Source organism: Callithrix jacchus, chromosome 11, assembly GCF_049354715.1.
Source record: "Callithrix jacchus isolate 240 chromosome 11, calJac240_pri, whole genome shotgun sequence".
Classification (NCBI taxonomy): domain Eukaryota; kingdom Metazoa; phylum Chordata; class Mammalia; order Primates; family Cebidae; genus Callithrix; species Callithrix jacchus.
In genome coordinates, this window is record NC_133512.1 from 119,346,004 (window position 1) to 119,600,354 (window position 254,351).

The 254,351-nt window shown below is 40.7% G+C and overlaps 5 protein-coding genes, 1 long non-coding RNA gene, 1 other non-coding gene and 1 pseudogene across 13 annotated transcripts; 6 read left to right on the forward strand and 2 right to left on the reverse strand.

The window, feature by feature from the left end:
- Positions 1-12,464: 12,464 nt before the first annotated feature.
- On the forward strand, positions 12,465-17,639 carry PAX4 (paired box 4). Its single transcript, XM_017975672.5, has 10 exons — positions 12,465-12,645; positions 13,030-13,160; positions 13,458-13,673; positions 14,012-14,087; positions 14,703-14,828; positions 15,051-15,133; positions 15,497-15,566; positions 16,622-16,677; positions 16,945-17,086; positions 17,413-17,639. The coding sequence occupies exons 1-10, from the start codon at positions 12,633-12,635 to the stop codon at positions 17,541-17,543; spliced, it is 1,044 nt and encodes a 347-aa protein (XP_017831161.2). The 5' UTR covers positions 12,465-12,632; the 3' UTR covers positions 17,544-17,639.
- Positions 17,640-23,690: 6,051 nt separating this feature from the next.
- On the reverse strand, positions 23,691-33,455 carry FSCN3 (fascin actin-bundling protein 3). Of its 2 annotated transcripts, none has more exons than XM_035254828.3 (7): positions 32,454-32,649; positions 31,447-32,143; positions 31,005-31,123; positions 28,219-28,378; positions 27,294-27,464; positions 26,737-26,942; positions 23,691-24,969 (listed from the first exon to the last, which is right to left on the reverse strand). In XM_035254828.3, the coding sequence occupies exons 2-6, from the start codon at positions 31,883-31,885 to the stop codon at positions 26,737-26,739; spliced, it is 1,095 nt and encodes a 364-aa protein (XP_035110719.1). In that variant the 5' UTR covers positions 31,886-32,143; positions 32,454-32,649; the 3' UTR covers positions 23,691-24,969. The 2 variants fall into 2 exon arrangements, with proteins under 2 accessions (XP_035110719.1, XP_002752091.1); XM_002752045.5 differs by lacking the exon at positions 32,454-32,649 and adding an exon at positions 33,213-33,455 and having other exon boundaries at positions 23,693-24,969.
- Positions 33,456-35,134: 1,679 nt separating this feature from the next.
- On the reverse strand, positions 35,135-38,455 carry ARF5 (ARF GTPase 5). Its single transcript, XM_002752046.5, has 6 exons — positions 38,300-38,455; positions 37,705-37,785; positions 37,269-37,378; positions 36,697-36,768; positions 35,741-35,866; positions 35,135-35,618 (listed from the first exon to the last, which is right to left on the reverse strand). The coding sequence occupies exons 1-6, from the start codon at positions 38,364-38,366 to the stop codon at positions 35,532-35,534; spliced, it is 543 nt and encodes a 180-aa protein (XP_002752092.1). The 5' UTR covers positions 38,367-38,455; the 3' UTR covers positions 35,135-35,531.
- LOC128928470 (uncharacterized) lies at positions 37,862-162,781 on the forward strand. 5 transcript variants are annotated; one of them, XM_078343857.1, is made up of 7 exons: positions 37,862-37,904; positions 45,020-45,102; positions 46,007-46,150; positions 48,128-48,241; positions 51,091-51,154; positions 56,866-56,963; positions 57,651-118,009. In XM_078343857.1, the coding sequence occupies exons 2-6, from the start codon at positions 45,038-45,040 to the stop codon at positions 56,908-56,910; spliced, it is 432 nt and encodes a 143-aa protein (XP_078199983.1). In that variant the 5' UTR covers positions 37,862-37,904; positions 45,020-45,037; the 3' UTR covers positions 56,911-56,963; positions 57,651-118,009. The 5 variants fall into 5 exon arrangements, with proteins under 5 accessions (XP_078199983.1, XP_078199985.1, XP_078199984.1 ...); XM_078343859.1 differs by lacking the exon at positions 37,862-37,904 and adding an exon at positions 161,544-162,781 and having other exon boundaries at positions 44,763-45,102; positions 57,651-57,767; XM_078343858.1 differs by lacking the exon at positions 37,862-37,904 and having other exon boundaries at positions 44,763-45,102; positions 57,647-118,009.
- Positions 41,248-44,884, forward strand: GCC1 (GRIP and coiled-coil domain containing 1). The gene is made up of 2 exons (XM_002752044.5): positions 41,248-42,681; positions 43,531-44,884. Exons 1-2 carry the CDS (start codon positions 41,650-41,652, stop codon positions 44,824-44,826), a joined length of 2,328 nt encoding a protein of 775 aa, XP_002752090.1. The 5' UTR covers positions 41,248-41,649; the 3' UTR covers positions 44,827-44,884.
- On the forward strand, positions 52,894-53,020 carry LOC118143993 (small Cajal body-specific RNA 15). The gene has a single exon (XR_004728466.1).
- On the forward strand, positions 77,288-83,481 carry LOC144578456 (melanoma inhibitory activity protein 2-like; annotated as a pseudogene). The gene has a single exon (XR_013524283.1). The product of XR_013524283.1 is annotated as a melanoma inhibitory activity protein 2-like (transcript).
- A 14,463-nt stretch (positions 162,782-177,244) lies between the features above and the next one.
- LOC144578458 (uncharacterized) lies at positions 177,245-182,985 on the forward strand. Its single transcript, XR_013524286.1, has 2 exons — positions 177,245-177,335; positions 177,536-182,985. It is a non-coding gene; the product is annotated as an uncharacterized LOC144578458 (long non-coding RNA).
- Positions 182,986-254,351: the final 71,366 nt, after the last annotated feature.

Consider the following 254,351-nt stretch of genomic DNA (forward strand, 5'->3'; position numbering starts at 1 on the left):
AAAATAAGGCCATATCTAAAAAAAAAAAAAAAAAAAGATAAGAAAGAAACAAAGGAGCATTCCATTCTCAGACCCAGCTTCCTCCAACACCCAGAGAATCTGACTCTGTTGGGTTCCAGAGCCTGTTTTTTATTTCAGTTCCATCTCTAAAGAAAGTCAGGTACCAGTGCAGGGTGGGGCAGTTCAGGGATCCAGTGCTGGAGGGGAACTGGGACTTCAGAGCACTGGCTGCAGTCATCTCTTTCCCAAGTCTTCATGTCCTCCTGCCCTTTAGGTGCTGTCTCCCCTTCCAGTCACACTGCTGAGGCTCTCAGGGAGATGTGGTAATGAAGGGAGCCTGGGTTGTGGACAATTACTCTCAGCTGTCCTTACAAATGCAGAGCACTGGGCAGGCTGCAGGGGGAGCCCTGGTGCTGACCTGGCAGGGATCTGCCAGGACCCCAGGTGACTTACCCAGGTGTCTGAGATCAAGCAGCTCTACGGAGCTTTCTTTCCAAACACTGGTTAAGACAATTATAATTATGCATTCAGTTATAAAAATAGAATGCTGAAGAGAAACCAGCATGGGGGTGAAGAAAGAGTTGCCGTGAAAGGTCTAAATACTGGAGACTGGGAGAAGCCAATAAAATCAGATAGTAAAAAGAAGTTTCCTCTAAACATTAGTATTGAGCTGTCTTCCAGGAAAAGAAAAGAAAAAAGAAAAAAAAAAAAAAGAGAGAGAGAGAGAGAGGAAATGTGGAGAAGGCCAGGGAGGGCTAACATCATCGATTTCAGGTAGCGGAGACTTCCGAGAGTAAGAGCTGTTTTGGTCCAGAACCAAGAAGTGGACCTGAGGACCAGTGAAGGGGAATTGGGAGAGTGAGGATTAGCAGTGGAGGAGATGCCAGCTGGACTGATAATGAAACCTGAGACAATGGTTCAAGTCTGGTTATTGTATTTAATGATACCAAGCTGAAGATAGTGATGAGACTTAATTTATCATCACCTATCTTTACACAGCTTGTTCTCTGGGTAGTGCAATGGTTTTGTTGGGCTGAGTAGGGGGCCTTTGTGGGCACAGTGAAGCTGAAGAGCTCTGAATTCCTGGGACAGAGGTAGGACCTTTATCCTCAGGGAGTCAATTTTCTTTCCCATTTCCTCTGGGTCTTACTAAGCAGTGGAAAGTTGCCCAAGCTGGAGTACTGAGTTTTCCATAGGTCGTTGGGCTTGACACAGCCTGATTTTCAGTGATGGCTAGAGAAAATATAGTGCCCCCCACCCCCAACTCTAACCTAGGCCAGGCCAAGGCTCCACAACCTTCAGAAAGCACACAGGCAAAGACCTGGACTATTGGTGACTTATGCTCCTTATCCCCTTCCCCTTAAAAAATGCAAAAGTTTGGGTATTTTTCTTTTCTTTTAATTTTTTTAGAGACAGGATCTTCCTCTGTCATTCAGGCTAGAGTTCAGTGGTGAATTGCTTGCTCACTGTAACCTTGACTTCCCAGGCTCAAGCAATCCTTCCTCCTCAGCCTCCTTGGGAGGGGAGCTGGTACTACAGGTATGTGCCACCAGTCCTAGCTAATTTTTGTAGAGATGGGGTCTCACTATGTTGCCCAGGCTGGTCTTGAAATCCTGGGCTCAATGATCCTCCTGCGTCGGCCTCCTAAAGTGCTGGGATTACAGGCATGAGCCACTGTGCACAGCCATTTTTTAAAAAGCTTTACTGCAAGTAGACTGGCAAGGAGACAGGAAGATAATGCTTAAATCTCTCTTCCTGATGGGCCAAGCTTCCATGGCATTTCTAACTAGTCCCAGGTGATGCCACTGCAGCCAGTCTGCCAGGCTTCTGGTATTACAATTATGAAGGGTTTTCTTAGTGGTGTTTTCTTTCTCTTTCTCTTCTCTTCTTTTCTCTTTCTTTCTTTCTTTCTTTCTTTCTTTCTTTTCTTTTCTTTTCTTTCTCTCTCTCTCTCTCTCTCTCTTTCTTTCTTTCTTTCTTTCTTTCTTTCTTTCTTTCTTTCTTTCTTTCTTTCTCCTTCCTCCCTCCCTCCCTCCCTCCCTTCCTTCTTTCCTTCCTTCCTTCCTTCCTTCCTTCCTTCCTTCCTTCCTTCCTTCCTTCTCTTTCTTTTTTTTCTTTCTTTCTTTCTTGGCAGAGATGGGGATCTCCACCAAGAAAACTATGTTGCCCAGGTTGGTCTCAAACTCCTGCCCTCAAACAATCCTTCCACCATACTCTTAAAATGCTGGGATTATGGGCATGAGCCACCACGCCTGGTCAATTTTTGGTATTTTTCAAAAGCAACAAAAAGATAGCCACCCAACTGTCTCCTAGGCAAAATAAATCTAGGCCAGAGAAGGAGTTTCTTATAATAGGCTAAAAATCAAGAAGGCCAACTGAAGAGGCAGAGAGATAGAGGAGCACAGAGTTAGAGCAGGGAGGATGGCCTGGGAGTCTCCTAAACTGTAACTGCTGAACTCAGTCAGTAGATAATAACATCAACTGTTGGTGCACAATAATAGTATTAATAGTAATAATATCAAACACATATAGAATGTTCTACATATATTAATTTACATAATATTCACAATTATATGATGTGGCTACTATTGTCATTTTCATTTTATAGATGCAGAAAAACAAAGCCCAGAAATTTTTAAAATGTAAGCTTAAGAAAAGGATGTCGGCTCCAAGAAGGCAGAGATTTCTGTCCTTTTTCTTCATTGATGTTATCCCAGTGCCTGGCACATGTTCAATAATTATTTGTTGAATTAACAGTTAACTGATCCAAGATCATGCAGATGGCATAGCAGGGCTGGGATAGGAACTGAGGTTTGATGGCTCTAGAATTCCCACTGTTAATTACTGAGCCATACTGTCCTAGATGCTGGTCCAGGAGATGAACTTCGTGTGTCTCTCAGCCTGAGTTATATCTGCTTGATAAATCCTCGTCCTCAATGCTGGCTAGCTGAGGAAACACTTCCTAACCTATTTTATGAGGCCAGTATCACCCTAGTACCAAGAAATAAAGACACTGCAAGAAAGGAAAACACAGATCAATATTGCTCATGAACCTAGATGCAAAAATTCTCAATAAAATATTAGCACATCAAATCCAACACTGTATAAAAAGAATTATACATCATGACCAAGTGGGATTTATTTCAGGTTTGCAAAGCTGGTTCAACATTAAAAACCATTCAATGTAAGCCATCACATGAACAAGCTATAAGAAGAAAAAAAATCATATAATCATATCAGCTGACATAGAAAAAGCATTTAGCAAAATCCAATACCCACTCATGATAAAAATGCTCAACAAACTAGGAATGGAGGAGAACTTCCTCAGTTTGATAAAGAAACCGACAAAAATCCCACAGCTTAGGTTCAGCAGTTGTAACAAATGTACCACTTTCGTTGGGAATACTGATAGCAGGAAGAGTTCCACATGTGCGGGACAAAGGGTATATGGGAAATCTCTGCACCTTGCACTCAATTTTGTTGTGAACCTAAAACTGCTCTAAAAAAATAAAGTCAATTAAAAATACATATTGCCTTGGATAGGGAGACTAGATATTATGAAGATGACAATTCTCTCTAAATTATTATACAGTCCATTTTGTTTTGTTTTCTTTTTTTTTTGAGACAGAGTCTTATTCTGTCACCCAGGCTGGAGTGCAGTGGCATGATCATGGCTCACTACAGCCTTGACCTCCAGTGATCAAATGATCCTCCCACCTCAGCCTCCTGAGTAGTTGAGACTACAATCAGGCCCCACCATGCCAGGCTAATTTTTTTTTTTTTTGTATTTTTGTAGAGATGCAGTTTGCCATGTTGCCCAGGCTGGTCTTTAACTCCTGGGCTCAATTAAAAAGTGGGAAAAGCTGGGCAAGATGGTATATGTATGCCTATAATCCCAGCTACCTGGGAGGCTGAGGTGGGAGGATCACTTGAGCCCAGAAGTTTGGACCCAACCTGGACAACATAGTAAGACTTCATCTCTTAAAAACAGAAAAAAAAAAATGGATTAAAGGTCTGAACTGAGACTTCACCTGAGAATATATACAGATGGCAAATAAGCATATGAAAAGATACCCAATGTCATTTGTTGTTAGAGAATTACAAATTAAAACAACAATGAAATTCCATTATATCTATTAGAATAGCAGAAAAACTGGCAAAACCAATTGCTGGCAAGGATGCAAAGTGACAGGAGCTATCATCCATTGTTGTTAGGAATGCAAAATGGTGCAGCAGTCACTTTGGAATACAGTTTGGCAGGTTTTCTTTTTCTTTTTTTAGCAAAGCTAAACATAGTCTTACCATACAAACCATTATGCTCCTTGGCATTTAACTGAATGAGTTCAAAACTCATGTTTACACAAAAACCAGCACAGCTGCACAAAAATGTTTATAGTAGCCTTATTTATAATTGCCAGAACTTGGAAGCAACCAAGGTGCCCTTCAACGTCCTTCAATAGGTGAGTGGATAAACTGCGGTACATCATACAATACAACATTACTGAGTACTAAAAATAAATGAGCTCTCAAACCATGAAGAGACATGGATAAAACTTAAACACACCAGGCACGGTGGCTCACGTCTGTAATCCCAGCACTTTGGGAGGCTAAGGTAGGCAGATCACGAGGTCAGGAGATTGAGACCATCCTGGCTAACACAGTGAAACCTGTCTCTACTAAAAATACAAAAAATTAGCCAGGCGTGGTGGCAAGCACCTGTCGTCCGAGCTACTCTGGAGGCTGAGGCAGGAGAATCGCTTGAATCCAGGAGGCAGAGGTTGCAGTGAGCAGAGATCGCTCCACAGCACTCTGGCCTGGGTGACAGAGAGAGACTCTGCCTCAAAATAAAAAAAAAAAAACACCAAAAAACAAAAACACAGTCTGGAAGTGCTATACATTCCCTAATTCCATTATATGACATTCTGGAAAAGAGAAACAAAATCGGCAACGGTAAAAAGATCAATGGTTACCAGGTGAAACACCAGGTTTTCTTAACAATGGTCAAACTATTCCGTATGATACTACAGTTGTGGATACATAACATTATGCATTTTTCAAAAACTACAGAAATTTACAGCAGAGTGAACCTTAATGTACGCAAATTTTTAAAAGTCATGTCGAAGGTCAGAGGATTCTAAAATAGAATGTAGAATGTGAGAAAATAATCTAACTGTATTACAAATATACAAAACCACCTAATTGAAGGGAGTGGGGGTAAGGCTACTGATTTAAGTAACTTTGGGAGTGAACAGAGTTTGTAAAATTAAAGGTAAAATAAATTGTGCAAAAGCATTGGATTACAGTTGATAAAGTTGTTTCATTTTTCTATATGGTCTGTGTTCACAATTCAGATGCCACAATAATGTATACTGGGATTGGACAATGAAGTAAATGGATGGTGGATTGTGGGAGCCAGGTTTCTCACTGTTGCCATGGGAACTTACAGATAAGCAGGGTGGAAACCAGAATGACCCGTGTAATCATGGATTAGAGTTGAAGACAGCAGTATGAATTCTAGTTTAATTTAGATACACGTGGTTGCATATAGAAGTATTAAAGATATGTGTATATACATGGGTCAGTATACACATATACCCATTTATTTGCTCTGTCAGCCAAGAGAACAGTTGCAACAAGCTACTGTTATTTACAATTGCCAGAACTTGGAAGCAACCAAGGTGTTCTTCAGTAGATGAATGGATAAACTTCGATTCATCTATACAATAAAACAAGAACACCCCAGTAGCAACAAGCATAACTTGGTTTCTCATACCATTCTTCAATAAAAGAAACCAGAGCTCCTTGGAGAAATGGTTGATTCTAGGACTGGGGCAGATAATATACAAGATAACCTGGAGCATCTTGCAGTTGCAGAGATTAAAGACATAAAAAAAAAAATCCCCCAAAACCACCAAATTCAAGAAACAAACAACTCCAACCCTATAGTAATGAGAGTATGCCAAAGGACACAGGAGTCAATTGAAAGGGTTCCTAATGATCATAGCTGGAATAATTAGATCAACAAAATAAAGTAGTAGGTTGTATTGTAACACCCCAAAATAAAATGCATTTCCTTATAGTAAGTCTATACCATTATAAATAAATAAACGGGAGGAAAAAATCTCCCCAGCAGAAGAAATCCAAATGATTTATGCAGATACTCCACTCTCAAAAGTGGAGCATAATGCCTCACTCCTTAAGTGTGAATTGTGCACAATGACTTCCTTCAGCAAAGTACCATTAGAAAAAGGGAGCATAGAGCTGGTACGGTGGCTCATACCTGTAATCCCAGCACTTTGGGAGGCCCAGGCAGGTGGACCACGAGGTCAGGAGTTCAAGACCAGTCTGGCCAAGATGGTGAAACCTCGTCTCTACTAAAAATACAAAAATTAGCTGGGCATGGTGGTGGGTGCCTATAATCCCAGCTACTCGGGAGGCTGAGGCAGAGAATTGCTTAAACCTGGGAGGCAGAGGTTGCAGTGAGCTGAGATTGTGCCAGTGCACTCCAGCCTGGGCAACAGAGTGAGACTCTGTCTCCAAAAAAAGAAAAGAAAAAAGAGAAAAGGGGAGCATAGTAATGTTAGTGGACAGATCTGAAAAACATCACCTTAGCCAGGTGCTCCAGATCACCATCAACAGTAATAGATACATCATGTTGACAGTAGGTACATTTCATATGATGTGATGAAAATGGTGCTTTACCTCTTTAGTCTTCTTTTCCCAAGTCCATAACCACAGCCTAATCATGATAAAAGCATTAGAAACCCGTTAAGGGACATTCCACAAAATACCTGACTCCTCAAAACTGCCCACTTCATCAAAAACAAGCAAAGTCTGAGAAACTGTCACAGCCAAGAGGAGCCCCAGACATGATGGTTAATGCAAAGTGGGCTCCTGAATGGAATCCTGGAATAGAGAAAGAATATTCGGGTAAAACTGAGAAAATCTGAAGACAGGATGGTCTTTAAATAAAAACGACATATTTAACATTAGTTTATTATTTATAAAAAATGTACCATACCAATGTAAGACGTTAATAATAAAGGGAATTCGGTGTGGGGCATATGGGAACTGTCTGTACTATCTTTGAAGTGTCTCTGTAAATCTAAACTGTCCTAAAAAATAAGATTCATTGAAATAATGTTTACTTAAAAACAAACATCCCAGAATCAAACCATAGAGGTCTTAAAAACAAAAAAAGAAAGAAAAGAGAAAGAAAATGAAAGAAAAACAAACAGCTGCCTCCAGATCTTCCACCCCATGCGAAGTGGGGCACAGTAGGGTGAGGGAAGCTTCTGGGAGCGCAGAGCTGGCAGATCCTAGGGAACAGACGGCCTTCGGGTTTCCAGTTTCCAGTTACCAGTGTGGGTGTGAACACTGCAGTCCTGAAGCAGCACCTTCCCCACACTGGCAGGGTTGGTGCACAGACAGACCCTAGGAAGCACTCTCCGAGGGCGCTCGGAGGCGCACGGTGCCTGCAGGTCGCGGTAGCTCTGGGTTGGGCTCCGCGCAGGCTGCCCTCACAGCCCCACAGGCTTCCTCCTGGCCTCCTTAGGTCCTTAGCTCTAGCCCCTGAACACCGCGGCTCCGTTGGGAGTTAGTCTGGGAAAGTGCAGACTCAACATCCTGCCACATCGACTCTAGTCCTGAGAGACGTAAGAGGCAAAATTGAGCTCAGAGGTTAGAAGCTCATGGTGAAAAAGAGGGGAAAAGGGAGGGCCCTTCTGTGCCCGCGGTTCAAAGTCACCATAGGGAGGGTGTGCGCCTTCCTCCCTTCCTGGGGCGTTCAGAGGGAGGGTGCCGGGTGCCAGCCTCCCAGAAGCCGAGCAGGAGATTGCAGGGAGAGAGTGCTGGTGTTAGAAGAGGGGCTGGGCTGGGAGAGTAGGGTAACTGCCTAAAGCTTTTGGGGTGTGGCGCGACTTTAGCGTGAGGGTCTCAAGTTCAGAATTTTCAGGGAACTCGAAGACCTCCCGTGTTTTTGTAGCAAGGAAATCACTTTGACTTTAAAGTGGGAGGCACAGGCCGCCGGAGCGGTTTTGGACGTGTGGCGCGTGCGCTCTGGAAAGCTGCGGGCTGGCAGGAGATGGGGCTTTCCTGAGAAAGAGAAGAAGGGGCCCAGGATCCCACAGCCTACGAAAATGCACCAGAGGAATGGAAATAGCCTAGAGCTGGTGTCAACTCCCACAGCAGGTGCCAAGAGCCCGAGACGAGGTGTCAGACCAGCGCCAGCGTGTCTTTGCGCTGGCCGCGCCCAGTCCTCTCCAGCTTTACGCACGGGCTTGGCTCGCCCTCTGGTCCCTTGGGGAAGGCAGGAGAACTCCAGCCGCCTCTCCTGAGGACAAGACTCCCTACAGACACGGGCCTTTCTACCAGGGAGTCCTAAGGACAAAAGAAGCCAGCGATCAGGGCTCTACATCAGGGTGAGGGACAAGCTGGAATGGCCATGGCTGGCCTCGGAGAGGGGCGCACAGCCTGTTGGCGGGTGGCAAGACCTTTGGGTTAATGTATAATTGTGAGCAGATGGCGGGGGCTGGCAGCAGCCCGGGGCCTGGGCCCAGCTAATGAGGGACAATTAGCCCCAAACCCGGTGGGGGTGGTTGAGAGAGTCAGACAGTGAAGGCAGATATTTGCTCCTCAAACAGTCTAGTGCGCTGGGCAGAGGGCTGAGTGGCAGAGCCTTTGGGCTGGCTAGGCCCCCCTGCCAGGGCCCTTTACCACTTTTCCCTCCCCCATCACCTCTGGGTCGAAAGCCTCTGTTTGTTCAGACCCAAGAGGGCGTCATAAAGGCGGAGGGAGAGGGTAGTTTATGGGGTAAATCGCTGCCACCACCATCTGCCAGGGCTTGTCCCTGCTCCCCCTGATACCCCTATCTCCACCCTCATGCAGCTGTCTATAGGAATAGCTGGTCAGGACATGAGTCTTGAGCCCCTAGATGCAGGGGCACATCTAGCCCGGAGGGATGAGGCAGGGGTGGGGGGACTAAGAGCAGGGCTGCCACAGGCCTTGCTGGGGACTTCCTCCCACCCAGGCATGGCTAAGTAGAGTGACCAGCAGTCCCCAGCTGCCCTGGGATGGAATGACTGTAAGGGCACTTGGGCAAATGCTGTCCTGCCTGAGGTCCTGAAATCACCCTCTGCAGTCAGTCTCCCCTGTACCCCAAGATCAACCTGAGGATGCTGGAGGAGGGTGGAAGAGGAAGAGAGTAAGTGTCAGGGTAAAGGGAAAACCCACTTATGTGAGACATTTGGCCTTTGAGAGCAAGATTTCCTGAGCCTAGGATCAAGCTGAACTCAAAACAACCATTTTCACCCCAAAACCTCAAAGCATTTACAATGAAATACAGTCTTCCATTCTCTGATTTCTGGGTCTAGTTTTATTGCCCTACACCCTGCCTACTTCCCGTCTGACTTTGGCAATGGCTTCACACAGACTCTGAGGTGTGGAATGGACCCAAAGAGTTTTCCATGTTAGCACCTTCACACCCCAGGGATCTGCCCAAGACCCTGATGGCTGGCAACGAAGCTTCCATGCACTAGGGGCTGCGTTTCACTTCCAGCATCCCACTACCACCTGGCCAGCTACTGATGCTTCTTGCCTCACCAGTGACCCAGATAACCTGTAGTGTCTTGTGGTAACAGCAGTGCCATTACTAACTCAGAGTCTAAAAGCATCAAATCCCTGATAACATCTAAAGATGGAAGGAGGAAAATCCTGCTGCAAGCCTCCTTATAAACACCCACGTGCGTCTCTGAGTATCCTGAGGCTCATTTCCACCACCACTACCACTGTCAGTGTTCTGAAGTCCAAGATCCTCCAGGCAAGACACCAGGCAAGATTTCACTCTTGGTGTCACCTTAGTCAAGGAGTCCATTGGAGAATTGGTGAGGACACTCTATGGGGACAGCTGGTGCTAGGGGACACACACTATTCTCCATTCACTCTCATTGTCTTAGAGTGCTAGGAGCCAATTCAGTCAGTATTTAGGCAGCAGTCTGTATATTCATTTCTCTCTTACAGTAACACACACGACTCATGAGTTGACCCCAAAGCCCAGGCATGTGCCTTGTGGCTGGGAAGCTGTGTTGGTGGTTTGGGAAGGCATCTTTTTGCTTCTGTGCACTCAAAGCCTTCAGGACACAGCCTGAAGTTCCCCATCTTCCATGCTCAGCGGATCCTTCAGGAGTACTGGTCCTTGTGTGGGTGCACTTTTTCCTGCATGAGAATGGCTCTCTCTCTTCTTCAGGGTAGTAGGTGGACTCAAAGTGGGCTCTGAGGATTCCTCATGGAAGGACACAGTGGGTCATTGGCTGTGGTTTGCCCTGCCTCAGGGCTGGTGTCTGTCAGCCCATGCACACCTCCCTCCTCCTCTCTCCTCTGCTCATGGCCTGTGACATCATTGGCTACTCCCAGAAGGCTGCCCTCTGCTCTTGAGCTCGGGCTCTCTGTAGCTCTGGACCCCCTGGCAGGACTGAAGCAGGAGCAGAGTGGAGGCTGTTTCTAAGACCAGACCATCACCACCCCTGGAGTCTGCACGGGTCTCAGAAGCTGAGACCTCCCACTGAAGCTCCCACCTCATTTCCTCCACACAGGTAGCCCAGCTGCAGGCTCATTGTCTGCCCTGCCTCTCATGCTGTCTCCATGCCTCTGTGTGGCCAAACCCAACTTCTCTCCCATTCTGTCTTTGCAGCTACCACCCTCCTGCCCTTTCCACCCCCTTTCCTGTTTTTCTGTCTTGCAAGCACCAGTTATTTTTTCAGACATGTTAATATGCATGTTGGGAATGTGTGGTGTGGCTATTGAGAACGGGGTTTCTGTTTGTGAGTTGGGGCGTAATGATTTAGGTTTGGAGATCGTTTAGGTTTGGATACTGAACCTACATCCCCACTGCTTCTTTGTATTCTGGTCACTTAGGAGAACTGAGTTCTGTCAAGGATTTAGGGTTTGGCTGATATTTTGAGCTCTTTCATCCTGTCTTGGCACAGTCCTTTACATTCTCTGTTTGACTCCCCTCTCTCCATTGTTTTTGTGGCAATTACACAAACATGAAGCAGGGATGGGAGCAGAGAAAGAGAGCCCAGGATTAGGAGCCAGAAATTGTAGCTTCTGGTGAGGAACTGACTTCTAAACCTTGAGTTTTACTCTCTGGACAGCCCCTGACTTGTGGCAATCCCAATCTGTGCCTCAGTTTTCTCTTTGGAAAACCTCTGCCTTCCTGCCTGACTTTTTGGAAAGATGAAAATTTGAAGGGGTCTGTGCCTCTACCTACCTAGAAAAAAGTGAGTAAAAGTCAATTTAGCTATTGAACTTAATAAGTAGACTGGATTCCAAACTCTTTGTAATTCTTTGTTTCACTGGTGCTAGTCTCCTTTCTCCAGCTGCTCTGTGATCCATTGGAGAGCAAAGACTTCACCCTTTTCTGTTTACTGCCTTCATTCTGAACAACCAGCAATGTGCTCATGCTTAATATCTTATTCAGCATATAACTGAAGATGAATTAACTGGGCCAAGATGGCATGCTTATTACAAGAAAGTTCTGCGTATAAGCTGTTCCTTGGAGTGACTTCCAGCTCTACCAGAGTTCCAGGCATGAAAGAAGGCATCTTCATCTCTCTTTAATTACTGATGAAAGTAGGAGAGGTATGGTGGCCTGTGGACCTGTGTCCCTTGCTGCTCAGAGACTCTCTTGGGCTCATGATGGTTTCTGTGTTGGTCAGCAGACAGTCCTCTCCTGCTTCTGATCCCCTCCCTTCAATATGCCTTTGATAAAGGGATTAGTTGAATGAATGAGTGTCTGATACCAGAAGGTGGTCTCTGACATTGAAGCTTCACTGTGAGATCTAGAACTCTTCAGAGTTAATAGGAATGAACAACCCCAGCAGGTTAGAGATGCTAAGAACATGCCTTTTAGGAGAAGCTGGCACTTCAGGTGTGTTCATCTCTACGCCCAGTATGTAGGACCAGAGCCTCAGTGCCTGGGGGGTAAAGCTGAGCCCCAGGTTCCCCAGAGCTTCCTGGAGAATATAAAAAACACAGGAGCAAGCCCTTTTGAAGTGCAGCATTTGGCTGGCAGTTTGGAGAGCCTAACCTAGGACTGTCTAATAGTGAAGGCGGACCCCTGAACTTGGAGACCCCAGAATCTTTGGCTCAGGTGTGTCATCCAGGACTGAGAAGGCTTAGGAATAGTTGGAGACAACAGCTGCCCATTTGCAAAAGGGAAAGCTTGAGCATTTGAAAGCATCATCGCTTTCTACCACCCCAACCTTTTGTAATGAATGTGTAGGAAATGAGAATCCTTCCAATCCTCCAAGCCCCTTGTTAGGACTTCAAGAAAGATCCAGTCTCCAGCCAACCTGCAGTGTTTTAGTTTTTATCACATAAAGGTTTAAATAAAAGAAATTCAAATTTTCTAATTTTAGCCAACCCACGGGCAAATTTTAGAAACCTGATCTTCTATCACAAGACACTACCTCCCAAGACCATTTCAAGTGAAAGACCTCACCCAAGTAACCCCCAACCCGCCCCGTTATTGCAGACCTGGGCCCCAAGCTGGAAAAGGAGCTCCTAGAAGGAACTTCCCTTGCCAGGCTTCTCAGCGGTGGCTCATCCTTCTGTGAGGAGGCTCAGCCTGGAGCATGCAGCAGGACGGTGAGGAGCCTGGGGGAAGTGGGAAGACAGGGAGGACGACAGAGACAGGGGAATCCTCAGGGCTTTGTTTTCATCAACCGTTTCATCTGCCATTGGCTGGTGTTCTGGGGAAGCTTTTTCCAGTCCCTCCCTTCCTGCCCTGTCCTGCTTCCCTTAGATCAGGAGAGTCTGTGGGTACAGGCAAGGAACAAAGGCTCACCAGTGAGCCAGCTCTTTAAGAAAGTAACTTGTGTTGATTGCCTGGGGACAGCAAGAATGCGGTCTCCCAGGAGAGGACGTTCTCTGTGGTGTGAAGCCAAGCTGGAGGGGCCTGAGTAATCCTTTCCGCAGCGGGGCAGGGCAGTGGGAGAGGTGATGTGTGGATTACCTCTGTCTCATGCCCAGGGATCAGTAGCATGAACCAGCTCGGGGGGCTCTTTGTGAATGGCCGGCCCCTGCCTCTGGATACCAGGCAGCAGATTGTGCGGCTGGCAGTCAGTGGAATGCGACCCTGTGACATCTCACGGAGCCTGAAGGTAATGAGCCAGCACCTTCACACAGTGATAGGGACAGGAAGCAGGGAGAAGGGGCTCCTCTGAAAGCAAGAGCCTGGTGCTGTTGCGGGCTTGGAGGGCTTTTGGGACTTGGGTCACTTCCTGGGAGACCCTCTTGGAGGTTGAAAAGGGGAGCTTCGGGCCCTCAAAGGTGAGGCTGGACTCCCAACTCCGTGGTCTGGTTCAGTAAGTCTTGGCTTTGTCTTGTAGCCTCCTCTTGTCCCTTTCCCTCCTTCTGCCCACTGTGCCTCACCTGTCTCTGCTTCTCATCTGACTCAGGTATCTAACGGCTGTGTGAGCAAGATCCTAGGGCGCTACTACCGCACAGGTGTCTTGGAGCCCAAGGGCATTGGGGGAAGCAAGCCACGGCTGGCTACACCCCCAGTGGTGGCTCGAATTGCCCAGCTGAAGGGTGAGTGTCCGGCTCTCTTTGCCTGGGAGATCCAACGCCAGCTTTGTGCTGAGGGGCTTTGTACCCAGGACAAGACTCCCAGTGTAAGTATTCTTCCCTCCCCACACTGGGGCTAGAAAACAGGCTTTCTGGGGAGACAACGAGCATTTCTTATTTGGCAATGCGGGCATCCCAGGCTGGTGACAGGACTCCTGGGCTCTTCTGACCCTTAAGTTTTTCTTTTGAAAAGTGGTAATAAGAGAATTGGGAAGGAGAAAGCATAAGAAAGCATAGAGAGAGGGAGAGAGAGAGAGAGGAGGCTGCCCTTGGGAACAATGAGTGGGTGGAGACAGAAGGGGAGAAAGGATAGTAAGAGGAATGTCCTCAGGGTGCAAACCTGGTCTGAGCACCATCTCTCCACTCAACACCCCGACACTCCCAGGTCTCCTCCATCAACCGAGTCCTGCGGGCACTGCAGGAGGACCAGGGACTACCGTGGGCACAGCTCAGGTCACCAGGTGGGTCTCGAAGTTGTCCCCAGGGCTAATCAGAACCAAATCTCCAGCATTTTGCATCCTTTTCTTAAAAGAGCTTTCTCAAAGCCCTTTCTCTGTCTTTCTTGGTTCACCCTCTCAACAACCCAATAAGGAGGACCAGGCAGGGAGTCTTATTCTCTCATGGCAGAAGAAAATTGAGGTCCAGAAGAGTGAAGTGACTTACTCAAGGTCACTAGTTGATGGCAGTTCCTGGAACAGAACCCAGGTTCCCTAGTCCCTGGGTTCACAGGATCTATTGAAGAAGAGGCAGGACTCAGTCTCATACTCTCCCTCTGCCCTGTGCATAGCTTCTTAGAGCATCATTCATGTTCGTTGGGCTCACACACACCTGGACCAAGCCTGCTGTCGATCCCCCCAAACCCCTGCACATTAAGCGTGCACCCCACTGTGGTATTGAGCACCCTTTCCACCAAGTGACCCTGCAGTGACCTCCAAGTAACTGTGAAAGCCCCAGCAGCTTGGCTCTGCTGTTCCACGCATGGTGTCTCATGGCTGCAGCCCCAGGGACTCAGGAACCCCATCTGACCAGAGGAATCACCATCACAAACCACAACAAACTGTTGTCTTTTTTTTAAGTTGTTTCAGCTCCAACTCTACCCACTCCCCATAGTGGCTCTGAGACTCCCCGGGGTCCCCACCCAGGGACCAGCCACCGGAATCGGACCATCTTCTCCCCAGGCCAAGCAGAGGCATTGGAGAAAGGTGCTGGGCTGGGGGAGATGGAGGGTCAGAGAGTCCTTGGTGTGACACAGAGACAGTGGCCCTGAGGCCTGTGGGCAAAGGCTGAGAGGTGCAAGCTGTGTGTCCCTGCCTTGAGGAGGAAGGTAGTTTGGGGTTGTAGCAGGTGGGGAGTGTTGCCTGAGGGGAGACCCCTGCCTTGCTCCTCTCCTGGTGCCCTTACTGTGTGAGCCTCTATCTCCGCAGAGTTCCAGCGTGGGCAGTATCCTGATTCAGTGGCTCGTGGAAAGCTGGCTGCTGCCACCTCTCTGCCTGAGGACACGGTGAGGGTGAGTGAGCTCTGCAACACTGTGCACAAACCACAAGGAGGAAGAGTCTATGCCAGCCAGGGTTTTGGGTTTCATGAGGTGGAGAGGGGAGGTGAGAAGGTGGACGCAAACTTGTTTGGAGCAAAAGTCAGAGACGAGACCCTCCTTGTTCACCTTCTGCTGACTGCTCTCCTCTCTTCCCCAACAAAAACCTTTGAGTTGAGGAAGGGGCCAGAGAGAAGAAGCTAGGGCAGGGAGGGAGGATGTCAGGCCCAAGGAAGGGTCAACATTGTGAGTTCAGGCCAGGAAGGAACATGTGGTGAGATCAGCAGGTGCCAGACAACATAAAGTACAGCCAGCTGCATTGTCCTTGTCCTTGCTCAGGTCTGGTTTTCCAACAGAAGAGCCAAATGGCGCCGACAAGAGAAGCTCAAGTGGGAAATGCAGCTTCTAGGTGATTGCTCTGTACCATCATCCATTTGCCTGCCCATCCATCCATCCATCCATCCATCCTCCATTCATCCATCCATTTATCTATTCATCCATGTATCAATCCATCCATCCATCCAGTCACCCACCTACCCACCCACCTACCCTCCATCCATCCATTCATCCTCTATCCATCCATTTATCCATCCATCTATCCATCCATTTATCCATCCATCTATTCATCCATCTATCCATCCATCCATCTAGCCATCCATCCATCCAGCCAGCCAGTCATCCCTCCCTCCCTCCAGCCAGCCAGTCACCCACTCACCTAGCCATCCATCCATCCATCCATCCACCCATCCATCCATCCATCCAGTCACCCACCCACCCACCTAGCCATTCATTCATCCATCCATCCATCTGTCCATCTATGCATTCATTCATCCATCCACCCACCCACCCATCTACCCATTTATTGACCAATCTATCCATGCATCCTTCCCTACATCCATCCATCCACCCATGAATCCATTTATTCAGCCAGCCAATCACCCAGCCACCCACCTATCTATCTATCCAGGTATCCATCCGTTCACCCATTCATCCATGCATCTGCCCATGCATCCATTCATCCATCCATTCATTCATTCATCCATTCACCTGTGCATCCACCCATGCATCCATCCACCCATCCATGCATCCATGCATCCACCCATCCATTTTTCCATTCATCTATGCATCCACCCACCCATCCATTCACCCATCCATCCAACATTTACTCAGCATCTCCCAGTGCCAAACCCTGTGCTAAATGTTGGGTACACATAGTCCCTGCTCTTAAGGCTGCACTGTCCCCAGTACCATCACTGGAATTTAATCATTCTTCTCCAGTTTCCCAAGGCCCTGTATTGGTGAAGAGGGCAGTTTTGGCTTAAAATATCCATCTTCACTCACCCCAGTCAGGAGTTGCTGACTTTCCTAGAACCTTCTTGCATTTAACCTTCCTGCTTCTCACCATGCTCCTTCTGCATCCAACCCCAATTCCTCCTTCTGAGTGGATTCATTCTCATTTTATAGGTGCTTCCCAGGGGCTGACTGCACCAACAGTTGCCCCAGGAATCATCTCTGCACAGGTAATCGAGAGGAGAGAGGAGTCTGGGCCCTGGGAAGACTGAAGGGCTTACGACCTCTCCCATTTCTGGCCTGAGCCAGGATCTCTGGCTCCCCAGGGCCCCACAGTGTCTATGTCAAGAAAGTACTATCCCCAAAGTCTACTATGTGAATGGTGCTCTCTGGAGTTGAGCATGATACAACCTGGGTGTCAGGCAGCCGTAGGGTCCTGGCATTCTAAACAGGAGGCATCACTGGCAGCTAAGGTTCTTCTCTTGCTTTTTTTTTAGCAGTCCCCTGGCAGTGTGCCCACAGCAGCCCTGCCTGCCCCGGAACTACTGGGTCCCTCCTGCTATCAGCTGTGCTGGGCAACAGCACCAGACAGGTGTCTGAGTGACACCCCACCTAAATCCTGTCTCAAGCCCTGCTGGGGTAAGAATTCAGGCCAGGCCTCAGTACTGCAGGACATGGGGAGGGCCAACTGACTCAACCTCCAAGAGGGCATGGATCTCCAGTGGGGGTCATCAAAGGAACCTCAATACAGCTTTCCTCATTCTTTGCATAGCCCACAAAGTTAGGGAGACTAGTAACCCCTGAGTCTATGGTATCACTGACAGCCATAGCAGGTAAAGGGTGTGAGACTGGGATTCAAGTGTGTATATGCAGGGTGAGAAACTGATGTCTCAGCCTCTCTCCCTCAGTGACTTTGAGAGGTAGGGTGAGAGCAATAAACGTAAGTTTCCTCTCTGTCCCCGCAGGCCACTTGCCCCCACAGCCAAATTCCCTGGACTCGGGACTGCTTTGCCTTCCTCGTTCTTCCTCCCACTGGCCCCTGGCCAGTCTTGGTAGCTCTCAGGCCCTGCTCTGGCCTGGCTGCCCACTGCTATAAGCTTGGAGTGAGGCAGGAGTGGGAAGGAGATGGCCTAGGGAGGATCTAATACCATCCTGCCCATGTCCTTACTGTCCTGCCCATGCAGACTATGGCTCCTTCCTCCTTCCAGTGATTGCTCCCTCCTGTGTGGACCTTATCTGGCCCTGCCTTGCTGCCTCTCCAGCACATCACCTGATTGGAGGGGCTGGTGAAGTGACACCCACCCACTTCTCACACTGGCCTTAAGAGGCCTCCACTCAGCAGTAATAAAAATAGTTTTTATTAGCAGAAGTTCCATTGCCCATCCTGATTCCCCTATGAGCACCCCTTGCCCACTCTTATATTTAATGACAATAGACAGTTTGCCCTATCATCTATTTACATCTATGTATCTACCATCTAATCTATGCATGTATGTATGTAGCCAATATATGTATCTAAACAATGTATTTATCTATTCATCAATGTATCAATTTATCTTATCTATGTGTCTATATGTGTATTATGCAGGTATCGATCTTGGTGTTTAAGTGCTCATATGCCTACATGTATGCACATGTGCGTGCATACACACACACACCATATTTCATCATGGCATTTTATTCCTAAGTCTTCTAGCATGCATCCCCCAAAATAAGAAACTTGTCTTATATAATCACAGTATCATTTCTACATCTAAGAAAATTTACTGTAATTCCTTAATCTAGGAAAATAGACATTCATTCCCTAATTGCATATGTATTTTTGTCATGGCAGCAAACAGAGTGAAGTGCCATTCTTCATATTCTGCTTTCCATTTGTAACTGCTTTATTTATACATGCTCCAGGGGCATGTTTACTTGGTTCTTTTGGCAGTAAGTTCTAAATATTCTCAATTCTGTCCCTTCAAATAAAGGTCTAGGCTTTTCCTGAGAAGTCTTAGGACTTTGAGAAAGGGAGGAATATGGGAAAAAGGAGGTGAAGAGGGGGATATTCAGAAAGGAGGACAGGCTCTCATCCTTCCAAATTCTTTCCCTTTTCAAAGGCAGGGGATGGATGACGGCGCAATGCTGGTAGCGGGGTTTGTTTACGCCTCTTTGGAATAGGTACTGATCCAGAAGATGTCCTTCAAGAGGTCTCTTTGTTATCAAATACTGTGCCATGCTGTTTAATAAGTAGCCACTAACCACATGTGGCTATTTAAATGTAATTCACATTAAAAAAAAAAAAATGCAGTTCCTCACTTACACTAGCCACATTTCAAATGCCCAATAGTCACATGTGGCCTTTAAGGACTATAGAGCATTTCAGTCATTGCAGAACTATGGGACTGCACAGCTCTAGAATGAAATTTCAAGGGTAATAGAGCACATCCTGCCCCTGCCTTGCCTTCTCTACTTCAAGCTGGAGGCCCTGCTGGGCAGAACAGTCCTGAGAAATAGGTGAGGTTTTATGGGGTGACAATCTGCACAGTGAAGGCTAAGAACAAGCATTCACTATTCACTTCAGCGACAGGACTGACATAGGCCACAGAAGGAGCTGTCTCAGCTGAGGCCTCGTGGTTGTGATAGTAGTGACAGCCCATCTGGAGCAGCTGCTGTGAAGATGCTGGCTGCAGAAGGGGAGGCACAGTGGGATTATGTGCTCCACGGGGACAGCAGAAACTGGAACAGGCACGAGCCACACCCCCGACCAAGTTGACAGGGTGGGAGCCCGGTGCTTTTGGACACAGCTGCAGCTACCAGCTGCAGACCTAGGCATCCCTGCACTCTCAGGGGCCCAGGAAGCCCCTGCCCTGCAGACTCAGAAGTGCCTGCTCCCACTCCCTGGCTTCTCCCCACTCCTGGAGCCCACTGTGGTGTGGAGCAAAGTTGTGGCTGCACCAGGAGGTTATGCAACCTGGCTAGGTGTGTGTGTGCTCTGGGTAGCACTGACACACAGCCCTACTACCACCTTGGCCCCCTCCAGACTTTAGGTGCCAACGAGTGCAGGAGAAAGGCCATGGGGAGAGGACTGAGGGCATCTTGGTGTGGGCCTGCAGGCACCCCTCAGCACAAACAGCCTAGGTGCCATGGATAGCATGTTGATAGTGGGAGGTAGACGGGTTCCTGGGTGGAAAGGGGTAAGTTCCCAGTGAAACCCCACCTTTAAGCCGGGAACAGCCTGAAGCCTGGGGGCCAGGCTGCCAGTTCACCAGGCTGCCAGGTGAAGGAAGACTCCCAGAGTGAGGACTTCATTGATGACCCTTTGGTCAGTTGGATGGTGGTTTTTCCAGGCCTGCCCATGGCCACTCATGGACCTGTCAGCACACACTCCTCCCTTCTAAGACCATAAGAACCCCAGGACTCAGTCAGAGTCACAGAGACATTGGGACTACCAGCTACAGGAAGGAGCTACCCACTTCAGGTTTCCTCAACTAGTTGGAATGGCCTGCCAGCAGAAAGGGGCTACCTACTTCCAGTCTCCTGAGAGCTGTTCTTTTGCTCAATGAAACTCCTCTCTGCCTCGCTCACCCACAAGTTGTCCACATACCTCATTCTTCCTGGACATGGGGCAAAAACTCTATATCCACCAAATGGCAGGACTGAAAGAGCTGTAGCATGAACAGAACTGAAACAAACCCTCCACTCACCACGTTGTGGGTGATGAGAAAGAAAGAGCTGTGACCCTTCAGGAAGCCCCGACCTAGGGGCTCCTCGAGCCATGACTGTGACATTCTCTTTGGGGCCCTGTGATTCCTGGCATTCCAAGCTCTCAGGCACCACTGCATTCCCCAGTGCCTGCAGGGGAAGCCATTTGTGGTCCTGCTGAAGCCTTGCACAGAGCCGTGGCCTGTCAGCACCTGGAGTGCCTGCCCCGCCACAGCTGGCACACCTGATTGTGCACAGTGGCTAGACCCCCAGCTTGTTCACACACTTCCCCCTGCACTGCTCCACTCCTGGCTTGCTCTTGGCAGGTGTGGGATCCAGGCCAGTAGCACAAGCTGAGTGCAGCCTGCCTGGTAGAGTGGGTGGAATGAGCAAAACTCAGGCAAAGGCACCACCAGCCACAGAGGTTTCCAGATGGAAAAGTGACACCTCAAGGATCCCATGACAGTTGGTCATGTGGGGAACATGGCATAAGATTTTGTGTGTGTATGTGTGGGGGGGGGGGCGGTGGGTGCGTGCGCGCATGCGCACATGCATGCTCACGCCTCTGAATGTGTGCAGTATCCTCACCCCATCCATGGTTTTGTTTTTTGGGTTTCAGTTACTTGTCATTAACTGCAATCTGAAAATATTAAATGGAAAATTCCAGAAATAAGCAACTCATTGATTTTAAATTGCATGTCATTTTGAGTAGCTTGAGACATCTTGTATCTTCATGCTGTCTATGCTACCTGCTCACTAGTCAGTAGCAGTCTTGATTATCAGATAACTACTGTGGCATTGCAGTGCTTGTGTTCACATACCCTTATTTTACTTATTAATAGCCCCAAAGTGCAAGAGTAGTGATAATGGCATTTATCATAATTGTTCTATTTTATTATTATTAATGTTTACTTCTTCCTGTGCTTAATTTTATAAATTAAACTTTACCCTAGATGTGTATGCATAGGAAAAAGGAGTGTATGTATGACATGGTACTATCTGTGGTTTCAGGTAAGTGCTCAAAGTCTTGAAGCACATGCCCTGCAGGTAGTTGTGGGGATTAGAATGCTGAGGAGAGATTCTGCATTAAATGACCTCCAAGGTCCTATCTCTCTGAAGAGCGTATCCCACTGCACATACGTGGCCTTTTTTTTTCTTTAAACAGGTTATTTCTCTCTTGCCCAGGTTGGAGTGCAGTGGTACAAGCTCAGCTCACTGCAGCCTTGACCTCCGGGCACAAGCAATCTTCCTGCCTCAGCCTCCCTACAGGTACACACCACCATGCCCAGCTAATGTTTTTGTATTTTTAGTAGAGATGAGGTCTCACTATGTTGCCCAGGCTGGTCTCAAACTCCTGGGCTCAAGTGATCCTCCTGCCCTGGTCTCTCAAGGATTACAGGCGTGAGCCACTGCACCCAGCAAGTGCATATTCTTAATACTGTCTAGGAAAGGAGATGCCCTGATCTCCAGTATTCTCACTTTTCATTTGACTCACCTATTACTGGACTGAAATTTAAAAAAAACTTTTATATATCTTGAGGGCTGATATACTTACAAAAAATGAAGTTGTCTTCCTCTATCCAAACTGAGTCTCTCTCACGTTCCAGTTTTGGCCTTCTCTTGTCAACAGATTTAAAAATCAGACACTCATTATGGTATGGGGAAAATTTTCCAAAGTGGGAAATAGGCAGCACTGCTGGTATTTAAGAACACTTTAGGAGGCGTGTGGATGCTGATTCAAATAATACTGAGTCAGAAGTGAGAAAATTATTCCCTTTTCAACTCCCTTTCAATTCTGGTTGTAACAAGGAGAAAGTTTCATTTTGGTCCTAGTCTTTGGTGCCTCTATAACAACTCTTGGCCCAGAGTGGTGGCTCACACCTGTAATCCTGGCACTTTGAGAGGCCAAGGCGGGCAGATCACTTAGGTCAGGAGTTTGAAACCAGCCTGGCCAACATGGTGAAACCCTGTCTCCGCTAAAAATACAAAAATTAGCTGGGTGTAGTGGCAGGTGCCTGTGGTCCCTCCCAGCTACTCGGGAGGCTGAGGCAGGAGAATTGCTGGAACCCAGGAGGCAAAGTTTGTAGTGAGCTCAGATTGTGCCATGGCAGTCCAGCCTGGGAGGCAGAGCACAACTCTGTCTAAAAAAAAAAAAGAAAGTTGTTCATCTCCTTTATTAGCAAAGGGAAAGGAATCACAGGCTCTGAGCCTTGGGCAGGGAAGAAAAGAAAGCTTAACTAGAATTTGATATTATCACTTTATTTTTCATTCCACAGGTGCACCTCTTTTTAGTGCACTTTGACTTTGCTTTAGTGCATTTCACAGATACTGCTTTTTTTTTTAAACAAACAAAGTTTGTGGCAAGTCTATTGGTACCATTTTTCTAACAGCACGTGCTCACTTTGTGTCTCCCTGTCACATTTTGGTAATTTGGTAATTCTTGCAATATTTCAAACTTTTTCATTTTTATTATCTGGTATGGTAATCTGTGATTAATGATCTCTGGTGTTACTATTGTAATCGTTTTGGGGTGCCACAACTCACGTCCATATAAGATAAGTGAACTTGGTGGGGCTCGGTGGCTCACATCTGTAATCCTAGCACTTTGAGAGGCCAAGGCAGGTGGATCACTTGAGGTCAGGAGTTCGAGACCAATCTGGCCAACATGGTGAAACCCCTCCTCTACTAAAAACAAAAAAAAATTAGCTGGGTGTGGTGGTGTGTGCCTGTAATCCCAGCTACTTGGGAGATTGAAGCAGGACAATCCCTTGAACCCAGGAGGCAGAGGTTGCAGTGAGCCAAGTTTGCCCCACTGTACTCAAGTCTGGGTGACAGAGCGAGACTCTTTCTCAAACAAAATAAAATAAATAAAATAAAATAAAAATAATAAGATGGTGAACTGAATTGATAAATGTGATATGTGTTCTGACTGCTCTACTGACTGGCCCTTCCCACTTCTCTCTCTCTCGTCAGGCTTTCTTATTCCCTGAGACACATAATATTGAAATTAGGCCAATTAACACTACAATTCTCTCTTAGTGTTCAAGAAAGGACAGCCACATGTCTCTCACCTTAAAGCAAAAACTAGAAATGATGAAGCTTAGGGAGGAAGACCTGCTGAGAGCTGAGATGGGTGGAAAGTGAAGCCTCTTATGCCAAACAGTTATTAGCAAATTGTGGATGCAGAAGAAAAGTTCATGAAGGAAACCCACCAGCAAAAAGATTACGACTCACTGAAGGTTCAAATGATCATTAGCAAGCCACCACCACACCCAGCTAATTTTTTTTGCATTCTTAGTAGGGACGGGGTTTCAACCATGTTGGCCAGGCTGGTTTTGAGCTGCTGACCTCAAGTGATCCTCCAGCCTCGGCCTCCCAAAGTGCTGGGATTACAGGTGTAAGCCACCATGGCCAGCCAATCATTAGCAAATTTTAGCATAAAGTATTTTAAAATTAAGGTATGTACATTGTTTTAAAGACATAATGCTATTGCATACTTAATAGACTACAGTATGGTGTGAGAATAATTTTTATATGTCTGGAGAAACCAAAAAATTTGTGTGACTTGTTTTATTGCCATATTTGCTTTACCACAGTGGTCTGGAACCGAATCCACAATATCTCTGAGGTATACCTGTATTTATTTTTATAGTCATTTTTCACTTATGGTAAGTGATTCTGGTTTTTCATTTTATGATAGTGATAAAAATATTCCTTTCCAGTAGAGGTATTAAGAATCTATGTTAATAAAAACATTAATAGGGCAGATAGTAGGTAGGTAAAGGCCAAAATCACAAAGACAGTGCAAGAATGACAGAAATTTTGCAAACTGCTTTGATTGAAAGAATTAGAGTCAGATTTGAGTCAGAAGTCTAGTTGTGTTGTGATTATCATAAGACCTTGGAAAATCACTTTTGCTGCCTGTAAAAGGTAAGAATTCGGCCAGATGCAGTGGCTCATGCCTGTAATCCCAGCACTTTGGGAGGCTGAGGCGGATGGATTACCTGAGGTCAGGAGTTCGAGACCAGGCTGGCCAATGTGGCAAAACCCCTTCTCTACTAAAAATACCAAAAAAAAAAAAAAAAAAAAGTTAGCTGGGTATGGTGGCAGGTGCCTGTAATCCCAGGTACTTGGGAGGCTGATGCAGGAGAACTGCTTGAACATGGGAGGCAGAGGTTGCAGTGGGTCTAGATCACGCCACTGCACTCCAGCCTGAGTGACAGAGAGAGAGAGTCTGTCTCAAACAAAAAAAAAAAAAACAAGGTAAGAAGTGGTGGAGGAAGTGCCCACTTCACTGGATCAAAGGTAATTATGGGTAGGAAAGTCAGATAAGTCATGGTAGGAGGAGGTAAAGTGGCCTATATAGGCATAAGGTGTTATTAACATTATCCTGTGCCCACAGGATTAACAATCTTTCCTTCTTTCTAAATCAAAAAGATATTTAACGTTATAACTGGATTCTAAACCCTTCAGGGCAATGTTGGCTCCTAATAGGGTCATTGGAAAAAGTCTAGCAGTTCTGGACGGGGATAGGGGAGGACCAGTGGAAGAACTGCTTCCCATTTGGTCTCTCCTGGATAGCACTTAGAGCAGCCTGGAGCCTCTATTTTCACCCTCATCCAGATCCCTACTCTATACTGAGTCAGAGGCACACAAGGATGTTGGGGTGGCCTGTTGTGATGTATTGTTGCATAAAACAGGTGTTTTGCTAAACTAGGTAGGAAAAGTTGTAACAGATATTCTTCTCTTCGATCTTGACTCTGGGGTTCCTGTTCTGTTTAGTGTAATTGTCTTTCCTGGAGGATTTGGATTTTGGTAGGTGACATCCCATTGACCTGGAGAGGAAAGAGGAAATATAAATGGTCAGCAATTAAGTCAGTCATTTGCTGATCTCTGGTTTTTAGAATACTTGGTAAGATCCTGTGAGAGGAAAGAGAATAAAGTGATTTATCCCATTCTTGATGATGGATCCACTCTAGATATATGTGAAGTTCTTTCTGTTTAAAAAAAAAAAAAAAAAATAGAGCCTCGCTTACTGTCACTAGGCTGGAGTGCGGTTGCGCAATCTTGGTTCACTGCAACCTCCAACCCCCAAGTTCAAGCGATTCTTCTGCCTCAGCCTCCACTTTGGGAGGCTGAGGCTGGCGGATCATGAGGTCAAGATATCAAGATCATCCTGGCCAACTTGGTGAAACCCCATCTCCACTAAAAATACAAAAATTAGCTGGACGTAGTGAAGTTAACTTACAGGAAGAAGCTTAATAGCTCTTGATTCCAGTTCTGTGTGATGAAAGCGCTCTGCACAATAAGCCAGGAAAGTGAGGTCCATTAGGAAGGGACAGGACTAAGAGCAACGAGGTGCCCTGAAGAGTGTGAACAGGGAATGATGGGTACATGCTACAAAAGCAAACAGTGTGGAGATGAGATTGGATGGATGGATCTGGCAGCAGAAAATGCTTTAGGGGAGCCCTAGAAGCAGTGCTTCTGGAGAAAAGTGGAGCCAAGTGGGGGGCAATGATAATCAAGAAGGAGCAAGCAGGCAAGAGGCACTGTTAAAGAAGAGCCGAAGAATTTGCAGGGTTTGATAAGAAAGTGAAAGAAAGGGTGGAGAGATGGTGCTGAGGTCTTGAGCCTGGGCATTTGGGAGGAAAGAATGCCCAAGATGGCCCTGGGGAAGGCAGGAAAACAGGATGGCCTTAGGAAGGGAAGGTGAGCAGACTGATATCAGCTCTGCTAATTTTGAGGAACCGGCAGGACAGAAGTCAAGTTGACTGTCTACCAGGAGGTTGGAGAGATGTGACATTAGAGGTCAGGAGAGGGATCAGGGCTGGAAACAAATATCAAGAGCCCCAGGGGTCCAAGAGGTAGCGATAGAAAGTGGATAGGATAGAAAGCACATCTTTTTCTTCACCTACACACGTCATCAAAGTCATTCGTTTTCCTTAAAAATAGGGTGAAATGGCCAGGCATGGTTGCTCATGCTTGTAATTCCAGCACTTTGGGAGGTCAAGGCAGGCAGTTCACTTGAGGTCAGGAGTTCAAGACCACCCTGGCCAAAATGGTGAAACCCCGTTTGTACTAAAAACACAAAAAATTAGCCAGGCATGGTGGCGCATGCCTGTAAACCAAGCTGCTCTGGAGACTGAGGCAGTAGAATTGCTTGAACCCGGGAGGCAGAGGTTGCAGTGAGCCAAGATCATGTCACAGCACTCCAGCCTGGGTGATAGAGTGGGATTCTGTCTCAAAAAAAAAAAAAAAAAAAAAAAAGAAAAAGAAAAAAGGGTGAAATTCTGCATTTTAATGAAGAGAGAGATACACAAGAACACCTCACCCTGTCCCCTCCAAGCTTGCTTGCAAGCCCGCATGTCAGTGTGGTATAGCAGTGGAAAACCATCTCCCCTCTCAAGCAAGCCTAGGTTTATAAACTCTCAAGGAATAGCACAGATTTGGAATAAATGTCTGGAGTTGATCAAATCGTGGAACAGAAGTCAGCCTGGGAGTGTATTCTGGTCTTCCCATCATATGCCCCCCCCCCCACCTCCCTTCTCCTCTTGCCCCTTGGCTTCTGCTCCCCTAGCCCCTTACCTCTTTCTCTCCCTTACCTAAAATTCCCAGATACACTCTTTGGTAATGTCTTCACTGTCTGCCACCAGGGTGCCGCTTTCGTCAGCTCGCATGTAGAAACCATTGGGGGCCAGTACAGTGAGTAAGTTGCTCCCCTGAAGCTCTATACAGAAGTTGAGGGCAAACTTGCCCCAAGGACGAAAGGTGCCAAAGGATGTTATTGACCAGAAGGATCCCCCGTGTGCTGGAGAGGGAAGAACTCAGGTTGGTAGGCCATGCATAGGGGAATCCGCCAGCAACCTGGCCTCGGAGGGGCTTCTTGGAGGCATGTCACCTTCCCCTGGCTGCCCCATCCTGCCTGCATTGGCAAGTCCTTCTATGGAAATGCAGGAGGGCCAACAGGATTCCACTGGTTTCTGTTTTGCCAACCCACTCTGGGGCTTTGAAGTGTGAAAATAGACAGAGGTCCTGTTTCTCCTTTTATAATGAGCAGGCCCTTAGTGGCAGGCTCTGAGTTGCAGGCCCTGAAGTCTGAGCTGGGGCTAAGGCAGGGGCTAGACTGTGAACCCTCAGGCAGGGAAGAGGAGTCACTTACCCTGGAAGTGGTAGATACCCTGTCGGCAGGGTAGTAGGTGAATGGGGTCAGGCTGATCCTGGTTGCACTGTACGAGGTCATGGCCTGATGAGGAGCCCACGTAGCCATAACGACCTCGCAATACGAGGAAGGGGCGGTTGGCAAATAAAATCCCAAATTCCTCATTTGGGCCTGAAAGAAATGGGAAGGAGTTATCTAGATGGGCTGCCTCTGTTTTCCTAGGTGAAGTAGGAGCAGGGGACACTAACTGCAGAAGGATGTGGTCAATATTTTAACATTGAATGAACACCTACATGTCAGATCTTACGCTAGGTGCTTGTGAAATGTTTGTGAGAGTACGTAGCACATGCAAAACCCAAGAACCTTTAATATTCTTCCTTCCTTTGAGGTGTGATGTATTTAATCCTCATGGCAAAATCTGTGAGACCGCAGAGTTAGACAATGAAATGTCCATGGAGATGCTTTGCTCAAGAGATGACAAAAATTCAGTGACTGAGCGAGTACAGACCCAAATCTTCTGACCCCAACTCCAGTGCTCTTTGTTGTTGTTGTTGTTGAGATGGAGTCTCGCTCTGTCGCCCAGGCTGGAGTGCAGTGGTGCAATCAAGGCTCACTGCAACCTCCACCTCCGGGGTTCAAGTGATTCTCCTGCCTCAGCCTCCTGAGTAGCTGGGATTACAGGTGCACACCTCCATGCCTGGCTAAATTTTGTATTTTTAGTAGAGACGTGGTTTCACCATGTTGGTTAGGCTGGTCTAGAACTCCAGACCTCATGATCCGCCTGCCTTGGCCTCCCAAAGTGCTGGGATTACAGGCATGAGCCACTGCGCCTGGCCTCCAGTGCTCTTTTTAACAATCATATTCCACCTCCCTCTAAAAGTCTCCCTGACTTGGAATCATCTGGCAGGAAGGCTGCTCCACCCACCTGGAAGGGTGGCATTGGCCATCAGCAGACCGTTGGTTGCAATGCCCAGGAAGCGCCCACTGCAGGACTGCAGGATGATCCTGCCACAGTTCCAGTGCATTCGGAAGAAGGTGTCAGACTCCAGGGGATACCCATCAGCCATCACTGCCCTGTGGCACCTCTGGAAAGCATGTCAGGAAGAGAGATGAAGAGTAAGGACCGACAATCTCAGTTTTCTTCCCACCAGTTTTATTCCTAGAGCCTCTTCCCACATCCCACCCACCAGCGTTTTTCATGCTCCCAGAGTTAATGCCTTAAGAACCTTTTTGGAAAATGTTCTGTGGCCTCAGCTCTCCTCCTTCCCCAAGTCTGTGCTGTATCCAAGAGGACAGCATAAAAACTAGGCTAGAATATCATAGGGAGAGAAATAAATCTCAGCCTTGACTTCAAAATCATTTTGAAGCGGATCACGGACATAAAAGTGAAAGCTAAACTATGAAAGATGTAGAAGAAAACATAATAGAAGTTCTTTGCAACTTTGGAGTTGGCAATGATTTATTGGGACAAGAAAAGCAGTAACCATTTTAAAAATGGACAAACTGAACTTCACTGAAATTAAAAGCTTTCTTCTCAAAAGACCCATTCAACAAACAAAAAGGCAAGCCCCAGGTTGGGAGAAAACTTTTGCAATACATATGTTTGGCAAAGGATTTGAATTTAGAACACATAAAGAACTCTTATAATGCATTAATAAGACAAACAACCCAGTAACAGACGGCAAAAGATCTGAACAGAGATGTACAAATGGCGAATGAGCACATGAAAATGGTCACTATGGCTCACACCTGTAATCCCAGGACTTTGGGAGGCTTAGGCAGGTAGATCACAAGGTCAGGAGTTCAAGGTCAGCCTGGCCAACATAGTGAAAACCTGTCTCTACTAAAAATACAAAAAACTAGCCAGGCATGGTGGCACATGCTTGTAGTCCCAGTTACTCGGGAGGCTGAGGCAGGAGAATCACCTGAACCTGGGAGGCAGAGGTTGTGGTGAGCCAAGATTATGCCACTGCACTCCAGCCTGGGCAACAGAGTGAGACTCCATCTCAAAAAAACAAACACAAAACAAAACAAAAAAACAATATTCTAAACATTACTAAGTATAAGGTAAATGTGAATTAAATCCATAAATTACAAACCCGATAGAATGCCTAAAATGCAAAAGATAAGATAATCCAAAAGCCAGCTTTAGCGTTGGTGAGAATATGGAATTCTTAGAACCCTCATACATTTTTGACAAGAATGTAAAATAGTACAGTCACTTTAGAAAACTGACATTTTCTTATAAAGTTAAGCACATATCTATCATACAACCTAGTAATTCCACTCCTATGTATTTACCCAAGAAAAATGAAAATGTACGTTCACAAAAAGACTTGTACATGAATGCTTATAGCAACTTTATTCCTAACAGCCGGGACTGGAAACAACCCAAGTGTTCATCAACAAGTGGACAGATTAAACAAATCATGTTTATGAGCAGCATTATAGAATACTACTCAGCAATAAAAAGGAATGAACTCCTGATACATGAACATTACGGATGAATCTTAAAAACATTGTGCCAAGCAAAAGAAACATATATACCATACATACTGTATGTTTCCATTTATCAGACGTGCTAAGGTAGGTAGGCAAATCTAATTCACAGAGACAGAACACAGATCAGTGGTAGCCAGGAGAGGGAGCACAAGGGTGGAGGGGAACTGACAACAAAGAAGCAAGAGGGAATTTTTCAGTATTGGAAATATTCTCTCACTTGTGATACGTTTATGGCATGGTTGCATGGATGGATACATTTGTCAAAACTTACCAAATTTTATACTTAATGAGTGCATTTTATTTATAAAATGTACATAATATACATAATTTATACATATGTGTATTATATGATTTACATACATTCAAATTATACCTTAATAAAGTTGCTTTTATTTTTTTTTAAAAAAAGGCCCCATGGCTGGGTGCAGTGGCTCACACCTGTAATCCCAGCACTTTGGGAGGCTGATGCGGGCGGATCACAGGGTCAGGAAGGAGTTTGAGACCAGCCTGGCCAATATGGTGAAACCTCGTCTCTACTAAAACACAAAAATTAGCTGAGTGTGGTGGCAGGCACTAGCAGTCCCAGCTACTCAGGAGGCTGAGGCAGGAGAATCGCTCGAATCCAGGAGGCAGAGGTTGCAGCAAGCTGAGATCGCACCACTGTACTCCAGCCTGGGTGACAGAGTGAGACTCCATCTCAAGAAAAAAAACAAGCAAGAAAGAGGCCCCACTGGGCGAAAATGAATGTTTATCGATAAGTGCCTCCACAGCCCACATCATCCTCCGGTCATTTGCCTTGAAAAAGGAGAAGGGCTGGGTGCAGTGGTTCACGCCTCTAATCCCAGTACTTTGGGAGGCCGAGTCGGGCGGATCACCAGGTCAGGAGTTTGAGACCAGCCTGGCCAATATGGTAAAACCCCATCTCTACTAAAAATACAAAAATTAACTGGGCATGGTAGTGCCCACTTGTAGTCCCAGCTGCTGAGGAGGCTGAGGCAGGAGAATCACTTGAACCTGGGAGGCGGAGGTTGCAGTGAGCCGAGATGGTGGCATTGCACTCCAGGCTGGCAACAGAGTGAGACTGCGTCTCAAAACAAACAAACAAACAAATAAGTAAATAAATAAAATAAGAAGAAAAAGGAGGAGGAAGTATCGGGAGGGAGAGCTCAGAGCTTAAGGTTTCTTTTGCTCAGAAAGCCAAGGTCTCACCTGGGCTAGGTAGTAGCCATTGGCTGAACGAAGCTGCACAGTGGGGCTCTCACTGTCACATTCAAACTGGAACAAGGACATTGGGGTTAAGCGCTCAGAAGCAGCACACACCTCATCATCTGCAGAGGAAGCACATGTCAGTAAAAGCCTCACCCTCATTCTCAGCCCTTCATCCATGCTTTATAGCCGGGGCTTCTTTCCCTCCTCAACGTTCATCACTTTCTGTTGGACCATGGCAGGTCTGGAGAAGACCCAGGGAACTTTTTCCTAAATCCCATACCCATGCTTTTCTGTCCTAATCAATGGTACAAAATATCCACTTGGGACCCCAAGATCTTCCTTATTAGCAGATTCAAAAATCCTTGCTGACCCCAAACACATTTTCCTCTTTTCAACAGCCACCCCTTCCTCCCTCCATCGCTGTGTTGGGCCCAGCACTTGCCGTAGATGACTGAGATGAACCGCCGAGTCTTTGACCTGAGGCTGACCCAGACTGGGCAGTGCTGTAGGATGAACCACTCCTCACCCTTCACAGGGTTGCAGCCCAGGCCCAAAGACAGATGTGTGCCCTGCGGATATAACACGCCTCCTTCTCCATCGCACAGTGCCACAAGTCCTCCAGGACGCACTTGCATGTGAAAAGCTGTCTGTGATGAGGGTTGGGAGAACAGCCTGTCTACATGGGATAAGAAGTGGTGTGTAGAGGTCTCCAGGTGGTAGCATCCATCTCGGAAATGCAACAGGAAGCCACATTCCTCCAGGCAGGGAACTGCTGCGTCCACCCAGATGCGGCCCATAGTGGGGTCGGCCCGGGCATAGCAGCGGTGGATGGGGCTGTAGAGGATCACGTGGACATGGAGGGCTGGTCGGGGGGTCCACATGTGGTAAGCTGAGAGGACCCGGGAAGTGCAAAACACATCCTTGCCATTGGACTCCAGATAACGACCTGAGATGAGGCACTGGAGAGTCCACTTGCTGTTCCGGTGGAAACGCAGTAGGAAGCACCCATGGTGGCTGGTCCTTGGGCGGCCATAACACACAGTGCCATCACACTCACACAGCAGATAGAGGCCCTGCACACTCTTTAGTCGTACCACGGCCTGTGTCTCATGCTCATTGCTCACCAGAATCTCCCAGGTCTGGACGCATCAGGAGGGAGAAAAGGGAAATCAGTATCACCAAGATACCAGACTCAGGAGCCCTGCCACAGTCACGGCTGGCATCACCCCGGCACCTTCATCAGCACCACCCACCTCGCCTTCCACATCAGCCCTGGTGTCTCCTTGCTGTCAGCTTTTCCACTTTCCCACTCTCTCCTGATCAAAAGATCTCTGAGCCCTTCCACCCCTGCAGCCAGAGGGCAAGATCCAAAGAGAAGTTCTAGATGTCCACCTCCTTCAGCTGACAGAAGGTAAATCTCTCTCCCTTCTTAATCCCACTGTTCAATACCTTATTTTTAAAGAAATGCTTTGGTTTAAGGCTTCTTTTTTCTTCCTCACTGTTGTCCTCAGAGAGCACACTTAGCCAATATCTCCATCCCCAAAGATTGCCTCCCTAGCATGGCAAGACAGGAGCAAAAGCTCTTATAGGCAGGCCATGGCTCCAGGGATGAAGATGGGAGCACGAACAGTTCAGATGCTATTGTCTGGTTCAGCTGTGATCAAGTTTGTTATAACAGGAAGAACTTCGCCCCTGCCTCACTCTGGCACCCATCCCAGAGGTGACTACATTCCTCTCTAAAATGAAGACCGACACTGCTAGGGCTTCTGGAGTTCCTCATTCTCAAACCACAACCAGAACAGAAACACAGGCTTTGCAGTAGCTCCACTGGTCCAACTTCCCCTGGATGCCCACAATTCTGCTTTCCAACCTGGGCTCTCCACTTCTCCTCTTTATGACACAACTGCCCTGAGCTGAGATGGGGAATAGGGAACAGTAAGAGCAGGACAAGGCAGCAAGGCCAGGGCTGATGCTTCACCTTGTGAAATAAGTTGAGAGGTGGGAGATGGGGCAATGGGGTCTGTGAACAAAAGCCTGGAGTAGAAAAGTCTCAGGCCTGGCAATGGCAGAGCCTAGGAAAGTGATTAGGTTGAGAGTACAACTTGCTTTCATATACAAGCAAGTGCGCGCGCGCACACACACACACACACACACACACACACACACACTACTCAGAAAACTGGTTCTAGTACACGTTTGCTTTGTCACCTGTCTCCTGCCCAAACTCTTCGCCGTTGCAGTGATTGTATTCTTGCAAGGCTTAAAGGTGAGGTAGGTTCCTGCCCAGCTGATGAGCCCAACCCTTAGGTCCTCAGCCTTGGGATGTCTGTGTATCCACTCCACCTCATCCATGGGGCCGACGCCACAGGTGTTGACTCGTCTGGCCCAGCCTTCTCCCCTGAAGGGAGGTTCCACAGGCCATAGGGCCTGTAGTACCCACCAGATGTTCCCAAAGGGAACTTCCCAGGCAGAGGCTGGCCTGGGACCCAACGCCTCTGTGACCCGGGAGCATTGTGACTGTGAGGGCAGCCTCTTATCCCACTGCAGTGGGGAAAGGACCCTGGGTCAGCAGCATTAATCCATGGCCTAGAAAAGACCCGTCCAGAGCCTATGGTGTTTGCTTTCCTATTCCCCTCCGGGCACCAAGTTAGGCTGAGCTGAGACCAGGATCTGGAACTTCAACCTGTGAATTTAGGCAAGTCCCTTCCTTTCTTTACCTCTGTTTCTCATTCTGGTAACAGGATAGAAATCAATCTCCTTCCTCCCAAGGAAGTGGGTTCTGCCTGGCTCCCTTGCAGCTGAAGTATTTTATTAAGTTCAAGATATCTAAGAAAAATTTATGAGCTTTTATGGACCTTAGGAGGATGAGGCCAAAATGTTCCAGATGCTTCTTTGCAGGGAGTATGAGGAAACCCTAATCAGCAGACATCAAATTATTCATATTCATCAGGAAGGCTGGCTCAGGACCTGGGTAAGAAGGGCCTAGGTAGAGAGAGCACCAAGCACCCCTCCTCAACCCCAGCTGCACTGCTGGTGGGTAGCACAGCTGGCTGAGCAGTCAGAGCGCCTGCAAGGATATCCTTTCCCTCCAAAGAGTCTCTGAGTGATAATCTCTGGGACTCGCTTCCTGCAAAGCTTGAGGAGAAAACCCAGCTCAGAACTTGGAAAATATGACATGAAAGAAACAGAAAGGAAAAAAGAAGTGATGATGAGTTCTGCCTAAGCATGGCTAGGATCCAAGGGCAAATGGGCTGTCAATCACGCTTGGAGAATAGGCCACCCCTGGTTCCTGTTTTTGAGACAGGGTCTTGCTCTGCTAGCCAGGTTGGAGTGCATCTCAGTTGACTGCAGTCTTGATTTCCCAAACTCAAGTGAACCTCCCACCTCAGCCTCCTGAGCTGCTGGGCCCACCCACCATGCCCGGCTAATTTATTTTTTGTACAGATGGGGTCTTGCCATGTTGCCCAGGCTGGTTTTGAACTCCTCCTGCCTCAGCCTCCCAAAGTGCTAGGATTACAGGCATGAGCCACGGTGCCCAGCCACCCCTGGTTCCTTACACCTGCTTTCCTATTCCCCATAGGTGGGGTCTTCCCAAGTAGCAAGAGTCTCAGTGGTGTGCAGCAAGTAACTATAAGCCCCAGACCCCACCCATGTTTTGTAAAATATCAGTAATAGACTATTAGTAGCAGAATCCTCTGGGTAATTTTAAAGGTGCATATTGTTGGGCATAAGACTAGTCTTGACGAATCACATTTTCTGAAATATATCTTGGGATTCGTATTAACATACATTCTTTCCCCCTCAAATTTTAATGTGGAAGGCAAACATTAAGAACTGCTCTAAGTAGCTATGAGAATGATGGGAAGCAGAGTTATGTGGTTCATGGAACTATGAGGGTAGATCCTGTAATCTTCAGCAAAGGCTCCTTGTAGCTAGGGAAGCGTGAGATTTTCACCACTGAAAATCACACAGTATTTCCATCCCAAGAATAAGGAAGGAGAAGCTGAGCTGCACGAGGGTGTGTGTGGGTGGGGTCGCCCTGCAGCCTTAGCTGCTTTGATCCTCTCCCACATTGTCTTTTTGTACCCAGTAACCCAACCTCCCGTTTGCAGGCTATAGACAACACCAGGTACAAACCACAGCAAATTTATTACTCAATATCTAGTGCCACATTATAGCACCACCCGGAGCCCTCACCTTCCCCCCCAAACCTGGCCCCAAGGGTATACCCAAAACAGAAAAAAAAGGAAACCCAGATCCCTGCTCCTCCTCTGGAAGAGGGGGCCTTGGCCAGGAAGCCCCTTCCATAGGTCCCAGCAGGCAGGAGAGTGGACCCCTCTGTGCCCAGGAGCAAGGCTCCAGGCTCCAACAACAGAGAGAACATGCAGGCAGGAGCAGGAGCAGAGGCCTGTGGCTGTGGGGGAGGAAGAGTGGGAGGAAAGGGCACTGCCTGAGGAGTCCGGGAGTCTGGTCATCCCGGGGATGCACGCAGGAGCTTCCGGGCATCAGGGGCCTGCCCCTGGCTGGTTAGCGCTTTGACAGCTCATGGGACAGCCAGTCCAGACCATCGTACAGACCTGTGCCTTGGGTGGCACAGGTGGCCTGGACATACCACTGTGGGGAGAAAAAAAGAAAGAGGTCAGCAACTAGGAACAGAAGAGATGTTTTTATATTCTTCCCCAGCCTGTGGCTTCCCTAAAGAGGCAGGATTCAGACCAGGTGGGCAGGACCCTTACTGTGCGGCTGCGCAAGTGCTGTAGCCCCAGCTTGTCAGTCAGCTCGCTCACAGGCATGGCGTTTGGCATGTCCTGCTTATTGGCAAACACCAGCAACACCGCATCCCGCAGCTCATCCTCCTGCAGCTGAGAGGGGAGAAGAGAAGGTGGGACCCAGGCTTCCTATTCCCTACTGTGTTGGGGAATTCCCTTTCTATCTCCTAGCATCTTTATTGGAAAAAAGTATTGTGTAATCTGCCACTGAAAACAAGGCATAGTTGTAAATGAGTTTGAGGTCACCTGGTACGTAAGTCCTGAAAAGAAAGACCTTTTCCTAATTTGAGTACTTGCCTAAGCAAAATGACATTTCCAAATAGAAAAGGCAAGAATATAAGACGTTTCTCTTTACCACATTTAAGTCCCAACTCCCCCACAACTTCTCAAACTCCGATGTAAAGACATTGAGAATGTGGCCGGGAGTGGTGGCTCATGCCTGTAATCCCTGCACTTTGGGAGGCCAGAATCACCTGAGGTCGGGAGTTTAAGATCAGCCTGGCCAACATGGTGAAACCCCGTCTCTGCTAAAAATACGAAAATTATCTAAGCATGTTGGCAGGGGCCTGTTATCCCAGCTACTTGGGAGGCTGAGGCAGGAGAATCGCCTGAACCTGGGGCGGAGGTTGCAGTGAGCTGAGATTGTGCCACTGCACTCAGACCTGGGCAACAAGAGCAAAACTCCGTCTCAAAAAATAAACAAACAAATAAATAAATAAATAAAGACATGAGAATGCACAGAAAAAGTTAGTCCCATCCAAAACATGGTGAGGTACACAATGTGTCTGTCCACAAAGAGAAACTCACTCATATTCCTGATCTTCAATGCTTGGGTGGGGGGCGGCTCCCTGACTTCTATACAACTACAGAGATCACTCTATCCCCAAGCTGAGGGCTCAGTTCCCAGGGCTCTGGGTACTCACCATCTTCTGGAGTTCATCGGCAGATTCTTGGACCCGCTCCCGGTCATTACTGTCCACCACAAAGATGAGGCCCTGGGCAGGAAGGAAGGAAGGACGGAGAAGCAATCACTCCTGCCTGGGACACACGGTGGAGTGGCCCTTTCTCTTTTCTTCCCATCTGTAATTTTGTCAATCCTTCTCAACTAGTAAACTCTACAGAAGTTTAAGGAACTCCACAGAAGCTCTACAGGAGTCCTGGCACAAACTAGACACCCCACTGCAAAGGACACAGCCTTTGTCCCTGAGGAGGAAGTAGTTTATCTAAAGATGTGCAAGAAAATAAAGATATGTGGTGAGGGCTAAATCAGGCAGCCGGGTCCCAGAATCCCGCTTCTAATGAGAAGTCCAAGGTGAGGAAGACTAAGGCAAGTTCTGAAGGGTGAGCAGACGAGCAGAGGTTAACCAAAGAGAGGGGCTGAAGGGGGGAAGGGTTTTTTCCTTGGTCTGGGGGCCCAGCCTAGGCCAACAACTCTGTTCTCCCAGCCCTAACACCGTTTCTCCTGGGGTTAGGGAGTCCCCTCCCAACACTCCACCTGAGTGTTCTGGAAGTAGTGCCGCCACAGAGGTCGAATCTTGTCCTGGCCTCCCACGTCCCAGACTGTGAAACAAATGTTCTTATATTCCACTGTTTCTACATTGAAGCCTGCAGATAATTGGAAAAAATATATATATGAGAAAAACTCCTGAAGGAAAGGAACTCACTAAAACTACTTGGATCTCAGCAGGGACACCAAACCAGAAGGCAATGATCAAGGCCCAGGGGAAGGGAACCCCAGAACTGGCGGTCAACAAGGCGGGGCTAGGTCACATCCACCCCGCCTCCAGTATCCACGCAGAGATACCCTGACCCACTTCTCAAATAGCTGTATCTGATATCAGGGTCAGCTCCAGAAAAGTGGCAGAACTGGGAGCAGACCTCGAGAGGGCCCGCCGAGGCGCTCCCGCTCCCTGCTTCGTCCCCGGGCTCACCTATGGTTGGGATGGTGGTGACAATCTCCCCCAACTTCAGTTTGTACAGGATTGTGGTCTTGCCAGCCGCATCCAAGCCAACTGCAACGGAGAGGGGCACAGGGATGGAGATGGGAGCGAGGGAGCCCCCTAGAGACCAGGGAAAGGGAGAGGCCACAACAGCTGATGGTGACGGGGGCGGAGAGCGGGAGTGCCTCCAGGTGCGCGTCTTTATCTACCTTCAGGGCCTGGAGGGCAGTCGGGTGGCGTGAGCCAACTCCAAAGAGCGAGCAGAGTGGGAGAGGGCTGGGAAGCAAGGGGCACGGGAGGAAGGCCGAGCTCCTTTTAAAAGTCGTCTCCAAGGGCGGAATCCTCCCTTACCAGCGGGGCTGGGGAGGAGGGAGCTTCACCCCACCCAGGCCCGCAGCTCCGGGTGTCAGGCCCTGGGGTCGGGGCTGCAGACCGGGACCCACTCGAAAGCAGAGGCCCCGGGGCGTTAGGAGGTGGGTGACCCGGGGCCAGAGACCCAGGTGAGCGGGGCTGGAGGGACGCGGGGGCGGAAGGGCTGCGCCGGGGCCGGCGCCCCGCTCCGGGCCGCGCGCTTGATCTGCCTCACCCATGAGAATCCGCATCTGCTTCTTTCCGAAGATCCGCGAAAAGAGCGCGGACACGGTGAGGCCCATGGCGGGGCCCAGGGAGGGGGCGCGGGCACCGACGCGGGGTGCGGGCTGGAACTGGCCGGCCGCGGGGGGATGGGGCGCAGCAGCAGCAGGAGGAGGCTCCGCCGCCGCCTCCGCGCGTCGCTGCCCGCCCGACGTCACCGTGGGCCCGCCCCCGCCCGGGCCCCGCCCCCGCCCCTCGGCCCCGCCCCCCGGCTCTGGCTCCGCAGGAATCCGAAACTGCGAGTCGCCGCGGCTGGCCTGGGTCCCGCGCAGCGCTTACTTGGGAAAGGGACTGGGTCTCTAGCGCGCCTGCCAGGCCTGTGGCCGCCGAAGCGGCAGCCGGAGCGCGGTTGAGGAAAAAGCTTCATCGCTCCGCAGCGGCCCCTGCCCCTATCTTCAGTGGCCGGCCGCTGGACTTTGGTTTGTTGGGTCCAGGCCCCTAGCGGCTCCGGTTTTAGTTCTTGGGGATCAGCAGCACTGAACGTGTGCACCACTCTTCTTTGGGGAGCGGAAGCCGCGCTTAGGGGTCTTAGTTCTCCCTTTACCCCCTCATCTTCCACTGAGGGTCTTGCGCGTAGTAGGTGGTCTTGTGAGGAGTGCGCCGGAGGTAGAGGAAGGTGCCCGAGTGCTAGCTGGCTTCCGTGGGTCCTTAAAACGCCTACTTCATAGATTCCCAATCAGCAGAATTGGGAATCGTGGTGTCGTGGTCGCAGACCCACTCCTGGGCTGTTGGAGAAATCCACCTTAGCCTGGATGGCCCTGCGGGCCCGCCTTTCAGCCCAGGCGCAGGCTACTTTGCCACAGACTTGTGGACCTGGCTTATTCTTGTACATCCGTTCAGGATTTTGTGAGGATCTTGATTCCCTACACCCAAAGAGCTTCACATGTAGTTTCCCTGCCTCATTTTAGCATCTGAGGGGAGAATAGCAAAATAGGAACGAAATTCTTCTGTGAGAGACTGGCTCAATGCCAGGCATTTAATATAGGCCTAACAAATGCTTGTTCAGTTGAACTGGACTAATAGACTCCAGTGGAGCAAGCGCAGGTGCCTACTCTGGATTCCCCGTGGGCTTCTAGGATCAGTTGTTTATAGACTCGAGGTAAACTGAGCTGGGAATTAAAAAACACCTTCACTCATTCATTTACTTTTTTTAGCAAATATTTACTGAGCACCCACCATGTGCCAGTACTGTTTCAGGCTTTAGTTCAAATCTTAATGCTGCCATTTCTTGAGGATTTGGCTTCAACACTCCTCATAACTCTTCTGTTATTTCATCATCTATAAAAGGAGACTTGTTCTAACTTAAGGGGTTATGGTAAATATTAAAATGATGAGAAAATGTGAGTGAATGTTATGTATCATACAGCTAGATGTTATTTAGGCCACCGACAAACGGGGTCTGAACAGACCGCCAGGGCCTGCCCCATCCCTACCTGCAAAGTCTGTAACAAGCACAGACTTTGGGAAACAGGAATGAGTGAGCGCATGACTTTCCTCTTCTCTTCAGTCATAGACGTGCATCCGTAAGAAGGCTTTTCCAAGGCTGAAGAGTACATTTTAGAGAGTCCCAACATAATAACAACTAGTGGTCACCAAGTTAGGTCAAGTCTACGTTTAGCTCTTTTATCAGCCTCTTTTGTCTCCATCTCTGTTGTCACTACCTTCTCTTCCCCATGACTGAGTCTCTTCACAGGTCTCCTGCCCCTTGTTCCCTCCACCATGTCATACAAACCTTGATGACATTCCACTTTTCAGATTAAAATCCATTAGGGCCTTACTATCACCCAAGATAAAATTTAAATGCCATAAGTTGGGTCCCTGCCTCTCATGCCAGCCCCTCTGTTGTCCCCTCCTTCACATACCCTAAACTTTTGAATGCATTCTGGGTGAGTCAAACTCTGATACCCTACAGGTCTTTGCATTTTTTTCCCACCTGCCTGGAATGCTGGTTTCCCTGATCTCTGGTTAGGTGGACAATCAGGACTCATACTTCAAATCCCAAAGTATTATTCCCAAGAGCCTTCCATTCTTCATTGAGCCAGGCCTCTTTCCTCTCTTAACTTTCCTACCACTTTGAATATACCAATACATACCGGTGTTATAGCAGGACATGTTTGCATGTCTAGTTCCTCACTAGATTGTGAGTTCCCTGAAAGCAAGGTCGTATCTCTTAATGGTGTTATCGTCTGGTACAACACATAATACGTTGAGAATCAGACTGATTCAGATAGAACTAAACTTCTTAGCTCTGTGGTCTTGGGCATGTTACGTATAACTTTTTGCCTCATGTTCCCCTATTTGTAAAATAGTGCTAATGAAAATAGTGCTTATAATAATTATCGTGAAGACGAAATAGCAAAACTCTTGTGCGCTCCTTGTACATAGCTGGCACTCAGGATAGACACGGCTATAGAGTGCCCTCCATAAATATTTGTTGAATCAACTCAGCAGAACTAAGGAAGCGTACTGACTATTACGCTGTATACCTACTAGGTGCCAAGCCTTGTGCTAGAGTACTCCAGTTTTCGCGGTCTATATGCAAGTCTTTAATTGTTGCCTTTTAGGGATATGGGACCTGAGCCCCCAAATCCTTGGATGCGTCGTTCACCTAGGTGTTTGTTAAGAACGCTGTGCGACGTTGCCCTCTGTCGCTCGCTGATCGTAGCCCGAGGTCAAGCTTAGGCGCTCTCACAAAACCCAGACCACTCTGATGTTTTCGGCTTTGCTTGTTTCTCCTTTCCCAAACCTGTTGGCCGCTCGCTACCCTACTGCGTTTTCAACAGGCCGCGCCCACCCACTGGCGGACTGGGCTCCGCCTAACTCGCGCCCACTGGGGGCGGGGCTTGCGGCGCCTAGCTGACGTCACTTCCAGCGGACACGGAAGCGCGGTAGTGGGCAGGCAGTTGTAGTTAGGAAATCGTGATGGGACGCCGCTCTGCGTGAGCACCTGACCGACGTGGGCCGAGCGGGGCCGGCCCGGGCTCCTGTGGCCTGGACAGAGCGGAGAGTGTGGAGCGGCTTCTGGGCCAGCGCGGACGAGCCCTGGCCGAGCGCGCCTCTGGTGCCAGCGTCGCCCCGCCTCCAGGGTAGTACCCGCCCCACCCTCCGGGCTTGGGACCAGGCGGGCACTTTTGTCTGTAGGTTCCGCCTATCCGCATTAGGTCCGGGATAACTGGGTGCAGCAGGTGTGCGGCCCGCCGCCGGACAGCCCGCTGGCTGTTTCTTGAAGCCCTTGCCTGCCTCTTCGCAGCCCTCTCTTGGGCTACTGGAAAGCTGAAGTGGAGCAGTCCGTTCAGAACCTTCATGGAGAAGTTTGCTATGAATTTCGGTGGCGGCCCGAGCAAGAAAGACTTGCTGGAGACTATAGAGACGCAGAAAAAGCAGCTTTTCCAGTACCAGGCACGGCTCAAGGATGTGGTCCGTGCCTATAAAAGCCTGCTGAAGGAGAAAGAGGCGCTAGAGGCCAGCATCAAGGTGCTGTCGGTATCCCACGAGGCAGATGTGGGCCTCGCAGGTGTCCAGCTTCCAGGCGTCGCCTTTCCGGACTTTGTGGATGACCGGTGCTCCACTCACAGTGAGGATAGCACTGGGACCGCCACTAGCGTGGATACGGCAGCCAGTCTCACCAGCACCAAGGGCGAGTTTGGGATAGAAGATGACAGACCAGCCCGTGGACCACCACCTCCGAAGTCCGAAGAGGCCAGTGGGTCAGAGAGTGGTGTTAGCAGTAGCAGTGGGGATGGGCCATTTGCGGGTGGGGAGGTGGACAAAAGACTGCACCAGCTGAAGACTCAGTTGGCTACTTTGACCAGTTCTTTGGCCACAGTCACTCAGGAGAAGTCCCGCATGGAGGCTTCTTACCTGGCTGACAAGAAAAAGATGAAACAGGACTTAGAGGATGCCAATAACAAGGCAGAGGAGGAGAGGGCTCGCCTGGAGGGAGAATTGAAGGGGCTGCAGGAGCAAATAGCAGAAACCAAAGCCCGGCTTATCACGCAGCAGCATGATCGGGCCCAAGAGCAGAGTGACCATGCCTTGATGCTGCGTGAGCTCCAGAAGCTGCTGCAGGAGGAGAGGACCCAGCGCCAGGACTTGGAGCTTAGGTTAGAAGAGACCCGAGAAGCCCTGGCAGGACGATCATATGCAGCTGAACAGATGGAAGGATTTGAACTTCAGACCAAGCAGCTGACCCGTGAGGTGGAGGAGCTGAAAAGTGAACTGCAGGCCATTCGAGATGAGAAGAATCAGCCAGACCCCCGGCTGCAAGAACTTCAGGAAGAGGCCGCCCGCCTTAAGGGCCATTTCCAGGCCCAGTTACAGCAGGAAATGAAAAAGGTAATTATCCACCTCTCTTTCAAACATAGTCATTGATCTGAAGTGGGAAATACTAGGGTTTTTTTCCTCCTTTGCTAGTGAGAGCTAAGTGTTTGTACTGTCATTTTTGATGCTACCTGAAAAGTTCCACTGGTGAGTCCCGGGAAGTGCTGTTTTATGTGGTGTTGACGTAGAAGCTTCCAGGAGGATGTGGAGCTTCTCAGTGTAGGCTGGGTTGGAGCCAGTCAGCCCTGCCCTTCTGGGCATTGGCATCTTACCAGCTGTGTTCTATGAAGCAGTATAGTGGCAGCTGTACAGTAAAAGGTAGTGTATTTTCTGTTGGTATGTGCCGCTAGGGAGGGTGGCTGAAGGCAAAGGGGGATTTTCTCAGAAGTAACCTCTTGTCATTGCCTTTACTTAAGATTTGCCTATTCTGGAGAAATGCTATTTTCCAGAATAGGCCTCCTTTCTGGTGGAGAAAGGGGGCTTCCTTCCAATGTGGTGAGGGAGCTCCAGCTCAGTTTTGAACTACTAGGAATATTAGATAAGGAAAAATCTTGTATGATTTCTTAAGATTTGAGGAAGCACCTGAAAAACAACAGTGACACACATTATATGTGAGTTAGGTGGAAAGCAGAATGGAATGGCAGATATGCCAAGGTGCTTAATATTTTTTAGTATAATATGTCTTGCAGAACCCAGGCAGGTCATAGGAACTTTTGTTAGCTCCTGAATCAACCGAAAAATCCCTATTTCCCATTCTTGTCAGGCCATTCCAATCCTGTGACCCTTTTGCTCCCCTGTCCTGCTTTCTCAAAGTTTGCTGTGGGGCTTTTGTGGATGCATTATTTCTCTTCCCTTATTTTGCAGACAGCTCTTGCAGAGGATCAACTCCGTCAGCAATCTCAGGTGGAAGAACAGAGGGTGGCAGCCCTGGAGAATCAAATATCTGAGGTGTCGGAGCTGCTGGGCACGTACGAGAAAGCCAAGCAGAAGGACCAGCTGGCCATCCAGAAGCTGAAGGAGCGTATTCTGCAGCTGGACCTGGAGAACAAGACACTGGCTCTAGCAGCCTCCAGCAGGTCCCCTCTAGACAGCCATGGAGAGGAGTCTAGTCTGGATGTCAATGTCCTGAAGGATAAAATGGAGAAGCTGAAGAGACTGCTGCAGGTTGCAGCCAGGAAAAGCCAGGTGACCCTGGATGTGGAGAAGCTCTGTGACCTGGAGATAATGACCAGCTCGGAGACTGCTGATGGGGAGAAGGCTACTGCACTCTATTACCAACAGGAGCTGAAACAACTGAAGGAAGAGTTTGAGAGGTACAAGATGAGGGCCCAGGTGGTCCTAAAAAGTAAGAATACCAAAGATGGTAATCTGGGGAAGGAGCTGGAGGCAGCCCAGGAACAGCTTGCAGAGCTAAAGGAGAAGTATGTCTCCCTGCGGTTGTCCTGCGAGGAGCTTGAGCACCAACACCAGCAGGAGGCTGAGGACTGGAAGCAGGAGCTGGCCCAGCTACAGCAGCTCCACCGGCAGGAGCTGGAGCGGTGCCAGCTGGACTTCAGGGATCGCACACTGAAACTGGAGGAGGAGCTGCACAAGCAGCGGGATCGTGCCCTGGCTGTGCTCGCTGAGAAGGACTTGGAACTGGAACAACTGCGTTCTGTGGCCTTGGCCTCTGGGCTGCCAGGACGCAGGAGTCCTGTGGGCGGTGGGGGTCCTGGGGATGTGGCTGACACATCATCCTCAGATAGCCTGACCCAAGCATTACAACTTGCAGCGGCCAATGAGCCCACTTTCTTTCTGTACGCTGAGCAGCTAGCCCGCAAGGAAGTGGAGATCACATCGCTGAGGAAGCAGAAGCACAAGCTGGAGGTCGAGGTGCATCAGCTGCAGGATCGGCTGCTGGAGGAGGGCGAACGGCATCGCGAGGAGGTTGCAGCCCTGCAGAGCCACATCGAAAAGAACATCAGGGACCAGAGCAGGGAGGGAGCCAACCTGGAGTACCTCAAAAACATCATCTACCGCTTCTTGACCTTACCTGACTCCCTGGGCCGCCAGCAGACTCTCACAGCCATATTGACTATCTTGCACTTCAGTCCGGAGGAGAAGAAAGTGGTAATGCGACTCCCAGCCAGTGCTAGCTGGTGGCCTTCTGGCAAGAGATGATGCCATTTTCACTCGCTCCTGGAATCTCTGTATAACACAATAAAAGAGGACTGCGTACTAGCTGTTGTTACATTGTGTTCCAACTATCACCTCTGGAAAAACTGGGGAAATAGTTTTGGGGATTGGAAATAGAATCCTGATGAATGGGTCACTTTACTCCCTCCCCTCTCACCTCAACCCTCTTCTCCCTCAGGCAGTCTGGTGACCTCGGATGGATGGTTTTTGGAGCAAAAAACCCCCTAAGTACATAAAAGCCAGCATAGTATCTGAAACAAGGTAGGTGCTAAAACACTTATCTCTACCAAGAATGTTAAGTAGCAGAATTAGAAATCAGGTAGAGGCCTTCTGGATTTAAATCTGGTGTTTCTTAGTCACAAGTGTTGCTGTAAACAAAAGGAAAAATGACTGTCCTTTATCAAGTGCCTGCTATGAGGGAGACTACTAACATTTCCCTTACCTTATTTAAATCACACAACAATCTGAAGCATATCTGTTTTGCAGATGAGTAAGTAGAGACTTGGCAAGATGGGATGAATTGGCCAAGGCCCAGAGCCAGTCATGGCAGAATCTGGAATCAGACATGTTTATGTGGACCAGAAGGCCCAGGCCCTTTCTGATGTCTGTGCTGTCTCCCAGTAGAGGGTAACGTGGAATCCTGAAGAAGTGTTACTGAGAAATTGAGGGTGCTGAGTTGCTGGCAGGGGCTAAGGAAGAAGGGGTTCTTTTCCATGTGGTCCAATCTTCAGTGCCAAATGACCGCCTCCTAATTTCTCAGAAACCTACTTTCCTATTAGCAGAGCTATTTCACAGTGAAATTTATGAAATGGACTCTTATTACAAGTCAGATTTATGAGAGTTTGAGTAGTGACAGACTGTTTTTCCTGGGACCCAGATCTCCTAAATAACCTAAATATTGAAGGTGCTGACAAACTCACACTGCAGGGAGCTCATAAAAGCAAAGGACACCTGGAGGAAATGACCCTCCTAAGAAGAAAAGCCCTGTCCATCCCTTGACTTTATTTAGCAAGGAGAGCATCTCTGGTTCAGTATAAATTCATCCATTGCCATGGTCTACTTCCATATCTCACAGGGGGAATCTCAGTCCTGATAACACTTTACATGAATGAGTTTTTAAATGTAAGCTTACACATTTAATGCTTTTTTTTTTTTGTTGAGACAGAGTCTCGCTCTGTCGCCCAAACTGGTGTACAGTGGTGCGATCTCAGCTTTCATCTCACTGCAACCTCTACCTCCTGTGTTCAGGTGATTCTCCTGCCTCACCTCCTGAGTGGCTGGGATTACAGGCGTGTACCACCACGCTCAGGTAATTTTTGTATTTTTAGTGGAGACGGGGTTTCACCGTGATAGCCAGGCTGTTCTCGAACTCCTGACTTCAAATGATCCACTGGCCTTCGCCTCCCAAAATGCAGGGATTACAGGCATGAACCATCACACCTGTTCCATACATTTTATATTAACGGAGGAGGCTGTGCTGTCCACAGTCAAAATCTATGAAGGACTAGTATTTAGAGTCCATTGTCTTTCCCTTAGTTCAACAGCTACCAGGTTTTTGAGCATGAGGGAAGCCTCAGTCTAGGCAATTTCACAGGCCCTTTGAGGGCATTCTGCCCTGGTATCCTGTTTACTTCATTCCACTGAAATAAGCTGTCCAAAATGGAGCCTGGAGCCAGCTGAGATGAGATTTGAGATAAGTCTGGAGGCCAAGCTTCTTTGGTTTGGTGTCTTTGAGTGCCTGCATTGTATTACCTGACAAGTTTAAATTTTTCTCATCTAGAATCCTCAGGCACACTGTTCTGTCTGCCTGCAATGTCCTTCCCCACCCGCATCCCAAACCTCTATAGTATGACCTTATCCTTTAAGACTCACCGGAAATGTCACTTTCTCCATCCTGACTTTTCTAATACCCAGGGACTTCATCCTCTGAGATCCTCCAGTACTTTGCTCACATTGACCCTGGACACAGAAGTGATGTCTTATACTTTCATTTTTCAAGTTACTTCTCTGCTTCCTTGACTGCCCTATAAATTCCTCAAGGTCACTCCCATGCCCCATTCATCTTTGTGCTCTCAGGGCTTTTCATATCCTGGCACATAGTAAGTGCTCAATAAATAGCTGAACGAATCAACAAGAGACTGGAAAATACTAATTTGTACCTTCAGAATGAGAGATTTAATTTTTGCTAGTATACTGCTTTCTCCCACTGGGCTGCTTTCCTGCTAGTTTTTTCTTTAGCCATATTAGTGAATGTGCTTTGTTAATGTAGGTCTCTGGGACTATGACTAGAATTGATATTAAGTAAAATAGCTTCCTTTAGTTATTAGAAGACTTGGGGAGCTAGTGCTGATCCCATCAGGGAATTTTCTTCAGAGCTAATTGGAAGATCGCTGAGAAAAGGAGAAAATAAGTTGTGGCAAGGACTCCAGGCTCAGGCACATGGTGAAATTTTGGGTCTCAGGTCTTACTCTTTTTTAATTTTTATTTTTTACCCCCATATCTAGAGGAAAATTTTTTTTTTTTCCTGAGGCAGGGCCTTGCTCTGTTGCCCATACTGGAGTGTGGTGGCATGACCATAGCTCACTGCAGCCTTGAACTCTTGGGTTCATGTGATCCTCCTGCCTCAGCCTCCTGGCAACTGGGACTTCAGGTGTGTACCACTATGTGTGGCTATTTCTTTTTTGTTTTTTGAGACAGTCTCCTTCTGTCCCTTAGGCTAGAGTGCAGTGGTGCTGTCTCAGCTCACTGTAACTTCCGCCTCTTGGGTTCAAGTGATTCTCCTGCCTTAGCCTCCTGAGTAATTGGGATTACTAATTTTTGAATTTTTTAAGGTTTCACCATGTTAGACAGACTGGTCTCGAACTCCTGACCTCAAGTGATCCACTTGACTCAGCTTCTCACAGTGCTGGAATTACGGTGTGAGCCACTATGCCTGGCCTTTGCCTGGCTAATTTTATTTTTAGAAATGGCATATTGCTATTTTGCCCAGGCTGGTCTAGAACTCCTGGGCTCAAGCAATCTTCCTGCCTTGGCCTCCCACAGTGCTGGCATTACAGGTGTGAGCCACTGTGCATGGCCTCTCAGGTGTTACCCTTGATAAAGACTCCAACAGTAAGCTTCCCTGATGGGGAACCTGTATATCAGAGGCACCTGGACTTGAGGACTGCGGACTAGGCACCTCCATTACCTGATCTCTCAAGGGGATTAGGGATTGTCCTTTCCTGTCTTCCTATGGCTATGGCAAATTTCTTCACAAATGGAATTTTGTTCTTTCTCTGATGCCTAGGCTCAGTCATAAACAAAAAGAGTTGATGTTTTTCTCTGAGCTGACACTTGCCCCTTCAGACCAGCACCCAACTTCTGGAGAGGCACTAAGTGAGATATGCTTGCCTGGCATGAGGTAAGAGTCAACCATGGCTTGTTCTTTCTCTTCGAAATCTTTCCAAGGGCACTTGCTGGGAGCCCTTCTAGTGCCTTGTTCAGTATTTGTGAATGGTTGGTGGTCAATGAATTTCCCTGGGTACAGAAGTAAACAGCATTTTCAGTGGGTAGTGAACCATACTTTTGAGACACCTGGGGCCCAAATCACTCAAGTCAGCAGCCCCTGGTCATTCAGCCCTGAGGATGACTTTGGTTGTATCTGGATGTATCTTTCAAGTTTTGGTGGCCAGTAGGGCCAGGGAGTCAGAGCCTGATTTCGAATCAGAGCCTGATTTTGAACCAGAGGGAATTCGCTAACCCAGTATGAGTGATGCAGCTGCACCTATCTTTCCTCCTCTCCATCTCAGCCCTGTTGCTTCTCCAATATAAATCACAATTCCTGCCCTGAAGTTGTTTATAGTCTGTCGAGGTTCACACAACATGTGCATCCAGACTACAATCCCAGGAGGACTCTATGCTGAGAGTGGTTCATCAGTGGATCGTATGGGGCAAGGAGGCAGCGAGTGATCCAGGGCAATGAAGAAAGGCTTCGGGATATGAACGAGGCTGCGAGTGATGATCTGACCTGCATAAAATGCCTGAGATGGGGAAACGTATCCACCACAGCAGAAAAGCATGGACCAAAGGCCCAGACTGGGCAAGCCCGTTGTATTAATAGATTGGATATTGAGGGAGAATAATACGGAATCACAGGTTGTTAGAGTTGAAAGGGATATTAGCTCATTTTTGATCACGCCCCTCTCTTAACAAAAGAGGAAGCCAAGATCCACACAGGACAGATTGGCTCTATCACCAATCTGGGAGTGGAGTAGAAGCTCTTGTCCAGAGTGACGGGTCATGACTGGATGGCTAGCAGAGAAGGATGCCAGGTTCATGGGGGGTTTGTGCACTGTCAGCCTGGGCAAGCAGAGCAGCAGTAGGCACAGAGGGAGGGGGACAGCAAGGCAGCAGCTCCATTGATGGGCCAGCCCTCCCTTTCCTCCTGTACCACTGCTCTTGGGACTCTTAAAGAGAGGTAAGAAGAGAGGCTAGGTACAGTGGGACGCCTATAAACCCAGCACTTTGGGAGGTGGAGGTGGGTGGATCACTTAAGGTCAGGCATTCTAGACCAACCTGGCCAACATGGTGAAACCCCGTTTCTACTAAAAATATGAAAATTAGCCGGGCCTGGTGGCATGCATCTGTAGTCCCACCTACTTGGGTGGCTGAGGCAGGAGAATCGCTTGAACCGGGGAAGCAGAGTGAGCCAAGATTGTGCCACTTTACTCCAGCCTGCCTGGGTGACAGAACAAGACTCCTTTAAAAAAAAAAAAAAAAAAAAAAAAAAAAAAAGGCCGGGCACAGTGACTAACGCCTGTAATCCCAGCACTTTGGGAGGCTGAGGTGGGCAGATCACCTGAGGTTGGGAGTTCAAGACCAGCCTGACCAATGTGGGGAAACCCCATCTGTACTAAAAATACAAAAATTAGGCATGGTTACACATGCCTGTAATCCCAGCTACTTGGGAGGTTGAGGCAGGAGAATTGCTTGAACCCAGGGGGCGGAGGTTGTGGTGAGCCGAGATCATGCCATTGCACTCCAGCCTGGGCAACAGGAGCGAAACTCCGTCTCAAAAAAAAAAAAAGAGGAGCGAAACTCTGTCTCAAAAAAAAAAAGAGAAACGGGAGTGACCAGAAGGATGATGCTATTGATTTGGGCAACTAAGGGTAACCTACCCAGGAACTCCCACCTGCGAGGACTAGTGTTTATGGGCCAAAATGTAGATCCTGGACCATTTAGGTTATACAGTTATGTGTCGCTGAATGACAGATGTTTTCTGAAAAATGTGTTGTCATTGTGTGAACAGCATACAGTATACTTACACAAGCCTAGGTGGTATAGCCTGCTGCACGCCTTGACTATATAACAGAAACTTGTTGCTCCTAGGCTGCAAGCCTGTGTGGCATGTTTCTGTACTGGATACTGTAGGAAAATGTAACACAATTCTAAGTATTTGTGTATCTAAACATAAAAAGGCACAGTAAAAAATACAGCACTAAAGGAAACAAATTTTTATAAGATAAAAATGGTACATGGGCAGTTACCACGACTGGAACTAGTAGGACTGGAAGTGCTCTGGGTGAGTGAGTGAGTGAGTCAATATGAAGGCTTAGGAATTACTGTACACTACTGTAGACTTTATAAACACTGTATACTTTGGCTACTCTTAATTTATAAAAATTATTATTATATATATATTTTTTGAGATGGAGTCTGCATTTGTTGCCCAGGCTAGAGTGCAGTGACATGATCTCTGCTCACTGCAATCTCTGCCTCCTGGGTTCAAGAGATTCTCCTGCCTCAGCCTCCCAAGTAGCTGGGATTACAGGTGTGTGCCATCACGCCCAGCTAATTTTTGTATTTTTAGTAGAGATGGGGTTTCACCATGTTGGCCAGGATGGTCTTGGTCTCTTGACCTCATGATCCGTGTGCCTCAGTCTCCCAAAGTCCTGGGATTACAGGCGTGAGCCACCGTGGCCAGCCTAATTTTTATATTTTTAGTAGAGACAGGATTTCACCATGTTGGCCAGGCTAGTCTTGAACTCCTGACTTCAAGTGATCCGCCCGCCTCAGCCTCCCAAAGTGCTGGGATTACAGGCATGAGCTACCATGCCTAGCCTATTCTTTCTTAATAATAAATGAATCTTAGTTTACTGTAACTTTTTTACTTTATGAACTTTTACATTTTAAAAACTTTTTGACTCTTATATAATAATTAAAACAGAAACCCATTGTAGAGCTGTACAAAAGTATTTTATTTATTTTTAGAGACAGAGTCTTGCAATGTTGCGCAGGGTGGACTCAAATTCCTGGACTCAAGCTAGGACTACAGGTGTGTACTGCTACACATGGCCTTTTTTTCTTTATATTCTTATTCTGAGAGCTTTTTTTCTATTTTAAAAATTATTTTTTTACTTTTTAAACGTTCTTGTTTAAAACTAAGACACAGACTGGGCACAGTGGCTCACATCTGTAATCCCAGCACTTTGGGAGGCTGAGGTGGACAGATCACTTGAGGTCAGGAGTTCGAGACCAGCCTGGCCAACATGGCGAAACCGCATCTCCACTAAAAACGCAAAAATTAGCCAGATGTGTTACTGTACGCCTTTAATCCCAGCTACCCAGGAGGCCGAGGCAGGAGAATCACTGGGATCTGAGAGGCAGAGGCTGCAGTGAGCTGAGATCGTGCACTCTAGCCTCTGCAACAGAACAACACTCCATCTTAAACAAAACAAAACAAAAAGACTCAAACACACACATTAGCTTAGGCCTATACAGGGTCAGGATCATCAAGATCACTGTCTCCCACCTCTGCATCTTTTCCCACTAGAAGGTCTTTAGAGCAATAACACCCATGGAGCTGTCATCTCCTATGATAACAATGCCTTCTTCTGGAATACCCCTTAAAGAATTGCTGGAGGGTGTTTTATAGTTAACTTTAAAAATGTATATAAGTAGAAGGGGTATGCCCTAAAAGAATGATAAAAAGTGTAGTATAGTGAGTACTTAAACCAGTGACAGTCATTTATTGTTACTCAGTGCTTTGTACAGTACATAATTGTGTGTGCTGTACTTTTATATGACTGGCATCACCACAAACATGCATGGTGGTTTGGCACTGCAATGGCTGCGACATCACTGGGCAACAGGAAATTTTCAGCTCCATTGTAATCTTATGGGACCGCTGTTGTGTAAGTGGTCTGTGGTTGACTGAAACGTCCTTGTGTGGCACATGACCATGTTACTGCTTATCCATCCTATTCTACCCCACGCACTATTCTAGGTACTAGAAATGCATCCTATCAATGTTTAGCCCAGGATATAGGCTCAAAGAGCAATGATTATAATTCAACGTGGCAAATGCTATAATGGAGGACTATAAAGAAGGGACAGGACATGAAATTTAGTCAGCAAGGAATCAGGAAACTCAAGTGAAGGTGACACCCCACTTTGCAAGCTTTGCAAGATGAGGGCCAACTGGCATTAGTTACATGGACAGGCATAGGTGGTGACTATGGGCAGTGGGGAATATAGCAGATGGAGTAGATTAGCTGTTCTATTTGTTTCACTCTCCTTGTGATTCCATTTTCCTAAATTGCAGAGACTAGCACATCAAAAACAATGTCAGTTGCTCTTGCAACTTGGATTCCTGAGGTAATTGAAGCTACATTGGAGATTAGAATGAGGAACTGATTTAAGTAGTAGACAGTGGGTCTCAAGAGAGGCTTCCATTTTTCTGGTGTGGCTCCAGTGTCTTCCTGTTTCCCAGATTGTGGTGAAGGGAGTGTGACTCTCTTTGAGGAACCCAAGCAGCTGGGAGAAGAATGGTGCCCATTTCAGAGAAGAAAGAAGATGCCTTAAGGATGGGGATATGTTACACCCAGGGCACATTTGGGTGGAGATGTCTAGAAGTGAGTTGAAAATAGAGTTGGGGAATTCAAGAGCACAGGCTGGAGTAGAGATAAAGATTATCATAGTGTGGATGTAGGTATTAGTGTGGGTGAGGAATGTGTAGCATCTGGAGACAAGAGGGTCAACAGTGGCATCTGCCCCTTCAAGAAAAACTTTTTGCTGGAGACTAAGAAAATCGAGTCCTTGAAGTCAAGCTGACTCTGCGGTTAGCCTCCGAAATGAAAAGGTTGATAGAACAGGTCTTGTTTGCAAAATAAGTTCAAGACCTGCTTCTCTACCAACAGCAAAAAAAAAAAAAAAAGAAAAACTTTTTGGAAGTAATTTTACATTGACTGCAAAGTTTCCAAATACTGCAAAGAGCACTCATATATTCTTTAGCCAGATTCATCTATTTTTAAAATTTTGTTCCCTTTTCTTTATCCTTTGCTCCCTCTATGCACATATTTATATTTTCTGAAGAATTTGATGGTAAATTACATGTGTAATGGCCCTCTGCTCTTTAAATCTTCAGTGAGTATTTCCTAAGAACAAGGATATTCTCTTGCATAACCAGTGTAGTTATCAACTTCAGTAAATTTAACATCTACAATTGTATGATCTGATCTACCATCTTCATTCTAACTTGTTAATTAACCCAATAACGTTCTTTGCAGGATTATTTCTCTCTCTAGTGCAGAATCCTGTCTAGGATTACATATTGCTTTTAGTTGTCATGTCTCTTTAGTTAAATTTTATGTGGAATAGTCCCTCACTTTTTCACTATCTTTTTATGATACTGACATTTTAAAAATAATACAGCCTCCCCACTCCCTTTTAATAGAAGATTCTTGATTTTGGGTTTGTAAGATGTTTCTTCAGGATTAGATTCAGGTTATGTATTCCCTGTCAGAGATGTTGTGATCTTAAGGTGTCACATCCAGAGGCAGATAATATCCATCTGCTCCTTATTGATGATATTAATTTTGATTACTTGGACAAGATGTCTGACTTCTTTACTATATAGTTAATATTGTCTGCTTTGCTACTAATAAGTAATCTATGGGGAGACACTTAAGTTCTTGCAAATATTCTGCTCCTCATCAAAGTTTTCCCCCTAAATTTAGCATCTATTGATAATAATCCAATCTTTGCTATGATGGTTACAAAATGATGAGTTTTCCTCTTTAGCATTGCACTACATTTACCTCTGAGTTCTTGACATCCTCTAAGCAAGAGCCCTGCCATCTCTACTATCTATCTATCCATCCATCCATCCATCCACCCATCCATTTATCATAAGTATGAACTAATGGATTCCCATTTCTCAATGGTTTGCAGTTTGTTATTTTACTCAATTATTTTCTGCTCAAATTTCCCTTTAAAATTGGATTTGGAGAATAATAATCCCTTCAAACTCTTGTGTTCTTATGATATGCCTCCATCATTTTTTGGAGTACTTTCTTGCATAAAAATATGTTTCTGGGGCTGGGTGCAGTGGCTCATGCCTGCAATCCCAGCACTCTGGGAGGAAAAGATGGGCAGATCACATGAGATCCGGAGTTTGAGACCAGTTGACCAACGTGATGAAACCTTGTCTCTGCTAAAAAATACAAAAAATTAGCCGGGCATGGTGGCAGATGCCTGTAAACCCAGCTACTTGGGAGGCTGAGACAGGAGCATTGCTTAAACCTTGGAGGTGGAGGTTGCAGTGAGCTGAGACAATGCCATTGCACTCCAGCCTGAGTGACAAGAGTAAAACTCCATCTCAAAAAAGAAAAAAAGTTTCTGTGTCCTAGCCCTTGAATCAGCTCTTTGCTCATGGATTTTTGGTTCCTTTTAGTCGTGACTAGTATTAGAGACCAATATCTGGATGCTGTGTGAGCTCATGGCTACTGGGGTGTCTTGTTCCTAGGTTCCTATTGCAGACAGAGGTAGGAAATGTCTGTGTGTATTATATATATATGTATATAATACATAGGTACACATGTAACTATACATATACACATACACATTTTAGAAGTCATGAATTTATATCAGTATCTCCAATTCCAGTTCATGTTCACAGGGTTTTTCCTTACCATCACCCATTCCATATTTGTATTTCTTTTCTTCTATTGCAAGAACCCTGGGATGGAGTTCTTTCAATCTTTCATTAGTGTTAAATGCCTCATTAGCATTTAAAAAGTAGGCAGTGAGACGAGCACACAGAGACAGAAAAGAAACAACAAGGACCAACCAGAAAAGGAAGAGAAAATCAGAAGAAGAATATCAAAGAAGTCCAGGGAGAAATGCATTTTAGCCCTATCAAATTTGATTTCCACTAAAATAAGGGACAGAGGAAGAAGGACATATTTTGGGGGAAGATTTTGGCCATATTGTGATCAATTTTTGATGTATCAAGTTTGAGTATACTGAATTTAAGACTGCTATGGGGATCCAGTGAAGTTGTCCAGAAAGCATGCTCAAGGATAGATTTGAACTCAGGAGAGAGCTCATGACCATGAGTGGAAATATTGGAGCCTGCATTTATTCTTTTCCCTCCCCTCCCTCCCTCCCCCACTTCCCTCCCCTCTCCCTCCCTCCCTCCCTCCCTCCCTCCCTCCTTCGCTCCTTCCCTCCCTCCCTTCATTCCTTCCTTCCTTTTCCCTTCTCTTTTCTTTTCTTTATTGGGTCTTGCCCCCTGTTACCCAGGCTGGAGTGTAGTGGCACGATCACAGCTCACTAAAGCCTCCATTTCCTGGGTTCAAGACCTCCTCCCATCCAGCCTGCCAAGTAGCTGGGACTTCAGGCACAAGCCACCACACCTGGCTAATTTTTAAGTTTTTTGTAAAGACAGAGTGTCACTATGTTGCCCAGCCTGGTTTTAAACTCCAGCCTGGAACAGGAACAGGCCTCAAGTCATCCTCCTGTCTTGGTCTTCCAAAGGGCTAGGATTATAGGCATGAGCCACTGTTGCCAGCCTTTCTTCCCTCATTGGACAAATATTTATTAAACATTCACTGTGAAGGTGCTGTGTTGGACCTTGGTGACATGTCAAGTGGTAAATATGGCAAAGACACTGGCTGTCATGGAGTTAACCTATTGCAAGGGCTGGTGGTGGGACGGGCAGGGAAACAGACCGTAAACGTATAGGTAAATATGTGACCTATAACTTCACATGGTGGCACTTACTGTGAAGAAAATATAAAAGAACATTTGGTGAGGGATAAATGGGAGGATTGGGTGTTTACTTAGCTCGGTTATGGAGAAATTGTTTTTGAAAAAATTTTTTATTTTGTACTGCTTCATGTCCTGCTGTGTGTGTGTGTGTGTGTGTGTGTGTGTGTGTGTGTATGTTAGTATCATAGTTACTGAAAAAAATATTGTCCACGCTTGGTGGCTCATGCCTGTAATTCCAGCACTTTGGGAGGCCGAGGCGGGCAGATTACAAGGTCAGGAGATCGAGACTATCCTGGCCAACATGGTGAAACCCTGTCTCTACTAAAAATACAAAAATTAACTGGGGTGGTGGCGTGTGCCTATAATCCCAGCTAGGGGATTATATAATCGCTTGAACTAGGGAGTTGGAGGTTGCAGTGAGCTGAGATTGTGCCACTGCACTCCAGCCTGGTGACATAGTGAGACTCTGTCTCAAAAACAAACAAACACAAGAAAAAAATGTACTGAGTATCTACCCTGTGCCAAAACTGTGCTGGGCCCTGGGCATAGAATAGTAAGAAAAGAAGACAGAGTCTTTCTCAAGGTGACTGTACAGTGTTATGGGAGACATATGTATTAAACAAATTATATACACAAATGTATAATTATTGTAGTGCTATTAAAGGGAAGGACAAGTTGCTATGCAAACATTTAGCTAAGAAATTCCTGGTGGACATTTGTTGTTTGCCTCTCCAGATTCCTTCCTCAGATTTCCTGTAATTCCGGTTGGGGTTTGGCAACTCGTCCCACATATTATCAATTAGTGTCAGGGAAGATGCAGTCCTCTTTGGTCAATCAGATCATTGCTTTTCCACAGTACCAATAGTTGGTTCTAAAACAGGAATATGTCCAGAGTCAACTCACCCAAGCTAGTAAGAATAAGCTATGGGGCTTTTTTTGGAACCCTCTCGGAGAAATTAACTCCATTCTTCATGTTTGATTTGAATGTGAAAGAGAAAGCTGGAGACATGGCAGCCATCTTACCACTATGGAGGGTGAGAGTCTCTGAGGATGGAGCCAACACGGAGAAAATGGGGCCAGGAGATGGAGAGGTAAGTTGTCCTGGTAACACTTCTTGAGGCCTGGATCAAGTCCGAGGCTAACTCTGGACTTTGCAGTTACCTGAATCAGTTTGAGCTCTCACTTGTGAACAAGATAATTTGGAACATAAATGAGTGAGGGAAGGCTTCCCTAGGGAAGGCATGTATAATCTGAGACCTGAGAGTTGGAATTAGGCTGGTCTGGAGGAGGAGGTGAGCTGAGGGATGAGTAGGAATTAAGCTGGTCTGGAGCAGGAAGTGAGCAGAGAATCCAAGCAGAGGAAACTGCACCACACGCCCAATAGGCATGAGCAGGTGAAGCAGCAGAATGTAAGAGGAGCAAAGAGAGAAGCCTTTTTATACAGAAAACTTCAAATGTATTTAAAATAAAGAGAACAGAATAATGAACATCCATGTACCCATCATCTAGCATCGACCATTATTAACTCAGGGCTGATGTTGTTTCCTTTACACCTGCATCTCTTACCCCTCCCTGATTCTGGATGGATTATTTTCAAGTAAAATGGAATGTGTTTTTGAGAAAATGACAACTGAATTAAAACATAAATATTTGATGAGAAGGAAGCAGCCCTTTGAAGATTTTGAAGAAGGAAGGATTTCCAGGCAGAAGAAAAAGTAGGTATAAAACCCCTGATATTGGAACAGATTTCTTTTTTTTTTCTCTTTTTTTTGAGGCAGATCTTACTTTGTCATCCAGGCTGGAGTGAAGTGGTATGAACGTGGCTCACTGCAGCCTCAACCTCGTGGGCTCAAGTGATCCTCTCACCTCAGCTTCCTGAGTAGTTTGGATTATAGGTACGTGCCACCACACCGGGCTAATTTTTGTATTTTTAGTAGAGATGGGGTTTCACCATGTTGCCTATCCTGGTCTGGAGCTCCTGAACTCAAGAGATCCATCCACCTCGGCCTCCCAAAGTGCCAGGATTACAAGTGTGAGCCACCATGTCTGGCTGAGTTTTTTGAGAGATACAAAATTGGACCAGACTGGCCACAGTGGAAGGAAAGAGGAGGAAGTGAATAAAAGATGAGTCATATAAGTCGACTATGTCAGTGTGTCAGATAATGGAGGCCGTGGGGTCATGGTAAGAAGTTTGGATTTTATTCAAATTACTATATGAAGTCCTTTAAAACAGAGGAGACTGTATTCTGGTTTATTTTCTGAGAAGTTCTCTCTGGTTACTATTTGGAGGATGGAGTGGAAGGAGTTCAACGGTGGAAGAAGGGAAGTCAATTAAGAAGCTATTGTAGCAGACATGGGAGGAGTTGATGGTTTGAAATGGGGTTTTAACAATGGAAGTCATGAGACGGGATATATTTTGGAGGAAGCCTATATGATTGGCTGATGGTTTGGATGTGAATTGTGATGGAGAGAGAGAACACAATAATGACTCCCAAGGTTTTGGCCTGAGTAAGTAGGTGATGGTGATACTATTTACAGAAGTGGAGAAAACTAAGGAAGAAAAGTAGGTTTGAGGATGGAGGTCAATGCAGGGGGCAGCACACCAAGAGTTTTGATTTGTCAAAAGTTAAGTTTGAGACGCTCTTAGATAGACCAAGTGGAAAAGTTGCGTTAATGGTCAGTCATGGGAGTTTGACCTCAGGGGAGAGGTCAGGACCAGAGAGAGATTTAGGACTTTTGCCTAGTGTCTTCAATTTGCCCTTCAGAACGATGTTCCACTCTTTTTTGCCCTGCACTGAACTCTAATAATCTGACCTGTATTGACTCAACAGTCTTTCTTGTCCTGTAGCTTGCCACTGTATTTGGCCAGTAAAGAGCCCTGGACAAAGATCTGGGGGAAGGGAGGGAGGAGAGAGAGGTTGGGCTATTTATTCCTCTGGCTCCCTCTTTATGTAATATCATTTAGGGGTTACTGTGTCTTTCAACCGAAGATCACAGCTCCTGTCTCCAGGTTTCAGAAACTGCTCCTCCATTCTCTGTCAAGCCTAGGGGTGATAATGTATGTCAGTGTTATTAGCCCAGTCGTGCTGAACTGTCCCTTGTGGTTTCCCTAAATCCTGCCTTTTATTAAACTTCTCTCATGACCCAGGGAGGGTGCTATACACTTCTTGCTGGGGTCCTGACTTATGCTGGAGCCAATGGCATATACATGATAGATAGTAAAGCTGTGGGCCTGAATGAAAGCCACTAAGGAGATGAGAGGACAGAGCTTGAGGCATATCAGCTTTTAGAGGTGGGTAGGGAAGGAGGAGCTGGCATAGGAGATGTGAGTGGTAAGGCCCATTAAGTAGGGATTAAACCAGGTGAGCATGGAGTCACCAAAGCCCAAACAAAAAAGCACATCAAGAAGCAGGGGTTGCCCTGTCAAAAGCTACTTTCTGAGGTGTCAGGGGAGGTGGAAACAGAGAACCCACTGTCAGATTTGGCCATCAGTGACTTTAATGTGAGTGGTGTACATTCAAAGCTCAGCTGCTTAAATTTGTCAGAGTCCCATAGATTTGGCCATCAGTGAACTTTCATGTGAATGGTATAGACTTCACAGAGTTTAATTGCTTAAATATGTGAGTCCCACACCTTAATAGGATTTATGAGTTCTTGTGTGGTTGGCCCTTAGCTTAGTCCTCCGGCCTGTCCTCCTCCAACTCCCTGCCAATCACCCTGCTCCTCAGCCCCTCAAAGCCTCTGCTCTGGTGGAGGCTTCCAGGGTGTTGCTCTTGCTGTGTCTTCTACCTGGGACACTCTTTCTCCCATCTCTCACTTCCCCTGGCTCACTCCTATCTCAGGTATCTTAGAACCCTCCTGACCCTTGAGTCTGGGGAAAGCGACGTCCTTAGTACAGTTGATTCTCATTATCCACAGTAGTTACATTCTAGAAAGTTGCTGTGAGCACTGCATTAGTGAATACTGAACCCTGGCTCCTAGAAGTAACACAGGGTTAGGTTCCTGCAAGCTTCTGGTCAATGCATTGTCATTAACTGATTAAAGCACAACCTGTTTTGAGTATGTTTCTATTTAAAGGCATAGCCTTGTTCTGTGTGTATTTCTTATTTAATATGTTGTTGATTCATTAACGTTGAACCCATTGCCAACAGCACCATGAGTCACACCTGAGTGAAGCTTATCCAAACACCTGATTTTCTCCACAGGGCACATCACAGTTTTCTCATGCTTAGGAACATTAGACAGTGCTTCAGCACTAAGCTGGGGGCAATTATAAATAGTGAAATCACCAAGAAAAAGCACAAGGATACAAAAAATGTGGCACTAATGGACCTTGAAATGGACACATGTTTATAGTGTAAGAGTGGAAATAAAAAGGCAAAATGTCACCTAATTAAAGCTCATTGGGAATATGAACATGGGGTGACTCACATTTTTATTGCCACTTTGCGCAGGTTTGTGAATGACCTTGACAGTACCGGGAGTATGGACTTGAGGGTTACAAATACATGTTAGCAAGTAGAATTTGCAAATACAGAATCCATGGATGAGGATAGGCTATTCTTAGTGCATCTGTTAATTACCTCAATAAGATCCTTTTCACACTATTTTATAATACCAAAAGATCCATCACTTACTAGCTATGTGACTCTAGGCTGTTCACCTCTCTGTGCTTTAACGGTATCATCAATACTATGGCAGTAATAATAGTACTTAGCTCTTAGAGTTGTTGTAAGAATTAAATTAGTAAGGCCAGGTGCAGTGGCTCATGCCTATAATCACAGCGCTTTGGGAGGCCAAGGTGGGAGGATGACTTGAGGCCAGGAGTTTGAGACAAGCCTGGGCAACACAGCAAGAGTCTGTTGCTACAAAAAATTTAAATCTTATCTGGGCATGGTGGTACACACATGTAGTCTCAGCTGCTTGGGAGGCTGAGGTGGGGGGATCACCTGAGCTCAGGAGTTTGAGGCTATAGTGAGCTATGATTATGCCACTGCACTCCAGCTGGGGTAACAGAGTGAGACCCTATCTCTCTTAAAAAAGAAAAGAGTTAAATGAATGAATTCCTGTGAATAACTTAATAAGTGTGTGACACATAGTAAACACTTAGTGTTACGTGTTACTATTACTGTCACCTGTTTGTCTCTCTCATTGGACTATAAGCCCTGTGACGTGTTCCGAGATGTTGCTCTTTTGCTAGTTGCTGGGAATGATAACACTAAAACCTCATGGTATATGGCAGGCACTGCTGTAATTGTTTTACGTTTATTACTTCAGTTAGTATTTATGAGAGCCTAGTGGCAGTTTCTATTTGTGATGGTGAATATTAGGTGTCAACTTGACTGGACTGAAGGATGCCTAGATAGCTGGTAAAGTATTGTTTCTGGGTGTGTCTGTGAGGATGTTGCCAGAGGAGGTTAACGTTTGACTCGGTGGACTGGGAGAGGAAGTCCACCCTCAATGGGTACCATCCAATCAGCTGCCAGCATGGCTAGAACAAAGCAGGCGGAAGAAGGTGGGTTAAACAAGCTTGCTGAGCCTTCTGGTTTTCATTTTTCTCCTATGCTGGATGCCTCCATCTGTTCCTCCTGCCCCTGGACATTGGACTCCAGGTTCTCTGACCTTTGGACTTTATGACTTACACTAGTGGTTTACCGGGGGCTCTTGGGCCTTTGGCCATAGACTGAAGGTTGCCCTGTCAGCTCTGCTGCTTACTGAGGCTTTTTGACTCAGACTGTCAGTACTGGCTTCTTTCTTCCTCAGCTAGCAGATGGCCTATCATGAGACTTCACCTTGTGATTGTCTGAGCTAATTCTTCTTAATAAACTCCCTTTCCTATATACATATAGCTTATTAGTTCTGTCCCACTGGAGGACTCTGACTAATGCAATATTCTTGTCTTCAAGAAGAGGAAACTGAAGCACAGAGAGAGGTAAGTTACTTGCCTAGGGCCACACAGATATGCAACCCCGGATTTGCACCCAGGCTTTCTAACTTCAGAGTAAAGAACACCTTGTTATTGTTCACACAGAGCATCAATAGACTCCCTCAGCCTATACTTGCCTTCTTTTCATTAGCACACATCTTTGCTTAAAAAAAAAGCATTTAAACCACTCTGTAACAGTATTATAAAAAGCTTTTAAACACTTCCCCGCATTCCTGGCATCTAATTCAGCTACTGTTTTCCCTTTGATGGTCCCTTCCAATGTTTGTCCGTAAAATACTTTTCTTGATGCTAATTGTAGCATTATGCATAATAACTGGGTGTTTTGCTTTTTACCTGAGATTTTCTTGTAACACATGTTCATTGTCCACGTGTCTGTGTCCCTTTCATTCTGGCCTGTTTTAATGGCTTTACTGATTAAAGAGAGGGAAGAGGTCTTCTCTTTCCTGCTTCTTATGGCTTCACTAGATAAGTTTGCCCCTTGCATCTGATTGCTACCCCACCACCCTGCTGAAAAGCCAGTTACAAACATTTATATAGTGTTTGCTAAGATTAAACCATGGAGTTGCTGCTGCTGATGTCAATCACTGACAACAGCAATTTCATATAATTTTCAGTCCAATATATGTCAGATGCCCTGCATTTACATGTATTAACTAAATCATCAAAATCATCTGAAGTGTTGAGTATTATTATCATCATCCCCATTTACATCTGAAGAAACTGAGGCAAAGAGAAGTTAAATAAATTGCCCAAGATCACATAGCTAGCAAGTGGTAGATTCAGGATTTGGGCCCAGGAAGTCTGGCTTTGGAGACTCGGTTCTTAACCACTACAGTGCCCCCTGGAATGGCATCACTGAGCTCAAAATAACCAAATCCAATGTTGTTAAGGAACCGGGAGCCAGCCTCCCTGCTACGTGAGTACCAGTGCCCTGTGCTTCTCCCTTTTTAGAATGTATTGTTTTACATATAGGGGCATTCAATAGCTGTAGTGCCCTGAGACTAGGGAGCGGGCCTGTTACTCACCACAACATCTTTAATGCACTGTGCAGTGCGTAAAGTAAATATGATCCTCAATATTTATTGAAGGAAGAAAGGAAAGAAGAAAAGAAGGAAAGTGGAAGGTGGAAGGTAGGGTATAGATTGAGGACTGAGAAGGCAGGTGAGATAAATTGTAATATAGAATGTGTCTATTTGACTTGTATGGGAATTAGGCTTTGGGGGCCATAAAACAGGGTTGTATCTTCTATTTCAGGGGTGCAGAGTATGATGGACTACAAGGATGAGTTCAAGCCAGATATGCTTTTTTTTTTCGCCCAGGCTGGAGTGTAGTGGCATGACCTTGGTTCACTGTAACTCCTGCCTCCCGGGTTCAATTGATTCTCCTGCCTCAACCTCCCAAATAGCTGGGATTACTGGCACCCATTGCCACGCCTGGCTAAATTTTGTATTTTCAGTAGAAACAGGGTCTTGCCTTGTTGGCCATGCTGGTCTTGAATTCCTGATCTCAGGTGATCCACCTGCCTTTGCCTCCCAAAGTGCTGAAATTAAGCCAGAGACTCTTGATGTCAGTCAAATGGTGAAGCTCCTGCCTACAGGGCTGGGACCAGAGTTCAGAAGAAGGTGGAGGCTGGGTGGAAGGAGAGGGAGAGTGAGGAGTCAATCCTTGCAGGAGAGAGTCTTTGGGTCTGACAGCTCCCCTCTGCCCTGGGAAGCAATTGTGGTGCAAAGCTATGTTTGAAATATGTAAGCCCTGCCTTCCTACCCGACTCCAGGCCATTGTCTAGAAGCCAGGTGGTGAATACTTGATGTTACTTTGATGTCTTGGAACTCTTTCTATAAGTGCCGGAGTTGGCGGCAGAATACCTACAAATGTCCTCAGGAAAGTAGATTTTTGTTTCTGGTGCTCTGGGACCCAAGTTCTTTGAAAGAGTAAGATATATAAGGCTAAGACAAATCCTGAAAGAGATAAAAACAAGGTGCTGGTTCTGTCATCGCCTGTCTTAGGGACCTTCTTTGTGACTCATTGTTTTCTACCTGTCAAAATGGGAAGCAATTGTCTACACAGCTTCTCAAAGTTTTGTTGTGATTGAATCAAACAAAATGTTGAAAGTCCTTGGGAAAGTGTAAAGCACCATAAAATATAATTATTATTAATGCCTAACATTATACACATTAGATAACATAATACAATTAACTATGTTGGTGAACTGTCACCTAACCCCCACCCCCACCTCTGACTCCTCCATCTCTCTGTCCCTAAGAAGTAGGTTTCAGACTTTGAAAAGGAAATGTGAAAACCATAATTAGTATATGTATTAATTTTCTATTGCTGCCATACCAAATTATCACAAAGTTAGTGACTTTAAAACAATACAAATTTATTATCTTACAGTTCTGGAGGAAAGAACCATGAAAGGGGTCTGATGGGGCTAAAATCAAGGAGTTGACAGGGCTGTATTCCAGTCTGGAGGCTCCTTGCCTTTTCCAGCAGTCAGAGACCAACTGTCTTCCTTTCCTTATGGTCCCTTTCCTCCGTCATCAAAGCCAGCCATGTGACATTGCTCTGTGCCTTTCTTCTGTGGTCACATCTTCCCCTCTCTTCTGCCTCTCTCTTTCACTCTTAAGGACCCTTGTGATTACATTAATATATTAGTCTGTTCACATGCTGCTAATAAAGATGTACCTGAGACTGGGTAATTTGTAAAGGCAAGAGGTTTAATAGATCCACAGTTCCACATGGCTGGTGAGGCCTCATAATCATAGAGGAAGGCAAAGGAGAAGCAAAGGTACATCTTACATGGCAGCAGACAAGAGGGCTTGTGCAGGGTAACTTCCATTCATAAAACCATGATCTCATGAGACTTATTCACTATCATGGGAACAGTATTGGAAAGAACTTCCCCTATGATTTAGTTACCTCCCACTGGGTCTCTCCCATGACACACATGGGAATTATAGGAGCTACAATTCAAGATGAGATTTGGGTGGGGACATGGTCAAACCATATCAATTAGGATCACCCAGATCATCCAGCATAATCTCCCTATTTTAAAATCAGTCAATTAGCAACTTTAATTCTCCTTTGCGCAGTAACCAAACATAGTCATAGGTTCTTGGGATAAGGACATGGACATCTGTAGCATGCCATTAGTCTAACTACCCCAATATGTACTTTGTGCACTTTCTTCCTGGAAAGAACTTTGGCAAAAGCACAATGGAAAGTCAAAATTCTTCCTAATTTGCTTCAGATACTACTGAATGAATCCTAACAATATCCTTTTCATGGGTAACCAGCAACACCTAGTGTCTCTCCAAATAAATTTCAACAGCAAGCTTATTTAAAGTGACCTGTAATTAAGCTCAGTGACTGATGATGGAGAAATAAAATTCTCATTATTCAAAGAGAGAGAAGGCTGGAATTCTCTCTTCTCTACATTCTTTTGATTTATTTTGAGTCCTCACATCCATGCATGCATCCATCCAGAAGTATTTAAATTAATTCTGTTTGGGGCATGGCACCATACTGGGCTCTTTGGGAGATGTGGAAAGATAAATATGTAATCCCTGTCCTCAAATTGCTTCCAGTCTTACTGGGCAGACTCTAGTGATTAAAGCATATGTGCTCATTTACAAAGCACTGAAGACTTAAGGGCCAAATGTGGGAGTTATAATTATATAGAGCAACTGTACAACACCAAAAGCCCAAAGAACAGTGAATTAAACAGCAGAAAAATTTATTTCCTGCTCTTATGAAATAACTGGTGCAGCTACTTTGGAAAACAGTTTGACAGTTCCTCAAAAAGTTAAATATAGAGTTACTATGTATACTAGCAATTCTACTCCTAGGTATATATCCAAGAGAACTGAAAATGTATGTCCACACAAAAACTTATACATGAATGTTCATGGTAGCATTATTCATAAAAGCCAAAAAGTAGAAGCAACCCAAATGCCCACCAACTGATCAATGGATAAGCAAACTGTGGTATATTCATACAATAAAATATTATTCAACCATAAAAACTAAGTATTGATACATGCTACAATATGGATGAAAGTTGAAAACACTATACTAAGTGAAATAATTCAGTCATTAAAGGCCACATATTATATGATTCCATTTGTATGAAATGTTCAGAATAGGCAAAACCATAGAGACTGAAAGCAGATTCATGCATACTAGGTCCTGGGAATTGGAGAAGGGAGAATTGGGAATGACTGCTAGTAGGTACAGGGTTTATTTTGGGGGTGATGACAAAATTCTCAAATTAGATGGTGGTTGTATTAGTCTGTTCTCATGTTGCTAATAAAGAATACCCAAGATTGGGTAATTTATAAAGAAAAAGAGGCTTAATGGACTCATAGTCCTACATGGCTGGGGAGGCCTCACAATCATGGCAGAAGGCAAAGGAGGAGCAAAGGCACATCTTACATGGTGGCAGGCAAGAGAGCATGTACAAGGAGACTCCCCTTTATAAAACCATCAGATCTCTTAAGAGTTATTCACTGTCACAAGAACAGCATGGGAAGACCCACCCCCATGATTTAGTTAGCTCCCACTGAATCCCTCCTATTACACTTGGGAATTATGGGAGCTACAATTCAAGATGAGATTTGGGTGGGGGCACAGTCAAAGCATATCAGTGGTGATGATTGCACAATTTTGCAGATGTAATGGGAACCCTAAAAACCATTGAATTGTACACTTTAAATGGGTGAATTGTTTTGCATTTGAATTATATCTCAATGAAATTACTAAAAATTATGAAAAGGATCAGGGAGACAAAATGAGTGATAAGTAATTAGAGGACATGAAGGAGAGATTAGAAAAGTGCCTCTGATTAGTTTTTTGCTTCTTGGGTTTCTTCTTCAGGTCTCAGAGTGGTCCCCTTTTTCTCCCATGTATTTCTTTCCCTCTCCTACACCCCTACTGCAATCAGCAGGATGTTTACTATGTGAGGCTGATTCTGATCCCAAACAAGGAGAGAGATGGCAGTTCCATTCCCTATGCAGAGAAAAAGGAGAACGTGCTGATGAAAATAGAGAATGGAATAGGATTCATGCCCCTTACTCTTGAGTGCATTCCCACATGGGAGGCACCTCTAGCTCTGCGGAACAAATGCCCTTGGGATGCCAGGTCCTGTGAGCCCGCCACACAGTTTACCCAGCTGTTTGGAGAGTGAGGAATCTGGGGGTGGCAATGCTCAAAGCTGTGTTCCTAATCTCCACAGTGGAGAGCTAGTAGTGTCTGTCTTTGCTTTCTGGCTAGCCTGCACTTAGGGCCCTTGGGCTGTCTACCTTCTCTCTGTTCCCTTTGATAGAGCACTTCCTCATTAACACACATTCTGATGTCTCCTTTCCAGCCATGTGGCTTGTTTCTTGATCTGCTTCCTGATTCTTGTCTTGTGCTGTAGAAACCAAAGTACTATTTTTTACAGGACAAGATATGACTCTGCATTGTAAAAGTTATTTCACTTGTTCTAGGAGGCCTTTAGAAGCTGTCGTTTGGATCAGGCTCCATGAATTACCCTGAGTGACTTATCTTCCACTATGATCTTCCTCCCTGTGCTCATGGGTTCCTGGAGTCTAGGTGGTGTGGAGATGCATGGAGATTGAGTTTGAAATGTCAGAGCCATTGTAAAAGATAGTGTCCCAACTGTTCCAGCTAAGAGAGGCCCAAGGAGACATGATGACTAAATGTATTATAGTATCCACAGACAGAAAAAGGACATTAGATAAAAACTAAGGATATTTCAGGGCTTGATATTTGTATGAGAAAAGTATGAACACTAATAATAATGCATCAACGTTAATTGTGACAATGTGCTATAGTATTGTAAAATGTTCATTGGGGGAAATCTTGGCCTGGTATACATGGGCTCTGTATGCATTGTCTTTGAAATTTTTCTGTAAGTCTAAAATTATTCTAAAATCTAAAATAAGAACTTCATTAACTCCCTTGTCCCCAACATAAAGAATGTCCCCACCTACATCATAGCATTCAGCTCTACCCTGGCTGGACCATTTAAAAGCTGAGTGTCATTCAGTATGCCTCCTTTGATGGGTGATAATCAGACATCACCTCTATCATTAGCGCTTTCTGAAAATATTTTATTTACCTGTCCAGAAAGAATAGAGTTTTAAAATCCTGGGTGGGTGGCTAGGAAGATGGAAGTGAAGGGGCAGAAGTGTCCATTCTGGTTCTAGGGTGAGTGAAGCCCTGAAGGACACTGAGTGACAATGAGTGAGGCTGCAGTCATTCTGGCTCACATCCAAATGGCTGTCAGGGAATGATTGATCCATGAAGACATCATCTCAGAGAGTCAAGGCAAGTTTTGCATCTAGAACACACAGCCAAATATCAGGACCTGAAGGTGTACCCACACTTCCTGTCAAATATGAGAGTTTAGTCTGAAAATGAGTAGGAGCTAAGGCTATACAAGCCAGAGCAACTGAGTCAATCAGGAGTGAATTCTGGGGTCCTGAGTTCCAGGACTCCAATTCTGAGCACAATGAGTAGCACACTTCCCATGACACACTGTTAAAGACAGCCATACTGTACAAGATGCCTCTGGAACCATTGCCCGCCCTGCCAGGGGCATCGATGAGAAAAAAGAGGGATCGAAGAGGTGGATGGAGATGACTTGGCAGCCAGTCCTACTCTTCAAGCTGTGACTGCTTTTCCAGGAGGTGCTTACATTCAGTCTAGTGGGTTGAATCTTGGCCCCCAACATTTGTGTCTACCAAGATTTCAGAATGTGACCATTTTTGGAATTAGGGTTTTGCAGATATTATTAGTTAAGATGAGGTCACAGTGGATCAGAATGGACCTTAATCCAATGACTGCTGTCCTTATAAGAGGAGAGGACATGGACCCTGACAGGGAAGAAAGCCATGTGAAGACAGAGGCAGAGGTTGGAGTGATCCAGCTATGAGTCAAGGAACACCAAGGATTTCTGGGAGCTACCAGTGCTAGGAAGAAACAAGAGGATGTCTCCCTATGCCTTCAGAGGGAGCATGGCCCTGCCAACTTCTTGATCTTGGATTTCTAACCTCCAGAACTGTGTGAGAATGAATTTCTGTTGTTTTAAGACACCTAGTTTATGGTGCTTTGTTATGGCAGCCTGGGGAAACTAATACATTTGTTGAGGACCGTACTGGAAGGGTATGGGGTACTTAGCTGCATATGTCCTTTGAGAGCCAAGGGTTATGGGCATTCCTGTTCCCTGGAAGATCTGAGGCTTAGAGTTTGTGTCTCATACTTGTAGGCACTGATGTGGTCCAAAGATTGATGAGAAGTTAGTATAGGTAATAAAATATGTTACTCCTTCCTTCCACTTCCCACAGTGAAGGCTCTCCGAGGGGGATTTCTCTGTGAAACTCTTGTACCATTATTCTAAGGAACTAAAAGGTATAGATTCCTCTAGCAAAGACTGCCTCATGATTCCATGGTTTGTGTTTACTTTTTCGTCTCTAGAGTTACCTCTCCCACACCTCCAAACAGAAGCACCTCTTCTTCAGATTCTTGACCCACTGGATCCCTGTGGCTCCTGACACTATTAACCAGCCCTTCTGGAAACTTTTCTTCTAGGCAGCAATACCTCTTTCTTCTTTCTCTTGTAACTTCTCCTCTTATTATGACTTAATTGCTTCTACTTCCTTGACCTTGCTAAGAAATGTGTTTGCCTGAGTTCTGTCTTTGGTCCTCTTTTGAAACTCTAAACCTTTCTTGGGTAAGTACCCAGTGTCTTTGCTTTAATTGCCATTCACCACGTGACTCCCAAATCTCTGCTCTAGTTCAGAGCTTTCCCTTAAGCTTCAACTTCGTGGAGTCAATGCAATGTCTCCATCTAGGAGTGCCAGACACTTCAAACTCAGTGTGTTCCAAGCCCTTTACCAACTTAACTCTTCCCTTGGCCAGAATTACAGATTCCCCTCTTTCAGAATGAATTCATGCAGTTTTAAATTAAGATAAAAAAGATAGATATTGGGCAGTTTTGGAGAAAGTAAAAAAGAACAAAACCTCCCAAATCACACAAAGAATTATGGTTGGTGGCAGTGTAGGAATTACCCAATCAATATCCTGTCAAAGGTTATCTGTACAAACTTTCAATATGATACAAGGGGATTTTAGGACACAAAATATGCACAATTGAGGAGATTGAGGTTAACGTGTAACACGTTTCATAGCTCCTTCCAGGTCCTTTCATCTCTCCTTTTTGGTTCTCAGAGCTGACGTAGGGGCCACTCTTCTTGACCACCTTGTTTCACCCCCAGGCCAGGCTGAGCCCTTTGAAGTCTTCTGATGAAAAAGCAGTCTTTTCCTGTCCCCTCCTCAGCCCTGCAGCTATGTTCTGCCCTTTCTGTTTGTAGTGACGTACTCCTAGCCTTGCTTTTGGTACATATCAGCAGGTGGTGGATGAACCTAGAACCTCTTATCTGATTTGTTACCCTGAGTCCTGTGCCTCAAGGCCATCACACACTACTATTTCCACCCTCTTGGGTGAGAGTCCAGACCAGCAAACACATCCATGAAATCATAAGAAAGATAAAAAGCCTACAATGTTCCAAGGGCCACTTTTTCTTTTTCTTTAAAGTGTTTATGATCCAGAATTGAACTGGAGAGTTGAGTGGTGGGATTGTTAGGGAAGCCAAGAGGCTAGGAGAGCCAGAATAACACCATTTCAAGTTCAGTGCCATCTTGAAACTAGCAAGACAGATTCCTTCCCAGTCATCACCAATGGTCCTAAGATATTTATAGTTGAGGAAAACCTACAAGGACACATTCCTACAACAATAGAAAGTCCACATGTCCTAATACCCATAACAATGTATGCTTTCAAGATAATTATATTTATGCTTTGATGTACTCACACAGTCAAATGTCAAAGATAGTTTTCTTTGAATCAATATAATAATACATTTTGTTATGCTCTCTGCTCACCTGCATGTAGTCACAGCTTAGTTTAGTCTTTACATAGACAAGACCTGCAGATTAGAAAAACTTAAAACGGAGATGATATGTTCCTTGGCCTGCTTTCTGGAGATGTCCTACTCTGCAATGGAGTAGTTTCCAATAAATTTGCTTCTGCAACTCAGTTTGAATTTATTCCTGTGTGAGATCCAAGAACCTTCTCTTAGGGTCTGGATCAAGATTCCTTTTTCCCATAATTGGATGGAAACCAACATAATAAAATTTATTTCTAAATATGTTGTAAAGTTATCTAATTTCAGAATTCCATTGCTAAATATGCTGAGGTTCTGAATTAGAGGCTCAGGAATGTACTGATGAAGATGCTTGGATGGATAACACTGGCCATTTCCCCTGGTATATTAAGCACCGTTTGTTTCTGAGATATCCAGTAGTGATTTGAAGTGTGCCCCTGAGCAGCTTTGGGCTCAGTTCTGGCACTCATGTCTTAATTAGGTGGGTTTTGACTCATCATGATCTAGTTACCCATTTTTCCTCAACAGAGCGCTTTATTTATTTTATACAATTAGAAGGGGGAAGCTCACAAAAGTCATCACATCATAGAAGAGACATGACAGAAAAGACCATTAACTCTACCTTACTGTACAAATCCCAGAAGTCGTTAGGGACTTACGTAAACAGCACATCTTAAATTATTTAGTTGACAGTCTCTAATAACAATGCCAGCAGTGTTGTATACTTTATTCTTCATTAAAGCAAAAGTGATTATCCTGCTATATAACCTAATCATCTGAAAAATTTAATTCCCATAACAACGTTTGTTATTACTGTTTTGTAAAAGGGCAGATTAAAGACAGAAGTTTGATGCATCAAGTTGGACTGCAGCACAAAAGCCAAAATAAGTGTTTCTTCCACTAGAGGTCTGGTGCCTGGCCTGTTTTGGAAAGTCCTTGCCCTGGATGGTAGCAGGTGATGGAGTTGGGCAGAATCTAATTTTCAGCAAGTTTTAATTTTTTTACTGCCTGACCAAATTCTAGAAATAAATGTTGCATAAGCTAATTTTGGTGGGGCTGGGGGGTGGTCCTAGTAAGATGATTGATTTGATAAGATAATTTAGGGGGATTTTTAAACCTCCATTGAGCAAATAATTCAAAATTTACTGGAATCCTTGGACCTGTGAGGATGTGGGATAGATGCTAGACATTGTTAATATGACATTGTTTTTGGCATCAACAAGCCTGGGCTGCTAGTCACCAATGTTTCCAGATCTTCTTGGGTACTTGGTCACCTGCTTGGAGTTAGGCATTGTTATGTCTTTTGCTCTAACATATAGGAACTGTTATGGACTGAATGTTTGTGTTCCTCCACATTAAATTCATATGCTGAAATCCTAACACTCAATATGATGGTATTAGGAAGCGGAGCCTTTAGGAGGTAATTAGGTCCTGAGGGTAGAGTGGTAAATGGGAGTAGTGCCCTTATAAGAAGAGTCACAGACATCTGGCTTCCTCAGCCCCTCACCTTTCTCCCTACCATGTGGGGATACAAGAAGGCAGCCATCTCTAAATCAGGAAAAGAGCCCTCACCACGCATCAGATCTGCTGGTACCTTGATTTTGGACTTCCAGCTTCCAGACTTGTGCGTAATACATGTTTGCTGTTTAAGCCATCCAGGATATGGTATTCTGTTATTGCAACTTAAACTAAGACAGGACCCCAGGGAAAATTCCCCTTCCTTCTTACCTCTCTCCTAACAAATAACCAGTGAGTTTTCTTTTTACTGCATCAAATCTAGCCCATCCTACTTATCACAGAAAGTAAGTTAAACTTCCTATCATACCTGGTGATGGAAAATCAGTGAGATGACAGATGCAAAACACAGTTATTGGCATGTAACAGGCCTCAGCAAAGGGTATTTTTCTTCCCACTTCTATTTTAAAAAATAGCGATTTTTAAAAAAGCTGAATCTGCATGTATTTTTACTACAGCAGTGTCTAGAAATGTTTACATGAGAGATTTCTTCATTTTAGGGTTGGGTAACAGCCAGTATAATTTTACGGTTACAATATGTGATAGAGCCTGCTAATTGTTTCCCAATATTTATTTGCCTCTTCTCCCTTAGCAATAGCATCTCAGGATGTAAGTGGGCATACTGCTGCATCAAACTAAAAGGCATTTGCCATGCTCCTTTGCATTACCAGATGACTACTAGACAATGGGATACTGAAATGAAGTGCTAGGATTTCTAGGAAGTCTTTTTTTTAAGGGAGGGCATCCTTCTGTTTTTTCTTTTGCTCTCTTCTCTTGCCTGGGATGTAGATACAGTGGCTGAAGGTCTAGCAGCTGTCTTGGACCATGAGGACAAGGGTCCCCTATGAGGGATGGTGGAGAGTTAACCGGAAGGTTCCTGGGTTCTTGGTCACTTAGTGGAGTCCCATACAAGTCATGGACTGTCTACTTGTGGATTTCTTTGATGTAAGATAAATAAATTTCTAATTTGTTTCAGCTGCCATTTTTTAATTAAAAATTTTAATTTTATTAATTTTATTTTTTATAGTAAAAATAATATAAAATTTATCACCTTAACCATTTTAAGTGTACAGTTCAGTGGTGTTAACTATATTCATATAAGCTACTGTAGTTTTAATTTTTTAATTATGTGAAACCAAACCTAATCCTAACAAAAACACAGTCGTTATTTTAACTGATCTTCAATAAACTAACTTGTTAAATTAACAGACTCTTCATTTCCTTAGTAAAGGGTGCTAATCATGACCATCATATGCATACTCCCAGGTATTAAACTATTCTCTAGGATGGTGCATCTCAATTTACATGTGCATTAGAATCACCTTGAGATTTTCTGATTCTATAAATTGTAAATGAAGTGTTAATGCTGGAATGAGTTAAAACTTTGGAGGACTGTTGGGAAGGTATGATTGATTTGTGCAATGTGAAATGAAGGTGAGATTTGGGAGGGGCTGGGGGCAGAATAGTATGATTTAGTCAATAAAGACAATATAGAACTTTAATCAGTGGATCCAATCTTGAAAAAAAAAAAACCCTTTAGAAAGTTGGCAAGTGAGTACATGCTTAAACATTTTAAATTAACATTGTAAGTTAAAATAAAATGTTTAAATTAAAATATGCCTGGTGTGTTCTTGACTTCCTTACTTTTTCAGTTAACTGATTGCTTAGCCTGAGTTACTATAATAAAAATGAAAATGGCTTATGTGCTATTACTTTGATGGGAAATGCTATTTAAGCAGAATGAAGAAAAGGGGAGGGAAAGCTAATGTGAGAATGCTGAATTGCTCTGGACTGCACTTAGATTCATGTGTGACTGATTTCTTGATCTTGTATGACTGTTTTTGATACGGTTTGGCTCTGTGTCCCCAGCGAAATCTCATCTTGAATTATAATCCAAATTATAATCCCCTGGTATAGAGGAAGGGACCTGGTGAGAGGTGATGGGATCATGGGGGTAGTTTTCCCCATGCTGTTCTCATGACAGTGAGTGAGTTTTCATGAGATCTGATGGTTTTCTTAGTGTTTGGAAGTTCCTCTTTCATTGCTCTCTCTCCTGCCCCCTCATGAAGAAGGTGTTCGCTTCCCCTTCTGACACGATTGTAAGTTTCCTGAGGCTTCCCCAGCCATGTGGAATTGTGAGTCAATTATACCTCTTCCCTTTATAAATTACCCAGTCTCAGGGAAGTTCTTTATAGCAGTGTGAGAATGGACTAATACAGTAAATTGGTACCTCAGAGAGTGGGGTATTACTATAAAGATACTTGAAAATATGAAAGAGACTTAGGAATTGGGTAACAGGCAGAGGCTGGAATAGCTTGGAGGGCTCAGAAGAAGACAGGAAAATGTGGGAAAGTTTGGAGCTTCCTAGAGCCTTGTTGAATAGTTTTGATCAAAATGCTGATAGTGATGTGGACAATGAAGTCCATGCTGAGATGGTCTCAGATGGAGATGAGAAACTTCTTAGGAACTGGAGCAAAGGTCAGTGTCAGTCTTGCTATGCTTTAGCAATGTTTAGAAAACGTCTATATTATCATATTTACATTTCTGTGAATTTACAGCATTCAAATCTCCAAAATGGTCATCTTTTGATCTGTTGTTTATATAGATTTTCATTGGCTTTCTAATGAGATAGTTGTACTTCTCTAATTTTTCTTTAATTTCCAGTATGTATTTTTTAAGGATCGGCAATTAATGTATGAGATGGAGTAATTTTATGTTCCATGTTCTGCCTGATCCTAGCATTCTGTTGGGTTTATGATTCACAGCAGCCTGTTGGAGTAATGTGGTGACCCTCTCCCTTCCCATTGATTATGGACATTGCCAGAATGATTTCTCATTGGCAGGGATCCTAAAGTCTATGTAGCACTTTCTTTTCCCCAGTTGATTGAATACTGTCTTTTAAAGCCTCAGTTTTTGCCTTGGAACCAGTTCAAGTAGCACAGAACCAGATGAGTTCAGAACCACAAACCTGTACCCATTAGACTTTGGGTGTCACCTCTGCCAGGTGATACCTGCTGAACTTGCCACCCAATCAAATTAAATCCTCTGGAGAGATCTCAGCATAGAATAGATGAGCATCCCTGGTGATTCTGCTGTCTAACCCATGCCCTTGCCCTAACAAGACACTTTTAGAGAGCCTAGTTTCAACTTATTTTACTTCCTTATGGACCATCTAGTTGAGTCCAGGGTGACTCCAGGCTAAGCCATCTAAGTGAAGACAGAATTTTTTCCCCTAGAAAACTAAAACCCAAACAAATTCAACTCTTTATTATGGAGATGTTGAAACGTACACTGTCTTGGTCTTAGTCTGTTGCTTATAACAGAATACCTGAAAGTGAGTAATTTATATTAAAAAAGAATATATTTCTTACAGTTATGGAGGCTGAGAAGTCCAAGGTCAGGGGCCACATCCGGTGAGGGTTTTTGTTGGTTGGACTTTCTAGAGTCTGGAGACTGCATAGGGGGAAATTGAGCATGCTAACGTGCTAGCTCACCTCTCTCTTGCTTCTTCTTATAGAGCCACCAGTTCTTCCGCCATGATAACCCATTGATCCATTAACCCATTAGTCCATCAACTCCATTACCTTTCAATAGCCCCACTTCTCAATACTGCCACATTGGGGGTTGTTTCAACATGAGTTTTGGAGGGGACAAATATTCAAACCATAGCATAAACAAAATAAAGAGAATAGAAAAGTAGACACCCTGTACTCATCACTCAGCTTTAACAGTTATCGGTACAAATCGAATCTTATTTTATCCATGTTCCTAGCCACCCCACCCCTAACTTCTCCCCACAACCCCACTGAATTACCATGATGTTAGAAAAATGAGGACAGGCAGCTATTTCTTCTGAAGAAAGATCCTGGGCACAGTATAAATCACCCCATGTAAGGAATGGGAGTTGGGTTCTCAAAGCTGGGAGAGCCAAGGGCATGACAGATGGTGTGGGTGTGGCAGGGTTCAGCAAAGGCAGTGCCTCCTCAGTCTGTCCTGAGTGACTGGTCCCATGTGGATGAAGGTTCCAGTTCATTAGTGTTGTGACCCTGTCTCTGAATCTGATTATCTTTGAGCATCACCGCCACCGCTTTGTGAATAAAAGAGACCTTCTTACCAAAAAAATAAATAAATAAATAAATAAAAGCAAAGTACGCACAAAACATTAACAGAAAATTACAAAATGTTTGTGAAGGACATAAAAGATAATCATAAAGGGGGAAGATGTTACTTTCATGATGCAAAAAATCAATTTCCATAGCTATGGAAATTTGTCCCCAAATATCTGTAAATATAATGCAATTCAAAATGCCAAAATGTCTCAGTGTGGTGGCACACAATTGTAGTCCTAGCTACTTGAAAGGCTGAGGTGGGAGGATCTCTTGAGTCCAGGGTTTTGAGGCTGTAGTGAGCTATGATTGCACCACTGCATTTCAGCCTGGGTGACAGAGTGAGACCCTGTTTCTAAAAACAAACAAAAAACAGCTAAAATGATCTTTTCTTAAATGAAATTTTGTATGTTGATAGTAGAATTCACATAGAAGAACAAAATGTCAATAATGGCCAAGGCAATTTTGAAGAAACACAAATTTGCAGTCTCTCCTTGACAAAGGTTTTTATTATTAACAAGCTAAAGTAATGAACACAATATGGTATTACCAATATAAAACAGTTAAATGGGGATCGCGTCCGGATCTGCACTGCCTCAGGATGTAAAGTTTAACAAGGGGGTCAGGGTGGGCAGCGTGGGCCTGTGAGGCCTGTGGGTGCCCGCATCCCCCAACTCCCCCTGCAGCTGACTCCACAATGGTCCTCTCTCGTTGCCGTGTATGGATTCAGGTTCCAGACTGAAGGCTACCTGTTTTCCAGTGCTCCCCACTTCCTGGGTCCCCCAGCTCCCCCTGTAGCTGGCTCCACAGTGGTCTGCTCCAGTTCCAAATGGAAGGCTATGTGTTCCATTGTGACCCCAGCAGGCTGGGGTTACTGCGGTGACCACCAAAACAGCCTTGATGCTGTAAAGGAGCCCAGAGCTACCCCTCAGCCATACTTGCGGATGGTCCTTTAGGAGCTACCCAGGATTGTGGCAGCACTGCTAAAAAGTATGGTATCAAATTCTAATGGTTTTCCATGGGAATTAGTGATATGGGAAGGTGTTATTGGATTTTTTGCTATTCCTCTTTTTTTGTGGAGACGTATCAGATCAGTTAGGAGTTGGCTTTATGTGCGAAGAGAGAAAAAGCTTGCTACAATGCTTTCTGAACTAACTGAAAAAAAATGTAAACTGCTTGAAAAATCTAGGCATGTTCAAAAGGAGTATGAAGGCTATGAAGTAGAGTCATCTTTAAAGGATAACAGCTTTGAGAAGGAGGCAGCAGAAGCACAAAGTTTGGAGGCAGCCAGTGAAAAGCTTAACAGATTTATTTCTGAAATTGAGGATGAAATAGTCTATCTAGAAAAAGAGTTAAAGGAAGAGAAATCTAAACATATGATAAGTTGCTGGCAGACATTTCAAAAACAATAGAGTCACTAGAAGATCACTCAAAATTCCTCAAATCACAAATAGCTGAAGCCAAAATGACCTTCAGCATATTTCAAATGAATGGAGAACTGAATATAGCAATAAAAGATGCTTTTAATGAAAATTCTCAACTTCAGGAAAGCCATACACAGCTTTTGCAAGAAGCCGAAGTAAGGAAAGAACAAGTGAGTGAACTTAGTAAACAGAAAATATCATTTGAAGACTCCGAAGTGCACACAGAACAAGTGCTAATTGATGAAGATGATCACATCAGGACTCTGACTGAACACTTGCTGAAGATGAAAGATTGGGCTGCTATGCTTGGAGAAGACAAAATGGATGATCATAACTGGAAACTGGAAATGAACAATGAATTGGAAAATGGTGCCTACTTAGATGATACTCCAAAAGGAGCTTTAAGGAAACGGATTCATGCTACTAAGTTACATACTTCTTTAAAAACTTTAGAAGAAGAAAGAAACCAAATGTACGTTCAGTTTTCCAAGATTAATGAAACAAAGAAAGATCTTGGAGACCATATTAAACATCTTCAGTCTGAACAAGCATCTTTACAGTCAGAAAACACACATTTTGAAAGTGAGAATCAGAAACTTCAACAGCAACTTAAAGTAATGACTGAATTACATGAAGAAACTGCAATGAGACTTTACAAAAAGTTAGAGAATGAAGAAAAGCTTTCTAAAGTAGACAGAAAGATCAACTATACCACGGACCAGCTGGAGAACTATAGAAAGCAAGCCAAAGATCTTGAAGAAAAGTTGGAAGGAATGATTCTTTCTTATGAAGGGCAGATGATTTCCTAGAAGAAAAAAGAAAATGAAAATTGGTTTGCAGCTCAGACTGCTGAAGGAATCCTCAATGATTTCAGAAACGAAAATGCTCGCGAGAGACATGTTAAGAAGAACGGAGTTTAAATTCAAATTTTTACACAAAGATCCTTCTGCACTTGATGGTCCAAATACAGGATTTGACAGAGAGGATTACCCATATGTTACCAAGATGAGAAGAGGGCCTCTTTGCTCCCCACCTCCTCCAGGAATCGGGTTGGGAGTTTCTCCACATTATTTTCCACCAAGAGATTTCCCAGGTCCACCATATGCTCCATTTGCAAGGAGGAATGCCTATCCACCCACGGGTTTTCCTCCTTATCTTCCACCAGGACCTAGATCTTTCCTCCCTACCCCCATATGCTGAAGGGAGAAGTGAGATCCCTGCAGGGTTGATTCCATCTTCTAATGACCCTGCAACTGAACAAAAATAATTCAGATTGATCTCTAGTTCCCTCAGAATTGATTCTGCCTTAAAATGAGCCTGCTACTGAACACCCAGCATGACACCAAAAAACCTGACAGTATTTGATTCTCTTCCAAAGGAATTTAGACTGATCTTGAGTCCCCATCAGGGTTGACTCCACCTTCAAGTGAGCCTGCCACTGAATATCCAGCACCACAGGAAGAAAGCTGATCATATTTGTTTTCTTCTACGAAATAGTTGTGACTGATCTTGAGTCCCCATCAGGGTTGACTCTGCCCTGAAGTGATCCTGCCACTGAACATCTGGCACCACAGCAAGAAAGCTGACAGTATTTGTGTTCTCCTCCAAAGAGGTTGGGACGAATGTTGACTCCCCATGAGGGTTGACTCCACCTTCAAGTAAGCCTGCTACTGAACATCCGGCACCAGAGCAAGAAAGCTGACAGTATTTGTGTTCTCCTCCAACATAATTTTGACTGATCTCCAGTGTCTGTCAAGGTTGACTCCACCTTCAACTCAGCATGCTACTGAACATCTGGGACCACAGCAAGAAAGCTGACAATATTTGTGTTCTCCTCTAAAGTAGTTGTGACTGATCTCCAGTCCCCATCAGGGTTGACTCAGCCTTCAAGTGAGCCTGCCACTGAATATCGGCACCACAGCAAGGAAGCTGACAGTATTTGTATTCTCCACTGAAGTAATGGTGACTGATCTTGAGCCTCATCAGGGTTCACTTTGGCTTCTACTGAGCCTGCCACTGAACATCCAGCACCACAACAAGAAAGCTGACAATATTTGTGTTCTTCTCCAACATATTTTGACTGTTCTCAAGTCCACATCAGGGTTGACTCCACCTTCAACTGAGCCTGCCACTGAATATCCAGTACCACAACAAAAAAGCTGACAGTATTTGTGTTTTCCTCCAAAGTAGTTGTGACTGATCTCGAGTCCCCAACAGGGTTGACTTAGCCTTCAAGTGAGCCTGCCAGTGAACATCTCGCACCACAGCAAGAAATCTGACAATATTTGTGTTCTCCTCCAAAGTAGTTGGGACTATTATCAAGTCCTCATCAGGCTGAATCCTTCTTCAAATGAGCCTGCCACTGAACATTTCGCACCACAGCAATAAAGCTGACAGTATTTTGTTGTCATCCAAAGTAGTTGTGACTGATCTTGAGTCCCCTTCAGGGTTGACTCTGCCTTCATCTTAGCCTGTCACTGAACATTGGCACCACAGCAGGAAAGCTGACATTATTTTTGTTCTCCTCCAAAGTAGTTGTGACTGATTTCGAGTCCCTCAATAGGGTTGACTCAGCCTTCAAGTGAGCCTGCCAGTGAACATCAGGCACCACAGCAAGAAATCTGACAATATTTATGTTCTCCTCCAAAGGAGTTGTGACTGATCTCAAGTCCCCATTAGGGTTGATTCAGCCTTCAAGTGAGCCTGCCACTGAAAATCCGGCACCACAGGAAGAAAGATGACAGTATTTGTGTTCTCCTCTGAAATAGTTGTGACTGATCTTGAGTCCCCTTCAGGTTGACTCAGCATTCAAGTGACCCTGCCAGTGAACATCTGGCACCACAGCAAGAAATCTGACAATATTTATGTTCTCCTCCAAAGCAGTTGGGACTAATATCAAGTCCCCATCAGGCTGACTCCTTGTTCAAGTGAGGCTTCCACTGAACATTTGGTACCACAGCAATAAAGCTGACAGTATTTTTGTTCTCCTCCAAAGTAGCTGTGACTGATCTTGAGTCCTGATGAGGGTTGACTCAGCCTTCAAGTGAGCCTGCCACTGAACATCCAGCACCACAGGAAGAAAACTGACAGTAGTTGTGTTCTCCTCTGATATAGTTGTGATTGATCTTGAGTCCCCTTCAGGGTTTTGGAGGAGAACACAGCTACTGCCCGATTTCTTACTGTGGTGCCCAATGTTCAGTGGCAAGTTCACTTGAAGCCTCAGTCAGCCCTCCTGGGGACTCAAGATCAGTCACAGCTAATTTGGAGAACAAAAATACCGTCAGCTTTATTGCTGTGGTGACATGTGCTCAGTGGCAGGCCTTCAAGTGGCCCCGCCACTGAACATCCAGCACCACAGGAAGAAAGCTGATCATATTTGTGTTCTCCTACAAAATAGTTGTCACTGATCTTGAGTCCCCATTAGGGTTGACTCTGCCTTCAAGTGAGCCAGTCACTGAACATTTGGCACCACAGTAATAAAGCGGACAGTATTTGTGTTCTCCTCCAAGGTAGTTGTGACTGATCTTGAGTCCCCAGGAGGGTTGACTCAGCCTTCAAGTGAGCCTGCCAGTGAACGTCGGGCACCACAGTAAGCAATCTGACAATATTTGTGTTCTCCAAAGTAGTTGGGACTAATATCAAGTCCACATCAGGCTGACTCCTTTTTCACGTGAGCCTGCCACTGAACATTTGGCACCACAGCAATAAAGCTGACAGTATTTGTGTTGTCATCCAAAGTAGTTGTGACTGATCTTGAGTCCCCTTCAGGTTGACTCAGCCTTCAAGTGAGCCTGTCACTGAACATCTGGCACCACAGTAAGAAAGCTGACAGTATTTGTGTTCCCCTTGGAAATAGTTGTGACTGATCTTGAGTCCCTTTCAGGGCTGACTCGGCCTTCAAGTGAGCCTGCTACTGAACATTCAGCACCACAGCAACAAAGCTGACAGTATTTGTGTTCTACTTCAAGGTCGTTGTGACTGAACTCGAGTCCTCATCAGGCTGACTCTTATCTTCAAGTGAGCCTGCCACTGAACATCTGGCCCCACATCAAGAAAGCTGACAGTATTTGTCAGAAATCTGACAAATTCTCCTCTGAAATATTTGTGACTGATCTTGAGTCCCCTTCAGGGTTGACTCAGCCTTCAAATGAGCCTGCCACTGAACATCTGGAAGCACAGGAAGAAAGCTGACAGTATTTGTGTTCTCCTCTGAAATATTTGTGACTGATCTTGAGTCCCCTTCAGGGTTGACTCTGCCTTCAATTGAGCCTGCCACTGAACATCCAGCACCACAGCAAGAAAGCTGACAGTATTTGTGTTCTCTTCCAAAATAGTTGGGACTAATATCAAGTCCCCATCAAGCTGACTCTTATCTTCAAGTGAGCCTGCCACTGAACATCTGGCACCACAGCAAGAAAGCTGACAGTATTTGTGTTCTTCTCTGAAATAGTTGTGACTGATTTGAGTCCCTTTCAGGGTTGACTCCATCTTTAAGTGAGCCTGCCGCTGAACATCCATAACCATGGCAAGGAAGCTGACAGTATTTGTTTTCTCCTCTGAAGTAGTTGTGACTGATCTCAAGTACCCGTCACTGTTGACTCTGACTTCTACTGAGCCTGCCACTGAATATCCGGCATGACAACAAGAAAGCTAATATTTGTATTCTTCTCCAACATAATTGTGACTGATCTCAAGTCCCTATCAGGGTTGATTCCGCCTTCAACTGAGCCTGCTACTGAACATCTGGCACCACAGCAAAAAAGCTGACCATATTTGTGTTCTGCTCCAAACTAGTTGAGACTGATCTGTGGTCCCTATCAGGGTTGACTCAGTCTTCAATGAGCCTGCTACTGAACATTGGGAACACAGCAAGAAAGCTGACAGTATTTGTGTTCTCTAAAGTAGTTGTGACTGATCTCGCGTCCCCCTCAGGGTTGACTCCACCTTCAACTGAGCCTGCCACTGAACATCTGACACCACAGCAAGAAAGCTGACACTATTTGTGTTCTCCTCCAAAGTAGTTGTGACTGATCTTGAGTCCCCATCAGGGTTGACTCCGCCTTCAAGTGAGCCTGCTACTCAACATCCGACACCACAGGAAGAAAGATAACAGTATTTGTGTTCTCCTCTAAAGTCATCATGACTGATTTTGAGTCCCCAACAGGGTTAACTCAGCCTTCAAGTGAGGCTGCCACTGAACATTCGGCACCACAGCAAGAAAGCTGACAGTATTTGTGTTCTTCTCTAAAGTAGTTGTGACTGATTTGAGTCCCCATCAAGGTTGACTCTGTCTTCAAGTGAGTCTGCCACTGAACATCCGGCACCACAGCAAGAAAGCTGACAGTATTTGTGTTCTCCTCCAAAATAGTATGACTGATCTTGAGTCCCCATCAGAGTTGACTCTGCCTTTAGATAAGCCTGCTACTGAGCATCTGAAACCACAGCAAGAAAGCTGACAGTATTTGTGTTCTTCTATAAAGCAATTTTGACTGATCTCAAGTCCCTGTCAGGGTTGGCTCTGCCTTCAAATGAGCCTGCTACTGACCATCAGGAACCACAGCAAGAAACCTGACAATATTTGTACTCTTATTTACTGTGGTTTTAGACAAATGTGATTGTAACTTTATGCCTAATTAAATAAATTTTTAGTTGATTTAAAAGAAAAGAAACCCAGATACCATATAACTTCATTTATAAATACTTCAGTATTTACCTCTAGAAGACAACAAATTCCTTTTTTAACCAGAATACCATATCATGTCTACAATAGTTATTCATATTTTCAGGAAATATTTTAAAGTATCCCAGGAAAATAACTTGAGCCCTTATAATAGTATTAATGTAGGCTTAAATGGATTTTCCTAAAATGTGTTACCTATCTTTATGTACTCAGTATGGAATCATCCAGCAATTCATTGTCATCCACTTGACATACACCACTGAAGGAAGTTTAAAGTTCATCTACAAATTCTGCTTTCTACACAGTCATCTTTCTTTATATTATCATTAAATAAGATCAATTTGAGCACTAGTCTCTAGGGGAAGAAATCTTGTTCTTGACACATCTCCACCTGGGCAAAGTTTTACTCAGTATTTACCTCATCATCTCCCATCTTTATAAAGCCAATTCCCCATCCACATTCAAAATATACACATTAGAATATTTCTTTCATTCCCTGTTTTAAAAAATAAAAAGAAACTATTATTATCTAGGGGATTTTCAATCAGCTTTATTGAGGTATAATTTATATACAGTAAAATCCACCTATTTTATGTGGACAATTCAATGAGTTTTGAGAAATGTATGTAACCATATAACAGCCACTACCATCAAGATATAGAATAATTATATCATTCCAAAAAGTTCCCACGTGTCCATCCACCAACACTACAGCATGGCCTATGGTAATGACCAATCTGCTTTCTATCCCTATAGTTTTACTATTTCTAGAATTTCATAGAAATGAAATATTTGGTGTTTGGCTTCTTTCACTTAGCCTAACGCTTTTTTTTTTCTTTTTTTGAGATGGAGTTTCATGCTTGTTACCCAGGCTGGAGTGCAATGGCACGATCTCAGCTCACCGAAACCTCCGCCTCCTGGGTTCAGGCAATTCTCCTGCCTCAGCCTCCTGAGTAGCTGGGATTACAGGCAGGCACCACCATGCCCAGCTGATTCTCTGTATTTTTAGTAGAGACGGAGTTTCACCATGTTGACCAGGATGGTCTTGATCTCTTGACCTCGTGATTCACCCCCCTCGGCCTCCCAAAGTGCTGGGATTACAGGTGTGAGCCTCTGCACCCAGCCCGCCTAACGCTTTTTAAGTTCATTCCTCTATCAGTAGTTTGTTCCTTTTTATTGCAGAGTAGTATTGCATTCTATGAATATACTACAATTTGTCTATCCTTTCAGCAGTTGATCAATACCTTTGTTTGGGTTGTTTCCAGTTATGGGTTATTATGACTATATCACCTAAGCACATTTGAATGTAAGTCTTTGTGTAGATCTGTGTTTTTATTTCTCTTGGGTAAATACCCCGGAGTGGAAGTGTTGGGTCACATGGTAAAGATATATTTAACTTTATAAGAATCCGCCAAATTGTTTTCCATAGTACCTGAAACAATTTGCATTCCTACCAGAGAAGTGTGAAAGTTCCAGTCTCTCCATATCCTTCCCTCCAGAGAAGTATGAAAGTTCCAGTCTTTCCATATCCTTGACAATTGTCAGTATTTAATTTTAGCCATTCTAAGGATTTTGTATTAGTATCTCATGATTTCCCAATTAGTAATTATGTTGAGCATCTTTTCACATACTTATGTATGTATCTTTTATAAACTCTTTATTTTAACCTTTGCTCATTTAAAAATTGGATTGTTCATCTTCCTATTGTTGAGCTATAAATTGGTTTTATTCTGGATACAGTTTCTTATCAGATATATGTATTATGAATACTTTCTCCAGGTTTGTGGCTTATCTTTTCATTTACCAAACTGTTATTTTTGAAAAGCAAAAGTTTTAAATTTTGATGAAGTTCAATTCATCAGCTTTTCCTTCTATAATTTACATTTTGTGTGTTGTATTAAAAAAGTTTTTTCCTAGCCCAAGATCAATAAGATTTTCTATGTTTTTTATTTTTTAAATTTTTGCGAGTACATGGTAGGTATATATATTTACAGAATATGTGAAAGTTCTTTGGTCTTTTTTTCCTTTTTGTAGAGAACAGGGTCTTGCTATGTTGGCCAGGCAGGTTTAGAACTCCTGGGTTCAAGCTTTCCTGCCTCTGCCTCCCTAAGTGCTGGGATTACAGACATGAGTTGTCATGCCTGCCTACATGAGATATTTCAAAACAGGCATACAATGAGTATTAATTGCATCAGGGTAAATGGTATATACATCACCTCAAGCATTTATCATTTATTTATGTTACAAACAATCCAGTTGTACTATTTTCGTTGTTTTTAAATGTATAATAAATTATTGTTGATGGGTTAATCTGTTGTGCTATGAAATACTAGATCTTCTTCATTGTTTCTATATTTTTGTACCCGTTAATAATCCCTCTCCCACTATCTCTAGTAACTATCATTCTACTCTCTTTCCTCATGACTTCAGTTGTTTTCATTTTTAGCTCCTGCAAATAAGGGAGAGGATGAGAAGTTTGTCTTTCTGTGCATGGCTTACTTCACTTAACATAATGACCTGTAGCTCCATCCATGTTGTTGCAAATGACAGGATGTCATCCTTTTTATAGCTGAATAGTACTGCATTGTGTATATGTACCACATTTTCTTGTCCATTTGTCTGTTGATTGATACTTAGGTTGCTTCCAAATCTTGGCTAGTGTGAATAATGCTGGAATAAACATGGGAGTGCAGATCTCTCTGATATACTGATTTCCTTTCTTTTTGGTACATATCCAGTGGGATTCCTGGATCATATGGTAGCTCAATTTTTAGTTTTTTGTTTTGAGGAGACTCCAAACTATTCTCCACAGTGGTTGTACTAATTTACATTCCCACAATAAGTGTTCCCTTTTCTCCACCTCTTCTCCAGTATTTGTTATTGCCTATCTTTTGGATTAAAGCCATTTTAACTATCCCATTGTAGTTTTGATTTGCATTTCTCTGATGATGAGTGATGTCAAGCCCCATTTCATATACTTTTTGCCATTTGTATGTCTTCTTTTGAGAAATGTCTATTCAAATCTTTTGCCCATTTTTGATTGGATTATTGATATTTTTCTGAAGAGCTGTTTAAACTCCTTCTGTATTCTGGTTATTAATCCCTTGTCAGATGGGTAGTTTGCAAGTATTTTCTCCCATTCTGTGTGTTGTCTCTTCACTTCGTTGATTGTATCCTTTGCTGTGCAGAAGCTTTTTAACTTGATGTATTCCCATTTGTCCATCTTTGCTTTGGTTGCCTATGCTTATGGGATATTGCTCAGGAAATTTCTACCCAGACCCATCTCTTAGAGATTTTTCCCGATGTTTTACTCTAGTAGTTTCCTAGTTTGAGGTCTTAGATTTAAGTTTTTAATCCATTTCAATTTGATTTTTGTATATGGTAAGAGATAGCAGTCTAGTTTCATTCTTCTGCATATGGATAGACAGTTTTCCCAGCACTGTTTGTTGAAGAGATTGTCTTTTCTCCAGTGTATGTTCTTGGGACCTTTGTCAAAAATAAGTTCACTCTAGGTAGGTGGATTTGTTTCTGGGCTTTGTATGCTGTTGCACTGGTCTATGTGTCTATTTTTATGCTAGTACCATGCAATTTTGGTTACTGTAGCTCTGTAGTATAATTGGGAGTCAGGTAATGTGATTCCTCCAGTTTTGTTCTTTTTGCTTAGGATGGTTTTGGCTATTTCGGGTCTTTTGTTATTCCGTATGAATTTTAGGATTGTTTTTTCTATTTCTGTGAAGAATATCATTGGTATTTTGACCGGGATTGCATTGTAGGTTGCTTTGGATGGTATGGACATTATAACAATATTGATTCTTCCAATCCATAATCATGGAATATTTTTTCATTTTTCATGTCCTCTTCAATGTCTTTATCAGTGTTTTATAGTTTTCATTATAGAGATCTTTCGTGTCTTTGGATCAAGTTAATTCTTAGGTATTTAATTATACGTGTGGCTATTGTAAATGAGACTACTTTTAAAATTTCTTTTTCCCATTGTTCACTGTTGGTATATATAAACACTATTGATTTTTGTATGTCGATTTTGTATCTTGCACTTTCTTGAATTTATCAGTTCTAATAATTTTCTTGTGAAAAACTTAGTTTTTTTTCAAATATAGGATCATATCATATGCAAACAAAGATAATTTGACTTCTTCCTTTCCAATTCAGATGGAAAGGAAGTATGTCTTTATAGCTTTCTCTTGTCTGACTGCTCTGTTGAAGACTTCTAGTACTGTGGTGAATAACAACAGTGAAAGTGGGCATCCTTGTCTTGTCCAGATCTTAGAGGAAAGTCTTTTCATTTTTTCCCCATTCAGTATGATAGTAGCTGTGGGTCTGTCAGATATCCCTTTTATTGTGTTGAGATGTGTTTTGTTTTATACACATTTTTTGAGGGTTTTGTCATGAGTGATACTGAATTTTGTTAAATGCTTTTTCAGCATTGATTGAAATGACCTTATGGTTTTGTTCATGTTTCCTTCATTCTGTTGATATGATGTATCATATCGATTTACATATGTTGAACTATCCACATATTCCTGTGCTTAATCCCATTTGGTCATGATGAATGATCTTTTCAATGAGTTGTGTAATTTCATTTGCTAGTTTTTTTGTTGAGGCTTTTTGCATCAGTGTTCATCAAAGACATTGGCCTGTAGTTTTCTTTCTTTGGTGTGTCTTTGCCTGTTTTTGATATTAGAGTAAAACTCATAAAATGATTTTGGAAACATTCCCTTCTCTATTTTTTAAAAAATCCTATGAGTAGAGTTAATATTAGTTCTTTAAATGTTTGGTAGAATTCAGCAGGAAGCCATTGGGTCCCAAGCTTTTCTTAGCTGGGAGACTTTTTATTACAGTTTCAATTTCATTACTGTTACTGGTCTGTTCATGTTTCTGATTTCTTCATGGTTCAATCTTGGTAGATTGTATGTGTCTAGGAATTTGTCCATTGCTTTTCAATTTATTGGCATATAGTGGCTTTTAGTGACCTGTAATGATCCTTTGAATTTCTGTGCTATTTGTTTTAATGTCTCCGTTTTCATCTCTGATGTTGTTTGTTTGAAAAAAACTTCTCTCTTTTTTTCTTAGTCTAGGTAAAGGTTTGTTGATTTTGTTTATCTTTTCAAAAAACCGAGTTTTAGCTTCATTGATCCTTGGTATTTTTTTCATTTCAGTTTTACTTATTTCTGCTCTGATCTTTATTTCTTTTCTTCTACCAATTATGAGTTTGTCTTGCTTTTGCTTTTCTCATTCTTAAAGATGTATTGATAAGTTGTTTCCTCGAGGTTTTTCTACCATTTTGATGTAGGTGCTTATAGCTATAAACATTTGTTAGTACTGCTTTTGCTGTATCCCATAGATTTTGGTATGTTTTGTTTCCATTACCATTCTTCTCAAGAAATTTTTCAACTTCCATCTTAATGTCTTCATTGACTTACTGGCCACTCAAGAGAATATTGTTTAATTTCCATGCACCCATATGGTTTCTAAAATTTCTCCTCTTACTGATTTTTTTTCTTTTTCTTTGTTTCATTTTGTGTTATTGATTTTTGATTTTATTCCATTGTGGTCCAAAGAGATACTTGATAGAATTTAATTTATTTGAATCTTTTATGACTTCTTTTGTGGTCTAATATGTGGTCTATCCTTGAGAATCATCCACGTGCTAAGTAGGAGAGTATATATTCTGCAGCCAGTGAATGAAAAGTCCTATAAATATTTATTAGATCCATATATAGTACAGATTAAGTCCAACATTGTTGATTTTCTGTCTGGATGATCTGTCTAATACTGAAAGTGGAATGTCGAAATCTCCAGTTATTATTATACTGGGTTCTTTTCTCTCTCTTTAGCTCTAGTAATATGTGCTTTATATATCTGAGTGCTCCAGTGCTGGGTGCATATATATTTACAATTGCTATATCCTCTTGTTGAATTGACCCCTTTATTATTTTATGATGACCTTCTTTGTCTTTTCTTATATTTTTGTCTTGACATATACTTTGATAAAAGTATAGTTACTCTGGTTTTTTGTTTTCATTTTTTTTTTTGGTTTCCATTTACATGGAATATCTGTTTCCTTCCCTTTCTTTTCAGTCACTGTGTGTCATTGTAAGTAAAGTGTGTTTCTTGTGGAAAATAGATCATTGAGTCTTGTTTTTTTTTTCTTTTTCTTTAATCAGCCACTTTTTCTTTTGATAGGAGAGGTTAGTCTATTTACATTCAGTGTTATTATTGATAAGTAAGGACTTACTCCTGCTATTTAGTTATTTGTTTTCTGGTTGTGTTGTGGTCTTTCTTTCCTTCCTACTGGTCTTCCTTTCAGTGAAGATGATTTCCTTTGGTAGTATTGATATGGTTTGGCTGTGTTCCCCCCCAAATATCATCTTGAATTGTAGCTCCAATAATTCCCAAGTGTAGTGGGAGGAACCTGGTGGGAGATAATTGAATCATGTGAGTGGTTTCCCTCATACTGTTCTCGTGGTAGTGAATAAGTCTCACGAGATCTAATGGTTTTATAAGGAGTTTCCCCTTTCACTTGGCTCTCATTCTCTCTTGCCTGCCACCACGTAAGATGTCCTTTGCTCTTCCACCATGACTATGAGGCCTCCCCAGCCATGTGGAACTGTGAGTCAATTAAACCTCTTTCCTTTATAAATTACCCATTCTCGGGTATGTCTTTATTAGCAGTGTGAGAACAGACTATTACAAGTATATTTTAATTTCTTACCTTTTATTTTGTGTGTGTCTGTCATGTGTTTTTTGATTTGAGGTTATTATAAGGCTTGCAAATAGTATCTCAAAATTCATTATTTTAAACTGATGACAACTTAACACTGATTGTATAAATAACCAAAGGGAAAACTAATAAAAACTTAGGCTTTAGCTTCATTCCCACTCTTTAACGTTTTGTTGTTTCTATTTCTAGATTATTACTTGAAAAGTTGTTGTAGTCATTATTATTATTATTTTGAGACAGGGTCTTGCTCTGTCACCCAGACTGGAGTGTAGTGGTGTGATCATGGCTCACTGCAGCCTCAATCTCCTGGGCTCAGTCTTCCCACCTCAGCCTCCTGAGTAGCTGGGACTACAGGCATATGCCACTATACCCAGCTAGTTAAAAAGATTTTTTTTTTTGGTGGTGACAGGGTCTGACAATGTTTCCTAAGCTGGTCTGAAACTCCTGGGTTCAAGGGATCTGCCTACCTCAGCCTCCCAAAGTGCTGGGATTACAAGAGTGAACCACCAAGACTGGCCTGTAGTTGTTATTTTTAAGAGATTTATCTCTCATGTTTCTACTCAAGATATGTGTAATGTACACACCAGAATTAAAGTGTTATAATATTCTGTGTTTTTCTGTGTATTTACTATTACCAGTGAGTTTTATTCCTTTAGATTTCTTCTTGGTCATTAATATACTTTTCTTTCAGATTGAAGACTTCCCTTTAGAACTTTTTGTAGGACAGGCCTGCTGTTGATGAAATCTCTCTGCTTTTGCTTGTCTGGGAAAGACTTTATTTCTTCTTAATTTTTTAAAAATAGAGATGGGGTCTCTATGTTATCCAGTCTGATCTTAAATTCCTGGGCTCAATTGATCCACCCACCTCATCTTTCCAAAGTGCTAGGATTACAGGCGTGAGCCACCAGGGTTAGCCTCTCCTTCACTTTTGAAGGATATTTTTCTGGATACAATCTTCTAGGCAACCTCTTCTTTAATGCCAAGAACTCTTAGATTTGCCCTTTTGAGGTTACTTTTTATATTTCCTAGGTATGTTTAATTCTTTTAAATGCTTTTCTTTTGCCTCTTCTGACTGTATATTTTCACTTTTAAATGCTTTTCTTTTGCCCCTTCTGACTGTATATTTTCAAATAATATGTCTTTAAGCTTATTAATTCTTTATTTTTCTTCACCAATTCTGCTTTTAAGAGACTGTTGCATTTTTCAGTATGTTAATTGCACTTTTAGCTCCAGAATTTTTCTTGATTCTTTTAGAGTATTTGAATCTCTTTGTCAAATGTATCTGCGAGGATTCTGAGTTCCTTCTCCATGTTATTTTAAATTTCACTGAATCCTCAAAACAGCTATTTTGAAGTCTCTGTCTGAAAGTTCACAGATCTCTGTCTGTCCAGGATTGGTCCCTGGTGGCTTACTTTATTTGTTTGATGAGTTTATATTTCCCTGGATAGTCTTGGTGCTTGTGGATGTTTGTTGGTGTCTGTGCATTGAAGAATTAGGTATTTCTTATAGTAGTCTTCATAATCTGGGCTTGTTTGTAATCATCCTTGCAGATATTGAAGGGACTTGGGTTTTGTGATCTAAATTTTTGGTCGCTGCAGCCATATCTGCATTAGTGGGCAACCCAAGTCCAGTAATGCTGTGGCTCCTGCAGACTTGAGGAGGTACCACATTGGTGGTATTAGATAAGATCTTGAAGAATTCCCGGGATTACTAGGTGTAGATTCTTGTTCTCATCTTTTACTCTCTCCCAAACAAATGTAGTCTCTCTGTGCTGAGCTGTGAGGAGCTAGAGATGGGGTGACACAAGTACCCCTGTGGCCACCAGCACTAGGACTGTACTGGGTCATACCTGAGGCCAGCACAGCAATCAATATTACATAAGGCTCATGGTAACCACTGCCTGGCTACTGCCTATGTTCCCTCAAGGCCCTAGGGCTCTAAAATCAGCAGATGATGAAGCTAGCCAGACTTGTGTTCTTCTTTTCAGGGTAGTGAGTTCTTCCTGGGTCCAGAGATGCTGTCCAGGAGCCACAGCCTTGAGTCAGACATCTTAGGAATCTACCTGGTGCTCTGTTCTACTGTGGCTGAGCTGGCAACAATGCCGTAAGACAGAGTTCTTCCCACTCTTCTCTCCTCTTTCCACAAGCTGAGTAGTCTCTCCCTGTGGCCATGACCATCCCAGGCCCATGGCATAAACTGTAAGCCACCACGCCCAGCTGACCACTAATATATTATATTGGCCCATCTATTATATGAATCATGGCTGAATTTTTCCTTCCTCTCTTAATTGCTATTAGGAAACCCTTTACAAGGCTATGAGAGTGAGTTGAGGAAGAGGTGTTAGTGCAATGGAGATAGGTGAATGGGAATCTGGGCTACCTATTCATGTGATTTATTCATTCCTTCTGGACTCGGCTCAGGCCCAATCCTGAATACGCCGTTTTCATCATACACTGAATTGCTGCTGTGCTTGCCTGAACTCACGATTCTGTGAATCTGCTCATATCTGGCTTGATGGGCAATTTTAGTTGCATAGTCATTTGGTGCCCCAAGGTAAGGTGCTCAATCTTTACTAGGTCTCTGTGGTATACCAGCAGCTGTTTTACAAATGGAAAATAGTTCTTGGCCACAGAAGCTGTGGCCTTGCTTTAGAACCCTAGCTAACACTCCTATTGAGGATTTCCAGATGCTTCATGAATTATTCTTATCCACCACAGACACCTTCCAGCACCACTAGATCTGCCAAGTGACAAAGTGGCAGAACGGCCTGCACCCCTGAGTGGATTGCTGCCTTTTGAATGCAATCGAAGGGAGAAGGGTGAGGGAAAAGTGGAAGTGAGGGGGGAGAAGAGAGTGAGAAAAGATAAGCATGTTATTATTCAACTGGCCACCACTTGCATTTGAGAATGACAGATTTCTCAATCTTGTGGGACCATTTGATGTTTTTTTCAGGGCAGTACATATGGAAGTGGAAGGGAGAAGAATTCTGTCAGCTGCCATCATACCTCAAAGATGTACGCCACAGGGCAGGAGTTTTCTTACACTTCCCAAATGTACTAAGGTGGAGGCTGAGCAGGTCTACCTTAGTAGGAGGTCTTTGCATATTGATAGGGATGATCCCTGGAAAACCTGGGGGTTGGATATGACAGATGCGGCATAAAGGCACAAAGGTAAGTGGTGTTGGGTTGGCAGCTGGGTACAAAGCAAGTGACCAAAATCCCTGGTTTCAAGTGAGACTGAGAGCCCTGAAGCAGCACATAAGAGAAGTCTGGCTTATCAATCAACTACAGGCCCTAGATGGATTGCATCAGAGGGTTTCTGTGCCATTTATCTCCAAGATGAAGTGTTGTAATTAGAATTGACTGTGAGTATCATTCACCCTATCCTAATGATGCACAGATCTCATCTGCAACCCTGACTTGTCCCTGAAACTCTAAACTCATGTGTCCAGCTGCCTACTTAACTTCTCTCCATGGACATTTAATAGGGCATCTCAAACTTAATGTGGCCGTAATGGAACTCATTATTCCTCCCACCACATCAGACTTGCTTCTTCCCCAGTGAGCTGCTGAATTCCAACATCTCCAAGTTACACTTGCTCTTTTCTTTCCCTTGGTATCCTCCCCCTCTGCTTACCCCCATTTACTCCAGTAACAAATCTTTCAAGATGTAGCTTGACTCTGTTCATTTTTCTTCATCTTTATTACTGCTTCCCAGTCAAAGTCATGTTCTTTTACTTGTACTATTGCAATTACTTCCTAATGCTTCTTCTTTCTACACTTGTTCTGCCTAGAATCCATTCTTCACATAGCAGTAGGAGCAATGTTTTAAAAATGTGAAGTACATCATGTCACTGTCCTGCTTAAAACTCTAATATGCTCCCTCCTGTAGTTAGTGGAAAATTCAGTGATGGACAGGATCTGATTCCTGCTCACCTCTCTAGCCACACTGGCTTTCTTTCTGTCTTTTTTGTTTGTTTTGTTTTGAGGACTTTGTGAAGTGCCATCGCTGTCTGGGGTAAATACCTGGGGTTTGTCATGTTGTGCCAAGAAGATTAAGGACACACACACACAAGGAGTGAATTTAGGAGCAGAGGTTTAATAGGCAAAAGCAAGAGAAAGGAGAAAACTCTCTCTTGCAAGAGAGAAGGGTGCCCAAAAAGGAAATCCAGCCCAAGGCAGTTGCACAGCAGATTTTATAGGCGGTCTTGAGGAGGTTGTGTCTGGTTTATGTAGGATTCATAGATTGGTTGGACCAGGTGTGATGTTTACATAACATGGGAAGGCTGGCCATCCCACCCTAATCTTATTATGTAAATGGGCTTTCCACTTGGCCAGTGCTATCTTATCTGCTCCTTACTGTACATGTGGCTGGCAAAGAGAAGGGAACATGGAGCTGCCATTTTGAACATGCCAGTCCCAGGTGGCCTTTTCCTGTTGGTACAAATGCCAGCATTCATCCATGCAAGTTTCCAGCTTGCTTGTCTATGTCTACAGGTCGATTCTACAGGCTGCTCTTTGTTAGAAAAGAAAATGATTCGGGGGCTGCATTTCATTAGAAGGAAAACCTTACCGAGGACTCCATACTCTCACTATCTGTGTAAATAATTTCTTTTTAAATCCTGTATCTTTTACACTAGCTGTTCCCTCTGGCCAGAATGCTCTTCTCCCCATGTGTGCATGAGTGGTTCTTGTGATGTGTGACTTAGCCTAAAGGTTATCTCAAAAAGTCCACCCAGTTCAGTATCCAATATCTATCACAACTCCCTATCTCTAATTTTATCTTTGCTTGTTTTTTTTTTTCTGTCTTGCTCCAATTAGAGCATGAGCGCCATGAAAGCAGAGAACTTGTCATTCTTTTCTGCTCTTATATTTACTTACCTATAAATAGAAGAAGAGAGATTGGCACAAACTAGGCACTCAGTAATAAATATTACTTGGCTGGACGTGGTGGCTCACACTTGTAATCCCAGCACTTTGGAAGGCCAAGGTGGGTGAGTCACCTGAGGTCAGGAGTTCCAGACCAGCCTGGCCAACATGGTGAAACCCCATCTCTACTAAAAGTACAAAAATTAGCCGGGTGTGGTGGTATGCACCTGTAATCCCAGTTACTTGGGAGGCTGAGATAGGAAAATTGCTTGAATCCAGGAGGCAGAGATTGCAGTGAGCTGTGACTGCGCCATTGCACTCTAGCCTGGGTGACAAGAGAGAAGCTCTATCTCAAAAATAAATAAATGAATACATAAATAAATATTTCTTGAATGAGTTTATGGATACTGATACTTGTAATGGAAGTATCTATAACTAAAGACTTCTTTATAAATACAAAATGCCCAAGAGATGTAATTGTTGAATAATAATTTTTAAAATGGCATCCCATTTTCCTGTTTACTAAAGAAGACATAAAGGCTGTTTCCAGAGTACTAACATTTGGACACCTGTGGCCCTGATAGGTAATGCAAGATTTCCTAAGGAGGATTCGGATTTTGGGTCAGTTGGTTCAGTCAGTCATGACTAACATGGCTGAAAAGTTTAAATTGACCACATTCAAGTTAATTCATTTGTGTAGCATAGAAAGGACTCTAAGAAGCTAAGAGAAAATCTTCAAATCTCCATGCTATGCCAGGAAGGTGCTTCTGTTATATAGAGAGCACACAATACAAGAAGCATATTCTAGACTATTCCAGAGGAACACTCTCATCGTTTTTTGATGTTACATTTTGGACGACCCTTGGAAATCATCTAGTTTAGCTTTTGCATTTTATCGACGAGGAAAGTAAGGACTAGAGAGATAAAGTGACTAGTTCAAGGTTATTCTGTTACTTAGAGGCAAAGCCAGGACCAGAATTCAGAGCTCCTAAGAAGACTTTTACAATATACCATGGCATCCTGCCTCTTATTCTCACATTCTCCTGAAAAATCAGAAAACAAACCTGCTTAGATTTGTCTTAAACAATGTCCTTGTGAGTGCTGGTGGAATCGCCTTGGTCTCTGAAGCCTGCAGTGGTGGTAATGAGGAAGGCGCTGATCTTCCTTTTTCATTTTGCTTAGAATATTCTTGACTCATCATCAAACAAATATTTATCATCAAAAGGAAGTCATTGTATTTTCATCTAGGGCTCCAGTGAGACTTAAGAAGTGACAGCAAACATTCTCATTCCAACCAGTTAACACTCCGTTGAAACTCACTAGAAATAAATTCCTTGGAGTATATTTTCTTGTAGCGACGTAGTTTGTCTCTAAGGAGTCAACATTTGTGGTTGTCTTTCTACCTTTCCTTTACAGGTTTAGGTTTGAAGAATTTCGGAAAGTTTAAATAGTTCTAAAAAAAATCAGAACTCTTTTTCTTTGTACTGTGTTGTGGCAATTTATCGTTAGGACTGTCAGGACTGCAAATAATTTAGAAGATTTGGAAGAAAACGGAATATTTTCCTTCCCTGAAAACAATTCAGTTCCATAATCTCTTTCCTGTGTATGTGCTCACTATTGACTTTTTCTCCTGTCTTCCTGACTCCAGGGCTGGAGGTGGGGTAACATTTTCAGTTTGCAGAGTTTTGCATTCACATTTTTTTTTCTCTAGATAATTCTCAAGATGATTAGGAGGATTTGGTGGCTGAGGGTGGTGAACACCTATGTGCAATCTGAATAACTTATTAGCTCTGTCAATTTCTAGCTAAGCATGTGACCAAGAAGTTTGAACCAGTGTATTAAGGATGGAACCCCCTGTAACAGTGCCCTTTCTAAACATTTTGTGCAATGATTAGAGCAGCATGATGGTCTTTTGTTTCCGGAGTGGGTTTGGGAAGCAGCAGACAGCCCAGAATTTTGAGTTCCTTTCTTCTGGAGCCAAAGATTGAGCCCAAACAACCGGCGAAAATCGTCCCTGGTTGCCCCTTCCTACAGATGACTTTCTTATTTGCTGCAGATGCCTGTTTTCAGCGCTTTTTTGGGTCCTGCTCTGTCCCTGAAGAGGCAGTTGCACATCTTCTGCACACACCCTGCAGCCCTACCTTTGTGCAGCCATTCCCTCCTCAGTAAAATGTTCTCAGCACACAAAAGCAGCCACTGAAGGGAACAGCTTCGGTGCAGCATGCCGGCTGCAGTGCGCAGCTGCACCGTCTCCAGTGGTGACAGACGCTGCTAACCCTGCCTAGGAAACTCATGGAGCATCCCTAAGAAATCCAAACTCCAGCTTGGCTCACCCCAGCCTTCTCCCCCACCTTCAGACCCCCAGGTGAGAATAAAACAAACCAGCACACCCGCGACCAGCAAACAGCCCAGTCAGCGTTCCCGTAAGAACCTGGGCTTGCAGCGTGTGGATCATCCCGGAATTCGACACAAATCCTAGGATGTTTTGTTTTGCGGAAAGAAATGCTGTCATCATTGTTTTCCTTTGTTTTCCAGCAATTCATTTTCTTGCGGTAACGTAAAACATTTCCTCTGGGATGGGCTGAGAAAACTCAGATAGACATTTTTACAAGTGCAAAGTACTTTGGCTTGATTCAGAGTGTGAGATTTCAGAAATGCCTCATACTAACCAGGTTACCCAGGCAGGGCTTCAAGCTGCCCCTTGAGAATGGTGGCTGAAAGCCAATGGTACAAATGGGATGCTGCAATTTGTGGGGATCTGTTTCAGCATTTATATTTAAATACATTTCCCTCGAATTTTTAATTGGAGATTTCGCCTTGAGATGCTCAAATAAATCAGATAGGGAGCCAAACCTAGTTATTTCGCTTCGTAACCAGGCTTTATTTCAGGACTTACTTTCCCCTGCGGTTCTTGCCCCAAAGCGATCTGTAAAGCGAACCCACTCTGATACAGTTTGAAAAGTGCATTTTGTACTTGGCTCTTTCTTTGATCGAATTAATCTGGGCTTTTCTGTAGTTCTAAATGAGGCCTATGGGCTGACAATGTAGCTGTTTAAAGGGGATTTTAGGGGATAATAGCCAATGCAAATAGTGCCATGAGAATGGCACCTTGCTTTTGCACTTTCAATCACATAATAACAGCAAAGAAAGCTTTTAAAATGAATTGCAATTTTGTGGCATGCCATCTGGGATTATTTGGGGAAACAGTTCTGAATACTGCAGTTGGGCAAAAGAATGGAGGTATGGTCTGCTCTTAAGCTGACATGTTTCAGATGGCAACCTTATGCTAACTGGTGCAAAGTTGGCTAGCATTTTTTTTTTCTTTCTCTTGGATTATCTGCAGAAATTCTCTTTGATTGCTGGTATTTGGGTCTGAAAAACTTTTCTATTGTTGAAGAATTCAATTCAACTCGTTGCAGCTGCTGATCCCCTTATTGTTCTACTCGTTATGTGTGCGCGTCTCAGATGAATGTAGCCAAGCCTTTTAGTGCCTTAATAGGTGTCTACATAAAGGTCATTTATTCTGTCGTACTTGTTTCAACAAAAGTTTATACACAAACAACAACCACAGCTAAAACATTCACATTAATCAATTTCTTCCTGATGCAGAATGCAAAAACTGCCTCAAGCCATGCCTCGGCAAGAAAAATGTTTTTGGTGTATGTTGTTGTAAAGCAGCAAATAGTTTAAGCAATTTCATCAAGGGCAAAGCATAATTGTTTCAGCACAGTTTCTACCCGAGAGAGCCCATTCTGATGCTTCTGTGTCTCTGCCACCACCTTCAAGTTAGGGTTGAGGGCAGAGAGGGGCTCAGGATGAAGTTCGTTGAGGTTTCAGCTCTTTCATTGATACTTACCCCGGTTTGGGAGCTGTTCTCTATAAACTTGTGGTGGGTATAAGCTATCGTCTCTGCAGGAAGGGATGCATAGATAATACTAGAATCTAGAGAAGATTATGAAAGAGTACAATCGGGTATCTAGAATTTGCAAAAAATAAATTATTTCCTTGTAAGTATAAGTGCCCCTGATATACAAAATGACCACAGCCATCCTTTTCATCATCAAACCCCATCAGTGGCTGCTTTTAAAGGAGTAAGTGATGCAAATAATAAGCTCCCAATCATAAACACTGGTGAGGATGCCGACATGCTAACTAAAGTACTGGACAGGGCAGAGACAAGCAAGGATTTCTAAGGGGCCTTGTGCTGTGAGGGGACTGCCCAGCACAGTGGACGTCATGTGGGAATTATAAAACTCTGGCCACGTGGGGGAGGGAGCAAGGAGGCCCACCCCGCCTGCCTCCCACACCAACTCCAGGGAGCTTGCCTCCACTGCTGGGTAATTCAGAGACACTGCCACATTCTCCAGTCCTTCTCAGGATGATACTTAGCCATGTCATCACCCAAATCCTTCAGGAAATTAAAAACACATGACACGGCATCTGCAGATTCCTCTCTGCTGCGTCAGTTTGCTTGTTCATGAATCTTCCAAGCTCTAGGCTTAGACTTGAAAGGTTAAGGATTCAAGTCCTAAGATGCCGTACAGGATTTTGTGAAGGCCAATAACGCTGTTATTTGACATCTGTGTGTGGATTCACCCCCTTCCCCAAACTCCTTGGGGGTCTTTTTCCTTCACAGGCTTGATTGGGGTGAGGGATGCGGGGTCCAGGACAGCTACCTGATTCTCTCCCACGATCATTTTTCAGCCATTTGGTTTGGACGGGTGCTTCCCAAATTTTAATGAACATGTGGATGACCAGGGCTCTTGTTAAAATAGATTCTAATTCGGTTGGTCTGAATGGGGCCTGACAATCTGCATTTCTAGCCAGCTCCCAGGTGAGGCTGATGGTGCCCGGGGCTCTGGATTCTAACTCACCTGGAGACGAGGTGCACTCTCACTGTCCCAGAGCCAAATATCCATTTGTAACATGATGGGAATAAAAATGCTCGTGGATGCAATGAGGAATTTCTTGACTTTTCAACTCCAGTAGCTTTTTGGGAGATTAGGAAGGGTGTGGGGGCAGTCTAGTTTTAGGTAGGCTTATCTTACAGTTTATCTTGCACCTGATTTTATTCTTCGGTTACAAGCAGCAGAGACAAAGTAAGTGATATTTGGTCCCAGCCTTTGATCATTTCTGTATTATTCACTCATTTAAAAAATTACCAAATATATATCAGAGGCCTTCTATAGGTGGGTACTGTACCAGGTGCTGTGGGTATAGAAGTAGCAGATGGATCTCATCCCTGCTCTCCCTCGGTTTACACTCCTGGAGCCTGGAGCAGGGAGGCTTAACCCTAGCCACACACTGGAATCACTTGGGGAATTTTTACAACTGATAAATGCCTGGGCTCCACTCCCACTCCCAGGGAATCAAATTTAATTCTTTGGGGAGGCAGCCCAGTTATTATCATTTTTGCAGAGCTGCTAAGGAGATTCTGGTGTGCAGCCAGGATAGAGGACCCTGGCTCAGAGGATTGAACTATATGGGGGAGGATGTGAGTGAGAATTGGGAGAACTGTCCCAGGTCCAGACTCCAGAATGGGAGGGGCAGGATATAAGGGATGAGCATGTAAGTGAAGCTCTCTGCTTCCCTGCCAGCCCATCTTTCCAGAGCATCAAGCCCATTATAGAGAAAGCAGGGGGAGGTACCACACGCTTTTAAACAACTAGATCTCGTGAGACCTCACTGTCAGCAAGGGGGAAATCTGTCCTCACCAACCAATCACCTGCCACCAGGCCCCTCCTCCAACACTGGGGACTACAATTCGATGTGAGATTTGGGCAGGGACACAAATCCAAACTATATCAATAACTAATGTTCATAACAACAGTTCTGAAATATTACTGAATCTTAAAGTGCTTTTCAATTATCAAAAATGTTTTATAAGTGTTATTATAGGTAGACTCTACTGTATTACTCTTTTCTGCAAAGTGATATCCATGGATGGTCTCCTAATGGTATTTTTTCATTAATTATCAGCTGCTGATCCAGACCATGCTCTTCTCCAGCACCTGGATGTTCAGGTTGAAGGCATTTGGAGGAAAGAGAATTCCAAACTCATGTTGCTAATAGGGGGCTCATCTGTTAGATCATTAGCCCAGTTGACTCTTTGGGTTCAGGAATCCTGAAGTGCCAAGCAAAGGGACTAGTTTGTATTGGTCATGCTAAAATGGCACCCTACTGGAGCTCATACTTCTAGTACCTAAGAAGTAAAAACTGCTGGTTCCCATATAGTACTTACTATGTGCCAGACACTATTCTAAGCATTTTATATATGTTAACTCATTTTTAGTTCTCTTTGCAACTCTATGATGTATACTACTATTATTCCCACTTTACTGATGAAAAAACTGAGTTACAGAGAAGTTAAAATTTCCACATGTCACAGCTTAGCAGAACTTAGTTCATCTGCCTCTGGAGTCCAGTCCCTTTCAAGAAGTATACAAATGCGTAGGCTTTATAACAGGTCATCTATTTGAATGGCAAATATTTTAACATGCCCTGAATCTTCTGGAATTTGTTTTGGTTCCCATTTCTAAATAAATTTAAACATTGAGTATCTACCTCACAAAGCCTTTGGACCTACATACGATATTCCAGTTTGACAAAATAGTCAAGTTACAGCAGGATGTGTTAATTGCAGAGTCTCGTAGATGGCAAAATGGCATCAAGATAGAGTGATATGATTCTACATGTCATTGTGTATGTTATCTATTTTGATGAATCCTGCATAATTTACTAGTGTTATGGAATATATTTATTTTTCAAATTTTATTTTAGATTCAGGGGTACATATGCAGGTTTGTTGCCTGAGTACATTGCATGATGCTGAAGTTTGGGGTAAGAATGATCTGTCACCCAGGTACTGAACATGGTACCCAACAGTTAGTTTTTCAACTTTTGTCCCCCTCTTTCCCTTCCTGCTCCAGTAGTCCTCAGTGTCTATATCGTTGCCATCTTTATGTTAATGAGTACCCAATGTTTAGCTCCCATGTGTAAGTGAGAACATGTGGTATTTGGTTTTCTATTCCTATGTTAATTTGCTTAGGATAATGGCCTCCAGCTGTATCCATCTTGCTGTAAATGACATGCTTTCATTCTTCTGTACAGCTGTGTAGTATTCTATGGTATATATACACCATGTTTTCTTTATCCAGTCCACCTCTGAGGGACACCTATGTTGATTCCCTGTCACTATTGTGAATAGTGCCACGATGAACATGCAAGTGCATGTGTCTTTTTGGTAGAATGATTCGTTTTCCTTTGAGTAATACCCAGTAATGGGATTGCTGGATCAAATGGAAGTTCTGTTTTAAATTCTTTGAGAAATCTCCAAACTCCTTTCCACAGTGACTTAATTAATTTGCATTCCCATCAACAGTGTATAAGCATTCCCTTTTCTCCACAATCTTGCTAACATCTCTTGTTTTATTGACTTCAGTAATAGCTACTTTGACTGGTGAGAGGATACCTCATTGTCGTTTTGATTTGCTTTTCTCTGATGATTAGTGATGTGGAGCATTTTTTCATGTTTGTTGGCTGCTTGTGTCTTCTTTTGAAAAGTGTCTGTTCATATCCTTTGCCCGTTTTTAGATGGGATTTTCTGTTTTTTGCTTGTTAAATTAAGTTTCTTATAGATTCTGAATAGTAGACCTTTGCCAGATGCATAGTTTGCAAATATTTTCTCCTATTTTGTAGGTTGTCTTCTTATTTTGTTGATAGTTTATTTTGCTGTGCAGAAGCTCTTTAGTTTAGGTCTCACTTCTCATTTTTTTTTTAATTGCTTTTGAGGACTTATTAGTTTTCTTTTTTCATTGTGTCTTTGCCAGGTTTTGGTATCAGGGTGATGCTAGCTTTGTGGAATGCGTTAGGGAGGAGTCCTTCCTATTTGCTTTTTTGGAATAGTTTCAGTAGAATTGGTACCAGCTCTTCTTTGAATGTCTGGTAGAATTCAGTGGTGAATCTATCTGGTCCAGAGGTTTTTATGGTTGGTAGTTTTTTTTTATGCTGATTCAATTTTCAAACTCAATATTTGTTCAGTATTTCAGTTTCTTCCTTATTCAATCTTGGAACATTGTGTGTTTTCAGAAATTTATCTATTTTTTAATAAATTTTCTAGTTTGTTAGAATAGAGGTGTTCATAATAGTCTCTAAGGATCTTTTGTATTTCTGAGGGATCAGTTGTAATGTCACTTTTGTCATTTCTGATAATGCTTAATTGGATCTTCTCTCTTTTTTTTCTTTGTTAATCTAGCTAGCGGTCTATCAATCCTGTTTATCCTTTCATGAACCAACTTTTGGTTTTGTTGATTCTTTTTATGGATTTTTGGGTTTTCATTTCATTCACCTGAGTTTTGCCAAGGAGAAACTGCAGCTGTAGTAGCCTCTTCCTGCCCTAGGCTTGTGACTGGGGAGAGCCCAATTCTAGCCCTACTGCTGAGGCACTTTCCACAGCTCTGGCTATGGAGGCCCCTTCCGCACTTCAGAGTAGGCGCTTGGGACCAAAATGCCTGCGTGGCCATTCTGTTGGGTTGCCTAAGAGTGGCTGATTGTTCTGTGCTTGGATTAAGAATGGCAACCTGCTGTCAGTCCTGGATCTGGAAAAATGTCTGCAGCTTTTCCTGGTGTCTTTCCCTCACAGCTTCTCCAAGCCTCTCCGCAGTTTAGCTCCAGGGCTTGGGAGAAACAAAGTGGTCTCCCTTGGCTTGGGTTTCTCAGAGCCCCAGTGGAAAGGTAAGGCCCAGAGAAGGGGATCTCTGCCTCCTCATGTACTGGGGCTTCACTTATTTTTATCAACCAGATGTCGTCACAGGGGTTGTTTGCTGGTGTTCTCCTCTCCAGGATCTGGGGTATCTTTTATAATTCTGGTGGATTCCCATTTTCCTTCTTGAATTAAAGCCACAAACTTGATCTTTATGCACTGTCTTGCTGTTTCCAAGTGGCCAAAGCATGATGAAAGCCTCTAATCTACCATCTTAGGGAAACAATTCAATAATAATTTGTTGAATTGTGTCATTTTCATTTATTTGACATTATGATTCAATTGAATGTGTCATTTGTTTATGTTCACGGATTATTGTTTTCCCATTGGAACTTTGAAGATGAAGAACGAGCCTGATGTGGAAATCCTAGGAAGTTTTAGAGGAATTATCTGAAACATGTTCTGTTCTCTCTCTTCCCTAGGTTAGCAAATTCACTACAGGTGTGCTTATCTATGAATACCAGAATGTTTTTAATTTTATGTTTGTAGGCCTGGAGGGATTTGAATGGCTCTAGATTTAACCACAGGCTGTTGTTTCTTCATATGGCATGTATTCATTTAAAATAAAATGAGGCCTCATTATCTCACTACTAAGTCTAAGGGAGTTTTTTTTTTTCCCGCAGGAATTGTTATTGTTGGCATTATTACTACAATTAATGAAATTCTCCTTTAGTCATTTATGTTTCTCTATTTTCTGAGAAAAATTGGTGGCTGCACTGAGGGTAAGTTATATGATTTTCCTCTTTTTTCACTCTTAGTTTAGACTTCTGGTCTAGTTCATGTAGGAACTAATGATTGGTAAATTACTGCTTGAAGAAAAGGGGAGGCACCTTGAGAGCAAGAATTCAGTCTGTCAAAACAGTAAATGGAGACATCCCTATAATTTTGTCATTTTTCAAATGATGCCAGTAATGTTTGCTTGATGATGTAAGAAATAGCATCTCAAGCACACAGGCATCAAAATGAGCTGGAAATAACCCCTAAGCCATCATCAAAGTATCTTCTCTCTGATTCGGAACATAAAAGGCAGAGACAACAGTGGCTGTTGCTGTGACTTGCCATAGCAAGTCACATGTGCACATCCATTAATTTTGTGACCCACAAGAGCAATGTTAAGTATGATAAGAGAGTCATGGCCCAGAATTTAGCTGCATTATAGAAAGAAAATGTTTGTGTATTCAGGGACAACTGAACTACCACATCAAACCTTATTAGACATTCTATCTAAATTCTAGTTGAGAAATCTGGCAACTGGCAAAATACAGAAAAAAGTATTTGAGTACACACTGTTGTAATGGAAATGCTTGTGCAAAATGATCAGAAGACTTCTTCCACATTTTCTTATTATTTTAAGCTCTATGTTATGTCATCATAAGCTATTATTCTATGTTTATTACTATTTTTTTAATACATATGATTTAAATACAATTATATTAGACATCTCAGAGAATTTTAGAATTGGAAAGGGCCTTTGAGATAATGGCTATAATTACAGAGTGTTCACTCCCTGTGAAGACCCCAATTAGTGCTATGTAGATTGTTTCATTCTCTACAATCTGTGAGGTGGGTATAATTATCCGTCACTTTACAGTGAGCATAAGTGAGGCTGGCAGGGTTAAGTAGCATGACCAGAGTCTCCCAGCTGGATGAGCTGAGATGAAAATAGTAGCCCTGCTGATTCCAATGTGTGTGCTTAATAGCTAGGTTACAACTCCCTTGAGAGAATACTTTAGCAAAGAAAACTGAGGTCAGAAGAAGTTAATTTACCTAAAGTAACATCAACACACCACTGATTTTCTGAATTAAAAAGAGAAAGAGAGGAGAAGGCCAGGGCCAAGAACCTGGTGCTCTGAGAGGAATGAAATTCTAACCCCTCCAAGGGTTAGGAGCCCCATGCCCATCTCTTTCTGGAGACTTCTTCACTGATTAGAGCATAAACCTCTTCCTATCAATAAGGATTTGCAGAGAAATAACAGCTTTATTGAGATAATATTGACATACTATAATATGTCCAATAGTATATAAGTGTTCTTTTCCACCAATAGTATATTAAGTGTTCCCTTTCAGCTTTTTAAAGTACACAATCCAGTTGTTTTTAGTATATTTACGGATTTGTGTAACCATCACTGCTTTCTAATTCCCGAGGATTTTATTCACTCCAAAAAGAAACTACACATCCATTAGAAGTCAGTCTGTATTACCTTGCTTCCCATCCCCTGGCAACTACTTTCTGTCTCCATAAATTTGTCTATTCTGGACATTTCGTGGAAATGGAATCACACAATATGCAGGTTCTTTTGTGTTTAGCTTCTTTTGCTTGGCATATTTTCAAGGTTCACCTGTGTCGCAGCATGAATCAGTTGCTTTTTAAAGCTGAATAATATTCCATTGAATATACCACATTTTATTTATGTATTCATCAATCAGTGGACATTTTTGGGTTAATTCCTCTTTTTAGTTATTGTGAATAGTGCTGCTATGAACATTCATATACAAATTTTTGTGTGGATATATGTTTTCAAACTGTGTGTGTATGTGAGTGTATAGATATATATCTCCTAGGTATATATATATATATCTAGGATTGGAGTAGTTGGGTCATATGTCACTCTATGTTTAGCTTTTTGAGGAGCTGCCAAACTGTTTTCCACAGTGGCTGCACCATTTTACATTCTCACCAGCAATGTATGAAGGTTCCAACTTTCTGTATCCTTGCCAACACTTCTTTTTTTTTTTTTGAGACGGAGTTTCGCTCTTGTTACCCAGGCTGGAGTGCAATGGCGCGATCTCAGCTCACCGCAATCTCTGCTTCCTGGGTTCAGGCAATTCTCCTGCCTCAGCCTCCAATGTGTGTGCTTAATAGCTAGGTTACAACTCCCTTGAGAGAATACTTTAGCAAAGAAAAAGTGCGTGCCTGTGGGATTACAGGCACGCACCACCATGCCCAGCTAATTTTTTGTATTTTTAGTAGAGACGGGGTTTCACCAGGTTGACCAGGATATTCTCAATCTCTTGACCTCGTGATCCACCCACCTCAGCCTCCCAAAGTGCTGGGATTACAGACGTGAGCCACCGCGCCCGGCCGGCCAACACTTCTTATCGTCTATTTTTTTATTGTAATCATCCTATTGGGTATGAAGTGGTATCTCATAAAGGTTTTGATTTGCATTTTCCTAGTAGCAGTTGATGTTGAGCATCTTTTCATGTGATTATTGATATTTTTATATCATCTTTGGAGCTATATCTATTCAAATCATTTGCCCATTGTTAATTGGATTCATTTCTGAGAGTTCTTTATATAATCTGGATACTAGATCCTTATCAGTTATATGATTTGCAAATATTTCTCCCATTCTATGGGTTGTCTTTTTGCTTTCTTGATGGTGTCCTTTAAAGCACAAAGTTTTTAATATTGATGAGGCCCAATTTATCTAGTTTTTTCTTTTGTCACTTGTACTTTTAAAGTCATATCTAAGAAATATTACATAAAGTCACGAAGACTTATGCTTGTGTTTTCTTCTAAGAGTTTTGTAGTTTTAATTCTTACATGTAGGTCTATAATCCATTTTGAGCTAATTTTTATATATGATAGGAGATAATGAGCATTTTCTCTATATAGTTTTTTTCTTTCTGAGACAGAGTCTCACTCTGTTTCTCAGGCTGGAGTGCAGTGGCGCTGTCTCTTCTCCCTGCAACCTCCACCTGCCAAGTTCAAGCAATTTTCCTGCTTCAGCCTCCCACGTAGCTAGGATTACAGGCACATGCCTCCGTGCTGGCTAATTTTTGTATTTTTATTAGAGACTGGGTTTTGCCATCTTGGCCAGGCTGGTCTTGAACTCCTGACCTCAGGTGATCTGCTCGCTTCTGCTTCCCAAAGTGTTGGGATTACAGGCATGAGTTGCCATGCCCAGCCTCTTTATGCAAATTTGTGAGAGTTAACCAAGTTGGCAGATGTCATTTTGATTTCTGAACTGATACACAATAAACAATATAGCATTTATATTAATCTATTAATAGATTGTTCAAAAAATATAATTTTGGCTCCAAATTTAGGATGGATCCTAGTCCTGTCTCTTCTCACTTTAATTTTTCTAAAGCTAATAATACTAAGTGTTCTGATTTCTTTGATTCACATCTCTTAAGCCATTATGCTGGGGTGGGAAATAATTTGTCAATGGGCTTTTGCTAATTCACAGGGAATAAAAAGAAATTCAGAAGCCACAGAAATAAAAGTAATGTTATCATTTTATTTTTCTATAAAAGACCCATTGTTTTCAAGTTATTTTATTTCAACTTTTATTTTAGGTTCAGGGGGTACATGAGCAGATTTGTTACATGGGTAAATTGTCTGTTGCTGAGGTTTGGTATGTGAATGATCCCGTTACCCTTATAGTGAGGATAGCACCCAATAGGCAGTTTTTCAACACTCAGCCCCACCCCTCCCAGTAGACCCCAGTGTGTATTTTGGCCATCTTTATGTCTGTGTGTACTCAATGTTTACCTCCCACGTATAAGTAAAAATGTGGTATTTTTTTTTTCTGTTTCTGCAATAATTGGCTTAGGATAATGGCCTCCAGGTACATCCATGTTGCTGCAAAGAACATGCTTTTATTATTTTTTATGGTTATGTAGTAGTCCATGGTATATATGGACCACATTCTCTTTATCCACTTCATCATTGATGGGTACGTTAGAATGGCTATTAAAAAGTAAAAAAATAAAAGCTGTTGATGAGATTGCAGAGAAAAGGGAATGCTTATACACTGTTGGTGGGAATGTAAATTAGTTCAGCTACTATAGAAAGCAGTTTGGAAATTTCTCAAAGAACTTAGAACAGAACTACTATCTGACCCAGTAATCCCATCATTGGATATATACCCAAAGGAAAATAAATCGCCCTACCAAAAAGATACACAAACTCGTATGTTCACTGCAGCACTGCTCACAGTAGTAGAAATATGGAATCAATGTAATTATTATTTAAAATAAGATTGAAAAAAGTCTACCAATCTAGTTCTTGCATTAGGAACAGGCAATTTAAATAACTAAGTAATTAAGTACACATGCAGGTTTGTCATATAGGTAAACTTGTGTTACAGGGTTTATTGTACAGTTTATCTAGTCACCCAGGTACTAAGCCTGGTAACCAATAGTTGTTTTTCCTGTTTCTTTCCCTCTTCCCACCCTCCTCCTCAAATAGGCCTCAGCTGTTTTCATCATTTAGCTCCCACTTATAAGTAAGAACATGCGGTATTTGGTTTTCTGTTCCTGTGTTAGTTTGCTAAGAATGATGGCCTCCAGCTCCGTGTTCCACATTCCTGAAAGGATGTGATCTCATTCTTTTTTATGGCCATGTAGTATTCCAGGGTATATATGTACCATATTTTCTTTATCTAGTCTGCCATTGATAGGCATTTTGGTTGAGTCCATGTCTTCGCTGTTTGAATAGTGCTGCAATGAGCATATGCATGGATGTGTCTTTATGATAGAATGATTTATATACCTCTGGTATATACTCAGTAATGGGATTGCTGGGTCGAATGGTAGATCTGTTTTTAGCTCTTTGAGAAATCCCCACACTGCTTTCCATAATGGTGGAACTAATTTACCCTTCCACTGATAGTATATAAGTGTTCCCTTTTCTCTGCAACTTTGCCAGCATCTGTTATTTTTTGACTTTTTATTAATAGTCATTCTGACTGGTATGAGATGGTATCTCATTGTGGTTTTGATTTGCATTTCTCTAATGACCAGTGATACTGAGCTTTTTTAATATGCTTTTTAGCTGAATGTCTTCTTTTGAAAAGTATCTTTTTATGTCCTTTGCCCACTTTTTTTTTTTTTGAGATGGAGCCCACTGTCACCTGGGCTGGAGTGCAAGGGTGCGATCTTGGCTCACTGCAACCTCCGCCTCCAGGGTTCACACAATTCTCCTGCCTCAGCCTCCTGAGTAGCTGGGATTACAGGCACACATCCCCATACCTGGCTATTTTTTTTTTTTTTTTTTTTAGTAGAGATGGGGTTTAACTATGTTGGCCAGACTGGTCTCAAACTCCTGACCTGGTGATCTGCCCACCTTGGCCTACCAAAGTGCTGGGATTATAGATGTGAGCCACCAAGCCTGGCCCTTTACCCACTTTTTAATAGGTTGTTTGTTTTTATCTTACAAATTTGCTTAAGTTCCTTATAGATGCTGGATATTAGACCTTTGTCAGATGCATAGTTTGCAAATATTTTCTCCCATTCTGTAGGCTGTTTATTCTGTTCATAGTTTCTTTTTCAGTGCAGAAGCTCTTAAGGTTAATTAGATCTTATTTGTCAATTTTTCCTTTTGTTGCAATTGCTTTTGGCATCTTTGTCAAGAAATCATTACCAGTTCCTAGATCCAGGATGGTATTGCCTAGTTCACCTTCCAGTGCTTAGGGTTTTATATTTAAGTTGTTAACCCATCTTGAGTTGATTTTTGTATCTGGTTCAAGGAAGAAGTCCAGTTTCAATCTTCTGCATATGACTAGCCAGTTACCCCAGCACCATTTATTGAATAAGGAGTCTTTTCCCCATCGCTTGTTTTTGTCAACTTTGTTGAAGATCAGATGGCTGCAGGCGTGTGGCCTTATTTCTGGGCTCTCTGTTCCGTTCCTTTGGTCTATTGGTTTGTTTTTGTAGCAGTACCATGCTGCTTTCTTTGGTGACTGTGGCCCTGTAGTAGAGTTTGAAGTCAGGTAACATGATTCCTCTTGCTTTGTTCTTTTTGCTTAGGATTGCTTTGGCTATTCAGGCTCTTTTTGGTTCCATCTAAATTTTAAAATAATTTATTTCTAGTTCTGTGAAGAATGTCACTGGTAGTTTGATAGGAATAGCATTGAATCTGTAAATTGCTTTGGGCAGTATGGCCATTTTAATGATACCGTTTTTTTCTATCCATGAGCATGAAATGTTTTTCCATGTGTTTGTGTCATCTCTGATTTCTTTGAGCAGTGTTTTGTAGTTCTTGTACAAATCTTTCACCTCCCTTCTTAGCAGTATTCCTAGGTTGTGGCAATTGTGAATGGGATTGCATTCCTGATTTTGCACTTGGCTTGGCAGTTGTTGGTGTATAGAAATGCTAGTGATTTTTGTCCTTAGATTTTTGTATCCTGCAACTTTACTGAAGTTGTTTGTCAGCTGAAGAAGAAGGTTTTGGGATTAGACCATGGGGTTTTCTACATATAGAATCATGTCATCTGCAAACAGGGATAGTTTGACTTCTTTTCTTCCAATTTGGATACCCTTTATTGAAGTGCTGTAGTTCTATGTATCGATCAACTGCTGAGAAAAAAAAAGGATAGAAGGGATTGGGAGGGAAGGATGAGGATAAATGAAGAAGGAGAGAGATTGATAGTCATTCCTGTCATGCAGATGGCAGCGCCCATGGTTTGGAAGGCAACAAGGGGGTTAGCAATAAGGAGTGGGGGACTGTGGACTCATCCTGATGAGTGGCACTTGATGACAAACATGTAAACATTCCTGTGCTGGTAAAAATATAAAGGTAGACCAAATACAGGAGGAAATAAAGAGACTGGAGTAAACATAGGAATTATACACAGTGGTGAACAGAAAACCAATTTCATGAATAATTAGCATTTTGGCATACCATGATTAAGTTATTTTAAAGGAGGGTTCCCTTTATACAGTCAAAAGCATGATTGAAGATATCCTATTTTCATCCTGCTACCATGGGTAGAATGATACTAAAGGCCGGATTCAGCTTCATACCGTGCCTTTATCCTGGAAAGGTCTCTCTCTTGCATAACAGCTAGACCACAGTGCAGAGGATAGAATTTCTTCTCGCTTTTAGGCATTATAGTTGTACATTATTCTGTTTATTTAATATATTTCATGCAGCCTTAGCATATGAGGCACTTAGAATCTTATACAAATAACTCCCCGCTCACTCCCCCCCGGCTTTTTTTTTTTTTGCTTTCAAGAAATTCAGTTATAATGCAGGTCAGTAGGCAAAAGATTCTAGGTCTTCAACACGTGTAGAGCTGTAAACATGTAATATTGCTATTGCAAACACTAATTCAGATTGGAAACTTACTACAATTCAGTTGTACTGAATTGATTTCGACTACAGGCTCTGCAGTTTGATAAAGGGTTTGAAATGATTAAAACAAAATGTTGATAAATACCCAACAATGTGAGACTCCATCAGTGTGCGACAAGTTTTTAATTTAAGAACATTATATTATTTTGTATCAAGTCCTTAGATAATATTAATTTTCAAGAACATTAAATTCTGTCTAGTGTAGTGAAGCTGATAATTATTATGCATAAAATAGCTGAATAACCAGCGTAGTGCCAATTATTCTGTCACTCATGAGTAATCAATTATTTTTGTGCAGTACAATATAGATGATGCCTGCACACAAAGTAATAATGTACAGCACATAAATGAAAAATAATTTTTTGAAAGCAGGGTGAGGCATGCCTGAAAGCTTTAACAAATGTACTTGAGAGCTAGGTTACATCTCTTTGAGGAAGGCTAAATTGAATAGTTTGAAGACATTTTGCTCCTGGGCTAGCCTGTATGTTGACATCCCAGTAATGCGGGGTGCACAGCCTCTGTGTGGTTAAGATGACCCATGACCATTGGGAAGACCAAATGTCAGACTGGCATATAGAGTTGTGTGATGAGTGGAGCACAGGGACTGGGTGGATAGCAATGATGATAATGGTGGCTGTATTAGAAATAGGTTCTGGCAATGCCAGGATTTCCCTGCTGCCCCAGCAGCTGCCCTACAAAGACAGAAGCATCTTTTCTGAGGCTGATCCCAGGCACCTCTTCTGCAGCTGTTTTCTGGCATACTCTTATTTTGGGAAGCCCTAGGCAGTGAGCCTTTCAGATGTCTCAAGTGCATTCCCCTTCCTCAGTGATGGGCTTTTTCAAGAAAGCAAGCCCAGGAAAAAACATTTAAAATTCAGGCCAGAAGGAAGACCACTTTACAGGGTTATTGTTGGAATTAAATGAGATGTTTATAGAATATTTATATGTGCTAGACACTGATTTAATACACATTAAATTATTATTATCATTAATATTGATTGTTATTAACTGTTAATAATAATTACATACCTAATTGCTTATTTCATGCTCTAACAATCTATTTCCACTTTATGGAAAATTACATAGTCACAAAGGATGTAATAGAAAGATACTTTGCTTTGTAAATACTGTGTTTCATATTAGATTTATGTATAATTTCCATGAAAATCCCTCACATTGAGGCATATTAAGAAAAGGTTGGAACCAGAGGTACTCCCGAAGATGCCAGATAGAGTAGTACACAAAGCAAAGTACTGGATTCAGTGGAGGATATTTATTGAACATTCACAGAAGAACTCTATGAAAGAGTGAACCTTGATGCTTTCCTCTGCAAGTGAGGGAGGAAAGAACACACACCGGGCAAAAAGGACTTATCACAAATGCAAGAGAAGCCTGGAACAGGGTACATAAGGCAATGGGATAACTTAGTGTTAGAATAATCAGTTTTGAATGAAGTCAGGGAAAAATTTATGGGCCTTGACAGAAAGGAATGAGAGGGGGCAGGATATGGGGGAATTGCCAACAACTGGGACTAGAAGGAAGGCTCAAGTCAACTTGCCATGAATGTCTCTCTCTCTCTCTCTCTCTCTCTCTCTGTGTGTGTGTGTGTGTGTATGTGTGCGTGTTAGGATAAGAGAGAGGGAGAGGAACATTAGGTAGTGAAATCCAAGACTGGAAGGTATGAGTTAGGGAGTAATTGGGTTGAAAGATCCTGGTTATTTTTATTGCTTTTAGCCTCTGTTCTACATGATGGGGGTACACTGTGAACAAGGCAGATCCAGCCTCTGCCTTCCTAGAATTTACAATCTGGAGGAGGACATAGATAAGGACCAAAGGCACAGAGATCACCTGGGACCACCTGAAATAGTCTGGGGAAGAATGATAGTGGCCTGAACTAGGTAGTTGTCAGAGTGTTGTAGGCACTGTAACAAGTAACCCCAGAATTCTCTGTGGCTTGACATGATAAAGTTGGTTTCATGCTTTGTCACAGCCCAACATGGGTATTCCTTGTAGATGGCCTTCTAAGTGCTCAGTCACAGAGCCAGGCTCCTTCTATTTCATGGCACTATGATCCTCTAAGACTTGAGTGTCTGCTCGATTCAGCTGGTGGATGAAGAAACAGCCTGAGGAAGACCCATCTGCTTCTTTAGTATTAAGTAGTACAAGTAACATCAGCTACATTTAATGAGCAAGAATTACTCATATACCTCCTTCTCCACCCCAGATACTAGTGGTTTCCAGTAACAACTCCATGCTACAGAAGAGGAGCGCAAATCTTGGGTGGTCAGACAGCAGTCTCTGCTATGGTTGAGTTGGTGCACCATGAATGAAATAAAGAGTTACTCAGGAACCAGAATCAACAGGCACATTAAACTTCTGTCATTGATTGGATATTATATCTGAAGGACAGGCAGGAGTTGTAGATGACTCCCAGGTTTCTAGCCTGGACAGTAAATCACTGGTTCTTCCATTTATAGAGATAAGGAACGGAGGGGAGGGAGGCAGGTGTGTGTGTGTGGGGAAATGGGGGGAACAGAAATTTAATTCTGGTTATGTGGAATTTCAGTATCCTGAGGTTATCCAAGAGAGGTTTACCAATAACTGCTTTGGATTATGTAGGCCTGAAGGTTAGGTGAGAGGTCTAGGCCAGAGATGAGGATTTGGGAGTCATCAGTACATCATGATTGGTATCTTCAAAGAAGATAAGCACTCCATTGTTTTTTGTCTAGGTGAAAGATAGTGGGATTTGAGATTAGAGCTCTTACTGTAGGAAGGGGTACTGGGTAAGAGAGGAGCCAGCCACAGCATCCATGACAAGGTAGGGATGATTATGCTACATTTGATGAAATAGGGGAGGTGGAAAGGGGTGATGATTCAGTAGGGAGACAATTCTTAATTTTTAGCCTGTTAAAGCAATAGATAGAGTATAAAATTATAGCATCAAAGAAGGGACTGTGAAGGTAATCCTCTTATTCTAAGCCTTTGAAACCTCAGGAGATATTGACTAGGAGAAAGAAGGGAAGGTCAGGACTGCAGGTATTGATTTATGCATTCAGATTATATTGCAAATTAAGACATATGCTTAGATGCAGTCCCCTAGATATTAAGTGTTAGAAGGGAACCTCTGAAGGGCTGGATAGGGAGTCTTTCTGCATCCCCATAGTTAGTAGGCATAGGAAGAAAAGGAGTGTAAGATCACAGAGAAGAGAACACTTAGTGGAGGATGGAGTGAAGAAAGGAGAATTAGAGGAGAGTCAAAAAGGAGAAAGTAGTTAGCAGCTTGAATGCAGGAAGTATTTATATGGGAACTTGTGATGTTTCAAAAAACATGTGTATAATCTTTCTCATAAGTTACATTTTATAATTTTATCAGTAAAATGACAGTTCTCATTTGTGTAGCTTGTGCCTAGGTTAATGGGGCTGTTGCATAAACAGGTGTTTGATTTTGGTTTAGAAAAGAATTAAAATAGCATAGAATCTTATTTCCTAAGAGAGTGAAAGGCTAACACGAGAAACCATAAATATGAGTTTGCAGTCTTTTAGGAATGAAGGATATAAAACACCATAAATGGTTTAGGGCCAGTAGGAGATTTGATTTAGAAGGAGCTGTGAAAGCTGCAGGAAAAGGAGGGACGGGACTCAAGGAGGATTCAGTACACTTGTAGCCAACAGATGTCAGTGTTGTGATACAAAACACGGAAGGGTTTTGGAGTCTTCTCTCATGCCATACTTTAGGCTCTGATTTAATATGTGAATTTTGTCAACTACCTCTCCCCTTTAAAAAGTGTCAATACAAGTTCATTATAAAGAAAGCTTTTCTATATGCAGAGAATAGCTTTTTACATTCTGGAAATTTCATCTGATCATGGGAACAGAGGAGACTTGATGCCATTTCAATACATCTTTTTGCAACAAACTGCAGCATGATAGCAGTTGGGTGAAATTGTCTGATAATGAATGTCTTGGAATGGACCAGGTCTTTGTACAGGGAAGGGCTAGTTAATGGTAAAGAATAAATTGGCTAAGTGTTAGCAAATATATATATAGTTTTTGGACATAGTCACTGGCTCTTAAGAATGCCACATTTACCCTCTCATCTGGCTCCATTGTGTCCTTTGAAAATTTATGCTGATTTAAGAGATGCAATAGCTTTATTGCATCTATGGTGTGCTCCACTCTTCTTGCCTCGTGCCTAGGTGTTACAGATCCTTGGGCTCAGTGGTTTTGTGGGATTTGGGAAGCCCTGAGAGTACCGAAAGTGGGATAAACAGTTGATTTCTTCTCATTCTTCTAATAGTCAGATACTGTGACCAAAAGCACATGTTGTTAGAGGCTGATCTACATGTATCAGTAGGCTGCTGTTCTTTAGAGAATTATGCAAAGTGGCCACTTGGATGTTAAACTTTTAATTGAATGATGATAAGCTTGCAGACGGAATTCTTTTTGGCTAAGTCCAGTTTCTTTTAGGCTTTGTTCCTGTGGCTATTGCTAACAGCATCAGAAACTATCTGGGGAAAGTACAGGTGAGGAGAGAGGATGGCACAGGGGCTAAGCCAAGGGAAGAGAAGCTACATTTCTGGGAATCAGCAGTTGCCCAGCCATCCCATCTCCTCAAGTCCATTTAGGGATTTTGCCTTCCTTGTTGTCTGGCTTTCTAGATATGACCAACTTGGTGTGTGTGTGTGTGTGTGTGTGTGTGTGTGTGTGTGTAAAATTCAGTCTGAAAGGATGGAAATTTGGATTCTGATTCTTGGTACTGGAGAAATAATCCTGATTTCCAAGACTCATTTTTTCTAGTTATAATATAGAAATAATATTGACTTCCCTAGCAATTGGAAGAATTTGCACATGGTTATGACTTAGCTATGATGACTATTGAATGGTTAATTTCATTAGCACACAGGTGGATGCTAACGATGCCATCATGCATTTTGAGACATTTTACTGGATGTGACATTAGATCACACTGTGCCAGTCCTACTATTAATGGCTGAGTGTAAGGTAGAAACCAGAAGCCTGGAAGTGGACACTGAAGATAGATCTTAGCGTTTTAATAGCACATATTTGGCACCAGTGCTTTTGCTGAGGTAGTACTAGAAAGCCTGGTGACTCACCAGAAGTTGTAGAAATTGTGTCTGTATCTGATTATGACTCAGAAAACCCAAACCAGCAGTTGCAAAGTAGAGAGACCTCAGATTGGATACCAGCAGTCAAGAGCCAGTTGTGATGGCAAAGTAATCCATATTGCCCTGTTCCCTTTAGAGCACTAGCCAGTGACTGGCATGCAGCTGTTCTGGGATGTGGGAGTGGGGTAATCAAGCTTTGCGTATCAGAAAGATAGGAGGTAGATTTGGAAGGAGCTCATGTGCTTTCCTGTGTTGATGCTTAGGTTTGGGGTCACAGTAGATGGTTGTCGTGGCTGCCTGAACAGCATTGAATTCAACCTACAAACAACTTTCTGTTGATCTAAGATCAGGATCATTGTTTACATTAAAATCAGGATCATTATTTAGGTTGCTGGGGAGGAATGATGTCAGGAATTCTAGCTCAAGGTAATAGCATGAGTAAATGTGGACTTTTGGGGTACATGACCTGTGTGAGAGAATGTAGGCTGTGTAGCCTGGCAAGGTGCATGGAAGGACATAGTAGAAGATGAGGCTTGAAAGTGGTTTGGGTTTAGGTCTCAGAGAGCCTCGAAATTTATGTGAAGGAATCTGGGTTTGGCCATTTAGGCAGTGGGAAGTCACGGGAGTCTTTTCAGCAGGGAAATGATGTGAACAGACATGTCCTCTGGAAGGACAATCCAGGCAGCAGAGGTCTGATTTTAAAAAGAGGCTAGAGGCAGGGACTCCAGTTTAAAAGGAGAAGGTCATGGAAGTGATAATGTAGAATGTGAATTTGAGTAGTTGGATGAAGAACAGTGAAACATGGAAGATATTTTAGGGTTGGATTAAAAGGTTTAGAGATCTTAATAACTGATAAGCTAATGGTATCTTCCATAGCTCTCATATGTTGTTTAAAATAAAAATAGCATTTAATTGCCAAACAAGTATAACAAAATCCAATAAATTTTAGAGTCATCCTATAATAATTACTTTAAATTTTTATTTATTTACTTTTTTTGAGATGGAGTTTTGCTCTGGTTGCCCAAATTTTGTTTTCTTCTTTTTGGTGCTCTTGCTTCACTGGTGTCCTGAAAAGGTAAATATCTTCTTATAGCGTTATCCAGCTATGGATGAAATAGATAATATCTGGAAATTGGTTGGATGTAGGAGGTAAGAAGAGACTGGAGTTTCTGGCTTGGTCAATAGAGAGGAGAAGAAAGCCATTGACTAGGAATACAGGGTGGATTCTGGGTGCCAAGCACAAGCAAGGTGCTGTGGGGGGCAACAAAGAAAGCATTAAGACACTGCCCTAAACCTCAGTGAACATAAAAATCATTCAGGCTATTGATACAATAAACTAGAATATTTGTTGAGTCATAACATTACAAAAAAATCTACTTTTATTTCTGTCTTCAAAGTTATATCCTTTTAATATCCACAACGTATGAAGAACTCCTATAACTCCACAACCCCCCCAAACAATCCAATTAAAATAGGCAAAAGACCTGAATAGATATTTCTCCAAAGATAATACACAAATGTCTCATAAGGACATGAAAAGTTGCTAAATACCGTAATTATAAGAGAAATGCAAATCAAAACCACAGTGAAATATCACCTCATACCCATTAGAATGGCTGCTTATCAATAAAACAGAAAATAACAAATGTTGATGAGGATGTGAAGAAATTGGAACCTTTGTACACTGTTGGTGAGTTGTAGAATGATGCAACCATTATGGAAAGTAGTATGTCAGTTCCTCAAAAAATTAAAAATGAAGCTGCCATATGATCCTGAAATCCCACTTCTGAGTGTGTCCAAGAGGATTGAAAACAAGGTCTTAATTAGGTATTTTCGTACCCACATATATAGCAACATTGTTCAGATAACCAAGAGGTGGAAGCTACTCAAATGTTCATGGTTGGATAAACAGATAAAATGTGATATATACCTAAAATAGAAGATTATTTAGCTATAAAAAGGAAGGAAATCCTGTTACATGCTACAACATAATGATATACTTAATGTGAATATACTTAACACTATTGAACTGTACATTTAAAAATGTTTATGACAGTAAATTTTATCTTACATTTTTTTAAAGCCATGATAAAAATTCAATTTTTTGTCTTTTTTATTTTTACAAAATTAAACAAGTTTTTCTACGTTCCAAACCTACAAGTTAGAAATGAAACATGAGAACATAACCTGTTACTTGGTTGGAAGTATCCTGAATTCAGTTTGATCAAGGAGATTGGTTTGTATCATAGAAATGTGAGGAATGCATGCCAAGAGAGGAAAGGAAATAGCAAAGTGAATTCTTTGTAGGAGGAAGAAAGGAGTTCCCCAGGAATTAGTCATTTGACTGGGAACAAGAGTTCCATTAATGCCATCATGAGGATGAATGCTCCCTTATCATGGAATGTCTTACACCCTGTGTTTTTTTTCTCATAGATTTATGGATCCTGTCTGTGTGCAATCAAAGTATGCTTTGGCTGTGATCAAATAGCATGAATAATGATATGTACTAGAGTAATAAGTAATATTTATTGAGTGCTTACTCTGTGTAAGACTGTGCCAAGTCTTTATGTGTACATATCAACTCATTTAGTTATCACATTATCCTTTTAGGGAAGTATTATTTTCCACCCAATTTTTCAGTTGAGGAACCTGAGTCACAGAGAACTTACTGACACCCAGATCATAAATAGTGAAGTTTGTATATGACTCAAATAATCTGAGTTTAGAGCTAGAGGTCTTAAGTACCATTGTATAAGATACACTAGAGATGAAGAGCATTTAGTAGGGTAGAGTGTTCAGAAATGTATATATGGCAAAAATAGAAGTAAATATTTAGAGAATGAAATAATATCTGACTTAATACTTTTTCTTCAATTGCTAAAAATTGTTCATATATAAATATATCAATATTTGTAACAGATGCAAAAGTAGTTCTACTGAAATGCTAATAGAATTTGGTTGTAGGAGGCACATATAATGCCTATGAAAGAGGAAGATATGATTTTAGCATGCTGTTAAGAATGTCTTTTAAAAATTTTCTTTACCTATTTTTAATTGACAAAAATTGTATATATGATATATTTATCAACATGATATTTTGAATTATGTATACATTGTGGAATGACTAAATTGAACTAATTAGCATATGTGTTACAGATATCATTTCTTTTATGTGGTGAAAACACTTAAAATCTACTTTCTTACCCATTTTCAAGTATTAATACATTGTTATTAACTATAGTTATTATGCTGTGTAATGGCCTTCTTGAATTTGTTCCTACTGTCTAGCTGAAATTTTATATCTTTGTGATGCAGAGCAGGCAACCCCCAAACTGGGGCTTGGCCTAGAAAGGTTCTTGGCTTTGCCAGGGAAAGAATTCAAGGATAAGCTGGTGATGTTAGCAACTTTTATGAAGCAACAGTGTACAGCAGCAGCAGCAGAGGTACCGCTCCTTGCACAACAGGGCTACCTCACAGGCAGTATGCCCAGAGTAGCTGTTCAGAGGCAGTTCTATACTCATATTTATACCCACTTTTTAAAATACGCAAATCAAAGGGCAGATTATGCAGAAATTTCTAGGAAAGGGGTGATGGTAACTTCTGGGTTGTCAGGTCATTGTCATGGAAAGGGGCAGTAGCTCCCAGGTGTTGCCATGGCAATGGTAAAGTGACATGGCACCCTGGTAGGCATGTCTTATGGAGAGCTGCTTCTACTCCTCCGTGTTTCAGTTAGTCCTCGATTTGGTCCAAGCCCTGCCTAGAATTGTATCACACCTACTACCTCATTTGGGCCAACATTCTTCCAATCAGAAGTGGAAAGAAGCTATACTCTCTGCTTCTGTGAGTTCATCTTTTTTAGATTCCATATATAGGTGAGATCATGCCATATCTATGTCTGGCTTATTTCACTTGACATAATGTCTTCCAGGTTCATCTATGTTGTTGCAAATGACAGGACTTCCTTTTTAATGTCTCTTTTAATTGAAATTTTGATATAATTATAAATTCACATACATTTATAGGAAATAATATAGAGAAATCCCATTTACTCTTATTCAATATTCTCCAATGGTAGCATCCTGCAAAACTATAGTACAATATCACAACCAAGACACAGACATTGATAAAACCTACCTTTTTAAATTTAAATTTTTGAATTTTTTTTTTAAGAGACAAAGTTTCACTAGGTCACTCTGGCTGGAGTGCAGTGCTGCAATCACAGATCACTGCAGCCTCAAGCTCCCAGACTCAAGCAATCCTGTTGCCTCAGTATCCTGAGTAGCCAGGAATATAGGCATGTACTGTGACAGCTGTCTAATTAAAAAACATTTTTTTGTAGAGATGGGGTCTTTCTATGTTGTCCAGGCTGGTCTCAAACTCTTGGCCTTAAATGATCCTCCCACATTGGTATCTCAAAGAGCTGGGGTTTTATCAATGTCTGTGCCAGGCCCTTCCTTTCTTTTTCAGATTTCCCCAGTTTTATTTGTACTTGTGTATGTGTGTATTTTGTTCTATATGATTTTATCACATGTGTTGGTTCATACACCCACCACTGCAGTCAAGATCCTGAACAATTTCATCACTGCAAGGATCCTTCATATTGACCTTTTATAATCACACCCACCTTTCTTCCTTCTGCCATACTTTCTGTTCCTATCTGGTCTCCATTTCTACAATTTTGTAATTTCAAGAATGACAAATGAAATTATACAGTCTGTGAGCTTTTGGGGTTGGCTATTTTTACTCAGCATAATTTTCTTGAGGTTTATTCAAATTGCTGCATGTATCAATAGTTCATTCCTTTTTATTGCTGAGTAATATTCTCAGCAATAAAAGGTATGTAGGTATGAGGTATGTATATACTGCTGTTTGTTTAACCCACCTGTTAAATGACATCTGGACTGTTTGCAGCTTTGAGTATTACAGAAAAGGCTGCTGTAACAATTTGTGCAAACATAAGCTTTTCATTTCTCTGGGATAAATGCCCAAGAGTACAATTACTGTGCTGTATGGGAGTTGTATATTTAGTTTTATAAGAACTTTCCTTTTTTAGTTTCCTATTGCTGCTGCAAACTCGATGGCTTAAAGAAAACACAAATTTGTTCTCTTGAAAGTCTAGAGGTCAGAAGTCTGCAATGAGCCTTACAGGGTCAGTAGGGGCTGATTTTTTTCCCGGAGGCCCCAGGGGAGAATCTATTCCTTGCCTCCCTTAACTTCTAGAGGCTGCTTGCTTGTGGTTCCTTTCTCCATGTTTAAAGCCAGGTTTGTCACTTCTTCTCTCTCTGACCTCCTGCCTTCATCTTAGAAGGACTCTTGTGATTATATTGCACCCATATATCCACCTAGATAATTCACAAGAATCCCCTCATCTCAAGATTTTTAAGTTAGTTCCATCTACAAAGTCTCTTTGGCCATATAAACATTTTCAAAGGTATGGGAGATTAGGACATGGACATCTTTGGTGGGGGGCAACCAATCAGCCTCCCACACTGCCGAACTGTTTTCCAGAGTAATCAAACCATTCTACATTTCCACCACCATGGTATGAGTGATTCTTTTTTTTCTTGGATTTTCAGTAGCATTATTTGATGTTGCCACCATTTTTCACTGTAGTCATTCTGATTAGGTGTATAGTGATATCACATTGTGGTTGGCTCTTATTTGCATTTCCCTGATGGCTAATGACAGCAAACATTTTTTTCATGGTCTTATTTACCACTGTGTGTCCTTTTCATTGAAATATCCATTCTTGGCTTTTGCCCATTTTCTAATAGATTAAAAAAAACACAGAATTTGGAGAATTCTTTGTAATTTTAAATACTAGTCTTTTGTCAGATATGTGGTTTGCAAATATTTTCTCTCAGTCTGTAGATTACTTTTTATCTTCTTCATATTACCTTTTGAAAGCAAAAGTTCTTAATTGATGAAGTTCAATTTATCATATTTTCTGTGTATAGATCATGCTTTTTGTGTCAAGTCTGAGAACTTTTTGCCTAACCCTAGACCTGAAGTTTTTCTCCAGTGTTCTTTTTTCTAAAGTTTTATAGTTTTATGTTTACATGGAAGTCCATAATCAATTTTGAGCTAATTTTTGTAGAAGAGATAGATACTTTTAATAGAAAATATTAGGTGAGATGAGCTGATTTTATTATCTTTTGGCTTCTGAAGACTGTATTCATGATGACACTAGTTTAATAAGATTGTCAGTTGGTGCCAATGTAGCTATGTACTTTGCAGATAAACTGTGCCTGATGGCAGGTTTTAATAGCAGAAAGAAATATAAAATGTTCCTGATTATCTTGGGCATAGTCCTGAGCTCTTTTTCATGTGTACCTGTAATTTTATAGTTCTTTTCTGAAGAAAAATTATGAAAAAGATTCTGTGACATTTTGAATATATGGCATCATACTCAATTTGTTTTGCTATAGATTTGAGTAATTTTAACTGATACCTTATGAAAAGGCTCTGTGAACTGGTTATAATTTTCTTGGTACTGGTTGTTTCATTACCTATTCTTCTGTTTTTGAAGGTGGGGAGTGGTTAAGCATCCAAGTTCCATGTCATATTGTTGGACTTATGGCTAGAGGGTACTGCTGAGGCATGTGATGGAATGAATTTTGGAAAGAAGTCAGAAAGAGACTTGTAAAAGCTTAAAGGATGTCTCACTTGAAGGATGAGACAAAAACATAAGGTTTACATATAGTAATGCATATCAATATTAATGCTGAATAGTAAAAACAGACTTGTAGAGGGGACAATCTGATGACTTTGACTCCATCCCAGGTTACATACTATAGAAGTAAACACCAACTTTTATCTTCCTCTGAAATATTTAGGAGTGTTCACTGTCATCATCAGACAAATTCTTCTTCTGGTTATTTTATATTACAGATTTCATGATGGATTTTATGTTCTGCATATGGAAGAAACAAATCCAATAGAATATAATGTATGCACTCTGAGTTTCAAAAAGCCAGTATGGAAAGTAGAGTGGCTTTTGTAATAAATATAGTAACTGTATTGGTAAAGATAATTATGGACTGATTCTACCCTTGGCCCTTGAAGATAGATTCCACTGAAATCAATGAAATTACATGCATGGATCAAAGATAGAAGGTTGATTAATTTTCACATGTCAAGTTAAATCAGCTCACAAACTAGTAGCTACACGTGCTGGAAGAACTATTTTAAAATACTGTATATAATCAGATCTTTATATTTTTGCAAAAATTATTAGTTTTGAAGACAAATATTTTATACATGTTATTTTGTTGTCAAAAATGTGATAAAATAGTATATTATTATTGCACACATACTTGAAAGTTATGAACACATAATTTGAAGAACCTTGGTGATGTATCTATTTCCCATAATTGTAGTTTGATTATAGATAACCAAACAGCAGGAATAAGCCTCTAAAAGTAAAGAAGATACTATTATGATTGGCATTTTTCTTTCAAAGCAAAGAGGGGAAGGAAGGCAGAAAGCCTTAGTCTTCTTGAGCTAACAGTGAAGTTTCCTTCTTTCACTTAGTCTCAACTTAATGTGCTAGTTGTTCCTCATTCTCAGTCTTGGAGAAAGCACAGAAATATCATATGACATGCAGACTCTGTCATTAGATGACGGCTCCCTAACAGTGTGTGTCCAGTTTGGGTGGGACCAGATCACACTTTCTAAATATCCTGCTTAGGACGTGAATCTAGAGCTAAAGAAGCCCAGATAAAATATCCTGTATGACTTTAATTACTCCACCAGGGTCTCTGCTTTTGTCTTTTTGATAACTTGATCATATTTTCTGAACTTGCCTCACCATTTTTTGCTTGTAGACATTTCTGTGATAGACATGCCCTTATACTTTTATTTTTGCATAGTTTCTGCAAGCAGAGTTTCTATGAATGAAGTGAGTCTGTGTCCCTGCCCAATGACTGAGCGTGACAAATGTTCATGTTAGCCTCAAAGGGCCCTTCCTATGGCTTTGTATGGCCATTTGGTTGAGGGCAGTGTTTGACTTCCCCAGTCCCTCCTTGCAAAAGTTATAGCTTCCTTCTGTGAATTTCCTCAGCACTTTGATTCTCTCTTAGGGATTTTCTGAAGTTACCTTGACCTAATAGCCATCTGTACACCAGTCATCTTTCTTAGTAGACTGGAAGCTTCTAAAGGGCTCATACATTTGTCACAGTTACTTTTGCAACCTCACATAGCACCTGGTTGAGGCCTAGAGCAGATTGGTCACAGGATAACTGTGGACAGGTTGTGTTTATGTTTTCTGCATATTCTGAAGTATGAATGAGGCATATATGCTACTTACCTGAGCTGTGTATGTTGTAACATTTTGATGACAAGACTTTTATTGGTCTACATTATGGCTTTTAGATCAGTGGGTCTACTATCCTTATGACTAAATTCTCTGCATTTATGCCTTCAAAAAGAGAAATGCCTGTCTTCTTTCTTTGCTCTTTGTTTTTATTTCTTAGGATACAAAACATGCTCATAGGTGCACTTCTTGCTAATCACTACTTTGTAACTAATCACCAGAGACCTTAAATTTAGAAGAAAATGTAAAATTCATGCCCTGAATTTATTTTGAGGAGGTCACTTGAGTATTTTCCTAAAAAATGAAACTTGCAGTCTTAATCCTTTTATTATTAATATTTGATGATCCTTAGAATCAGCATGTTATATAGTGATCATGAAGAAACAGCATAATATTCTTACAGAGAAATTATCTTACATAAATAATGCCTCCAGTTTCCATGCACAAGTGTTGTATAAATCCAAAGTATGATTATTATTATTTTATGTTTTTAATTAATATTAAAAGTGGGTCTATAAAGCCAGGAAGATTTATGTTTTCCAGGAAAACAGAAAACAAATCTGGTTTTACTAGTCATAACTATTAGAAAGCTACTAAATTTCTTCCCAAAGTAAAATAGAATTGCAAGTGGGTATTTAAAAAATGCATTAAAATGGCAATGTGCACATAATTTAAATGAGCCAAGAGCCTGCTAATTATTCTGGCATGTGTTCAGTTACTTTTGTACTATTTCTCCTCTAATGTAAACAAGAGAATTCCTCCTAATTGCCCAAAGTAGCTTTTAGTAGATATTGATTTTTTTAAATTTTTGTATAAAAATTATATGGTTTGCCTATTTAATAGCTAGACACGAAGTGTGATTGTTTAGAATTTTTTTCTAAAAAGAATACACTATTACCTATATTTTCAGCCTTTAAAATCAAATTAAGGTGCTAATTAAGCTATTAATTTACTAGAGCAGAAGATAACTATACAGTGTATATCTGGAGGGATAAATGGCCCCATGTGCATCCAAATGAGGTAAAAGTGGGCTCAGACATACTCATGTAACATGGTATATGAAGCACAATATGTAATGAAGAACCCAGGCCATTCTCTATAGTATACTTGATCATTATTTTCTGGGGATGACATTGATTTATGGCTATACTCTTCTTCACAGCTCAGGGCCTTTAGCATAGGACTAAATAAGCACTACAACTTTATTCCTTATTTTTACATCAGTTGATCCTATATTTATGCAACTTAAATGAGTTACTTCACAGTAAGTTTATTAAAAGTCTTCTGCTTCCTCCAGTATGGTGAACTAAATATGCAGCTAGAGCATGGATAAAACACACTTATGATGAGTAACAGGATGTGGGATGGAAATTCTTTCCCTTTAGGTTGACTGAAACACCAATATGACAGATACCAAAGAAAATGTGACTGTTTGAAGAACCCACTCCATGACGTACGTGGTAGATCAATAATATGAAATGGGGTTAGTGCATAGAGAGGAAAAGTATTTAGTGAGGAAGTATCTTTGGAGAAAACAGTAAAGTCTCACTTCCTCCCCTGACATGGAGGGAGATGCTTTCTTCTTCATCTGAGGTCTACTGAGGAGGACTACCATGGCACCTGGAGAGCTTTGATATGTGTGGGCTGGGGTTTTACTGTGATGTTGGAAATCTAGAGGGCAAGAAAAGAACTGACTAAACCACTCTCTTGGGAGACATGGGAAGGAGTTGGCCTAGGGTTTCTTGCGTGTTTTTTTTTTTTAGCAAAGCCTGTCTCATTGTTTCAAAGGGACTACATGTGGGTACTGAGAGCCAGCATGGTTTCTCTTAGAGACTGCCACCTGCAAGAAAGGAGTGATTTCTGAAGATAGAAGCTGGTTACAAACTGCTGATGGACAGTAACAAAGAGAGGAATCATGAATGATCACTCAGGCCACAAATGTACCTACCTGGGTCTAGAAGTTGCAGGAGAAATGTGTACAGTGATAGAAACCTTTGAAGAGCTCGTGACCCTCAGATCATGAAGATATCAGTTCATAGAATATTTTGTCCTTTCCTGTTTACCATCTTCCTGCTTTGACTTTGAGGACATGAAAACAGCTGGGAGAGGGAAGGGGAAAGGCGAGAAGAGAAGCCCAAGGCAGTAAATCGGGGAAGAAGCTAATCAGCCACACTTACTCATTGTAGGCTTTGAGCCTGAAGCAGAACCAAGTTGGAGGAGGACAAATTTTACTGTAAGTCAAGCTCAGAGTTATAATTATTATACAGAATTGGACAATCTAGTTTCTGAATCAAGATTGTTTTTCATCCAGGCTCAGGGAAATATTACTCTTGCTAAATAAAGCCTAATGGAACAGTGGGAGGAAAATATTAATAAAGTTGTATTTTGATTATATTATATGTACTTGAGTAACATAATTTCAAATGCAGTGCTAGGTTTGTAGGAAATGAGAGAAAAATATCCATAGGTGTTTAAAAAAAAAAGAGAGAGAATACTTTGTTGAAATCTGAAAAGGAGATGCCGTGAGCAGTAAGCAAATGTGATCAGGAGACTAAGCTTTGGACCCAACCCAAGGCCAGTGAATGGAACCTAGAAGGGAATAAGGCAGCTCACATCTGGCACCCCCTGGCCTCCAGTGGAAGCAAGGGTAAAACTGCCCTGGAAGAAGTCAACCTCAATTAGCCCCTCAGTATTCCATAGATGAAGATCTACCAAACATGGGCTCACCGTCAAAGATCACCAACATGACAGAAGAAACAGCCTCTGTCTCACCATAGGGAGAGTCAGCAGAAATAATAAACGAAGGACTTAGAGTCCTCATGAATTCCGATTTTGGAATTGGCAAGATGTAGAATATCAAACAATTACGTATAAAATGTTTAAAGAAATACCCAGCTATCTCACAGAAATGAAAAGCAATGAGGAACTAGCCACAATAAGCAGTAATATATAAAAGAAACCACACAGAATTTGCAAAAGAGAAACAGGGCTGTGTGTGATAAATTGTCCTTCATTTTTTTCCATCTCCTTGTTTTCTTTGCTGTATTGTCAGTACTTTAAAAAAAACTATATACCAACAATTCTCTCTTCAACTGTTTACTGTTTAATAACAGTATTAATGGGTTCATTAATTAAAAAAATTTTAACATTCATGTTTTTCTGTTTTGAAAATGTTGATTCATTAAATTAGGTAGATCTTCCAAACATCTACACAAAAATTACATTCATTAACATCACCACTGATCTGATTAGAAAAGTCTAAGTACTGGGAAGCTCTTAGACCCATGGGAGCAAATACAACTTTTCTAAAATTCTAATTTTGCTCAGAAACTTGAATTTTATCATTGGCAACAAATTCCGTCAGTTGTTTTTCTTGAAGTAACAGGCTCACTTCGTTCAATTTTGAGAAAATGTCTGCCAATTATCCAAGGCTGAATAGCCATAGTTCATCTGTCAGTCATCCTTTTAAGTAAAGATAGTGTTCCATGAAAAAACAGGTTACGTCAGCTTGCAGCTCAATCACAGAAGGGTTTTTCCTTGAGAAAACGATCATACTTCAGTATTCAGAAGAAGTGCCTTTTGTAGTTCCCGTTTGGTCACAGAGAATATTAAAAAGACATTGCTTGAAGGTCAAGATATAATAAAATTAATATATACTTTTTCTGCTTCACCAAGCACATTGTTAAGCACAACTGACATTTTAGAAATTTACTGTGAGTGTGTAGCAGTGAAGAATGCAAGATTACCAGCACCGTTTGGTGCCACTGTCTTGATTCAAGGTTTGAATCCACCATGGCTTCTGCACAGCTAGTGTACATGTCAACACAGTGAAGAATGCAAGATTACCAGCATCCTTTGGTGCCACTGTCTTGATTCATGCTAAGGCACCAAGGTTTGAATCCACCATGGCTTCTGCACAGCTAGTGTACATGTCAACACAGTGAAGAATGCAAGATTACCAGCACCGTTTGGTGCCACTGTCTTGATTCATGCTAAGGCACCAAGGTTTGAATCCACCATGGCTTCTGCACAGCTAGTGTACATGTCAACACAGTGAAGAATGCAAGATTACCAGCGCCGTTTGGTGCCACTGTCTTGATTCATGCTAAGGCACCAAGGTTTGAATCCACCATGGCTTCTGCACAGCTAGTGTACATGTCAACACAGTGAAGAATGCAAGATTACCAGCACCGTTTGGTGCCACTGTCTTGATTCATGCTAAGGCACCAAGGTTTGAATCCACCATGGCTTCTGCACAGCTAGTGTACATGTCAACACAGTGAAGAATGCAAGATTACCAGCACCGTTTGGTGCCACTGTCTTGATTCATGCTAAGGCACCAAGGTTTGAATCCACCATGGCTTCTGCACAGCTAGTGTACATGTCAACACAGTGAAGAATGCAAGATTACCAGCGCCGTTTGGTGCCACTGTCTTGATTCATGCTAAGGCACCAAGGTTTGAATCCACCATGGCTTCTGCACAGCTAGTGTACATGTCAACACAGTGAAGAAGACTAATAACATCTTGTTATTATTATGAAAGTAGTTTTGACCTTGTGGACCCCAGAAAGGGTCTCAGGGTCCCTATAGGTCCATAAACTACACCTTGAGATTGGATTCTGAAGGAATAAGAAAAATGCCTCTAGAAGTAAGGTCTGAAATAGAAGAAGGTCCAGTGGGCAAAAAAAAAGCTGGTAATCTAGCAAATATTACCTATTTAAAATAATAATGTGAAAATAGCATGCAAGTTGTGGGGAGTGTCTAGAAGTGACACTTTAGAATTTAACTTAAATACAAAGGAAAAATTTTAAGGATGGAAAATGTCCAGTTAAAGATTATGGATTGAATATATGCATTTATTTCATTCCCTCCCCCAAATTACAAAAATGACAACCAATGGATGTTTTTTAAAAGATATAAACCTGTAAGAAAAGTGAGGAGACAACAGCCATCAAAGGTAGGAAGGTGAAAGGCAGTTGGATGAGCAGTAACTGATTTTGACAACCTGGGAAAACTGAACCCCAAGCTTGCATGAGAAGTCAGCAGAAAACTTATGACAAATTAAAAAGCTATTCATAATTTAAAAAATTTTCATGAAGCTAAATATTGAAGGACAATTTCTTAGCCAGATAAAGGGTATATAAACCAAACCAAATCAGCCTACAGTGAACATTATTCTTTTTTAACTTTTACTTTAGGTTTGGGGTACATGTGAAGGTTTGTTATATAGGTAAGCTCACATCACGGGGGTTTGTTGTAGAGATTATTTCGTTACGCAGGTACTAAGCCCAGCACGCAGTTACTTTTTTTTTTTTTTACTTCTTTCTCTCCTCCAATCCTCCACCCTCAAGTTGGCCCCAGTGTCTGTTGTTCTCTTCTTTTTGTTCATGTGTTCTCATCATTTAGTTCCCACTTATAAGTGAGAACATCTGGTATTTGGTTTTCTGTTCCTGTGTTAGTTTGCTAAGGATGATGGCCTCCAGCTCCATACATTTTTCTGTGAAAGACACGATCTTCTTCTTTTTATGGTGACATAGTGTACCATGATGTATGTGTACCACATTTTCCTTATCCCATCTGTTATCGATGGGCATTTAGGTTGATTTTTGTCTTTGCCATTGTGAATAGTGCTGCAGTGAACATTTGGATGCACGTGTCTTTATGGCAGAATAGTTTGTATTCCTCTGGGTATACCCAGTAATGGGGTTGCTGGGTCGGATGGTAGTTCTGTTTTTAGCTCTCTGAGGAATCACCACATTGCTTTCTACAATGGTTGAACTAATTTACACTCCCACCAATAGTGTATAAGTGTTCCCTTTTCTCTGCAACCTTGCCAGCGTGCGTTATTTTTTTACTTTTTAATAACAGTCATTCTGACTGGTGTGAGATGGTATCATTGTGGTTTTCACTTGCATTTCACTAATTATTAGTGTTATTAAGCTTTTATTCACATGCTTTTTGGCCGTATATATGTCTTCTTTGGAAAAGTGTCTCTTCATGTTCTTTGCCTGCATTTTAATGGTGTTGTTTGTTTTTATCTTGTAAATTTGTTTAAGTTCCTTATAGGTGCTGGATATTAGAGCTTTCTCATATGTATAGTTTGCAAGTATTTTCCCCATTCTGTATTAATTAATTAATTAATTTAATAATTAAATAACATATCCCATGTCTGTTGATACTTTCTTTTGCTGTGCAGAAGCTCTTAAGTTTAATTGGATCCCATTTGTCAATTTTTGTTCTTGTCGTGATTGCTTTTGGCATCTTTGTCACAAAATCATCTCCAGTTCCTATGTCCAGGATGATGTTGCCTAGTTTATTTCCAAGGTTTTATAGTTTTGGGTTTTACAGTTCAGTCATTAATCTGTCTTGAGTTGATTTTGTATATGGTGTAAGGGAGGGGTCCAGTTTCAATCTTCTGCATATGGTTAGCCAGTTATCCCAGTACCATTTATTGAATAGGGAGTTCTTTCCCCATTGCTTGTTTTTGTCAGCTTTGTTGAAGATTAGGTTATTGTCGGTGTGTGACTTTATTTCTGGGCTTTCTATTCTGTTCTGTTAGTCTATGTGTCTGTTTTTGTAGCACTACCATGCTGTTTTAGTTACTGTATCCCTGTAGTATAGTTTGAAGTCAGGTAACATGTTACCTCCAGCTTTGTTCTTTCTGCTTAGGACCTTGACTATTTGGGTTCTTTTTTTGGTCTCATCTGAATTTTAAAGTGGTTTTTTTTCTAGTTCTGTGAAAATGACATTGGTAATTTGATAGGAATATCATTGAATGTGTAAATTACTTTGGGCAGTATGGCCATTTTAGTGATATTGATTCTTCCTATCCATGAGCATGGGGGATGTTTTTCCATCTGTTTGTGTCATCTCTGATTTTCTTGGGTAGTGTTTTGTAATTGTCATTGCAGAGATCTTTCACCTCCCTGATTAGCTGTATTCCTAGGTATTTTATTCTTTTTTGCGGCAATTGTGAATAAGATTGTGTTCCTGATTTGGCATTCAGCTTGGGTGTTGTTGGTGTATAGGAGTGCAAGTGATTATTGTAACATTGATTTTGTGTCCTGAAACTTTGCTGAAGTTGTTTATCAGCTGAAGGAGCATTTGGGCCAACACCATGAGATTTTCTAGATATAGAATTATGTCATCTGTGAACAGGGATAGTTTGACTTCTTATCTTCCTATTTGGATATACTTTCTTTCTTTCTCTTGCCTGTTGCCAGGACTTCCAATTCTAGAACATTATTCTTAGTGAATAATAGAATGTTATTCTTGGTGAAATTTTAGTAACACTCTTTTAAGACCAGGAAAAGGCAAAAACTTCTACCATTATCAGTGTTCATCAACATTTTATTGGAATTTCGGTAAGGCAAGAAATAATTGAGTCACAAAATGGTCATTGCAGATAATATGACTGTCTACCAAGAAATCTATAGACTTCTTATGGAATTAGTGAGAAAATGGTTGGATACGATGTTGTTGTATAAACTTTTTTGCCATCAACAAATAGAAAGCACAACAGAAGAAAGAAAATCTCATTTACAATGGTAACAAAAAATATGATACTTAGGAATAAATATACCAAAAGATGTCTATGACCTTTTTGAAATAAATTATAAAATTTGTAGAAAAACAAAGAAGGTCTAATTTATTCTTAGAGTGGAGAGGTATACCATGTTGATATATTAGAAGACTCACTATCATGAGACATTGATTTTTTCCATAGTGATTTATAGCTTGACTGGAATTTTAATAAAGATTTTCAACAGGGTTTTGTTTCATTTTTAGTGAAACTTGAAAAACTGACTGTAGGCTGGGCACAGTGGCTCACGCTTGTAATCCCAGTACTCTGGGAAGCTGAGGCGGGATGATTGCTTGAGCCCAAAAGTTAGAGACCAGCCTGGGCAACATGGTGAAACCCTAACTCTACAAAATTAAAAAATTGGCTGGGCATGGTGGCATGAATGGTGGTGTGTGGTGGTGGCATGCACCTGTGGTCTCAGCTACTTGGGAGGCTGAAACAGGAGGATCATGTGAACCCAGGAGATTGAGGCTGCAGTGAGCCATGTTTGTGCCACTGCACTCCAGCCTAGGCAACAGAGTGAGACCCTGTCTGAAAAAAATTAAAAAGGAAAACTGATTGCAAAGTTTATATAAAAGAGCCACAAACCAAAAATAGCCATGATACTATTGAAGAACAGCAAGATGAGGGACTTGTCCTACCAGATATCAGGACCATTTATAATGCTACAGTACAATTACAGTTATTTAGAACAGGAGCTGACCCCGATTCAGTGCCAATAAATGTTAGCTATTATTATTATGCTGTTCACATGTTTTCAGTATTTATTTCCTTTGCAACATTTTAAGAATTGCTTATTTCCCCAGTGCTGGAATTACAAAACACATCCTCTGGAAATGTTTACACTGTTTATAAGGCTTGGAGTATATATAGCTACTGTCCAAATTACATGGCTCCTAACGGTTATGGAACTAAGTTTTCTTTTTCCTTTGCCTTTTTTGCCTGCTTCTTCCTCTTTTTTGAGTCTGAATGAAGAGGGAGTGTATTGGGATGATGTCTTATCTGCAAAGGAATAAGGAAGCAAGAAGTAGTATCCAAAGAACTGATATCTAAAAGGGAAGGAATAAACTTGGATTCCTTGGTTGGTGGAAGAAGCACACATAGTGGACCAAGCAAGATTGGTAAAAAGTGATAAACTGCTGAAAAAAGTCACATAGTTTATTCAACAAACTACTTATCTCCTATATATCAAACACTGTGGCTGGCACAAGAAACACAAACAACAAAAGATGCATCAGATAGATTCCTAACTATGAAGCACTCATAAAATAGAGAGCAGGACATACCCAGAAATTTTTAAGATATAATATGTCAACTATTAGAATACAGTAGGTATCAAGCCTAGTGCTGCTACAACAAGGAGAGCTGAAGCACAAACTCTGTAAGGGGAAATGGAGGCTGTTTTCTTAAAGGAGGCATCATTTATGCTTGGTCTTGGTCACCTGTGGTGTTGATAAATGAGATGGCAGAGGTATATGGCATAGAGATGGAGACAGAGAATTTTGCAAATGTGCTTTAGTAATTTGCATTAGTAACCATCCTGTAAGCATGGTTAAAAGTTTGTAGTACTTGTTTACACCACAAAGTACACTGATTATGAGTTTTTAATTCATTTCTTTCTTCCTACTTGTTTGAGCAATTTGTAGCCAAATGACTGGGCCATATTAGGGAGGAGAGGGAGGACCAGGGTCCTTGGCAATAGGCCGGCTCCTGAATGTGGGATAAAGAATAATTCAATATTACAACTTCATTGATTTGTACCATGTAAGTGTTTCAGGAATGATGCAATTTGGTATTTCTATGATTCTGTGACTTAGGTGAGTTTTTATTTTTCTTAAACTGTATGGTCCTAGTAAATGTCAGAGCATAGCAGCCTGAAAATTAGTACAAATTTTATAAGTGACCTTTTGTGAATTCTACTTTGGTTGGCATAGTTTTTCTCATCTGATCATACACTCGACAGAGTGGAACTGAGACAGAACAAGTGAGTTACGTGAATTCAAATAGCACTGCTATGAAAGAAACTTTATGATGAAAGGTAGACTTCTAAGATTGGAGTAAGCTCCGTTTCTGGAAGGGGCTGCTTTTACAAGGAGTGTTATAGGATATCATAAGTGTGGAAACAGGCTTTGGGCCAGGAAAAATTAGGGGAAGGAGAGTCTAGGGGCACATGTACATAGTAAGGATAGTGCTTAATGCCAAATGTTGAAAACTCAGTGAAAGAGATTTCTCTCTCAGTTGTCTAATTCTGTAAAATCAAGACAAACACCTTCCACCTGGAATTTAGGATGCCACAGGCCCCATAAAAGTTGATGATATGGACAGAATGGTTAAGTTTTAGGTGCTAAGGGGTTCACCTGAGTTTCCCCACAGGTATATTCTACAAAGTGCACTTATTCTCTCTATAGCTCGAGTTCCCGCCTGGAGAATACAACGCGTGTGATGTTTCATTGTAATTTGAGTTCTCTAGACTTGGGAAGCAGTTGCTCGGTGAGCTGTAGCTCAGTTCAGGCTGAGATAATGTTTGCTTCAAAACCTGTGATAGCTTTGAATGATAACTGAGTCTCCTAGAGTTAAATGGAAAAACAGAAACCATATGGGAGTAAGTAGAAAAATTAACAGAAAGAGCCATAAATATGCAAATACATTTTTATGAAAGTTGTTGAAACATTAAAAAATTTCCTCTTATATCCCTCTATGAAATCCTTCAGTCTCACTCCCACATTATTAATCTACAAGCCCCCTAAAGAGTGTGATAGTGGTCACATAAATGACTATTGGTTTACAATCACCTTCACTGTCTTGGGGAATTCATCCACTCATTGGTTTATGTACCAGCTTACATAGATAAATTGTATTTCTACATCTCTTGTCCCAATATCTTATATTCTTTGCAGACCAAGGACATTTCTGCATGATTAAAATTTTGTTAAGTAAAATAAAAAGGTTATATTACTTTTTCCTATCAAAGAAATGGCACCAACAGGTCCCCAGTGCTATAGACCCATCCCATTGTGGAACTTTTAATTGACTATATGTCTTCCTGATAAGTCTTCATCTAGAACCGTACTGCCTACTATTGCAGCCATTAAATAGCCACATGTGACTATTGAAATTTAAATTAATTGCAATCAATGCAATTAAAATTTCAGTTTCTCTGGCACACTAGCCACATTTCAAATGTTCAGCAGGCTCATGTGTCTAGTGGCTACTGAATTGGATAGGGCAGATATAGAACATGTTCCTCATTGGAGGACGTGCTTTTGGAGGACAGTGCCGATTCAAAACATTTCTCATATTTATCTTGAGCTTTTAATTTTCGCCACCAACTAACCTAGGCACTACTCACAATATGACTAGACTTTTGCAACAATCACTTTATGGTATCTCTCTGATTCCTCAGTCCTTGCATCTGCTTCCATTAATTGTCCAGAATCTCAGGGTCATACCTGGCTTGTCATCATCCAGAATTACTCTGCCTCTGGCACTTTAAATCTAAGAACCAGTTCTTCGCCATTTTTTCCTTCTAATACCTGCCATGCCTATTCTTCAGCTACACTGAGACCTGCAGTTCCTGGGCCTCTCCGTTTGTTTTCATTTTACTTCTGTCTTTTTTGTTCCACCAAGTGTCCATCTTTGTACAGTTGCCATTATCCTAGAATATATAAACCTTTCTCTTGCCATTATCCTAGAATATAGAAACCCTTGTCCTTCTAGTACATCCTCCTTTATATCTCTGGTCCCATATCAGGTAAGTGGATCAGGAAAACTGAGAAAATTATATACAACTGAAGTTAGGTGCTCTGTACTAGTGTTTTTTCAACATTAGATCACAACCCATTGATAAATCATGCACTAAATTTAGTGAATTTTCAAGAATTAACATTTGAGTTGACAAATCATACTTGCATACATTTATGGGGTACAATATAATGCTTTGATATATGTGTACAATGTGGAATAATTAAATCAAACTAATTAGCATATCCATCACCTTGCTTACCTATCATTTTTGAGGCATTTGAAGTTTACTTTCTTTGTTATTTTGAAATAAGCAATGGATTATTATTGACTGTAGTCACTCTACTATGTAATAGATCTAAAAAATTATTCCTCTTAACTTTCTGAAACTTTATATCTTTTGATAAAAAATTACCCATTCCTTCCCTCCCCAATCCCTTAGCCTCTGGTAACCATTTTTCTACTCTCTACTTTTGTGTGGTCAACTTTTTTAGATTTCATATAAAAGTGAGATCAGGCAGTATTTGTCTTTTCATGCCTGGATGATTTCATTTAGAATAATGTCCTCCAGGTTCATCCATGTTGTCACAAATAACAGAATTTCTTTTGTTTTTTAAAGTGGATTAGCATTTCATTGAGTGTATATACCACATTTTCTTTATCCATTCATCCACTAATGGACACTTAGGGTGATATCATATCTTGGCTTGTGAATAATGCTGCAATAAATATGGGAAGGCAGATATCCCTTTGACATATGGATTTCAATTCCTTGGGGTATATATGCAGAAGTGGAATTAGTGGATCATACGGTAGTTCTATTTTTAGTTTTTTGAGAAACCTTCACATCATTTTTCATAATGGCTGTACGAATTCACACTCCCACCAACAATGTACAAGAGTTCCCTTTTCTTCACATCCTTGCCAACACTTGTTACCTTTCATCATTTTGATAAAAGCCACTGTAACAGGTGAAAGGTGATAGCTCATTGTGGTCTTAATTTGTATTTCCCTGGTGATTAGTGATGCTGAGCATTTTTGCATGTACCTATTGGCTCTTTGTATGTACTCTTTTCTTTTTTTTTTTGAGATGGAGTTTTGCTCGTGTGGCCCAGGGTAGAGTACAATGGTGCAGTCTCAGCTCATTGCAACCTCCCAGGTTCAAATGATTCTACTGCCTCAGCCTCCCAAGTTAGCTGGGATTACAGGTGTGCACCACCATGCCTGGTTAATTTTTTTTTTTTTTTTGTAGATTTAGTAGAGGTGGGGTTTCACTATATTGGTAAGGCTAGTCTTTTTTTTTTTTTTTTTAAATTTTTTATTGGATTATAGGTTTTGGGGTACATGAGCAGAGCATGCAAGACAGTTGCGTAGGTACACACATGGCAGTGTGCTTTGCTTTTCTTCTCCCCTTCACCCACATTTGGCATTTCTCCCCAGGCTATCCCTCCCCACCTCCCCCTCCCACTGGCCCTCCCCTTTTCCCCCCAATAGACCACAGTGTTTAGTACTCCCCTTTCTGTGTCCATGTGTTCTCATTTTTCATCACCCACCTATGAGTGAGAATATGCGGTGTTTCATTTTCTGTTCTTGTGTCAGTTTGCTGAGGATGATGTTTTCCAGATTCATCCATGTCCCTACAAACGACACGAACTCATCATTTCTGATTGCTGCATAATATTCCATGGTGTATATGTGCCACATTTTTCCAATCCAGTCTATTATCAATGGGCATTTGGGTTGATTCCAGGTCTTTGCTATTGTAAACAGTGCTGCAATGAACATTCGTGTACATGTGTCCTTATAGTAGAACGATTTATAGTCTTTTGGATATATACCCAGTAATGGGATTGCTGGGTCAAATGGAATTTCTATTTCTAAGGCCTCGAGGAATCGCCACACTGTCTTCCACAATGGTTGAACTAATTTACACTCCCACCAACAGTGTAAAAGTGTTCCTTTTTCTCCACATCCTCTCCAGCATTTGTTGTCTCCAGATTTTTTAATGATCGCCATTCTAACTGGCGTGAGATGGTATCTCAATGTGGTTTTGATTTGCATCTCTCTGATGACCAGTGACGATGAGCATTTTTTCATATGATTGTTGGCCTCATATATGTCTTCTTTCGTAAAGTATCTGTTCATATCCTTTGCCCACTTTTGAATGGGCTTGTTTGTTTTTTTCCTGTAAATCTGCTTGAGTTGTTTGTAAATTCTGGATATCAGCCCTTTGTCAGATGGGTAGACTGCGAAAGTTTTTTCCCATTCTGTTGGTTGCCGATCCACTCTAGTGACTGTTTCTTTTGCTGTGCAGAAGCTGTGGAGTTTCATTAGGTCCCATTTGTCTATTTTGGCTTTTGTTGCCAATGCTCTTGGTGTTTTGTTCATGAAGTCCTTGCCTACTCCTATGTCCTGGATAGTTTTGCCTAGATTTCCTTCTAGGGTTTTTATGGTGCCAGGTCTTATGTTTAAGTCTTTAATCCATCTGGAGTTAATTTTAGTGTAAGGTGTCAGGAAGGGGTCCAGTTTCTGCTTTCTGCACATGGCTAGCCAGTTTTCCCAACACCATTTGTTAAACATGGAATCCTTGCCCCATTGCTTGTTTTTGTCAGGTTTATCAAAGATTGTATAGTTGTATGTATGTTGTGTTGCCTCCGGTGCCTCTGTTTTGCTCCATTGGTCTATATCTCTGTTTTGGTACCAGTACCATGCTGTTTTGATTACTGTAGCCTTGTAGTATAGTTTGAAATCCGGTAGTGTGATGCCCCCCGCTGTGTTCTTTTTGCTTAGAATTGACTTGGCTATGCGGGCTCTCTTTTGGTTCCATATGAAGTTCATGGTGGTTTTTTCCAGTTCTGTGAAGAAAGTCAATGGTAGCTTGATGGGGATAGCGTTGATTCTGTAAATTACTTTGGGCAGTATAGCCATTTTCACGATATTAATTCTTCCTAACCATGAACATGGAATGTTTCTCCATCTGTTGGTGTCCTCTCTGATTTCGTTGAGCAGTGGTTTGTAGTTCTCCTTGAAGAGGTCCCTTACGTTCCTTGTGAGTTGTATTCCAAGGTATTTTATTCTTTTTGTAGCAATTGCGAATGGCAGTTCGCTCTTGATTTGGCTTTCTTTAAGTCTGTTATTGGTGTAGACGAATGCTTGTGATTTTTGCACATTGATTTTATATCCTGAGACTTTGCTGAACTTGTTTATCAGTTTCAGGAGTTTTTGGGCTGAGGCGATGGGGTCTTCTAGGTATACTATCATGTCGTCTGCAAATAGAGACAATTTGGCTTCCACCTTTCCTATTTGAATACCCTTTATTTCTTTTTCTTGCCTGATTGCTCTGGCTAGAACTTCCAGTACTATATTGAATAGGAGTGGTGAGAGAGGGCATCCTTGTCTAGTACCAGATTTCAAAGGGAATGCTTCCAGTTTTTGCCCATTCAGTATGATATTGGCTGTTGGTTTGTCATAAATAGCTTTTATTACTTTGAGATACGTTCCATCGATACCGAGTTTATTGAGGGTTTTTAGCATAAAGGGCTGTTGAATTTTGTCAAATGCCTTCTCTGCGTCAATTGAGATAATCATGTGGTTTTTGTTTTTGGTTCTGTTTATGTGGTGAATTACATTGATAGACTTGCGTATGTTGAACCAGCCTTGCATCCCTGGGATGAATCCTACTTGATCATGATGAATAAGTTTTTTGATTTGCTGTTGCAATCGGCTTGCCAATATTTTATTGAAGATTTTTGCATCTATGTTCATCATGGATATTGGCCTGAAGTTTTCTTTTCTCGTTGGGTCTCTGCCGGGTTTTGGTATCAGGATGATGTTGGTCTCATAAAATGATTTGGGAAGGATTCCCTCTTTTTGGATTGTTTGAAATAGTTTTAGAAGGAATGGTACCAGCTCCTCCTTGTGTGTCTGGTAGAATTCGGCTGTGAACCCATCTGGACCTGGGCTTTTTTTGTGAGGTAGGCTCTTAATTGCTGCCTCAACTTCAGACCTTGTTATTGGTCTATTCATAGTTTCAGCTTCCTCCTGGTTTAGGCTTGGGAGGACACAGGAGTCCAGGAATTTATCCATTTCTTCCAGGTTTACTAGTTTATGTGCATAGAGTTGTTTGTAATATTCTCTGATGATGGTTTGAATTTCTGTGGAATCTGTGGTGATTTCCCCTTTATCATTTTTTATTGCATCTATTTGGTTGTTCTCTCTTTTCTTTTTAATCAATCTGGCTAGTGGTCTGTCTATTTTGTTGATCTTTTCAAAAAACCAGCTCTTGGATTTATTGATTTTTTGAAGGGTTTTTCGTGTCTCAATCTCCTTCAGCTCAGCTCTGATCTTAGTTATTTCTTGTCTTCTGCTGGGTTTTGAGTTTTTTTGATCTTGCTCCTCTAGCTCTTTCAATTTTGACGATAGGGTGTCAATTTTGGATCTCTCCATTCTCCTCATATGGGCACTTATTGCTATATACTTTCCTCTAGAGACTGCTTTAAATGTGTCCCAGAGGTTCTGGCACGTTGTGTCTTCATTCTCATTGGTTTCGAAGAACTTCTTTATTTCTGCCTTCATTTCGTTGTTTACCCAGTCAACATTCAAGAGCCAGTTGTTCAGTTTCCATGAAGCTGTGCGGTTCTGGGTCGGTTTCTGAATTCTGAGTTCTAACTTGATTGCACTATGGTCTGAGAGGCTGTTTGTTATGATTTCAGTTGTTTTGCATTTGTTGAGCAGTGCTTTACTTCCAATTATGTGGTCAATTTTAGAGTAGGTGTGATGTGGTGCTGAGAAGAATGTGAATTCTGTGGATTTGGCGTGGAGAGTTCTGTAAATGTCCACCAGGTTTGCTTGCTCCAGGTCTGAGTTCAAGCCCTGGGTATCCTTGTTGATTTTCTGTCTGGTTGATCTGTCTAGTATTGACAGTGGAGTGTTAAAGTCTCCCACTATTATTGTGTGGGAGTCTAAGTCCTTCTGTAAGTCGTTAAGAACTTGCCTTATGTATCTGGGTGCTCCTGTGTTGGGTCCATATATGTTTAGGATCATTAGCTCTTCTTGTTTTATCGATCCTTTTACCATTATGTAATGGCCTTCTTTGTCTCTTTTGATCTTTGTTGCTTTAAAGTCTATTTTATCAGAGATGAGAATTGCAACTCCTGCTTTTTTTTGCTTTCCATTAGCTTGGTAAATCTTCCTCCATCCCTTTATTTTGAGCCTTTGTGTATCCTTGCATGTGAGATGGGTTTCCTGGATACAGCACACTGATGGGTTTTGGATTTTTATCCAATTTGCCAGTCTGTGTCTTTTGATTGGTGCATTTAGTCCATTTACATTTAGGGTTAATATTGTTATGTGTGAATTTGATACTGCCATTTTGATTCTAAGTGGCTGTTTTGCCTGTTAGTTGTTGTAGATTCTTCATTATGTTGAAGCTCTTTAGCATTCAGTGTGATTTTGGAATGGCTGGTACTGATTGATCCTTTCTATGTGTAGTGCCTCTTTTAGGAGCTCTTGTAAAGCAGGCCTGGTGGTGACAAAATCTCTGAGTACTTGCTTGTTCGCAAAGGATTTTATTCTTCCTTCACTTCTGAAGCTCAGTTTGGCTGGATATGAAATTCTGGGTTGAAAGTTCTTTTCTTTAAGAATGTTGAATATTGGCCCCCACTCTCTTCTGGCTTGTAGTGTTTCTGCCGAGAGATCTGCTGTGAGTCTGATGGGCTTCCCTTTGTGGGTGACCCGACGTTTCTCTCTGGCTGCCCTTAGTATTCTCTCCTTTATTTCAACCGTGTTGAATCTGACGATTATGTGCCTTGGGGTTGCTCTTCTTGCGGAATATCTTTGTGGTGTTCTCTGTATTTCCTGCAATTGAGTGTTGGCTTGTCTTGCTAGGTGGGGGAAATTTTCCTGGATGATGTCCTGAAGAGTATTTTCCAGCTTGGATTCATTCTCTTCGTCCCCTTCTGGTACACCTATCAAACGTAGGTTAGGTCTTTTCACATAGTCCCACATTTCTTGGAGACTTTGTTCATTCCTTTTTGCGCTTTTTTCTCTGATCTTGGTTTCTCGTTTTATTTCATTGAGTTGGTCTTCGACTTCAGATATTCTTTCTTCTGCTTGGTCAATTCGGCTATTGAAACTTGCGTTTGCTTCGCGAAGTTCTCGTATTGTGTTTTTCAGCTCCTTTAATTCATTCATATTCCTCTCTAAGGTATCCATTCTTGTTATCATTTCCTCGAATCTTTTTTCAAATCTTTTTTCAAGGTTCTTAGTTTCTTTGCATTGATTTAATACATGATCTTTTAGCTCACAAAAGTTTCTCATTATCCATCTTCTGAAGTCTAATTCCGTCATTTCGTCACAGTCATTCTCCGTCCAGCTTTGTTCCCTTGCTGGTGAGGAGTTTTGGTCCTTTCTAGGAGGCGATGTGTTCTGGTTTCGGGTGTTTTCCTCCTTTTTGCGCTGGTTTCTTCCCATCTTTGTGGATTTGTCCGCTGGTCATCTGCGTAGTTGCTGACTTTTCGTTTGGGTCTCTGAGTGGACACCCAGAATGTTGATGATGAAGTATTTCTGTTGCTTGGTTTTCCTTCTACCAGTCTAGCCCCTTCGCTGTACGACTGTTGAGGTCTGCTCCAGACCCTGCTTGTCTGGGGTGCACCTCTAGTAGCCGTGGCACAGCGAGGGATGCTACCAGTTTCTTTTTCTGCTCTCTTTGTCCCAGGATGATGCCTGCCTAATGACAGTCTTTTGGATATAGAGGGGTCAGGGAGCTGCTTGAGGAGACAGTTTGTACTTTATAGGGGTTTAATTGCTGAGCTGTGCACTCTGTTGTTCATTCAGGGCTGTTAGGCTGCTATGTTTGATTCTGCTGCAACACAGCTCATTAAACAACCCTTTTTTTTTTCTCAAATGCTCTGTGTTGAGGGGTTTGGGCTTTATTTTTGGATGTCCGATCAGGTGTCCTGCCCAGCTCAAAGGCAGACTAGCCACTGTTTGGCTGCCGAGGCTCCGCCCTGCTGTTGTGTGATTTGCGCTGTTCCTGCCGGCTCTGCTGTGGTCTCCGCCACGCCCTGCGGCGGAGTCTCTTCGTTGTAGCGTGTTGCCTCAGCAACGGCAGGCTGCGTCAGCAGTGGGCGTGTATCTCAGTAGGGACGGGTTGCCTCGGCAACGGCTGGCTGCGTCAGCAGTGGGCGTGTATCTCAGTTGGGGCGGGTTGCCTCGGCAACGGCTGGCTGCCTCAGCAGTGGGCGTGTATATCAGTTGGGGCAGGTTGCCTCCGTAGTGGTGGACGCCCCCCCCCCACAGAGCGTCTCGGGCCTTCTGCCCGGGATAGTTTGAAATCGCGGTTTTGTTCGTCCCACTGGGTATCCCAAGCGATCTGTCCCTGCAATCCCCTGGGCTGGGCTACTGTGCAAGTCTCGTTCAGTCTCAAGTCCAGCCCTCTCAAGTCTCAGGTTGCCGGTTCAACAAGGCACCCGGACAAGCGCGCCCTGTGGGGATTGCTGGGTAGGGCCGGCAGCCGCCGCCCCGGCTGCCGGCTTCGCCAGGCAGACCTACTGCCTGGCGTCCCGTGTCTTTTTATACTTGGGAGTTTCCCCGTTCTGTGGGCAACAAAGATCAGTCTGGAAATGCAGCACTGACTCACCGTTTGCGAATTCAACGCGGGCTCCAATCCTTGGTTGTTCTCACAGCGCCATCTTGAGTCCCCTCCCCAAGGCTAGTCTTAAACTCCTGACCTCAAGTGATCTACCTGGCTCAGCCTCCCAAAGTGCTGGGATTATAGGCATGAGATGCTGTGCCTGGCCTATATGTATTCTTTTGAGAAATATCTATTCAGTCCTTTTCCCATTTTTAATTGGATTATTTTCTTCCTAATGAGTTGTTTTAGTTCTTTATATGTTTTGGACAATAACCCCTTATTAGATGTATGATTTACACATATTTTCTCCCATTATGTTGGTTATCTCTTCACTCTGTTAATTGTTTCTATTGTTGTACAGAAGCTTTTTAGTTTGATTCCATCCCATTTGTCTACTTTTGCTTTTGTTTCTTGTGGTTTTAGGGTCATGTACAAAAAATCATTGCCCAGTCCAATGTTATGGAACTTTTTGCCTATGTTTCTTCTGCTAGTTTTACACCTTCAGGTCTTATATTTAAGTCTAATTCATTTTGAATTGATTTTTACATATGGTGTGGGATATAATTCAATTTTATTCTTTTGCATGTGAATAGTCAGTTTTCCCAACACCATTTATTGACAAAAGTGTCCTTTCTGCACTGTGTGTTCTTGGCACCTTTGTTGAAAATCAATTGATCATAAATATGTGAATTTATTTCTGGGCTTTCTCTCCTGTTCCATTGGTTGATGTGTCTGTCTTTATGTCAGTACCATGCTGTTTTGATTACAATTGCTTTATAGTATGTTTTGAAATCAGAGAGTGTGATGCCTCCAGCTTAGTTCTTTATGCTCAAGATTATTTTGGATATTAGGAGTCTTTTGTAGTTCCATAAGAATTTAAGGACTGTTTTTTTCTACTTCTGTGAAAAATGGCATTGAAATTTTGATAGGGATTGCATTGAATTTGTAGAAAGCTTTGATAGTATGGATATTTTCACATTGTTAATTCTTTTAATCAATTAACATGGGCAATTTTTCTATTTATTTGTATTTTAGAAATGTTCTATCACCAGTGTCTTACAGTTTTCAATATACAAGTCTTTTACCTCCTTGGTTAAATTTATACCTAAGTATTTTTGTTGTTCTTTTTCTATTGTAAATTGTTGCCTTTGTGAATTGTCTTCTTAATTTCCTTTTTAGGTAGTTTATTATTAGTATACAGAAATGCTACTGATTTTTGTGTACTGATTTTGTATTGTACAATTTTAATGAATTCATTTATTAGTTCTAACAGTTTTTGTGGTGGAGTCTTTAGGGTTTTCTCTATATATCATGTCATCAGCAAATAGAGACAGTTTCACTTTTTCCTCTTCTATTAGGATGCCATTGTTTCTTTCTCTTGCCTAATTCCTCTAGCTAAAACTTCTAGTACTATGTTGAAAAAAAGTGGTGAGAGTGGGCTTCCTTATCTTGTTGTGGATCTCAACTTATGAGAATAATATTGGCTAGGAGTTTGTCATATATGACCTTTATTGTGTTGAGATACATTCAGTCTGTCTCTAATCTGTTGAGGATTTTTATCATGAGTAGTGGATTTTTAAAAAAGTAAATAAAATAGAGTAGAAAATATTCATTTCAGAAATTAAGTGGAAATATCATTTCACAATTTTAAAAATTAATTATATACCTATATGTATGTGTGTGCTGGGCTATAGTGTAAACTTTATTTCTTAACGTGGAATAAAAGTGTTTGATAGCTAATGCTCTGTGTCATATAGCAATTCTTCAATATGCCCAATGCCTTCCATAGCTATTTAAACATTTCTGTTCAGTCTTCCACTCTGTTGCCTCTGCATTGCAAATAGAAACTATCAGGTGAAAACTCCCTGGAAAAATTCTTCTCCTTTACCAAGAGATACACATCAATCTGCTCTTGTTCTTTCTCTTAATGAGAGAGATGGTACTCTTCTCCTATTGATTTGGAACTCATCCTTTCCTTTTTCTTGGGCATTACTATGGTTTAAATATTTATGTCCCCTTGAAATTCATGTTTTGAAATTCTAACCCCCATGGTGATGGTATTAGGAGATGGGGCCTTTGGGGAGTGATTAGATGACAGCGGTGGAGATCTCATATATGGCATTGGTGCCTTTATAAAAAAAAGCTTAAGAGGGACCCCTAGCTTTTTCCACCAGGTAAGGACACAGCCAGAAGATAGCCTTCTCTGAACCAGAGTGGGCCCTCACTAGATACTGAATATCCTGGTTTCTTGATCTTGGAATTCCTAGCCTGAACAACTGTGAGCAATACATTTATGTTGCTTATAAGCTACCCATCTAAGGTATTTTGTTATTGCAGCCAAAGACAGGAATCCTGTTGTTTTCCTTCTCACATCCATCACCTGAAAGACTCTGTGACCTGGTGTCAGCTCCTCCTTTTCATTGAAGCTGGTCCTGTCCCTTACTAGTTACTTCTACATTTTCTGGTTCTTGGTTTTCTTCTTGGTGATAAGTCCTGTTACCATTTCTCCCTTGTTCAAGTTCAATCCAATTTAACTTCTGTGAGACCATTTTCCCTCAAGTTTTCTCTGCCCTCTGTAGTCATGCCTTATTAGTGTTCCTCATGATTTCCTCTTCCTTTGGTTACCCCTTAAAGGTTAGTGTTTTCTCGGGCATTCTGCTTATATTTCTTCTCATTCTATGCAGTGTGCGGGGCATGTCATTTAGACCCATAGCTTCAGGCACCCTTTGTATACTGATTCTTTGTGTCTACCTCCAGCCTAATGTTCAAGCAACATCTCCACTTGAGTTCTCCACAGCATCACAAAATATGACTAAAACTGAACTCATTATATTTTTCTCTAAACCTGCTTCTCTTCTAAGGCTTTCCCTTTCAGTATGTGGTATCCTCCACCAATTAAGTTACTCCATAAACTTATGTATCTTTTAGTATTCCTCCCTCTTCATGCCCACACCTGAACAGTTACCATTTCCACTTCCCTATCTCTCTTAAATCCATGTCCTTTTTATCCCAGTGCCACTGTCCACCCTGGGTTCCCGTCTTTTCCTGTTTGTGTCATGACAGCATCCTCCTCATTAATCTCCCTGTTTCTAATCTTGCTCCTCTTTAGTTTTTTCTACTCTGCCATTGGAATAATTTTCAGTTTTTGAAATTTGTAATAGGATTGTACAAGTAGACACTAGCATATTTTTTGTTGTAAAAATTTTAAACAAATAGTAAGAAATGAAAGTCTCTTTCCCCCAGTCTTGCTCTTCTTCAGAGGCAGTTACCATGAACAATTTGGTGTGCCTCTTTCCAGTCCTTTTCCTATGCATTTACATATACCTGTTTCATAAACATAAATGCAGGGTTAGAGTTTACATAAATGGGATTATACTGTTCACTCAAGTTCACTTTTTCATAATATATCATAGCACACTTTCCATATCAGAATAAACATATCCACAAAATTCTTTCAAATGGCTGCACTTTGTATAGCATAGGCTTAATTTTCTTTCTCCAGCTAATGGATATTTAGATTATTTCTATTTTTGGCCATTACAGACAATGCTGCTATAAAAATCTTTGCACATATATTGTATCAAAATTGAGACTGTATTTCTGTTGGGTAGATACTTAGAAGTGGAATTGCTGTGTCAAAGAGCGTACACATTTAAAATTTCAGTAGATACTGCCAAATTGACTTCCAAAAAGCTGTAGTCAATTTGTATTTTCATAAAGACTGTTTTCTGAAAAGTATATGACAACACTAAGTATTTAACATTTGCAAATCAGATTGTAAAAAGTATTCAGTTGTTGCTTTTATTTACATTCTTTTGATCAACAGTAATATTAAACATCTCTTCACATGTGTTGTGTGAAACATTTTGGTAAAATTCTTGTTTTATCCTTTGCCTATTTTTAAATTCGTTTGTCTTTTTCTTACTGATTTTTAGGAGATTTTACGCAGTCTGTTGTGTAAAATTTTTCTCACAGACTGTTGTCCTTTTCCCCCCCTTTAAATGCACCTTTTATTATACAAAATTTAACATTTTAATATAGTCAAATGGTCGATATATGGCCTCTGGGTTTGATTAAAAAAAACCTTCCATCTCAAGATTACATGAAAATTATTGTGTACAGTTTTGCTTTTACATTTACCTCTTTAATCTATGTAGATTTATTTTTGTGGAACATAGGTTGTAGGAATCTAATTTTGTTTTCAAATGGTCAGCCAATTTTACCAATGCCATTTGATCACAACAGAAATTATGAATATGTGACTATTTTAGAATCTCTCTTGTCCTCTGTTTACTACAATACATATTGAAGCTTAAGCTTTGAAACCTGGCATGTAAAATGCTGCGTTAATATTCTTTTCAAAATGTATTCTTGTATGTTTTCTCTTCCAGATGAACTTTGTAAAAAGCTTGTAAGTTCCATAAATAATCATGCTTGCGTCTTCATTGAAATTTATTGGATTTATAGATTTATTGGGTAGCTTTATGATGTTGAGTTTTCCCATTCAGAAACATGGTACATTTCATTTACTTAGGCTTTCTTCAGCGTATCCTTCAACAAATTTTTATATTTTCATTTAGATGAATTGTATGCATTTCTTGTTAAGATTGTTTCTGAATGTTTCCTAGGTTTTGCTGTTTCTGTAAATGGATTTTTTTCCCCATTACATTTTCTACATGGAAATTGCTAGTGTATAAGAAATTTATTGATTTTTAATTTGATCTTGGATTCAGCCACTTTAGTGTACTTGTATTATGAATATGATATATTAATTTTCAGTTTATTCTGTTAGAATTTCCAACTTGACTATTATATTATCTTCAACTAATGAATGTTTAATTTATTCCCTTGAGATATATACCATTTATTTCCTTTTTCTTTTTTGACCTGATGAGACAGGCTAGGGAGCTGTGCAAGAATTATTGTTTGTTTGTATCCCAGCATCCTACAGTGCCTTGACTGTTTGATCATTTTTGTGAAATTCTCTCTCCTCCATTGTAGATAGTCATTGAAGAAAGGTAGATCCAGGGGACCCTGTTTTCCTATCATAGAAGAAAGTGATCTTGGACATTTCTATCATTACATCTTTTTCATAAGTGGTTCTGCACATCCAAAGGGAAGGTCCATAACCTAAGCTTAGTCAATTGGTCTTACTGTCCTAGGACTCTGGCTACTGAATAAAAGAACTTGTGTGGGCAAGCAAGAAAAACTGGAATTTCTTGATTCCAGAAATCAAGTAATTCCATGTCTGAGCCTTTTCTCCAGCCTTCTGGTTGATTTTGTGAGCTTTCTGAAAACTTTCCAATAAATTTTCCTTTTTTGGGAGGATTAAATTAGAATTGATTTCTGTTGCTTGCAACTCAAGAACTCTTATTTGATACATTTTCCTTGTCCTGTTCAATTAGAATGCCCCCAGTATTTCAGCGTCCAAAATGCCTCGTGTGTTTCTGATAGTTATTTAACTTCTATCCAGAAGCTATTCCTACCTTCTAAAAAGCTTTCTAAAATTTAGAATGTAACTTTAGCTCAAAAAGATTGCTGTATTCACAATGCATTTGCAATATTAATTATTATTAAAATGGGGCAAATCCTGATATTTTCCCCTTTGTTAATGAGATTTCTTAATGTTGAATCATCTTTGCATTCCTGCAATAAGCCTTATTTGGTCATGATATATTTTCTTTTAACATACTGCTGTATTTGGTTTACTAATTTGATTTAGGATTTTTGTATCTTCTGAATAATATTGGTCAATAATTGTTTCATTTAGCATGCAATTTCTGTCCAATTTTGGTAACTTGATTATGCCTAATTTATAAAATAATTAGAAAACTTCAGCTTTCCTGTGATCAAACTGGAATTATTTGTAGGAAATAGAGATCACATTTTCCCTCATCTTTTTTTCTAGAACTCACTTGTAAAGCCATCTGGATCTTGTTACCTTTTCAGGTATAGACTTTTAAAGTTACATTTCTGTTTTCTCCAATGGTTATTGATCTCTTGATTTTTCTTTTTTTTTTTATCTCTTGATTTTTCTATCTTGTCTTGAGTCAGTTATTTTATATTTTCTTTAAAACATCCATTTAATCTAGGTTTCAAATTATTAATAGTAACCTACATGTAATATTATTTTTAAAATAGCTCTATCTATAGTTATGTTCCCCTTTTCATTCTAAAGGTATTTGTAGGACTTTTTTCCTTCCTCTTTCTTTTTCTCTCCCCTTAATTGGTTTGTCTAGCTTATTGGTCTTTTCAAAAATCAGGTCTATCTGATTTTTGTTTTCTATTTTGTTAACATTTCTCCTTTTCTTCATTAATTGCTTTCTTCTTCCTTCTTTGGGCTTAATTTTGCTCTTGAGCTGTTGAGTCTTGGTAGGAGGCAAAGTCTGCCTTTTCTATAAAAGCTGAAAATGTCAATCTCTCTTGCGGCTGGTACGTGGACACATGATCTAGGTTGCATAGATATACTACCCTGGTTTTGAATTGAGAGTTAGCAATGCACAGAAGTGACAGCAGTGGTATCTGCAGCAAGACTAAGTTCTTGGGATGACAGTGAGGTTTGTCAGGGGCAGTCTCAGCAGCTAGGGTTATCAGGGTCAGAGGTACAAGATGCAGCTGCTGATACCTGGTAGTGGCAGTAACATTGTCCTCTGTAGGCTGGTTCTGTGTCTCTCTAGATTGGCACTATGGTGGGCATTGTCTTAACTGTGTGGCTCTGAGCCTCTTTTTACTGCCAAGCCAATGGTTCTGTGAGCTAACCAATGTCCTGTTGGTAAACACCTTTTCTGCTTAAGCCAGGAAGAGTTGGTTTCTATTCCTTCCAAATAAGAATCTTGACTGAATACATGCCTTCACTGTTGTTCCATTCTAAACAGCGACTGCATTTTGATTTCCTTTTTTATTCCAGAAATTCTTCAGAAAAATGTTTAAAATATTTTAAGTCAATAAATATTTGGCTTCCTTTTTGTTGTTAATTTCTTTCCATTGTGATTCGGTCAGTTAATGTGACTTGGTTTTTGGAATTTATTGAAATTTTACCTGTGAGTTGATATATGTCACGTCTAGTTACTGATCCAAGAGTATATTTTCTATTTGTGAGTATAAAGTTTTCTCTCTGAATATAACCATTCATGTTTCATTGATTTTACTTTATATTTCTAAAGTTATCAATATTCATGACTAGTTGTACCTTTTATTACTATAATACATGGTTTTCTATTCCATTTCCTGTTTTTAATCTTAAATTCTATTTTATTTAATACTGTATTAAATAAATACTAATAATACTGTATTAGTATTATTACACTTTCTGTTAGCAATTATATATTTAATATACTGTTATTTAAAATTTTTCTTTGTAATTCCCTCCCTCCCTCCCTCCCTCCCTCCCTCCCTCCCTCCCTCCCTCCCTCCCTCCTTCCCTCCCTCCCTTCCTTCTCTCTCTCCATCCCTCCCTTCCTTCCTCCCATCTTCCTTCTCTCTCTCTGGGTTGTACTCTTGTTGCCCAGCCTGGAATACAATGATGTGATCCTGGCTCATTACAGCCTGACCTCCAAGGCTCAAGTGATCCTCCCACCTCAGCCTCCCGAGTAGATGGGACTACAGGCGTGTGCCACCATGCCCAACTAATGGTTTGTATTTTTTGTAGAGATGGGGTTTCACCATATTTTCCAGGCTGATCTCTATCCACCCACCTCGGCCCCCTAAAGTATGGGATTTCAGGCATCTCTCTTTCCTTAATCATTATCTTTAAAATTTTTATTCCATATATTTAAACAAAAATTGCTTCAACCTGCCTCTAGAGGAACAACATTGTCCAACAGAAATTTCTGCAATGATGAAACTGTTCTATATCTCTGACACTGTCTTGTACAGTAACCACTAGCTACACGTGGCTGTTGAGTATTTGATACGTGGCTAATATGATGGAGAAACTAAAGTTTTACTTTTATTTTATTTTAGTTAATATAAATTAAATAGCCACATGTAGCCACTGACTACTACTGTATTAATGTTCTTGGGCTGCCTTAACAAAATACTATAGACTGGGTGGCTTAAACAGCAGAAATTAATTATCTCACAGTTCTGGAGACTGGAAGTCCAAGATCAAGGTGTCGGCAGGTCTGATTTCTTCTGAAGCCTCTTTCCCTGCCTTTCATATGCCTCCTTCTCACTGTGTCCTCGCATGGTCTTTCCTCTGTGTGCCTGCATCCCTGGTATCTCCTTGTGAGTCTTAATCTCTTCTTCTAAGGACATCAGTCAGATTAGATTAAGGTTTATCCTAACAGCCTCGTTTTAACATAATCACCTCTTTAAAGGCCCTATCTCCAAATCAGTCACATTCCGAGATGCTGAGAGTTAGGACTTCAACATAGGAATTTTGTGGGGACACAGTTCATTCCATAACAACCACATTGGACAGCACCACAAAATATTGGTCCAGAATTAATCTGTATTTATTGCTTTCTGACCACATACACTGCTACTAATGTTAGTACACTTTGATTTTTCTCTTTCCCGTCCCTCATCACCATCTGCCATATTGTAATCATCTGGGATTTTAGTTTCCCATTTTTTTCTTACATTCTGTGTTATCACTTGTTGGGACATCCTAGACATTTTTCACATTTCTTTTTCATCATTTTTTCTTTTATGCCATACAGTCCTCTTTCTCGAATTCATGTGTCTTGTTGCCACAGTAGTGCCCTCCAGTAATTCTTTTAGAGACGGGCTTGAGGGCTAGGTACAGGATTCTAAGTTCAAAGTTAACCTGTTTTAATAATTTGAACATTTTATATGCTGCTGGTGCCCTACTCAAATCCCCTTTACTATGCTAGGTCATCCATCCTTCAACTGTTAAGAGCATTGGCTACTAACAGCTCACTCATGCCCATTCCTCTAAAGAATTGCTCTTTACTCAGTGAGAGCTGACTCATTTGGTAAATTACTCACCCATTTCCCCTAGGGGCAGGCCAATTGCTGGCTGACAGAGGATTACAAAAGGCTTTTCCCTTTGCTTCAACATGGGAACTACCTAAGGGAATGTTCATGCTCTAGGGCTCTCCCTGGGGTAGGCTGAAGCCAGACATGTGCAGATACCATTTAGTTACTTCCCCTGCCCTATTTCATTTCCCGTATTCCCTCGCTCTTAGGGCACTGCCTTAATAATCATGTATACCCAAATTCCTGTCTCAGGCTCTGCTTCTAGGGAAGATGACTCAAGACAACATTATTTCATTGGCAATTCCATTATTCCATTATTTCATTGACAATTTCTATTGTCCCATGCCCTCATGCTTAGCCCAGGACTCAAAAACCTCCTAGGACTTCAGAAACTGTTTATCAAATAAACAAATGAAGTCATCTTCCTTGGGCAGCATGATCATCACATTACACTTTCTTGCTAATCCTAACTTCTAGTTATGAAATTAAAACTCCTGCTTTTGGCTTTAAATCTTATTCCAGTGGCTTGTTCATAGTAAGCCCATCTGTCTTTGTTTGTATACTTTGATTTTGTTTTTACTGCTTTTATGATCTCAAACACAATTTTTTTAACTATTATATTTAAGTTCTGGGGTACATGTACAGAACCTGCAAGTTTGTTACACAGGTATACACATGCAATGGTGGTTTGCTGCATACATCACTCTGTCATCTGTATTAGGTATTTCTCCTAATAGCTGTCTCTCCCCTATCCCCACACACCCTGGTATCCCTCCCCTATCCCCTACCTCCCGAGAAGCCCTGGTGTGTGATGTTCCCTTCCCTGTGTCCATGTGTTCTCACTTAAGAGTGACAACATGCAGTCAAACACAAATTTTTGCACGAGCATTATATATGAACAGTACCATATTGCTTGTACATTGTGTCATGCATCTTATTTCCTTAGCTAGAATACAGTTTTATGGTCTTTTCTTCTCTGTTTTGATTAAGACCTATCACCTTTCTAGTTGCACCGCGCTAAACAATAATTTTATAATTTTATGACAGCTTAATTTAAAGGGATTACATTTGGAAACAAATTTTCTCTTAGAGAATACCTTTTTTCTTTCTTTATTATCCCTGGATCATTAATCCCTGTTTGGAACTTCTATTTCCACAGCAACAGATTATTGTAAAAGAAAGAGGATGATATAGTCTTTACTTTGAACAATAAGAAAGAGAAGGATTCTGAGAAGAAAACTTGTAATTGCAAAATTATAAGTAAAATGAATGAATCAAGTAGAGGGTAACATCACAGAGAAGGATAAATCATTTCTAACAGTGTTAATAGTATTATTTTACTTCAAGATGATTAAACTAGCCAGCTGGATTAGAGACTCAAACATTAGTAATGTGATAAGCTCCAGAAGCTGAAGGCAAAAAGCATTAGGTCAGTCCCATGGGTCCTTGCTGGCTTCAAAGCAGTGGCCTCTATTTGATCAGTGAGGTCAGGGGTATAGAACCTAAGTTCTTTAATGATTTGCAGTATCATCAAGTTCCCAATAAGCCTCTATTTTCAAGTTGCCTGAGGTGACTTTCTCTTTAATTTGCAAAAAGTGTTCAATATCCAAGTAGTGACAAATTGAATCTGGCCCATAAAGAGGGGAGAAAATAATGTGACATAAAACAAGCTTCTCTTTGGAGACCATAAAGAAAGGGCAGGACAACTTTCAGCGGTTGGAATTCAGTGGGTACTTCTTTAGGCTTTATGAAGCAAAGTTTATGCTTTATGTGGGAAATTTACAGATTACTGTCAAACAGACTTTCTAATCATTGAACATGCTCACCTTTTTTTGAAACTGAGAACTTCTGATTGGAGAGAAGGAGTGCCAAAGGGATGAGACTACACCTGAAGCTCAAAATGAACCAGACTTGGGGGTGCAGAAATTCAGAAGAGGAAGCAGTGTGGTTGGGGCACAGGGTGTGCTGCACAGCATGCCCTGGGCTCCTTGGGTCTTGGTGTGTTCAGCTGTGAAATAGAGAGATTGGGTAGTTAGCGTGATGATCTGTAAAGAACACCGACTTCAGCAATTCCACAGTTCTCATAAAACCTAAAGCTATTATTCTCCGTATTGCTGGTTGGAATTTTTCTTATCCTCATTATTCTTCCTGTCAACTATAGTGCTTTGTATATTTTGGATACTAGTCCTTCGCAAATATCTTTTCCAGCTCTGTGGCTGCTTTCATTTTCCTATGGTGCCTTTCATGAACAGAAATTCTTATTTAATGTAGCATAATTTATCAGTCTCTATTGTTAGAGTTTCTACTTTTTACATCTTGTTTAAGGAATACTTCTCTATCCTGAGGTCATAAACATATTCTCCTTTGTTATTTGAATGATTTTATGGTTTTTTTCTTACTACAGTTAGATCTTTAATCCATCTGGAATTGAGTCTTACATATCCTGTGACATAGAGGTACAATTTAATATTTTCCATTTGAATAACTTACTGTCCCATTTATTGAAGACCCACTTGTCTTTTCCTAATTAAACTGCCATGCTACCTCTCTTCATTATAAATTGTCTATATATTAGTGTATCCTTTTCTGGACTCTCTCATTTTTCCTATTTGGCTACTTTTGTGCAAATACTACATCATCTTTGTATTAGTCTGTTTTCTTTTTCTTTTTTTTTGAGATGGAGTTTCGCTCTTGTTACCCAGGCTGGAGTGCAATGGTGTGATCTTGGCTCACCGCAATCTCCATCTCCTGGGTTCAGGCAATTCTCCTGCCTCAGCCTCCTGAGTAGCTGGGATTACAGGCACGTGCCACCATGCCCAGCTAATTTTTTGTATTTTTAGTAGAGATGGGTTTCACCATATTGACCAGGATGGTCTCGATCTCTTGACCTCATGATCCACGCACCTTAGCCTCCTAAAGTGCTGGGATTACAGGTGTGAGCCATCATGCCCAGCCCATATTAGTCTGTTTTCATACTGCTGATAAAAATGTATCCAAGACTGGGTCATTTATAAAGAAAAAGAGGTTAGCTGGGCATGGTGGTGCGTGCCTGTAATCCCAGCTACTCGGGAGGCTGAGGCAGGAGAATTGCCTGAACCCAGGAGGCGGAGGTTGCGGTGAGCCGAGATTGCGCCATTGCACTCCAGCCTGGGTCACAAGAGCAAAACTCCGTCTCAAAAAAAAAAAAAAGAAAAAGAGGTTTAATGGGCTCACAGTTGTACATGGCTGGGGAGGCCTAATACTCATGACTGAAGGCAAGAGACACATCTTACATGGTGGCAGACAAGAGAGAATAAGAAGCAACAGAAAAGGGTTTTCCCTTACAAAACCATGAGATCTTGTGAGACTTATTCACTACCACCAGAATAGTATGGGGAAAACTGCCCCATGATTCAATTATCTCCCACTAGGTCCCTCCCAGAACACATGGGAATTATGGGAGCTACAATTCAAGATGAAATTTGGTTGTGTGGGAACAGCCAAACCATATCAATCTGATTTGCTATAGTTTTGTAATAGGTACACATCTGTTGGAACAAGGTCTCCTAGTCCTACTTTTTTTAGCTATCACAAATGAATGTTAAATGTTATCAAATGATATTTTTCAGTACCTACTGAGATGTTCCCATTGTTTCTTTTGCTCTAATCATATTCTGAATTATACCAATAGGTTTCTTTTCTTTTTTTTTTTTTTTTAAGATGGAGTCTGACTCTGTTGCCTAGGCTGGAGTGCAGTGGCACAATCTTGGCTCACTGCAACCTTTGCCTCCCAGGTTCAAGTAATTCTCATGCCTCAGCCTCCCAAGTAGCTGGGACTAGAGGTATATGCCACCATGCCTGACTAATTTTGTGTGTGTGTGTGTTTTTTTTTTTTTTTTAGTAGAGACAGGCTTTTGCCGTGTTGCCCGAGCTGGTCTTGAACTCCTGAGCTCAGGCAATCTGCCCTCCTCCACCTCTCAAAATTTTAGGATTACAGGCATGAGCCACTGCTACTGGCCCCAGTTGATTTTTCTACAGTTAAAATAATTTTTCTTCCTGGAATAATCTAACTTCATCTGTATCAGTTACTTATTGCAGCAAAACAGAGAACCCCGAATCTCAATGTCATGTACATCAGTATTTATTCCCAGAAATCTTGAGTCATCTGGGTGCTGGCTGATCTAGGCTGGGTGGCTTTGTTTCAGGCTGTGGCAGCAGGGGCACCTCACCCTCATATTACATGCATGTGGCTATACTGGGACAACTGTACATGTCTCTCACCCTTCTTGGATCAGTAGACGAGAAAGGGCATGTGCTTTTCATGGCATGGCAAGGCACTATCAGGAAACTAATGTTGATCTAGTACTATTATCTAATACTCAGACTTCATCTAAATATCACCACTGGCTCTCTAATAGCCTATATTTCAAAGGAAAAATATTTTTCTGGTCCTGGATCACAATTCATACCTCAGTATTGCATTTACTTGTCATATTTCTTTAGTCTCTTTGACCAGGAACATATGCTCAGTCTTTCTTTCATGTTATTAATATTTATGAAGAGTACAGGCCATTTCTTTTCTATACACCCTTTTGTGGCTATCTTGTAGATATTCATTTATTTCATAAATATACAAAAAATTCTTTAAATTTTTAAAATAGTCTAGGCAGGTTTTAAAAATACAGTTGAAACATATGTTTCTCCCACTTAGATATTTCATCCATTTACATTTATTTTTATAGTTATTAATATTTTTGGATTTATTTCTACTATCTTGTCTTGGGCTTTTTATTTGTCCTACCTTTTTGGTTTCTTCCTCATTTTTTTTCTTGCATTCTCTTGGATTGAGTATTTGTTTTTCATCCATTCTATTTTCCTTTTTTTTTTTTTACCAAGTTAGAAGCTATATACTTTGTTTCTAGTCTTTTAATTGTTATCCTACACATTTTAGCAAACATTTGGCTTTTCACGTGCTAAAGCCAATCATGTTGTCACCCTTATCTCTAGCAATACAATTATCTTAAAATGCGTGAACTCTAATTATTTCATTCCTGTCATGCATTTTAGGTTTATTTTATCTTTGTTTTAATCCCACCAAATAATAATAATATTATTATTTTATCTCTATGTTTATTTTATCCATATATTTATCTCAATGTTTATTTAGTTTTATCTATATACTTAATGTTTTTCAATTGATAATTTCTTTTTGCATCTCAGATCTTTCATCTGGGATCGATTTCCTTCTGCATAAAATATGTTCTTTAGAATTTCCCTTACTGAGTATCTATCTATTGATAGCAGTCTGTTAGGATATATTTGTTTAAAAATATTTTTCTTTGTCCCATTTTTTGAAACATGTTTCACAATGTGTACAATTCTAGGCTATCAGCTATTTTTTTTTTCCCTCAGCCCTATATTGCTCTGCATTCTTCTGGCCTTTAGTGTGTCTGTCTCTGTTCTTCAGCTAAAGTTTAGTTGTCTCTTCTCTCTGGCTGTTTTTCAGATATTTCCCTTGTCTTTGTTATTTATAGTTTCCATGTGATGTGTGTAGCCATGAGTTTCTTTTTATTATTAAGCTTGGAATTCACTGGGCTTCTTCAACCTGTGGAGAATTGTTCTATTATTTGTGAAAAATTTTCAGTAACCATCAACGCAAATATTATTTCACTTATCCTTTTTCTCTATTGTCCTTTTAGAGCTCTGGTTTGACATGTCTTTTGATCTCTGTTTTATAATTGGTATCATGATCATTCTATGCTACATTCTGGGTGATTTATTTGGATCTATCTTTCAATTTTACATGTCAACTTTTTCTCATCTGTTTATTGCGTTTTAAACTTTATTGTATTTTTTTATTTTTAGAATTTGTTTTTTTTAATCTGCTTCATTTCTATGGTGTCTTTCCCTTTTCTTGTATTTTAACTCACTTTTAAAATTATGTAGACATACAGCCTTTTAGACATTTTTTAAAAGGTCCATTCTATTGGCTTTTGCTCTTGATACTGTTCTCTCCCTCTCTCTCTTTCTCTCTCTCTCTCTCTCTATCTCTGTGTGTATGTATGTATGTGTGTTTGGCTGTATCCTCACCCAAATTTCATCTTGAATTGTAGCTCTCACAATTCCTAGGTGTTGTGGGAGGGACCTGAGGGGAGGTAATTAAATTGTGGGGCTAGGTCTTTGCCATGATGTTCTCTTGATAGTGAATAAGTCTCACGAGATCTGATGGTTTTATGAAGAGGTGCTCCCCTGTGCACGCTCTCATCTTGCATGCTGCCATGTAGACATCCCTTGCTCTTCTGCCATGTTTGTGAGGCTTCCCTAGCAATGTGGAATTGTGAGTTCATTAAACCTCTTTTCTTTACAAACTACCAGTATTGAGTATGTCTTTATTAGTAGCATGAGAACATACAAATACAGTGTTTACTGTGGCATCATAGTTTTGTGAACTATTTTGCATGAATTCTTTCAGATTGTGATAAAACTAATATTCCAAAGAGGATTGAATTTGTTTCTTCCAGGAACCTGGGGGAACTGCCAGCCCAGGACAACTTTAACTGACTTATTGGCTTGAGATTTCTTGGCCAAGAAGTGTGAATTTGGCATGCAGAACTGCATGAAGACTGACTTATGGTTAATATCTTTAGAGACAAGTCCCACTCTTTCCAATGCTAAATTTCTAATTAGGCAATCTTGCTTTTTTGGTGGCTTGGGTGGCAGAATGTTTTCCCACTTCACTGTTATGTGGAGGTGTGGCCCTTTGCAGCCTCAGTTTTATAAAGGGAGACCTTGAGTGAATCTTAGGCTTTATTTTCTCTATTCTATAGCTTTACAGAGCTGGAAAACACAAAGATGAAGTACATGCAGTTTGAAAAATGATCTGCATGGCACAAGATGGCTTTATTTCTTTGATTATCTCTTCAGGTGTACTTTCATTGAGTTCCCTTTACTAATTAGATAGGTAACTAATGTATTAAAATCTTTTTATTGTATTTTACCCAGGATTTTAATTTGTTTTCTGCAGGAGGACCAAGCAGATACTTTATTCATCATACTGATGGAAACAGAAGTCCAGATATCAATTTGAAATATACTGGGGAAAACTTTACTAATAACTAGTTAGCAATTGACAACCAGAAAGTGAAATGTCTGGTAATGCTTTTGATGGGGTTAGGGCTAGGGTTAGTAATAACTGTAGGGATAATAATCATAGCAAACACAAATATTGTAAATATGTAAGAAAAAGAGCAAAGCGGTACCCAATCAGTATTTTTTTTTAAGACACAGGTTCTCATTCTGTCATCCAGGCTGGGGTGAAGTGGCATGATCTTAGCTCACTGCAACCTGAAACTCTGGGCTTAAGCAATCCTCCCACGTCTCTCTATTCTGCCTTCCATTGTTATTTACCTTAATTTTTTTATCTTCTCTCTTAGAATGTAAGTTTCTTGGATGCAGACTCTTACTCTTAAGTGTGTTCCCTCCAAATGCCAAAACCAGTGCCAAATACATGTGCTGTAGGTACAAGGAAAGCACCAGATAGAATATAATTTTTAAAACCATCTATTTATTTATTTTTTGGAGACAGGATTTTGCTCTCTCACCCAGGCTGGAGTGCAGTGGCATGATCATAGCTCCCTGCAGCCTCAAACTCCTGGGCTCAAGCGATTCTCCCACCTCAGCCTCCCAGGCAGCTGGACTACAGGTGCATACTACAGGTGCCCAGCTATTTAAAAAATTTTTTTCCTGTAGATATGAGGGTCTTGCTATGTTGTCTAGGCAGATCTTGAACTCCTGGCTTCAAGTGATCCTTTCTCCCCTGTCTCTTAAAGTGTTAGGATTACAGGTGTGAGTCATTGTGCCCAGCCCCATCTGTTGAATTGAATTGAATACACTGGCTTGACTATGGAGCACTCCTTTTTTCAGTGTTAGTGCAAACGAAATTATGTATGGAGATATAATTGTTTGGGGGAAAAATACGTGGCTTATATGTAAACAGAATTTAGAAGCCTTTGCAGAAGACAGAGAATCATTATTCAGAAAGTAGGTGAAAAAAAATCATTGATTCATTATTGTTAACCTTGTGCCTAAGTCTTTGTATATAGAGCTAAGTTAAATTTTGCAAGATTATTGTCATGAAAGAGAATTAGAGGAATTCTTCTAGGACAGTTACTCATGGAATACATGAAAATTTCACAATTTGAAGTCACCCAAGAGCAGCTTAAATTTAACATGACAATTTCTCAAAATATTCTTTTCTTTTTTTTTTTTGACACAGAGTCTTACTCCGTCACCAGATGCCAGGCTGGAGTGCAGTGACATGACCTCGGCTCACTGCAACTTCCACCTCCTGGGTTCAAGCAGTTTCCTGCCTCAGCCTCCCAAGTAGCTGGGATTACAGGTGCGTGCCACCACGCCCAGCTAATTTTTTTTGTATTTTTAGTAGAGACAGGGTTTCACCATGTTGGCCAGGATGGTCTCGATCTCTTGACCTTGTGATCCGCTCGCCTCGGCCTTCCACAGTGCTGGGATTACAGGCGTGAGCCACCGTGTCCGGCCTCAAAATACTATTTTTTAATGTGAAGACCCCAGATTAAACGCAGTCATTTCTGCAAACAGCATGTCTCTTCATTTTTGCTTCCGTTAAGTCTTTATGTTTTAAAATGTCTTTGCTTTCATGTGGGACATCACCAGCAGCCTTGTGGCTGGGAGAATTGCTGCTGCTGCATCACAGATCCTGCCTTTTTATGCTCTTGTTCAGGTATAAAGCACCTTGTATTTGCAGAGCTCTTTTAACTTTTTCAAAGTCTGTTTACATCCTTTATGCTTACAACTCTGTGAAGTAGGAAGCATGGGTTTTTCTACCCACCTTGTACAGATAAGAGCAGCCAGCCACAAAGAGGTTAAATGATGGGTTAAAGGCAGCAGCATCCTCCCACTATCCCATGCTGTTTTCCTTCATAGGAAATTATGTGGTCACACAAGTTCTCCTGAAACAATCACTGAGCAAGGCTAAGCACAGCTGCTTGATTAACTTGTGTGATTGTTGTCTGTGGCATGGACAGAGGGCTGCAGAAAAGCGAATTAATTTGTTCAGAGGAAGCTTGTGTATGAGTTCATGTGTTTTATCTACTCTGTCATTCAAACTCTGTGGACAAGTCAGTTTTCATGACTTTCGATTATTGAATTGAGACTTACTTGTTTTTCAAATGCTTTGGATATCTGTTCACTTAATTTATGCCAGATGCTTTCCTACTGCTTACCTGCCATCTGCAAAATAACATTTTGATATGAAGATTTTAGTTTTAAAATTGTTTTGGGCTCTCAGGTCAAAAACTTGCAAGACTGGTTAACTTGCTTTTTGTTCATAGCAAAGTAAACATACTTCTGGCTGAAAAGCAGGGACTTTTTCAAATCATTTGCTTCATCTAGAATAAAATGTATGAATTATCCCAATGGTTATGATGATGTGATTAAAAAATTGGGGGAACAAATAAAGGATAACCTGTTCACATTTTCTTTTTCTTTTGATAATTTCTATACAAATCATTCTTAAAGGGTGAGATTTTTCATTGTACATTAGGCAGAGCCTTATTCCTTCTATTTTACCTGAGATTTCCATTTACATTTTTAATCCAATTTTCTAGCATGTTTTCACAGTTTTGTCATTTGAATCAATTTCATTTGTCAGGATTAGCATAAACAATAATGTTTTCTATGAATAAGAACTTTAATTCTAAAATATGTTTTTGACTAATGATGAACTTATCTTAATTCTTTGATAATTCTTATTGTTTTCCTCCAGACCATATAAGTTTGTTTCTGTTTTTTCTCCATTATGATGCTCTAAATCAAGATGCGAATCAGAATATTCATTTTTAATATAAAATCGCTCTTACCTTTTTATGTTTCCACTAGCTGTATTCAATTGATTCACTTAAAATGATTTCTGGTTTTAGTTTTTGCAGAAGGAGAGTAACAAGGTGAACTCACTAGCAGGCCAGGAAGGCGCTGGGAGGACACTCTTTCTCAATAAAGGGGTGCTGGAGGTTGGTAACTAGGTCAGCAAATGGGATCTGGGAGGACTAGGATTATCAGTGACCTTTTACTAGTTGAGTGGAGGTTGTGTAGATGCAGCCTAGTGTAGTGCAGAAATGCTGAACTTGGGGATGGACTGAAGTTCTGGGCCTCTTTTTGCTGCTTTCTGGCTCTAGGATCTTGGATAAATTTCCTAATTTCTCTGAACTTCATATTCCTAACTCATTAATAGGAATAATAATACTATCTCTCAGAGACATTTTGTGTATCAATTAACTGGTGCTAAACAATAGACCATCTCAAAACTTGATGGCTTAAAACATAATAATTTATTTGCTTACATTTGGGCTGGGTTCAACTGGGTAGTTCTTTTGTTGATCTTTCCTGGGGCCTCTCATACAGACATAGCGATCCAGGGGTTTGACTAGAATTGGATGATCCAAGCTGGCCTTACTCTCATATGGCAGCCAACTGGGACTGTCAGCGGAATATCTCAGTTCTCTATGTGGCTGTTTCGGCAGTGAAGACCAGGTTTCTTACATGAAAATGACAGTGATTTCATGAAGGCAAATCCCAATGTGCAAGTGTTTGCCTAGCCTCTCCTTGTGTCATCTTTGCTGGTATCTTGTTAGCCAAAGCAAGTCACATGGCCAAGCCCAGGGTCCATGAAAGAAGGAATGGTGCTGAGGGTAGAGGCTTCATTTATGAGGGACCATTAGTGTAATAATCTATACACTCTGTCAGTCAAATGTGACAATACATGGGAAATTATTTATTATTTATTATTTATTTTTTGAGATGGAGTTTCGCTCTTGTTAACCAGGCTGGAGTGCAATGGCGTGATCTCGGCTCACTGCAACCTCTGCCTCCTGGGTTCAAGCAATTCTCTTGCCTTAGCCTCCTGAGTAGCTGGGACTACAGGCACACGCCACCATGCCCAGCTAATTTTTGTATTTTTAGTAGAGACGGGCTTTCACCTTGTTGACCAGGATGGTCTTGATCTCTTGACCTCATGATCCACCCATGTGTTATATCAGTGTAAATGTTGTTGGTCTGTGTCTGCATCTGTATGGGTGCTGGCAGTTGTGGAATGGTGATGGGGAGCCATGCACCTGAAAGCTTTAATAGACATTGAATTTACATTCCTGGAAATAATCTTTTACCTTTGGTTGTCATAATTACATTAAAAATTTTTAACTCAGGTGCACTCTGAAGTATAGCATGCTGGAACCTGGGTAATGGGATTAGTTGGGAGGGGAAGAGTTGTGGAGCTTGGAGAAATGGACTCAGCTACATAGAACTGGGAGTCTGAGGATCAGTGTTTCAGAAATTTACCAAATTAGTGGATAAACTGGTCATTCCTCAGAACATAGATGCTCTGTCTAGGTGACTTAATTTGAAAGTCTGAAGGGTAGCGGTCATGACAGCTTTTCATACATCTTGACCATGGAGGGAGATTATGGAGATGAGGATCCATCTGAGGCAGAGGAGTGGGAACTAACCCTAGAACCAGACGGGATTAAGGTGAGGACAGGAAGCTTAAGAAGGTGGAGACCAAGGCAAGTGCCTATTTCTTTGGACTAGAAGAAAATACAGGAAGAGGAGGACCAATAGCATATGAATTTGGGAGGACTGTGCTCAGGGTAATGTTAGTTAGGTGTGTAGACTTTACCTGTCATGAATGCCCTTAAAGTTGGCCTTTAAGGAATCTCAGAATTCGAGGGGAGGTTGTGGAAGCTTTTGTTACCATCCTGAGCCACTGGGTCTCAGGTTTGAAGACAAGGCTGACACTGAGGCTTAGACTATTAAACATGCTGAGTCGGACCGAACCTGAGGATGAAGTAAAAGTAGAAGGCATTAGTGGGCACAGGTAGGAACTTTTAGAAGGTGGACACAAATGCCTGGTAGGATAGTTGTTCTCAAATATCAAGAAGCACAGAAACTTCGTGCTTAAAAGTGCACATACCTGAGCTTACCCAAGAGATTCTGATTTTAGTATATCTTACATGGTGCCCAATAATTTGTATTTTCAGTAAACAGCTTAATATTGATGATCCAACCCATGCTGTCCAATATGGTACACATGTAGTTATTTCAATATAAATTGGCTAAAGTTAAATAAACTTAAACAATTAGTTGTCTACTTACCAAATTTCAAGAGCCTAATAGCCACACGTAGTGAGTAGCTACTGTATTAGATAGTGCAGAATTAGAACACTGCTATCATTGCAGAAAGTTCTATTGGACAGTACAGTTTAAACCATCAACTCTGTGCTTCAGTTTCATTGGTTCACATCTGGTTCTGCTAGGTTTGGTGTCCCTATCCCAGGTCCATGGTCATATCTACTTCCTAGGGAAGCAATCTATAATGTGCATGATGTTTCAGGACCGTGGACAATAGCACACATGGCTATCCCTCTCCTCAAATAGTTTTACTCACACTGTACTTAAGTCTGAGCAAGTGAGAAGCCAAGGATGGGTGGCTAAAGCAAGCAATCCAAGGCAGCAAGGAAAGTAGACACAAGAGACTTTGACCTATACTGAGAACTTCACTTCATAATCCCATAGGCCATTTGCACTGACTTTGGTCTCTGCCCACAACAGCTCTTCTCCTCAAAGAGAAGTGGGGGGAAGGGAAGCTTGAGAAACACCATACACTTGTAGGGCAGTGAGGTAGGAGATAAAAAGAGTCAAGCAGTTTTTTTATTGTAAATTCCTTGCAGATTCTAGATATTAGTCCTCTGTACCATTACCCTTTGCGAAAGTTTTCTTCCATTCTGTAAGTTGCCTGTTCACTCTGATGATAGTTTCTTTTGCTGCACAGAAGCCCTTTAGATTGATTAGATTCCGTTTGTCAATTTTGGCTTTTGTTGCAATTGCTTTTGTTGCTTTAGTCATGAAGCCTTTGCCCATGCCTATGTCCTGAATGGTATTCCCTAGGTTTTCTTTTAGAGTTTTTATGGTTTTAGGTCTTATGTTTAAGTCTTTAATCCATCTTGAATTAATTTTTTATAAGGTATAAGGAAGGGATTCAGGTTAAGCTTTCTGTATATGGCTAGCCAGTCTTGCCAACTCCATCAAAAAGTGGGCAAAGGATATGAACAGATACTTCTCAAAAGAAGACTTTTATGCAGCCAACAAACATATAAGAAAAGTTCATCACTGGTCATTAGAGAAATGCAAATCAAAACCGCAATGAGATACCATTTCAGGCCAGTTAGAATAGCAATCATTAAAAAGTCAGGAAACAATGGATGCTGCAGAAGATGTAGAGAAATAGGAACGCTTTTACACTGCTGGTGGCAGTGTAAATTAGTTCAACCATTGTGGAAGACAGTGTGGTGATTCCTCAAGGATCTAGAACCGGAAATGCCATTTGACCCAGCAATACCATTACTGGGTATATACCTAAAGGATTATAAATCATTCTGACAAAAAGAGACATTCACATGTATGTTTATTTCAGCACTTTTCCCAATAGCAAAGACTTGGAACCAATCCAAATGCCCATCAGTGATAGACAGGATAAAGAAAATGTGGCATATATACACCATGGAATAGTATGAAGCCATAGAAAAGAATGAGTTCATCCCCTTTGCAGGGACATGGATGAAGCTGGAAACTATCATTCTCAGCAATCTAAAACAGGAACAGAAAACCAAATACTGCATGTTCTTACTCATAAGTGAGAATTGAACCATGTGAACACATGGACACAGGGAGGGGAACATCACACACTGTGGACTGTGGGGGGATGGGGGGCTAGGGGTGGGATAGCATTAGGATAAATACCTAATGTAGATGATGGGTTGATGTGTGCAGCAAACCATCATGGTACGTGTATACCTGTACACGTTCCGCACATGTATCCTGGAAAGTAAAGTATTTTTTTTTTAAGAGCTAAGCAGGATTAAATTCTGAGCTACTGTTTACTTGGGTGCAACCATGGGAATGTTACTTAACCTCTCCAAGTCACAATTTTCCAATCTGTAAATAGCTATGATAATATTATGATAATATGAAATGAGCCAGGCACAGAAAAGCAAATACTGCATATTCTCACTCTTATGTGGGAGCTAAAAATGTGATGATTATCAGAGGTTAGGAAGGGTAGGGGGAGAGCATGATTAAGAGAGGTTAGTCAATAGGTACAAAAATAGTTAGATGGAATAAATTCTAGTCGTCAATAGTGCAATAGGGTGACTATAGTTATCAATAATTTATTGTATATATCAAGATCACTAATAGAGAAGATGTGGAATGTTCTCAGCACAAAGAAATGGTAAATGTTTGAGGTGATGGATATACCATAACCATGGTTTGCTCGTTATACAATGTACGCATAGATCGAAATACCCCAAATACCTTGTAACTATGTAAAACAAAAATAATTTTATGATAGTAATTTAATAGTAATGCAGGTAACAAAATATATGTAAAGCACATAACATAAGGCCAGAAACCTAGTAGGCATTCAACAATTAGTTCTATTTCCACTCTTGGTAAGTTGAACTTCATACTCCTAATGAGGCCAGCCCCAACTTATAGAGTCTGCTCTCCAGTGGTAGTGTCTATATTTAGGGAGAGAGATGACTTAGTTTTTTTTTTTGGGGGGGGGTGGGGTGGGGTCTGGCCCCAAGTAGGGTCTAGGAGAATGATATAAATCAAGTACTCAGAAAAACTTGGAGGTGTTCCAAAGATCTGTGAACAGAATTCCAAATGGTTATCTGAAGTTAGACTATCATAGCAGATTCTCATTCTCCTGCCTCTTTTCTTCTTCCTTCTTCTCTACTTCTTCTTCCACTTATTCCTTTTCTTTTTCCTTTACCTCTTCCTTTCTTCCTTCTTCCTTATCCTTCCTCTTCCTCCCCCTTATTTTTATTCTCTTGTTCCTTCTTCTTTTTTTTTCATTTTCTCTTCTGCTCCTACTGTGAGAATTACAGTATGTACAGAGTCAGAATCTTATTCATCACTGGAGCACAGTAAGTTTTGTCAGGGCAGTGTTTTTCAAAATTTCAAACAGTAATGTGCAAATCTATTTGAAAATATAGGCAGTTATATTATTTTCCAAAGATATCTCTTTAATGTAGGATTCTGAGTTTAAAATCATCAAGTAAAGATCAGTTTAAAATTGTGCTTTGAGTTTTAGTGGTAATGTAACATCTTTATTGAATATTGTGTTTCTAGTTAACTGTCAGCAATAATATTTACAACTGACTGCTAGTCTAGAACTTCACCTGCATCAACCTTCGTAGTATTGTAAGGGTAGTAGCTATACAAGATGAATCTATGTTCTAATCAAGTTTCAAATAGCAAAAAACACTCCTTGAGAGTCAAAACTTTTAAAATGATAGTTTTTTGGGAACATTACACATTTTCTCATCTGTGACAGGCATTGCTGTGTTAATGTTGTTATAATCCAAAAGTTATGTATATATATAGCTACAACCTCCACCTCCCAGGTACCAGTGATTCTCCTGCCTCAGCCTCCCAAGTAACTGGGATTACAGGCGCCCACTACCACACCCAGCTAACCTTTTTGGATAGTAGAGACAGGGTTTCACCATGTTGATCAGGCTGGTTTCAAACTCCTGACCTCAAGTGATCAACTCACTTCGGCCTCCCAAAATGCTAGGATGATAGGCATGAGACACCGTGCCTGGCCCAAAAGCTATATTTTAACTGACATAAGTATAAATTAAGCTTTTGGATTATAACACCTTTAACACATTCCATAATTAATGGGAGCAATGGAAGATCTGGATTCAAATCCCCATCAGGTCATTTACTAGCAATGCAGTGTTTAGCAAGTTGTTCAACTTCTCTAAGACTCAATGTCCTCATGCATAAAGTGGGAATAATCCAGCCTTGCATGGATGTTCTAAGCATTAGAGATAACACACAAGGCTTGGTGCAAAATGGTAGAATTGATTTTATATTACTTATATTCCCTATTGTCTAGGAAAGATTTAGGAAATGTAGTATTATATTAATAATGATAATGAGTGTTACTAGGGAATCCTATGTAATACTATCAAAGGCAAACATAAACCCTTAGCATATATCTTGATTTTGTTATTTACTTTGAAAGTAGTTATTTTAAGCATATGTAATAGAAAATCACATGATTTGGGAATGTATTATTTATAAAATTAAAAAAAAGAAATATGTCAAACTAGCAATTCTTTTTTTATTTTCTTTTGAGATGAAGTCTTGCTCTGTCACCAGGCTGGAGTGCAGTAGCGCTATCTTGGCTCACTGCCTCCACCTCCTGGGTTCAAGCGATTCTCCTCAGCCTCCCGAGTAGCTGGAACTACAGGTGTGCATCACCATGTCCAGCTAATTTTTGTATTTTTAGTAGAGACGGAGTTTCACCATGTTGGCCAGGATGGTCTCAGACTCTTGACCTTGTGATCTGCCTGCCTCAATCTCCCAAAGTGCTGGGATTATGGGCTTGAGCCACTGTGCCCAGCTGAACTACCAATTTTTTTGTTCTTTGTTTATCTGTTTACATAGAAAAAACAGCATCATTAGATCTGAGTTCTAAAACATAACGTTGAAGAAAGTGTTAAGAAGAAAAAACACAGTTCGGGAGAAAGTTCCTAGAGGTTCAAAGGCCATTTATTTAGAATGTTATCTTTTAGACTTACCAGAGATCGTGAGCTCTGGACATGATAAGACATATTTTAAAAATGATATTTCAGAAGTCCAATCAATAAGACTTAGTGAATCATTGCACATTGGGGCGAGGTAAAGAAAAGCTGATGCCACCAAAGGAGGAATACAAAAGCAGCGTCAGAAAGAAGGTGAGGTTTTCATTTGGGAATGTGTTGATTTTAGGACATTCAGATGGCTGTTCAATGGACTATAAGCCCTGGGCCAATAATCTGTTGGTAAATATAAGACACAGTCTTCCTGTGTGAACAAATGAAAGCAACCAAGAATATAGACAGAAGAGAAGAGGGCACAGGACCAAACCCTGAGAAGATCCATCCTTTGTGACCTGTAGGAGTACAGTATGTATTCTCTTGTACCTAATAGATTCTTGTCCAAGTAAGAGCTATTAGGGATTTGATATGAGGGGAGAGAGAATTGTAATTTTTAAATTATTCAGTTATTTTGACATTAACTTATTGTTAAAGGGGGAAAAACCCCTAAGAAGTCTTTCTGCTTTGCTTTTATTCCAACAAGCAGAAATAAAATATATTTCACTTGGATTTTTCTAGTTATTGTATTTATTTCCTTTGTGGAGGTAGAAAACTTTGATAATTTTAGAAATCTATATTTGCTCTAGCGTATCTATAAAGCAAAATAGAATGTATTATTTAAATGCATTGGTTACTTTTCTAACAGTTTTGTTTTTCTACCCTGGGGCAGTGAAATTTCTCATCCCCCTTCATTACATCTCTCTGTAATATCAAGCTATAAACATGTTTTTTCTGTTTTTTTATAGATGACAAATATAGGCAAATTTACTTACAGTGGAGACTATGGTTACTATTTCTATATAGATATGATGAGTCTTTTGCTCCTAAAGTAACATATCTCACAGTGGCATGTAGTGGTGGTTTAAAAAATGAGATGCGCAAGGAAAATGTGGCACATATACACCAAGGAATACTATGCAGCCATAAAAAATGATGAGTTTGTGTCCTTTGTAGGGACATGGATGAATCTGGAAACCATCATTCTCAGCAAACTGACACAAGAACAGAAAATCAAACAGTACATGTTCTCACTCATAGGTGGGTGTTGAACAGTGAGAACACATGGACACAGGGAGGGGAGCATCACACCCTGGGATCTGTTGGTGGGGATTAGGGGAGGGACAGTGGGGGATAAGGAGGTTGGGGAGGGATAACATAGGGAGAAATGCTAGATATAGGCAACGGGGGATGGAGGCAGCAAACCACATTGCCATGTATGTACCTATGCACCAATCCTGCATGTTCTGCACCACACACACACACACACACACACACACATACACATATGTATATATATACACACACACATACATATACGTGTGTGCATATATACATATATATATATGAAGTGAGATGCAAAGGAAAACTTGACAATAATATATTTTACCAAAATAAAAATGTTCTTTCATGGAGATTTATTAGAAAAACAATAACCTATCTTTTTGGGTAACAGCTCTTCAAACACGTATTAAAGCAGATTGCCCTGGCGTATTAATGGACCTTCAGTGAGAGCTGGCCAGTGTAGGAGCAGGGACATCAATCATAGTAGTTCATCCTGCCCAGTCATGCTGGGATGGATGACAGGAAAGCAATCAACAGATAACTGCAGTGTGGCTAAGTGGCTGTGGGTATTGAAATGTGGTAGGAGGACAACTGAGATAGTTAGCTGTGTAAAGAATGAATTTTTAGTCAGAAGAAAAACACTGAAATAAACTCTCACCTTGGTCAAAACATAAAAGGCTGTCATATTCTAGATGCCCCTTGTGTGTTCCTGCCAGATCACACCCTCTTCTTCCTGGCTGAACTTCATGTTTGAGCACTGGCTTCGTAGTTTTATCCTCTGTGTTGCATTTAAACTGCTATATTGTTCTTTTTTCCCTGTTTTATGCTTTATGCAAATGGAATCCAAGCTAAGGATTCATCTTTGGCTTACTCCAGTGTCTCAGTATTAGATTTCCTGTTTTTTTCTTTTTAGATTTTTTTTTTCATGTTACTATTTATTGTTTTCTAGATTCAAGGGTACATGTGCCGGTTCATTACATGGATATGTAATGGATAAATGCCTATGATTCCATTTGTATAAAGCTTAAAAACATAAACAAGAACAGTATATTAGTTAAAATATAACATTGAGGATAAAACTCTGAAGAAGGAAGGTGGTAAAACATAAAACACAAAATTCAGCCAGTATACAGGGATATATTGCATGACGGTGAGGTTTGGGCTTCTAGTGTACCCATCACCTAAATAGTGAACATTATACCTGATAGGTACTTTTCTTTCAGCCCTCTCCCCTTTCCCTCCCACTTCGGAGTCCCCAGTGTCTATTACTATTATTTGATTTTCAAGATTCATCCTTGTGGATGCATGCTATTCCACGTGTTTCATTTTCACCTCTACATATTCCGTATCACCTCTACACACTACCACTTAGCTATCTGTTGTACTATTGATTGAAATTTGTGTTGTTTCCTGTTTCTTCGGTGTTACTAACAATGAAGTTACAAATACATGTGCACGTCTTCTTGTGTACATGTACATGAGCCTCCCTAGGAAATTTATCTGGTATTGGAAATACTGGGTCACCCAAGATATGCTTTTGAATAAGTGTGTTCCAAATTGGTTGTAGTAACTGCAACAACATATGCTTTCTTCAGCTGTGTAGGAGAGTTCCTGTTGCTTCAAATTCTTGCCAATACTTATTTATCTACTACATTTGTAACATGACTGTAGACTTTAGAGTCATAATGAACCTGGCTTCAAATTCAGGTCATAGTATATGACACTGGGTTAATCATCTCTGCTTGCCAAGTTCTTGTAATGATTATGTGATGCAATGTATTAAGAGATGCCTCTGTTAGTCTATTTGGGTTGCTATAACAAAATGCCATAGACTGGGTAGCTTATAAGAAACACAAATTTATTTGCACAATTCTGGAGGCTGGGAAGTCCAAGATTAAGTCACCAGTAGATTTGATGTCTGATGAAGGCCTGTGTTCTTGTTCATAGATGACACCTTGTTGTGTCCTCACATAGCAGAAAGAGTGAGGGGTCTCTCAGACTTCTTTTATAAGGCACCAGTCCTATTCTTGAAAGCCCTCATGACTCAATCACTTCCTGAAAGCCTGACTTGTTTTTGTTTTTTTTTTTGAGATGGAGTCTTGCTCTGCCACCCAGGCTGAAGTGCAGTGGCACAATCTTGGCTCACTGCAACCTCCCACTCCTGGGTTCTAGCAATTCTCCTGCTTCAACCTCCCGAAGCAGGCGCCTGCCATCACAGCCAGCTAATTTTTCTATTTTTAGTAGAGACTGGGTTTTGCCATGTTAGCCAGGCTGGTCACCATCACCTTGGGGGTGAGAATTTCAACACATGAATGTGATGGATGCATATTCCACATGACATACACGTACACTACACACATATGGGCAAGCTAAGGAACAGAACACTTCCATATGTACCTGGGAATATTCTTTTTTCTGGATTAAGAACAGGAATATTAAAGTATGTAGAACTATTTATCTTTTTTTTTTTTTTTGAAAAAGAATTTAGTCCAGGAAAATTTCATTCTGGGTTTCCTTAAATGCAGACAGGGATATCTTTCAGTTCCTGACAGTTTTTTAAAAATTTTTTTAAGGGCATCTGTGGTGAATTAAAGATGGCCTCAAGTTATTTAAAACTCCTGCCATTGAGAGATCCATTTCTTCTCCCTTTGAATCTGGGATTGTCTGGATTTCTTTGATCAGCATAGTACAACAGAAGTGACATGATGCCAGTAGTGAGCCTGAATTTTAAGAGGTCTGACAGCTTCCTCTGTTCCTGGCACCTGATCTTAAGTCAGCTGTCAGATAAGAAGTCTAACTCTTCTGATGAAGTAAATATGTGGAGAGACCCTGATATTACCTAGGGAGGGAGAAAGGCTCAGCAGAACCCAGCCTTTTGCAATCTCTGCTGAGACATCAGGTGCATGAAAGAAGAATCATGGACACTCTGGCCTAGCCCAGCCACCAGCTGAATAGCACGAGTGACCCTAGTTGATGACACATAAAGCAGAAGGCTCACATAGCTGAGCCCTTCTCAGATTCGTGACTTGTAAAATTATGAATCAAATTGGATGCTGTTTTAAGGTACAGATTTTGTGGTAGTTGTTATACAGTTACATAGCTGGAAGGATAGGTTTTCAGGGGATGGTGGCTGGGATGGCACAATGCCCCATAATTCTGCTCCTGGTTAAAGTGTATTCTCATGTCTAACTCTAGAAATGGAGACTCTTTTTATATATACAAAGACCAATAGCCATTCTAGCAGTAACTCGTAGGTTTTATTCACAGCTTGAAAATTTAAGAACTGCAATATTTGGCAACACAGATGATCTGTCCAACTCAGCCTTGGAAAACGTGCCAATTGATACATAGTTAAAAAGCTTAGATGACTTCCGTGATGTCAGCCTCAAAATGTTTAGGATTTTTTTATTTTCTCAAACACCCTATCTTACTTTAATTATGTTTCATTATTTGCTAGTTAAACCCTGCATGAGGATTTTCCTGTTTTTAGCTAAAATGTTCTTATAAAGTAGTACTTCCTTTCATTGAGATAAAACTAGGTCTTTTAAGCTTTGAGTTGCATTCTCTAGGTCTGGCATACTAGGATTTAGTGAAAACGTCTATATTATCGTATTTATATTTCTGTGAATTTACAGCATTCAAATCTCCAAAATGGTCATCTTTTGATCTGTTGTTTACATAGATTTTCATTGGCTTTCTAATGAGATAGTTGTACTTCTCTAATTTTTCTTTAATTTCCAGTATGTATTTTTTAAGGATCGGCAATTAATGTATGAGATGGAGTAATTTTATGTTCCATGTTCTGCCTGATCCTAGCATTCTGTTGGGGTTATGATTCACAGCAGCCTGTTGGAGTAATGTGGTGACCCTCTTCCTTCCCATTGATTATGGACATTGCCAAAATGATTTCTCATTGGCAGGGATCCTAAAGTCTATGTAGCACTTTCTTTTCCCCAGTTAATTGAATACTGTCTTTTAAAGCCTCAGTTTTTGCCTTGGAACCAGTTCAAGTAGCACAGAACCAGATGAGTTCAGAACCACAAACCTGTACCCATTAGACTTTGGGTGTCACCTCTGCCAGGTGATACCTGCTGAACTTGCCACCCAATCAAATTAAATCCTCTGGAGAGATCTCAACATAGAATAGATGAGCATCCCTGGTGATTCTGCTGTCTAACCCATGCCCTTGCCCTAACAAGACACTTTTAGAGAGCCTAGTTTCAACTTATTTTTACTTCCTTATGGACCATCTAGTTGAGTCCAGGCTAAGCCATCTAAGTGAAGACAGAATTTTTTCCCTAGAAAACTAAAAACCAAACAAATTCAACTCTTTATTATGGAGATGTTGAAACGTACACTGTCTTGGTCTTAGTCTGTTGCTTATAACAGAATACCTGAAAGTGAGTAATTTATATTAAAAAAGAATATATTTCTTACAGTTATGGAGGCTGAGAAGTCCAAGGTCAGGGGCCACATCCGGTGAGGGTTTTTGTTGGTTGGACTTTCTAGAGTCTGGAGGCTGCATAGGGGGAAGTTGAGCATGCTAACGTGCTAGCTCACCTCTCTCTTGCTGCTTCTTATAGAGCCATCAGTTCTTCCCCCATGATAACCCATTGATCCATTAACCCATTAGTCCATCAACTCCATTACCTTTCAATAGCCCCACTTCTCAATACTGCCACATTGGGGGTTGTTTCAACGTGAGTTTTGGAGGGGACAAATATTCAAACCATAGCATAAACAAAAGAAAGAGAATAGAAAAGTAGACACCCTGTACTCATCACTCAGCTTTAACAGTTATCGGTACAAATCTAATCTTATTTTATCCATGTTCCTAGCCACCCCCACCCCTAACTTCTCCCCACAACCCCACTGAATTACCATGATGTTAAAAAAGTGAGGACAGGCAGCTATTTCTTCTGAAGAAAGATCCTGGGCACAGTATAAATCACCCCATGTAAGGAATGGGAGTTGGGTTCTCAAAGCTGGGAGAGCCAAGGGCATGACAGATGGTGTGGGTGTGGCAGGGTTCAGCAAAGGCAGTGCCTCCTCAGTCTGTCCTGAGTGACTGGTCCCATGTGGATGAAGGTTCCAGTTCATTAGTGTTGTGACCCTGTCTCTGAATCTGATTATCTTTGAGCATCACCGCCACCGCTTTGTGAATAAAAGAGACCTTCTTACCAAAAATAAATAAATAAATAAATAAATAAATAAAAGCAAAGTATGTCTCTAAATCTGATTACCTTTGAGCATCACCACCACGACTTTGTGAATAAAAGAGACCTTCTTACCAAAAAATAAAAAAATAAATAAAAGCAAAGTATGCACAAAACATTAACAGAAAATTACAAAATGTTTGTGAAGGACATAAAAGATAATCATAAAGGGGGAAGATGTTACTTTCATGATGCAAAAAATCAATTTCCATAGCTATGGAAATTTGTCCCCAAATATCTGTAAATATAATGCAATTCAAAATGCCAAAATGTCTCAGTGTGGTGGCACACAGTTGTAGTCCTAGCTACTTGAAAGGCTGAGGTGGGAGGAGCTCTTGAGTCCAGGGTTTTGAGGCTGTAGTGAGCTATGATTGCACCACTGCGTTTCAGCCTGGGTGACAGAGTGAGACCCTGTTTCTAAAAGCAAACAAAAAACAGCTAAAATGATCTTTTCTTAAATGAAATTTTGTATGTTGATAGTAGAATTCACATAGAAGAAAATGTCAATAATGGCCAAGGCAATTTTGAAGAAATACAAATTTGCAGTCTCTCCTTGACAAAGGTTTTTATTATTAACAAGCTAAAGTAATTAACACAATATGATATTACCAATATAAAACAGTTAAATGGGGATTGCGTCCGGACCCGCACTGCCTCAGGATGTAAAGTGTAACAAGGGGGTCAGGGTGGGCAGCGTGGGCCTGTGAGGCCAGTGGGTGCCCACATCCCCCAGCTCCCCCTGCAGCTGACCCCACAATGGTCCTCTCTCGTTGCCGAGAGATTCAGGTTCCAGACTGAAGGCTACCTGTTTTCCAGTGCTCCCCACTTCCTGGGTCCCCCAGCTCCCCCTGCACCTGGCTCCACAGTGGTCTGCTCCAGTTCCATAGTGGTCTGCTATGTGTTCCATTGTGACCCCAGCAGGCTGGGGTTACTGCGGTGACCACCAAAACAGCCTTGATGCTGTAAAGGAGCCTAGAGCTACCCCTCAGCCGTACTTGCGGATGGTCTTTTAGGAGCTACCCAGGATCGTGGCAGCACTGCTAAAAAGTATGGTATCAGATTCTAATGGTTTTCCATGGGAATTAGTGATATGGGAAGGTGTTATTGGATTTTTTGCTATTCCTCTTTTTTTGTGGAGAAGTATCAGATCAGTTAGGAGTTGGCTTTATGTGTGAAGAGAGAAAAAGCTTGCTACAATGCTTTCTGAACTAACTGAAAAAAAAATGTAAACTGCTTGAAAAATCTAGGCATGTTCAAAAGGAGTATGAAGGCTATGAAGTAGAGTCATCTTTAAAGGATAACAGCTTTGAGAAGGAGGCAGCAGAAGCACAAAATTTGGAGGCAGCCAGTGAAAAGCTTAACAGATTTATTTCTGAAATTGAGGATGAAATAGTCTATCTAGAAAAAGAGTTAAAGGAAGAGAAATCTAAACATATGATAAGTTGCTGGCAGATATTTCAAAAACAATAGAGTCACTAGAAGATCACTCAAAATTCCTCAAATCACAAATAGCTGAAGCCAAAATGACCTTCAGCATATTTCAAATGAATGGAGAACTGAATATAGCAATAAAAGATGCTTTTAATGAAAATTCTCAACTTCAGGAAAACCATACACAGCTTTTGCAAGAAGCCGAAGTAAGGAAAGAACAAGTGAGTGAACTTAGTAAACAGAAAATATCATTTGAAGACTCCGAAGTGCACACAGGACAAGTTCTAATTGATAAAGATGATCACATCAGGACTTTGACTGAACACTTGCTGAAGATGAAAAATTGGGCTGCTATGCTTGGAGAAGACAAAATGGATGATCATAACTGGAAACTGGAAATGAACAATGAATTGGAAAATGGTGCCTACTTAGATGATACTCCAAAAGGAGCTTTAAAGAAACGGATTCATGCTGCTAAGTTACATACTTTTTAAAAAACTTTAGAAGAAGAAAGAAACCAAATGTATGTTCAGTTTTCCAAAATTAATGGAACAGAGAAAGATCTTGGAGACCATATTAAACATCTTCAGTCTGAACAAGCATCTTTACAGTCAGAAAACACACATTTTGAAAGTGAGAATCAGAAGCTTCAACAGCAACTTAAAGTAATGACTGAATTACATGAAGAAACTGCAATGAGACTTTACAAAAAGTTAGAGAATGAAGAGAAGCTTTCTAAAGTAGACAGAAAGATCAACTATACCACTGACCAGCTGGAGAACTATAGAAAGCAAGCCAAAGATCTTGAAGAAAAGTTGGAAGGAATGATTCTTCTTATGAAGGGCAGATGATTTCCTAGAAGAAAAAAGAAAATGAAAATTGGTTTGCAGCTCAGACTGCTGAAGGAATCCTCAGTGATTTCAGGAAAGAAATGTTAAATGTTAAATAGAACGGAGTTTAAATTCAAAGTTTAAATGTTAAATAGAACGGAGTTTAAATTCAAATTTTTACACAAAGACTCTTCTGCACTTGATGGTCAAAATACAGGATTTGACAGAGAGCATTACCCATATGTTACCCAGATGAGAAGAGGGCCTCTTTGCTCCCCACCTCCTCCAGGAATCGGGTTGGGAGTTTCTCCACATTATTTTCCACCAAGAGATTTCCCAGGTCCACCATATGCTCCATTTGCAAGGAGGAATGCCTATCCACCCACGGGTTTTCCTCCTTATCTTCCACCAGGACCTAGATCTTTCCTCCCTACCCCCATATGCTGAAGGGAGAAGTGAGATCCCTGCAGGGTTGATTCCATCTTCTAATGACCCTGCAACTGAACAAAAATAATTCAGATTGATCTCCAGTTCCCTCAGAATTGATTCTGCCTTAAAATGAGCCTGCTACTGAACACCCAGCATGACACCAAAAAACCTGACAGTATTTGATTCTCTTCCAAAGGAATTTAGACTGATCTTGAGTCCCCATCAGGATTGACTTCACCTTCAAGTGAGCCTGCCACTGAACATCGGCACCACAGGAAGGAAGCTGACAATTTGTGTTATCCTCCAATGTAATTTTCACTGATCTTGAGTCCCCTTCAGGGTTGACTCTGACTTGAAGTGATCCTGCCACTGAACATCCGGCACCAGAGCAAGAAAGCTGACAATATTTGTGTTTTCCTCCAACATAATTTTGACTGATCTCCAGTATCTGTCAAGGTTGACTCCACCTTCAACTCAGCATGCTACTGAACATCTGGGACCACAGCAAGAAAGCTGACAATATTTGTGTTCTCCTCTAAAGTAGCTGTGACTGATCTCCAGTCCCCATCAGGGTTGACTCAGCCTTCAAGTGAGCCTGCCACTGAATATCGGCACCACAGCAAGGAAGCTGACAGTATTTGTATTCTCCACTGAAGTAATGGTGACTGATCTTGAGTCCCAACAGGGTTTACTTTGGCTTCTACTGAGCCTGCCACTGAACATCCAGCACCACAACAAGAAAGCTGACAATATTTATGTTCTTCTCCAACGTATTTTGACTGTTCTCAAGTCCACATCAGGGTTGACTCCACCTCCAACTGAGTCTGCCACTGAATATCCAGCACCACAACAAAAAAGCTGACAGTATTTGTGTTCTCCTCCAACATAATTTTGATTGCTCTTGAGTCCCCGTAAGGGTTGACTCTGCCTTCACCTTCACCTGCCACTCAACATTGGCACCACAACAAGAAAGCTGACATTATTTTTGTTCTCCTCCAAAGTGGTTGTGACTGATCTTGAGTCCCCAACAGGGTTGACTCAGCGTTCAAGTGAGCCTGCCAGTGAACATCTGGCACCACAGCAAGAAATCTGACAATATTTGTGTTCTCCAGCAAAGTAGTTGGGACTATTATCAAGTCCCCATCAGGGTTGACTCAGCCTTCAAGTGAGCCTGCCACTGAACATCCAGGACCACAGCAAGAAAGCTGACAGTATTTTTGTTCTCCTCCGAAATAGTTGTGACTTATCTTGAGTCCCCTTCAGGGTTTTGGAGGAGAACACAACTACTGTCTGATTTCTTACTGTGGTGCCTGATGTTCAGTGGCAAGTTCACTTCAAGGCTGAGTCAGCCCTCCTGGGTACTCAAGATCAGTCACAGCTAATTTGGAGAACAAAAATACTGTCAGCTTTATTGCTGTGGTGACATGTGCTCAGTGGCAGGCCTTCAAGTGACCCTGCCACTGAACATCCAGCACCACAGGAAGAAAGCTGACCATATTTGTGTTCTCCTATGAAATAGTTGTGACTGATCTTGAGTCCCCATTAAGGTTGACTCTGCCTTCAAGTGAGCCAGTCACTGAACATTTGGCACCACAGTAATAAAGCGGACAGTATTTGTGTTCTCCTCCAAGGTAGTTGTGACTGATCTTGAGTCCCCAGGAGGGTTGACTCAGCCTTCAAGTGAGCCTGCCAGTGAACGTCGGGCACCACAGTAAGCAATCTGACAATACTTGTGTTCTCCAAAGTAGTTGGGACTAATATCAAGTCCACATCAGGCTGACTCCTTTTTCACGTGAGCCTGCCACTGAACATTTGGCACCACAGCAATAAAACTGATGGTATTTGTGTTGTCATCCAAAGTAGTTGTGACTGATCTTGAGTCCCCTTCAGGGTTGACTCAGCCTTCAAGTGAGCCTGTCACTGAACATCTGGCATGACAGTAAGAAAGCTGACAGTATTTGTGTTCCCTCAGAAATAGTTTGACTGATCTTGAGTCCCCTCAGGGCTGACTTGGCCTTCAAGTGAGCCTGCTACTGAACATTCAACACCACAGCAACAAAGCTGACAGTATTTGTGTTCTACTTCAAAGTCGTTGTGACTGAACTTGAGTCCCCATCAGGGTTGACTCAGCCTTCAAGTGAGCCTGCCACTGAACATTCAGCACCACAGCAAGAAAGCTGACAGTATTTGTGTTCTCCTCTGAAATACTTGTGACTGATCTTGAGTCCCTTCAGGGTTGACTCGGCCTTCAATTGAGCCTGTCCCTGAACATCTGGCCCCACATCAACAAAGCTGACAGTATTTGGGCTCTCCTCTGAAATAGTTGTGACTGATCTTGAGTCCCCTTTAGGGTTGACTCAGCCTTCAAATTAGCCTGCCACTGAACATCCAGCAGCACAGGAAGAAAGATGACAGTATTTGTGTTCTCCTTTGAAATAGTTGTGACTGATCTTCAGTCCCCTTCAGGGTTGACTGTGTCTTCAATTGAGCCTGCCACTGAACATCTGGCACCACAGCAAGAAAGCTGACAATATTTGTGTTCTCCTCCAAAATAGTTGGGACTGATAACAAGTTCCCATCAGGCTGACGCTTATCTTCAAGTGAGCCTGCCACTGAACATCTGGCACCACAGCAAGAGAGTTGACAGTATTTGTGTTCTTCTCCGAAATAGTTGTGACTAATCTTGAGTCCCCTTCAGAGTTCACTCAGCCTTCAATTGAGCCTGCCACTGAACATCTGGCACCAGAGCAAGAAAGCTGACAGTATTTGTGTTCTCCTCTGAAATAGTTGTGACTGATCTTGAGTCCCTTTCAGGGTTGACTCCATCTTCAAGTGAGCCTGCCGCTGAACATCCAGCACCATGGCAAGGAAGCTGACAGTATCTATTTTCTCCAACATAATTGTGACTGATCTCAAGTCCCTATCAGGGTTGATTCCGCCTTCAACTGAGCCTGCTACTGAACATCTGGCACCACAGCAAAAATGCTGACCGTATTTGTGTTCTGCTCCAAAGTAGTTGAGACTGATCTGTGGTCCCTATCAGGGTTGACTCAGTCTTCAATGAGCCTGCTACTGAACATCTGGGAACACAGCAAGAAAGCTGACAGTATTTGTGTTCTCTAAAGTAGTTGTGACTGATCTCGCATCCCCATCAGGGTTGACTCCACCTTCAACTGAGCCTGCCACTGAACATCTGACACCACAGCAAGAAAGCTGACACTATTTGTGTTCTCCTCCAAAGTAGTTGTGACTGATCTTGAGTCCCCATCAGGGTTGACTCTGCCTTCAAGTGAGCCTGCTACTCAACATCCGACACCACAGGAAGAAAGATAACAGTATTTGTGTTCTCCTCTAAAGTCATCCTGACTGATTTTGAGTCCCCAACAGGGTTAACTCAGCCTTCAAGTGAGGCTGCCACTGAACATCTGGCACCACAGCAAGAAAGCTGACAGTATTTGTGTTCTCCTCCAAAATAGTATGACTGATCTTGAGTCCCCATCAGAGTTGACTCTGCCTTTAGATAAGCCTGCTACTGAGCATCTGAAACCACAGCAAGAAAGCTGACAGTATTTGTGTTCTTCTCTAAAGTAGTTGTGACTGATTTGAGTCCCCATCAAGGTTGACTCTGTCTTCAAGTGAGTCTGCCACTGAACATCCGGCACCACAGCAAGAAAGCTGACAGTATTTGTGTTCTCCTCCAAAATAGTATGACTGATCTTGAGTCCCCATCAGAGTTGACTCTGCCTTTAGATAAGCCTGCTACTGAGCATCTGAAACCACAGCAAGAAAGCTGACAGTATTTGTGTTCTTCTATAAAGCAATTTTGACTGATCTCAAGTCCCTGTCAGGGTTGGCTCTGCCTTCAAATGAGCCTGCTACTGACCATCAGGAACCACAGCAAGAAACCTGACAATATTTGTACTCTTATTTACTGTGGTTTTAGACAAATGTGATTGTAACTTTATGCCTAATTAAATAAATTTTTAGTTGATTTAAAAGAAAAGAAACCCAGATACCATATATCTTCATTTATAAATACTTCAGTATTTACCTCTAAGAGACAACAAATTCTTTTTTTAACCAGAATACGATATCATGTCTACAATAGTTATTAATATTTTCAGGAAACAATTTAAAGTATCCCAGGAAAATAACTTGAGCCCTTATAATAGTATTAATGTGGGCTTAAATGGATTTTCCTAAAATGTGTTACCTATCTTTATGTACTCAGTATGGAATCATCCAGCAATTCATTGTCATCCACTTGACATACACCACTGAAGGAAGTTTAAAGTTCATCTACAAATTCTGCTTTTTACACAGTCATCTTTCTTTATAGTATCATTAAATAAGGTCAATTTGAGCACTAGTCTCTAGGGGAAGAAATCTTGTTGTTGACACATCTCCACTCAGGGAAAGCTTTACTCAGTATTTACCTCATCATCTCCCATCTTTATAAAGCCAATTCCCCATCCACATCAAAATATTCACATTAGAATATTTCTTTCATTCCCTATTTTAAAAAATAAAAAGAAACTATTATTATCTAGGGGATTTTTAATCAGCTTTATTGAGGTATAATTTACATAACAATAAAATCTACCTATTTTATATGAGTTTTGAAAAATGTATGTAACCATATAACAGCCACTACCTTCAAGATATAGAATAATTATAGTATTCCAAAAAGTTCCCATATGTCCACCAACACTCTACAGCATGGCCTATGGTAATGACCAATCTGCTTTCTATCCCTATAGTTTTACTATTTCTAGAATTTCATAGAAATGAAATATTTGGTATTTGGCTTCTTTCACTTAGCCTAACGCTTTTTAAGTTCATTCCTGTATCAGTAGTTTGTTCCTTTTTATTACAGAGTAGTATTGCATTCTATGAATATACTACAATTTGTCTATCCTTTCATCAGTTGATCAATACCTTTGTTTGGGTTGTTTCCAGTTTTGGGTTATTATGACTATATTGCCTAAGAACATTTGAAAGTAAGTCTTTGTGTAGATCTGTGTTTTTATTTCTCTTGGATAAATACCCCGGAGTGGAAGTGTTGGGTCACATGGTAAAAATATATTTAACTTTATAAGAATCTGCCAAATTGTTTTCCATAGTACCTGAAACAATTTGCATTCCTACCAGAGAAGTATGAAAGTTCCAGTCTCTCCATATCCTTCCCACCAGAGAAGTATGAAAGTTCCAGTCTTTCCATATCCTTGACAATTGTCAGTATTTAATTTTAGCCATTCTAAGGATTTTATATTAGTATCTCATGATTTCCCAATTAGTAATTATGTTGAGCATCTTTTCAGATACTTATATATGTATCTTTTATAAACTCTTTATTCTTTGCTCATTTAAAAATTGGATTGTTCATCTTCCTATTGTTGAGCTATATATTGTTTTTATTCTGGACACAGTTTCTTATCAGATATATGTATTATGAATACTTTCTCCAGGTTTGTGGCTTATCTTTTCATTTACCAAATCTTTTCATTTACCAAACTGTTATTTTTGAAAAGCAAAAGTTTTAAATTTTGATGAAGTTCAATTCATCAGCTTTTTCTTTTATAATTTACTTTTTGTGTGTTGTATTAAAAAAGTTTTTTTCCTAACCCAAGATCAATAAGATTTTCTATGTTTTTTATTTTTTAAATTTTTGTGAGTACACAGTAGGTATATATTTACAGAATACGTGAAAGTCTTTTGGTCTTTTTTTCCTTTTTGTGGAGAACAGGGTCTTGCTATGTTGGCCAGGCAGGTTTAGAACTCCTGGGTTCAAGCTGTCCTGCCTCTGCCTCCCTAAGTGCTGAGATTACAGACGTGAGTTATCATGCCTGACTACATGAGATATTTCAAAACAGGCATACAATGAGTATTAATTGCATCAGGGTAAATGGTATATACATCACCTCAAGCATTTATCATTTATTTATATTACAAACAATCCAGTTGTACTATTTTTGTTGTTTTAAAATGTATAATAAATTATTGTTGATGGGTTAATCTGTTGTGCTATGAAATACTAGATCTTCTTCATTGTTTCTATATTTTTGTACCCGTTAATAATCCCTCTCCCACTATCTCTAGTAACTATCATTCTACTCTCTTTCCTCATGACTTCAGTTGTTTTCATTTTTAGCTCCTGCAAATAAGGGAGAGGATGAGAAGTTTGTCTTTCTGTGCATGGCTTACTTCACTTAACATAATGACCTGTAGCTCCATCCATGTTGTTGCAAATGACAGGATCTCATCCTTTTTATAGCTGAATAGTATTGCATTGTGTATATGTACCACATTTTCTTGTCCATTTGTCTGTTGATTGATACTTAGGTTGCTTCCAAATCTTGGCTAGTGTGAATAATGCTGGAATAAACATGGGAGTGCAGATCTCTCTGATATACTGATTTCCTTTCTTTTTGGTACATATCCAGTGGGATTCCTGGATCATATGGTAGCTCAATTTTTAGTTTTTTGTTTTGAGGAGACTCCAAACTATTCTTCATAGTGGTTGTACTAATTTATATTCCCACAAAAAAGGTTCCCTTTTCTCCACCTCTTCTCCAGTATTTGTTATTGCCTATCTTTTGGATTAAAGCCATTTTAACTGGGGTGAGATGAGATCCCATTGTAGTTTTGATTTGCATTTCTCTGATGATGAGTGATGTCAAGCCCCATTTCATATACTTTTTGCCATTTGTATGTCTTCTTTTGAGAAATGTGTATTCAAATCTTTTGCCCATTTTTGATTGGATTATTGATATTTTTCTGAAGAGCTGTTTAAACTCCTTCTGTATTCTGGTTATTAATCCCTTGTCAGATGGGTAGTTTGCAAATATTTTCTCCCATTCTGTGTGTTGTCTCTTCACTTTGTTGATTGTATCCTTTGCTGTGCAGAAGCTTTTTAACTTGATGTATTCCCATTTGTCCATTTTTGCTTTGGTTGCCTATGCTTATGGGATATTGCTCAGGAAATTTCTGCCCAGACCCATCTCTTAGAGATTTTTCCCGATGTTTTACTCTAGTAGTTTCCTAGTTTGAGGTCTTAGATTTAAGTTTTTAATCCATTTCAGTTTGATTTTTGTATATGGTAAGAGATAGCAGTCTAGTTTCATTCTTCTGCATATGGATAGACAGTTTTCCCAGCACTGTTTGTTGAAGAGATTGTCTTTTCTCCAGTGTATGTTCTTGGGACCTTTGTCAAAAATAAGTTCACTCTAGGTAGGTGGATTTGTTTCTGGGCTTTGTATGCTGTTGCACTGGTCTATGTGTCTATTTTTATGCTAGTACCATGCAATTTTGGTTACTGTAGCTCTGTAGTATAATTGGGAGTCAGGTAATGTGATTCCTCCAGTTTTGTTCTTTTTGCTTAGGATGGTTTTGGCTATTTCGGGTCTTTTGTTATTCCGTATGAATTTTAGGATTGTTTTTTCTATTTCTGTGAAGAATATCATTGGTATTTTGACCGGGATTGCATTGTAGGTTGCTTTGGATGGTATGGACATTATAACAATATTGATTCTTCCAATCCATAATCATGGAATATTTTTTCATTTTTTGTGTCCTCTTCAATGTCTTTATCAGTGTTTTATAGTTTTCATTATAGAGATCTTTCGTGTCTTTGGATCAAGTTAATTCTTAGGTATTTAATTATACGTGTGGCTATTGTAAATGAGACTACTTTTAAAATTTCTTTTTCCCATTGTTCACTGTTGGTATATATAAACACTATTGATTTTTGTATGTCGATTTTGTATCTTGCACTTTCTTGAATTTATCAGTTCTAATAATTTTCTTGTGAAAAACTTAGTTTTTTTTCAAATATAGGATCATATCATATGCAAACAAAGATAATTTGACTTCTTCCTTTCCAATTCAGATGGAAAGGAAGTATGTCTTTATAGCTTTCTCTTGTCTGACTGCTCTGTTGAAGACTTCTAGTACTGTGGTGAATAACAACAGTGAAAGTGGGCATCCTTGTCTTGTCCAGATCTTAGAGGAAAGTCTTTTCATTTTTTCCCCATTCAGTATGATAGTAGCTGTGGGTCTGTCAGATATCCCTTTTATTGTGTTGAGATGTGTTTTGTTTTATACACATTTTTTGAGGGTTTTGTCATGAGTGATACTGAATTTTGTTAAATGCTTTTTCAGCATTGATTGAAATGACCTTATGGTTTTGTTCATGTTTCCTTCATTCTGTTGATATGATGTATCATATCGATTTACATATGTTGAACTATCCACATATTCCTGTGATTAATCCCATTTGGTCATGATGAATGATCTTTTCAATGAGTTGTGTAATTTCATTTGCTAGTTTTTTTGTTGAGGCTTTTTGCATCAGTGTTCATCAAAGACATTGGCCTGTAGTTTTCTTTCTTTGATGTGTCTTTGCCTGTTTTTGATATTAGAGTAAAACTCATAAAATGATTTTGGAAACATTCCCTTCTCTATTTTTTAAAAAATCCTATGAGTAGGTTAATATTAGTTCTTTAAATGTTTGGTAGAATTCAGCAGGAAGCCATTGGGTCCCAAGCTTTTCTTTGCTGGGAGACTTTTTATTACAGTTTCAATTTCATTACTGTTACTGGTCTGTTCATGTTTCTGATTTCTTCATGGGTCAATCTTGGTAGATTGTATGTGTCTAGGAATTTGTCCATTGCTTTTCAATTTATTGGCATATAGTGGCTTTTAGTGGCCTGTAATGATCCTTTGAATTTCTGTGCTATTTGTTTTAATGTCTCCTTTTTCATCTCTGATGTTGTTTGTTTGAAAAAAACTTCTCTCTTTTTTTCTTAGTCTAGGTAAAAGTTTGTTGATTTTGTTTATCTTTTCAAAAAACCAAGTTTTAGCTTCATTGATCCTTGGTATTTTTTCATTTCAGTTTTACTTATTTCTGCTCTGATCTTTATTTCTTTTCTTCTACCAATTATGAGTTTGTCTTGCTTTTGCTTTTCTCATTCTTAAAGATGTATTGATAGGTTGTTTCCTCGAGGTTTTTCTACCATTTTGATGTAGGTGCTTATAGCTATAAACATTTGTTAGTACTGCTTTTGCTGTATCCCATAGATTTTGGTATGTTTTGTTTCCATTACCATTCTTCTCAAGAAATTTTTCAACTTCCATCTTATTGTCTTCATTGACTTACTGGCCACTCAAGAGCATATTGTTCAATTTCCATGCACCCATATAGTTTCTAAAATTCCTCCTCTTATTGATATTTTTCTTTTTCTTTTTTTCATTTTGTGTTATTGATTTTTGATTTTATTCCATTGTGGTCCAAAGAGATACTTGATAGAATTTCATTTATTTGAATCTTTTATGACTTCTTTTGTGGTCTAATATGTGGTCTATCCTTGAGAATCATCCACGTGCTGAGTAGGAGAGTATATATTCTGCAGCCAGTGAATGAAAAGTTCTATAAATATTTATTAGATCCATATATAGTACAGATTAAGTCCAGTGTTTGTTGATTTTCTGTATGGATGATCTGTCTAATACTGAAAGTGGAATGTTGAAATCTCCAGTTAATATTATACTGGGTTCTTTCTCTCTCTTTAGCTCTAGTAATATGTGCTTTATATATCTGAGTGCTCCAGTGCTGGGTGCATATATATTTACAATTGCTATATCCTCTTGTTGAATTGACCCCTTTATTATTTTGTGATGACCTTCTTTGTCTTTTCTTATATTTTTGTCTTGAAATATACTTTGATAAAAGTATAGTTACTCTGGTTTTTTGTTTTCATTTTTTTTTTGGTTTCCATTTACATGGAATATCTGTTTCCATCCCTTTTTTTAGTCACTGTGTCATTGTAGGTAAAGTGTGTTTCTTGTGGAAAATAGATCATTGAGTCTTGTTTTTTTTTCTTTTTCTTTAATCAGCCACTCTTTCTTTTGATAGGAGAGGTTAGTCTATTTACATTCAGTGTTATTATTGATAAGTAAGGACTTACTCCTGCCATTTAGTTATTTGTTTTCTGGTTGTGTTGTGGTCTTTCTTTCCTTCCTACTGGTCTTCCTTTCAGTGAAGATGATTTCTTTTGGTAGTATTGATATGGTTTGGCTGTGTTTCCCCCCAAATATAATCTTGAATTGTAGCTCCAATAATTCCCAAGTGTAGTGGGAGGAACCTGGTGGGAGATAATTGAATCATGTGAGTGGTTTCCCTCATACTGTTCTCGTGGTAGTGAATAAGTCTCACGAGATCTAATGGTTTTATAAGGAGTTTCCCCTTTCACTTGGCTCTCATTCTCTCTTGCCTGCCACCATGTAAGATGTCCTTTGCTCTTCCACCATGACTATGAGGCCTCCCCAGCCATGTGGAACTGTGAGTCAATTAAACCTCTTTCCTTTATAAATTACCCATTCTCGGGTATGTCTTTATTAGCAGTGTGAGAACAGACGATTACAAGTATATTTTAATTTCTTACCTTTTATTTTGTGTGTGTCTGTCATGTGTTTTTTGATTTGAGGTTATTATAAGGCTTGCAAATAGTATCTTAAAATTCATTATTTTAAATTGATGACAACTTAACACTGATTATATAAACAACCAAAGAGAAAACTGATAAAAACTTATGCTTTAGCTTCATCCCCACTCTTTAACGTTTTGTTGTTTCTATTTCTAGGTTATTACTTGAAAAGTTGTTGTAGTCATTATTATTATTATTTTGAGACAGGGTCTTGCTCTGTCACCCAGACTGGAGTGTAGTGGTGTGATCATAGCTCACTGCAGCCTCAATCTGCTGGGCTCAGTCTTCCCACCTCAGCCTCCTGAGTAGCTGGGACTACAGGCATATGCCACTATACCCAGCTAGTTAAAAAGATTTTTTTTTTTGGTGGTGACAGGGTCTGACAATGTTTCCTAAGCTGGTCTGAAACTCCTGGGTTCAAGGGATCTGCCTACCTCAGCCTCCCAAAGTGCTGGGATTATAAGAGTGAACCACCAAGACTGGCCTGTAGTTGTTATTTTTAAGAGATTTATCTCTCATGTTTCTACTCAAGATATGTGTAATGTACACACCAGAAGTAAAGTGTTATAATATTCTGTGTTTTTCTGTGTATTTACTATTACCAGTGAGTTTTATTCCTTTAGATTTCTTCTTGGTTATTAATATCCTTTTCTTTCAGATTGAAGACTTCCCTTTAGAACTTTTTGTAGGACAGGCCTGCTGTTGATGAAATCTCTCTGCTTTTGCTTGTCTGGGAAAGACTTTATTTCTTCTTAGTTTTTTAAAAATAGAGATGGGGTCTCTATGTTATCCAGTCTGATCTTAAATTCCTGGGCTCAATTGATCCACCCACCTCATCTTTCCAAAGTGCTAGGATTACAGGCGTGAGCCACCAGGCTCAGCCTCTCCTTCACTTTTGAAGGATATTTTTCTGGATACAATCTTCTAGGCAACCTCTTCTTTAATGCCAAGAACTCTTAGATTTGCCCTTTTGAGGTTACTTTTTATATTTCCTAGGTATGTTTAATTCTTTTAAATGCTTTTCTTTTGCCTCTTCTGACTGTATATTTTCACTTTTAAATGCTTTTCTTTTGCCTCTTCTGACTGTATATTTTCAAATAATATGTCTTTAAGCTTATTAATTCTTTATTCTTCTTCACCAATTCTGCTTTTAAGAGACTGTTGCATTTTTCAGTATGTTAATTGCACTTTTAGCTCCAGAATTTTTCTTGATTCTTTTAGAGTATTTGAATCTCTTTGTCAAATGTATCTGTGAGGATTCTGAGTTCCTTCTCCATGTTATTTTAAATTTCACTGAATCCTCAAAACAGCTATTTTGAAGTCTCTGTCTGAAAGTTCACAGATCTCTGTCTGTCCAGGATTGGTCCCTGGTGGCTTACTTTATTTGTTTGATGAGGTTATATTTCCCTGGATAGTCTTGGTGCTTGTGGATGTTTGTTGGTGTCTGTGCATTGAAGAGTTAGGTATTTCTTATAGTAGTCTTCATAATCTGGGCTTGTTTGTAATCATCCTTGCAGATATTGAAGGGACTTGGGTTTTGTGATCTAAATTTTTGGTCGCTGCAGCCATATCTGCATTAGTGGGCAACCCAAGTCCAGTAATGCTGTGGCTCCTGCAGACTTGAGGAGGTACCACATTGGTGGTATTAGATAAGATCTTGAAGAATTCCCGGGATTACTAGGTGTAGATTCTTGTTCTCATCTTTTACTCTCTCCCAAACAAATGTAGTCTCTCTGTGCTGAGCTGTGAGGAGCTAGAGATGGGGTGACACAAGTACCCCTGTGGCCACCAGCACTAGGACTGTACTGGGTCATACCTGAGGCCAGCACAGCAATCAATATTACATAAGGCTCATGGTAACCACTGCCTGGCTACTGCCTATGTTCCCTCAAGGCCCTAGGGCTCTAAAATCAGCAGATGATGAAGCTAGCCAGACTTGTGTTCTTCTTTTCAGGGTAGTGAGTTCTTCCTGGGTCCAGAGATGCTGTCCAGGAGCCACAGCCTTGAGTCAGACATCTTAGGAATCTACCTGGTGCTCTGTTCTACTGTGGCTGAGCTGGCAACAATGCCGTAAGACAGAGTTCTTCCCACTCTTCTCTCCTCTTTCCACAAGCTGAGTAGTCTCTCCCTGTGGCCACGACCATCCCAGGCCCATGGCATATACTGTTTGGCTCCCATTGATGTTCACTCAAGGCCCAAGGGCTCCTTATTCAGCATATGGTGAATGCCACCAGGCCGCGGACTCTCCCTTCAGGGCAGTCGGCTCCCCTCTTGCCCAGGGCAGGTGCAGAAATGGCTTCTAAGGGCCAAGACCTGGAATTCGGAATCCCAAGTCTGTTTGGTGCTGTAACCCTGCTGATTAAGCCATTTTTGCTTTGCTATAAAGAAATACCTGAGACTGGGTTTTATAAAGCAAGGAGGTTTAATTACCCACGGTTCTGCAGGCTTTACAGGAAGCATGGTACCCACACCTATTCAGTTTCTGGTGAGGCCTCAGGAGGCTTCCAATCATGGCAGAAGGTAAAGGGGAAGCAGGCGTGTCTCACTGCAAAAGCAGAAGCAAATGAGACAGAGAGTGGGGAGGAGTGGTGCTACATACTTTTAACCATCCAGATCTCATGTGAACTCAGAGTGAGAGCTCATTTATCACCAAGCGGATGGCTGAAGCCATGCATGAGGGATCCACAACCATGATGCAAATACCTCCCACCAGGGCTGACCTCCAGCATTGGGGATTACATTTCAATATGAGATTGGGGTGGGGACAAATATCCAAATTATATCAACCACTGTGGCCGAGCTGGTACCTAGGCTGCAAGACGAAGTCCTCTTTACTTGTCCCTCTCCTGTTCTTCCTGTAGTGACCATAGCTGGGAAGGCAGTACATCTCTGAACCTGACCCAAGGCCCACAGTGAGCCCTGCCTGGCTAACACTGCTGATTATTCAGGCCCAGGATTTCTTTAGTCAGCAGGTGATAAATCCTGCCAGGACTAGGTCCTTCCCTTCAAGGGAATAGGTTCCCTTCTGGCCAGTGATGTATCTAAAAATGTCATCCAGGAGCTAGGGCCTAGAATGGGTCCTCAAATCTCTGTTTGGTGCCCTATGCTACTGTGACTGAGCTGGTATCCATGTTGCAAGGAAAAGTTTTTTTTACTCTTCTAGCTCTGCCTCTCAAGTAGAAGGAAGGAGTCTCCTGAAGCTGTGGGCTGTACTGCCTGGGGTAGGGAAAGGGGTAGTATATGTACTCCCTTGGATGCCTTGGCCAATGTCTCACTAGGTCACATGTCCCCCAAGTTCACTGGCTCTGAGCCCAGTACAGCACTGGGACTTGCCCAGGAGTTTCAGTTCTTATGGCCTAGACTGCCTTTCAAGTTTATTTAGGATGACCGAGCATTTTACACCATGGTGGCAGGGCTTGCTGGAATTCAGGTTTTGACTGCTGGGATGGACTATCACTCTCTGGCTAGGGCTGGTCTAAATTCTCCCTCTGTGGGTGCTGGGTGAATTCTGCTTGGTGTTGCTTTCTGATGTGACAGGGCAACACTGAGTTCCAAAGTCCCACAGTTACTATGCTCTTCCTTCCCAAGCACGCAGATTCTTTCTGTGTCACATGGCTGCAGCTGGGGGATGCAGGAGGGGTGGCATTGGCAATTCAAGACCCCTTCCTAGCTTCTTCAGTGCCTCTTTCAGTGACATGAAGTAAAAACCAGGTACTATGACCACTCACCTGATTTTTTGTTCTTATGAAGGTGCATTTCTTTTTCATGGATTGTTGTTCAAGTTGTTCAAGTGAACCACTGATGGAGGCTTCTATTGGGCCACCTTACTCCCAGATTTTCTGTTTTCTTCTAGATATTTTACAGTTTTAGCTTTTACATTTAGATCTGTAATCCATTTAGAGTTAATTTTTGTAAAGGGTTGATGTTCATTTTTATTTTTATATGTATATATTCTATTTTTATAGCACCATGCTTTTTAAAAAAATAATTTCAACTTTTATATTGGAGTCAGGGGTGTGGTTATATTGTGTGATGATGAAGTTTGGGGTATGATTGATTTCATCACCCAGGTAGTGAGCCTAGTACCCAGTAGTTTTTCAACCCTTGTCCCCCTTCTTTCCCTCCCACTCTAGTAGTCCCTAGGGTCTATTGTTTCCATCTTTATGTCCATGAGTATCCAATATTTAGCTACTGCTTATAAGTGAGAATTTAAAGTATTTTTACAGTATTTGTTTTTCAGTTTCTGTGTTAATTTTTTTTTTTTTTAGGAAATGGCCTCCAGTTGCATTCGCATTGCTGTCAAGGACATTCTTTCAGTCTTCTGTATGGCCATGTAGTATTCCATGGTGTATATGTACCTCATTTCCTTTATCCAGTCCACCATTGATGGGCACCTGGGTTGATCCCATGTCTTTTATATTGTGACTAATGCTGTGTTGAACATGCAAGTGCATGTATCTTTTTGGAAAAGTGATTTATTTTCTTCTCTATATATAGCCAGTAATAAAATTGCTGGGTTGCATGGTAGTTCTGATTTAAGTTTTTTGAGGAATCTCCATACTGCTTTTCATAGTGGCTGAACTAATTTACATTCCCACCAACAGTGTGTAAGTGTTCTGTTTTCTCTGTAGCCTCACCAACATCTGTTGTTTTTTGGCTTTCTAATAGTAGCCATTCTGACTGGTATGAGATGGTATCTCCTTGTGGTTTTGATTTGCATCTCTCTGATGATTAGGGATGTTGAGCATTTTTTTTTTTTTTTGTATTTTTGTTGGCTGTTTGTATGTCTTCCTTTAAGAGGGTCTATTCATGTCTCTTGCCCATTTAAAATGGGATAATTTGTTTTTTGCTTTTTGAATTGTTTAAGTTCCTAATAGATTTGGGTTATTAGACCTTTGTTGGATGCATAATATGTGAATATTTTTCTCCCAGTTTTTAGGTTGTCTTTTTACTCTGTTGATAGTTTCTTATGTGGGAAACAATCTCTTTAGTTTAATTAGGTCCCACTTGTGAATTTGTTTTTGATGCAATTGCTTTTGAGGACTTAGCTACAAATTCTTTCTCAAAACTGATATCCAGAATGGTGTTTTCTAGGTTTTCTTCTAGGATTCTTATAGGTTGAAGTCATATATTTAAATCTTTAATTCATCCTGAGGCAATTTTCATGTATGGTGAGAGGTAGGAGTCCAGTTTCATTCTTCTGCATAGTTGCTAGTGAGCTATCCCAGCACCGTTTGTTGAATAGGAAGTTGTTTCCCCAATGCTTATTTTTGTTGACTTTGTTGAAGATCAGATGGCTGTAGGATGTGGCTTCTTTTTTTGGATCTTTATTCTGTTACACTGGCTTATGTGCCTGTTTTTGTATCATCCTGTTTTGGTTACTGTAGCTTTATAGTGTAGATTGAAGATGGGTCATATGATGCCTCTAGCTTTGTTGTTTTGCTTAGAATTGCTTTGATTATTTGGGTTATTTTTTGGTTCTACATACATTTTAGAATCTTTTTTTTAGTTATTTGAAAAATGACACTGATAGTTTGATAGAAATAGCTTTGACTCTGGATTGCTTTGGGAAGTATGGATATTTTAATGCTATTGATTCTTCTAATCCATGAGCATGGCATGCTTTTCCATTTGTTTGTGTCATCTATGATTTCTTTCAGCAGCATATTGTTCTCCTTGTAGAGATCTTTCATCTCCTTATTTAGATGCATTACTAGGTATTTTATTATTTTATGGCTATTGTAAATGGGTTTGCATTCTTGATTTGGCTCTCAGTTTTAGCATTATTGGTTTGTAGAAATGCTACTGATTTTTTGCATGGATTTTGTTTCCTGAAAGTTTACTGAAGTTGTGTGTCAGTTACATGAATTTTTTGGTGGAATGTTTAGGGTTTTCTAAATATAGAATGATATCCTCTGTGAAAAAAGATAGTTTGAATTCTTCTTTTCCTATTTGTATCACATTTTTTTCTTTCTCTTACCTGACTGCTCTGGCTAGCACTTCCAGTAGTATGTTGAATAGGAATGGTGAGAGTGAGCTTTTAAAATTTTGAGGTATTTCCTCTAGTTTGTAGAGGGCTTTTGTCATGAAGGGATATTGGATTTTATTGTAAGCTTTTCCTGATTCTACTGAGATCATCATTAGCTTTTGTTTTGATTTGGTTCATGTGATGAATCACATTTTTTGATGTCCTTGCATCCCAGGAAAGAAGCCTGCTTGATTGTGATTTAACTTTTTGATGTCCTGTTTGATTTGGTTTGCCAGTATTTTGTGGAGGATTTTTGCATCTATATTCATCAGAGATATTGACTTGTAGTTTTCTATTTTTGTTGTGTCTTTGCCAGGTTTTGATATCAGGGTGATTTTGACTTTGCATAACCTTTCAAGGTAGGGAGGAGTCCCTCCTCCTTGATTTTTTGGAATAGTTTTGGTAATTGGTACCAGCCTCTCTTTGTATGCCTGGTAGAATTCAGCTGCGAATTTATGTGGATAGGTTTTTTATTACTGATTCAATTATGGAACTTGATATTTGTCTGTTCAGCATTTCAGTTTCTTCCTGATTCAGTCTTGGGAGATTGTGTGTTTTCAGGAATTTACCGATTTCCCCTAGATTTTCTAGTTTGTGTTCATAGAGGTGTTCATAATAGTCTCTGAGGATCTTTTGTATTTCTACAGGATTGGTTGTAATACTACCTGTGTCATTTCTGATTGTGTTTATTTGGATCTTCATTCTTTTTTCTTTGTTAATTTAATTAGTGATCTGTCAGTCTTGTTTATCTGTTCACAGAACCAACTTTTCGTTTTGTTGATTTTTTGTATGGATCTTTGGGTCTCAACTTTGTCAGTTCTACTCTGATTTTAGTAATTACTTTTTTATTTTTTTGAGACAGAGTTTAGCTTTGTCACTCAGGTGGGAGTGCAGTGGTACTATCTCAGCTTGCTGCAACCTCTGCCTCCTGGGTTCAAGTGATTCTCATGCCTCAGCCTCTTAAGTAGCTGGGATTACAGGCACATGTAACCACACCTCACTAATTTTTGTATTTTCAGTAGAGATGGGGTTTTGCCATGTTGGCCAGGCTGGTCTCAAACTCATAACCTTAGGTGACCACCCACCTCAGCCTCCCAAAGTGCTGGGGTTACAGGTGTGAGCCACCACTCCCTGTCTGATTTTATAATTTCTTCTAGCTTTGGGGTTAGCTTGTTCTTGTTTTTGTTTTTTTAATTCCTCTGGGGGTGATGTTAGTTCATTAATGTGAGATCTTTCTAACTTTTTGATATAAGCTTTTAGCACTATGAACTTTCCTCTTACCACTGGTTTTACTGCATCCCAGAGTTGTTGATATGTTGTGTCTGTTTTCATTCATTTCAAAGAAATGAGAGATCTTCTTTGTATTGATATCTATTTTTATTTCACTGTGGTCCAAGAATATGGTGGGTATAATTTTAAGTTTTAAAAATTTATTGAGACACCCCTTATGGCCAAACATGTGGTTGTTCTTTGAATATGTTCTGTGGGCTGATGAGATAATTGTTTGTTCTGTGGTGGATGGGTGGAATATTATAGAGATGTCTATTAGATCCAATTGGTGAAGTATTAAGTCCAGAATTTCTTTGTTAGTTTTCTGCCTCAATGATCTGTCTAATGCTATCTGTGGAGTGTTGAAGTTACCCAATTTATTTTGAGGCTTTCCAAATCTTTTTGTAAGCATAGAAATATTTGTTTTACTAATCTGGGTGCTCCAATGTTAGGTGCATATATATTTGGGGTAATTAAGTTTTCTTGTCAAATTGAACTCTTTGCCATTATGTAATGCTCTTTTTGTCCCCCCTTTTTTTTAACTGATGTTGATTTAAAGTCTATTTCATCTGAGAGATCTCAGCTCTATTTTCTTTTCCATTTGCATGGTAGATCTTTCTTAACCCTTTAGTTTGAACCTATGGGTGTCATTACATATGAGATGGGTCTCTTGAAGACAGCAGACAGATGGATCTTGTTTTTCTTTTTTTTTAATCCAAGTTGCCACTCTGTGCCTTTTAAGTGGGGTGTTTAGACCATTTATACTCAAGGTTAATATTGATATGTAAGGTTTTGATCCTATTGTGAAATTATTAGTTGATTGCTTTGTAGTTTCTATTATGTGGTTGCTTTACAGGATCTTTGGGCTATGTATACTTCAGTGTGATTTTGTGGTAGCAAGTATTCTTTTTTTCCCATGTTTATGACTCCCTTAAGGATCTCTTGTAAGGCTGGTCTACTGGTAACAAATTTCCTTAGCACTTGTGTGTCTGAAAAAGCTTTTCTTTCTCTTTTGCTTATGAAGCTTCATTTGGCAGAATGTGACATTCTTACTTGGAATTTCTTTTAAGAATGCTGAGCATACTCCCCATGCCCATCTCTGCTGGCTTATAAAATTTCTACTAAGAAGTTGACTATTAGCCTAATGAGGATCCCTTTGTATGTGATCTGACCTTTTTCTATAGCTGACTTTAAGATTCTTTTTTTCTTTAGCATTGACCTTGGACAGTCTGACGACTATATGCCTTGTTGATGTTCATTTTGTATAGTATCTTTTAGGTGTTCTCTGGATTTATTGTATTTGGATATCTACCTCTCTTGCAAGATTAGGAAAGTTTTCTTGAATTATTTTCTTAAATATGTTTTCCAGATTGTTTACTTTTTCTTCTTCTCTCCTAGCAATGTCAATAGGGTGCTTTACATAATCCCATATTTCTCAAAGACTTTGTTCAGTTTTTAAAATTCTTTTTTATTTTTGTCTGCCTGGGTTCATTCAAAGGACCAATCTTCAAGCTCTGAAATTTCTTCCCCTGCTTGGTCCAGTGTATTGATAAAGCTTTCAGTTGTATTTGGAAATTTCTTAAGTATGTTTTTCAATTTCAAAAGCTCTGATTGATTTCTTTTTAAGATGTTTATCTCTCTCTTCATTTTTTGGATTGCTTTAGAAGTTTATTTGGGTTGATTTTCAACCTTGTCTTGGATCTCATTGAGCTTCCTTGTAACCCATGCTTTGAATTCTCTGTCATTTCTGAGTTTTCATTTTGATTAAAGACCATTGTTGGAGAGCTAGTGTGACCCTTTGATGGTGTCACTACATTCAGATTTTTCATAGTGCCAGAATTCTTGTGTTGATTCTTTCTCATCTGGAGATAGTGGCACTCCCAATTTTTGTAATTATTTCCATGTGGGTAGGGGTTTTTCCTTTTCTTTCTTCCCCTATAATAATGTTATTTTTTTTCTTTCATTTCCCTTCCCCCTACCCCTGGAGTGTGACTGTAGAGAATGTTGGGTAGAGTCTTTTGGGTATACGCTTCTTTCAGCAGGTTTTATACTGGGCAATGCAGTTTGACTTACAGTCCAGTAGATGGCAGTTATAGGTAAGAGATGCTACAGGCAATGTGACTGGGCATGTACTTGATTCTTGTTTACTGGCAGAAGTTCTCTGTTGCTCTCTGTTGCCTGGGATGAGCAGTGGTCTGAGCTCCATGCTCAGCCCTGGAGGGGCAGGGTCCATGAAGGGTGGGGCTGGACTCAGCAGATTCACCTATAGATCTCCTGATGACAGGCACAAGCACCAACACCAAAGGAGAATCCAGTAGGCAACCACCAAGTACCTAGAGGTGTGCCTAGGCATTGGAGCAGGGAAACCTTATCAGTCCCAGGTTCTTTGCATTTATGGTTTAAATTCCTATTCCAGGATAGTGGGTTCTCTAGATGACTGAAGATCTGCCTGGATATGAAACCCCAAGAGGGCTTCCCTGCCCCAAGGCCTCGACACAGGAGGGGCTGGGGTGACTCAAGCTGCAGAATGAAGCAAGCAGGTTCTCTGAATGTCTGGAGACCTGCCAGGGCATCGAGTGGAGAGTCACTCTACCACTATCTATGTCCAGGAAAGGGGCATGTGAGGCTCAGGCTTCTGACCAGATGAGCAGGTGCTCTGAATGCTTTAAGATGTGCCTTGACATGAAGCAGAGACAGCAAAGGGGCCCCCCTGAATTAGGATCTTTGCACAGGAATGGTGGGGCAGGTCAGGCTGCTGATCCAGGTGAGTGGGATCCAAATGCCTAGAGATCTGTCTGGGTGTGGAGTGGAGAGAGCTCTGCTGCACCATGATCTATGCCTGGGAAGGCTGAGGTGGCTCAGGCTGCCGAACCAGGTGAATGGGTGCTCTGAATGCTAGGAAATCTGCCTTGGAGTGGAACAGAGAGGGCCCCACTGCACAAAATTCTCAGGGGAGCAGTCTAGGGTACCCAACAGTGGCAGATGCAGATCAGTTACAGGTCATCAAGCTGGACTCGCCTGCAAGACTGGTTGCTGAGGAGAAACTGCAGCTGTAGCTGCTCTCCACCGGCTCCAGGCTTGCAATAGGAGAAAGCACAATTGCAGCACCTACTGCTGACATGGTTTTCATGGTTCTGGCTGGGGCAGCCCCTACCCTTCTTCAGAGCAGGTGCTCCAATCTCTGGCTTGATACTAAAATGTCTGCACAGTCATGCTGCTGGATTGCCTAAGAATGGCTTCCGTTGTATGTGCCTGGATTAAAAATAGCATCCAGTTTTTGGTCCCAGGTCTGCTAAAATGTCTGCAGCTTTGCCTACTGTCTTTCCCTCACAGAGTCTCCAAGCCTCTCCCCACATTAGCTACAGGGCTTGGGAGAAACAAAGCTTCTCCTTGACTGAGTTGCTGACTCTCTGCTTCCTCACATACTGGGGCTTCACTTACTTTCATCAGCCAGATGCCATTATAGTGGCTGTTCCCACATTCTCCTCCCTAGAATCTGAGATGTCCTTCACAATTCTGGTGGAGTCCCATTTTCCTTCTTCAATTAAAGCTCACAGAGTTGATCTTTATGTACTACCTTGCTATTTTCAAGTGGTAGAGGCCCAATAAAAGCCTCTAATCCACCATCTTGGAAAAAAAAGTACTATCTCTTTTAAAACTCAAGGACAGAATGTCTGGATGAGTCAGCCCAAATTTCATAACTGCACATGGTATATTTTCACCAAGTGCTAGTGAGCCTTCAGCCATCCTTAGTAAGACAGGGTAAGATGTCTTCCCAGAAGTTTATAAGGGCAAGTGTCAAAATTTGTGTATGTATGACTGTTGCTCAATAATTAATTCTACAAATACTTATTAAGGGACATACTATGTACCAAGTATTGTTCAGGTGCTGTGGTTGCAGCTGTTAACAAAGCAGATGACAAAAATTCCCACCCTTAGAGAGCCAGTCTTCTTGCCTTGTGGAGAACTTCCACTCTACAGGCTTGATTAAAAGTAGAACCTTAAAAATTATTCTTCTATCCTTCACCTTCTACAATCTCTTCTAAGAATTTAACCAAAGACAATAATGTCAGAAATTTATGTAAAATGTTCATTGCAGCATTTATGATGGCATTCTCTAGAAATAATATAAATATTGAATGATAGGGGAATAATTAAATAACTAGTGATATGAGCATTTGACAAAATATTAGGTAATCATTAAACATTCAAAGAAAAAATTGTAAGATCATAGGATAGATAATTTGAAATGCTAAATTGTTTTCAAGTAAGGTTGAACCAAGTTATATATCTACAGTGGTGTTTGAGAGTGCCCATCTAACCTTAATCTTGTTGCAGTGAGTACTTTCAAAAAAATGGGACATGGTATAATCCTATGTGTGTGTGACATAGATAACAAAGCCAGTTTGGATGGCAGAAATAGTATTTCACTTTAATATGTAAGTATTTGATTATTTGTCACCGGTTTTTAAAGGAATTTGGATAAAATTAGGATTTCATTTATTCAGCACGTACCTGGTTAGTGAGGTTTTGGTATTTTCTTAAGACTTTTACTTATTGTACCACAACATGGTTTACAAAAGATACTTTAAATCTCTACTTTAAAATTCTTGAAAGTTTTAAAGTATTCTTTAGGTTTACTGGGAAAATCACTAACTTACTTTAAATACTTTCAGTTTGAGGAAGTTGATAACCAAAGTAACTTGAACAGTAAGTATTTATTATTCTTTACCCATATTTCTTTGTGGTTTAAAAAGTCTGTTATTAGGTAGGGCATTGGTTGTTGCATTGTTGATTTTGCTTATTATTTTAGATATTTAACAATACACATTTGAGTACTATATATTTAACTGCTCCATTCTTCCTGTTCTTGGGAGCATCGGCTTTTACAACTTTTGACATTAAATTTTTGATTGGAGGAATAGAAAAATAAAACTAATAAGCTGGGGCCAAAAGGAAATTGTTAAGTGTATAGCTAAGAAATGGAAAACATGCACCATCTGTTACTAAATTGCTTTTCTAAAATGTAATGACAGGATATAGAAACATACTGCATTATTGAGTTCAAGCACTGAGTTTGGGCATAGCTTCTTGACTTCCCAATCAGTCATTTGCCAGGAGCCGGAGTTGCAACATAATTTGAAAAAGCAGAGGGTGGAGGAAGGGGAATCTGTTCAGAGGGAGAAAAAGGCAGATAGCTCCAGCAGAGCTGGGAGTGGTATAACACATTTGGGAGGCAGGAGAGGTGGATACCAGGAAGGGTGCTGGTACTGAAGAAAGATGAGGGAAATCTGAGTAGAAAAGGGGGAACCAGATCACAGGAGCCATGGATATCATGCTGAAGAGTTTGAAGTTCTTTCTGTAGGTGATTGATAGCAATAGAAACAAACAAGTTTAGACATAATGAATAAGATATAAAAAATGTTTTTTGGTGGTCTTGGTTCTGTTTATAGCTAGAGTATGAAGAGTTCTTTTTTTAATATCCGGGTTACTCCCTTCCTCTGAAGACCACTTACGTTTTTTCCAATTAGTCTAAGCAAAGCAGACAGAATGAGTCCAAGCACCACTCACTTAAGCAAACGAAGATTTAATGCTTTTAAAATCCTGTTATAACCCCAAACATTAGAGGGTCAGAGGTCAGCAAAGAAGAGTTATGGTTTATGGCGTCTTTGGTGGATCATGACAGTGATGAAGGCATCAGTGCCTAAGCCTTCATCACATTAGTCTTATATGATCCTTGATGAACTGGCATTCATCTTCAAAATGAAGATAATTAAAAACTATTGAATTATACACTTTATTTATTTATTTTGAGATGGAGTCTTGCTGTGGCTCTGTCACCCAGGCTGGAGTGAAGTGGTACGATATCAGCTTGCTGCAACCTCTGCCTCCTGGGTTCAGGTGATTCTCCTGCCTCAGCCTCTCAAGTTGCTGGGACTATAGGCATGCACCACCTCACCCAGCTAATTTTTGTATTTTTAGTAGAGACAGGATTTCATCATATTGGCCAGGCTGGTCTAGAACTCTTGGCCTCAAGTGATCCACCCGCCTTGGCCTCCCAAAGTTCTGGGATTACTGGCATGAGCCACTGCGCTTGGCTGAATTATACACTTTAAATGGCTGAATTGTATCGCAGTAAAGCTGGTGTGTATGTGTGTATGTGTGTATGTGAAATAAGATCCAGAGGGAAGGAAGAATGAAGGGAAGAGAAAACGAAAGAAAATAAAGAAAGGAGGAAAAGAAAAAAGAAGGAAAGAGAGAAAAAAAAGAATCCTGTAGGGAGGCATCACAACAGGAACAAAGAGGAAGGCATGACAGTGATAAAAAAAATATAAAAGAAATCAGTGGATTCAGTGTCCATTAACGTTCAATTCTCTGTTTCTAGGAGAATGATGTTAATTGATAGATTAGGGAAGGTTTGAAAAGAAAGCTTGTTTGAGTAGAAAAGCTAATGGTTTAAATTTTGGATAGGATAATAACAAGCAAGGGGAGTCATCCTGTTGGAAGCTGGAAATGTGTGAATTAGCATGGGTGAAAAGTTGGCCATGGAGATAGGGATTTGTGCCTTATTAGCAAGGAGATGGTGGGTTAAATCATTGCAGTCAGACTGACTGAATAGAGAACACAGAGTGAAAAACTCAAAGGTCCAGGGCATGCCCCTTGAGGAATAAACACTGCCAATCAGTGGAAATAGAAGCCAGCAGAGAAGGAAGGCAGAGAATAGGTGAATGCAAAATGTTAAGAAATCCAAGAGAGAATTTCAAGGAAGGGGATGATTGACTTTACTAAATGCTGCAGAAAGTTAGGGAGGAAGAACTGAGGAAAGGCCATCACATTTTGTGAGCAGTAGTCAATTGTGATGTTTCAGAATGTGTTTTGAAGAGTGCTAAGGATGCCAGCTAATTATTATCCTTTCCCTGTGAGCTAGATCCTTGCCACTAGAATTTAAATGCATGCCAGTAGCTTCATGAAAAGTCACACATTGACCTCCATCTCTCCAGCTACTTCTCTGCCTCTCCCTTGTTGCTATCACTGCCAAACTTTTCCGAATTTACATTTGTCTCCACCTCTTCACCTAATAGTCACTTCCTAGTCAGGTATTCTCTGATTTCTATACGGACACTTCACTGAATCTGCTGGAGTCAGGGTCACCAATTGTCCTGATGAATTTGGGCTACTTATAATAAAGGTGCCATAGATGGGTAGCTTAATCAACAAGTATTTATTTGTCACTGTTCTAGGGTCTGAAGTCCAAGATCAGGGTGCCAGCATAGTTGGAGAGGGAGAGGAAGAGAGAGAGAGAGAGAGAGAGAGAGAGAGAGAGAGAGAGAGAGAGAGAGGAGAGAGTAGTTGGAGAGGGAGAGGAAGAGAGAGAGAGAGAGAGAGAGAGAGAGAGAGAGAGAGAGAGAGAGAGAGAGAGAGAGAGAGGAGAGAGTAGTTGGAGAGGGAGAGGAAGAGAGAGAGAGAGAGAGAGAGAGAGAGAGAGAGAATATTGATTTCTTCCTATAAGGACACTAATCTAAAGAGCTCCATCCTCATGAGCTAATTACCTTCCAAAGTCCCACCTCTGAATCATCATTTTGGGGATTACCATTTCAAAATATGAATTTTTGGGGACACATTCAAGCTGTAGCACCCATGATCATTTTGTTGCTAAACAAATAAATAGTTGCATTATTCCGTTTTCATCCTGCTGATAAAGACATACATGAGACTGGGTAATTTATAAAGAAAAAAATGTTTAATGGACTCACAGTTACAATCATGACAGAAGGTGAAAGCATGTCTTCACATGGTGAAAGCACATGGCAGCCAATAAGAGAGAAGTGAGAAGCAAGTGAAAGGGGTTTCCTCTTATAAAACCATTCAATCTCATGAGACTTATTCATCATCATGAGAACAGTATGGGGGAGCTGCCCCCGTGATTCAATTATCTCCCACCAGGTCCCTCCCACAACACATGGGAATTATGGGAGCTAAAATTCAAGATGAGATTTGGGTGAGGACCACAAGCCAAAGGGGAACAGCATGGCATAGTGTCACCATAGCCATGGGATGAGAAGAATGGACTGGCAGACTGTGACAAAAGTGGCAGAGATACCTTCTGCTTCTGTCTCTCAGGGGCGCCTCTGTTTCTCCTTGCATGTCAATGTTTTTCTTAGTTTTGATCTTGCATCACTTCTCTTTTTATTTATAAGTATTTCCAGGGTGATGTCAACTAGTTCAGTTGCTTCATCGAGCAGTGTTAGGCTGATGACTTCCAAATCTCTTTATTCAGTCCAGATAGCTCTGTTAAGCTACAGATGCTGAAATGCTGATTAAGGGATTATATTGTTAGAAAGGTGCTAGGTAAGGGTCTTACTGGGATGCAATGTGATATTTTGGATAAACTATTTATCGATTTTAATGTGTGCATATATTTAAACTGTTGTTATCTAAAATACCTGATAATCATATGAGACTTTTCTAAAGGCTCTGGGAATTACTTTAATTTGTACCAGTAACACATCAATACATTCTTGCTCTAAATCCTCCCCACTCCAATTCAATACAGTTTGTCAACAGTAAGCAACATGGGCAGTTGGATGTGCACCCTTCACAGATTTTTGTATACATGTCCTTCTAGTCCATATGTACATACTGAAGGATATCATTTGGTTTGCATTGTCCCCATCAGGGTACATTTTAAACAATTATGACTAGCTAAGGAAAAGTTCCAGAAGCAGTGGCTGCAGGTGGGATTCTGATAGGTATGGAGAGGAGGAGGAATTTTTTTTCCTTTTCTCTTATACTGAAGGAGGGGGTCAAAGGAGAGTTGTCAAAACACATGTTTTGTGGGGAAGACAGTCAGTGAAAAAGCTCATAACTGGTGAGACTGGAGACTTGACAGGAGTGGTAGAGATGGAATTGTTGTGGGAATAAAGTACAGAAGGAGTGAATAATTGCTGCTTAGCAGGAGCCCTACCTCCCTCCTCTGTGTAGTTAGAAAATATCAACCTGTGGTGGTAAAAGGTGTTCTTGGTATTTTGTTTTTGTGGTATCTAGGAACAGGAACAGAAAAAGCAGACTGTGAGGCCAAATACAGTGGCTCATGCTTGTAATCCCAGCACTTTGGGAGGTCAGGGAGGGAGGATCACTTGAGGCCAGGAGTTCAAGCCCAGTCTGGGCAGCACAAGGAGACCCCGTCTGTACAAAAAATAAATTTAGCCAGGCATGGCGGCACACACCTGTAGTCCCAGCTACTTGGGAGTCTGAGATGGGAAGATCCCTTGAGCCCAGAAGACTAAGGTTGCAGTGAGCTGAGATTTCACCACTGCATTCCAGCCTGGATGACACAGTGAGACTCTGTCTCAAAAAATAAATACATAAATAAATAAAAATAAAAAAATAAAAAATAAAGTACACCATAAGAATGAGCCAGTTGGAAATTAGTATAGCAGGCATTGTAATACTTACACCCAAGGAACATAGACATTTAAGCTGGTGGAATGAAGTACACTTGGAAAGAGCCTTAAATATGGAGAGAATTAGAAACCTGATGAAGGGGAAAAAACCAGGTTCACTGTGTACAACAATGTGAGAAAGATGGCGACATCCATGAGGGCAGGACTCTCTGTGTCTTGGTTATTGCTACACTCTCAGTGCAGAGCACATAGTTGCAGTCCAATAATTGCTGGTCAAACAGATGAATGCGAACAGGCAGACAAGCTGATTTCACTGGGAGATTTCTGAGTTGTTAGGTGTGTTTTAGGGCTGTGCGATGTAGGAGTCCGGAATGTGGACCATCTGGGGACTTCAAGAGATGGGAAACAATGAAATTCAGTGGAGTCAAAGAGAATAAGGGGCTGAGATTAAGGAGTCAGATGATTTATTACCAGATAACCAAAATCGCAAAGGGCATTAACAGGAATATAAATGTGGAGCAAAGAATAAAATCTAAGTGCCAGCAGAAGTAAATATCTTTAAGGGATAAATGTCAGTAGAGATTATTTGGAAGTGATGGTAAAAGTGATATCATGGCCTTCAAATGAGGAGGCTTAGCAACGGTTGTGGGTAAATGCATCAGTCTCAGCTCGAGTCACTGAAGCTACAGAAGTGAGACCATTCTGAAAAGAAGTTCCCATCCACTTGTTAGTGGGTATGCAGCTGCAAGTCAGACCTGCTAGGGTTACCGGGTCTGATCTTTTCTCCACTTCCCTAAGATAGATCAGACTTGGCCATTTGTGGGAAACATTTATCTTGCTTCTATCCCAAATTAGGTGGCTAAGCCTTCCCCTCTGGTCTTGGAAATTCCTTCTCACTGAGAGGTAGGGACCATGGAGAGGATCAGGGTAAAGACACTGGTGGACAGTGGATTGGAGACAGGGAAGAATACGTCAGCTTTTGGTAAAGGAAAATATTTGAGACAGAGAGGAGATAATCTTTGGCCTCTTGAATATATACACATAAATCATAAATTTGCTTTCAAAAGCCAAACTCAAAACAATTTATCATAGACTTTTCAAGTGAAATAAACTTTATATGCTTTTCAAATCACTTTCAAATCTGTATACCTACATTATATCATATATTTTAAAAATTACAGTGACTCAAGAAATCCTCCAAATTATTATGTGGGGGATGCTAATAAATACCAGACAGAAAGCAAAAAGGAAATAGAAACAATTTAAAACTGGTTTTGATAATTTGATATAAAACCAACATTGACTAATGATGAAGATAGTTTTGATGCCATTGGTTTTAAACAATAACGTTATTTAAACTCTCACTGTCCATAAAAACAAGGTGAAAAAACGATATTCTACTCATTTTAAGCTAGTATGGAATCAGTCCTCACAAATTCTAGCAAAGGTTCCCCACCAAGCTCAACCTGGGGTACAATATACCAGTTTCTAATTCTGGTTGCTGACTTTCTCAGCTTGATACTTTTTTGCCTATAGTATCTCAATTCCTGCTTCTTCCTATGTAGAAGTTACAGGATTTGACTGAGCTGTTTGCATTTGTGGGGTAAGTTTTTCTTGAAATACTTTTAAAAGCATGAATTCTGTAATCAGTAGAGCTCCCAACATTTGCCCTTGCATGCCTTGCCGGCAGCTTCCAAACTTTGCTGCACGTTCCACATCGGAATCTCCTGGTGCTCTTGGAAGTATACAGATGGTCAGCTCTGGCTCTCAGATGCTTTGATTTAATAGGTATGGGATATAGCTTGAACACCAGGACTTTAAAAATTCCCCAGATGATTCTCATGTGCAGCAAAATTTAGGCACTATTGTGCTATAAAATCATTTAAGGAATTTAGCAGCCTAAGGCACTCCCTAACTATGAGGGAAGAGAATTAACCCACGTGAGTCACTAGGACTGGGAGAATATAACTATCAAATTACAAAGTAGCATGTAAAGGCAGGTGGCAAGAGATGGGCCAGTGACACCATTTCAACAATTTTTATAATTGTTTTCAGTTCTTAATGTATTTAATCCTATTATTCTTAGTTCTGGGCTAAACATTTTCTTCTTGGCATTAATATCATTTACATATTTTTGTAACTTCATCTCTTCAGTCTGTCATCTCTTGGCAGGTTCTGCATATTTAATTTCTTTCTTTTTTTTTTTAATGAATGAATCCCTGAAGGCTCCTATTTATATGCTTTCCTAGACCTAGTATTTTCAGGTGTCCTGCATTCCCAATTTGAACATTGTATAGGACTAGATGGTGTCGGCAGGCAGTCTTTTACCTCTATACCTAGTCCAAGTCAGCACTGACCTGTTTCCACTTACGTCATTGGAAACTAATCTCTAACTTGTTATTCATTATCATTCAAAGATCTTACCCCGTTTCTCCATTGTTTTTCCTCCTTGCCATTTGTTGCTTTCCAGTCTTCTCTATTATTGAATAGCTTTGCAGAAAAGAATTTCCCCAGAGGCATTGGACTGCATTTTTTCAAGATTTAAAAAATGTCCGTGTTTATTATTGAATGATGTGGGCAGTTTGTGTCTGGGTTGGGCTGTTTTTGTGGCACTTCCTATTGCCTTGCCAGGATACTGTTTGAAATATGACTTAATATTCCTTGAGCTTCCTTTTGGAAATTGTTAATATATTAAATAATGTCAGGCAGGGCGTGGTGGCTCACAACTGTAATCCCAACACTCTGGGAGGCCAAGGTGAGTGGATTGCTTGAGTCCAGGAGTTTGAGACCAGCCTGGGCAACATAGCAAAACCCGTCTCTACTAAACATACAAAAAAATTAGCTGGGTGTGGTGGCATGTGCCTGTAATCCCAGCTACTTGGGAGGCTGAGGTGGGGGCATCACCTGAGCCCAGGAGGTAGAGGTGCAGTGGGCTGTAGTTGCACCACTGCATTCCAGCCTGGGCAACCAGTGTGAAACCCTCCCTGTCTAAATAAATAAATAAAAATAAAAAATAGGCTGGGCGTGGTGGCTCATGCCTATAATCCCAGCACTTTGGGAGGCTGAGGCAGGCAGATCACGAGGTTAGGAGTTCGAGGTCAGCTTGGCCAACATAGTAAACCCTGTCCCTACTAAAAATACAAAAAATTAGCCAGGCGTGGTGGCAAGCGCCTGTAATCCCAGCTACTCAAGAGGTTGAGGCAGGAGAATCACTTGAACCCGGAAGGTGGAGGTTGCGGTGAGCCAAGATTGCGCCATTGCACTCCAGCCTGGGCAACCAAAGCAAAACTTCATCTCGAAAAAGGAAAATAATAATAATAATGTCAGAACCAAAGCAACAATAGCCCATATCACAATTACCTTAAATGGATACGCTTTAGGCTTTTTACTTTTTCACACACAATTCTACCCAATGCCTGCATTTTCTTTTCTTCCTATTTCTGATTATAAAAATAGCATATTAAGACAAAATTGGAAATTACAGAATTTTTTTCTATAAAATCAAATTTTGTTTTCAGCATGTTTTTAATTTAATTTAATTTAATTTTTTTGAGACAAAATCTTGCTCTGTCACCCAGGCTGGAGTGCAGTGATACAATCTTGGCTCACTACAGCCTCGAACTTCCTGGCTCAAGCAGTTCTACTTTAGCTTCCCTCCCAAAGTGTTGGGATTACAGGTATAAACCACTGGGTGCAACCTGTATTTTTGTTTTGATGAAGTCTTTGGTGACGTATGCACCCATTTGGATATATACATAAAGACTGTTCAGCCACTTATTCAGTGTATTTTCAGTGATTACAGTCGTAGTTATGTACTTTTTAGTTTCCATTTTCTTAAATTATACTTCTATATAAATATCACTTATACTTTTTAATTATTTTGAATTGAATATAAATTTTTATGTTGATCTAATTAGATTTAGATTAGACTCTTCTGGAAAATGCAGTGTCTCTATAGAATTTACCAAGCTTTCAGAAATTTGCAGCAAAATTTCCTTTTAAACTGATGACATTGATTCTCTGTACTTAGTAGAAAAATATAAGCTGTCAACAATATAATTTTATCAAAGTCCTCAGTATAAAAAGATTTAAATGTTTGTAGTATGAACTTTTGAAAATGATTTTATTTTTATCATAAAAACTTTAAAATATGTGCAAAAAATCTATAGCAAATATACCAAAATATTGACAGTAGTTACTTCAGCATAATTACAGGGAATTTCCCTCTGCATTTAAAAAAATGTGTGTGTGTTTTTTATTATACTATAAGTTCCGGGATACATGTGCAGATTGTGCAGGATTGTTGCATAGGTATACAGATGCCATGGTGGCCTGTTGCACCCATCCCCCTGTCATCTACATTAGGTATTTCTCCTAATGTTGTGCCTCCCCAAACCCCTCACCTCCTGCTATCCCTCCCCTAGCTCCCCCACCCCCCAAAAGGCTCCAGTGTGCGATGCTCTCCTCTCTGTGTCCATATGTTCCCATTGTTCAACTCTTGCTTCTGAGTGAGAACATGTGGTGTTTCATTTTCTGTTCTTGTGTCAGTTTCCTGAGAATGATGGTTTGCAGCTTCATCCATGTCCCTGCAAAGTACATGAACTCATCCCTTTTTATGGCTGCATCATATTCCATGGTGTATATGTGCCACATTTTCTTTATCCAGTCTATCATTGATGGCATTTGGGTTGGTTCTAAGTCTTTGCTATTGAAAACAGTGCCTCAATGAACATATGTGTGCATGTGTCTTCATAATAGAATGATTTATAATCCTTTGGGTATATACCCAGTAATGGGATTGCTAGGTCAAATAGTATCTCTGGTTCTAGATCCTTGAGGAATTGCCACACTGTCTTCCACAATGGTTGAACTAATTTACACTCCCTTCAACAGTGTAAAAGTGTTTTTTAAAAGAACCAGGATGCAATCAAGTATGGCCATTAGGTTGGTGGTTATGTTTCTTTAGTCTCTTTTCATGACATTGACATTTGAAAAGGCCAGTCTTATATAATTCCCCACATTCTGGTGGGTGACTATTTCCTCAAGGTGACATTTACCTTGTTCTGCTCCCTGAATTTCCTATCAATAGGAAAGTTAGGTAAAAGGCCTTGTTTAGATTTAGAATAATGTTTTTGGCAAGACCGTTTCATGGTGATGCCTCAAGCAGTCCTTCTGCCTTGACCTTCTAAAGTATTGGGATTACAGGCATCAGCCACCACCCCTAACCTATACTTCTTTTTAATTAGTATACTAGAGTTAGCATTTTCTCATACTTGGGAAATACTGACTCATACTGATTTGTACATTTCTTCTTTAATGACTACATACAATTTTTCTATATTGTTGCATCAAAATTTTCTGTACTATTCTTTTCTAGTAAATATCTGGAATGTTCTCATTTGGTCAATGTCACAAATAATGCCTTGGAACATTTTATGACTGGATCTTTAAGTGATGAATTTATCACTTCCACAAGATAGAATCTTTCTATTTTCTTAAAATTCCAATTAAGCATGTAACTACATAAAGTACCCTGGTTAGTGACTGGACATATAATAGACTATAATTAAATGCTAGCTTCTTTTTCTTTATATCTAATGCCCATCTAGTGCTATAGCTTGCTTCATGCTACCTTATATTTTACTTCACTTTTTAATGTATATGCTTTTTTTTTTTAGCTACCCTAAAAGCTTGTTGAGGTCAAATATTGTGTTTTATTTGTATATTTCTAGCAGCATTGATATGATATGACTCTGTGTCCCCACTCAAATCTTATCTTGAATTGTAATCCCCCTAATTCCTACATGTTGTGGGAGGAACCTGGCAGAAGGTGATTGGATTATGGGGATGGTTCCCCTATGCTATTCTTGTGATAGTGAGTGAGTTCTCACAAGATCTGTTGGTTTTATAAGTGTTTGGCAAGTTCCTCCTTCCCTTGCCTCTTCTCTCTCCCGCCCCCAAGTGAGGAAGGTCCTTGCTTCCCCTTTGCCTTCTACCATGATTGTTACTGAGGCCTCCCTAGCCATATGTCACTGTGAGTCAATTAAACCTGTTTTCTTTATTAATTACCCAGTCTTGGGTATTTCTTTATAGCACTGTGACAGACTAATACAAGTGTGTGTTATGTTTTACTCATGATAGACACTACAGAAATGTTTGTTAATAGTGGTGATTTAGTAATATTTAACTTTGTTGTAGCAAATTTAGTAGCTTTAAAGTGAACTTCAAAGTGATTAGGGCCAGGCGCAGTGGCTCACACCTGTAATCCTAGCACTTTGGGAGGCCAAGACAGGTGGATTTCTTGAGCTCAAGAGTTCAAGACCAGCCAAGGCAATGTGGTGAAGCCCCATCTCTACTAAAAATAATAATAATAATTAAAGTGATTAGAACCACCTGTGATTTGGGGGGTTCTGTCTAGTGGAAGGCTTGCTTAGGTCTATTCATCCTATTAAAAGGATTCATCATTTTGTATGTATACAGTGGGATTGGGGAGGATGTTTCTAATGTATTTCTTATATCAGTTCCATGTCCTGGAAAAGATATTGTTAACTTTGGTGGTCATAATTCTTTTATTTTAACCCACAATCTACCATGTATTTTGTGGTATGCTGGTGAGAGACCCTTGTTACTTACCAATTAGTAAGTAACATGGCTGGATGTCACCCTCCATAATGCAGCAGTATCTTCTCTGGGGAAGATTTCATTGACAGATGAGTCTGCAGAAAAGTGGTTAACATGCATATTGGGACAGCCGAATTAGGGGATATAAAACCTTTATTAATCTAGAAGGGTTATTATGTATTTGATATTGAATAGACATTAATTATACCCTAAAACAAATACTTTAAAACCTTTTTTAATTTTTTATAGAAATGGGATATCTCTATGTTGCCCAGGCTGGTCTCAAACTCCTGGGCTCAAGTGATCCTCCAGCCTCAGCCTCCCAAAGTGCTGTGTTACAGGTGTAAGCCGCCATGCTCAGCTCAAAACAACCAGTTTTTAATGCCTTATTTTAAAAATAAGGGTGGACCAGTGGTAAGTCTTTCTCTTTGAAGATGCTTTGTTATTACTTTGATGGAATTAAAGTTGATATTTAATACAACATTATTACTTATAATCTATTAAATACTTTTTCTTGGTTATAATTCACATATAGTTCACTGTTTTTTTTTTAAACAGTTTATAGTTTTATTTTTATTTATTTATTTATTTATTAATTTTTTATTGCATTTTAGGTTTGGGGGTACATGTGCAGAACATGCAAGACAGTTGCATAGGTACACACATGGCAGTGTGTTTTGCTTCCTTTCTCCCCTTCACCCACATTTGGCATTTCTTCCCAGGCTATCCCTCCCCACCTCCCCCTCCCGCTGGCCCTCCCCTTTTACCCCCAATAGACCCCAGTGTTTAATACTCCCCTCCCTGTGTCCATGTGTTCTCATTTTTCATCAACAGTTTATAGTTTTAAAAATACTTCTTTTAGTTTGAAACATTTTATATACAGGAATGTTTGGACCAAAAATTACAAATTGTCTTTCAAATTAAAACTCATAGTCATTCTTCTTCAAGAGCAAACTATATTTTTGTTGCATAGACCACAGAATAAACTTTGAAATCGATGATTACAGTTTATTTTTAAAATTATTTTAGAATGGAAGAGAATTTTTAAAAATATACTTAATCTGTATTGATAATAGGAATCATATGTTATTAATAAATAGAACTCCAAATAAATGCTCAATAAATGTTTCTTGAGTCAATGAATGAGTTTTTTTCTCTGTTGCTATCGGTAAGGCTTAATGAAAGAACAAGCACACAGTCTATGAATAACATAAAATCTTTTGCAGCCTTTAGAATAGAGGATAATAATATCTCCTTTTCACTTAAAATAAAGAAGCATTTAATCTTTGCCTTTTGGGGCTACAAAATGAATATTGTTATTTTTCTTATCAAGATGAGAAATGTTCCCAACACTTTCCCCTCTCTGCCCCCATCATGGAAAAACTCATCAAAGTGAATTAACCTTAATTATTTTCAGTATTATAAACATTAGCCCTATTCACCATCATCACATCTTTATAAAATAAGTATTATTATTTTTTGCACATAGGTAGATAAATTGAGGGACCATGTCTCAATATGACTGTATTGAGTTATTTAGTGTCATAAAAGTTTTCTCATTCTTATTCTTATATTCTGTGTACTAGGTACACAGAATCCACACATACTTTTGATGGAATGCTGTTTTCCATTATTATTAATTGGAATTAGTACAAAACAATTTATCATTCTGAAAAATACCAAAAGATCTCAGAAAGTAAATCAAGTATCTTCCAACCGATGAATGTTTTAATTAACAGGGGGAAACAATACAATGAAATAGAAAGACTAAGCATTAAATTGCATCCCTTCCTGTATTTGTACTTACCAACAATCACCTTGTCATTATCAAGCTCATTTCAATCTCCTGTATTAGTGGCCTAGGATTATTACTTTTGTTACGCTTCTCTCAGACCTCCCCATAGACATGTTTCTATTTAATTTGACAAACTCCTAGAAGTTACTCTGGGACCATGTCTCTCACACATTTCATAAAGTTCATTTGCTCCTTATTACTTTCTCAAAATCCATATCTATCCCCAACCTGGCTTGAGGAGAGAATGTAGCAGTGATTTCTGAAGAGGAACTAGATAGTTTGGATAGATGGTGGCAGTGCTAGGGTGCATTTAGATTTTGTTTTCTTCTGGGATTTTTTACTGCCATTACTCAACCTCATCCTAGAAGTTTTCTAGTTCAGAATAATCTTCCCAGGCCTGGTTAAAAACTTCAAGCAAACCACCTGAAAAAGATCACAAGCTGAAAAAGGATAAGGTGTATATATAAGGTAAGTGTAGGGTGTATATGTGGAAATGAGAAGGTGACAAGGACAAATTCTAAGCTCTGTTCTGAAGACAGATTTTAATTCCTTTGAATTACATTCTTTCTGTTCCTTTTAATTAATGCTACCTGGGGCACTTGAGTCAGGACAGAAAATAGTAAAATTAATCACTCTAACATTTTAAGGCATTGCTAGTATATTATTTGTTTCTATAACTTCTGTGATGTTGTTAATATGACTCCCATTTTACAGCTGAGGAAAGTGGAGTTCAAAGAAGTTAAGTGATTCATAGACTCAGTAAGTGATGGAACTTGGACTTAATCCAGGGCTTTTCACTCTACTTCTGTACTTTCTTTAGTAAGCCATAATAGAAAGACAATAGCAGAGTGTTTGGGAATTGCCAAAATGAACATAAAAAAAGATCATATTTGGAATTTCAAAAGTTATTCTAACAACATCACATACATAATCAATATTTGGGTAGGAAACTGTAGAGAAATGGAATGCCAAACTTTCTTCTAGCTCACGAGATTGGTACAAGGCAACCCTGTAAAAGGCTATGCCTCATTGGTTTCAGAAATGACAACCCCAGCAATAATAAGAATGGAGACCCATAAAATTCACAGGAAGTACCTAAAAGAAATCTAAATGAAAAACATTTAAAACTGAAAGCAATAGATCTATGTAAAAGAAAACATCTTAAAGAATTAAAGTGAGGAAAATAAAAAACTTCAATCTCAGTTGCAGCAATAAAAAGCAAGCCGCTAAAATATGACTCTCTTTTACTACAGTATAACTGCCATGCAACCAAAGAGAGGAGCAGCCCATGCATGATGAGAAATTATAGACAGTGACTCTGTGTATTATACAAAGAATTTCTCTATAGATTCCAACGCATATTCTTTATTTGGAGTAGGAAATATTTCAATATTTTAATAAATCCAGTTATAATTAAAATAAGTCTATTTGGACTTCTTCACTAGAATAATTTCTACCTAATCCTCACCTAATATAGGCAGTCCATCCATCACATGTTTGAAGGAGAAAAAAAAAAAAAGGCAATGGAAAACAATGTTTGTTCAGTTTATTAAAAATGCTTTTTATGTAAATTTAAAAAACCTGGGGTGGCTGGAAAGATGACTGAATAGGAACAGCTCCAGTCTGCAGCTCCCAGGGAGATCAATGCAGAAGGTGATTGATTTCTGCATTTCCGACTGAGGTACCCAGTTCATCTCATTGGAAATGGTTAGTCGATGCAGCCTATGGAAGGTGAGCAAAGAAGGGTGGAGTGTTGCCTCACCTGGGTGGCCCAAAGGGTCAGGGAACTTCCTCTGCTAGCCAACAGAAGTCATGAGGGACTATGCCATGAGGAACAGAGCACCCTGGCCCAGATACTATGCTTTTCCCACGGTCTTCACAACCTGCAGAGCAGGAGATTCCCTTGAGTACCTACACCACCAGGGCCCTGGGTTTCAAGCACAAAACTGGGCAGCCATTTGGGCAGACACAAAGAGAGCAGCGGGAATTTATTTTCATATCTCAGTGGCACCTGGAATGCCAGCAAGACAGAACCATTCACTCTTCTGGAAAGGGGTCTAAGTCCAGGGAGCCAAGTGATCTAGCTCAGTGGATCCCACCCCTACAAATTCCAACAAGCTAAGATTCACTGGCTTGAAAGTCTTGCTGCCAGCACAGCAGTCTGAAGTCAACCTGGGATGCTTGAGCTTGGTGGGTAGGTGCATCTGCCATTATGGAGGCTTGAGTAGGTTGTTTTCCCCTCACAGTGTAAACAAAGCCTCCATGAAGTTCAGACTAGGTAGAGGTCACTGTAGCACCATGAAGCCACTGTAGGCAGACTGCCTGTCTAGATTCCTCCTCTCTGGGCAGAACATCTCTGAAACAATGGCAGCAGCCCCAGTCAGGGGCTTATAGATCAAACTCCCATCTCCCTGGGACAGAGCACTTGGGAGAAGGGGTGGCTCTGGGTACAGCCTCAGCAGACTTAAACATTGCTGTCTGCTGATTCTGAAGAGAGCAGTGGCTCTCCCAGCACAGTACTCGAACTCTGCTAAGGGACAGACTGCCTCAAGTGGGTCCCTGACCTTTGTGCCTCCTGACTGGGAGGGGCAGGGGTTGAGAGACATCTCATACAGGAGAGCTCTGGCTGGCATCTGGTGGGTGCCCCTCTGGGACGAAGCTTCCAGAGGAAGGAACAGGCAGCAGACTTTGTTGTTCTGCAGCCTCCATTAGTGATATCCAGGCAAACAGGATATGGAGTGGACCTCCAGCAAACTCCAGCAGACCTGCAGCAGAGGAGCCTGACTGTTACAAGGAAAACTATCAAATACAAAGGAATATCAACATCAACTGAAAGGATGTTGACAGAAAAACCCCATCTGAAGGTTACCAACATCAAAGACAAAAGGTAGATGAATTCATGAAGATGAGGAAAACCCAGTGCAAAAAGCTGAAAATTCCAAAAACCAGAAGACCTCTTTTCCAAAGGATCACAACTCTTCACTAGTAAGGGAACAAAACTGGATACAGAATGAGTTTGATGAATTGGCAGAAGTAGGTGGGGTAATAACAAACTCCTCTGAGCTAAAGGAGCATGTTCTAACCCAAGGCAAGGAAACTAAGAACCTTGAAAAAAAGTTAGAGGAATTGCTAACTAGAATAACCAGTTAAGAGAAGAACATAAATGATCTGATGGAGCTGAAAAACACAACACAAGAACTTCGTGAACCATACAAAGTATCAGTAGCTGAATTGATCAAGTAGAAGAAAAGGTATCAGAGATTAAAGATCAGCTTAATGAAATAAAGTTAGGATACAACATTAGAGAAAAAAGAATGAAAAGGAATGAACAAAGCCTCCACGAAATATGGGACTATGTGAAAAAACTAAACCTATGTTGGATTGGTCACCTGAAAGTGACAGGGAGAATGGAACCAAACTGGAAAACACTTTTGAGGATATTATCCAGGAGAATTTCCCCAAACTAGCAAGACAGGTTAACATTCAAATTCAGGAAATATAGAGAACACCACAAAGATACTCCTTGAGAAGAGCAACCCCAAGACACATAATTATCAGATTCACTAAGGTTGAAATGAAGGAAAAAAGGTTAAGGGCAGCCAGAAGAAAGGTCAGGTTGCCCACAGAAGGAAGCCCATCGACTCACAGTGGATCTCTTTGCAGAAACCCTACAAACTAGAAGAGAGTAGGGGCCAATATTCAACATTCTTAAAGAGAAGAATGGCTGGATTTATATCCAGCCAAACTAAGCTTCACGAACAAAGGAGAAATAAAATCCTTTATAGATAAGCAAATGCTGAGAGATTTTGTCACCACTAAGCCTGCCTTACAAGGGCTCCTGAAGGAAGCCCTAAATATGGAAAGGAAAAACTGGTACAGGCCACTGCAAAAACATACCACATTGTAAAGACCATCAACACTATGAAGAAATTGCATCAACTAACGGGCAAAATAACCAGCTGGCATCATAATGACAGGATCAAATTCACAAATCACAATTATTAACCTAAAATGTAAAGCCAAATGCCCTGGTTAAAAGACGCAGACTTGCAAGTTGGATAAAGAGTCAAAACCCATAGGTGTACTGTATTAGGACATCTATGTCACATGCAAAGACACACATAGGCTCAAAACAAAGGGATGGAGGAATATTTACCAAGCAAATGGAAGGCAAAACAAAAAAACAAAACAAGCAGTGGTTGCAATCCTAGTCTCTGATGAAACAGACTTTAAATCAACAAAAATCAAAAAAGACAAAGAAGGGCATTGAATGATGGTAAAGGGGTCAATGCAACAGGAAGAGCTAACTATCCTAAATATATATGCACCCAATACTGGAGCATCTAGATTCATAAAGCAAGTTCTTAGAGACCTACAAAGAGACTTAAACTCTCACACAATAATAATGGGAGACTTTAACACCCCACTGTCAACATTATACAGATCAACAAGAGAGAAAATTAACAAGGATCTTCAGGACTTGAACTCAGCTCTGGACCAAGCAGACCTAATAGACATCTACAGAACTCTCCATACCCAGTCAACAGAATATACATTCTTATCAGCACCACGTTGCACTCATTCTAAAATCGACCACATAATTGGAAATAAATCACTCCTCAGCAAATGCAAAAGAATAGAAATCATAACAAACAGTCTCTCAGACCACAGTGCAATCAAATTAAAACTGAGGATTAAGAAACTTACTCAAAAATACACAACTTCATGGAAACTGAACAACCTCTCCTGATTGACTACTGGATAAATAACAAAATTAAGGCAGAAATAAATAAGTTCTTTGAAACCAATGAGAACAAAGACACAATGTACTAGAATCTCTGGGACACAGCTAAAGCAGTATTTAGAGGGATATTTATAGCACTAAATGCCCACAGGAAAAGGCAGGAAAGAGCTAAAATCAACACCCTAATATCACAATTAAAAGAACTAGAGAACAAAAGGAAACAAATTCAAAAGCTAGCAGAAGACAAGAAATAACTAAGATAAGAGCAGAACTGAAGGAGATAGAGACATGAAAAACCCTTCAAAAAAATCAATGAGTCCAGAGCTGTTTTTTTTTTAAAGATTAGCAAAATAGACCACTAGCCAGAGTAATGAAGAAAAGGGAGAAGAATCAAATAGACACAATAACAAATAATAAAGGGGCTATCACCACTGATCCCACAGAAATAGAAACTAGCATCAGAGAATGCTATACATACCTCTATGCAAATAAAATAGAAAATCTAGGAAGAAATGGATAAATTCCTTCACACACACAACCTCCCAACACTAAACCAGGATGCAGTCAAATCCCTGAATAGACAAGTAACAAGTTCTGAAATTGAAGCAGTAATTAATAGCCTACCAACCAAAGAAAGCCCAGGACCAGATGGATTTACAACCGAATTTTACCAGAGGTACAAAAAGGAGCTAGTACCATTATTTCTGAAACTATTCCAAACAATAGAAAAAGAGGGACTCCTCCCCAACTAATTTTATGAGGCCAGCATCATCCTGATACGAAAACCTGGTAGAGACACAGCAAAAAAAGAAAATTTCAGGCCAGTATTCCTGATGAACATCAATACAAAAATCCTGTGAAGTGCTGGCAAACCAAATCCAGCAGCACATCAAAAAGCTTATGCACCATGATCAAGTTGGCTTCATCTCTGGGATGCAAGGCTGGTTCAACATATGGAAATCAATAAACATAATCCATCACATAAACAGAACCAAGGACAAAAAACACATCATTATCTCAATAGATGCAGAAAAGGCCTTTAATAAAATTCAACACTCCTTCGTGCTGAAAACTCTCAATAAACTAGGTATTGATGGAGCATATCTCCAAACAATAAGAGGTATTTATGACAAACCCACAGCCAATATCATACTGAATGGACAAAACCTGGAAGCATTCCCTTTGAAAACTGGCACAAGACAAGGTGCCCTCTCTCACCACTTCTATTCAACACAGTATTGGAAGTTCTGGCCAGTGTAATCAGGCAAGAGAAAGAAATAAAGGATATTCAGATAAGAAAGGAAGTCAAATTGACTTTGTTTGCAAATGAGATGATTGTATATTTATAAACCCATTTTCACAGCCCCAAACCTCCTTAATCTGATAAGCAACTTCAGCAAAGTCTCAGGATACAAAATCAATGTGCAAAAATCACAAGCATTCCTCTACACCAATGATAGAGAGACAAAGAGAATAAAGTACCTAACAGTACAACTTATGAGGGACGTGAAGGACCTCTTCAAGGAGAACTACAAACCACTGCTCGAGGAAATACTTTTTTTTTTTTTTTGAGATGGAGTTTCGCTCGTTACCCAGGCTGGAGTGCAATGGCGCGATCTCGGCTCACTGCAACCTCCACCTCCTGGGATCAGGCAATTCTCCTGCCTCAGCCTCCCCAGTAGCTGGGATTACAGGCACGTGCCACCATGCCCAGCTAATTTTTCGTATTTTTAGTAGAGACGGGGTTTCACCATGTTGACCAGGATGGTCCCGATTCCTTGACCTCATGATCCACCCCCCTCGGCCTCACAAAGTGCTAGGATTACAGGTGTGAGCCACTGCGCCCGGCCTGCTCAAGGAAATAAGAGAGGACACAAACAGATGGAAAAACATTTCATGCTCATGGATAGGAAGAATCAATATCATGAAAATGGCCATACTGCCCAAATTAATTTATAGATTCAGTGCTATCCCTATCAAGCTACCATTGACTTTCTTCACAAAATTAGAAAAAACTACTTTAAATGTCATATGGAACCAAAAAAGAGCCCGTATAGCCAAGACATTCTAAGCAAAAAGAGCAAAGCTGGAGGCATCACGCTACCTGACTTCAAACTATACTACACGTTTATAGTTACCAGAACAGCATGTTACTGGTAACAAAACAGATTTATAGACCAATGAAACAGGACAGAGGCCTCAGAAATAACACCATACATCTACAACCATCTGATCTTTGACAAACCTGACAAAAACAAGCAATGGGGAAAGGATTCTCTATTTAATAAATGGTGTTGGGAAAACTGGTTAGCCATATGCAGAAAACTAAAACTGGACCCTTTCCTTACACCTTATACAAAAGTTAACTTGTGAAGCATTAAAGACTTAAACATAAGCCCTAAAACCATAAAAACTCTAGATGAAAACCTAGGCAATACCATTCAGGGCATAGGCATGGGCAAAGACTTCATGACTAAAACACCAAAAGCAAGGGCAACAAAAGCCAAAATAGACAAATGGGATCTAATTAAACAAGAGCTTCTGCACAGCAAAAGAAACTATCATCAGAGTGAACAGGCAACCTACAGAATGGTAGAAAATTTTTGCAATCTACCCATCTGACAAAGGGCTACAGAATCTACAAATAACTTAAACAAATTTACAAGGAAAAAACCAACCCCATCAAAAAGTGGACAAAAAGTGGGCAAATGATATTAACAGACACTTCTCAAAAGAAGACATTTACATGGCCAGAAAACATGAAAAAAAGCTCACCATCACTGGTCATTAGAGAAATGCAAATCAAAACCACAATGAGATACCATCTCATGCCAGTTAGAATGGTGATCATTAAAAAGTGAGGAAACAACAGATGCTGGAGAAGATGTGGAGAAATAGAAACGCTTTTTCACTGTTGGTAGGAGTGTAAGTTAGTTCAACTATTGTGGAAGACAGAGTAGTGACTCCTCAAGGATCTAGAACCAGAAATACCATTTGAACCTAGCAATCCCATTACTGGGTATATACCCAAAGGATTATAAATGGTTCTGCTATAAGGACACTTGCACACATATATTTATTGCAGCACTGTTTACAATAGCAAAGACTTGGAACCAACCCAAATGCCCATCAGTGATAGACTGGATAAAAAAAATGTGGTACATATACACCATGGAATACTATGCAGCCATAAAGAAGAATGAGTTCATGTCCTTTGCAGGGACATGGATGAAACTGGAAACTGTCATTCTCAGCAAACTAAACACAGGAACAGAAAACCAAACACCACATGCTCTCACTCATAAGTGGGAGGTGAACAATGAGAACACATGGACACAGGGAGTTGAACACCACATTTGGGCCTGTCGTGGGGTGGGGGGGGTAGGAGAGGGATAGGATTAGGAACAATATATATATAGCTTGACTATTTGGGACCTTTTGTGGTTCTGTGTATTTTTTGGAAATTTTGTTATTTCTGTGAAATGCCATTGGAATTTTGATTGATATGAAATTAACTCTGTAGATCACTTTGGGTGGCATGGGCATTTTAATATTAGCTCTTTTAATTCATAAATATGGGATATAATTTTACCAGTGTGTTCTACATTTTCTGTCATTAATGTTTTGTAGTTTTCAATGTGGAGACAGTTCATCTCCATGATTAAACTTATTTGTAAAAATTCTTTTCTTCACAAAGAAGCAAACAACAGACATTGGGTTCTACTTGAGTGAGGAGGGTAAGAGGAGGGAGGGTAGTAGAAAATATAACTATTGGATAGTGGTTTAATATCTGGGTGATGAGATAATATGTTCAACAAACCCCCAAGTTACATGTTTACCTAATGTAACAAACCTTCACATGTACCTTCAAATGTAAAATAAAAGGAAAATAAAACCTCTTTCTGTACTATTAAAATTGGATCTGGCTATAGCCATTATGAATAATGGCTTTTTATTGAATTTAATAGAACCTCTTATTGGTTATTTAACCTTACCTTAATATTTTTAAGAAAAATATTTATATAAATTATTAAGTTAAGAATAAAATTCACCCATGATTTCCCTGCTCAGTGATAACAATTAATATTTTGGTGTATTTCCCAATAACAGACTTAAAGAGAGCCAAATCAAGGACAAACTGCCATTCACAATTGCTACAAAAAGAATAAAATACCTAGGAATACAACTTACAAGGAACGTAAGGGACCTCTTTAAGGAAAACTACAAACCACTGCTTAAGAAATAAGAGAGGATACAAACAGATGGAGAAACATTCCATGTTCATGGTTAGGAAGAATCAATATTGTGAAAATGGCCATACTGCCCAAAGTAATTTACAGAATCAACACTATCCCCATCAAGCTACCAATGACCTTCTTCACAGAACTGGAAAAAACCACCATGAACTTCATATGGAACCAAAAGAGAGCCCGCATAGCCAAGTCAATTCTAAGCAAAAAGAACACAGTGGGAGGCATCACACTACAAGACTTCAAACTATACTACAAGGCTACAGCAATCAAAACAGCATGGTACTGGTACCAAAACAGAGATATAGACCAATGGAACAGAACAGCGGCATCGGAGGCAACACAACATATCTACAACCATACAATCTTTGATAAACCTGACAAAAACAAGCAAGGGGGAAAGGATTCCCTGTTTAATAAATGGTGTTGGGAAAACTGGCTAGCCATGTGCAGAAAGCAGAAACTGGACCCCTTCCTGACACCTTACACTAAAATTAACTCCAGATGGATTAAAGACTTAAACATAAGACCTGGCACCATAAAAACCCTAGAAGAAAATCTAGGCAAAACCATTCAGGACATAGGAGTAGGCAAGGACTTCATGACCAAAACACCAAAAGCATTGGCAACAAAAGCCAAAATAGACAAGTGAGACCTAATCAAACCCCACAGCTTCTGCATGGCAAAAGAAACAGTCACTAGAGTGAATCGGCAACCAACAGAATGGGAAAAAAATTTTGCAGTTAACCCATCTGACAAAGGGCTGATATCCAGAATTTACAAAGAACTCAAACAGATTTACAGGAAAAAAACAAGCCCATTCAAAAATGGGCAAAGGATATGAACACTTTACAAAAGAAGACATACATGAGGCCAATAAACATATGAAAAAATGCTCATCATCACTGGTCATTAGAGAGATGCAAATCAAAACCACATTGAGATACCATCTCACGCCAGTTAGAATGGCGATCATTAAAAAATCTGGAGACAACAGATGCTGGAGAGGATGTGGAGAAAGAGGAACACTTTTACACTGCTGGTGGGAGTGTAAATTAGTTTAACCATTGTGGAAGACAGTGTGGCGATTCCTCAAGGCCTTAGGAATAGAAATTCCATTTGACCCAGCAATCTCATTACTGGGTATATATCCAAAGGACTATAAATCGTTCTACTATAAGGACATATGCACACGAATGTTCATTGCAGCACTGTTTACAATTGCAAAGACCTGGAATCAACCAAAATGCCCATTGATAATAGACTGGATTGGAAAAATGTGGCACATATACACCATGGAATATTATGCAGCAATCAAAAATGATGAGTTCGTGTCCTTTGTAGGGACATGGATGAATCTGGAGAACATCATTCCCAGCAAACTGACGCAAGAACAGAAAATGAAATACTGCATATTCTCACTCATAGGCGGGTGATGAAAAATGAGAACACATGGACACAGGGAGGGGAGTACTACACATTGGGGTCTATTGGGCAGAATAGGGGAGGGACAGCGGGGGGGGAGCTGGGGAGGGATAGCCTGGGGAGAAATGCCAAATGTGGGTGAAGGGGAGGAAGGCAGCAGAACACATTGCCATGTGTGTACCTATGCAACTATCTTGCATGTTCTTCACATGTACCCCAAAACCTAAAAAGCAATAAAAAAATATTTTGGTGTATTCCATAGATTTCAGAATGCTTAATGGAATAGATAATGTTCCAGAAAGATATTTTTGTAGGAATATCAAAAATTTAAGAAAATTTAGTGCCAATGATTTATAATTACGTGATTATTTTTGTGTATTGTTCTCCCTCAAGCTCACAGACTCTTGTTGTTCAAAGGCACCTAAAAGGCCAACATACAGGAATCACTTCCACAGATGGTGTTGCGTCTTTGACAGAACATGATTTAACAATTGGTGTGGGCCATTATGATAACTTTTTCTTTTAAACTACTTAGTAAAGTAGTTCAGGATTTTGAAGTTCAGTATTTCTAGACTTTTAAAAACATTTTAGTATCTACAGGGCAGGATTTCTAAGACATAAATGTGCGCCAGATCACCTGCAAGGCTTATTAAAGCACAGATTACAGTTTCTCATTCAAAATGCCCAGGGGAGGGGCTTGAGCCTTTGTGTTTCTAAGTTTCTATCCTGAGTGATGCTGATGCTGCTGGCCCAGGAACTCCACTTTGAGGACCACTGACACATGAATGCAGCTTAGATGGGGCAATTTCTCCTGCAAACATAGTTTCATTTTTCATTCACGATATTTCACAGAGTGTTATAAACTGTATGTTTTATTTTAGATTTTTAAAATGAAATTTTATAATCCAGTTTTAATGAGACTGTCAAGAAAAAGCTTGAGTGTAGCTTATAGGAGTTCTGTTTAAAGCGGAGTTCACCTTAAAGCTCTACAAGCATGAGAGAGGTAAACAATTACTTCAAAAGAAACTCTCCTAAATCTCAGAATTTCCTATGTAGGTACCAACTGTATAAAAGCTCTAGGGTATATGTGAGCTTATGAATCTACAGGAATGGCAAAAATGTTCCTCATGTTCTAAACCCCACTGCTTGAAGATTACTCTTCAAACCTTAAACCTTATTGGCATGGCTTGTCCTGGTTCTGTTGCTTTTGATCAGTGTCCAGTCCTTGGATGCTTCACATGCTTTCCAACATACTCATCCTCAGATACTCATTGAAATACTTGTAAACATATTGTAGAGGTATGTAAATATCAGAATATATTATATGTCCCTTACAGTGTCTGTCACACTAAGCACTCAATACTGCTAGTTATTATGATACTGGTGCTGGTGATGGTAGTGATGGTGGCCGTGGTGTAGTGGTGGTGGTGATGGTGGTGATAGTAGTGGCAGTAGTGGTGGTGGTGATGGTGGTAGTGGCAGTAGATGGTGGTGATGAGGCACATCCAGTTGGTCTCACAGCTTCACCAGGCAATGTGTGCCAGCCCATTCGCTTTATAAAACTCTGTGTTTAAAAAAATCCTTCTAATAATTGAGGCAGGATATGGTTTGGGAGTTAGGTGACTTCCATTTTAGGTCTAGTTCTGCTGTTACTTAGTTATCAACTTCATGCAAATTACTTAACTCACTTCTATGTAGTGTTCCAGAGTTCAGGAATTTGGTGTCCTGCAAACCAGAGTTTGAATCCTAGTTTCTGGTGTTCACTGGCTCTGGGAATCTGTACAAATGGAGATGACAGCAAATACGCAGCAGAGTTGATGTAAATATCAGAATATATTATATGTGCCTTACAGTGTCTGTCCCACTAAGCACTTAATACTGCTAGTTATTATTACTATAAATAAAATGATATATTGGACGGAATAATGGATGCTTGGGCACTTTCCAACTCTACAGTCCCATGATTTTAAGTGAAAATACTGTTGAAAAATAATGATGGCCTGTACTAGTTTGCTAGGGCTGCTGTGGTGAAGTACCCACAAACTGAGTAGCTTAGCAACCAAAATTTATTTTCTCACAGTTATGGAGGCTACAAGTCTGAAATCAAGATATCAGCAAGATTGGTTTATTTGGAGGTCCCTCTTCTTGATGTCTTCTTCCTGTGTCTTCACATGGTCTTTTCTCTGTGTGTGTCTGTGTCCAAATTTTTGTTTCTTATAAGGACAGCAGTCTTTTGGGATTAAGGCCTACACTAATGACCTCATTTTACGTTAATTACGTTTTTGAAGACTCTTATCTCCAAATACAAGCACATTCTTAAGTACTGGGAGTTAAGACTTCAACATGTGAATTTGGGGGACACAGATCAACCCATAACAATGTCAAAGCATGCAATTTTGTCCTTTTCCTCCTGGGCTTTATGAAGGATTATGATGAATTTATCTTTGACTTTTGTTTTTCAGTTTCTGTTTTGGTGAGTAATTTCATGATGAACTTTTATCTATACATGAGCAAAACAACAACAACAACAACAACAAAAGACAAAAACAAACCAAAACACCACCATCAAAACCCAGAGGGAAGCAACTGGTTGTGACTTTGCTTTTGCTACTAATATATGTCTCAGAACAGATGTCCTTATTTTCTGCAAATAAATACTGATTATACACTAATTAAATGCATAAGTGGCAAGAAGCAATGTTCACATCCCACGTTTTCTGATGTGTGGGCATCCATTAACCAACAAGGTGATGCCCTGGTGAGTAGTTCCCTGGCAAAGTTCTGAGATCCACTGGACCTTTTGTTCCTGCCTCCTGGTCTTAATTTATGAGGCATTAATGATTGCCTGACCAGCAACTGCACTTGTTAAAATACATTTACACATAGTCCTTTGTCAAACCAATTATTTTATCATTAAAATTGGGAAGAATTATTGGCTTACCTTGGCTTGGGAGCTATTGTAACAAGGAGGTTCTCCTAGGTGTGAAAGAGATCATGTTTAAATGAATGCCAGTCTTAAAGTGCTTGAGATATACTTGGTGCTCGGCAAATGTCAACTTAGGAATTTATTATTTATTCTATCAAAAAGTCTCAATGTTGTGGGTATAAACATGAAATAGTTTTATTTTTTCAAGTGATGCTCTATCTTTGGGTAATAGGCTTTTTTGGGGTATAGAAGTGCACTTCCACAACTTTGAAGACACACATTTGTTATGACAGTTTATTAAACATGTTTTAAGGTTCAATAGTATTCACTTTTAAGTATTAAATTCATATTTGGCCCAAATCTCTAACCACTCCCTCACATATGCTGGTAAGAACTCTGGCTCTAGCTGCTTGTTACTGATAGTGATGGTGGTATGGTGGTGGTGGTGGTATGGTAGTAGTGGTAGTGATGTCGTGGTGGTGATACTGGTAGTGACAGTGGCAATGGTACAGTGGTGGTGGTGATGTGGTGATGGTGGTGGTATTGTGGTGATAGTGGTGGTGGTGATAGTAGTAGGAGTAGTGGTAATGGTGGTGGTGATGGTAGTGGTAGTAGTGGTGGTGATGATGGTAGTGATGTTGGGAATGGTGTACTGGTGGTGGTGATGGTGGTGGTAATAGTGGTAGTAATAATGGTGTTAGTGGCTGGGTGCTGTGGCTCACACCTGTAATCCCAGCACTTTGGGAGGCTGAGGTGGGCAGATCATCTGAGGTCAGGAGTTCAAGACCAGCCAGGCCAACATACTGAAACCCTGTCTCTACTAAAAATACTTAGCCGGGTACGCTGGTGGACACCTGTAGTTCCAGCTCTCAGGAGGCTGAGACAGGAGATTCACTTGAACCTGGGAGGTGGACGTTCCAGTGAGCCGAGATCATTCCACTGCACTACAGCCTCAGCAACAGAGAGCAAAATTCCATCTAAAAAAAAATGATTTTTGTGATGGTGGCAGTGGTGTAGATGGTGTAGTGATGGTGGTAGTGGTGATGGTAGTGGTAGTAATAATGATGGTGGTGGTGGCAGGAGCTGGAGTGGTGGTTTGGGGCTGGCTGGCAGGAGTGTGGAGAGAGCACATCCAACAGATACTATCTGAGACACCTTTCTTCACCCCTCCTTTCTCACTGCTTCCCCTGGTGCTGGGGTGGGAAGTGAGTGGGAAAGGTAGAGGCAGGGGTCTCCTTACAGAATGACTTACGGTGAGGTAGTAGTTATCACTCTGTCGTGACTGAGTTACTGATTCTCTAATACTGACTGGTGCTTAACACATTTGAAGTTTTGGTAGCAAATGCATACCGAGTTTTTGAGGTGCATTTATTGGTTCCTGTAAGGGATCTATAATAGGAACCTCATCTTCACATAGTCACTGGCACCAGGCATCTGGCTTGGACTCCACAGCTATCATGACTGCAGCCCCTGCCCCAGTTGGTCCCAACCACTTGCCTCTTGCTGTTGGGGTCCCATTCGCTCTTTGGCCATTGTTCAGTGCAGTAGAAGCGAGATTGCTAAGGATCAGGCTCCTTTGGCAGTGTCATCTTGTCTTGGCCCATAGGCATTCAAGAATCCTTGTTGTTGCTGATAGTGGAAATGCAAGTTTCCCCTCACAGGCAAACCTCTCAGATCTATCATCAGTCTCTGAAGCAGCATCAGGCCCTTCACTAATCCAGTTCCCGATCCGCTCTTAGATAAGATTTTATCTCTAGTCTCTAGCTTAGTTGAGGTGGGGAGAGTTTGGAGATCCTCAATCTCTCTAATTTACTTTCTTTGGCTTCCCAGAGGTAAAGAAAGAGAATAGGCTCATTTCAATAAAATGGCAGCCTCCCAAATTGTGACCTCTCCTCTCCCAGGTCTTTCCTCCTTAGTTCTTCCAGAATGGTGGAGCCCTGTGGGATGATGTCTTGGCCCTCAGCAGCTGCAGCTGTGACTCAAAATGTGGGGATTTTCTGGATCTTCTTCTTTAGCAGTGGCTCAGAGCTGCCAGTTCTGTCACACAGAAGAAAGCCATGCAATTACTTTCATTTTGTTACCCTAAGCAGAAATAGAAAATGAAAGGGTTGGATCACATGGTCTTGAACATCTCAACTAACTTTGAGATATGAAAATCACTTGCTGAAAAAAGATAATGAAATCTTGAGAAGTAGTTTTTCTAAAGAAAGTGAAATATTAGATTTTATAGGGCTGGGACTACCAATACATTAAGTAATGATCCAGATATAATCAGAGTAGGTAGCTACTTGAATAACAGCTTTTCATTTGTTTGGTGCTCTAGGCTAAGATTTATGCAGTCTCTCATCTTTACAACATACTGAAAGGGGTCGCGCAGGGGTGGGTGGTTATTATCAACTTCAGTCATTCCATGGATAGGGAAATTGAACTTCAGAGAAGTTAAGTGGTTGTCCAAATTATGCAAACCTCTTGACTAACAGTATCAGGACTGGAACGTGAACATTCTTATTCCAACATTTGTCTTATGTTGTACAAAATACTGTAAGGGCAGTCTAAGTTTATATGGTAACAAATAAACTTAAGCACACAAACAGCACAGTAGAAGTTGATTTCTCTCTCACATGACAGCCCTGGGCAGTTGTTCAGGTCAGTGGATGGCTCTCCTTGAAGACATCATGCCAGCTTCTTGAATCTTGTGAGCCTGCTATCTCCTAACAGGGCTTTTCTTTCGTTTTTTAAAGTTATATTTACAAAATATAGGTATAATTTAGATGTAGCAAAATTCTGTCTTTTTAGGCATATATTTCAATGAATTCTAACAAATATATCCAGTTGTGTAATCACCATCACACTTGAAATATAGAATATTTCCATTGCTTCAAAAAGTACTCTTGTGCCTCTTTGTAGACGATCTTCTTCCTTCCTCACCGATTTCTGTCCTGTTAAGTTTGCCTTTTCCACAGTGTCATATAGATGGAATTACATAGTAAATAACCTTTTCTATGTACATTTTTTCTCCTTAGCGTAATCCTATCAGGGTTCCTAAACTTTTTGTGTCATGGGCCACTTTAGGAGGTCTGGTCAAGCCTCAAGACTTCCTTCTTGGGATAATGTTTACAAATGCATAAAATTAAATATTAAGATAACATAATAAAAACTATGTTGAAATATAGTTTTAAAAATATTAAAAGACCCAATTTGTCATATGCTAGTATATGTGCTTTTTAATTCATTCTTAAATAATAAGAGTTAGCTGTGGATCTAATTACTACTACAATATCACAGTAGTGATGAGAATACATTGTATGTTGAGATGTCTGCTGCAACTATAATAAAATATGACAACATTGGTGATTTTTTATTGGTTAAAGAGTCAGTTACTGTTCATTACGCTGTGCTTTGTTGCCAATTTTAATAGTGGAAGGAAGTGCTACATCCCAAATAGAGGTCAGTGAAATAAAAGTTTAAAGGTTTTTCTCATCTACATGGTTGAGTCCTTGAATTCTATCTAGAGAATTTCTGGGGTTCCATGTGCCCCTAGTTAAGAACTCCTCTTTCTGGGGCCTCATTGTCACCTCCATCCAGTCTAAGGAGGGCACAGAGAAGCAGCTGTGGGAGATTTTTCTGGGCCTGGCCTGGAAGTGGCATATGTCATTTCCATTCACTTTCTGTTTGAAAGAACTCAGTCATATGACTCCACCTGTCTGTAAGGAAGAGTGGGAAATCTAGTCTATTCTGTATCCAAAGATAAGGTAAATAGATTTTGGTAGCTAGCTCATGTTCTCTATGACACTAACCCTATGTATGAGACTGTCATAAAATGGTAAAAACATGGTTTTGAACAGTTTAATGATAATGCCATTTCTTTAATAAGTCTGAAACTCAAGACACAAATCTGGATCTTCTCACTCCAAATCCTATACTCTTTGCAGGATGTTTTGGTGTCTCTTATGATGATACATGATTGAAGAAATACCATGAAGTTCTAGTTGTATGAAAACATTGTCCCCTTTTCTATGGAGTCCCTGCACTTGGGGTTTAATGCTCTGTGTTTGCCATCTTGAAACTTCAATAATTTTATCTTTGATTTTATGTTTTGCAAGTGAAGTCTCATTGGAGCAAGGAAGAATTTGCTGGAGACACGGAGCCTAGACTTACACAAAGTGCTACCTCTCTACCTTCCCTGGACAGGTTCTCTGGCTGCCTGCTCTTTGGCACCTGGCGCCCTGGGCCTGCCCTGCTGTCTCCTTCACAGTCTCACCTTATGACCAGTGCTACCCTCTGCCTGGGCCAGGAACCAGGTCCTGGGTGCAGGTGCAAGGAGTGCCAGAATCTGGTGCATGCCCTATGGTATCTCAGGGCAGGACAAGGTGGCAGCTCTCTCCAACCCAAGCTTGACACCCTTTCACATTGTGAAATGCCACAACTCTTTGCACAGGTGACTTGGTGGAAGTCACTCTTGAACACACCCAATCAAGGTACTGAACATATATTGACATGAAAGTGACAGTATTTTGGGGTTGCCTGTTGCCCAGAGGTTGGATGCTGACCATGGGATCCTGCGTTTTCATTTTGCACTACACTTTGCACATTACGTAGCTGACCTTGCCTGAGAGTTCCAATTAAAGCCACTATGCTGAATCATATAACAGGGTCATCCCCATTGTCTCCAGAAGTTCCTTTTCTTTGACAGACAGATTTATCTAGAAGGTATGGAAGGATTCTGGGTAACCCCTTTTATCTGTCTTTCACTACCACATTAGTATGGGTCAGTTCATGAGTTTTGGTAATTGTGCTCAAAGAAGGCATCTTAGTCTGATCCTGAGGAAATCCAGGGCTGTCAGATTTCTCCAAGTAAACTCATGATAATGAATCCTGAGTGCTAGAGGCAGGCTGGGCCAAATTGCAAGGCTGAGGCAGAATAGTTAGAGGACCTCAGAGGATCCTGGCTGGGAAAGGCAAATAAGACACAGTGAAGTGCCCTAAGTATGCTGTGCAAGGAGAGGAGATGCCAGAGTGGAGGGAAAGGGGATAGGCAAAAAGGCAATTCTCCTTTGCTTGACAACTTTGCTTGGGTTGAGCTTTGCTTTGAAGATTCTTAACACTGAGGAAAATGGCAGCTGGAAGCTGAGGCACATATCAGCAGTGTTCATATGTACAAATCTAAAAGAATCTTTGAAGTTTGCCTGGTAATTTTGCATATTCTTCTATGACACGTAGTTGTAGCTCTATTGGTATTATATTACCTCTCACATGAAAACAAACCACTTAGAGTAACTTATAGACATATAAGTGTGCCAGACTTCTGATATTTTTCTGCTTCAATATCAAGAATAACAATAAGCAGGAGGACTAGAAATTGAAACTAGAAGTTGTGGTTGCTACACCACTATTCAAAACCACTATTTTGCTTCCTTTTGTATAGCCATACTTTCAAAGAAAAGACATTACTGTTTTTAGCAAAAAGGTGTTTTGGGTTGGATTGTGTCTTCCCCAAGAAATGTGTATGCTGCATTGTGCACCCTCAGTATCTCAGAATGCAACATTATTTGGAGATAGGTTTATTGCATAGTAATTGCTTAAGATGAGGTTATATTGGAGTAATGTGTGTCCCTAATTTAATATGACTGGTGTCCTAATGAAACTGGGGAATTTGGACATAGAGGTACATACACACAGGGGAAATATCATGGGAAGATTGGAGTTCTGCTCCCACAGCAAAGGAACTACCAGAAGCTAGGAGAGAGGCCTGGAACAGATCCTTCCCTAGTGCCTTCAGAGGGAGCATGGCCATGCAGAGGCCTTGGTTTTGTACTCCTAGTCTCCAGAACTATGAGACAATACATTTCTATTGTTTAAGCCACTCAATCTGTTTGGCGTGTTGTAATGCAGCCCCAGAAAACTAATACAGTAAGCAGAAGTATTGCTGAATCTGTAAGATAAGAAGTCATATTTCTTTAAGATTCTCCATTGTATCAGGAACTGACGGATTCAAACAAGAAAAAAAAAAAAAAAACAGGAACCATGTGTCACCAAGTTATACCAAATAAACCAGCAATTTCAATAATGTACTCCGCCAGCAGATGACTCAACCCTAAATTTTTCTATTTTAGTTACAGTTCTTAAAGAATCACAGAATCCTCTGAAAGGGACAAAGAAATCCAGGTCTCCTGTCCTCTCTCTGTGTATATGTCCAATGGACATAGATATATTGAATATGTCCCATGAAAAGACTCTATGATCCTTCTCAGAAATTTTTTATTGCTGGTCATTTGGACTTATGTTATTCCATAATCTACAATTTATACTCACATTCTCCCCAAAATGATTCAAAGCAGTTGATGACTCTAATTCTCCATGTCTGGAAAGTCATAGCCATATTGGTGGCTGGATCAATAATACAACCTTCATTAAACAATTTACACAGACCAATGTGACTCCCCTTGCTATAAAACCATGTAATAATTATAGGAGATATCTTGATACTGGATTTAGTTCAACTTTATTGAATCATATATTAAAACAAACACAATCAGAAGATTCAGGGAGAGAAGGCGAGATGCATAAAGCCTCCGTATTTTCCAGTTCATGCAGCAGCAACTAGACTTCCATTCGAATCACTCCCTTTATTAGTGAGACACTGCAGAGCTCCAGACCACAGCTGAGCAACTATGTTACTTGAAGATAATCAATTTATAATGTTAGGATATAAAGGAGCTAGATTCTTTCACAGCAGCTGGAGTTTATTGTTGCTTCCCACCCTGTTTAAAACATTTATAGCCAGGAATCACTAAAATAATACATTTGAATCTGTCCCTTAAATCATGAGTTTTATTATTTTCCTTCTCTGAAGCTGAGCCTTGAGACTTACTGCTCTGGGGGAATGAGAGAATAGTTACCTGACTTCTTTAATCATGAAACTAGGCTTGGCGTAGAGTTGATTATCTAAATTCCTTTAGCATATCAAGAACCAAGCCTACTCACCTGAGATCATCGCGCCTGCCAGAGCAGAGAAAATGTCCTTTCCTCCTGTGATAGCCAGTCCATGAAGCTTGCAGCCCTGGCATAGATAAAGATACAATGTAGAACAGTGGTTTTTAACCCAGAGTCCCATCTTCACAACTAATGTTTTGTAATGCCTTCTTTCTAATTCTGAAATGAAAATCATAGGTACCAGAAATTATCTCTACATATAACTTCCAAAAATCAATATAATAACCTAAGCCAAATATAAAAGAGACATAAAGGGAAAGCAATTTGTTATAAAATAATAAGTCTTTCAATGTGTAAATGCCTGGGCATGTCTAGTCTGGGAGATATAATGAAGCAGTTAGATGCTTCTCTCTTGTTATAATGAAAAAGTTTGAATTTAAGAGAAGTAAGAAACTCTTCTGTATAAGAAATACAAGAAAATGAAAGACCAGAAGTACAATGGAAATGAAAATGTAAACTTGAATTAGGATGTGTAATAAAAGATCAGACTTATTTTTATGTGATATGAGAAAGAGGGGAAATAACCATACTTGAAGTGTGGATAACAGCCAAGACAAATTACAGACAGTTGAAAAGGAGAAAATGAGGAATTATGATATTTGTACAAATGAGTTTGGTCTTGTTTTTTAGTACAATGTAAAATGAGTCCCTTTATTATGACATTGAACAGATTGTATCACACACACACAAAAACATATGTCCTGTCTTAAAATCCTACTGCATTCCATTTTTGGTATTTAAAAAGACCTTGGATACTATATCCTTAGATAGGCAAAGAAGAAGAGGGCAGATTGAAAAAGAAAATAACATCAGAAGGGGCTTCCAAAAGGGTTGCTTAATGGGCTTTTGGGGACAGAGTCAAAGAAAGATTGAAAACCAACAAACCATTAAAAATTACTTAATCTTAGTAATTAAGTAGCTTTCAGAACTTAGATAACATTTTATACAACAGTAAAATATGTAAGCTTGAAATGATATAAAATATTTTTAAACAACCCTTATTGTTAACATTCAATTATAGTTCTGGGTTTCTGAGTCTGTTAAAAGGAGTCTCAAATTCCATCTGATACGTATTTGTACTCCGCAGCGACAAATGCAGACTGATAAAGAAAGGGATGTTGCACCTGCACTTCAAATACTATGGGGGCACTGCCACTGGTGATGAGATATTCTGAAATAATGAGCAAATATTGCTAAGTTTCCAAATAAAACAAGGTATAATTGGCACACAATGTGGATGGTGGTTGCATTCCTTGAATTCCCTGCATGTTAAAACCATGCAAAACTACTTCATGATTCCATGTAAACTGGAGTTAGATTCTAAGCTCAGAAAATGATAAGCAATATTTTCACCTCTATGAAATGAAAGTCTAGTGAGATATTTAAGTCAGCCATGATATTTCTTGAGAGAAGGTATACAAATGGCCAATAAACACATGAAAAGATGCTCAACATAATTAGCCACCAGGGAAATGCAAATCAAATCACAATGAAAAAAATCACAATGAGATACCACTTCACACCAAGTAGGATGGCTATAATAAAAGACAGACAACAAGTATTGACAAGGATCTGGAGAAATTGGAACCCTCAGATGCTGCTGGCAAGATTATAAAATGGTGCAGCTACTTTGAAAAACAGTCTGGCTTTTCCTCAAAAGGTTAAGCATAGAGTTACCACATGATCCAGGATTATACCTCTAGAAATATACCTAAGAAAAGTGAAAACATATGTTCACTCAAACACTTGTACATGAATGTTCATAGCAGCATTATGCATAATAGCCAAAAGTGAAAACAAACCAAAGTCACCAATGGATGAATGGATAAATAAAATGTGGTATATCAATACAATGGTATATTATCCAGCCATAAAAATGAAAGAAGCACAGAATGAATGAACATTGAAGACATGCTAAATAAAAGAAGTCAGACACGAAAGGTCACATATTGTGATTCCATTTATATGCAATATACAGCATAGGTCATAGAGGCAGAAAGTAGGTTTTTGGTTGCCTAGGGATAGAGAGTTCAGGGGAAATAGGGAGTGATTGCTAATAGGTACAGGATTCATTTGGGGGTGATGGAATGTTCTAAGATTCTGGCGATGGTTGTGTAACTGTGAATACACTAAAAACCATTGAATAATACTTTAAGTAGCTGAATTTCCTGGTATGTGAATTATATCTCAATAAAACTGTTACTGAAAGATCATAAGGCAAGATATTGTAAGGGATGGGCCTAAACACCGTGAGACATCTGGTATCCATGAACCTGTTCAACCAAGTGCCAGTCACATTTCCCAGTCATTGTGCCAACTAATAATACAGGCCAGGCGTGGTGGCTCAAGCCTGTAATCCCAGCTACTCAGGAGGCTGAGGCAGGAGAATTGCCTAAGGCCAGGAGGTGGAGGTTGCGGTGAGCCGAGATCACGCCAGTGCACTCCAGCCTGGGTAACAAGAGCGAAACTCTGTCTCAAAATAATAATAATAATAATAATAATAATACCTCCACAGAGTTTCAAAACATCCTCTAGTGGGAATCATTGAATTGTGTAAGGCATGCAAAAATTCCACCCATTTTGGTGGACTAGAAGGGAGGAGACAGAAATGAGGGTGGGAAGATTGTTGAACAAATTCGCATCTTTGTTCTGAGGCCTTGAAACTATAAATGGAGAAGAGACATACTGGCCTTCTCCTAACCTCACCAATTGTGGAAAAGGATATTGGAAAAATAGAGGAAAATGCCACAATTGGATGAATTATCCTTCCACTCACTGTTTGGGATCCCGGAAGGAAACAATAGCGCAGGGCAGTCCTGTACCCACTTGGGGGAGTGCATGCCATAGTTAAAAGGGTTGTAAGGTGTGTTCAGTTAGAGCTTTAGTTTGCATTCCTGATTCTCTCCCAGTTCCTGTGTGGCCTGGATGCTGAGTTTAGAGCTGGCAGGTCTGTTATGGACAGTCTGGGCTAGGAGCTGGATAGAGTGTGTGGTAAACACACAGATGCTAGCATGATCCCAGGAGAGGCTGAGCTGGGACTAAGGGACACTAAGAGGCTCTAAGCAGAGTGAGGAACAGGCGGGAAATTCATCTATCATAGATGTTAATAGTGAACACTAGCAGTACATCCACATGACCCCGAAATTCCACTCCAAGATACACACTCAAGAGAAATTATTATATATTTATCCACATAAAAACTGGTATACAATGTTTATGCCAACATTATTCATAATAGCCAAAAAGTAGAAACAACCCAAATGTTCATAAATGGATGAAGAGATTGAAAAATGTGATATGTTAGTACCACATGGTATTATTTGATGTTCAAAGAAATGAAGTATTGATAGATGCTACAATATGGGTGAACCTTGAAGGCATTAGGCTAGGTGAAAGAAGCCGGACACAAAAGACCACATATTCTACGATTCCATTTATACGAAATGTCCAGAATAGGTGAACTCATAGAGCTAGAAATCAGATTAATGGTTGCTAGAGACTGGAGGAAGAAGGTAATAGAAAGCAGCTGCTAATGAGTACAGGATTTCTTTTTGGGGTAATTAAAAGGTTCTGAAATTAGATAGTGGTAATGGCTGCACAACTCTATATATGTACTAAACCCCACTGAATTGTTCATTTTAAAAGGATAAATTTTATTATATGTCAATGATATCTCAATCAAAAAGTGCACACAAACACAACTCCACATTTTGTGCACATTTGAGTGTAGTGAGCAGATCTATGTATTTGCTACATACTCTGATGTTTTTACTTTGCTGTTAAGATAAATGACCTCTGTACATGGCCTACAAGGTTCTTCTTGATCTCTTCCCATACCATGCCCACTGTGCAGCAGTTGCACTAGCTCTCATTCTTTCATGGAGACTTTTGCACTTGCCAGACCCTCTGCCTAAAACATTCTTTCCACTGCACTTTAGTTGGGCAATTCCTTATTTCCTTAAGCAAGGTTTTCCTGACCTCCCTGGCAAGGTCAAATTCCTCTGTTAAACCCTCTCCTAGCAACGTTATCTATAACCACACCACTGATCATATTGTACATATTGTATTTGGTGATTTTGGATGAATATCTGTCTCTTCAATTAGACTGTAAACTCCTTGAGGGCCAATGTAATCATGTTTGTTTGTTTTTTTTAACCCATACATGCCCTAGAACAGTATCTGACATGCAGTGCCTAATCTATGTATAGAAATCAGTCAGTATTTATTAAATGAGTCAGTGAGTGAGTCATTTTTCTCTTTAGTCCTTGTTATGCTATTTCTGAGTTTACTTCCACTTCTGCCCATTTGTGCCTTCATTCAGAAATGTTCATTGAGGCTGGGCATAGTAGCTCATACTTGTAATTCTAGCACCTTGGGAGGCCAAGGCAGGAGGACTGCTTGATCAGCCTGGGCAACATAATAAGACCTGTCTCTACAAAAGAAGAAAGAAATTAGTAGGTGTGGTGGTGCACGCCTGTAGTCCCAGGTACTCAGCAGGCTAAGTTGGGAGGATTGTTTGAATCTGGGAAGTCAAGGCTGCCATGATTGTGCAACTACACTCCAGCCTGGGTGACAGAGCGATCTCTCTCTCTCTCTCTCTCTCTCTCTCTCTCTCTCTATATATATATATATATATATATATATATATATACACACACACACACACATATATATACACACACACATATATTCTCTCTATATATTCTCTCTCTCTTTATAGATAAATAGGTATCTATAGATAGATAGATAGATAGAGAGAGAGAGAGAGAGAGAGAGAGCGAAAGAGAGAATATATATGTATTTTCATTGAGTGCCTACCATGTGCCAGACTGTGTTTGATTGACTGTGACTGATAAAATGATAACTGGTCTAATCAACTATCATTATGTAGAAGGAATCATTTTACCTTCAATGATGATATACAAATGATTCTGGATGAGCCCTGGCAAGAATACAGGAATTCATCTCCTTAGAATGTGACTGTGTATATGACAGAAACTTAAGTCTTCATGGACTATCCCTATGGACTCTTCAATATATTATTCTTGGTAATGTTAATCAACTAAATTATATAATTTGACCGTGAAAGTTGTTTTTTCTAGCTCCTAACCTAATCCTACTTCCAGATTTCTTACTCAACTGCAAATTTAGTTTTGTAGAAATCAAACTATCAGTATGTGTAAGAACTAGACATAACCACAAATGTGTCAAATCCTGATCTATTCATGTATTACCTATATGAAGACTGCAAAAAGCCAGCTGATTAACTTTCATCAATGACTTTTGATTATATAAGTAATTGTATTATCTTAATGAAATCATATTTTAGGCAAATTACTTGGTCTATATAAATTAGTCATAGCAAAAAACATTCTTACATATTATACATATTTGTACTAATTCCATAAGTATAAGCAGTAATGTGTTTTTGGCGGAAGTAGACTTTCTCAAATTATGTAAATTGGAAACTTCTAGGTTGATAATCATGAATTTTCTGCTGAATGTTTAATAGAAGGAAAATGCTATTGTCTTTTAAAACTTATTTTGAAAACGGATTATTTTTAATCAGAAAGTAATTTAATGAAAGCTATGCTAAAAACAGTAGACTTCATATCATCTGTGGGAGATAGCAATTAAACTAGCCTATAAATGCCATGAAGGCAGAGATCACTTTTTTTATTGTTGTTCACCATTATATCCCCCAAACTTTAGTACCGTGATTGGCATATAGTAGGTGCTCAACCAATTGAATTGTGTACCTGATATTTACAGAGGATAAACTAACAATGCTTGATCTCAGTGTTAATGTTAATAGGTCAAGTTGCTGCTTTGTGTTTCAGTTTATGTAAGAAACCAGAGTAAAAAGTATATTCTAACTTTGAATTAGGGTGGTCAAAATCTGACTTCTTATTGCATGGTTTGCGTGAGAAAACTTTATTCAGATTTGTTATATGTTTATGTATATGAGTTCAGAGGCATGAAGATTTGGTTCAATTACGATTCTTAACCCTTTCATTTTTGCACACTGGCAGGGTTGGAATTAAGTTCAAAACTATCCTTTTTACTCCAAGTTTCCATCAAGTGTTTGAATCCCTTTCACCATACTTCTACTAACATTCTGGCCAAAGTTGGAAACTTAACACCTCCTGAGGCAATTCATTCAATTACAGGACAGCTTGGTCAGAAAATTCTGTTGCATTGGCATTGGCATTCCTGTGCTTCTCACACCCCGGCAAGTATGGGTACACAGAACACATTCCTTTTCCATACAACACTCTCTATACAGTTGAAGACTTTGTTGGCTAGGCAGAATCTCCCCACTTCATGCGAATATTCCGTGCAGGACATGGTTTCAAGTCTCTTTCCCTTTCCAGGTCCTCTCCCTATGTGAATGGGTATCCATTTCTTTATATCTCCTGTAAAGTGTGGTGTTCAGAAAGATCTCAGTATTTTAGGTGTGGTTTATTTGCAGTAATCATGATCCTGCCAAAATACTGGGTTTGTAGAAAGCCATGTGTGTCACACATTTTCTTCTGGGTGTATAGTGACAATTTCTATGAAACTGTAACAACCTCCTGTGTAAGTAAAGCTAAAGAAAGATTGGAGAAAGTGATTCTTTCCTAGGTCACATAAAAAACTACTGGAGAGAATATGTAACTCCTTTTCTCTCCACGCTCAGGGAACATATGAAGGCTAAAATAAAGCTGGTCAATAATTTGTTTGGCTCATATTTCCCTAAGGAAGATAATGGCTGTAAAGTGCCTGGCCTGGTGTCTCATACAGAATAGTGACTCAACAAATGTTAATTAATTAGCTTTTTCTTCCCCTTAATCTCATACGTATTTCTCCTAATCTCATATCTCATATGTATATATGCATACATCATGTATGTACATATATATACACATATTACATTAATATGTACATATCACAAATATATACACATTATTTTTTTGTGATAGTCTCACTCTGTTGCCCATGATGGAGTACAGTGGTGTGAATATAGCTTACTGTAATCTTGAACACCTGGGTTCAGGTGATTTTCCTATCTCAGCTTCCTGAGTAGCTAGGACTACAGGAAAGTGCCAGCATGCCTAGCTAATTTTTAACATTTTTAAATAGAATGAGGGTCTCCCTATGTTGCCCAGGCTGGTTTCAAACTTCTGGCTTCAAGCAATCCTCCAGCTTTGGCCTCCCAAAGTGTTGGGATTATAGGTGTGAGTCACTACGCCCAGCCTCTCTTCATATTTTTTCTTGGAAATTTTTGTCTCTTTTAAGCACGAGGATGATGTAGGGATGAACAAGTGAACTATAAAATATCTTCTGTAGACTCTGTAAATTATTGGGAGTTCTTTGTTTTCTTTAAGTGACATCCTAAGGAACACTTAAATAAAATACAAGTCTAGATATGTTTCAAACATTTCCAAATAAAATATAGCACTTTCACAATATTTATTTTTATTTGTATAAATTTCTTTTTTTTTTTGAGACGGAGTTCACTCTTGTTACCCAGGCTGGAGTGCAATGGCGCGATCTCGGCTCACCGCAACCTCCGCCTCCTGGGTTCAGGCAATTCTCCTGCCTCAGCCTCCCGAGTAGCTGGGATTACAGGCACGCACCACCATGCCCAGCTAATTTTTTGTATTTTTAGTAGAGACGGGGTTTCACCATGTTGACCAGGATGGTCTCGATCTCTTGACCCCCGTGATCCACCTGCCTCGGCCTCCCAAGTGCTGGGATTACAGGCTTGAGCCACCGCGCCCGGCCTGTTTTTATAAATTTAAGGGGTACAAGTGTACTTTCTTTATATGGATATATTCTGTAGTCTTGAAGTCTGGCTTTTAGTGAATAAGCTGTAGACATTAATTTTACTTACCTATCTTACTTGAGCAGTATTTTTTATCTTCATTCATCTGGCTAGGTTGTGTGTTTAAAATGAGTTTCTTAAGACTAGAAAGATAAGAATTTTAAAAAATGAGGGGTTTCGATGATATCTTTTCGCACCTTCTTGAATTATAGCTGTCAGTTTAGTAAGTGATTAAGAAAAGAGAACTAACATTGATGGGGGAATTTTTAAATATCCTAAAATAGTTGTTCCTTAAAAAAAAAAATCCTCTGAGAAACATAAAGCTATTTTGTTCCCATAAATGAGACTGCTGTTAACGACAGCTAGGGCACATGGTCTTTTCTAGCAGTGAGATCATTATAAACACATTGAACTTTGACCCACTTTTTTACAAAGGCATTTATTTTAGAAATGAGAGTGAAACTAGATTTAGGTATTCGGTCACAAAGAACCAAGAAGAAAGTGTTGTTCTATGCCATTGAAAACAGTGCTATTAACTTCAGCATCTAGGTATTACAAGATAATTTAGTACTGCCTGGCATCACTGGTCTTGCCAAGAATGTGGACACTATGGATTCTGTGGGGCTTTCTCCTAACTAGAAAAAAAACAAGTCTGCCTGAGTGGAGGTAGTAATTTCCTGATGTTCTTTTTCAAAATGCTCAGCAATAGGAACCTTTTCTTTACTCTGTATATGATGATCACAACACTGAAAATTGCTTTCTAGTCTGTTCACTGTCTATAGCTGCCGATTTGAAAGGAGAAGTAACACTCACCAAGCTCCCTGACTTTTTTTTCCCTGTTTTTAATTTAAAAAAATTTTTAAATTGCATTTTAGGTTTTGGGGTACATGTAAAGAACATGCAAGATTGTTGCCTAGGTACACACATGGCAGTGTGATTTGCTGCCTTCCTCCCCATCATCTATATCTGGCATTTCTCCCCATGCTCTCTCTCCCCAGTTCCCCATCCCCCGCTGTCCCTCCCCTATTTCCCCCTGACAGACCCCAGTGTGTGATGCTCCCCTTCCTGTGTCCATGTGTTCTCATTGTTCAACACCCACCTATGAGTGAGAACATGCAGTGTTTGATTTTTCTGTTCTTATGTCAGTTTGCTGAGAATGATGGTTTCCAGGTTCATCCATGCATTCCTATACACCAATAACAGACTTAAAGAGAGCCAAATCAAGAACGAACTGCCATTCATTGCTACAAAGAGCAATGTACCCAGGAATGTACCCAGGAATACAATTAACAAGGAATGTAAAGGACCTCTTCAAGGAGAACTACAAACCACTGCTCAACGAAATAAGAGAGGACACAAACAGATGGAGAAACATTCCATGTTCATGGTTAGGAAGAATTGATATCATGAAAACAGCCATACTGCCCAAAGTAATTTACAAACTCAACGCTATTCCCATCAAGCTACCAATGACCTTCTTCACAGAACTGGAAAAAACCACCTTAAGCTCCCTGACTTTTTGTAAAGTACCTTCATATGCTCTGATTCCAAAGTTTTCTCAGATTCAAGACGTGCAATTTTCATTTGAATAGAATATATAATAGCGTTTAAGAAAAATGAATGTCAATGAAAAAATATAAAAAATATAATCATTTTGTAAATCAGGGCACTATTTTAGAAATTATTTAAAATATTAGTGAGATCATATATGCAAATACCAGTCATCTAATTAACATTTTAATTTTGTTGTACATAGTAGTCTATATGTTTAACTAGAATTAAGACTTGAGGTATGGGCATGAATTTTTAACTTTTCACTCAGTTCCTAGACGCCAACAGTGAGTATTTTTTTCTGATGTTTTGTCATTAGAGATGAGACATAATCTCACTTTTTCCAGAGAAGATTTCAGATTTACTGATTGAGAATAGGATGTGATTGAAGTTAGAGTAACAAGTTCATGCACATAAAAGAGCTAACTTCATTCTATTCTACAGTCTTGAACTGCAGCCTTTTTTCTCAGCCTTGCAAGTAAGTCTTCTTGGCTATAAGGAGGAACAGTTGGGAGAATAAATGAAAAACTCAAAATGCCTTTTGATGATATAATATCAAACACAATGCTCTCCAATAATTACCTATTCAAATAGGAATAGGTAATTATTGGAGAGCATTTACAACTTATGATTTAGGATAAATTACCCTGCTTATATGTAACAATAGATAATCTATTAGTCAGATGTCTTTAAGAAATAAGTCTTGGTAACATGATACTATTTACTTGGAAACAAACCTACATTATCATCATCAATTATTATTATCTCTTCCCTAATTCCAGGGAGTTTAAAAACTGATGCTGCAAACACTCCTTCCTTGTGTCCAAAAGTTGCTGTTGACTACTTAGATACCACAAAAATTCCCTGGCTTCAATCATTACTTGTGGCTGGCTTATGTGATTACCATGAAAAAATACACCTTACATGCCTCCGTTGTTAGAATTGGAGCACTTCAGTAATTAGACTATAAACCCCAGGAGCATAGGAACTTCCTTTCTTATTTATGGATTTATTCTAGGACCTAGTACATAGGCACTAAGTAAATTTTTGTTGGATATAGGGGAAGAGACCTTGTCTTACTCATCAGTTTCGAATGATGTTTGGAATATAGCAGATGCTCAGGAAATATTGTTTGAATGGATTTACTGATACTTATCACATTGATAAGTGATAGCATATGATAGAAATGATAAGCATTTTCTAACTTCATCTTACATATGAGTATACCAAAAGGTAGTTTACAGTTACATAATTGATCATTAGTTTCTAATTATTTTACAGATTCAATTCAATTCAGTTTACTCTTTTACTTTTGCTTTGACACTGATAATTTCTAAAACCTAAGTAAGATTATCAAGATAATTATTTAAAAAGGAGTTTCTGTGCCACATTTTCTTTGTCCAGTTTATCATCGAAGGGCATTTGGGTTGGTTCCAGGTCTTTGCTATTTTAAACAGTGCCACAATGAACATACATGTGTGTGTATCTTTATAATAGAATAATTTATAATCCTTTGGGTATATACCCTGTAATGGGATTGCTGGGTCAAATGGAATTTCTATTTCTAGGTCCTTGTAGGGACATGGATGAATCTGGAAACCATCATTCTTAGCAAACTGACACAAGAAGAGAAAATCAAACACCATATATTCTCACTCATAGGTGGGTGTTAAACAATGAGAACACGTGGACACAGGGAGGGGAGCATCACACAGTGGGGTCTGTTGCGGGGGACTAGAGGAGGCACAGAGGGGCGTGGGGAGGTTGGGGACGGATAACATGGGGAGAAATGCCAGATATAGGTGATGGAGGGGATGGAGGCAGCAAAGCACATTGCCATTTGTGTACCTATGCAACAATTCTGCATGATCTGCACATGTACCCCAGAACCTAAAGTACAATAATAAAAAAAAGTTCATCCTTACAAAATAAAAATAAAGGAGTTTTTGTGATAAAGCCATCATTTCCTCCTCACAAATTACTTGTTAATAACAAAAGGAAAAATAGTAACTAGGCAGTGGAGATGCTAAATACCCCTTTAAGCCAGTGATGAAGATTAATATCAAACAGACATTGCACGCCTCTGGATGTGATTCCCTGTGAAAGACACCAATTCTTTTACATATGCTGTCAATATTTTATTATTATCCCAATAGAAATGGAAAGTCATTCACTCAAACCCATCCAGTAACTTTTAATGATTGCCTGTTATGTGCCAAGTTCTGTGTCAGATGGTGGCAAAACAAAAGGAAATATTGAGGAAATTGAGACTAATGGGAGGGTCAGACATTTAATCAGAATGATGTAGTACAGCAGCAGGAGGATGGAGATATAAGTTGTCTGTGGGAACTAGTTTCATAGAAGTCAAAACTGAGGTGGATCGTGAAGGGTGGAATGAGAGTTTTCCAGGTAGAGAGGAAAGGAGGAGTAGCATGTATAGTGGAAGAAAGCCTTGAAAAATTCAATAATCATGTCTAATTTTATGCCACATGTAGTTCAGAGGCATTAAAACTGAGTTCAGCTACTTAAAAATATTTTTACTATGAAATATTACACACATAATAAAAGTGCATAAAATAACTATCAGCTTACTGAATTATCAGAAAGCAAATATGCCTGTAACAATCATTGAGGTCAAAAATCTATGAAATGTCCAGTAACACGAAGATCAGTACCCCTCCATTCAGTACCACTTCTCAACCCTCTCCTTCCCCCAAAGGTAACCATTCTATTATTTTCATAGTTGTGTTAGAGTTAATAGAAGGTATACTTTTCACAATCTACCTTCTAATGATATACCACTTTGCATATGGTATAAGACACTATTCTGATTTATTCATGCCTTTACTATTTATTTATTTTGAGATAAAGGTCACTCTGCCACCTATGCTGGAGTGCAGTTGCACAATTTCGACTCACTACAACCTCCACCTCCTGGGTTCAAGCCATTCTCCTGCCTCAGCCTCCAGAGTAGCTGGGATTACAGGTGCCCGCAACCACCTCCTTGGCTGATTTTTGTATTGTTAGTAGAGGTGGAGTTTCACCATATTGACCAGGCCGGTTGTGAACTTCTGACCCCGAGTGATCCACCTGCCTCAATCTCCCAAAGCGTTGGGATTACAGGTGTGAGCCACCATGCTTGACCCAATTCTTGTCTTTACTATTTAGAAATGCATTTCTATGCAAATCAAAACCACAATGAGATACCATTTAACAACCATTAAAAAGTCAGGAAACAACAAATGCTGGAGAGAATGTGAAGAAATAGGAACACTTTTACACTGTTGGTGGAGTGTAAGTTATTTCAACCATTGTGGAAGACAGTGTGGTGATTCCTCAAGGATCGAGAAAGAGAAATACCATTTGACCCAGCAATCCCATTATTGGGTATATATCCAAAGGCTTATAAATCATTCTATTATAAAGACATATGCACATGTATGTTTATTGCAGCACTATTCACAATAGCAAAGACTTGGAACCAACCCAAATGCCCATCAATCATAGACTGCATAAAGAAAATGTGGCACATATAAACCATGAAATACTATGCTGCCATAAAAAACAATGAGTTCATGTCCCTGCAAAGGATGAAGGGATGAAGCTGGAAACCATCATTCTCATCAAACTGACACAGGAACAGAAAACCAAACACCGCATGTTCTCTCTCATAAGTGGGAGTTGAATAGTGAGAACATATGGTCACAGGGAGGTGGATATCATACACCAGGGCCTGTCGGGGGTAGGGGGTAAGGGGAGGGAGAGCATTAGAACAAATATCTAATGTAGGTGATGGGTTGATGGGTGCAGCAAACCATCAGGGCACATGTATACCTATGTAACAAACCTGCATCTATCCCAGAACTTGAAAAAGAGAATACATTTTTAAATACTATATAGTTAAAATTTTTTAACAGGTGTAAAACATACAGAGAATTATGCATGACCACATATGACAACTCAATGATTTCCCATAAAAGGTACATAGTACCATCACACAGCTATTGGAGTAGAACATCACTGATTTCCCAGAAGCATTTCTTGTGATCTCTTCCAATCAATTACTGCCACTTTCTTCTCCCTCACAGGTAACCACTCATTACTTTTGTGGAATCATATAGTCTATGTGTGGAATCATATGTTATCTGTATATTTTATGTTTAACTTCTTTTATTCCACATTGTTTTCTTTTTAGATTTCATCCATTGTTTTATGTAGCCATACTTTTTCATTTTCATTGATCATATTCCAGTATATAAACTTACCATAATTTATCCATTTAGTTGATGAAGGTTTGAATTGTTACTAGTTTTTGGATATCACAAATAAAGCTTCTGTGAAGGTTTTTGTACCTGTTTTTTGGTGTTTATGTGCATGCATTTCTGGTGTGATATACTTTAGGAATAAAATTTAGGTCAAAATATAGTGGCATGTTCAAATTTAGTAGATAATGTCAAAACAGTTTTGTACACCCTCATCAGCAATTTATGAATGTTCCGATTGCTCCACATCCCATCTTCTCAACAGGAATTCCAAATCAGCATTTGGAATTGTCTTTAATTTTAGCCATTCTGCTGGGAATATTGTGTTATCTCACTGTGATTTTTATTTGCATTTATTTGTCAGTAAGGTTTAACATATTTTCATATTTTTTACTTAAAGAAAAATTTAAACATACCCAAAATAAACAGAATAATAAATCTTCCTGTACTTATCACACAGCTTCCACTGTTATCAACATTCTGCCATTCTTGTATCATCTATAGAGCCATCCATATCCACTCCTACTTTATTACTTTTTACATTTTTTAAAGCTAAATTTGCATACATTGAAAAATGTTAGTGTCCAATTTTAACAAACTTACACTGTAACCAACAGCTCTATTCTCTTCCCCTAAAATTCCCCTGTGTCCCATACTCCCTCCCCATCTAGTTTAATTAATTTTTGCTTTGTTAAATTTCTACACAGGGTAAGAAATCTAGTGTGTTTGGAACATAAAGTGTGTGAAGTTGTGGCAGGATCGGGTATAATGGTATTTTTTGTGTACTTTATTTTAGGTCCTCCTGAGTGCTTTCTTCGTTAACTGATTTTTCACAACTCAGAAAATAACATATAGGCGAAGGAAACTAAGGCTCAAGAGAGGTTATCATTTGCTCAAGAGAGATTCTCACTAGAGTCATACAACTTGTGAGTGATGGAGATAGGATGCTCAGATTTTTTCTGACTTTAAAATACAATCTTTGTATTAATGCTTTTTTTTTGATTTGACTTATTAGTCTATGCAGTTGGCAGTCAAAGGGGATTTTGAATTGTGGAGAAACATCAGATTTGTTTGGACTATAATTCTGATAGTGTGGAATATTGGAGTGAGGCAGAGATCAGTGATAGGGAGAGCACAAAGGTGGTTGGGGCAATGGTTCAGAGGTGAGGTTTGAACCTCTAGAAGACTGATGGTGCATATGGAGAGGGGAAACTGTATTGCCTAGGCCTTTTGGAAGTATAACCAATAGCTTATGGTTTCAGGTTAGATGCTGGGGACAAGTGAGAAGAGAAACCTTGTACACAGGTAATTTTCATTACTTTGCGTCTTTGCAGATGCTCCTCTCTATAACTCCAAGGTTTCTATTTTGGGTGCCTGACTAGATAGCAACACCATTATTAAAATCTAGAAGAGGAAGAACAGGTTTGGTGAGAAGAAAAATTCAGTTTTGGTCTGGCCAATTTTGACATGCCTGGGAAAATTTGGATGGTCTGTCTTATGGGCAGTTACAAGTAGAATTTAGAGGCTTTAGACATAGGTCTGACCTGGAGATTATACTTAAGGAATCATCAGAATATATGTAACTTGAAGCACCCCATATATGTAACTTGAAGCCCAGGCTCTGGACTCAGACAGATCTAGGTTTAAAGATCTAGGTCTGGCCGGCCATGGGTGGCTCACAGCTGTAATCCCAGCATTTTGGGAGGCCAAGAGAGGTGGATCAGAAGGTCAGGAGTTTGAGACCAGCCTGGCCAGCACGGTGAAACCCCATCTCTACTAAAAATACAAAAATTAGCCGGGCATGGTGGTACGTGCCTATAATCCCAGCTACTCTGGAGGCTGAGGCAGGAAAATCACTTGAACCCAGGAGATGGAGGTTGGAGGTTGCCATGAGCCGAGATCCTGCCACTGCACTCTAGCCTGGGTGATAGAGGGAGACTCTGTCTCAAAAAACAAACAAACAAAAAACAAAACAACCAAAAAAAATCTAGGTCTAGCTCAGACACTCATTATCTGTTTCCTTATTGGTAAAATTGGATAATATCTAATCCAGGATCTTTGTAAGGATTTGATGTAAAAATATACAGCACTTAGCACATTGTGTGAATTCAATAAGTGACAAAATTATCATTAGTTATTATTAGATTGCAATACAGCTAATATTATTATTATTATTATTATTGTAATAGCTGACTTACTATAACAAAAACCTTTTTCCCCCCCATGGAATTTGCTTAAATGCTATATGAAACATTTAAATCAAAGATCTGTAAGGTATGGTTTGATAGCCACAAAGCAGCACTGTACATGCATCATTATGTCATTTGGTCAGCAAGACCTACGAGTGCCTTTAGCACCAGGAATGGAGTATACGAAGTCAAGTCAGCAGTTCCCCAGTAGGGAGCTTACCTCCAGGCTAGCAACCTAGTTAGATCTACTCTCCACCCTCTTTAAAAGAAGCATTTTAGGGAAAGCATTATCTTCATTTTTCGTGTTATATTGTTTGCAAAATACTTAGGTGTTATGGTCTACATAATTGATAATAGATCAACAGTTTAACATTTGTCCTTCTGAATCATTTTTTCCATGACCCTTTCTACAATCTCAGACCCTATCTTGGCTCATAATTTGATTTCTGCATCATTTTGGATTTAGTTATGTGTTGTAAAATGCCACATCATAATCAAAGCTGGTGAAATCTGGACCAGAATACATAGGTCCTTTAGGAAGTATAATTGTTTCTATTTGATGTTAGGTTCCTGTGCTGTGTTTTAGTAGGTTCTGCTTAGAATAGATGGAAAACTAAGAATGAATCTTAAAACAACAAAATGATGGGAAAAACAAGTCCAGCAGGAAAACTTAAGGAATCACCAAAGTTTATTTATAGAAGGCCACCAAACTGACTCAGTCAGTTTAAAGAATAAGTCAATGTTTCCTTGTTTTACTTTCTTAAAGCATTAAAAAAATCAGGAGCTTTAATTAGTTAATATCATTCTCAAAATAATTATACATTGTGATGAATTATTAAATGTGAAAATCATTACAATAATTTCTCCTATTCCTGAATGCATATTCTTTTGCAAAGTGATTTTGCTGCTTCTCCAAGCAAGATGTGAGTCTAGGTCTCCACTTCCTGAATTTATGCTGGCTCTTTGATTTGACTAACAAAATGTAGTGGAAGTGATAGCATATAAATTCTGAATTGAGGGCCTCAAGAAATCTTGTAATTTCTAATCTGTACTGGCTTGGCATGCTGCCACCATATGAGGAAACCCAGGCTACTCTCCTTGAGGATGAAAGGCTACAAGAAGAGAGGACCAGTCAACAGCCAACACCAAATACCATGTGAGTGCACCCAGTCAAGCTGCTAGGTGACTGTAGCATCTGTGTGAGTGACCATAGACAAGGCCAGCCCAAATTACTAATCTTCAGAATTGAGAGCACATAAAATGGCTTTAAGCCACCAATTCTGGGGTGGCAATGCAGCAATAATATACTGTATATGCGTATGTGTGTATGAGAGATAGTGTTCTGTCACCTTTAGGATGAGAAAATTTTAAACTATAAAATGGATTTATGTTAACCATTACAAGGTACTGCTAGACTTTTAAGGATAAAAAAGTAATGTGTCACCTAGGTTGCTGCAGTGAACAATGAAAGGGAAGTGAGATCATTTTTTGGGATGGTTTGTGTGCATTTTTTTTTTTTACAGCTAAGGTGATAATTCTAGATGATGTCTAAGGTTCTTTTAAGTTCTAGAGCCCTGTGAAATCTAATTAAATTTTTCTAATTGAGCAACTCCATTTCCACTTCATGAACTTGCACATAGCATTTTAATATACAATACCTTGTACAACTGGCAGGATCTACTGGCTCATCTTTCACATATCATGTGAACCAAGATAGCTATGGCATAGTGAAGGCAGCATAGTATAGACAGTACAGCATGATGGCTAAGTTCATGAGTTCCAGACCCAAACTGCTTGGGGCCAACTGGGGGCTCAGCTACCTATCTAGCTTGGTATATTAGTCCATTCTCACATTGCTATAAGGAAATACCTGAGACTGGGTAGTTTTATAAAGAAAAGAGGTTTAATTGATTCACCAGTTATGCATGACTAAGGAGGCCTCAGGAAACTTACTATTATGGCAGAAAGCACCTCTTCACAGGGCAACAGGAGAATGAGTGCTAGCTAGGGAAATGCCAGATGCTTATAAAAGCATCAGATCTCATGAGAGCTCACTCACTATCAGGAGAACAGCATGGGGTGCACCATGCCCATGATTCAATTACCTCCCACTGGGTCCCTCCCACAACACTTGGGGATTATAGGGATTACAATTCAAGATTAGATTTGGGTGGAGACACAGGCAAACCATATCACTTGGTAAGTCATCTAACCTCTCTTTACCTCACTTTTCCCACCTGTAGAGTGGAAGGATAGCAAAACCTCATTAATTGATAGGATTAAATGAGCTAATATTGAGCTTAAAACATATTAACTACTCAATATATGTCAATTAGTAGTATTGTTGTCATAGTAGGGAGTAATCTAGGTCCTGACCCCAAATTCCTACTGACTGGCACATTACTTAATCTCTCTGGCTCTCAGTTTTCTCATCTATAAAATAAGGTTTACTAGATAACTTCCATGGTTTATTTTAATCTTTAAAATGTTATTCATTCTTATACAGATATGTTTAATATTTGTTTTACCCACATACACATTTCAATCTTGACTCTAATTCTAATTTTTCAAAGATTGTCTAAACTTATTCTGTTAGCAAGCAATTTTGAGGACCCTCTAGTACTGGCCACTTTGCATTAAAATATGAATACTACATTTGCTCACAAAACCTTTTTTTTTTTTTTTTGCTCACACCTGGTCAGCAAACAACTGATATATCTGAAGCAAAGCCTTTTCAGGGTTAGGGAAATTTAGAATTGCATATTCATTTTTAAGCCTATGATAAATACATTTATTACATAAAAATAAGAAAAGATTCTCTGAAAATGAAAATATTTTACCTCAAATTTTACCACTCAAGGTATCTCCAATGTAGATATTTTTGTTTCTTTCAGTCTTTCTTCACTGCATTTTTTAGAGACATTCATAATGTACACTTAATTTTGTATCTTTTGTGCTTTATTAGTCTATACCATTTTCATATTATTACAGCCTTCCTACTGAGTTTCAAAGTTAATTTTTCTGTTAATTAAAGTTTTATATGCTTAATTTATAAATTTTGCAAAGTATACAAAAAAAGAAAATAAAAATCATTCGTAATTGCACTTACGGCCCGCTGTTAAAGTATCACATTTCAAAATCCTTTTTGTAGCTTTAGCATATTCCACACAATATTATGCAAAATGTGGTTTCTATTGGCTGCATAACAAACACTATCACAGAAGTATTATAACTTATTTTACAGTAATTTACAAACCGTGGCATTTTATATTTTAGTCTCACGTTGGGTGATACTTCTCGACTATGGGATAGGTATATGATCATACATATCACTTATGTGACTGTTAAGTGTTAAGATCATTTTTCTATCCCTTTCTTGTCAGCCCCCATAATCGAGCTGCTGCAATTCCCGGAGACCTATGCAAACGCTCCACCTTTTGGACCCAAGCGATCCTCCTACCTCTCAGCCTCTCCTGTAGCTGGGACCACAGGCACGCGCTATCCTGCCTGGCTTTTTTTTTTTTTTTTTTTCCTGGCAGAGGGGGTTTTGTTGCCCAGGCTGCTCTCTAACTCCTGGCCTTAAGCGATCCTCCCGCTTTGACCTCCCAAAATGCTGGGATTACAA

What these genes read in the sequence shown, in the direction of transcription:
- PAX4 (XM_017975672.5), top strand. An exon ending in ACATCTCACGGAGCCTGAAG is followed by an intron (nt 13,161 to 13,457) that starts GTAATGAGCCAG and finishes CATCTGACTCAG; the next exon opens with GTATCTAACGGCTGTGTGAG. An exon ending in CTGTCTCAAGCCCTGCTGGG is followed by an intron (nt 17,087 to 17,412) that starts GTAAGAATTCAG and finishes CTGTCCCCGCAG; the next exon opens with GCCACTTGCCCCCACAGCCA.
- FSCN3 (XM_002752045.5), bottom strand. Translation starts at nt 33,356, where the DNA reads ATGGATGAGGTGGAGTGGATACACAGACATCCCAAGGCTGAGGACCTA. An exon ending in GTTCATCTCAGTCATCTACG is followed by an intron (nt 31,124 to 31,446) that starts GCAAGTGCTGGG and finishes CTTCCTCTGCAG; the next exon opens with ATGATGAGGTGTGTGCTGCT. An exon ending in ATGGCTACTACCTAGCCCAG is followed by an intron (nt 28,379 to 31,004) that starts GTGAGACCTTGG and finishes CATGCTTTCCAG; the next exon opens with AGGTGCCACAGGGCAGTGAT.
- ARF5 (XM_002752046.5), bottom strand. Translation starts at nt 38,366, where the DNA reads ATGGGCCTCACCGTGTCCGCGCTCTTTTCGCGGATCTTCGGAAAGAAG. An exon ending in GCAGATGCGGATTCTCATGG is followed by an intron (nt 37,786 to 38,299) that starts GTGAGGCAGATC and finishes TCTCCGTTGCAG; the next exon opens with TTGGCTTGGATGCGGCTGGC. An exon ending in AGCACTTGCGCAGCCGCACA is followed by an intron (nt 35,619 to 35,740) that starts GTAAGGGTCCTG and finishes TTCTCCCCACAG; the next exon opens with TGGTATGTCCAGGCCACCTG.
- GCC1 (XM_002752044.5), top strand. Translation starts at nt 41,650, where the DNA reads ATGGAGAAGTTTGCTATGAATTTCGGTGGCGGCCCGAGCAAGAAAGAC. An exon ending in TACAGCAGGAAATGAAAAAG is followed by an intron (nt 42,682 to 43,530) that starts GTAATTATCCAC and finishes CTTATTTTGCAG; the next exon opens with ACAGCTCTTGCAGAGGATCA.
- LOC128928470 (XM_078343857.1), top strand. Translation starts at nt 45,038, where the DNA reads ATGGATGGTTTTTGGAGCAAAAAACCCCCTAAGTACATAAAAGCCAGC. An exon ending in AGCATAGTATCTGAAACAAG is followed by an intron (nt 45,103 to 46,006) that starts GTAGGTGCTAAA and finishes TTGTTGAGACAG; the next exon opens with AGTCTCGCTCTGTCGCCCAA. An exon ending in GCGTGTACCACCACGCTCAG is followed by an intron (nt 46,151 to 48,127) that starts GTAATTTTTGTA and finishes TCTGATGCCTAG; the next exon opens with GCTCAGTCATAAACAAAAAG.